The following is a 288,358-nucleotide window of genomic DNA, read 5'->3' as shown; positions in this document are numbered from 1 at the left end:
GGAGGATGAGCGCACCGTAGAGGCATGCTACATCCTCGACCTTATCCGCACTATACCCAGCGCTCACGCAAGACCTCTTCTCTTTTTGTGATGGTTGGCGTCGCTAGAGTTACTACATCGTTGTCACTAACATATGACATGGTGGAGGAAAATATCACAATTCTGTCATAAGGTTTTGTATATATAAAGTGCCTCTCGTCTTCCTCCATTGAACACAGTGTCTCTCGTCTTCCTCCATTGAACACAAGTCAGCGTTCCGTTTAATCCGCAATGTTAATTTTATTCAAAGAAAGGTTAGCTTTAGCCAACAGAAAAAGAAAAGAGTTCTGGCTCCCTGAGCCCCGGCCCAGCGCTCCTTTAGTGTCCAGCACTCTTTAGTGTTGTCTCACTCCCGCCTCGAGGGGTTAATCCCGGTGTTACTCCGAATTCTGCGACCCACCGAAAAGTGTGACCCCAGGGGGCGCTGTTGCCTATTTTTTGCAAAGTTTGAAGCGTAGACGGGCATAAAACATAAAACAAAAACATAAATTAAACATAAGATCTCCCCCCTACCAATTACCTTTTTATTAAAAGGTGCTTAATAAAAACATTTGTTTTGATTTCATTAGCATTTTACAGACCCATACAATGATAGGGCGTTTAGTACTTCACCGTCGCTTCTTTACCCATAAAAAGCTACAGTCAGTGTTAAATTACGCTGATTTACCTTTGAGCATTTCCTATTATAGGCTACTGTGTAAAACGCTGTTTAGAATTGATGTTAGTATCAAGAAAAGAAAGACCCACCGGTGGGGGGAGATCTTATGTTTCATTTATGTTTTTGTTATAATGCAATATAGTATACATAGTGCATTATAAATATAGTGCATTAGGGCTTTGACTTTTGCCCAAAAATCATATTCGAAGTTCGTTTGTTTATTAATATTCGAATATATTCGAATATTTATTAATAATATTTTGACCATTAAATGCCTTCAGTAAGACCTGGGCTGAATCCGAATACTTAGTACATACTATTTCTGTTCAGTGTCTACTACTTGACCGTACTACACTTGACAGTGTAGTACCGTACTACACTTGACAGTGTAGTACGGCCTACAGCTATGCGTAGAACGCCTCCAAACGCTTCCGAAAACCGCCGAAACTCCACCGGATGTTTGGAGATGACGTATCTCCCCTCAGATGCCGGGAAAATTACCTTGATAAGTTACCAGTTTTCCGTCTTGTCATCGTTGCTATTAAATTAAAAATGTCTCTTTTTACTTAATTACTTACTTTACTTTTTTTAATGTCTCTTTTCTTCGCCGCTTTCTACGACGTCTTTCTAAGCCGCTGTTGGTAGAGTCAGCGATCTCTTCTTTGTTCGTTACCAGACTCCGGTTGCATTGTGGGATAGCGTAGTGACCTACCATTGTATACTGTGGCGGTAGTACGCATTCGGAAACGTTTTCCGTACTACATAATGCGTACTGAGCATTCGGACGAGCTATATTTGTGGCGTACTACAAAATGCATACTATAAGTATGAGTATTCGGATTCAGCCCTGGATTGGGCTTTCCGAGGTTTGTTCACCGGCGTTGCGTGCTCCAACGGTTTATTAATAATAATAATAATAATACATTTAATTTAGAGGCGCCTTTCAAGACACCCAAGGTCACCTTACAGAGCATATAGTCATCATTCAAAACTATGTAAAACAGAGGTTAAACATGAAGAATAATAATAATTAATAACACTCAAAGACGCCTAAAGTGAAGGGGGGACCTCACTAACCACCACCGATTTATTAGGTTTCTAATAAATCGCTGTCTAATCAATACTTCATTCACTGCCTATTCCGTGGTCATTACAATATTATGAATAGACTGCGTCGGGTTCTCCGACGTCTCTCCCTCTTGGCCTGCCCATAACAGGTTCGAATATTAATGGCTGCCTAATATTCGTTCGAATTTTGATTTATTTTTTGAGATTCGAACTATATTCGAATCACGAAGTTCGGAGTCAAAGCCCTAACGTGCATGTTGCAGAAAATGTGCAACAGCGCCCCTTGGGGTCACACTTTTCGGTGGGTCGCAGAATTCGATGCAACACCGGTAAACGTTCCTGCGCCCGAACTTCCTTCTCCCCCGCAGCTCTTGTCTCTAGAAGAGGACAATCCTCTTCAGTCGCGGACTGCCTCTCTAGGCTTCTGAGCAATCCCCGCGTTAGGGTGCGTTCTTCTCTCTGCAACACACAACACACATCATAGTTTGTGTAGCCCTAGTGGGGCATTAGAATATCTAGATATGGACTAGTGTCTAGATTCGTAAGGAGGGAAAAATTCAATGACAACACAATGATCAACTGGAGCCACAGGTAGGGGTGGGTATCGTTCAAAATATTTCGATACGGTGCTAATTTCGATACCTTGGTTTCGATACCGGTTCGATACAATACTTTTTTCGATACCTGAGGCCTGTTTCAGGTAGCTGGTTTAACATACTCTGAGTTTAATCCTGCGCTCTGAGTTGGTTGACTCAGAGTTCAGGGTTGAAAAGCAACTCTGGGTTTTCGGTTTCAGAACAGGTGATCAGCGTTGGGTTAATCAACTCTGAGTATGTTCACTCTGGGTTGAGGGCGTGCCTGTTGACTATAAAGAGCCATCATCAATGGATCTCTGATAACATGATCAAACATGGAACAAAAGCGTAGATCCACTTACTTTTCCCCCACGGAATTGGAAATTCTAATGAACGCGTATGCCGAACAGTTACCCATTTTAACAAAAAAAAGCAATTCCGCCGCGGCAGCGAGAGCGCGAGAGAGAGCTTGGCAGTAAATAGCTGAACAAGTCAATGCGTCAGTAAAATAAATTAGTAAAATAAAATAAGAGGAAAGTTTAATATCTTCCACTTATTCAATATGTAAATTGTGTGTGTGTGTGTGTGTGTGTGTGTGTGTGTGTGTGTGTGTGTCAATTTACGCAACCCCGAGTTGCCCCACGAGGACTTGGCAGCAAATGAAGATGAAGTACAAAAATATAGTTTAAACAGGTAAACTAATGTTTAATTGAAATCAAATCAATTGTGCTGTTTTGCCTGCTCTACCTAATTTAACAGATATTCAACATGTGATGGGCCTATATTTAAGCAGTAAATGTAAGTAGTACATTTCCCAGCCACCCCAACACTGCCAATATTGAATAGGATTTAGATATATTAGAAGGCTACACCTAGGCAAAATGCAATATATATATATATATATATATATGTCTTCAAAATAGCGCTTACTGAATATTAGGGTAACATTTTCCTCCATGTTAGCAAATCGAAAAAAAGCAGAGGCCCGGCAGACTGGAGGGGGTCCACCTCTATAGCCCTCAGAGGCTGAGGAGATGGCCCTCAGCCAACAGAGTATGCGTCCTGTGGATGAGGGCATCACTGGGGGGAGCTCCTCTGATCCCCCCACCCCCCAGGATAGAAGTGCCTTTATAAGAGGTTGGTTATTCAAAATAATTAAATATGTACACGCAACCCAGCGCGTTGCAAATTAGATGGGGCAATATTCTGGCTCAAGTAGGTAATTGCACTGTCTAATCATCTGATGGCGTCATCGCCCTACTTGAACCAGATGCCCTCACCAACTTCCATGCAATTGTAACAATTCAAAAGATGCAAAAGGATGCTTTGGAGATCCAAATTTCAGAACATAAGTTAAAGGTGGGGGAGGTGCAAACTGGGATAGTGTTCCCTGCTCTTAAAACATACCCAATATAAATTACTTAATTTTTTTTGTGCTTTCAGGAAATAAAGGAATCCTCATAATAAGTAGATTGTCTTTATTAGAACACGGGCTGTGGTGGGACAAGTTATTTTGTTGAACAGTTTACTTAAAGGGTTTTATTTCAGTGAACAATGCAGACGATTATGTTGAGCATGTGCATGTAGAGAAGAACAGCATCTGGTTAAAAGCAGTACCAGGGTCTTAAAATGAGTTTCTTGACTTGCAGCAGTTATAGGTCCGTGGTTAGTCAGCTACTCTGATCATGGGAAAGCCACAACGTTGAAGTGACTGTACAGAGCGGGTGGGATACACGGGGCGGATCATTCTGCACGCGTTAATTGCAATAAAAAAACAAAACTTAAACTTGAAGCATGCCCCCGGTGCGTTTGACAGTTAACATGGGGGCTGAGAAGGTGGTCTAAATAAATGGTAGATTGCGCTGAAAAACGATAGCGCTCGGGAAGAAAATTATCAGGAAAATAAATTATATCCAACCGGGGTCTTAATAATCGTTCCTCACGGAGATTCCTTCTGAGGATCGCAGCAGCCTCTACGTCCACAGGCTCTCGTAGAAAAGGACATGCCATTTCTAACACTTCCTTCTGTCGGAGAGCTGCCTTCAGCCTTATAGAGTGGCGAAGTCACGCCCCTTCCGGTAGGGCTCATGGGACCTATGAGATCGAAAAATATGAATGGGTGTCAATGGAGAGAAAATAATTATTTTCTGGTCCCAGTCTTTATATGCCCTGGATTACACATATGTTGTTTGTGGATTTAAATGATAATTTTTCATGCAAAGAAAACTAAAAATGTTCGTAAAGAAGTTTGATAATTTTAGGTTTTATGTGAGGCTGCTTTGTGAACTACAGCTCTTCGCTGCTCTAGACGCATATGATATACGTCACCACACCGGCCTTGGAACTCGGCACAGAGATGGCGATCTCTCTGCCCCACTTCACCGCTTTTTCCAAGGGGAGGATAAAAGCATCGAAAGAGGTGAAAACCATTATAAATCGGGGCACGTGCAGAGTTTCAGTTATGCCGATGGGAAGATTGTCGGTCTTCTCCACGCCAGTCGCAGGGAGCGTGACGTCACATACGAGCCGTGTAGTCTTTCTCGTTGTGTTTTCTCTACAGCCTTTATCTGAACAATTGCACAATAAACGGTTGAACTCTTTGCATGAAAAATTATCCTTTAAATCCACAAACAACATATGTGTAATCCAGGGCATATAAAGACCGGGACCAGAAAATAATTATTTTCTCTCCATTGACACCCATTCATATTTTTCGATCTCATAGGTCCCATGAGCCCTACCGGAAGGGGCGTGACTTCGCCATAGGTCTAACCACCTCCCGAGCAGGTTAGACCCACGGCGTATGTTGCCGCAGCAACTAACTCTCGGTTGCGCTGAACCTGCTACCTGAAACGGAAAACCCAGAGTTTCCACTAACTCAGAGCGAACAAACTCGGGGTTGCCTCAAAACCAGCTACCTGAAACAGGGCTCTGGTCACAAAACCAGACTTACTGGCTCCAGTGGGAACTTGAATACGAATTAACTTAACCTCTCTCAGTTAAGAGAGGAAGGGATTTGTTTTAAGTTACAGGGAGAATGTATACAGTTCCTTCTAATGTAATAATTATATAAACAAGGTTAATATAATTTGTATGTGATTGTATATTTATAGTTATGATTGATATTTCCACGACAGGTGTATACATGCATCTTAATAATCCAATCATAGTTGGACTAACCCGATAATTCGATTTTCTTGGGGGTCATGTAAACGCACTGACTGATATCTAAATCTATTGTGTTAGACATATCTTTGAAAGCACAAAGCAGCCTCCAACAATACATGGTCCTATGAGCAGTGTTGGGAACGTTACTTTAAAAAAGTAATTAGTTATAGTTACTCACTACTTGTTCCAAAAAGTAACTGAGTTAGTAACTGAATTACTCTATAATAAAAGTAACTAGTTACCAGGGAAAGTAACTATTTGCGTTACTTTAAAAAAAAGAAAGTTGCTATATTTGAAAGATTTGGATTTTTCTGAGCAGTTTTCACTTGGCCTTAATGTGTTAAATGGTTGAACTGCCCATTCAAGGCCCTGATATGCTTCCAACTGAGGCCCTGTCCACACTAACCCGGGTAAATCTACAAATGCATCAATATTCATCCTTTTTAGTCCTTCCGTCCAAACTAAAACAGAGAATTCCGACACTGAAAACGATCGCTGAGGTGGATGAATGTGAAAACGATGGGTTCGCGTTGTAGTGTGGACAGACGGAGGCTTTCAGAAACGATGACGTTCGATTGCCATGACACTGCCATGACACTGCCACAAGCTTGCGCTATAGACCGAGAAGCTCATCAAAAGAATGGCAGGTGAAATGCAAATGAGGATCTCTCTGTACTATTGCATATTCTCTCGAAGAAAGTTGTCCAATCCCGGGTTGCTTTAAACTCACTTCATTTATTATAAAGTCGTCGGCATGTTTCGGCATGTTTCGGCATGGTAAGTGAAGCTATACGGAGGGAATTGAATCTAACACGTGTGATAGGAAAATACTGTGATCTACTTCAAGCCCCCCGGGCTAAGGCCCGGGTGCTCTCTGTCGTCTACCTATTGATCTCTGGCCATCTCCACCCCTTGTCCTCAGGTAAAGACCGTCAAGTGGGCGTGGCCGGGGTGCCGTACTGGCTTCGGCTTCTTCGTATATATAAAAGCGCTGCTATCTGTGGCTGGAGCAGCCTCCAATAAGGTCTTGCTCCCCTTGTGGCTATGTATAGTATTTACGGCTTATATGTTTGGTCCTAATTCATTGGGTCTATGTGTGGGTAGCTTAGATTCTTAAAATACGTAACAATCCCTCCTTGGTCATCTTAGATGACCATACAATAATATTTTAAATCATAAACACCATTTACCACACCGAAAACATAGTCAAAGTAGGATAATTCATCAACACCACCAACCGAGTGGGAAAACTCGGTTTTTACCGAGCAAAAACCATCACGGATTACCATAACACTGTAACGGCATTCACCTTGTGGGTCTCATTGGGAATACAGGTCATTATTTAACAATACAACAATGAACATAAATCTTGTTATCATACAATCACATGGCCAAACAGCACACAAACAAAACCATTCATAGAAATCCTGAGCTAATACTTTTGGTCATGTGCTACAAGGTCATACAATTTTCATCATGTGCAAAAGTAAAGTAAAAATTGGTAGTCATAATACAATTTAAAAAATTCAAGATTATTGATAGCCTAGCATGGATTCGGGTGGTTCAGGTGATCTTCGTGCATTGGTTCGCTGTTGCATGTGGGTTGTTTTGGGCGTTGTTATTATCGTAGCCATTGTTTCTTCTGTCGCCGTCGGGCCTGTAATTCATGAATCCAAGAATCGTCCCTCCTTGTCAAGGGCTCAACTCAGAGAGGTTACTCCTACATCATGGGAGCCTCCAAACAGGTTCTCCGTCGTCGTCGTGTCAGTAACAGGTGGCCTGTAAAACAACCGTCTCAAGGAAGATCAACAGTACCATTATCAATGCAGCGATTCAGAAATAACGGGTTGCACTCGCAACCAAGCAACAAACATAGTCTGGTATGGTTGTTTTAAAATGTGTTATTCAAGTAAATCCGGGATATTGATTATCTTAAATACAGTTGATTCTACTAGAATAGTATAGGTGTGACTATTCTAGATATTACAGCTGGATAGGGTCGGGCCCCTCAGGTAATGTAAGCCTGAATGGCACTTGGCACTTCTGTAGCGTCCACTGCTGTGGTGATCAGCAGATGCAGTAGCCCTCGTGCGCAGGGAATACAACGGCAGCCGGTGACAATTAACACGGTCTCTGCATTTATTCCCGCGACGGGCACTTACTGGATTCTGCCTTTCCACCTCCCAAACATATTCTCCATCCATCCTGTGAAAGGGTCATTAATGCCGGAGTTCTCTGCCAATTCTAACCTGAGGGATTGTAATCATACCAGCGCCCTGGCCACCAACCCATCCGGAGCGATTCAAATCCTGCTGTTATTTGATCTCCTCATGTGACTGTTAGTCCTTGCTCGGCGGTGGTAGTTTGTAGGCTCCGGGTGTGTCTGCATCTGTTTCTGGAACTTTTGTTTCTATTGCAGAAATACAAACTCATGTACAGCAGTTAGTTGTTCAAAAACATATTTCCATGAATTCTAATTTTAATTGTTTTACAGTATCTACTTTGATTTAATTTCACACTACATCCCTCCTTGCGCATTGCTTCAGCCATGCGCATTGAAAGATGTAAAAGGGAAATAACAATGTTAAAATTTGCATGTTCAATATCACTTCTGTGTTAACCGTATCTCATAATAACAGTTACCTTCATCATACTACCCGATTGTCCTACACTAACTATGTATATTGGATGACCTAATCTTCATTTATTCTACCTATTGCTCGCATTTGATGTTGTCCACACTTTGATTCACTCCTATGTACATCGCATACCACATCAAACGTGAATACGCCTTATTTACATTCACCATATAACAATTAAACCGCAGGTAATTCGTCTCCCACGCGGTACAAACATTAGATGGTCTAGACGGGATCGGATAATGTCTATCTACGAAACCATATAAAATACACTCCTAGCCCTTTGCTCCGTGAGTTCGTTATTTAATTTCAATCTGTTAGCGTATCCGAGGCCGTTTATCTAACCGGCTGTATGAATTTAAATCCGGGCCAAGACCACGGAACCTCGAGACCAGACGGAGGCAGTAACAAGCTCTTCACCTAAACGTTTCTATAACTAATTCTATTGCAGATTCAATCTTTAAGACAATGGGCTCTGCTTACCTCATTCTTGAATGGCCTGTGAAGAGCTTGTTATGCGTCTCGGTGGTTGGTGGTTCGAGTCTTGGTCCTTAGAACTTCCAAGAACGTCAGAGGTCACCAATTATTGCATATTCTCTCGAAGAAAGTTGGCCAATCCCGGGTTGCTTTAAACTCACTTCATTTATTATAAAGTCGTCGGCATGTTTCGGCATGTTTCGGCATGGTAAGTGAAGCTATACGGAGGGAATTGAATCTAACACGTGTGAGAGGAAAATACCGTGATCTACTTCAAGCCCCCCGGGCTAAGGCCCGGGTGCTCTCTGTCGTCTACCTATTGATCTCTGGCCATCTCCACCCCTTGTCCTCAGGTAAAGACGTCAAGTGGGCGTGGCCGGGGTGCCGTACTGGCTTCGGCTTCTTCGTATATATAAAAGCGCTGCTATCTGTGGCTGGAGCAGCCTCCAATAAGGTCTTGCTCCCCTTGTGGCTATGTATAGTATTTACGGCTTATATGTTTGGTCCTAATTCATTGGGTCTATGTGTGGGTAGCTTAGATTCTTAAAATACGTAACAGTACATTGTACTAATTTATCTCCAGAAACAACTCGACATATTGAGTCAAACATATTCGTTGCTCCAACGCCGGAGGCGAGCGCTGTACTTAATGTTCTTAAGTGATGGTAAAAAAAAAAAAAAAGACGACAGTTCAAACCGTAGCCTACTTGGAGCGGCGTTTGATTAACCAGACCGGGTCGAAAATGATTAACCAGCTGATCAACTGTAAATATCATCTGATCGTGCGCCTGTAATCTTAACAGAGGCGTGGCGGAGTAACGTAACCATGACAACAACTGTTTATCAAAATGATTTCAGTGTGGAACGTGGATGCAAAACATTCTGAAAACGATATGAAAACGATAGTGTGGACGGTGATCATTTTCATTGTGGATGGGGCCTGGATTTCAATTTGCATGGTTGCAAAGGCTGTGGAACATCTTCCAGATACTACAGAAAATTCCAACTTTTCATCGGATTGGTCCGGACCCGCCATTTCTGCTGCTTCATCGAATCGGTTTGGTGTGTGCGTTTGCGTGTGTGTGGCGCGCGTGTCCTGGCTTGTGTGTAAAAACACTGGCTCCGATTGGCTACCATGAAACATGACTCTGCCTTAAGGCCGATTTATGCTCAGTTACGTAAGCGTAAGCGCAAGCGCAAGAGGCCCTTGCGCGCCCTTGCGCACCCCTTGCGCGACTTCTCACGTCTTGCGTGCGTCGGGCGATTTTTCTAGACTTGCGTCATTTTTTACGTAAGCTTTTACGCGAGCCGCGCAGCCTGCAAGGCTGTGATTGGTCTGCTCGTCTGGTTACTACTTCCTGTCTGGAGTATCACATTTCCTGTTTTCATACCGCCACCTACCACCCGATCTGGCACATAATTATGCGAACCCTTTATGCGAACCCTTCCACAGGGGCAAAGTGCTATTTTGATGCGCGACATCAAACAGCTGATGCGGGATTGTGAGCCATTTTAATGATCTTGTCACCCGATATTCGTTCTATTAGGCCTACTGGCCTTATTTGTTTTAGTGTTAGCCTATTTGAATTAATTACGTAATGTTTTGTGTTCACGTTCTATGTGAAACATAAGTTCAGTAGCCTCTTTGAGTGAATGAAATTTGAAAGCGTGAGTGTGTAGTGAATGAAAAATGTGTGCGTGTATGGTGGGACTATTTTCTGTATTTGATAAATAAACCCCTTTTCTCTAATAATGCTGCCTACCATATAATTTATGAGGACATTATGCGCTATAGCTTAAAGCCTTTGGCTATAGGCCTACACTTAAATAATTCATTCATCTGTCAAGGCAGTAGCTGTTGTATAAACATTTTATATGGATATGAATGAATGAGTTTGACGTAAACCAAATTAGGTAACTTGTGTAACATGATAACTAATTAATCAAAAGTCATGCTTCCAAGTGACCAATGTATATATATTTATTGGTCAGTGCGCATACCCAATCGTAGCACATTGTACTGGTGGGGATCGCCAGCATCTGACAAAAAATGATCTGCCAGCTGCTCCCTGACAAGGGCCGGTTTTGGTGAGAGTCGGGAAGATATCGGATGACTCGCGAAAGGAGATCATCAAACTTTGGCACATAAACAAACCAACGACTCCCACAGACAAAGACGTCATTCTCGAGGTCGTCTTCAACGAAAAACTTTACTCCACATATTACTCCACCTACTGTTCTGGCGGTAAATTGCTTGGCAACACGCGCAACACGCGCAACCTAAAAGGGAGCATGAATTGCTTTGAGTAAATTTTGCGCAACAACGTAACACCAACGCTGAAGCATGCAGCCGCCTTTAGCCAATCATAATCGCTTATCTCGTTGTTAAGCCACCCGATCTCCTCACTTGCAGTTTGTGTTTGGAGCCAGGGGGGCGTTCGGATTACGCAGTTTATTCAATCAATTCATAGTAACGCACTGTATTTTTCGTACAGTAACGGTAACGGCGATGTAACGACGGAATTAGTAATTAGTTAGATTACCCCGTTACTGAAAAAATAACGGCGTTACGTAACGCCGTTCTTTTAAACGGCGTTATTCCCAACACTGCCTATGAGTAATCAGTATGACATATACAAAACAATAAATTATATAATAATAATAAAAATAACCACTTTGTACCGTTTAGGTTGCACTTTACCACGAGGGTTCATTAGTTAACAATTTATTAGCATTAGTTAATGCAGTAATAAGCATTACATTGCATCAACTTAGGGGTTAGATTTACTTGATGATAAACTTCAATACCATGGTTGAACACCATTGGTAAACATGACCACCATAAGTAAATGATTACTAGACCATTAGTTAACTGTTAGTTAATGCTTATTCTGACATTAACTAATGTCATTTAATGGTTAATTAATTTAACCTTATTATGAAAATGCTTTTTTTGCACAATTTTTTTAGCCTATTTTAAAAGTTCAAACATTCTTTGTCGTAAACCAGCAGTGTAGGAACCTACGTTGCTGTTTATGTTGTTTAATTGTCATTATGTGGCAGTTTTATCAATATTTATTCCCAGTAAAATGGTGCCCTCTAGAGGTTGCTTGCTCTCACTACTTCCCATTAATGTTCCCTGAGGGAAGTGCAGTCTGTATTTTCTTTTACATTTATTTAAACGAAGAAATCCTGCCACATATCACTGTCAAGTGACCATCAAATGGCAACGGTAACACAACATTACATAAGCTATCTTAGGTGGTAGGCACCACTTATTTAGCAAAAAACTGTTGTATCAAATCACTGTTTAGAATATAGATAAACTCTATACCATAAAATGCCAATTAAGATATCGTTCAGCAGCACTTGATTCCGATCCCAGCATTGAACTTCCCGTTTTTCTAACTTTGATGTATGCCAACACTAGGGGGCGTTGTTGATGAGCTTTTGATCTAATATTAATCCTTTGGGACATTCCAGCTAGAGTCGGCTGATTTATTGGAAGATAATGGTAATAACAACGTTAGTGAAAAATGCATCAAAGTTATAAAGTGCTTTTCAAAGTTGTCAAAGAAGGTTTACATACAGCAGAATCAAAATAGGCAGTTAACTTTAATAAAGAAGTCTGAAGAAGAGCTGGGTTTTCCTCTAAATGATACCAGTGTGGGGACATCTATGATGTGATTCGGTAATGAGAGAGAGGGGCGGAGACCTTTTGGAAAGGCCCTGTCTCCTCAGGTCCGAATGTGCAGGAGGTTGGTGCCAGCAAACCTGAGGCATCGGGAGTTGGAGGAGGTCATGGAGGAGGTCGGAGAGGGAGGGTGGAGCAGGTTGTAGAGAGCCCTGTAGAGGAGGAGGACCAGGAGAGGGTGGAGCAGGTTGTAGAGAGCCCTGTGGAGGAGGAGGAGGACGAGGAGAGGAAGGGCGGAGCAGGTTGTAGAGAGCCCTGTGGAGGAGGAGAGGAAGGGTGGAGCAGGTTGTAGAGAGCCCTGTGGTGGAGGAGGAGGAGAGGAAGGGTGGAGCAGGTTGTAGAGAGCCCTGTGGAGGAGGAGGAGGAGGAGGAGGAGAGGAAGGGTGGAGCAGGTTGTAGAGAGCCCTGTGGTGGAGGAGGAGGAGGAGAGGAAGGGTGGAGCAGGTTGTAGAGAGCCCTGTGGAGGAGGAGAATAAGGGTGGAGCAGGTTGTAGAGAGCCCTGTGGAGGAGGAGAGGAAGGGTGGAGCAGGTTGTAGAGAGCCCTGTGGAGGAGGAGGAGGAGAGGAAGGGTGGAGCAGGTTGTAGAGAGCCCTGTGGAGGAAGAGGAGGAGAGGAAGGGTGGAGCAGGTTGTAGAGAGCCCTGTGGAGGAGGAGGAGGAGGAGGAGGAGGAGGAGGAGAGGAAGGGTGAATTCCGTGGCGTTCACGGAGCGCTGTGGGCGGCATGTGGCCAACGAGGCAGAGCGGGTTGACTTGTAACTGGTTGACCGACTTTGCCGTCGGTGTGTGAATGTGTGAATGAATGGTAGTCAGTCGCTTTGGATAAAAGCGGCAGCAAAATCCCCTAAATGTAAATGTAAATATGATGTGCTCACTCCTACCGGTCAGAAGACGTCAGATGAGTACGTGCTGGAGTTTGTTCCAGACTTTTTTTTGAGGCACCATAGAGGATGCTGTGGCGGTGGTCCAGCCTGGATGTTACGTATGCATGCATGAGTGTTGCTACAGCTGGAAGTGACAGTTAGGGTTGAGGCAGGCCATGCGACAGAGGGGGGAGAAGGCTGTGTTGGTGGAGGAGAGGGCTTGGTCAAGGCCAACTCCAAGGTTACGGATTTGGTTGGAGGTAGTTAAGGTGGAGCCATCAATATTGAGTGCCGCGTCCTGAGTGGGGAAGGTATAGAAAGTTTCTTCGTATCTGTGTTTAGATGTTCATTAGGAAGGAGGTAAGGGTGGAGTAAGGGGCAGCAGGGCTGGTTTTGGAGGAGAGGTGGAATGTCACCGTCCTAACAGTGAAGCTGGAGGCACTCGTGGTGGAGGCTCCGTCCGAGTGTGAGCAGGTAAAGGACTAAGACCAGGGACCCTTAACCCTGAGGGACCGGACCTGTGTGTCTGTCGGAGAGGTAGGCCTGCAACCAGGAGTGGGCAGGGCCAGTTGGATCGGAGCAGGCTCAGGACTATGCTTTGAGCTGAAACCAGACTGAAAAGGCTCATAGAGGAGGTGGGAGTCTAGGTGGGACTTGAGAGGCACCGACTCTCTCGAGAACTTTTGAGGAAAGGAATCTTGTTTTGTGACGCTTATCAGTTATCATCCTTCTGAATGCCACTTTCGTTTGAGATAGTAAATAGAAAGCTTACAACAAATTTAGCATACAGTCGATGTTCAGGATTTTCCACACCAATGGATACAGCAGGTCCTATAATTAGCCAGAATATGTCAACAAAGTGCACACCTTTACCAGGTGTGTGAGATCACTACAGCTCCATGGAAGACATTCCTGTTTTAAACTCGTCTGTCAGGTCATTCAGGTTCAGATAAAGCCATCACATCTCACGTCAACGTCCAACCACTCACAGGAATTCGGTGCAGGGATGGATTCTGTACGTATTTTTGTGATGTGAAAACACCAAATCAATTCTAAAATGTGCCTTTTCAGAATCAAAATCAGAATCATTTATAGACATTTATGCTAACATAGAATTTGTCTCAGCGTTCCAGTAGCTGCGTTTCCATCTAAAAGGTGATGCAAATCTTTAGAAAGTTTGCATAAAAAGTAATTCGAATTAGGTGCGTTTCCATCAAGTGGTTGGAGCGGGTAACTACCCTAGTTCTGCCTGGAGGTGGCGTTGTAGGCAAAAAATGTGTGCCGATACGTGGCTGTAATAAATGGTAGAAGTAGAAAAGCTGTAACAAATGCAACAAAAAGTGGTTAATCCACCAATAGAGAAGAGTAACAACAAACCACAAACATGGAGAGAGGAATTCAGCAGCAATTGGTTTCCCTTGGGCAAGTCATAACTGTTCTTTCAGTGAAGTTATCATTGGCTATTTAAACTTCCATCCGTAGACGAAGAAATAGAGAAATTACAGTATACACAGCGGTAGCAAGGGAAATACGAGGACGACGTCTAGTGCCTTACGTATGGGAGAGCACAATAGGGTGATGACGTTACACGTTGGTGTCGGCAGGGTTGCTATGGCCGGTGCTATTTCCGCTATGCGGAAATCGGAAAGACTGTCAGTCCTGTGTGTTCAAAGTTCGCTACGTCACAGCTGTTTCGAAAAGTGTGCTTCTATTTCATCCTAACTGACCTTAAAGCACTGGATATATCCACATCGCGCATGCGCATTTCGAGTACCTAATACCAACATAGTCACCTGTGACCCCAAGGTGACACCGGGAAGGCTATAACTTCCGGTGGCGTTAGAGGATCTGTTCCTTTTTTTCTTCTCGCTAAAGTGCAGGTACCGTTTTGACTGAGAAAAGGATTAGAATTTAACTTACGTGCAGCCTCGCGACAACTGTCGGAGCCGCGGACAATCCGTCCTCCAGAAGCGGGTTACATCGGGAGACAGGTAGGTGGTCGGCGCTTGTTGGTGAAGGCAGTGTGTTCTCTCCCGCTCCCAGCACGCGTGGGCCTCACTGCTCCCTTATTGTTTGGTGCGTTGTTGTTCTAACCACAATCTACTGGGCAAACTTACAGCTGCCTCAACTGTGGTGCATCTCGGCTTGCTGTCCCTGCGGCCACTGCAGATGTGGCTAAACAGCCTCCATCTGGACCCCAAGCGGCACAGGCACCGGAAGGTCAGGGTGTCGCAGCGATGCCTCCTCTCTCTGTCCCCATGGAGAAGGAGGCCATGTTTGTCGGCCGGTGTGCCCATGGGCGACATCCCGTCCCGTCGGGAGTTGGTCACAACCGACGCTTGCCTCTCGGGATGGAGAGCGGTGTGGCAGGGCAGGACTGCCCAGGGGCAGTGGCCGGCCCAGAGCAACGCACACATCAACGTGCTAGAGCTCCGTGCGGTGCAGCTAGCACTCATCCACTTTCTGCCTCAGTTTGAAGGCAAGCACGTGCTGGCCCGATCGGACAACAAGTCCACTGTTGCCCAGATCAATCATCAAGGGGGCACTTGGTCCGCACGGCTTCTCCGGGTATCTCGGAGCCTGCTGACCTGGGCATATCCCTGCCTGGCCAGCGTGCGGGGAGTCTTCATCCCAGGGGACCGGAATCAGGTCGCCGTCTTCCTGTCGCAACAGAAGCCCCCACCGGGCGAGGGGCGGCTTCACACGGAGGTGGTGGAGAGGATATGGGGTCTCTTTGGCAGGGCGGAAGTGGACCTCTTTGCCTCAGAGGAATCCGCCCACTGCCCCCTCTGGTTCTCGTGGACGGAGGTGACCAGCCCCTTCGGTCAGGACGCCTTGGCTCACGACTGGCCACTGAGTCCTCTGTATGCTTTCCCACCGCTGCCACTGATTCTTCCCACACTTCAGAGGGTGCTCCTGCGGGGTCACAGGCTACTTTTGGTGGCCCCCTTTTGGCCAGGGAGACTCTGGTTTCCACTGCTGCGCAGGCTCTGTTGCAGCTCTCCATGGCGCCTCCCCTATACAGAAAGGACCTCCTATCACAACTGGGGGCCTCCAGCTCTGGGCTTGGCCACTGCAGGGCCCGACCCACCACTGAGGTTCTGTACGGCGACCGTCAGGAACACCATCCTGAATGCCAGGGCGCCATCGACTAGGGCACAGTACGAGAACAGGTGGAAACTGTTGTCTAGTCACTCAGAATCCTTGTGTTTTCACGAGAAGATTCTAGGAACAGATCCTCTAACGCCACCGGAAGTCATAGCTTTCCCGGTGTCATGTGGGGGTCACAGGTGACTATGTTGGTATTAGGTCGAAATGCGCATGCGCGATATGGATATATCCAATGCTTTAAGCAGTGCCTCTGGCGGTCATCCAGGATTCATAGAACCGTAGTTACATCTGTAACTTTCGTTCCATCTCCCATTTTGCGAATTTACTCTCTTACGCATTTCTCTAAAACCACCTCAAGCGAGCGGGTAAACTTTTTGGCGAATTAGAGGATCTTTATGCAAATGTTGGTGTTTCCATCACCGTTTACTGATTCAATACTTCAAAGTTTGCATAAAATCAGGGGGATGGAAACGCATCTAGTGTGTGTGTTTCAACAAATATAGTGCAACAGGACAGGATGTCCTGTGTGGGTGATGAGATACATACTAGATAATAAAGTGCAAGTGCATAATTAAGTCCAATGTGATTCTAGTCCTGGAAAGGTATCACGTGGGAGGGGAGGCTGGTAGACAAAGTCGTTTACCAGCCTGGCGGCTGAGGGGAATAAACTAAGTAGGCTACTATACATTAAAAGATGTGTAAAGATGTGATTTGAGGTAACGTTTGAAGCGCAGCAAGTGGGCGGGTCTGGGCAGCACTACCAGCCAACTATGAACCAGGAGCTCATTAAATGTATACAATGTCTCCTAAACAACTCAGTTATCAACATTAGAAATGCTGTGGCGGGTAAACCCAAAACATGTGGATGATATTTTAAAACATGGATATCTTTATCCATAACCCCCTGCATCTTTTCATTGAAAGATGACTGCATTATGTTGCTAATTTGAACCTCCCTGTCTGGTGAGCTCAGCGAGCCATCAGAGGTCTGTATATACCATGTACCTGAGCTCCAAACAGTGTAACCTGAGATGGTGTTCCCCGGTCAGTGTTGCCTGCTCCTATCTGCTGACCGCCGGAGCGCTGCACTTAGCTGGCACGTTACAGAACTCGCACGCCTACACCCCATGCACAGGATAGTTCAGCCTCTGCTATTTTGTTGTGATGTAACTTTACTCTGCATTATATACATCTATACCTATATATAGTGGGAACACACGGGTATAGACATTTAGGTGCTTCCACTAATCATTTAAAATAATGGAAATCATGTATATATATCTGATGTTTCTATTTCTATTGGAGCCATATGGCAACGATACATTATTAAAAAGCATCAGAGAAGTGGGTGTGGCCCCACAGCTCAAGGACAACGGCACACGAGTCAATCATACATTTACCCCTCCCCCCGTGGGAGTGCACAACCCTTTACTTGATCAGGTCAACTTGGGCTTTGTGTCCTCTGGCACGGTCTGATCAATCTGCTTTGATCGGACCGTGACCACTCACTAGTCACACAGGGAGTTATCATGGGTCACTTAGCGTCAGTGGGCACAGACCCCCCCCCCCCCCCCCCAATCCTTCTTCACTACAAGCACGGCCACTGAAACAATGTTATTTCAGTGAACTAATATTTAACGTATTGTCAACTTTCAGGAATTGAAGAGTATTTCATATAAGGCAGTATATTTGTCAGGCTGGGAGTTTAAATATAGCCATTGGCCACCCAACACAGCCCGTGGCTTGTAAACGAAGCACTGCATGTGCTGACATGTCAGTCAGGCCCTTGCAGGGGAATGTCTTGTTCCTTCAGTCGCTATCTACCTAGTTGGAATTGTGGTTGAGTGACTCGGCCCTTGCAAGTGATGTTCCTATACAATCAGTTGTGCTGACACAGATAATCGCCCACATACACTAACAGAAGTGTTTCCTTTTTGTTCATTCCAAATACCTAAATGGTCCTTCAAAGCCCAGCACTGATGACAGACAGCAATCCGACAGACACTTGTCATTCTTTATTGGAGTGGATGTACGAAGTCAATATTGAAAAAGAAAGAGAAAACAAGGTGATGCTAAAGTCCCTAGTAGCATCTGTAATGAACTGCATATTTTTGTGGAAAGGACAACAGGCAATGCACAGGACAAACGAGACAAGTTTCTACTACAATCCTTGAGTAAAGCACAGGACAAAAAAACAAGTGATAAACCAAAGCCAAAAACAGTTGCACAGTGCATCTAGTGGAACATTGTTGCATAGAAGTGTTGAGTGTATGGTAAAGGTGACTATAAATCAACAGTTTAGTACACGTCTCCACCACCATAGTGAGTCCCCTACATAGAGGCCCGAGATACGAGAACTATAGAACACTGAGCGTTAAGAGGTTACCGGCCGCTACATCATCCATGACCCTGCAGTGCTCCAACCCTTCAAAATACCACTTTCAACGCTGTTCAGGATGTCAGTCTACAAAAATAGAAACACACAATCTTTAAATAATAAAATACAACGTCCCTCCGTATCCTGAGCACGGCTCATTCTCTCCTGCTTCACCTGATGGTGATTCAGGCGTGTTTGTATCAATTGCCGCCCGTCCTCAGCTAGCTCTGTTTCTATGCTCAGTGAGTGAAGAGTGTCTGTAAAACTGAGGTATGTTCTTATGTAGTTGAGAAATGACACCAATCACATCACAACCTGTGTTGTAACCCCCTTGACAAGACGCCTGCAAATGTCGTTGAAAAATAAAACAAGCAAACTGAGACGTCTACGGACAAAAGGTGAGAAACTATGTAGTGGGGAGGGGGGGGGGGCAACATGTGCATGATATGCGTTTCGAATCGGTCCAGCATAAAAGTCCAAAACCAAAAACTATTATGATTTGAGGCGAGCAGAAGATCTAATAAGAAATACCATGGTTTCTCCTACCAGGGAATGTAATCAGATGTCCACCTTTGAGAAAAGAACAAAACCATTGAAAAAGGAACCTCAAACAGCCCAAACAGAAACGATGGGAACGTGTACATACGTTGTGTAGAAGACATGAGGTAGTATAATACAAAAGGAAAAACATCTATAACATCCTAGTGTTTGTAAACCGGAAGACTACCGCAGGTTTGCTACTAACGCTGAGTAACAATGTTGACTCTTCAGATGTACAACCATCTGGGCAAGGGAAATCTAGAACATTCAAGCCTGAACCACTAACAAACTGCTGCTTCCACATTGTTCTGTGTACTTAATCTGATTCCATGTTCAAGTGAAAGCATGAAACCAAATCTTATAATCTGAAGATATTAGTACTGGGTTTACCTGACCATGAGGATCTCTCCAAGTTACCCTGCATTTGTTTTCACCATTGCTTTGATACTACAACTCTGTACATATGCACACCCCAATGACTTAATTCACAAGAGACAATTGATAAAAAAAAAAGGCGTTAATGGCGTAAAAAACAAAAAAACTATTGGCACACAATTAAAAATAACTTAAATGATCAAAATAAGCAATTCCCCCTGAATACCAAAGAAAAAACTATAACGTTCTTGCCTTCCTTATCAGAAGTCTATCTTTAACGAAAGCACAGTAGAAGAACAAAGCGTAACATTCACCGAAATATCTTTGCCCTGCCTTGAGAAGGCCCTATTAGCTCTAGGGGCATTACTCATGGTTCTTCTCGCTGGTCATCGTAGTGTTAGATTAAAGAAACTAAACCGTGGCAAACATTAACATGGTTTATCGTCAAGATCCAGAGAACAATGTACATTTCATCTGATTACAACCCAAGGCACAGTCGGCTGAGGAGGTGATTATCAGGGCAAATCATTAGAAAATGGTGCAAAGTGTGTTTTTTTGTTGTTTTAATGGTGTTCAATTGTATTCTATTTGAATCCTCCTCCCCTCCCCAAACAAAGACATGATTAGATAAAACCAATAGTTGAATTGATTATCCGTCAGAGAATAGGTCAGAACATGCAGTCTAAGCGGAGGAGACGTGACGACGGGGCTGTGAATGAGAAGGCACGAGAAGCGCAGCGTTGGGTTTGGCCGTGACCAGGGGTTCGACTTCACTCCTTTTTAGTGGACTTTATTAGTGGCCTTGGACTTCTAGAATACCTTTTTTCCTTCTTCTGCATCAGGTGAAAACACTAAAAGGAAACCATTGCCACAAGATTGAAATCTGCTAATGAACTCATTTTGACGGTAATACTGACCAAACAATCAATTTATTTAATATGCTAATCTTGAACAATTTCCCCCTTTCTGGGGATTTGCACTAGTAGACCCTGAAATGGCTTTGTCGTTTAAAGTGCAGAACAACTATTCTTGATATTTGTTTAAAAAAAAAGGGACATTTCTCAATGTATTTTTTGGAATATTTTAGGCCAACGATTAAGATTTCTTATTTTTGGGGGGGGGGGGGGGGGGGGCAAATCACAGAACCAACCGCAGACAACTTGTAGCATAAATATCCAAACTCAATAACACGTTCCCTTGATGTCTTCGGTCTGGACAGGAGTTTCACAGTCTTCAGTTGTACCCAGGAAGTCGCTCGCTCGGCACTCTATTGGGTGGCCTGGTGGGAGAGAGAGACAAATCACAGCAGCCGGTGAGCCGCGGTGTCCACCAAAGTTGGAGCAAAGAGAAAAACCATGAAAGCCTCCTCCAACGGAACCCAAAGAGCCGTGAACTAAGCTCTACTGCTGCTCCCGCCTGGATGCATAACGGGCCGTGTAACTTTGCCTCGGACCAACGGCGCCGAGGCAGCCTGAGCCAACAGAGGCCGCCTGAGCCAACAGAGGCCGCCTGAGCCAATAGAGGCCGCCTGAGCCAACAGAGGCCGCCTGAGCCAACAGAGGCCGCCCCAAGGCCCTTTTTTTTAGCGTAAACTGTGCCTCTATTTTAGTGCAACCGTTACTTACTATGAGACACTTATTTTCTGAATATAAGATGTTTGATCCATTGTTACATTTCATTTAGGGCATTTAGCAAAGGCTTTTATACAAAGCGACTTACAATAAAGCACATTCGTCAGAAGAAGATGACACGAAAAATCATTGTTGGTACAGTGAGGATGTTCATAGAACAAAGATAGCTAGGATAACACGCTACACAACCAAGTACTATATGTACGACATACAATAAGTGTGTACATGAAGTTGACTATGTTGTCTATTTAAGTGGTCTATGAAAGGTCTCGTGCACACAGATACCCTTGTGGCTCCAGTGTGTTGGACATGTACCGTGGGCCACGTCGCAGGCTGTTTGCAGGCTGCTGAGTCAGGGAGCCGCTGGTGCATTCTGCAGTCTGCCCTCTGACTCACTTTGCAACCCCCTGGGTCCACCCTCCGCAGGGGGTGGGCCACAAGCTCAGCACTTTATTTAGAAGGCAGCAACTGCTTCCAATCTACTGAATGCTGCGAGTACTGTGGTGATTGGTGGTGGTGGCTCTGGTCTGCTGACCACTAGAAGTCAGCCACATCTTTTAACAGGCCTTGATACATTAAACCCTTTTTAATGTTTTTTCAAACAAGGAAAACCTGTCTTTCAGTCGCCTCAGAAGGAGAGCCAGAGCTGTTGCAGCATACGGCAGACGTTGGCTCTCAATTGCTCCTGCACAGGCTGCCTGGGCACCAACTATAGACGACATTTGTATAGTCAAGATCTGCCAATACTAACTAATGGGCAATGTTGCTGTCTGACGCGCTCGCGTTGGGCCTGTCTGACCCACATAGGCTGATATGCCAGTTGTTGTCAGGGATTTTTCCCACAATGCTGTTATGCAAGACACTTAAGCCATGGGGAGGGATTTGGAGCTTACGTTAGCGAGGCAGAGGCGCGGCATGTTGTGATAGCCTGCGCTGACTCAGCGGATTTTCAGGGGGGGGGCGGGTTATTGAATTAATACCCTGGGTTAACCTTTTGTTTGTCAACCCCTGCATTAACATTATAACCAGATGGTGTTCACAGCTACAGCAACAGCTCTAACCAGCCAGGGTGTTTCCAAGGGTAGGTAGGTAGCCCACTTCAGCCTAAAACCAACCAAAATAGTTCACATAATCCCCCTTTAAAATCATACAATTAAACAAGGAGATTGATGGACTGCGCTTGCGAAGCAAAATGGTGGAGCATCCCAAACACACGTCCATTTTGAACAATTGCCACTCCCATTTAGTTTGACAGCAGCAAATGGGAAGCGCACAGCAGAGAGGTTTCAGGAACAGATTTAAGCTTGTTGGGATCAATTAAAGAGGAAAACAACCTCATCACCGGAGAGTTTATACAGCGACAGGGCCACTGGTAACCAGGTCAGCTGTAAGCTAGTGCGATTTGAAGAAGACTAATGAGGTGGATGGTTAGAGGAAGAGACACGTGATACATTTTGCACACACACACACACACACACACACACACACACACACACACACACACACACACACACACACACACACACACACACACACACACACACACACACACACACACACACACACACACACACACACACCTTTTATTAGTCTAGCATCTGCTTGGAGCAGGTACACACCGCTAAGACACACACCAGTGTTGGCATCTGTACCTCCAAATGGCAGATCGATATGTTCAATATTAAAAATAACTACAAAAGCCGTTATTGAGATACTGGTTTTGATGTCAGCCGTTCCTATTGGAGCGGTCATTATTGTAATCCTTGTCTCCCGTGGAGAACTCCCACCTACGTGGACTAGCCAGTACGCGCCGGCGAGCGTACTTCCAACAACAATGTAACCTGGGCGGGTTTAATAATGGTTAAAGCATGTCGTTGGTCATAACAAACATTGAGAATACCATCGGACACAGACCGTAGTCAGCCAAGAGGGGGACTGTGGGGGTCTGGAAAAGCGGTGGGGCGAGGGCATGAGGACAAAAAATTCTGACACCGCTTATTTTGTCCCGGCGGTAACAAACTAGTAGGTATAATAGCCTTACTGAGGTAGGTAATTCCATAGAAACTTACGGGTTAGCATAAATGAAGGGGTTAACGAGCGCCTGCCATGACTCTGGGCCATACAGCTTTGTAAGCTATCTCACGTCAACACATTTGTTGTCTACAGACGGTCAAGATGTGTCCAAAAGGTTCTGCAATGACCAACGTCCATACAACTGACGGCATTTATAGGTACATCCATGCAAGGCTCGAGTACGATAAGTTTCCATTTTAGTCATAATTCATAAGTCTTTCGTTGTCTTGTGCATTTTATATTGCAACGGCTTCTTCATTCTTGTACTAGATTGAGAACAGCAAGAGCTCTTAATTAATTTAATTACCAGGTAGCTATGGAAAACAGCGATGCGACTCCCGACTAACTTCTAACCATTAACGAAGTAGTTTACGCATGTATGGTATTGTTTTAGGCACTCTCTAAAACATTGCTGTTCGACCACAAACTGACCCAGAATGAATGTGCGTTATTGTTACAAATGAATCTTCGGATCGGACCCACTCTCCCAAACTAGAGCGTAATGCCCGAAAACTGGGCATTAGATGTAAAACGTATTGAATGATGATAATGTAAGGGCCCCTGACTGCAGCCTTCCACCAAGCATCAAGAAAGAAGTTTGGCATCAAACCTACGGTGTTCAGACCTCCTGAATTAACTCCTTAGATTAGTTTGAGGAGAGCAATAATTCCAAAGCAGTTGTTTTTACAAAGCATTTTTGTGGAGGAAAGACTGATAAAAAGGTTCAATACTACATACTAGGCCTAATATATTCGACCTGAATGAGTCAATCCCCTATATAATAACAATAATGAGCCGGAACAGGAGAGTAGGGTTAAAAGTTTGGTTAGGGTATTGGTTATTGGCATTCACCAAGTTGGCATCTTTAAATATTTAGAAACTAATAGTGGAAAGATGTCGTACTTAGTTACAGTACTTAGCTGTATAGCATCTTACCCTCTCTATCTTGAGTGTATACAGTGAATTGGTTAACCTTAAGATTGTTAGAGCGTGCCTCTTGGTTCTTTGATCATCCTTACTGTACCGACAGCGATATATTGTTTGACCTTCTTGACATATGTACCTATTGTAAGTCGCTTTGGATAAAAGCGTCTGATAAATGCCATGAATTCAAGTGAAAGGACATTAAACGTATGTCGAGATACTCCCAACACACCCACCTGGGGCGGGTCAGCAGGTCACCTGGTCCACGCGGGCCTGTAGCTGGAAGGCGTCGGGCCGGTCCTGAGGGTTCACCGCCAGCATGTCCATCAGCAGCTGCTTCACGCCTTCCGACATGGAGGAGCGCCGCCGCTGCGGAATGTGAAGCACCATCTTTGGGTTCTCTAGCAGCGCCTCGCCCACCGGCACTATGTCCTCCCCCTGACGCACGTACGTGCCCAGCAGCTCCCGCTTGGACTCGGCGTCGATGAAGGTGATCCGCTCCAGCATGGCCCAGATAATGATGCCCAGGGCAAAGATGTCCGCCTTGGCCGTGTAGTGGCCCTCCCACACCTCGGGCGCCATGAAAAAGTCAGAGCCGCACGCCGACGACAGCCAGTACTTGTTGATGTTGGAGGTGCGGTTCTTGTTGTGGTTGTCCTCTCCGTCCTTGCCCGAGCACGCCGCCGAGCCGCCCAGGCCGGCGCAAACCTTGCTGAGGCCGAAGTCCGCCACCTTGAGGACGGGCGTGCCCGACTTCTCCGAGATGAGGATGTTGTCGGGCTTGAGGTCGCGATGCACAATGTTGTTGTCGTGCAGGAAGGCCACAGCGCTGGTGAGCTGCAGCATGAAGCTGCTGTTGGTGCCCGGGTCCGGCCGCCGGGAGAGGATGAACTGGTTGAGGTCTCCGCCTTCACAGAACTCCATGACGAACCACAAGTAGCAGGGCTCCTCAGGGTGGCTCAACACCCGCTCGCCTGCAGGACAGGGGCACAACCAGGGCCTGGGTTAGGCATTAGAGTTTATTGGGCCATCTATTTGGATAACTGATTAGGTCGACAGAGGTGCCTCCATAACTAGAATAGGGTGAATTAGAACAACACAGGTTATTTTGTTCTCTCCATGGAACCCTCTCAGCTAAACATCTGAAAAGTAATGACTTGGGTTCCTGGCCTGAGGAGTAGATTCTGTGTAATAAATGTAGTGCTGGCCTGCTTTGATCATTATGTGTGCAAGCAAAATGCTTGTGTGATTCCTCTGCATGTTCAAGTCAATACAAAAATGGTTTAGAAGTGCAAAGTACCAAGTTCTTGTGCACATTACACACAGCCATGAGATATGTCGGTCCCATGCCACAGCTGTGGGTCATTTGAAGCCAACAACAGGATCGGTGTTCTTGTTTTTCTGTTCTGACAGTTCATAATTTTCACAAGATACCTTTCCACATTACCAACAAATTAACACGCAACTCGCTGACCAACATTAAACAGGGATGTTCGGTTCAGCTCAGGAGTTCAATCCCAGATCAGGCTTGGCTGCCTGGAGCCGACTCCATTTTGCCTTGCCTCGCCTCGCCTCGACTCGCCTCAGGACACCGCCCCCCCCCCCCCCCCCCCCCCAAACACCAAACCACGTTAAGGCGACAGGAAACCTCACACAACTCGTTGAAACGCTATCGTGGATTAAACCGAGATGTTTAATCAATTATTCATGACATAACAAACCCGAGGTAGCAACAAAGTAGCCAACGTGTAAACTGGCGAGTGACGTAACAGCCAACAATGTTTGGACGCAATGTTACCGCTCAGCTCGAGAAGACCCAGATTTGACTCACTTTAAGATCAGGATTACATTGCTGAAGTTAAAACAAAGACCATATACGAAGCAATTATCAGAAAAATGTGCCATTCAAAGCGTTGCTGGCTTATCAATGGTGGCTTATCAATCGGCACGATGTAGGCTATACGACGGTGAAACACAACACATATCAAGGTCCTAAAATTGCTTCTCTGGCATTAACAGTGTCGTGTGTTTAATCATGACTGACATTACGTTATTGACATCTAAATCATCTGTAGAGTGAGTAAGACAGGAAGACATGGGTGAGAGAGGGGAAGACATGCAGAAAAGGACTACGGGCAGGACCACGAATCGAATCCGGGTTGCTGGGGTCAGGACTGGGCCTTGAAAGTACGCTCTACCAGGTGAACCACCGGGATAAAGCGCCCGGAACAGTACCTTTTAACGAGGTCTCCACCAGGCGCAGGTACTGCCGGGAGCGCTTGTTCCCGTGGCTCATCTTCTGGGCCAGGCCGTTCCTCTGGAGCACGCACTCCTCTAGCTGCACCACGTTCTGGTGGCGCTTCTCCAGACTGGCCAGGGCCCAGAACTCCTGTAGGGCCAGCTCTACGTTCTCCGGGGCGTCGCATCGGAGTTTCTTCACCGCCACTTTCGCCCCTGAGCGCCTAGCCACGGCTTCGTACACCACGCCGTAGCTGCCTCGGCCCACCTCCCGCAGGATGTTGTATCTGGGGGACATGACCCGCCTCTCGATGCTGCTGCCGCCGTTCTTCTGGAAGACGTGTGTGTCATCTATCTCTGTGTCGTCGTCTTCATCCGTGTTCCCCATGCTCAACGATTTCAGCACATTTGTAATTTCCCTTTTGGTTGATTTATCTTGTGTTGCGGTTTGTCTGCAGCATGCTCGCACACTCCTGGTGCGCCTTGGCCTGGGGCCCCCCGCGGTCTCCATGGGGCCTCCCTTCAGGACTCGGGCAGAAGGGCACCGGAGCTCCGCATGTTGTCGATGGACGCGACGGGTCCAGTGCAGCCACAACACTCGTTCAGCTAGGACACTTGTTCAGCCTCTGTTCTGGGACTGGAAAAACAGACATTAGTACAAAGTGTCCGCGCAGTTGAACATCGAAGGGAGGGGAGGACGAGTGTTGCCAGATTGGGACACATTTCCGCCAAATCTGGCAACCCTGGCTGTAGAGCGCTGTGGACAGGGTTGTGATTGGGCGAGAAATTTGGCCCAATCTGGCAACACTGGGAAGGACTCCTGTCCCGGGCCAGTCCATTCAGAAAAGAACACGGGGTATCGATGTCAATTCAAGACTGTTTAGATGTCACCAACTGCGTGTGACAGACACGATTAAACACACGACAAAGTTATTGCCCAAGCAGCAATTGTAGGACCTTGTCGTGTACAGCGTGCCGATTGAAAAGCATACTTGTCAACCCCTTTTTATGTGCACATTTTCTGATGACATTTTTCTGATAAGAGCTTCTTATCTGGTCTTTGTTATTTCATTTAACAATGTAATCCTTATCAAATAGAGTCAAGTCTTTCTCAAACCCTTCAACTCAATGTTAGTGTTTACTTTCCCCCGTTACCCCTGCCAGGCTCGGAGAATGGTTCGTCCCAGCGTGGTGCTTCATGTGCTCCTGATCAAAATGCAACATCGGGTGGAGGGGGCGGGTCCCACGTTGGGCCAATGGGTTCACGTCATCATTATACAACCATGGTTCAAATGCTAACCACCACCTCAGCCCAGAGACCCGTTGCATAATCTTGGAAGATGATTTTTTGCTGGCTTTCTATGGGTTTTACCCATAAAAACACTATTGTTGTTGTTGTTGTTGTTGTTATAATATCGAACCATGTCAATGCTGCACAGTATGCTAAATGTATTTAGTTTGTTGCTAGAAGTATGGTGTTCCCCAGGGATCCGATGTGAAAGTGGCACAATGGACAAACTTACTTTGATAAGTGGACAACTTAAGAATACAGTGCATTGGATAATAGATTGATAATATACTGTGAGGTGGACGAAGGATCCGACCAGGGTGGGGCGAAATGTCCCTCATCTACTACAACTTCAGATAACATAGAAATACTAATATCCAATTTAAAGAAGTGTCTTATAGTCCAGTTTGGAGATAGTATAGGCTACTGTTATTAATTTGGAGTCACTATAGGTACATGAAATGTAAGCTATAGAAAAAAAAGAAGCATTTACTATATTCGGATGAAATAGGAAAAGCACTAATATCCAATTTAAGAAAAGAAGATATTTGCAAAAAGCTGTAATTATTTTCTGTCAAAATATAAATGTATCAATATTATATAACATTAGCATTACAAAAGTTAGCATTATCATAAAAGGTTTGCAACATGAGTTCCGTTTGTTTTATCAAGATTTTCTTATATGGGCTAGTCAGCAAGAAGGTAATAACAAATAAATAGCAAGTGTCTCGGTTCATTCAAACAACAATTTATTGATGGTCTGGTCCCTACATGTCCCCAATCTAAAACCAACTAAAACTTACCAAAACCAACTAAAACGAACTTCCCCAAGGTCCTTCGCGGTGTGACCGCCTGCTGTGATCACCTATGAACAGGTAACTCCCTTTATGACTCTATAACTCCACATGTTGTCAAAGGAAGCAACACTTCAAGTGGAGCCAAAAACTGGTTCAGCCTCTGTTTCAGCCTATGTTATGGGAGGGAAAACAGACGTACATTAGTACACAGTGTTCACACAGCTGTACATCCAGGGGGCGGGGGAGCCCTCCTGTCCCGGACGAATCCATTCCAAAAGAACACGGGGTATCGATGTCACTTTGAAAGGAGACCCGTGTGATTCCTGCCGCTGGGGGCCGCTTCATCACAGTAGGTAAGAAACATATTTAGTATGATCCTAATCTAATCAGTGAATTCTGTAGTGTGTCCCAATTGCATAGGTTTCTCTTAGTCCTTCTTATTACTTACTTTATTTTTTTATTATTTATCATTGTGATCTATGCTGCTACTTATATTTTTTTATTTATATTTTTACTTTACTTTATCTTGAATTGTTGTTTCGATGTGGCTGATGGGGAACCAAGCCTAAGAATTGTACCCTTCTGTGCTTGTAAAATAAGATGTAATAAAATTAGTGACTGCGGTACAAAGTAGGAAGTAGGAAGTAAAAATAGAAAGTATGCGAGTTAAAACGCAGCCGTGGTCTTCCTCGCCGCTCCGAGGGACATCCACTCATCGGCGCGTTCAAGTTTGATACACGTGACGTTCACGTTTTGTCGTTTCATTCTACTGAAATTACCAGTTTAAATTGTTGTTTCCTAAATTGAAATTTAGTTAATGGATTAGTTTTAATGTATGTGTGTGTGTGTGTGTGTGTGTGTGCGTGTGTGTGTGTGTGTGTGTGTGTGTGTGTGTGCGTGTGTGCGTGTGTGCGTGTGTGTGTGTGTGTGTGTGTGTGTGTGTGTGTGTGCTGGCGCGCGTATTAATCAGGCCCCCAGGATAGGCGCATACTTCCGCAATCCACCAGTGCTCAGAGGCCAAGCCTGGTATTGCAGCTGTTTAAGCTGGGAGTGGACGGGGGTCCGTCATTTCATGTGGCCCAGAAGTAGATATCGCCGTCCACTCCAATACAAGTGGGGAACAGGATTGTGTCTCCGCAAAAAATGTCTGGATATCAATCAAAGGCTCATAATAATATTTCTACCCTGTTCTAAAAAAATGTAATTTTTTTTCTTTTCAAAACGCCTCCTCAAGCGTTTTATTAGCAGTTTATGTTGGGTGGGCAGCTGAAAGGAGCCGTACTGAAACAAACGGCTCCTTGCTATGGTCCTATTTTGAATTGCACGGCTCTGTCACGTTAAAATTGTACCGGGGGCGAAAATTGTACCGGCCTACGTCATCGTTTGTTTACATCCTGACAACCTGCCCGGCAACAGACTACGCGATGCAGAAAACATGTTTCCAAACGACGAAATAACATAATACAGATAGCGGATCGCTATCTGTATTATCATAGATAGCGATAACAATTGTTTTTACTTTATATTTGTATTGTATTTAATTGTTTAATCGAAACAATAAAAAAAATTGCCCGCGAAACGGCCGAACGCGTCAAATGACAAATGTTTTGCCCGCGAAACGGGCGATCGCGTCAAATGACGTATGGAAGGTTCTTGAAACATAATACAGATAACAGATCGCTAGATAACACTTGTTTTTACTTTATTTACTAGCTAAATTCGATTAAACAATTCAATACAATACAAATATAAAGTAAAAACAAGTGTTATCTAGCGATCCGTTATCTGTATTATGTTTCAAGAACCTTCCTACGTCATTTGACGCGATCGCCCGTTTCGCGGGCAAAACATTTATCATTTGACGCGTTCGGCAGTTTCGCGGGCAATTTTTTTTATTGTTTCGATTAAACAATTAAATACAATACAAATATAAAGTAAAAACAATTGTTATCGCTATCTATCATAATACAGATAGCGATCCGCTATCTGTATTATGTTATTTCGTCGTTTGGAAACATGTTTTCTGCATCGCGTAGTCCGTTGCCGGGCAGGTTGTCAGGATGTAAACGAACGATGACGTAGGCCGGTACAATTTTCGCCCCCGGTACAATTTTAACGTGACAGCTCCATTAACTTCCGAATTAAATTAAATTCCGAATTAACTTCCATTAACTTCCAAAGTCTGAGATTTGTCTTTTTACTTAACATGAATGGCGTTGAACACGGATATATCACACACATATCATTGAAATAGCTGTAACAGGCACGGACGTATTGATTACCTGAATGATTATGGGAGACCTACGTCATTTTCATAATATTTTTAATTGTCTAATATTAACATTTCAGTTGCGTTGGTAGGTATTTCATTTTCATTTGCTTGTTTAGCTATGTATGACAGGGTTATGGTTAGCTATGTATGACAGTTGACAATGTTGGTGTATTACAATTCATTATTTGGGTAGGCTACTCCAACTTCGTTGCTGGTCGATATGTAAACATTTACTTTGATATAAATTATTGATTGCATTTTTCGTAAATAGTTAGTTGGAAGGAATCTGTTTCTTAAGCAATAACATTGAACTGAATTTTTTAGGCCTACATACGTTTACTATGTTACTATGGTATTATATGGAGCAATCTTACATATTTATGAAGTTTCCAGATCAATAAAGTTCTATCTCTTTTTATTTGAACTGCCTGTATGTCCTCTTGATTATAGTATTACAGTGTGTACCTTGGTTATCAGCTATAATAGAATGGTGTCAATGTGGTATTGGCATATATATTCCAGAATTTGAAAAAGGATATGGATATAGAGTGGGTGACTTTATCAGTATACTCAATCGAGATGGCCACAATAATAACCGCTCTTAGATAATAATAATAATAATAATAATACATTTTATTTATACTGCACTTTATATTCAAGAATCTCAAAGTGCTTCAGAGAAAAAAATACCAAAAAACTATTAAAAAAGGGGGAACCTCAAAGAAAGTTTAGCTGAATGCTCTTTTAAAGAGATGGGTTTTGAGGTTCCGTTTAAAAAGAGCTGTAGTCTGTGGAGCCCTCAGGTGGTCAGGGAGGGCGTTCCATAGTCTAGGGGCAGCAGCAGAAAAGGCCCGATCACCCATGGTGCACAGCTTCGTATGTCGGGTTTGGAGGGTGTGAGTGGATCCTGAACGGAGTGTACGTGAGTTTGTCGTGGGGGTGAGGAGTTCCTGAAGGTAGAGGGGGGCAAGTCCGTGAAGGCACTGGTGGGTGAGGAGGGAGACCTTGTACTCAATTCTGAGTGAGACAGGGAGCCAGTGCAGTGATTTCAGGATGGGGGTGATGTGCTCATGCTTGCGCACCCTCATCAGGACCCTGGCAGCACTGTTTTGAATGTATTGGAGCCTCTGGATGCTCTTGCCAGGGATCCCAATGAGGAGTGCATTGCAGTAGTCCAACCTGGAGGAGACAAAGGCATGGACGAGCTTCTCTGCATCAGCCAGGGTGAGTGATTGGCGGAGTTTGGCGATGTTCCTGAGGTGGTATAAAGCTGTCTTACAGAGGTGTTTGATGTGGGTGTCTAAATTAAGTTGTGGGTCCATTTTAACACAGAGGTTGGTGACGGATGTGGAAAGGGGGACGTTTTTGCCAGAGAAGGTGATATTGGTGATGGTGGGGGAGCGGAGCTGATGTGGCGTGCCAACAAGGATGGCTTCCGTTTTATGGCTGTTAAGTTGTAGGAAGTTGAGCTTCATCCACGCCTCTATCTCCTCCAGGCAGGTGGTCAGTGTGGATGTTGGCAGAGGGGCAGAAGAAGTGGGGGTTGTCCTGATGTAGAGCTGTGTATCATCAGCATAGCAGTGGTAAGACAAGCCATGCCTGCTAATGACACTACCCAGGGGGAGCATGTACAGTGAGAACAGTGTGGGGCCCAACACCGAGCCCTGGGGGACACCGCAGGTGACGTTGTTGGTGTCTGCTGCCATCAGGAGGTCATTTGTGACCCTGACCAAGGCTGTTTCTGTACTGTGGCCATAGCGGAAACCAGACTGGAATTTTTCAAACAAGTGATGTTGTATGAGGTGATCCTGGAGTTGTGCTGCAACTGTTTTTTCCAGAACTTTTGACAGAAATGGGAGATTTGAGATGGGCCTGTAGTTGGAGAGGACTTCTGGATCAAGGGTAGGTTTTTTTAATGTTGGTCTGATGACAGCAGTTTTTAATGCAGATGGGATATGGCCGGCCAGGAGGGAGTGGTTAATGATATTGGTGATGAGTGGAGAGACAGCAGAGATGTTGGCCTTCAGCAGAGCTGTAGGGAAGGGGTCTAGTGCACAGGTGGATGGCTTCATTTTCCTGATGACGTCCTCCACCTCTTCCTTTGTGATGCTGGAGAAGGAGCAGAGGGTCTGGACAGAGTCAATCGGTGGGTCAGCAGTTTGAAGGGGCAGGGCAGTAGTGATGGAGAGGTGTAAGCGGATGTTATTCACTTTTTGTTTAAAAAAGTTGATGTGCATGTTGCACCTCTCCGTGGTGACATCAGATTGGGATGGTAAAGGGGGTTTGAGAAGGTGATGGACAGTTGAAAAGAGCTGTTTGGAGTTACCAGGGCTATTGTTGATTATTGCGGAATAGAACCTGGACCGTGCATTATTCAGGGCTTCAGCATATGCCCTCCTGTGTTCCCTGTATGCCTGTTTGTGAACGGTCAGACCAGAGGCCTTGAGTCGCCGCTCAAGGACACGCCCAGCAGCCTTCATTGTACGTAGTTCACTGGTGTACCAGGGTGCGGAGCGCGAGAAGGAGACTGACCTCGATGTTAAGGGGGCGTGGAGATCCAGGAGACTGCTCAGGGACTGGTTGCATAAGTCCACTGAGTCAGCAACAGAGAGGGAGTCAGTTGAGCCAGAGGAGAGATGTTGAAGGTCCAGGGCCAGGGCATCCATGTTGATATTTTTCACATTCCTGAAGTGGATCTGCCGCTTTGGTTTGGTGTGGGAGGAAGGAAAAGGGAGCTCCATTGACACAACTCTGTGATCCGAGACGCCAAGATCATAGACCTGTAGGTTGCTGATGGGGGCGGAGTTTGAGATGACCAGGTCAATTGTGTGTCCTCTGGAGTGTGTGGGGGCATCAACATGTTGTTGTAGGTTGAGGGAGTCTAGCAGCTGAAGAAAATCAGCAGCGGGCTGGCATGAGGGGGTGTCAACATGAATATTTAAATCACCCAGAATGATGGTATTGGCAGAGGTAGTACAGAGTGTTGTGAGGAGATCAGACATTTCCGGGATGAAAGCAGAGTTGGGTTTAGGGGGCCTGTATATGAGTAGAACAGTCATGGGATGGGGGGGCTTGAATGTGAATGCAAGACATTCAAAGGAGGAAGTTGTAGGCAGCACCATGGGGGACAACTCCAGGTCCTGTTTGTGGATGACAGCTAGGCCACCACCGCGTCCAGTTCTGCGGGCTGCCTCCAAGTAACTGTAGCCTGGGGGACAGGCTTCGTTTAGGGCAGAGTAAACCTCTGGCTGGTGCCAGGTTTCTGTTAGACACATGAAGTCAAGTCCTTTTTCCCTGATATGCTCTTCAATCAAGCTGGATTTATTATTCAAGGATTGAGTGTTGAAAAGTTCAAATTTAACCAGTGACTGTGGAGTTATTCTCTGTACAGGTCGCAGAGCCTTAAAATCCACTCCGCGCAGGTTGGAATCCACTCCATGAAATCTATCCAGCCGGGAGTGCGGGGATCTCGCGATGTTACGTCTTTTGCCCTCAGCCGTCTCAGCGGACCTAATGGATGTGATGAAGCCGGCAGGCTGACCATAAATAAAGTTTCTCCCTGAGCCTCTGTGGATATATCGAGGTCTACGCAATAGTCCTAGCTGCTTAATGGTGGAAATACAGGGTGGGATGGAGCGATTGTTGTACTTCAGCAGCTGTGGGGCGAAGTACGTCAACATCGAACCTGATGTTGAGTGATGTTTGCCTGTTAGCAGCTAGGTACGGACCCGACGCATCTGGGGAAGAGCTGGGAGGCAGTGCAGAAAATCCACGAGACAGTAGAGACAGCTTAGCAGGTTGACCAGGGCATATTCCTCACCAGGATCGCCGGAAAAAAAAACGCCAGCAGTGACCAGGAAAATGTCACATCGGCTACTTGTTTTTAGCCGTTGTTTTTAGCCGTTACTAGGGAAACCAAAATAACAAGTGAGCTACACGGCTCTTCACAATAACACAATAACACTGGAACAACTAAAGACAGTCCATAAGCTTGCTTTTCGTCGCTGATGTAGCTTGCAGGGAACCAAGTAGAGATAATATGTCAACAAAAAATCACTTTTTAAGTAAAATTGGCCAAAATTGGCCCAAAAATTGCTTGGAAAAGCGGCGAACAGACAGCGCCAGCGTCCTCTCCGTTTGTTGCCTAGATACAAAGGGTAGATGGGTTGTAGATACTAAGTTGGTGACAATGTGGTATTGGCATATATATTCCAGAATTTGAAAAAGGATATGGATATAGAGTGGGTGACTTTATCAGTATACTCAATCGAGATGGCCACAATAATAACCGCTCTTAGATGGGTTGTAGATACTAAGTTTTATAACAGATAATTTAATACGTGAAGATTTGGTGATAGAGGTAAAGCATCTTCTTTTAAATATTATAAGCCTTGGTTTAGTTATTCAGTTCTGTTGGATTCCAGCCCACCATGGAATATATGGCAATGAAATTGCTGATAAATTAGCTAAAAGATACTAACCTAATTAGAAGAATTTAACCTTAAGTATATATATATTTTATTTTTATTTATTCATTTCTTTTGTTAGTTTGTTTTATTTTGTTTCGTTAGTTTGGTTTTTTCTTTGAATTTATTTTTATGATTTAAAGTATCATTTGCCAACGTCCTCGTCACAAACTCCTGTGTAGTAGTCCAGTAGGTGGCGGTATATGGGGAAAAACTATGATCCTCCACTAAACTAGAAGAAGATCTCTGCATCTCTGCAAGAAGATCTCGTCACGTCACGGACTAGGGCTGCATCCGAATACTTAGTACATACTATTTCTGTCCAGTGTCTACTACTTGACCATACTACACTTGACTGTGTAGTACGGTCTACAGCTATGCGTAGAACGCCTCCGAACATCGCCGAAACTCCACCGGAAGTTTGGAGATGACGTATCTCCCCTCAGATGCCGGCAAAATTACCTTGATAAGTTACCTGTTTTCCGTCTTGTCATCGTTGCTTTTAAATTTAAAATGTCTCTTTTTACTTAATTACTTACTTTACTATTTTACTCTTTTTAATGTCTCTTTTTTTCGCCGCTTTCTACGACGTCTTTCTGGTGGTGACGAGTCAGCCATCTCTTCTTCGTTCATTACTAGACTGCTGTTGCATTGTGGGATAGCGTAGTGTGGTCCGTGGTTCACTTTGGCGGTAGTACGCATTCGGAAACGTCTTCCGTACTACAGAATGCATACTAAGTATTCGGACGCGCTATATTTTTCGCATACTACAAAATGCATACTATATAGTATGCAAGTATGAGTATTCGGATGCAGCCTAGGTCACGTGTCTTGGCCACATAACGCGGAAGCAAATCGCACCTGTATGTTACCCTGCGCCACTGAGCAGTTTGTATAGGAATGAATGGGCGGCCATTTTCCAGTCTGTGGTCCATCCTTTAATATGTCCATGGTACCTATACATGAATATCGGGGCGCCTGTGTGTTGGCGATCACAGAGACGTGGCTGGACAGTAACATCCTGTCAACCGAGGTGGAGCCGGACGGCTTCACTGCCTATAGAATGGACCGCGATCAAGGGATCACTGGCAAGTCGCGCGGCGGAGGAGTGAGCCTTCTCAATCGGGACGACTGGTGCCGGGGTGAATCAGTTGTAGTGCGGGAGCAGCTCTGTACTCCTGATATTGAGTTGCTCTGTGTGTCACTCCGTCCCTTCTACCTGCCACGTGAGTTCCCGCAGTTATTTTTCACAGTGGTCTAAATTCATCCCCAAGCAAACATCAGAGACAATATTTCACCTCTCACAAAAACTTGAATCTCTCTCCCCCGATGCTCCCAAATTTTTCTTGGGTGATTTCAATAACTGCTCATGGAGGAAAACTCTGCGCACCTACTATCAATATGTAAGCTGCAACACTAGGAAAAATAAGAGTTTGGACTTGTGTTATGGCAGCATTAAAGGTGCCTACTCTGCTTCTTCCTTCCATCCGACCACAATGTGGTACATCTCCGGCCTGTATACAAACGGCTTCTGGAGAGGGAAAAGCCCCAGAAAAGGACTGTTAAGATCTGGAATGAAGACAGCATTATGGCACTCCAGGGGTGCTTTGACTGTACCTCATGGGAGGGTTTTAAATGTCCGGACTTGAGGTGGAGGTGATATCAGATTACATTACGTTCTGTGTGGACTCAGTACTGCCAACCAAGAATGTTAAAACGTATCCCAACAATAAACCCTGGGTATCAGGAAAGTTAAAATCACTCTTAAACAAAAAGAAACTGGCCCATATCCATAAGGACGAAATTGCTAAGAGAAATACACAAAGAGAAATTAAAAGACAGATTAAGATAGACAAGAATACTTATAAACAAAAAGTAGAGCAAAAACATGGCCCTGGGTAATTCTAGTCAGGCATGGCAGTCAATCAAGGCCATGACCAGCACCCCTCATAAGGGGAAGGGGAAAAACAACATAGCTCTTAAGGGTGGGGAAGGCCAGGATATGGCAAATAATCTAAATGTTTTCTTTTCTCGTTTTGAAAAAGGGATTGGAACTAACACTGACCAAAAGCAGCTTGATCTAACATCCAGTCAGTCTATCAATATCTCACAGACAGAAGTGTGTGCGATGTTCAAGAGAGTTAACACACGCAAGAGCCCCGGCCCAGACAACATCTGTGGCAATGTTTTAAAATTCTGTGCTGAACAACTGTCCCCAGTTTTCACAGATATTTTCCGGTCCTCTCTGGATCAGTGCATTGTTCCACTTTTATGGAAAACATCAACTATTATCCCCATCCCCAAGATTCCTTCACCGACTGAGCACAACCACTACCGTCCTATAGCATTAACTTCATTGGTAATGAAATGCTTCGAACGGATAGTAAAAAAATACATTTTACCAAGGATCAATCATCTACTAGACCCTCTGCAATTTGCTTATCAGTCCAGCAGGGGGGTTGATGATGCTATTTTAACCTTGCTACATCTTGCTTACACACACCTGGAAGCACCAAAAACACACATCAAAATTATATTCTTTGATTTCTCATCTGCATTTAACACCATCCACCCTAATACCCTGGCTCATAGGCTGCAGGACGACTTTGAACTGGATGGAAGCCTGATACTCGGGCTCCTTGACTTCCTCAGTCAGAGAGTCCAACAGGTGAAGGTGGGCTCTTCTCTTTCTGATCAAATTAGGACCAATATCGGCTCCCCCCAAGGGTGTGTGCTATCCCCCCTACTGTTTATACTATACACCAATAACTGCTCCAGCCCTCACCCTGGTAGGCATTTAATTAAGTTTGCTGATGATACAGCATTGGTCAGCCTCCTCCAAGGAGATGAGCAGGACCATGGCCCAGTTCTGCATGAGTTCCTACCTCAAAGACTAAAGAGATGGCTATTGACTTTAGGAGAGACAAAGCATTTCGTTCAACGATTATCCAAGGGCAGCCCATACAGTCTGTCCATGAATATAAGTATCCGGGCGGTGGTTTTAGACCACAAGTTGAAGTGGGAGCTGTACACGGAAGTCATTCAGTAAAAAGGACAGCAAAGGCTTTACTTTTTAAAAAAGCTGATTTCATTTGATGTAGACTGTAAAATGGCTAAGATGATCTACACTGCTTATGTGGAGAGTGTCTTGACCTTCTGCATAATCTGCTGGTTCAGCAGCGCAGCAGAAGCACAGAAGAGTAGGCTTAGGAAAATAGTGACTACTGCCAGCAAGCTGTTTGGTACTAATTTAAATAGTCTGGAAAACACCTGCAGAGAGAGAGTTCAGAGTAAAGCAGAAATTATTTTAGCAAATTCAAAACACCCACTTTTCTCCACCTTTGAACTATTACCCTCAGGTAGCAGGTTTCGATACCCAGTCCTCTCCAAAAATATAACAAAACAGTCATTCATTCCACAATCCATCAGCCTTTTAAACAAACATTTAAAAATAAGGTTTTAATTGTTGGTTTAAAATGCCAACATCTTTAGATGTGTCCCAGAACTATGTGGAAAATATGATGATTTGGGGGTTTTGTCAGTGGTTGTTTATCTTAATTTACTTTTTGTTGTTTGTTTTTTATGTTGTTGTTGTTAACGGTCATGTGTATCTGTCTTTTCACTGAGGACAATTTCCCCAAGGGGACAATACATTTCTAACTAACTAACATGTATGGGTTAAGGCTATGGGCATCAGTTGTCCTGTTTTGTGCTTTGATTGAGAGAAACAATCATTTTTTTGGTCAGTGTTGGGTAGCTGAAGTCGCCGAGAGCAACCCATTCTCATCAAAATTACGTTCCCAGAGAACTATTCGGCATTCAAAATTACGTTGGTCTACAAAACGTATTTTGTCTGTGATTACGTTTTATTGCACATATCGTAAATACGAGTTTGTTCTCAGCCTATTTTTTGCCATTTATTTACTGTGTTACTATCGCAGAATAAAGAATAAATTCATGCATTATCATTTAACTTGAACATGTGTTTTTACAGTATAGAGTGGCAGAGGGATGGCATATGTTGGCCAACCCGGAAGTGAGCGTCGCCCTGGGTTCCCTTGACAAAAAGCCAACGGGTTTTTCCATTGGATTTTGGATTATTGCAGAAAAATTAGCATATTTGAAGCACCTCCTCAAAAACTGAAAATAAATAAATAAATAAAATAACCGTGCTCCAAAGAACGAAATGTAAACCAATGCATTCTGAATGGGAGTGTTCTCCGATTTTTCCATGCTACACAGAACGAAATGTAAACCCATGCAAATAAAGACTTCATGGTCATAATAATTTAAATACTTGACCGTCATGGTTGCTATGGTGGTTGCTATCGACCGCCCCCTCTAATACTTACATGGCTCTAAAAACCACGCGGCAAAGGAGCTGCCGTCAATTGTGTTGTTTTTGTTGTAAACTAGGGACCGATGGTTAAAAAATAGACAGATAATCCAGGGTATCCTTAAAAGGCAGCTTGGATGTTTTTATTTTCTGCAGTTTAGACTTATTCTATAGCCTATTTTTAAAGCAAAACACCAAGTTCATTGATTTAACGAGGCAGGGTTATTTGAAACAATTTATTAAATAAATATTTGTGAGAGGTCATTCCTTCTCCTAAGTTTCCTTCCTATTTATGTCTAGTGTACACCCCTACTGTCCACAAGCATCCCCCCCCCCTCCCCATATGGATTTGGAGAATTGTTGCCACGTCCCAGTGGTGGAGGTATCATATACGTATATGAAAGAGGGCATTCAATTATAGCCTACTACAATGATCAATTAGGAGGCCGAAGCCCTAAAGGAAGTGATGCAATAGGTGACTGAGTAGACAACATTTAAGTAAGCTGTACCTTGGGGTCTCTTATATATCAAAGGGGGTCTCAAAGGACGCATACGCTTCAACCTGTGGCTCCAGCCCTACAGGAAATGACTTAGCAAGTTAACTTTTTGTTATCTCATAAGCGGTGTGGTGCCGGCTCCTTTTGACCTTTTGACCCCAGACTTCAAGAACGTGGCCACAGGCCAGCTGTGTCTACACACCTTAAGCCACAAATGTACACCCCCAAAACTTTTTTTCTCTAAGGGCTAGAACTCCAAATCTCGGATATGTCGTTCTCGGGGCCCCGGGAAATGTGTGTAAACATTTTAGCATCCCTAGCTATCTTGAAAAGGCCGGAAAAAGGGCGTGACCTCCAACAGTACAGTAAATGTACATAAGACAGAGGTTAGTTTCTCGTCCCCATTTTTTGTGGGACGGAGGTGTACATTTGTGGCTTAAGGTCTGTAGACACAGCTGGCCTGTGGCCACGTTTTTGAAGTCTTGGGTTAAAAGGTCAAAAGGATCCGGCACCACGCCGCTTATGAGATAACAAAAAGTTAATGTGTATTTCTCTCGTAACTTTTTGTCATTATTAAAGAGAGGCCTGATTCTGAGGCCAGATATGCATGTTGGATGGCTAGGGTGTAGGTCTGGGAAGAACTTCAGGCCAAAATCTTGCAAGCGAGCCGCTGGGTGAGGTGCAACGAGATGGAGCACTTGCTGAGTCATTTCCTGTAGGGCTGGAGCCACATGTTGAAGCGTATGCGTCCTTTGAGACCCCCTTTGATATATGAGAGAACCCAAGGTACAGCTTACTTAAATGTTGTCGACTCAGTCACCTATTGCATCACTTCCTTTAGGGCTTCGGCCTCCTAATTGATCATTGTAGTAGGCTATAATGGAATGCCCTCTTTCATATATATGATACCTCCACCACTGGGACGTGGCAACAATTCTCCAAATCCATGTGGGGGGGGGGATGCTTGTGGACAGTAGGGGTGTACACTAGACATAAATAGGAAGCAAACTCACGAGAAGGAATGACCTCTCACAAATATTTATTTAATAAATTGTTTCAAATAGCCCTGCCTCGTTAAATCAATGAGCTTGGTGTTTTGCTTTCAAAAATAGGTTATAGAAGAAGTCTAAACTGCAGAAAATAAAAACATCCAAGCTGCCTTTTAAGGATACCTTGGAATATCTGTCTATTTTTTAACCACGGACCCTAGTTTACGACAAAAACAACACAATTGACGGCAGCTCCTTTGCCGCGTGGTTTTTAGAGCCATGTAAGTATTAGAGGGGGCGGTCGATAGCAACCACCATAGCAACCATGACGGTCAAGTGACTGGATGCAGCCCCGTTGAAAAAAATAGAATACCACCCTACACACTCAGGAGATTAATGATATTTAAATTATTATGACCATGAAGTCTTTATTTGCATGGGTTTACATTTCGTTCTGTGTAGCATGGAAAAATCGGAGAACACTCCCATTCAGAATGCATTGGTTTACATTTCGTTCTTTGGAGCATGGTTATTTTTATTTATTTATTTATTTTCAGTTTTTGAGGAGGTGCTTCAAATATGCTAATTTTTCTGCAAAAATCCAAAGTCCAATGTAAAAACCTGTTGGCTTTTTGTCAAAGGAACCCAGGGCGACGCTCACTTCCGGGTTGGCCAACATACGTCATCCCTCCGCCACTCTATACTGTAAAAACACATGTTCAAGTTGAATGATAATGCATGAATTTATTCTTTATTCTGCCATAGTAACACAGTAAATAAATGGCAAAAAATAGGCTGAGAACTAATTCGTATTTACAATATGTTCAATAAAACCTAATCACAGACAAAATACGTTTTGTAGACCAACGTAATTGAGAATGCCGAATTGTTCTCTGGGAACGTAATTTTGATGAGAAAGGGTTGCTCTCAACGACTTCAGCTACCCAACACTGATCAAAAAAACGATTGTTTCTCTCAATCAAAGCACAAAACAGGACAACTGATGCCCATAGCCTTAACCCATACATGTTGTGTAATTAACAAGGACACATTGGTGTAGTTGTGTTGAGGAATGTCACAGATTTCACTGTAAAATCGCTGTTAATGTGCAGCCATCGGGTCTTCCGTTAGCCAATGGGATGAATGCTCATAGCTTCATATATTGCCGTGTAGGGATTACATTGCAGTGAGTGGAAAACCCCCTGCGTCGAAAAAAGAAGCACATGGTCCTCCGTTAGCCAATGGGATGAATACTCATGGCGTCTCTATGTGCAGCCATCGGCTCTTCCGTTAGCCAATGGAATGAATGCTCGTAGCTTCATATATTGCCGTAGAGGGATTACATTGTAATGAGTGGAAAACCCCCTGCGTCGAAAAAAGAAGCCCAAGGTCCTCCGTTAGCCAATGGGATGAATGCTCATAGCGTCTCTATGTGCAGCCATCGGGTCCCCCGTGAAGGGGTTACATTGTAACGAGTTGAAAACCCCATGCGTCGAAAAAAGAAGCACAAGGGTACCCTTTTGCGTCAGAAACTGAAGCCAAAGTCACTGACCGTTCGTCAAAAATTGACGCGCTCGGAGTGGGAATGTGTTGAATGGCACCCTCATCCACCTCAAACTCCATGCTGCCACCCTTCAACCACAGCTCTGCTACTTAATAATACATGGTAGTGCTAGTATTATTGTCCTTTTAATAGGTTTAAAATGCTTGTTGGGCACATAATCTTACTTTGCACACGATAATTCTTCAGGAAGTAGTGTCCTTCTGGCGGGGATGCGGGATTGTGTCGCACAGGCACCTCGACAGGTTCCCGATTTCTTCTGCATGAAAGCCCTGAAGACAAACAATAAATAAAACAATTGTTTGTTACTTGCACACCAGAAATTATTTAACATATTTGACATATGATATGCATTAGAATACATTCTGGATTTGCTTACCTCGTTCTATCCCTACAGCAGGCCTATTCATATGGCGGCCCGGCCGCAGGCCACATCCGGCCCAGAAGCACCTTCCGAGTGGCCCAGCCCGTGGTCCCGCAAAAAGTGCATAGAAAGGTAAAAAAAATTTAAAAAAGCACTCGAGCACTGCCTTCAGAAATTCCTACAGTAATACTGACCATGAATGCAACACTCAGCGTAACCTAGCAACAGGTTTTCTAGCTAAATAAAATGCCATTTACAGACTCGGAAAAAGTGAAAGAGTGCATGCTGGCCGTCGTGAATGAGGTTATAAATTACGAAAAAGTAAAAACAAGCGTGACCTCTGCCATTAAAAACGTACCCGTCAGACACCTCAAATATTCGCAGGGTTCAACTTCTTGCTACTGATGTGTTCGAAACGCTTTTGGAAAACCTGAAGAAAGCTGATGTCATGTCTATAGCAGTAGATGAGTCCACAGATAAGACGGATACCGCCCAACTGCATATTTGTCAGTTTTTTTGACGGCAAATGCTTCAGAGAAGAACTGCTCAGCTTACTGCCGTTAAAAGGACACACAACAAGCGAGGTACTCTTTGAGAAGATTTCAACTTTTTTGAATCAAGCTTCTCACACATTAACTCAATTAAAAGCAGCTCTCTTTGCTCACTGTCTGACAGTACACTTCACGAATGCCTTCGGATTGCATTGACATCTCATGAGCCCAGAATCACTGCTCTCATTCAGAACAAAAGATGTCACTTCTCCCACTGAGAACTGAGCAGTGAAACTGTTGCATACATAGCAACAAAAGGATGTGTAACGACGTGAGTAACAAATTATTCATGTGTATTAAGCTGCTTAGTTATTTCTTGTATTGGGTTTATTTACTAAGCTTTAAAGGGACACTGTGTAACATTTTAAGTCATTTATTAACTCAAATCAACATATTCATTCATAAATAAGTCCTCATTGGTGTAAAATTATCTCTGCCAAAAATCGAACACTTATCCTCCTGAGCGAAGAATAATTAATATGTAGTTACATAGGACGGGTCAGCTTCATGGAGGCTTCCATGTTCTTCCGGTCTATGAACTGCCGAGAGGGACAAAAAGCACTACGTGGTACAGGAAATCCAAACGCGTTTTCACTCTGAGCCAGCGTGAATGATGACTGAAATAATTCACTATCTTGCTCGAGGAGTAATTACTCATACATCATTAGCTTACACTAATGATTCAATGCAGTTTGAAATTTGTTTGAAATAACGAACCTCATCATCACTCGAATGACTCGATGAGGTAGTATTGGATGTCATGACACAGCTTGTTAGCACATACTGCCCACCGTAGTTTTTGATCAAGCGAGCACTATTAGTTTGAATGCAATATACAATTGTACCACTAGATGGGAGTAATTTTTTACAGTGTCCCTTTAATATGCCTAGTTCTGTTTTTTCATGCATTTTGGCATATTGATCCCAGATGTGCTTGTTTTAATATGTGACACAAATGTTAATTTTATTTATTTAAAAAAGGAAACCTCAGATAAATGTGCAATATTCATTTTCAATGCACCTTGTGTTTTGCTTAATGGTCAGATGTGACAAATATTAATTATATTTTGTTTCAAAAGGGAAACTGGCTATTGATAGGCCTAATATTGTGAACTATTTTGTTTGAGTTTTGCCTTGGTCAGATTTCACCAAAGATGTATTAATGTAATTTTTCGCTCCAGGGGCCTGTACTACGAACCTCGATTAGAGGGTTAGCGAGGTATGTTGAGCTCAAAGCCTGGGTTAGCTGGACCACGAAAGTCGATCTCTTTAAGCGTTGCTGTATCACCATGGTGACTTATGCTCGCAACCAAACCTGGTCGGGAGCAGGTTTTCAGCTTAGTCTACCCGGAGATTGGCTACTTAAATCGGCGTGCGCAGCTTCCTAGCCCCTCCTCCGACAATGGCGTCACCATTTGCGGGTGTTCCCGTGGACCTCGGCGCACTTATCGTACAGGTGTCTCTCCGGAGACAGAGGGTTTTTCGGGACAGAAATGATCCCTTGGCATTGTTTGACGATATTCTTTATGAGAGATACAGATTCTCTTCAGATGGTATTCGTTATTTTATCGTCCTTGTTGGACTGTATGTAGGCAATGCAATGCTACACAAAGAAGCCGTGCACTTACTGTTGCGCAGTGTGCCTGTGTTTCAAGTCCAAAGGTGGCCCCACCTTCAACATACATTAACCTTGGATAGTCAAGTGCCGTGCGGTCCATTATCCCTACATAACCGCTATGTCAGTGACACAATTAGGCCCAGGTATTTTTTTTTCAACAAATTCATATTATAGCTGTGAGAATTTTTAAGAAAAATCACCTCCATAGTCGCCCTGGAGTCACAGGCCGACAGAGTCTCCTGCAAGAATCAGGGAAACCTATTATTGGAAATTCTTTCCAAAAATTTAACATTTAGAAGAATACGTGACACTTTTGCTTTGATATGATTGGAGATTGATTGTCGGCGGCTCCTCCAAAATAATGTTATACCTTCAACTAAAAAGAACAAAATTAATTTACACTCAATCATTTCACATTTGATTAGCAAGACAATTATTTATGTCCATTGCCAATAGGGTGTATGCACTAAGCTGTGTGACTTACTTCCTGTTTCAAATAATACAGCTCGGCCGGTTCCGGTCTGTGTGTTTAACCAGCTGACTTTGATACTGTAAACATGAATCAAGACCGCAAACATCTAAAAACTGTACATTTTCAGAGGCAGGAGAAAACCTACGCAGAGCACTGCTGTGTCCCCCACTGTACTGCGTCAGCAAAATTTAACGGGGTATTACGTTTTCATGGCTTTCCGAGCCAAACTGACGTGAGGAGTCAATGCATTGTGAACATACGCCGGGATGCATATGTCATCACCACTCACTCTAAGGTCTGTAGCAGACACTTAAGTCCCTACAAGTTGATTGAGCCAACTACACCTCAGGTTAGAAAGGAGACTTGCAAAAGGTGCCGTACCAACCCTTTTTGGGTGGAACCAATATACGGTCGCAACCCCAAGGCGCGGCGTGTGGGAGAGAGTGGATCGGTTCGTCGAGGCTGCCCCTCCGGAAGATGAAGTTGATCAACTTTTCAACGATCACGACTACTGCTCTGTCCCAGAGCCGGCTGCAATGGATATGGCCGCATCCGCTGCTGAAAGCGTCACAAATGAAGTAGAGGAGCTGAGAAAGGAGCTACAGGAGTTACGTCTCCAGCGAGATTTTGGACTGCAACGGTTTGCTGGCTCCGATGCAGACATACGATTTTACACAAGGGAAGTCATTACCATTTTTTGTATAGCCTATGTGATATTAGCCTTGTCCCTAAGTGACAGGGATATGTGCCATGCAGGGACAATAGCTTTACGTTACAGATTCATTTATAGTACTGTACCAAATTATTTCTTAATAGGTCTATGTAAATGATAAATATCACACAAGTAGTGTCATGTTGAGGGATGGTGTAATTCGGGTTGGGAATGTCCATGTCTTATCAGAATTTATATATATGAATGTGACCGCACCAATAGTACAGAAAAAAAAAACATTTATAACACAGATTTGTGTAAAGACTTACAGAGACGTGTTGCCAGTTAAAGTCTACAAAGGTTTATTTTTAAATAGTTGGAAAAAGTCATTAGTTATTATTCTATGAGAGGAAAATAGGAGCACTGAAGCGACAGCGCCAGAATGTGACCCTCTCCAGCTCCACCAATGCTGGTCCTAGAACAAAAAAATGTATGAATTGACACCCTACTCATCTGCATTCAAGTGCACAGCAAACCACCAAACAGCGCCTCCCAATGATACAGCCCGGACAGGAACACTACTCTAAAAAGAAAGAGCACAGAGACCACATTAGGGCATTGGATATCCAGACACATCAGGTCGTCTTATAGGAAGTTGGGGCAGTTATTAAAATGCACCCAAAGAGGAAACTAAACAAACCTTTCTGTCAGCTGAGTGCCAGGGATTAGTTACAGTGCCATCCGGTAGAGCAACCGTTGCGTACTGGCCCAAGTCACAATACAGGTTAAAGTGAAGTGACTGAGGCTGAAACAGGTATATGGGAGAAATACAGGTCACCCTGCTACACATATATACATATATATATATATATATATATATATATATATATATATGATAAAATCGTAATCTTAGTAGTTACTGTTGACATTCTTTTGGTAACAATGTATACTTTTGAAGATTTTAAACATGTTTATGTGGTGTCTTTTGTGAATAGATTTGCCAGCTACGACCACCTGATGGCATTTTGGTCTTTGCTCGAGCCTTGTCTATACAAGATGGTCCGTGTCTCCAGAGCCAAATCAGCTGCCCAGAAAAAAGAAGAAGTGGTCGCACCTGCAAGTGCATCAACGGTAGTTTATAAGTAGTTACAGATGTAATTATACGTGATTTCATTGCATTTGTATTTGTTTGAGCTATCCTTTCTTTATTTTCCTCTCAGAGACAGCTGCTCCAGCCCATAGATGAACTCTTTCTTTTTCTGAACTATCTTTCGGCTGGATTGAAGGAGAGAGACCTGGCAAATCGTTTTAAAATTCACCAGTCCACAGTGAGCCGCATCATTGCCACATGGACTTGTTTTCTGGCCACAGCACTAGGGTCTATTTGTATTTGGCTCACACCTGCAGAGGTACAGGATTACCTCCCGGAGGAATTCCGTGATTACCCGGACACCCAGGTAATTCTTGATTGCACCGAGCTTAGATGCCAAACCCCATCCTCACCCCTCCTTCAAAGTGAGATGTACTCAACGTACAAATCCCACTGCATCATGAAAGGCCTGGTTGGCATAGCCCCACATGGTGCAGTGACATTAATTTCCGGATTGTATGGTGGTTCAGTTAGCGACAAGGAAATGTTCCTTGTCGCTAACTGAACCAAATCAGGAATCGCTGAGTTGCTGACAGAAAACATGGCAGTTATGGTCGATAAAGGCTTCGTAATCAGTGATTGCTGCAAAAGTTTACTGCCCACCCTTTCTCTCAAAACACAAACAGATGCCAGCATGCCAGGTGAAGGAGACACAGGCCATAGCCAGATTGCGGGTGCACGTGGAGCGTGTCATTCGGATGATAAAAGAGAACCGGCTTTTTGATGGCACCATCACCCTGTCACATGCGTACAATATCAATGAAATATTTGCAGTTGCCTGTCTGCTGTCAAATTACCAAAACAAGGCACTCGTCAAAAAATGGGTTAAGTGATTAAATAAAGTTCTACCTAACAATATTATTGCCTTTCATTAAATGCAGTAGATCTGTCTGCTAGGAAGTAAGTAAAGATTGACTGTTTAAATGTTCAGAACACTTGGATTACGTGCAGTTATTGATGTTTGGATTTTCATATGCATTTGATGATTTCCCATTTTACAAAAAGAAACATAATAAAGCAATTGCTGAGAAAAAAATATATTTATGGTGATTATATGGTCTCATTGACATTTCCAGGAAGAAACGGCACTTCTGGTTGTTTGGTTGAAGGTGAGTTGCTGGCCAACGTGAGGTAAGACTGCTGGTGAAGGTGAGATCAGACTGCTTGTGAGTTAACAGATTTTAGCTAATCTAATCTTGGGTAATGTTTTTGACATTTTCTTAAGACGCAGGTAGCTAGGCATGTGATTGTAGAAAAATAAATGGTCTGCCTTTTCTCGAATTGCGCTCTGCACTTCTGGCTCAACATAGATTCTCTGCACTACGTAGTCTTCCTGCGCCCAGACAACAAAGTCGCACCACTGCATTCCAGTTATGAGCAGCTGGCCTTGGACTTGCCAATAATAAGAGTGGCTCTTTTTAAGTTGTGGCGAACCCCCCTCCATTTTCAAATATTTGCAGTGCACAAAGTTGTGGACATTGGGGCATTTAAATTCAACAAGGCCAAATTGGGGGGATTCGTTGGGGTCAAAAACAATTCCCTCCGGGGAGGAAGCAAGCCAGGGGTTAGACGGATGAATGACAAGACCGCAGGGTGAGTAGTTGACGTTCATCATGTCTGCCGTGTGCCCTTAATTATGCGCTCTGCTAATGCCTCTGCAGAGCTCTGGCCTCTGACATGGCACACCTCACGAAACCTAGAGGTGGTCACTCTGGGTCGGCGGAGCAGGTGCCACTCGGAGCAGGAGCTTTGCTCACGTGTAGCCTCCTCAATTTTGTGGGCCATTGCCATGGTGACAGAAAGACTTTGCAGCTCTTCTTCTGAGCACACAAATGTACATTGGGACGGTAAGATGTCATAACCCTCAAGAGGCAGACGGGGTGTTGGTGGTGTATTGTGGTGGGGTGTGATAAAGCGGGATTTCACAGGAGGCTGCTGATATGACAACATGCTACCCTTCTGCACTAAAGGCCTGATTCCACTGGACGCGTTACGGCAACGTTACGGCTGCGGCACGTCTTGGCCGTGGTCACCGCGGCAGATAGGTTCCACTCTAATCAATGATACCATTTCCACCGGGCGCGGCTGCGGAACGTCTCAGCAGCGTCCCAGGAGCGGCTCGCCGTGCCGCAGGGATATCATTCCGTAGCATTTCTATTTTTGCCGCAAGCCGTTGCTGAACCGCATCAATTTCAACAGAGCAGATCGAGCAGGAAGTGTTTTATTTTCAAAATAAAACACAATACTCAGCTCATGTAGCGTATCACAACGTAATTTATGTACCAAATCATCCTTTTTATAAGGGCAAAGGCCGGAAGGACAAAGCGTGGCATTTAATTGCAGTCGTTTTGGGAATGGAAGTTGAGTACATTAGGTTTAGGATTATCACGTGATCTTGTGGTCTCGCGTGAATACGGCTGGCTCGCAACGCACGTTGCGTTGCCGTAACGCGCCCGGTGGAAATGCAAGCAGGGCAGAGTCGCAGCCGCTCTGTGCCGCAGCCGTAACGTTGCCGTAACGCGTCCGGTGGAATCCCCGGGTAACCCAAAGGCTTTCTACCATTGGCTTGCCAGGTCCCATGTTCATTGTAGAAACAAGAGGCTTGTCCTCCAGGTTACATTTTGCATAGGCCTCCTCTACGCAAAGTAGGCAGGGATCTGGCAATTCTCCAACCATGCCTCTGTAGAATCCACTCCTACAAAGAAATTATCAAATTGCAACATGTATTTGCAACACAGGAAACTACATTTAACAAAGCAAATTACTTAATTCCAGTCTGGACCATCCGATTTGGGACAGGTTTGGTAAAAACCATGGTATTTACTGGTCCAGGCTTTACTCCCTGAGAAAATGAATGTTCAATGGAGGGGTCACTTTGTTAGATTTCAGCTTATTTCTAAACTGTTCGTACAGACTCTGCGTTGTGTATTTTCAGTCGTAGTAGTAATTCTTGAAGTCGAAATCAAAGCAGCTTGACAGGTTGGATCAGAGGGTTGAATAGATGGTTTATTCCAGGATGTAATACAGCAAGATACAGACTTAGGTTGAATAATCTATAGTGGACCCATTGAGGAGCCGTTTGATGACTTGTTCCTTGGCTGTCGAACCCTCTTCTCGTCGAACCAAAGGGTTGGGGCGAGTATTATACAAAAAGGGGATACATGAATAACACGTGAACAGACGCACTCTCAGCATTGATAAGGTATCTGGCCCTGGCTATGTCCCGGAGGACCAGGTCGGTTCAACCTTGTTGAGGCATAACAATGGCAGAATGTTGGAGATAACCCCTTGTATCAGTATGAGAGGCCCTGGCCTGTTCCTAGACTAGAAATGTGAACAATAGAGAGACACTAAAATACACCAATATTCTACATTCCTCCCTCTTGATCATACTAAACGTAGTTTAAAGATCACCCACAAAAGGAGAATTCAGTGTATTTTCTGGTGACCCATTAATAATTAACTAAATCAATGAAAGAAAGCATAAAAGGCAATAGACAAGTAAATTCAAAACATACACAAGTAAACCAGGGGTAGGCCACTATAATAAAGAAAATAACAAACTCATTAGGTTACCAAAACATCTCATCTCATCTCATTTTCTTCCGCTTATCCGGGGTCGGGTCGCGGGGGGAGCAGCTCAAGCAGGGGGCCCCAGACTTCCCTTTCCCGGGCCACATTGACCAACTCTGACGGGGGGATCCCGAGGCGTTCCCAGGCCAGTGTTGAGATATAATCTCTCCACCTAGTCCTGGGTCTTCCCCGAGGTCTCCTCCCCACTGGACGTGCCTGAAACACCTCCCAAGGAAGGCGCCCAGTGGGCATCCTTACCAGATGCCCGAACCACCTCAGCTGACTCCTTTCTAAGTAAAGGAGCAGTGGCTCTAATCCGAGTTCCTCACGGATGGCTGAGCTTCTCACCCTATCCCTAAGGGAGACGCCAACCACCCTTCTGAGAAAACTCATCTCGGCCGCTTGTACCCGCGATCTCGTCCTTTCGGTCATCACCCAGCCCTCATGACCATAGGTGAGGATAGGAACGAAGATCGACCGGTAGATCGAGAGCTTTGCCTTGCGGCTCAGCTCTCTTTTGGTTACAACGGTGCGGTAAAGCGAACGCAATACCGCCCCCGCTGCTCCGATTCTCCGGCCAATCTCACGTTCCATAGTACCCTCACTCGCGAAACAGACCCCGAGGTACTTGAACTCCTTCACTTGGGCTAAGGACTCATTTCCTACCCGGAGTAAGCAATCCATCGGTTTCCTGCTAAGAGTCATGGCCTCAGATTTAGCGGTGCTGATCCTCATCCCAGCCGCTTCACACTCGGCCGCCAGCCGATCCAGTGAGTGCTGAAGGTCACAGGCCGATGATCCCATGAGGACCACATCATCTGCAAAAAGCAGTGACGAGATCCTCAGACCACCGAACTGCAACCCCTCCCCACCACGACTACGCCTCGATATCCTGTCCATGTATATCACAAACAGGATTGGTGACAAGGCGCAGCCCTGGCGGAGCCCAGCACCCACCGAGAACGAAACTGACTGGCTGCCGAGGACGCGAACACAGCTCTCGCTTTGGGAGTACAGGGATTGGATGGCCCTGAGGATAGACCCCCTTATCCCATACTCCCGCAGCACCTCCCACAGTTTCTCCCGGGGGACCCGGTCATACGCCTTCTCCAGATCCACAAAACACATGTAGACCGGATGGGCATACTCCCAGGCCCCCTCCAGGATCCTTGCGAGAGTGAAGAGCTGGTCCGTAGTTCCACGTCCGGGGCGAAAACCGCATTGTTCCTCTTCAATCTGAGGTTCGACGATCGGCCGAACCCTCCTTTCCAGCACCTTGGAGTAGACTTTACCAGGGAGGCTGAGAAGTGTGATACCCCGGTAATTGGCACACACTCTCTGGTCCCCCTTTTTGAACAGGGGAACCACCACCCCGGTTTGCCACTCCTTTGGCACTGTACCCGACTCCCACGCGATGTTGAATAGGCGTGTCAACCATGACAGCCCCTCAACACCCAGAGCCTTTAGCATTTCTGGCTGGATCTCATCAATCCCTGGGGCTTTGCCACTGCGGAGATGTTTGACTACCTCAGTGACCTCCACCAGGGAAATTGACGACGAAACACCATCAACCTCGAGCTCTGCCTCCAACATAGAGGGCGTGTTATTCGGATTCAGGAGTTCCTCAAAGTGTTCCTTCCAACGTCCGACGACCTCCTCAGTTGAGGTCAACAGAGTCCCATCCTTACTGTACACAGCTTGGACGGTTCCCCGTTTCCCCCTCCTGAGGTGCCGGATAGTCTTCCAGAAACACTTTGGTGCCGACCGAAAGTCCTTCTCCATGGCCTCTCCGAACTTCTCCCACACCCGCTGCTTAGCCTCCGACACGGCAGCAGCTGCAGCCCTTCGGGCCTGTCGGTACCCTGCAACCGAGTCAGGAGTCCTCCAGGATATCATATCCCGGAAGGCCTCCTTCTTCAATCGGACGGCTTCCCTGACCACCGGTGTCCACCACGGTGTCCGAGGGTTACCGCCCCTTGAGGAGCCTAAGACCCTGAGGCCACAGCTAGCCACCGCAGCTTCAGCAATGGAGGCTTTGAACACCGCCCACTCCGGCTCAATGCCCCCAACCTCCACAGGAATGCTAGAAAAACTCCGCCGGAGGTGTGAGTTGAAGACACCTAGGACGGGGGCCTCCTCCAGACGTTCCCAGTTCACCCGCACTACGCGTTTGGGCTTACCAGGTCTATCCGGAAATTTCCCCCATTCCCTGATCCAACTCACAACCAGATGGTGGTCGGTTGACAGTTCCGCCCCTCTCTTTACCCGAGTGTCCAAAACATGCGGCCTCAGATCATATGACACGATCACAAAATCGATCATTGATCTTCGGCGTAGGGTACTCTGGTACCAGGTACACTTATGAGCACCCTTATGTTCGAACATGGTGTTTGTTATGGATAATCCATGACTAGCACAGAAGTCCAATAACAAACGACCGCTCGGGTTTAGATCAGGGAGGCCGTTCCTCCCCACCACGCCTCTCCAGGTGTCTCCATCGTTGCCCACGTGGGCGTTGAAGTCACCCAGCAGAACTACGGAGTCCCCTACTGGAGCCCCATACAGGACTCCATTCAGGGTCTCCAAGAAGGCAGAGTACTCTGAGCTGCTGTTTGGTGCATACGCACAAACAACAGTCAGAGTTTTCCCCCCTACAACCCTTAGGCGCAGGGAGGCGACCCTCTCGTCTACCGGGGTAAACTCCAACACCGCGGCGCTCAGCCGGGGATTTATGAGTATCCCCACACCCGCCCGGCGCCTCACGCCCTTGGCAACTCCGGAGAAGAATAGAGTCCAACCCTTATCCAGGAGTACGGTACCAGAGCTGAGACTGTGCGTGGAGGTAAGCCCCACCAGATCTAACTGATAGCGCTCCACCTCCCTCACAAGCTCTGGTTCCTTTCCCCACAGCGAGGTGACGTTCCACGTCCCCAGAGCCAGCTTCTGCCGCCCAGGTCTGGTCCGTCGAGACCCCTGACCTTCGCTGCCACCCATGTGGCTGCGCACCCGACCCCAACGGGTCTTCCCACAGGTGGTGGTTCCATGAGATGAAGAGAGGGGGGGTGCCACGTAGTTTGTTCGGGCTTTGCCCGACCGGGCTCCGTGGCAAACCCGGCCACCAGGCGCTCGCCATCGAGCCCTCCGTCTGGGCCTAGCTCCAGACGGGGGCCCCGGGCTTCCTCCGGGCCGGGTCACATCTCCTCTATTTCCGTTATTCATTGAGGATTTTTGAACCATTCTTAGTCTGGCCCCTCGCCTGAGACCACTCTGCCATGAGAGACCCTACCAGGAGCACAAGGCTCCAGACAACACAGCCCTCAGGTTCACAGGGACACGCAAACCTCTCCACCACGATAAGGTGACGGTTCCAGGAGAGGGTTACCAAAACATAAAAAATTTAAAGAATCAAGAAAGTCAACTGTCCAGACACCTCCCTCTGCTTGGCACAACAACATCACAGACAATACTGCATGACTCAGTTGGTTTTGAGTAGCAGTTGCAACAGAGTTCTTTTCCAGTTGATGGCCACCGCAGGTGTGATGGGGGATGAGGATGAAAGTTCGTAGTAGGGCGTCAGGACAAACACAGACACAGTTCAGTTCAAGGACTCATCCCAAGGACTCAACAAGTGTCCGTGTCTCCTGGATCTCCCAGGTACGATGAAACATGAAACAAAGAAAAAGTGCAGTATCAGTCATGGGGGAGGCATTGTCACAGCCTCCAACAGTAATAATAATCAACTATGGTTTGTAATTGCCTTAATGATTCGATAAACAATGAAAAATGATCATACAAAAATGAATCGCTTGATTCGAAAATGGTTATATCAGTAATCAGTAATCAGTCATCATAGTTCTCAATAAACCTTGTGTGAATGAATGAATGATTGAACCTTTGTTAAAAAATAAAACAAAACCAATAAAAATGTTCTAAAGCTGAGCAGTTGTGTCAAGAAGGAACCAACATGAATTCTCAATTAGATAGGCGACAAAGGTGACAAAAGTCCTAGCATCTTTCGAAGACTAACCTCTCGTGAAAATAAAGGAATGAAAATAACAAACACTCCCTACTCTTCACCCCGTATCAGTTAGTTTGCGTGCCAAAATCTAACAAGTGTCATTCCAAGTTGGTGTTATTGTTGGTTTCCGACATTGAATCGCATATGCGGCTGAGTTCTTCAGCACTCTGCCCCTGTAATTTCTTCCATAGTTCCTTCATTTTGTCTGAGCGGTTTTCGTCCCCTACTTTCTCGTTGGAGCGGTCACGGTACATCTTTCGAGGGGCTTTACATTCTCTTATCCAGTGTCCAATTTGTCCGCAGTTGTGGCATGGTCGAGGTTCTCTCTGTCTGACTGGCTGGGGGAATCGTCCTCTATCCCTGTTGGACTGGGGGAATCTCGTTCCCTGGCCATTTCCTTCTTCTCGTCAGCCAGGAATCGAATCCTGACTTCTTCATCTCGATCCACCTTTTCTCCGAACTCCTTGATCTCTGCCATTGTGCAGTTACTGTTGTCCCAGCTGGGAAGCCTTGTCTTCACTCCCCTTCGGATCTCATATGTTAGGCGAAGTTTTTCTTCGGTTCCTTGCAAATCATGTCTGTCGTTGAAGAATCTAGACAGAGTCTTGCTAACTGAATAAATGTCAATCTCTCTAACCTCCACTTCAAAAGAATCTTGTTCAATTGGTTCAGACGCATTGGGACTTTGATTGCTATCTTTTTCCTCCTTCTCTGCCTTCTTTCTGCCTTTACCTTTCGGCATTTTTTCTATCTTTTTCTATCTAGGTAAAGCTAAACTAGCGCTGCTTAGAAAGAAACAAATAAACGTCTCCCACGGAGCTCGGTATGCCAACAACAGATGATGGCACACTTTTTCCCTCTTCGATTAAAAAACAATATATGTGATTCCTCGGCGGGGATCAAAACAACATAGCACAAACAAAAAAACTCTAGCGATTCATGTAACCTCACCAGTGAATTCAATACAAATACGGTTTCACTCCTTGTCTGACAAGTCGTAAAACAAAAGCCCTGAGCAAACCAGACGTCTTAAGTTATATTCAGGACACGTATCAACATTGACAAACTAGCAAAGATGAACAAATCACTTGAATGACATGCTATTACAATATTCTAGGACTCTATCCCAGCTCAAAGGCCTTATTCAACAAACAAATTCAATATTCTAGGAATCTAGCCCAGACCAAAGGCCTTATTCAACAAACAAATTCAATAGTTTCATATTCAACAAACAAATTCAATAGTTTCCTTATTCAACAAACAAATTCAATAGTTTCATATGGCGTATATTCAGTGATTATTGAGCTCTCAATCACTAATACAGGTCCTCACTTCGTCAAGCTCTTAATGACACAACTTCATTACTCAGCAAATGTAGTGCAGCCTAATAGTAAAACAAATAATAATAATCACAGTTATGTGTGTGTAGATTATTTTAAGATTACTTTCTTGTTCTTTTCTCTTGGTCGAGAGTGTGGAATGAGATTCAGTCACCGTTGATTCCCACGTGGTGCATAGAGATGCGCTGGTTCAGCCGCGTTGTGGATGCGGGTCCCTCAGCAGGGCAGGCGTTGATACGTCTTCCCAGGCAGGGCGCGCGGTCTTCTCGATCACAGGGCAATCTTCAAAGGCAATCGTCTTCTCACTCCTCTCTCTTCAAGACGGTGTCACGGCACCAAATGTTAGATTTCAGCTTATTTCTAAACTGTTCGTACAGACTCTGCGTTGTGTATTTTCAGTCGTAGTAGTAATTCTTGAAGTCGGAATCAAAGCAGCTTGACAGGTTGGTTCAGAGGGTTGAATAGATGGTTTATTCCAGGATGTAATACAGCGAGATACAGACTTAGGTTGAATAATCTATAGTGGACCCATTGAGGAGCCGTTTGATGACTTGTTCCTTGGCTGTCGAACCCTCTTCTCGTCGAACCAAAGGGTTGGGGCGAGTATTATACAAAAAGGGGATACATGAATAACACGTGAACAGACGCACTCTCAGCATTGATAAGGTATCTGGCCCTGGCTATGTCCCGGAGGACCAGGTCGGTTCAACCTTGTTGAGGCATAACAATGGCAGAATGTTGGAGATAACCCCTTGTATCAGTATGAGAGGCCCTGGCCTTTTCCTAGACTAGAAATGTGAACAATAGAGAGACATTAAAATACACCAATATTCTACACTTTTAATCAAGACTATTAAAAAATGTAGGCTAATTAAAGTTTAACTTACCATTGTTTGCGGCTTGTGCCATTGCTGCTCCGACTCCGTACAGCTATGCACAGGGGGCACGACAGGAAGCTTCAACGATGAATAGTGTGCTGTCTGAAACAATAATGCTACTAAATGGTTTCACAGAACAGTGCCAGCCACACAGGAGCAGCGTTGGTGACTGAGCATCACTGGGGATGAATCACAAAGCTTGATCAAACAGAAAAAGGTAAATCATTAGAAATTATAACCTCAGCATCATGGGTGTAAAAAACAACTTGGTTCTTATGAAGGTAAGCACTTGAACTGTGCTAGAAAAAGCCTACCATCCTGAATGCTTACTGTTATATTCTCTCCCTCTTAAAATAAAGATCTGTTTGTGTTTTTAAAGCGGACTCCAAGAATCACAGAATTATTCCACTGTACCTGTACTTCTGCTTTGCAAACAACAATAAATATCTTGAATATTGAAAAGTTGTAGTCTTGTACTCATTACCTTGACTCAATTAAATTGTGTGCGGAAAAAAGGGAGACATGAAAAACATTCAAGTTGGTGGCCCTTGAGGACTACACTTAGCTACTGCTCAACCGAACAAACCCCACTGAACAGGGATGAACACAGCATCCTGCCTACACTCAAACTGTGTGGTGCCTCGCTCTTCCTCATCGACCTGTAGCACAAGGCTCTCACCCTGCCCTGCCCTGTCAGCTTGTCTTTATTGGACAATGGACACTGAATGAAATAACATACATATTCATTAAGCTTCAATTGTACTGGGTTACTCGCATCATTACTATCTATAACAAGTGACGACATGGAAAGCAAGGTTAGGTAGCTACCTAACGTTACTTTTGTGTACGCAAAACCGTGGCTATAAATTAAACAAATATTACTCAACACAACAGGCAAAAACATCAAGGCTGATATAAAACACTGGTTAAGAAATCTTGTTAGAATTTGCTGTTACTGCATCGTAATACACGTTAGAAAGTGACAATTAACTGACAGACTGGCCTTTGACAGTAGCTACTAGCTTGCGTCTGTTAGAAGTAGTTTTCTTACCTTTGTAGCTGTGAATGTAGGTCGCAGCATACAGCCTAAACCCCTTCTCTAATTTGCTTGTCTGAGTTTTTGTTTCCCTACATAAACGATGAACATCAGTGATATTTATTGTCGTATTCATTTGGGTTTTCTTTTTATTTGCTACAGGTAATCAACATGAGATGAAAGGTTGGAGTCTAGGCCATTGCAAATCATAGGCTAGATTCACCTGAAATTATTCAAATGGCTGCTTACAACTTACCACATTGAATAATATTTTTGTATTTATTTTTGACTTGGCCCCATGTTCGTAGGAGCGTGCTGGCACCACATCTATGGGGGTTAAACGCATGATGATGCATGATATTTTTTAGACAATATGCAGAATCTTTTCACTTACGAATTAACATGGTCGGCTATTTTTTGCCAGCACGCCACCCTAGCCATATTATGGGCAACCGTGTTCCCCTTGGCTGTGATTTGAACTTTGAATTCCTCGTAGGAGTTTATAATAATACGCTGCTCGCCTTGGGTGAAATACACCGCTCTCGTTCGATTCATTTTGGATAAGGGTGAGTCAAATGACGCGATAAACGCCCCTTTTATGTGAACGCGCATTGAACCTAAAGCGGAAAACATGGTTCAACTAATTGAATCTAAAGTGAGCGTCGTGGTACCATTTAACTCTGATTGCGAGTTGCGTCTCTGTCGAGCCAGGTTTTCCCAAGAAAGCCTGGGTATGTTCAGCGAGGTTCGTGGTATACCCCCCCAGGTAACGCATCCATCAGATGCCCTACTAAGTGTATCTCCACGCGTGTGTGGTACACTCCAAACCAGACCACTATTTGAAGTTGTAATTTTGAAAGAGTTTATATGTAAAACCGGTGATCATTAATTTATATTTTTGAGTACTTATTTATCGCTAATTATTACGGTCTAATATTGTTGTGGGCAAGGGCGTCAGTTTGTTTTTAGAAGTGGTGGGGACAATAACCATAAGCTTGAGTGTGGTCTGAAAAGTGCTGGGTACCCTTATGTAAGCTATTCATCCATTCAACGCTGCATTACAATATGCTGTACAGTGTATTGTCAGGTGTTGAAATTATTCGAATACTGGTTTGGAAAATTAGTATTTGAAGCTTAAATCAGTATTCAGAGCTTTTTTTTTTTTTTTTTCCCACGTACGTGACTTTACCAGAGCGAGGGAGGGAGGCAAACTATAAGCGTCAGCGACACCAAGCAGAGAAGCGAGAGAGGTGGAGGAAGAATAGATATCTTGTTTCCCTTTACTTTATAACACAACATTAGCGGGATCTCTGGAGGAAAAGTAATACTTAAAACCTTAGCTTAGTTGTTTGTTTACGTTCGCTGTACAGCGCCGCGCCAACCAACTGTGACTGGCTTGCTGCAGAGCGTGAGCGTCTTGGGAATACCCGGTCAATATAATGGATATAATATGGACACATAAGACAATCAATATTCGGTATTTGTTATGGATTTATTGTACAAATTCCCTGAAAAGATGCACGTTCCGGGATGAATTGAAAAGCTCCCGTAAGGGCTGAGATGGCAGAGAACAGCTGATTTGGAACGGAGCAACAGCTGTTCGCTTTCACGGGGATAAACGAAGGAACTTCAACCTACTTAGGCCTACTAATTAACGTTCAAAAGCTATTAAATCTTCAACAAAATATGCAGATACTGTCAAAATCGGTTCCAGGGAGCAAGGGCGTAGGAACCGGGGGGGACGGAGGGGACGTGTCCCCTCCAATTTTCGAGACAGGCGCATTTGACCCCCCCCAAAAATTATACCGCAAAATATATATAAATATTTTTTATATTTTACTCGCTTTTATTTTGAAAGCGCAACACAGCGTCTTGTCACCTGCCCCATGTATGGCAGCGCGCAGGGTTGGGGGCGGTTGGAAGTTATAAGGACTTCAGGCTGGAAACGCCTTCGAATCGCTGCCTAGAAGAAAAGTTGCCTGCTTTCCATCGGGGACGTAAGCGCCGCTGTCACCGCTGCTGATCGCTGCCAGCCTGCAACTCTAATCGCGTGATCTCGTGATCTCGCGTGAATACGTCTCACTCGCAAGACAGCCATAAGCTGCCGCATCCCATCAACGGCTCAGACTGTTTGAGATGCGGGTGTCTGCAGCTAACGCAACAGGTTAGAGCTGTTCAAATGAAAAGACAGCAGTAGAATAGCTGAGAAGTTTTAGTGTCCTCCGCAGGCTCAAAACCTGGCTCCGGTCCACAATGTCTCAAAACAGACTCAACCATGTTGCTGTCTGTCATGTCCATCAGGATAGACTTGACTTACTGACAAGAAGTCAATTTGCAAGCATTTCGTGGCTGAAAATGACTCTTTTGCCTAGGCCATAGTTTTTCAACCTTTTGTGTGTCACGGCACGTTTGACACTGTTGGATAACACTACAGTGCTATCTAGCTTTTATTTGTATCAGTATACACACTAATTTATATTTATCAGTTCATTACATCCATTCTAATGTCGTTTTCGTTTGCCTTCACACACCAATCAGTTAGTGGAAATGTTCGAATAATATCACATAGGCCTACTCGAGATTAAAAACAAGTTACATTTACGTTTACATTTAGGGCATTTAGCAGCCGCTTTTATCCAAAGCGACTTACAATAAGTACATTTGTCATAAGATGTGCATCAATATATCGCTGTCGGTACAGAAAGGATGTTGATAGAACCGTTGGTGTATATGTTAAAATTCTTGATGCTGTTTTTCCCTTTAACCTTAACCTTTGCCCGTGTGTTCATTGAGGCATAAGATAGGCTACAACTAAGAAAATAAAAGGTATTCAGAAAATACGAATTCAAATTTAGATCAATATTTTTCACATGTTATTTATCAGTCTACAAAACTGTATGATAAGGCCTGCAATTAAATAATTGATTTGATATGTAGGCTATCAGTTCAATACTGCCATTCAAAATGTGTTTTCCTTTACAAATGTATATTTTTAGAAGAATAAAATACATTTGTGAATGTTTTGCAGTGTAGTTCATTTATGACATATTTCTCTTCGAACCATCAATGAATCTGTCAGGTTTCCGATATGTGTCCCCTCCAATGTTAAACACGTTCCTACGCCCCTGCCAGGGAGTATATAAGGATTATTAATGTTGTTTTTGATGGTGTCTTTTTCTGGAACGAGTATTCGAATATTCGCTCGTAAAAACCAACGAGTATTCGAAGCCTGAAAAATGGCGTTCGGGCCAGCCCTATGAAGATCCTATTCGAACAATAAAAGTTGAAAACCACAGTTTGTGTTTTGGCTTGTTTTGCAAAACGGCGTTGGAAACACCAGGGTATTGGCTCGGGATATGTAGGCCTAATACTAATACACACAGGACAAAGAACAGTGTTGGCAATTTAACACTTATCTTGACATCAACAAAGTTTACCAGACAAACAATGCCAGACTGTAAAGGGGGTACGAAATGAAACGAGGTACTGAGCATCAGCCTTTTGAAGACGAGCAAAGGCTGCTGGTAGCATATGTTATGCTGCATATTGTCCGCAAATAAAATCCCCTTCAGTTTAGGATAATAATCACACAGGTTATGCGAGGACATATTTATGTCAGGATAGGCCTACCGGGCTCCAAGTCGTCACATATCTCAATCAGACAAAACCAACTATAACCACATTGGCATAGCAATCGCACAGTGTGTAGCTGCTACTAGCTGCAATCTATGCATACTTACCTTATGTGGCCCTCCACATGCAGGCTAGATGACGTATCCATATCGATATCCATGTCACAAACATGCTTTTTATAGGAAGCAAAAGGACCGGCTATTTTCTGAATAAAAATGTCAATTTTGGCTGTCTGTCTTGAAACTTCTCCAGTGCGTTCACACCAAACGCAACGGGACGACAAGATCCCATACAAAGTGAACGTATAGACGCGTATCGGGATTTTTTTTTTGATTTGTCGTGCCACACTTTCGCCGTGCACAGGCAAGCGTGTTCACGAGGATTTGTGGCGCGAAAAATTTTAAACTTTGACACGAATTTCGCGTGATGACAGCCAATCAGCGTTCAACAGAGTGGCTACTGAGTGACATGTGTAACGTAATAGCCAAACAGCGTTCAACCGTCAAACTCAGCGCAGTGCAGTCCGGGGTGTACTGCAGCATGGAGGAGAAAGTGATTGTTGCCGTTTGCGACTCTCGGAGCTCTATATATAATAGTATATAATATAATATAATTGTATACATAATATCACGGCCAAAAGCTCTGTGTGCCTCCGGATGGCCGTAGCGCGGGGAGCTCATAGGGATTGGGCTTCTCGGGAGTCGGGGTTTGTTTACCGGCGTTGCTATGGGTTCCGGTCTTGTGTGTTCCAACGGTTTATTAGGTAGGCCTATCTAATAAATGATGTCTTCGAGGGCGCCTATCGCATGATTTTAGACTCGACGATTTCGGTTGAGTATGTGGGGATTTTTTCAGTCGCAATTGGTTTGCACATTTTTAAAACTGGTGGGGACAAAATTCGTATTTCAAATAGTGGGGGGGACATGTCCCCCCCGTCTCCCCCGTAATCGACGCCTATGGTTGTGGGGACCGGTGTTACACCGAATTCTGCGACCCACCGCAATGTGTGACCCCAGGGGGCGCTGTTGCAAATTTTCTGAAACATGCAAGTGTGTATTATAACAAAAACATAAATAAAACATAAGATTTCCGGGGGGTCTTTCTTTTCTTGATACTAACATTAATTCTAAACAGCATTTTACACAGCAGCCTATAATAGGAAATGCTCAAAGGTAAATCAGCGTCATTTAACACAGACTGTAGCCTTTTATGGGTATAGAAGCAACGGTGAAGGACCATACTAAACGCCCTATCCATTGTTGTATGGGTCTGTAAAATGCTAACCAAATCAATCAATTGTATTTATTTAGCACCTTTAATAAAAAGGCAAATGGTTTGGGGGAGATCTTATGTTTTATGTATGTTTTTGTCATGCCTGTCTACGCTTCAAACGCATGCATATTGCAGAAAATATGCAACAGCGCCCCCTGGGGTCACACTTTTCGGTGGGTCGCAGAATTCGGTGTAACACCGGGAGTAAATATTTGTTGCAAGACAAAGCGTTATGGTGCGTTCCAGAGCCCATACAAACCTGTAGGACGTGGGACTTATCCTACCTCCAACTAAGAAAAGTGCACTGGAATGCCTGTCGAAGTGGAACATCCCACCGTCGAAGTGGAACCTCCTCCTAGCGAACTGGGGGGTGATCGACCTACCCCCACTTCACCAAGTAGGAGCTAGTACAGTTCAGGTAGGATAAGTCCCACATCCCATTGCTTTGGATGGGCTCTGGAACGCACCATTAGTACTGGGAAACGGAAGGGCGGAACCAAAGTGTGTTGCAGTCCGGAATTCTATGGTTGAGGGGCACTTCCGGTTCCTCGCCAGACGGATTTCGGGAATATGGGAACAAAGCTTTGTTGCTTCATTCCTGTACTGACATCTACCTGCTTTTGAGGTTTGTACACGGTGAAAATCACACATATTACCCGGGGATTCCACCGGACGCGTTACGGCAACGTTACGGCTGCGGCATCGAACGGCTGCGACTCTGCCCTGCTTGCATTTCGACCGGGCGCGTTACGGCAGCACAGCGTTGCCTTGCGAGCCAGCCGTATTCACGCGAGATCACGAGATCACGCGATAATCCTAAACCTAATGTACTCACCTTCCACTCCCAAAACTACTGCAATTAAATGCCACGCTTTGTCCTTCCGGCCATTGCCCTTATAAAAAGGATGATTTGGTACATAAATGACGTTGCTACATGAGCTGAGTATTGTGTTTTATTTTGAAAATTGACCAGATGCTTTATGGCTTTTACTTTTTCACTTCCTGCCCTGCTCGATCTGCTCTGTTGAAATTGACGCGCTTCAGCAACGGCTTGCGGCAAAAATAGAAATGCTACGGAATGATAGCGCTGCGGCACGGCGAGCCGCTCCTGGGACATTGCTGAGACGTTCCGCAGCCGCGCCCGGTGGAAATGGTCTCATTGATTAGAGTGGAACCTATCTGCTGCGGTGACCGCGGCCAAGACGTGCCGCAGCCGTAACGTTGCCGTAACGCGTCCGGTGGAATCAGGCCTTTACTGTCTTCATGAATCGGAACATATTATAAACAGGTTGATAAACTTTGGGTACAGTTTTAAGTAGGGCTGTGTGGTGAGACGCAGGGGCAGAGCCCTTTGTAATGATCAGGGCCGTCACAGCCAATGGCTTGCGTCTCCACCTTATTTATTCTGAGGTAGCTTTTGTGTCGGGAGGTGCCACAATTTGTCTCCTCGTTATTTCCTGCTACGCCCCTCCAGGCAACTTGCTACCGGTATGTACGCGTGCTTTCCCTATGGACGCTCTGGCTGATTTGTTTGGCATGGTGATTTACTTTTTCACACTGGTCGCTTTGCAGCGCTTGTGCCTGTTGCTTGCTGGTGCCTGCTGGTGCCCTGCCTTGGTTGGTGATGCGTGCGGGTTGTTGATCGCGTAACAGTCTCGGTGTGGATTCCAACCGAATGCTAACATTCAGCTGTGAGCCGCTGGCTTAAGTAGGAAGTTGCCAACTTCCTGGTAGGTATCCCTTATTTTATATCGCTATTGTTTTTAGAATTATGTTTAGCACTAACGGGGTGACCTGTATGCCTTCTAGGTACTGCCGATTGTGTCGTTGCCGACTGCTGTTTTTGCCACCCGTTGTTTACCACCAAAGCTGCCCAACTGTCCTGGGCTAGCCTGGAGGATAGCGGCGAAGACGCTAACGACCACTCTTTGAACGTGATCTGTCTGTTGACTTGTCCTTGTGTGTTTCCATCTGCCCGTGTCGCAACTAGTGTGTGTGTGTGTGTGTGTGTGTAGAGTGTTGGCGAGTGCGTGCGTGTTTGTCCTGGGGAAGTGTTTGGTTTAATTTGGGGGATTTTGTTTATAGTTTATCACGCATGTTTAAGATCCTTTTTGGCCTGGTTCGTGTGTTTGTTATATTTTGTTTTCTTACTGATTTCCTTTTTGTGAATTACATTTTGTGTAGTTGTGTTTATTGTTTTGTTTGGTCGCTTGTATCTACCCTCATCTCTCTTTTGTTCCTTCGTTTCCAGGCGCTGAGTGCCCACCGCAGGGAGGCAACTAGATCCTTTAGGTGGTGGTGCCCCCTTCCCGAGTGTGGTTTCACGTGTGTCCTCTTGGAATTTCTCTTTTCATTTTGATCCTGTGTTGCTGTGTGTATGTGCGAGCACGAGTGACTGGTTGGTGTTTATGTGTCTCCCCCCTCCGTCTCCTGGTATCTTGCCCCCCCTGCTGGTAAGCCTCAGCCCTAACCATCCTGTCTATCCCCTACATACCAATTGATTTCATTTATCCTGTTTGTTACATGTGGAACACACATGTTTTAGTTAATAAAAACAACCTATTTTTGGAACTTCGTCTCTGGTGCCGTCAGTCAACGAACGTGTGTGCTATATAATTGTTTGGATTTAATTGATTAGTATATCCCTGGGTGCAATCCCTAGGGTGGCGTTGTCGGTTAGCTTGTTTTTCCCCTTAATGCCACATTTGGCGTTGTCGGCAGGATGACTTTCTAAAAACACCAGAGGCGTATGTTCCGATATTTATAGGTTGTACTTTACTTATATATATATATTTTATTTTTTCTCCCTTCACTTCAGGTATTTGGATTGACCTTTCTCTCTGTCTGCGTGAGTGTATGTTGGCAAAAACAGCAGTTGTCTTGACCGTCGTAGCAGTTGGCTGCTGTGCTCCTTATACAGTGGACCAAAAACCTCGCTGGCACAGGTAAATCATAGTTTAGCCATGAATATAGAAGAGCTACAAGAGCTGAGGGAGTTGGTGGCACAGCTTAAAGCAGATAATGAGAGATTGAACCTAAGACCGAATCCAGCACCTTCGGGCGATGCCTTACTTGCTGAGCCTGGGGCCTCTGTGGCAGAGAGATTGGTGTTCGTCCCCCGTGATAGAAAGTGTCCCATGTTTAAAGGAAAGTCAGGGATTAAGGTAAATGAATGGATTGAAGAGGCAGAGGCATGCATGCGGGCACGTCACCTTTCTGTGAATGATCAAGCTTTCTTTCTGTTTGATCAGTTAGAAGGGGAGGCCAGAGAGGAGATAAAGTATCGCCCGAGCACCGATAGAAATGATCCCAAAAAGATCAAAAGTATTCTCCGGGAATTGTACGGATGCTCTCAGTCTTATGTAGCCCTGCAAGAGGCTTTCTTTTCGAGGAAGCAGCAGGATGGTGAAACCTTGTTGGAGTTCTCTTTGGCTTTGATGAGTATTATGAATAGAGTAAAGCATCGTGCACCCGATGGTTTGGTGAATGCTGAGGTTTTGTTGCGCGATCAATTCTCTGAGCATGTTATCGATGGTGCTTTGCGGAGGGAACTTAAGCAGCTTATAAGACGCCAGCCAACCATGACCATGCTAGAGCTCAGAGCGGAGGCTATTAGGTGGGAGCACGAGGGCATGCCGGGTTGCGCGAGGGGTCGCAGTCAGTCTGTTCCATCCATACATGGTGTCCAGTATGCAGTGCATGGTGGTCATATGCCCGTTTCTAGCAGCTCCACAGAGGGGTCTGAACTATCAGAGCTAAAGGACATGTTGAGACGTCAACAAGAGCAGCTTAATCAACTGTCCCAGAGTGTTGCCACGTTACAGCGCCCTTATCAAAGGCCTCGTGGCAACCCCATTATATGCAGGCGGTGCCAACAGCCTGGCCATTTTGCCCAAGATTGTGACGGGCCAAGGGTTCCTCCTCATGCCCAGGCCTTCTCGGCAAACCACCCTAGGAGCAATGGACAGTTTTCACCTCGTCCGTCGGCGGGAAACTAGCACCCACCGAACTGCAGAGCCAAAGTTCTGGTGGGGGGTTGCCTGGCTCGAGTAACGTGTCCGTCGGATCTAGCTTAATCTCATCATGTCCCCATTTAGATGTACTCATTGGTGGGGTCCCGGTACCATGCCTAATAGACACCGGGTCAATGGTGTCTACCGTCACCGAGACCTTCTTTTCGAATCACTTTGAACCCTGGGGCTCTGACCGTCTGCGCTCTTGTCAATGGCTACAGCTCCGGGCAGCCAATGGGCTGAGCATACCCTACGTCGGCTATTTAGAACTGGATGTTGAGCTTTGTGGAAAGTCCATAGCACAGTGCGGTGTTCTGGTTGTGAGAGACCCTCCTGGGGGGATTGGCCTCCAGGCACCTGGTGTGCTCGGCATGAACATTTTGAATAAATGCTACCATGAGCTTTTTGGGCAGCATGGTCTGGCCCTCTTCGGACTGCCCTCTGTCTCTCAGGCTCATGGTGCTGTTGCTGAGGCCCTACAGCGGTGTCATTTTGCAGAAACTCACCCCATAAGGCCAGGGAGGGTCAAAGTCCGTGGAGGCCGAGCCCATCGTATCCCGGGTGGCACTATGGTTATGGTAGCTGCTACATGTTCAGCACAGTTTTCCGACACCTCGGTATTGTTTGAGCCCACGGACAGAGGACTTCCTGCGGGCTTGTTGGCCTCGCCATCTCTGATCCGGGTGAGCCGTAGTACTAGCTACATACCGATAGTTAATGTGGGCACGGAAGATGTGTTACTGTATCCTCGCACCGATTTGGGAAGTTTGTGTGGTGTGCAAGTGGTGAGTTTGCCCGCAAGTGTCACCGAGGTCAACACTGTGATGGCCACTGTTGCCTCCCAGATGGTTACATCATCAGTACCATCCCAGATTGAGGAAATTGACCTCTCTGTCTTGGAGGCTTCAGACCAGGAAAGGGTCCGGAATTTGCTACAGCGGTTCAGCGGAATCTTTGCCTCCCATGATGGGGACCTGGGTTGTACTAACCTCCTCTCTCATCAGATTCCACTAGTCGATGAGGCGCCAGTTCGACAACGATACAGGCGTATCCCCCCATCGGAATATGAGATGGCTAAGGCTCATATCAATTTATTGATGGAGGCACAAGTTATCACTGAGAGTTGTAGCCCATATGCGTCCCCTATAGTGTTGGCCCGAAAGAAGGATGGTAGTCTCCGCATGTGTGTTGACTACCGCCAACTAAACGCGAAGACACGCAAAGACGCTTTCCCTCTTCCTCGCATCGAGGAGTCCCTCGATGCATTGACAGGAGCCCACTGGTTCTCTACTATGGACCTAGCCAGCGGGTATCACCAGGTCCCTGTTGCGGTGGGTGATCGTGCCAAGACGGCCTTCTGTACACCTTTCGGCCTTTTCGAATGGCAGCGAATGCCATTCGGCCTTTGTAACGCGCCAGCAACCTTTCAACGGTTGATGGAAAGGATTTTTGGGGACCAGCAATGTCAAACCTTGTTGTTGTACTTGGATGACATTGTGGTCTTTTCTACTTCTGTTTCCCAACACCTGGAACGTTTGGAACTTGTTCTGGGGCGTTTGCAGCATGAGGGCCTTAAGGCCAAGTTGAGCAAATGTGCATTTTTCAAACAGGAGGTTGGCTACCTCGGTCACGTCATTTCGAGTCAGGGGGTGGCGACGGACCCTAAAAAGATTGAGGCAGTGGCTAGTTGGCGTTGCCCTAGCACCGTCTCGGAGGTGCGTTCTTTCTTGGGGTTCGCCAGCTACTACCGCCGGTTTGTGGAGGGTTTTGCCAAGGCGGCGGCCCCCCTCCACAAGCTGGTGGCGGCGCTGGGTGGCACTAAATCAAAGCGAGGCCCGGGCCAAAGTTTGCTGTCCCATTGGTCTGAAGAGTGCCAGCAAAGCTTTGATGCCCTAAAGAGAAAGCTGACCACGGCTCCTGTCCTTGCCTACGCCGATTTCAGCTTGCCATTCATCTTAGAAGTGGATGCGAGTTACAGCGGATTAGGGGCTGTTCTATCTCAGGAACAGGGGGGGAAGGTGCGCCCTATAGCTTATGCCAGCCGTGGTCTTAGGCCCACTGAGCGCAACATGTCCAACTACAGTTCCATGAAGTTGGAGTTCGTCGCGCTCAAGTGGGCCCTCACCGAAAAGTTTAGGGAGTATCTGTTGGGGCAGCGCTGTATTATCTTTACGGACAACAATCCCCTAAGTCACCTGTCTACTGCAAAACTAGGAGCATTAGAGCAGCGCTGGGTTGCCCAGATGGCTCCATTCGACTACGAGATCAAATATCGCTCCGGCAGACAGAACCGCAATGCGGATGCTCTGTCGAGGCAGAACCCCTCGGACCATCCTGTTTTGGCGGATTTGGCCCTGGGCACGACCCTTCCAACTGCCTTACAGCAAGTTGAGCAGGCACAGCCAGTAACGCAGGTGGTTCAAGCGGTGGTTACGGCGTTCCCTGATAACAAAACCTCCCATTTGCACTCTAGTCAGGAACAAGATCCCGTCTTCCAGGAGGTTGTGCCACATTGGAGGCGAGGTGTTAAACCTGAGCCTGCTGAGAGACAGCGAATGTCCAAGTCGGCATTGGTTCTCTTACGCCAGTGGGACCGACTAGTGGAAAGGGAAGGTGCCATATACCGTAGGGTGTTTCGTTCAGACGGAGCAGAGGAATATTTCCAACTGTTGCTTCCTGCTAAGTTGAAGTCTGATGTTCTGACCCAGCTACATCAGGAGCATGGCCACCAGGGGGTGGAGCGCACCTTGGACTTGGCCCGTAAACGGTGCTATTGGCCCGGGATGTCCTCCGATGTGGCTCGTTGGTGCCTTGAGTGCGAGCGATGTCAAACTGCAAAAGACACTAAACCCCCAGCACGTAGCTTCATGGGGCATTTGTTGGCCTCAAGGCCAAATGAGGTGCTTGCTGTGGATTTCACGTCACTGGAACCGTCTCGGTCGGGTGTGGAAAATGTTCTAGTTATGACTGACGTGTTCAGTACGTTTTCGCTGGCCATCCCAACCCAGGACCAGCGTGCCTCCACCGTGGCAAGAGTGCTTGTCCATGAGTGGTTTTACAAGTTCGGTGTCCCTGCTCGCATCCATTCCGACCAAGGTCGTTGTTTTGAGGCAATTCTCATCCAACAACTTTGCCAGCTCTATGGTGTGGAGAAATCACGCACCACGCCCTACCATCCTGCCGGTAATGGCCAGTGTGAGCGGTTTAACCGCACCCTACATAACCTCCTCCGTACTCTGCCAGCATCTCGAAAAAGAGATTGGGTTGCGTGCCTCCCACAGCTGCTCTTCTGTTATAATACCACCCCGCATTCAGCAACCGGTGAGTCCCCTCACTTCCTGTTGTTCGGCCAGGAGCCACGCCTACCGCTTGACTTTTTGCTGGGAACAGTACCCGACCCTGTAGCCGGGACGGTGCATGATTGGATTGACGAACACCAAGCCAGGCTGCAAGTCGCCTTTCAGGGGGCTGAAGGCCGGCTTCGAGCTGCAGCCGGTAAACGGAAAGAGGACCATGACCGTCAGGTTAAAGATCTACCACTGGGGGAGGGCGAGTTGGTCTACCTCCGTAACCTCAGTAGGAGGGGCTGCCACAAAATTCAGGACCTGTGGAGCCCAGTGGTATACGAGGTTATCAAAGCCCCCCCAGTAAACGGGGCGGTGTACACTATTGCTCCAGTGACTGATCGGAGCAAAGTCCGACAGGTACATCGTGGTCTCATTAAAGCCCGGCTAGGGAGCGATGCACCGGTAGGCCCGCCTTACACAAGTCCGCCAGTCGTTGAGACTGTTGTCGTGACGGAGGACGACATGGATGTTGATCTGGCGTTCTTGCCCCCGACGTCACTGCTACATCCAGTAGCGACGCCTGTTGTTGCCCTTGCTTGTCCGGGCCCCCAGGTGTTGCCTGCTGACCCCCCAACAGTAAACACCAGTATCCCAGCCAGCCCCTCCCCTAGTCTAGACACTCAAACTAGTACTAGCGGAGAGGTTCATACTGACAGTACACCCGTAGTACAGGTGGTAGAGAGTCTGGATCAGGTAGAGGTCAGTATGCCAGTGCTATCGCCAGTGGTCCCAGAGTCGAGCATTGGTGGAGTGGCTCTACGCCGGACATGTAGAGCCATGGCAGGCCAACATTCTAACATTCACCATTTACCTCAGACAGCCGGCCAGATGGGGGTGTGCCCCAGTGGCCCTGTGTCGAGTCCAGTTGGTGCTGCTCTTCAAACCCAGGGTTCGAATGGGGCTGCCAACCGGCCTATCGTCGGGACGCCGACTGAAAATGTGGGGGTAGATTGTGGTGAGACGCAGGGGCAGAGCCCTTTGTAATGATCAGGGCCGTCACAGCCAATGGCTTGCGTCTCCACCTTATTTATTCTGAGGTAGCTTTTGTGTCGGGAGGTGCCACAATTTGTCTCCTCGTTATTTCCTGCTACGCCCCTCCAGGCAACTTGCTACCGGTATGTACGCGTGCTTTCCCTATGGACGCTCTGGCTGATTTGTTTGGCATGGTGATTTACTTTTTCACACTGGTCGCTTTGCAGCGCTTGTGCCTGTTGCTTGCTGGTGCCTGCTGGTGCCCTGCCTTGGTTGGTGATGCGTGCGGGTTGTTGATCGCGTAACAGTCTCGGTGTGGATTCCAACCGAATGCTAACATTCAGCTGTGTTCCTGGTAGGTATCCCTTATTTTATATCGCTATTGTTTTTAGAATTATGTTTAGCACTAACGGGGTGACCTGTATGCCTTCTAGGTACTGCCGATTGTGTCGTTGCCGACTGCTGTTTTTGCCACCCGTTGTTTACCACCAAAGCTGCCCAACTGTCCTGGGCTAGCCTGGAGGATAGCGGCGAAGACGCTAACGACCACTCTTTGAACGTGATCTGTCTGTTGACTTGTCCTTGTGTGTTTCCATCTGCCCGTGTCGCAACTAGTGTGTGTGTGTGTGTGTGTAGAGTGTTGGCGAGTGCGTGCGTGTTTGTCCTGGGGAAGTGTTTGGTTTAATTTGGGGGATTTTGTTTATAGTTTATCACGCATGTTTAAGATCCTTTTTGGCCTGGTTCGTGTGTTTGTTATATTTTGTTTTCTTACTGATTTCCTTTTTGTGAATTACATTTTGTGTAGTTGTGTTTATTGTTTTGTTTGGTCGCTTGTATCTACCCTCATCTCTCTTTTGTTCCTTCGTTTCCAGGCGCTGAGTGCCCACCGCAGGGAGGCAACTAGATCCTTTAGGTGGTGGTGCCCCCTTCCCGAGTGTGGTTTCACGTGTGTCCTCTTGGAATTTCTCTTTTATCATTTTGATCCTGTGTTGCTGTGTGTATGTGCGAGCACGAGTGACTGGTTGGTGTTTATGTGTCTCCCCCCTCCGTCTCCTGGTATCTTGCCCCCCCTGCTGGTAAGCCTCAGCCCTAACCATCCTGTCTATCCCCTACATACCAATTGATTTCATTTATCCTGTTTGTTACATGTGGAACACACATGTTTTAGTTAATAAAAACAACCTATTTTTGGAACTTCGTCTCTGGTGCCGTCAGTCAACGAACGTGTGTGCTATATAATTGTTTGGATTTAATTGATTAGTATATCCCTGGGTGCAATCCCTAGGGTGGCGTTGTCGGTTAGCTTGTTTTTCCCCTTAATGCCACAGCTGCAACAACGAACCGATAAAAATCGATTACTAAATGCGTTGGCAACGAATTTGGTCGTCGATTCGTTGTCGCGCGATAAATAAGTTACCCGTAGGCGCAGCACTGTTTACAGCGGCGTCATCCCTATATGTTCCCCGGGTCCTATGTTCCCCGGGTTCTATGTTCCCTGTTTTTCCCAAAAAGGGTCCTATGTTCCCCTGTAGCCATACATACCGGGGAGCATAGGACCCTTTTAGGGAAAATCAACCAATCTTTAAAAATATTTAAACTTTGACGCGACATTCGCGTGATGACAGCCAATCGGTGTTCAACAGCGTGGCCACTGAGTGACATGTGTAACGTAACAGCCAATCAGCGTTCAACCGGCCAACTCAGTGCATTGCAGTCCGGGGTGAACTGCAGAATGGAGGAGAAAGTGATTGTTGCCGTTTGCGACTCCCGGAGCTCTTTATATAATAGCAGAGGTGGAAAGAGTACTAAAATATTTTACTCAAGTACAAGTACTGTTACTCTGTTGAAATTGTACTCAAGTACGAGTAAATTTACCGGTCAAAAAAATCTACTCAAGTAAAAGTAAAAAGTAAATCATTTAAAATGTACTTTAAGTAAAAGTAAAAAGTTACTTTTTTACAATCACTGTTTTCTGCCTCTACTGTGATGTGCAAAAGCCCACCTGGGAAATCGAAAGCCCACCTGGCAAATTCCCATTGTCATTGTGACACAGCACACAGTGCTCAGTCACTGCACACAACAAAATTGCATTTATGCCTGGCCAATTTCCACCGGAATCGGCACGGAAGCGCCACGGCAGCGAAGCGGCTGTGTTCCGTACTGCAATCCCCACTGGAAGCGGCACGGACACGTTCCGACAGATGGCTCAAGACGTGAATAATTATAATAAGTATTCATGCAATATTATTCACGAGTTATATTGAAACCATATATATTATAATATGCATTATAATATATATATATACATAGGCCTACCTTATAATCAACCATACACATGACATAACCCATTAAATACGGTAGACCTATGATTTCTAGATGTCATGGCAACGTCCACTCGCGACACTGGACTTGCGAGGCATCGACGCAGACTTTCATTTCTTCTTTGCCACTGATTAGCTATTGATACCATACCATAGATAGACTGTATAATATATAAATACCCTGTGAATTGCATAGGGATCGATGTGAGCTCATGAATATTCATGCGCAAAGGCAAACTGATTGGCTGTAGTCGTGTTCTGAGACACGGCAGCGAACCGGCAACTTTCAGAAATAGAAAAGACAAGTATCGTAAACGAAGTGCCGGTTTGGGGACGGTTCCGTGCCGTGCCGGTGCCGTATCCAGTGGAATAGCCTACGTTCACTTGAATGGTTTATATTATTTTCGGCGAGCGATTCGCTGCTGTGCCGCTTCCGTGCCGATTCCAGTGGAAATTGGCCTTCACCCATGCAAGGGAGCAGCCCCAAATGGCAAAATGACTACTCACGGTAAAATCATTTCCAAAACACATTTCTTTTTATTTAAAAAAGTGCTACATAAACTACATAGTGCTACATTCAGCAAAAAGTGCCATCATCGTTTGAGTGAGAGACAGATCGTACGCGCCAACACTCTTTATAAAAGAACTAGGTTCTAGGCTAGAATTCTAGAGCTGCCGGCGCGCAGGGGCACAACGTTCCGTTTTTTACATCCCATAATTCATTACCAGAACACGTTTTTTTGGTTTCAGTGAGATTTTTTTTTACTCAGTAACGCTTGTGCTGTAAAATGTACCGAAGTACATTACTCCAAAGAAAATGTACTTCAGTAAAAGTAAAATGACACATTTTAAAAAGTAGTTAAAAAAGTACAAGTACACAAAAAAGCTACTCAATTACAGTAACGCGAGTAATGTAATTCGTTACTTTCCACCTCTGTATAATAGTATATAATATAATATAATTGTATAATAATATCACGGCCAATAATACCATGGGAGCTCTCTTAGGGCTTGGGCTTCTCGGGGTTTGTTTACCGGCGTATGAATAGACTGTGTCAGGTTCTCCGACGTCTCTCCATCTTCCACAAAAGGTAAAGACATCCAATGGTATTTATCTCGGCCGGAATTTGGCAGTAATGGTGGAAAAAGTAACAGACCGGGGAACATAGAACCCTTTTTTTGGAAAAAGGGTCCTATGTTCCCCGGTCACATATCGGGGAACATAGGACCCTTTTTGGTAAAAGCGTCAGTCTCATACAAAGAGGGGAACATAGGACCCTGGGAACAGAGGACCCGGGGAACATAGACACGCTCCCTTTACAGCCAGCCGCCGACAGGTTGGATCATGGTTCATGCACGCCCACATCGAGCTTTAGTGAGAGCGACCACAGCTTGTATTTTGTTCATATCTTAACACTGGACTGTAGGCCTACCTAAAAGTGTTGTACCTTCACTGTCTTTGGGTTAAAAAAACTCCTTAAACTCAGTATCCGTCTAGTAGTCCAACCGAAAACTGTCAGCTGCTGCTGCTGCAGACGTTGTGCATCAACAGTCATTCAAAGCAGCGGTAGTAATCACACAACCGGACGGTGTAGAAAGTCCCGTGAGTTAAAAATAGTAATGCAGTTTTTAAATCCATGTTAAAATTGGCAGGATATAGAGCTAGTTAGCTTAAAAAAAAAAAACTGACCAATGGTCACAAACAGTGTCAAATGTGATGTGTTCAGGTCGGCTCAGTAATATGGTTGATGCGTTCAAATGCAACAGAAAAAAAATAATAACAATTGAGATTTTGGTGAAAACTTGTTTTCCCAGTAATATAAAATAGATAGTAAAGATAGAATTATGACCTGTTTAATGTCCTATCTTGAACTATCATCATCTTATCAGCAATTAAAGCAATATTACAAGTTATATTTCAAGGAGTCTCAAAAGTGGTATCAATAGGTTTAACCGGTTAACCATGGACATCCCTTGTATACATATAAAAGTATATCATACATTGTATGTTTTTTTTTGTGTTATCCCAGTTATGTTTTTTTAATTGTTTTATTATTTAATATTACTTTTAATAGTTCCGGGACGTTGGAGCAATAACCTGGTGTTTTTACACTTCAGTCTGCACTGTGAATTTGGAGTAATGTTCAGTTTTTGAATAAAGATGCGGCAATTACAAATGTTTCTTTTTTGTGCACGAGAATTGACGTAATCCATAGCAACGGCGCGTCACTCTTAGTTCACTCTTTGTGATTTATCCTTAGTAAGAGTAGGGCTCAGGGGCTTTGTGAATAACTTTTAAGAAAAAACTCCTGCGTAAAATGTTTTAGCGCGAGTTAGGAGCACTCCTAGTGGTAAGATAAAATGCTTTGTGAATACGGCCCCTGATGTTTTATTTCTAACAAGGAACCTACTAAGAGAAAATTGTCACTTGAACATGCACTTTAACCAAGGAATAGTTTTTATTTATTTGTGATATTTGGGATAATTGTTAATTAAAGAGTCGGATTTCGGAAAATGAGAACAAAGCTTTGTTGCTTCATTCCTGTACTGACAACTACCTGCTTTTCAGGGAGTGAGGGAAAATCCGCTCTCGACAATCTAGTTGTTGCTTACGTCCTGGCCACTTGGGACCGGTAACACGTGCATAATACAATTCCTCTCCTTTTGCTTCATAGATATCATAGCAAACCATTACCAAAATAAAGTGTGTTACAAGCGACCCTGACTCTGCAAACTTTTTCCAAAGGAACGGAAGTCGTGTACAACTTTAATAAGGGCGGTCTCGGTGCTGTGCAGGGGTCGAAATCCTGATTGGAAGGTGTCATAGCAACCAGTTGATGCCAGTAAGTGATAAAGTTGCTGGAGGACAACTTTCTCAATGATTTTACTCATGAAGGGTAGATTTGATATTGGTCTGTAGTTGTTAATAATAGAGGCTTCTAGGCTCCGCTTTTTTAAAAGGGTTTTAATGACTGCAGTTTTCAAGGCTTTTGGAAATTGCCTGACTGGAGAGTTGTTAACTATTTGCAATATGTCATTCTTAAAGGCTTCAGTTGTGTCTCTGTTTCCACAAGAGTTTTAGAGTCATTAAAGCATGTCATAATTGCCACGTTACTTTTGTCTGAAGAGGGTGGTAGTCCAACATTTTTGTTTGAATTGGAGATATTGATGGCGCGTCTGATGCCTTCAATTTTATCAGTATAAAAATCTGCAAACTCCTTGCATTTCTGTGTGGAATTGAGATCAGGTGGAATCTGTGTTGGGGGGGGTCGGTCAGTCTGTCAACCGCTGCAAATAGGGTTTTTGCATTATTAGTATTGGTTTTAAAGATATTTTAGAAAAATGTTTCTCTAGCACTTTTTAAGTCTAAATTGTAGGCACGTAGGCTCTCTTTATAGATATCATGGTGAATATAAAGTTTTGTTTTACGCCAGATGCGTTCAACCTTCCTGCATTCTTTTTTCTGTGCTGTTAGTAGGGATGCAAATTATCGAGTAATTCATTAATCGATAGTTGTTTCATCTAATCGATCGATGATCGATAAGCGGCAATTCTTCTGAGAAGCTGAATTTCCTTCTGAATGTGACACATTTAGGTGGTAATTCAACGAAGTCGTTTAGTTGTTGTACTTTAAAATACATTTACATTTAGGGCATTTAGCAGACGCTTTTATCCCAAGCGACTTACACATATTGTGCATTTGGCGTCTTTGTCGTCATTAACCAACTTAAAGTGGCTCCATACTGCACTCCGTTTTGCCCTCTTCATCGTGTCACTAGCTGTGTTCGTAATCGTTCCCTATACACTCGTTCCCTATTCCCTATATAGTGTACATGATATAGTGCACTATATAGGGAATAGGGAACGAGAATTCGGACACTACGCTGAACATTTCTAAACGTCATTTGCGTCAGTAAATGCGCCGGGTATTTGTGTGACGCAGACAGATGCGCCCACATCAAGTAAACAAACCGGGCACTCACGACGAAAGCTGGAGGTTGTATTGATGTTGAATGTTACATTTCCTTGTTTAATTAATTTTGAATGTTTAATATTCTATGTTAAATCCCAAATAAATTGTTGACATTTCTAAACGAAAGCCGGAGACTCCATCATTAAATGTATTTGTTTTCGCGGTTATTCGGCTTCTTCTTCTCCCCTGGAAAAATACAACCGCATTGCATTGTGGTATACGGGAGTAACATGTAGGGAACATCGTATGTACCCTATTTTAAGTCCACTATATAGTGCCCTATATAGTGGACCACTGAGAATTCGAACACCCTAGAAAATGGCGTGCACCCTATTTAGTGCACTACATCCATGATAGGGAACGATTTCGAACACAGCTAGTAGTGTCCCGCTTTTCGTTTGTCTTGTTCTGCTTCGCTTGTGATCCCGCTTGTGTTCCCGCGTGTGCGTCAAGTACGTCTGGCGTCAAGCGCGCCCTCACGTGGACGGTTGGGGAATTACGTGTTAAAAATGCGATTAATTGCAAGTAATTTATTTTAATCGAGTAATCTCTTTTCGACAATTAATCGATAATCGATTAATTGTTTGCATCCCTAGCTGTTAGAGAAGCTGATTTTCTCCAGGGTGCCGTTTGCTTTCCAGAAATCATTTAACCCTTTGAGGTGCAATGACATCTATGACTTTCAAAAATGTTAAATTAAAGTTTTCTAAAAGATCATCAGCAGAACATGGGTTGAGATTTGGTAGCAAGGAGATGGCCTTTTTTTTTTTAAATGTACATTACAATCTTCAATGATATTCTTTTTTTTTGACAGTATTTGATTTGTCTGTCTGTCGGGAATAAAAGATTATTAAAGAAAACACAAAAATAGTCAGACTGTTATGGCCATTCTACCAGGTTTTTTGGCCATGAGGCTGATGCAGAGTTCTCCCGACACACATTCTGAAGAAGCACGCACGAGAGTTTATTCTAACAGTCTCGTTGACTTTGCAGCAGTTCAAAATAAATGATTACAAATACGGTTTACTAAACAATATGAAAGTACTTGAGTATGCTAATGCGTATGCGTATAGGCATGCGTATGCAGTCGGAAAACTGTTCCTTCTCCACCATCTAACCTGATACAGTCACCGTCAATGGGCCAATTAAGCTCTACACAGAGGCACGTTGAGAGGGAGTGGCTAGGGGATTACGGTAACACATGCAGGTGAGTCATAGGTGAATAAAAAGTATTCAGTAGTATTAAGAGTATTAAGTACATTAATTCATGCGTATATTAACTGAAATCATTTCTCATAAACTTAATAACAAAGAATTATAACTTAACTAATAATGTCAAGACAAAATGCAGAAAACCTAATTATGGCTTCTACACATTCAGTGGAAGGATCAGTCCCAGAGATCATAAACATTGAGGCCCTTTGTGATAACCAGGTCTAGAGTGTGCCCCTTACAATGAGTTGCCTCTGTCACATGTTGAGACAGTTCAAATGTGTCCAAAATTATCAGCATAAAAATTTAAGTAACCAGTTATAACTACAAAGTCAAAATTTGGAGATGCTAGACGATAATTCTGTATAGTCATTTTTTGCAAATAATTAATAGGAGAACTCTGGGGGAGCACTTCATTACAGCACAAAGATATTTGAAGAATAGAAAAAAACACCAAATATCATGAAATGCATATTTAAATATAGCAGCAACCCCTCCACCTCTTTTTCCAAATCTCAATGCATCATAAAAGTTATAGTTGGGAGGAGCTGTCTCTATCAGAACGGTGGCGCTGTTATTTTGTTCCAGCCATGTCTCAGTTAAAAATATAAAATCCAGTTTAGAAGTGGTAATAAAAACCTTAACTAAAAAATAATTGTTTTTAAGAGACCTAACATTAAGTAGACCCATCTTGATGGTGTTGTTGATAGGCTTTAAGGTTGTTTTTGGTTTGGAGGCAATAGGTCTGCGATTTGTGAGGTTAGCAGTGTGTCTAAATTTCCCTTTGTTAACTCTCTTAGTGGTTACAGCAGGAATGCTAGAGTTGCCATGTTTTGACGTAGGCAACCTTGGGTTCAGCAGATTATGCGAAGCTTCCTTTATACTGCGTCTAGGGCTGAACCCTTTTTTGTCTCAGTTATACTCAGGACTACTATCAGTACAGGAGGGGGGGGGCTGGGGCTCCCTCCACTTGGGTGCTATCAGCCTGTGGCCATGATGTGGCGATGCTATCATGGACACAGATTCAAGTTTGATGCCAACATATATTAAATTCAGCTGGAAATTCGCAAAGGGAGGAGACAGTGGAGCTGGAGTTGTATATTCCAATGTATATTAACGGGGGGACAGATGCATATTAGGAACACAAGTCGATAACGATAATGCATACAATACTGATAAGAAATTATGTTTATAATGTATTGCGTATATCATTAAATAGAAACACAGTTACCGCATATCATATGTTATATCATATAAGTTTTCTTTGCCGAAATTTATTTGAGAACTCAGTATTTCTGATGTTGTGGAAGAAAACCTTATTCCATGTGTGAATTAGGCCAAATTATTTGGCCATAAACTGAGCCATTTGCAGTTTGAAATTCACGTGCATCTGTCTCATCGGAGACTGCAGACGCGCTGTCAAAATATGAACTCGTCAGAATCAAATGCGCTAATGGCTCTTAAAGGCCCACTATGCAACTTCGGGCATTTCTTCGCTGTTTTCTTGGTTTTTGGCATGCACATTTCTCTACACAGCGCCCCCTACGGCTTCGTAGTAGATATTTTACAACACTGTCGTAACAACTCGTTGACGACCCTTCCCCATGCACTTCTACGCGAGCCATGTGCATTTGTTTTCAAAGAAGCCGGCGAATGCGTGGATGTCCGAAGTAGATGTTCATAAAGTGTAGGCAAGGTTATACATTTCTAAAATGCTGTATTTGTATTGCAATAAACATAAATCCATAATTTTTTATAGTTGACGGGGAGAATTTATACCCTAGATTATAATTGTTTTATCTTAGGTTGAACAGAACAATCTGTGTAAGAGTGTTGGCCAACATAATAATCTAAATAAACAAGAACCTGGATTCGGGGGTTCAGTCTGTATCTGGGGGACGAGACAGACGAACAGCAAAACACCCATGGAAACAAAGGTGTTTATATGGTTGCAACCAAGCAAGCTAGAAACATACAGGGCTCACAACAAAACAGTCGAGAAAACAATTTTTACAGGGCTCACAACAAAATGGTTGAGCAAACACATTTGTACAGAGACTATCAACATCAAGAATACCACGAAGACAAAGTTCACCCAAGGGTACTTTCAATTTCAAAAGCAACACGGCGAAGTTGGCGTCTGATTTGCAGTCTTCTTTTTCTTTCAGTTCACGCTATTCCTGAAAAGCTTGCCCAACGTTTACTCGTGTCTGGCCTCTCTGTCGGTCAGTCTCCCTTTTCTCTTCTTCTGTTCCTCCGAAATTGGGTTTCTCTGTCTCTTTTTAGTCGGCTGATCTATGATGAATGTAACAATCCCTTAGTTACTTGTGTTTATATCGAGCCGGTTCCGTGTTTGGGGGTCTGTGCCGTAAAGCAATTCGTTACTTCGCGAGACCCGAGACTCCCGCGAGAGTGGGTGGCGGGTCGCCGGCAGAAACATATTCCTTTTCTCCGCCAAGATGCGCAAGGGGGAGTCGAAACAACGAACAATCGAACATAAATGTATGATAGAACAATCGCAATGACTCTTAGCCTGTTATATTAAGGTAAATCATGCCAAAAAAGTGTCATAGTTCCCCTTTCACTCGTGTCTGATCTCTTTTCTGGTCCATTCTTCTTTTGTTCCACCGACAGTCGCCTCTTGGGTCCCTTATCAGTCAATCTGACTACATTTTCGAGGCGCGATTGGATACTTCCGCTGCGTCACAACCGGATTGTGTCGATCCGAACAGAGCAAGTTGCATATGCGCTTTTTCCTTGGAGAGGTGACATGGGGCAATGACACACCCACCAAACGACCCAGAAATGGTTGCAGAACCATCAGAATAACTCTCAACCAGCATGATTAATGTAATTTTGGCTAAAAAAGTTGCATAGTGGGCCTTTAAAGGGGATGGGAGCTGGCACTCAAACCACACCTACGGGTAATTAGGCTACTTCCGACCCACCCTTTTTAGATATGCGCCGGGCGCAAGAGTAATTTTTCGCGCCGGTAAACTAGCGACGTAGAACTGCCCACAAAGCTACTTGCGCTTGGCGCTTCTCACTTGCGTTCTATGTCGTATAGGCTTCGCCTTTTAAGGCTATCGCTATTGGGTTATCCCTAGGCGTGAGCCGTAGCACTGAAAAATTTGTAATCCCCGCCCACCAACAATCACATCCGCGGGCCTCATTTACGTCCGCAGTTCGCAGATATACGTGGGCGCCGGCGGATGTTCGGCTCCCATTTTCTTCAGCGTTCCTAGCATGCTGAATGGATACGAACATGGACTCCAGGACGGTCAGCATCTGCAAGTCATGTAACACGGGTTACATCTCTCCCTCCTCGCGAACTCGGAGTCGGACGACTCCGACCGCGGCGAGGGGGGGGCGTCTCCCCCGGCTTCTCCTCTCCGGATGGAGGGGTCGGAGCCCGGGGCAGCAGCATTGCCCGTCTCTGCCACCACCTCACTTCCAGTGGTTGGAGCTTTGGTGTCAGAGCTTCCGGGCATTATCGCCAGGGCAGCCGCAAACCTCGGCCTTGAGGTGCCCATGCCTCAGGCCCCCCGACGCCCGGACCAGCTGCATGGAATCTTGGGGCTCGAGGCCGCGACACGCCCCGCCCGTCTCGACCCGATCTGGCCGATGTTTCCCGCCATCAGACCATACTTTAGTGGGGCTGCGGCGGAGCCCGGGAAGCTCAGAGCCCCGGTGAAAACATTCATCCAGACGGAGGGTCTGACAGACCGGGGTTACAGGGCGGTACCGCCGCTTGATCCCGCTCTGTGCGCTGTCTTTGGAGTAAAGCCGGGGCTCGGCGGCGGCCGCCCCACTCCCAAAGTCTAGCTGATGGCCAAGCTCACGGACAGGGCGCATCAGATGTCATTGCCCTGCTGGCACATGACATCTCCACCCCTGGCCAAATGGTTGGACAGGCTGATCAGCAAGGGTCACACCCTGCAGTTCACCTCCGTCCCGCCACGATTCAACAGGATTGTGGAAACAACGCTGTCATCCAAGGATCAACAGCTGTCACTTTTGGCGGAGCTCCAGAAGCTTCTAGCAAAAAATGTGATTTCCACAGTCCCGAAGGGAGAGGAAATGCAGGGATTATATTCCCGTTATTTCATGGTACCCAAGAAAACAGGAGGGCTGAGATTCTTGATCTAGCCCTATTCAACAAATGCATCGTGGAGAGGCCTTTTCACATGCTAACAAGTGTGTTACAGTGTGTAAAACCAGGCGACTGGTTCACCAAAAAATGTATTTGTTCGTCACGGTGATCCCCAAACACTGGAAATTCCTGCGTTTCTCATTCCAAGGGTCACACTACCAGTACAACCATCTCCCGTTCGGCTATACTCTAGCCTCGCGAATATTTTCCAAGTGCGTGGAGACGGCTCTCCGGCTGCTGCACGCAACAGGAATGAGAGTACTGTTCTACTTGGACAATCTGCTTCTGATGGCTCGCTCCAAGGAGGAAGCAGCTATTCAAACAAAGAAGTTGGTAGTCCACCTATCGAATTTAGGATTCGCCATGAATTGGAAGAAAAGCTCCCCCCTCCCCTCACAGAGTGTGATGTATTTGGGGGTAGATCTGGATTCAGCTGTAATGAGACGCTGTGGTCTCTCCTCCGCCGCAGTTCCCCGGGCAGCGTCGTGACAGCCCTCTCTGTCATGAGGCTGCTGGGCATGATGTCAGCCACTCACGGTGGTGCCGCTGGGGCTCCTTCACATGAGGCGGCTGCAGAGATGGTTTTGTCGCCTGCGCATCGACCCGGCGCGCGAACGGCAGCGCAAAGTGACCATTCCCCTATCAGTGGGCCCCGATTTGACCCACTGGGGCGATCCCCGAACTCTCACGAGAGGGGTGCCGTTGGGTAGAGCAACGTCACACATCTTAGTGTTCACGGATGCTTCTCTGTCGGGCTGGGGAGGAACATGCGAGTTTCACGTAGTGGGCGGCGTTTTGCCGCCTCCCGTGACCATGCATATAAACGCATTGGAGCTCCTCACTGTGTTGAAAGTGGTCCAACACTTTGCCCAAATGTTGATGGTCGTACGGACCATCCAGCATGTTACTCGGCTAAATGGGCGGCTTTCCAGAAATAGTGCACGGAGAGGGGTTGTGATCCCATCTCCTGCCCTTTGCCACGTGTACTCTCTTTCCTCCAGACACTGATGGAAAGAGGGCTTGCTTTTAGCACGGTTAAAACTTACGCGGCTGCTGTTTCATCATGTCACGAAGGCTTCGGGGATAAAACAGTTTTTAGTCACCCCTTAATGAAGCGCTTCCTAAAAGGTGTGAGGAGAGAGAGACCAGTGACGCGCTCTCTCACTCCACAATGGGATTTAACGCTGGTGCTGCACGCACTGGTTAAAGCCTCATTCGAGCCTCTTGACCAGGTGCCCCTCAAGTTTGTGTCAGCCAAGACAGCTTTGCAGCTGGCCCTGACGTCAGCTAAGAGAGTGAGCGACCCGTCTGCCCTCTCTGTAGCCCTGTCTTTTCTTAGAATACAAGGGGACAGCAGTTCGGCCATATTACGCCCGAACCCGGCACCCCCCCTCTCTTCATCCCATGGGCCTACCATCTGTGGGAAGACCCGTTGGGGTCGGGTGTGCAGCCACATGGGTGGCAGCGAAGGTCAGGGGTCTCAACGGACCAGACCCGGGCGGCAGAAGCTGGCTCTGGGGACGTGGAACGTCACCTCGCTGTGGGGAAAGGAACCGGAGCTTGTGAGCGAGGTGGAGCGCTATCAGTTAGATCTGGTGGGGCCTACCTCCACGCACAGTCTCAGCTCTGGTACCGTACGCCTGGATAGGGGTTGGACTCTATTCTTCTCCGGATTTGCCGAGGGCGTGAGGCAAACCGGGGTGGTGGTTCCCCTGGTCAAAAAGGGGGACCAGAGTGTGTGCAAATTACCGGGGTATCACACTTCTCAGCCTCCCTGGTAAAGTCTACTCCAAGGTGCTGGAAAGGAGGGTTCGGCCGATCGTCGAACCTCAGATTGAAGAGGAACAATGCGGTTTTTGTTGAAGATTAACCGAGATATAAAACACTTAGACTCATTTAAGAGAGAGAGTGTAAAAGAAATTGAGGGGTCCGGAGCAAGAATTGAAAAAAGACTTTATCGTGAAGAAAAACAACAACGATAACAGCCTGAGTAGATCTATAGAGTCACTGCTCGAACATCGATTCCAGCTTCTCTTTATACACACATACATACAAGAATTTCTTTGTCCCAATGGAGGTTTCCGCCCGCATCAATCTTCGTCTTAGCAAATTTTCAACAAAGTGATTTTGGACACCAGTCTGAGGCTGTCGGAGATTAATCGAGATTTAAAACACTTAGACTAATTCAAGAGAGAGAGAGAGAAATGAAAACGAGGGGTCCGGAGCAAGAATTGACAAAAGACTTTATCGTGCAGAAAAACAACAACGATAACAGCCGAGTAGGATCTATAGAGTCACTGCGGTTCACAGACTGCGGCGTCTTTTTATACACACAAACAGAGCAGCTTCTCCTTGAAGTGTCTGCCTCCATTCAGTCATAAATCCATCTTAACCTGAACAGTCAGCAATTGGTCAGCAAATGGTCAACAAAGATAGCCCAAAACACTAGGCTAAGGTCAGCATGCCTTATCCCCGTAGCGTCCTGCTCCTTTTAGGGGCCCAACCATCTGTTCTGAACCCAGACACCCAGGCCCCGTGTGTTTCTCCACTATTAGACACACAGACCTCATAATAATCATGGTTTACCATAGAATATACTCCTTAATTTCTACCACACATCCCCCCTTTTTTGTAAGATAAGATCACAACAAAAACATAACAGTCGTTTAGGCCATATTTTGCACTACATTTGATCATCATTAAAAACCTTTAAGCATGTTCAGGAATCTCAACCTGTATAATTCTCAGGATTTTAAACCTGTTTAAGGCAAAAAGATCTATCAAATGTTTAACCAGAATTCACACATAACATAGTATTTTCAGCATGCATTGAAAATTAGCATTTCAGAATATATGACAAAAAATATGAAACTCAGAAAAATAACATTTCAAAAAATGAGTAAATAATAGAAATTAAAAAACTAAGATTGTCAACAAGCTTGCATAGACTTGGATAGCTCTGATTATCGTCATGTACCGGTATACTATATAAACGTGGGGGGTTTGGGCATCGTGGTTGTTGCTTCTGTTTGCAGCCATCAGCCCTGAAACCCATTAGTCCAATGTCCATTTGTTCAAACTGTCCGAAATGGTTGTGGTTCACATGGAGAGGTCACCAGTTAAGAAAATAGGACCTCCTTCTGATGTCAGATTCTCACAGTTCGGTCTCCTCTCTAGATTCACTCCAATCTATCTCCCCATAGAGCATCCTCTCCCAGTCACCCGACTCCTCTAGGTTGTTCATCGCAAGTGTGAATGATCCATCTGGGGCAGTGTTATTTGGAATGAAGGTACAACCCATTTCACCTATAAGAGCACAAACTCCCCCCTTTTCTGCTAAAAGCCAATCTAAAGCCTGTCTGTTCTGCCAAGCCACAGCTTTAAGAAGTATATATTCTCTCATATTTAATTTATACTTTCTGTTATAGCCCCATGCATCCCTGACGTTACTGTTAAACACCATTTCATTGGATTAAATTGGATATTTACTTCACACCGATTCTTCCTGTGCACATGTTCATAATTCTGGCGGAGGGTTAATGCACATAGGTGTTCATCATCCGACATAACAGTATACACAAAGTCATTGATTTGGTCTTGCGGTGGTATCTGAGCATACAAGACTATTTTCCCTTTGTTGTCAACCAGTCCTGAATGATTTTGGGCCGGATTATCCTGTGTTCCTCTCTGGCTCTCTTCAGTTGGCCTACTACCCCCTAATTCCTGGCCCTTCCAGGTTTGTGTTGCCCCAATGGTTTCATCCTTCCTCGGGGTCTGTGCTTGTGCCAGCGGAATCTGGCACAACCCGTAAAGGATCAGAAACAGGCTCCCCGTTTTCAGCATCACCATGCTGCTGTATCTCTTGGCTCGACTGGATCTGGTCCTGGGGCAGCTGGTCAGCCCCACGTGTGTCTGCGTCTGGCTCCTCCTCCTCACTCCTCACGTGCAGTGGTTGAGATGATACCACGTGGCACTTCCTTCCACTTGGATGGCTGTTGGTGTTGCGTTGGTGACTTTGTATGGTCCTTCTCTCCTGGGTTTGTTTGTTCCACTTTCTCCTGAAGACTCTGATGTACAAGTGGTCACCCGGCTCCACCCCCCTTGGTGGCTCCTTCTCCAACTCTGGAACTCTGTCTTTCTCCTGTTAGTAAATAAGCCTGTGTATGCCAGTTAGTTGTCCCATATAGCGTCTTAATTCAGTTTCCAATTGTTCCAATGGAGGTCCTTTGTGAGGCCCTCGAATGACAGGCGAAGGCATGGGTCGACCCGTAAGCATTTCATGCGGGGTTAGATGCGTCGTTCTGTTAGTTTTCATGCGATAACTCATTAGTGTCAGTCGTAGTGCATTAGTCCTTTAAGTTAGTACTCTAATTTCATTTTGTTAATCTTTGTCTTAAGCGTCCGATTCCTCTCTCCACCATACCTTGTGGTTTGAGGAATGTAGACACAGCCTAATCTTTGTTTGACATGCAGATGTTAAATCACTTGTTTGAGTGTTTTCTGAATAAACGCTGCCCTATTGCCTGAGCTAATTTGTGACGGAATTCCAAACCTTGGCATGACTTCTCTAGTCAGAACCTTGATTACCGTAACCGCACTTTGGTCTTCTGATGGGACTGCTTCTACCCATCTGTTGAACACTGTTTTTTCAAATATTTCACACTCATTTAGCTGGATGTTAATCATTGTTTGCAAGTATGGTGAAGAAAAACCTTGTTTTCAAATTTTTTCTAATTCTCCTCAATACCTCCCCCCTTGCGCAATGGTCAAAGCCATGCGCAGTAAATGATAAGCAAATCTAATAACGCCGTTGGTGCAACCAACGTCGAAACGTGTAACCTTAAGCATCAGCAAACTGAAACCAATCTTTTGGGAAGGGAAATCGAAACCTGTATGTTCAAATCCAAAGCCCAATATGGGTGGGTTTACCATCAGCCGCCTGAAACCACGCTGTTCCAAAGTCATGCACTAAACCGAAAAAACGTACATGCATTAGTGGCCTTCTATACCACAAAGGAAAAATTAAATAAAATAAAAACGCGACATGCCCCGTTCCAAGACCACTTCTGCTGCCATAGCTGACATATCTGACTCCTGTTCCCCCTCCACCTTTCATCAGCCGGCTTTTCCTATGATGGTTGCAGTCCGTCACTCCATGATCAAGTGAGCCAGTGCTCACAGTGACTCTGCCAAGTAATCGTGACTGTGCCTGAATTAGGTTGTCCCGGGCTTCAAGGTGGGATCTTACCCGTCGTTGGCTAACCAGCCTTCCATACTGGCTTATTGCAGGATGCCGTACCTGGGATACGATCAATCCCCACCTATATGGTGGTATAGATCGCAAAGTGGAGGGATGGAGACAGAGTCATCAGCCGCATCTGCCTTATGCAACCATATGTGTGCGTAATGAATACAAATCAGGGCGACTATAAAACAAAAGATAATTTATCAGAGTTAAAATTATTAAAGTGTTGCAGCAGTATTAGTGGCATTTGAAGGTAAACCCACTACTTCCGAATCCAATTTGACAACATAGCACGTATGACTCCTTCCCAGCAGATGTGGCGTCAACCCACCTACTGTCCTTTACTAGGGAGATGTGAAAGAAAACAAAAATCACAATATTAAAACTTGCATTTTCAATATTGCGCGACTCACTTTTGTCTTAACCATTACTCAAAATCATAATTCTCTTCATAATCCTACCCGATTGCCCTTCACTATCTATTTAAATTGGACGACCTAATTAAACCTTTTATTCTACCTATTTATTTTGAATGACATGTCATTGTGGATAACCTAAATTAGAAATTTGGATAACGTTTTATCATACTTATTCGGTCTAATTTTTAAGTATTGCCGATTGTTTTTTCTAAATTATAAGATCACTTTTAATATATTGTCTATTACTTATCATAATCTCGAGGGAAATATTTTATTTGTGTTGTTATCTTGGCACCTAGACCTCGTCAGGTCCAAGCACCAAAATAACATCCACCTATCCACGCAGAGTCCATGGGTTGGGTCTGCTCCTCTTTTGTTGAGTCATTTTACCCTGGCGCCATTGAACCCATTGACTCCTGTGGAGTGTGGTGTGCAGACAATTTTTTAACGCTAATTGCTCATGTTTTTGGAGTCTAAATAATTATTCCTAAATCCTGTAATCACCATTTGACTTGCTCAGGGACACATCAACACTCAGCTAGGAGAGATGGGGATCGAACCAGCAACCCTTTGGTTACTAGCCAACTGCTCTACCTCCTGAGCTAAACGACCCCAGCCACCTCTCCGCTGATTTATTACCTCCGGGTCGGTCCTCATCCGCCCTTTTTGCTTTCTATACATTCCTCTCCCTTCTCCAAACACCTTCTCTCTCTGATCCAACCTGTTGTCTCACCAGTGCTCTGTGTACCAAGATGTAATGATATATACGCGATGGAGAGTCTCCAAGAGCCACAGAATCACCAATCCCAGCGGTGGTTCTAGGTTTTTTCTAAAACAGTGGACATGGGTTACATACAGGAACCAATTACAGAGTACATCCAAACACATAAATCATGTATTAGGCACAATGCAAATTCAATCTCTTTCTCTCTGTTGTCTCTCTGTCCAGCCCCCACCTGCGGGTTTTTTCATTACTTACGTTCCTTCTCTCTAACTTTCTTTACTTCTCTTTATCTACTTCCTTTGCTTTCACAAATCTCCATAACCATTTTCACTTTCAGTAATCCTTTCCTTTCCTTTCTGGTTTATTCGTTTTTTGGACACTCTCCAAAACTAGATTTATTAATCTTAAATAGGCCATCGAAAGATATGAATCTCCCCAAAGAAAATTCTAACCGGAAAGCCTTCTCCAATCCCATCGTCACTTCTCGTTGCCAATCTACACACTCTTCCTCTTCTCTGTCTCACTCTTCACAAATCACTTCATCTGTCCCCTCTAACTCAACTCAATGCTAACTCTTACTCACTCACTCACTCACTCACTCACTCACTCACTCACTCACTCACTCACTCACTCACTCATACAACTTAAAATAGGAATTCACAGATTCTCATCCTTGGAGCTGTCATAGGCATTAACTGCGTGTGTTCCGAGAATCCTAAAGTTTTGGTGAATTTACCTGCCAGGGTGAGGTGAGAGGCATAATTTGGACCTACGCAAGTGTAAGTGGCTCCAGTGTGGGCCATCATTGGCGTGCCTCTATAATTTATCAGAACCTGCAGTATTGGTTCCTCACCAGCTTGTTTTGTGATTGCTACAAGCTGACCCTCCCCCTGTGGATTCCCTTGGCACCCCTAGTATCCCTGTCCCATAAAGGGACCCTGCTGTCCCTGGTTGTAGTTCCCTTGATCTTGCCTCCCCTGATAACCGTTACCCTGTCCTTGCTGGGATGGAAGAGGGTTAGTCAAACAATTTCTCTTCATATGTCCTTCCATGTTGCACCCATAACATATTAAAGGACCTCTGCGTTGTCCTTGGGATCCTGGTTGTTGATTGTTTCTAAACTGTCCTCGGGGCCCCTGATTCTGTCTATTTTTATTTGTGGGGTTCCCATAATTATGGATGTGTACATGTGTAACAGGTGGAGTAGGTGACAGTTGGCTCTGAGGCTGTTGTACTGGGAGAGAAAATGCCAATCGTGGATATTGGTTTTGAAGTGCGCCCTGCTGGGCGGCTTGCGAAATTACAGCAGCTGGTTCTAAAACACCTGCCTGTCTCTCCTTACTGAGGCCGTTTTTCCACTTCTGTTATCTATGTAGTTCCTTATCACTACCTCCATGTCCCGATACATTATTGGATCAAAAGTCCCCCCCGCGGGCCAAATTGTACCTGATTTAACTGTCCGCTTCTCCCACTTCTCAGAAATTCGTTTGATCTCATTTCTGAGGAGTGGATTATCTCTGCTCAAAACTTCTACCGCTGTTGGTGCCATTTTTAATTATTACTTTATTACCTTATTTATTTTTTCTGAATTACACTATTTATTAATACAATTTATTTGAGTTTATTCTACTAGTTAGTTTAAATACTTTACTATCTCTAAGCTACAAACGTGAACTCCCCCCAAGCGCTCGTCTCTCTCCCAAAGATTGGAATGTAGCCCCCACCCTTTACTGCTACCAATTACCAACTCTGCCTTGCAGGCTCCTGCTCGACCCCTGTGTGTTTGCTCGTGCACGTGCAGTTAGTCAGCGCGGTGATGTCAAAGAGGATTTACACATTTATTCAGTACTTCAACAAATTAACTATTCTCTATCCGTCTAATTTATTTATGATTATCAACTAATTTAAACAAATTAACTATTCTCTGTCCACCTAATTTATTTATGACAGAATCAACAACAACAAAAAATGAACCGGGTCGTAAAAACCTCCGAGGACTTAATCCTAACACGACTTAAATACAGACAATAAGCCGGTTCATACAATTTCTTTATCTTATATTAAAAAATGTCAGAATTGTTTGTAATTAATTACAAATAAAAAGTTGACCGAGCATAGAAACTGGCCTTTTGGTTAATCACATGAACGGTCGGATGTATAATGAATCAATCAGAACTTCAAACAAGAATGATTGCCACAAAGCACCAAGATCAGAATTAAAGACTGGCCCCACCTTCAGATCCAATATCTGCAGTTTAAATGAACTCATACAAACGATGTTTCGCACAACCAGTCTATTCCTTCAAAATAATGGCTAATCACATACACACTCGACCAGATTACGAACAAACAAGAGACTCTTCAAAATACCAACTCAAACGGTACTCCAATCAAGAACCTTATCTATTCAAAAGTGCGAGAATCTGCTTTCTCAAAAATGCCAACACCGGAACTAGTCGACATCCCAAGCAGACCTCTAAAATAAAAATGAATTCATCAACGGCAATGAATTCCAACAGACAAGAAACTTATCTATTCAAAAGTGCGAGAATCTGCTTTCTCAAGATACCACGACCGGAATTAGTAATCCCCCTTTTCTGCAGTCGAACTGGTCCAAGCAAAGAGTCTAAAAATCACCCGTCTATCCCACGGAAACCTTTCTCAAATAAAAATGAATTCATCAACGGCAATGAATTCCACCCCAGCTTTCATCCAACAGGTAGGCCTACTTCAACCGACCTGCGGACCTGCACTGTCCTTCCTTCTTCCAGAAGACAGCCACAGGACTTTACAGAAAGTCAATTTAAACAAAACACTGCACTGTCCTTCCTTCCTCCAGAAGACAGCCACAGGATTTGACAGAAGACCTATTTAAACAAAACACTGCACTGTCCTTCCTTCCTTCCTTCAGAAGACAGCCACAGGATTTGACAGAAGACCTATTTAAACAAAACACTGCACTGTCCTTCCTTCCTTCCTTCAGAAGACAGCCACAGGACTTTACAGAAGGCCTATTTAAACAAAATACCAAAACACCAAATAACAACAACTCGTATCAAAATAGGGAGCCACAAAAAGCGTCTTGGTCATTTAGAACCACAGAACGCGTTATGGCATATGTGCGCGCGCACGTCAATCTCTCCCGGAGCCCCCGTATCTCTCACTTGCTCATTTATCTATAATTTTGGTTCGTTTGATCGAAGAGACACTTTACCTGCTGCTCGGCGTTCAGACGGGGCAAGAACAGATCAAACGACTCTATCCTATATATGGCAAGACAACTTACCCTTGAGCTCTGGTCGTATGATCCGTTCGCATCCCGTCCTCTGGCCCGGCAGCTGACGAGTCCCTATTTCCTCCTGGTCGTGACGCCAATTATGTCGGAGATTAATCGAGATTTAAAACACTTAGACTAATTCAAGAGAGAGAGAGAGAAATGAAAACGAGGGGTCCGGAGCAAGAATTGACAAAAGACTTTATCGTGCAGAAAAACAACAACGATAACAGCCGAGTAGGATCTATAGAGTCACTGCGGTTCACAGACTGCGGCGTCTTTTTATACACACAAACAGAGCAGCTTCTCCTTGAAGTGTCTGCCTCCATTCAGTCATAAATCCATCTTAACCTGAACAGTCAGCAATTGGTCAGCAAATGGTCAACAAAGATAGCCCAAAACACTAGGCTAAGGTCAGCATGCCTTATCCCCGTAGCGTCCTGCTCCTTTTAGGGGCCCAACCATCTGTTCTGAACCCAGACACCCAGGCCCCGTGTGTTTCTCCACTATTAGACACACAGACCTCATAATAATCATGGTTTACCATAGAATATACTCCTTAATTTCTACCACAAGGCCAGCATGCATTAACCCCGTAGCCAAAATGACCCAAGGCTGAAGGCTGAGGTCAACATGGCTTAACCCCGTAGCTTCCTGCTCATATCTGTGTCCCACCATCTGTTCTGAACCCAGGCTCTGCAGGTATCATGCGTCTTCTACCATTAAGATATAAGGCCTAATAATAATCATGGTTTACCATAGAATATACTCATTAATTTCTACCACACATATCCCCTTTTTTGTCTGATAAGATCATAACAAAAACATAACAGTCGTTTAGGTCATATTTTGCACTACATTTGATCATCGTTAAAAACCTTTAAGCATGTTCAGGAATCTCAACCTGGATAAGGCAAAAAAGATCTATCAAATGTCTAACTAGAATTCACACATAACATAGTATTTTCAGCATGCATTGAAAATTAGCATTTCAGAATATATGACATAAAAATATGAAACTCAAAAAATGACATTTCAAAAAATGAGTAAATAATAGAAATTAAAAATTAAGATTGTCCAAAAGCATGCTTGCACGGATTTGAATAGCTCTGATTATCGTCATGTACCGGTATACTATATTAACGTGGGGGGGTTTGGGCATCGTAGTTGCTGCTGTTCGCAGCCACCACACCCTGGAACCTACCTGGAACCTACCTGGAACCCTAGTCCAATGTCCATTTGTTTACACTGTCTGAAATGGTTGTGGTTCACATGGAGAGGTCACCAGTTAAGAAAATAGGACCTCCTTCTGATGTCCGATTCTCACATTCCGGTCTCCTCTCTAGTTTCACTCCAATCTATCTCCCCATAGAGCATCCTCTCCCAGTCACCCGACTCCTCTATGCCAGACACCATCTCCTTAGAAAGCCTGGATGCTATTACGGATCTGACAATGGGAATGCAGCAGCAGAAGATCAGACCCATTACCGTTAGTACTATTAGGAGTACTGCACCTATCTTTGCGAACATCGTTCCCCACATACCAAACCTTGTTTCAAGCCATCCAAACATTCCCTGATCATGGCCTGCGTTTTCCTTTAACTCTTTTATTAACGTTTTAGGTTATTCATCGCGTGTGAATGATCCATCTGGGGCAGTATTATTTGGAATGAAGGTACAACACATTTCACCTATAAGAGCACAAACTCCCCCCTTTTCTGCTAAAAGCCAATCTAAAGCCTGTCTGTTCTGCCAAGCCACAGCTTTAAGAAGTATATATTCTCTCATATTTAATTTATACTTTCTGTTATAGCCCCATGTTTTCCTGACGTTACTGTTAAACACCATTTCATTGGATTAAATTGGATATGTACTTCACACCGATTTTTCCTATGCGCATGTTCATAATTCTGGCGGAAGGTTAATGCACATAACGGTTGGTTATCCGACATAACAGCAAACACAAATTCATTAACTTGGCTTTGCGGTGGTATCTGAGCATATAAGACTATTTTCCCTTTCTTGTTGACTATTCCTGAGTGAGTTGGGGCCGGATTGTCCTGTGTTTCTCTTAGGCTTCCTTCAGTACCAGCCCCTGATTCCTGGCTCTTCCAGGTCTGTGTTTTCTCCATGGTTTCATTCCTCCTCGGGGTCTGTCCTTGTGCCAGCGGAATCTGGCACAACCTGTAAAGGATCAGGTACAGGCTCCCCGTTTTCAGCATCATCATGTTGCTGTATCTCTTGGCTCGACTGGATCTGGTCCTGGGGCAGCTGGTCAGCCCCAGGTGTGTCTGCGTCTGGCTCCTCCTCACGCTCATCCCTGGCTTTAGGTTGAGCGGCTTTTGTGCAGTGGTTGAGATGATACCACGTGGCACTTCCTTCCACTTGGATGGCTGTTGGTGTTGCGTTGGTGACTTTGTATGGTCCTTCTCTCCTGGGCTCGTTCCACTTTCTCCTGAACATCCTGAGGTACACTTGGTCACCTGGCTCCACCCCCCTTGGTGGCTCCTTCTCCAACTCTGGAACTGTCTTTCTCTTGTTGAAAAATAAGCCTGTGTATGCCAGTTAGTTGTCCCATATAGTTTCTTAATTCAGTTTCCAATTGTTCTAATGGAGGTCCTTTATGAGGCCCTCGAATGACAGGTGAAGGCATGAGTCGACCCGTAAGCATTTCATGCGGGGTTAGATGCGTCGTTCTGTTAGTTTTCATGCGATAACTCATTAGTGTCAGTCGTAGTGCATTAGTCCTTTAATTTAGTACTCTAATTTAATTTAGTTAATCTTTGTCTTAAGCGTCCGATTCCTCTCTTCACCATACCTTGTGGTTTGAGGAATGTAGACACAGCCTAATCTTTGTTTGACATGCAGATGTTAAATCACTTGTTTGAGTGTTTTCTGAATAAACGCTGCCCTATCGCCTGAGCTAATTTGTAGGGTTGAGCACCGAAACTCGGTTCCAGTAGGGAACCGGTTCCGACGTAAACGAAAAATGCACCGTGTTCGATCATTTACGTTACGCAAGGCCAAGCACTTCAGCAGCACAAGCCGGACAAATAAAGACTCCCAGCCCTGCCGGTGTGGTGGTGGACAACACAGACGATGATGAATCTGACAGTCACAGCACTCACAGCAGCCTTTCCACTTCGGGTAAGTCGAGTAATTTAATCACAACCGCAAATCTTGAATATAAAGTAGGCTAATATAAACCACTTTGCCATTCAACAGCGTTTGTGACAACGTGTGCTATGTCCTAAACTTGAACTCGGTGTCTGCTGACTTTCTGCTTAATGTAAAACTCATACCAAGTATTCAAATCTTTAAAATAAATGTCAACACTATATTCAGAATGCGCAATTTTGCAATTACACGGGGACGCAAACAGATAGGTAAGCTTAAGATTGTATGGAAGATATTTCTCTGCTTAAAGTAAAAGTCATAATATGTGAAGATAAAATGTTGAACTTAAATGTTTTTTTAGTATTAAACGGCGCAATCGCCCATTTAATCAGAAACGTATAGCTATACCTGTGTTTGAGGCTATTTCTAGAGGGGGATGGGGACAACAGTTGTTTGAGGCCACTACTCTACTATATATCCAGAGGGGGAGGGGGAGTGGGGGGAATGAGCTGTTGAGCAGAATAGGCTACTATTAGTGACCTGAATAAGTTGTATGTTGTAATACTTTTATTTCTGCCTTTCAAGTTACCACAGTGACACCTTTCACCCTGGCTAAGAGGTCTGAAATAACCCAAGAGAAGGTGGAGGAAATCCACAGGGCAGTCACCAAATTTGTGGTGAAGGGGCTTCATCCGTTTGCCACAGTGGAATCGCCATTTTTCAGGTGAAAATGTGTAGCGGCTATGCTATCAAAATATAATTTCCTAGATGGATGTGTAGGCCACACCTCTGTACCATGAAGACATTCTGTGTACAAGACTAATATCATATGTATTTTATATTTTTTTATAAAGGGAGATGATCACTGCCCTCAATCCTAGATACCGGCCACCATCCAGGGATGACCTCTCCAATAACTTGATACCTGCGTGGTATTCTGTTTCAAAACAGAATGTCATCCAGCAGCTGGCGCAGGTCAACAAAATTGCAATAACTTGCGATGGATGGACCAGCGTTGCCCAGGACCACTATCTAACACTAACTGCCCATTACATTTACGAGGGCACTATACAGCAGAAAGTGCTAAGCACTGAAGCAGTGTACGAGTCCCAGACAGGGCCAGTGGTGGCAGAAGAAATCCACAGTATTCTTGAGGAGTTCAAGTTGACTGGAAAAGTCATAGCTGCCACAGTAGACAATGCAAGCAACATGGACGTTGCCCTGAAGAACCTGCATTTTTTGAAAGTTGGGTGCTTTGCCCACACACTCAACCTGGCGGCACAGAAGGTGTACGGCATTCCAGCTGTGACCAACTGGTGTGCAAAGATTCGCTCAGTGGTGGTGTGGCTGAAGCGCTCCACTATGAGCAAAACGGTTCTAAGAGAGAAGCAGCGACTCCTCAGTAAATACCATATGTATAATTATAAATAAATCTTGAAAAGTAATACTTAAATGTAAGCAATTGTTTATTGTAATTCTAATGTCTGTGCTTTAGATTTGCCAGAGCATAATGTTATCCTGGACGTGAGGACTCGCTGGAATTCTCTATACCTCATGGTGGAGCGCTTTGTAGAGCAATTCCCTGCAATCCAGGCAGCCTGCCTCGATCAGAGGCTAAGGAAGCCAATGGAGAGAGACAGGTGAGTTGATGGACAAGAGGGTAATTTGTCATAATGTCAATTTACCTTTTGTTCTTAACATTATTGTTTATTTTCCACAGACTACAAAGGCTCACCGAGACAGATTTTGAGAAGGCAGAGGAATTCATGAAAGCCATGAAAGTGTTGTACACCTCAACCCTCTGCGTGTCAAGCGACAAGACCCCCACATGCAGCCAAATCATCCCGATCCTCACGAAGCTGGAGGCACACTATTCGAACTCCGATGATGACAATCCATTTATGGCTGCTATAAAAGGGAAGGTCTGGCAAGATCTTGAAAAAAGATACCAGGTACTATCCATCTACAGCCAATATCCATGTTCACAAAGAAAGAAGGCAAACTACACCATTTACACTATTAGACACTAAACCATGTTTTCTTTACAGGCTCAAGACATTCAGAACTTCCTTAGGGAGGTCACCTTGATGGACCCTCGCTTTAAAGGCAGGCTGGAAGTTGGTGTTGCGGAAGCTTGGGACAGGCTTGAGAAAGCAGGGATTGACAATGCCATGGCAGTTCAGGTACTATGCTGCATGTTTGTCAGGGACAGTGTACTAAATTCCTCATATTTTTTCATGTGCATTATGTCCATGCCTAAGCTACAGTTTCTGTAATTAAGTATTGCTGTTGTATGGACAATCTGTTTGTGTCTACAGCTTCCAAAAGAGGACCCTCTTCAGAGTGAGGTAGAAGGTGAGGGTAATGAGGTGGAGGAGGACCAAGCAGGCAGAAATGTAAGTTCAACCACATACTATCTATCTAGTCTACAATGAATAGTTGTTTTTTGTGCTAAACTAAACCTGTTTGTATTTTCCAGCCAAGAAGCGCTCACAAGATGTCAGCCTTGGAGCAGTTGTTTGAGGATGAAGACCGAGAACTTCTCCATGCAACTCTGACCACAAGCAGTGCCCTCTCCATTAGAGAAGAGGTCCAGAAAGAGCTACAGATCTACAAAGGCCTGCCAGCGATCCCATCTGGACAAGACCCTGTGGCCTGGTGGGGGGGTAAGAGGGATACCCTCCCTAATTTGTCTCTCCTGTCAGAGAATTACTTGTGTGTGCAGGCCTCATCAACCCCCTCTGAGAGGGTCTTCTCGTGTGCTGGGCATGCAATAAGTAAGGAAAGATGTTGAATATTACCAGAGAAGGCCAATATGGTGATATTCCTGCAGAACAATTGTTAGAGAAAGAAATGTTAAGAAATAAATTGTTTTTAAGAAATATACTGTAAAGTGTCCTCACCAGTCACAAAAGCTACTTTAATTGTGCAATATCTTGTTCTATACTTGTGTTATGTATCTATTTTAATATTTAAGGTGTTGCACTGTTCGTGTTCAGTTCAGGTCATTAGGAGGAGAAAATGGAGATTAGATTACCCTGGTAGTATCTCTATTAATCTCCGGTATTTATATTGTTTGATACAATATTGTTTTATTTGATGTAAATGTGAATCTTTATTTTATATTGCTCTATTTATTATTACCAAATGTTACTTGTATTTATATTGTTTAAAGATTTAAAGTTATATTGTGTTTAATTTGGCCCTGGAAATAAAAGGGTATTTTTTTTGACAAAGTGTGTGCAGTTTCGTTTTTTTAAGTATCGGTTCGAGAACCGTTTTAGCACCGGAATCGTTTAAAAAGTATCGAATAGGCACCGGAATCTGATGAAACCCAAACGATACCCATCCCTACTAATTTGTGACGGAATTCCAAACCTTGGCATGACTTCTCTAGTCAGAACCTTGATTACCGTAGCCGCACTTTGTTCTTCTGATGGGACTGCTTCTACCCATCTGTTGAACACTGTTTTTTTCAAATATTTCACACTCATTTAGCTGGATGTCAATCATTGTTTGCAAGTATAGTGAAGATAAACCTTGTTTTCAAATTTTTTCCTAATTCTCCTCAATACCTCCCCCCTTGCGCAATGGTCAAAACCATGCGCATTAAATGATAAACAAATCTAATAACGCTGTTGGTGCACCCAACGTCTAAACATCTAACCGTAAGCATCAGTAAACTGAAACCAATCTTTTGGGAAGGGAAATCGAAACCAGTGTGTCCAAATCCAAAGCCCAATATGGGTGGGTTTTCCATCAGCCGCCTGAAACCACGCTGTTCCAAAGTCATGCACTAAACCGAAAAAACGTACATGCGTTAGTGGCCTTCTATATCACAAAGGTAAAATAAAATAAAATAAAACGCGACATGCCCCGTTTCAAGACCACCTCTGCTGCCAGAGCTGACATATCTGACTCCTGTTCCCCCTCCACCTTTCATCAGCCGGCTTTCCCTATGATGGTTGCAGTTCGTCACTACATGTTCAAGTGAGCCAATGCTCACAGTGACTCTGCCAAGTAATCGTGACTGTGCCTGTTTTAGGTTGTCCCGGGCTTCAAGGTGGAATCCTACCCGTCGTTAGCTAACCAGCCTTCCATACTGGCTTATTGCAGGATGCCGTACCTGGGATATATGATCAATCCCCACCTATATGGTGGTATAGATCGCAAAGTGGAGGGATGGAGACAGAGTCTTCAGCCGCATCTGCCTTATGCAGCCATATGTGTGCGTAATGAATACACATCAGGGCGACTATAAAACAAAAGATAATTTATCAAGAGTTACAATTATTAAAGTTTTGCAGCAGCATTAGTGGCATTTGAAGGTAAACCCACTACTTCCGAATCCAATTTGACAACATAGCATGTATGACTCCTTCCCAGCAGATGTGGCGTCAATCCACCTATTGTCCTTTACTAGGGAGATGTGAAAGAAAACAAAAATCACAATATTAAAACTTGCATTTTCAATTTTGGGCGACTCACTTCTGTCTTAACCGTTACTAAAAATCACAATTCTCTTCATAATCCTACCCGATTGCCCTTCACTATCTATTTAAATTGGACGACCAATTAAACCTTTTATTCTACCTATTGCTTGCATTTAGTGTTTTCCATATTTTGATTCACTACTATACCAAACCCAAACCCTCTATGTTGATCTTAACTAGTTTATTCAACACTGAATTGATACATTGTTTCTATTTACTAATTAACCATATTGTTTTATCTGAAGTGTGCTTGTGTATACCCTTGTGTACTCCATCACTCGGAGTAGGAGAGGATTCTCCCATACCTCGGCAGCCCTGACACACACACGAGAACAGGCTCACACACACATCCTTTCTTATTTTATTTTACTTATTTATTTTAAATGACATTTGTCATTGTGGATAACCTAAATTAGAAATTTGGATAACGTTTATACTTATTTGGTCTAATTTTTAAAGGTTGGGTACGGAATTCGCTTTTTTGGCCATTTTTGCAAAATTACTTTAAATCCTTATCATAACCCGCTTACAGCCACTGAGTTAGAAGTACTGACATGAAAATTAAACAAGTCAATCATCTGTGGAACGGGCAGGGCTCGAAAAACTCCAGCTAATCATTTCCATTGCCACCGAGTTGCATTGGACAGTAAGTACGTCAATCAAACGGTCGTACTGCACTCCCTCCGCGCTCCCTCCGCGCGCGACCCCTTCGTGCAGTACTCGTGACCCAGAGCAAGCTCCTGTTTGTTGTTATCCTGCGGTAACCACTGGAACTAGTTAATCCACATTTGGACCTAGCAGTAGAAGACAATTTCCATGGCAGACAAGACGCCACCATCCCCACCACCACCACCACCGCCAGCAAAGAGAAGGAAAACTCTTTTCCAGAGAGTAATTGATAATAAAAACGCTGAAAGAGAAAAACTGAAATCAAGAATAATCCTAGGCGCTGCTTTCAAACGTCTGCGGCAACTGAAGGACGAGAAGGGAAACCGATGCTTATGTGGCGGTTGACCTAGTTTCAGAGTTTATACCGTTTATACTCGGTAATACCGGTGTTGAGACGAGTGTATTACTCGGTGTGAACATTTCCACACCGCGGCAACCCTAGTGAAAACCAGGACTTCCAATACAATTATATGAAACAAACATACATTTTCTAAAAATAGTAATTATTTATGTGACCGTTTAATGTTTATAACATCTGGTGCAACCATAGCCGCGAGAACGTATTCTCAGCAGGGGGTGCTGGAAAAAAAAAACTCAGCCTGCACTAGACTCGCAACTCGTTACATTGATAAAAAAGATATATAGCAGCGCAGCTCAATTACACCAGTGAATGCGCGCACAGTTGAAAATCGATCGTTGTGTTCACTTCCTTCACACCATGGTTCACATCCAGCTGCTCATAGAACAAGTTTAGCGCACCACCGCTACCCTCACACTTTTTCATATAACCTTTTTTCAGCACTAGGTCAGACTCGCTTTGCCACGGGCCGAAACAGTGCGGAGCGACCACAGCCAGAGCGAACACAGCGGGGCAGAGGAGTGTCAGGAATAGTCTTTGGTGTACACATCAGTACGGCCTATTTGCACTACTGTTTAGTGGCAATGCAGTGTATTATTCTATGCCTTTTTATTTTCGTATAATATTTCAATGAATACAATTTATTTATTCATAAAAACAAGATCTGGTCTTCAAATCTTTTTTCCAAATATAGGTCGTCTTACAATGGGGTTTGTGTTTATATTCGGACCAATACGGTACAGCGGGCGCTCACATGACGTTAAGCATTTCCTGGTGCATAATGTGACGCTTCAGAACCTAAAATCCCGTTTCTCCCCGTTGACACGACAACACGTAACCGGCGTTTTCATAAATCTCCACTTTGGCCGGAGTTTTTAGAAATGATCGTTTTCTGTGATAAGACAGGGCCTCGGACAGGGGGTGTTGCAGCACCCCCAGCACCCCTACTTCCCGCGGTACTGGGTGCAACTTACAGCTGAATGTAGTGCCATGTTGTTAAACGAAAACCTACGCTAGCCTGGCTCGCTCTCGCGCATCTCTGTTCGCGCTCGTGCATGATTGCGCGTCCAGGTACTTGGAATGGGTGGAGTCAGATTCAGCGTTGAAGGAGAGGGGGTAGGACCATTTGAGTTGTGTATTTTCAAAATCTGCTGGCGTTTCGCAAATCGCATACCCAACCTTTAAGTATTGCCGATTGTTTTTTCTAAATTATAAGATCACTTTTAATAAATTGTCTATTACTTATCATAATCTCGAAGGAAATATTTTATTTGTGTTGTTATCTTGGCACCTAGACCTCGTCAGAGGCCTGTTTCAGGTAGCTGGTTTAACATACTCTGAGTTTAATCCTGCGCTCTGAGTTGGTTGACTCAGAGTTCAGGGTTGAAAAGCAACTCTTGGTTTTCGGTTTCAGAACAGGTGATCAGCGTTGGGTTAATCAACTCTGAGTATGTTCACTCTGGGTTGAGGGCGTGCCTGTTGACTATGAAGCGCCATCATCAATGGATCACTGATAACATGATCAAACATGGACCAAAAGCGTAGATCCACTTACTTTTCCCCCACGGAATTGGAAATTCTAATGAACGCGTATGCCGTTCATTAGAATTAAAACGGCATACGCTCCCGCGGCAGCGAGAGCGTGAGAGAGAGCTCGGCATGAAATAGCTGAACAAGTCAATGCGTGAGTAAAATGCAGCCTGTCCTCCTAGAAAATACGACCGCATAGGTCGTTTGTACCGCCCCAAATTACGACCCACTGGAGCGTATTTAGCGCCTCTAGCGGTCATGCAAATAACGACATTCTGAAGTCTCGGGGCCACTCGTGGACGCTCGTGGTTGCGCGTAGCCATATTAATCGTTATTATCTGAATGGGAAATGCAATATTTTAGGACAGATACACAATTAAACGTGTTTCTAATGACATTTCTAGCGAGAAATGTACATTTTCCTTGCATAATCTTCAGTCAGTGAATGTGTATGATCTTTATTATCTGAATGGGAAATGCAATATTTTAGGATCGATTCAGCGTTAAACGTGTTTCTAATAACATTTCTAGCAAGAAATATACTTTTTACTTGCATAATCTTCATTCAGTGATTGTGTCTGATCTTTAGTTTTATAGTTATTAGGAAGATTTAATCGTCTCGCTCGCATGTTTCAACGACGTCAGGTTGGGGACGCTGCTTTCGCTAAACTAGCAGCTCACGTGTTTCCTGCGTTTGTGTTATTAAACCGTTACTTTATGTAACTTTTAATGATATTGTAATAACCACAGGCGAGGTATTGAGCGAAGTAAGCTTGATAGCAGGTTTATTGGATTCCACAATCGGACAGGCAGGCACAGCTCCACCGGAAAACTACAACAACCAAAACTCCCGCCCGGAAGGAAACCCCCGGAACCCCCTCTCAGAAGGCCCGCACCTTCCTCCCAAACCCTGTGATGCTAAAATATCATCTTGTTAGAAACCCGTTTATCTGAGAGCCAACCCAGTAGCCAAAAGCATACGTTGACAGTGTACGTTTTCGTGAACACTGGATTACATCGCATTTCAACATAAAATAAAATAGCGTGCTAAGCACACATAAACACACACACACACACACGCACGCACGCACGCACGCACACACGCACACGCACACACAATGCATTTCGCTGCTAAAACAACAACTTGGGCTGCTTCTCGGACATTTTGGGTGGATTTTGAACGGTATGTGGGCAGGACGTTTTTTGCAGGCAGGACCTGGCAACCCTGCGCTGTTGCCCGAGGTGAAGAAATGCTCCGGAGCAGATCTGGATCCACCATGGCCAAAATAATTGTCATGAATAGCATGAATAGATTCATGCATTATCATTCAACTTGAACATGTGTTTTTACAGTATATAGTGGTGGAGGGATGACGTATGTTGGCAAACCCGGAAGTGAGCGTCGACCTGGGTTTCCCTTGACAAAAAGCCAACGGGTTTTTCCATTGGATTTTGGATTATTGCAGAAAAATTAGCATCTTTGAAGCACCTCCACAAAAACTGAAAAAAATAAATAATAATAATAATAATAACTGTGCCCCAAAGAACGAAATGTAAACCAATGCATTCTGAATGGGAGTGTTTCTCCGATTTTTCCATGCTACACAGAACGAAATGTAAACCCATACAAATAAAGACTTCATGGTCATAATAATTAAAATATCATTAAGCTACTACTGAGTGTGTAGGGAGGTATTCTATTTTTTTCAACGGGGCTGAATCCAATCACTTGACCGTCATGGTTGCTATAGAGTGGCGAAGTCACGCCCCTTCCGGTAGGGCTCATGGGACCTATGAGATCGAAAAATATGAATGGGTGTCAATGGAGAGAAAATAATTATTTTCTGGTCCCGGTCTTTATATGCCCTGGATTACACATATGTTGTTTGTGGATTTAAAGGATAATTTTTCATGCAAAGAGTTCGACCGTTTATTGTGCAATTGTTCAGATAAAGGCTGTAGAGAAAACACAACGAGAAAGACTACACGGCTCGTATGTGACGTCACGCTCCCTGCGACTGGCGTGGAGAAGACCGACAATCTTCCCATCGGCATAACTGAAACTCTGCACGTGCCCCGACTTATAATGGTTTTCACCTCTTTCGATGCTTTTATCCTCCCCTTGGAAAAAGCGGTGAAGTGGGGCAGAGAGATCGCCATCTCTGTGCCGAGTTCCAAGGGCGGGTGTGGTGACGTATATCATATGCGTCGAGAGCAGCGAAGAGCTGTAGTTCACAAAGCGGCCTCACATAAAACCTAAAATTATCAAACTTCTTCACAAACATTTTTAGTTTTCTTTGCATGAAAAATTATCATTTAAATCCACAAACAACATATGTGTAATCCAGGGCATATAAAGACTGGGACCAGAAAATAATTATTTTCTCTCCATTGACACCCATTAATATTTTTCGATCTCATAGGTCCCATGAGCCCTATCGGAAAGGGCGTGACTTCGCCACTCTATGGTGGTTGCTATCGACCGCCCCCTCTAATACTCGTGGCTCTAAAAACCACGCGGCAAAGGAGCTGCCGTCAATTGGGTTGTTTTTGTCGTAAACTAGGGTCCGATGGTTGAAAAATAGACAGATATTCCAAGGTATCCTTAAAAGGCAGCTTGGATGTGTTTATTTTCTGCAGTTTAGACTTCTTCTATAACTAATTTTTGTAAGCAAAACACCAAGCTCATTGATTTAATGAGGGAGGGTTATTTGAAACAATTTATTCAATAAATATTTGTGAGAGGTCATTCCTTCTCCTGATTTTACTTCCTATTGATGTCTAGGGTAAACCCCTACTGGCCACAAGCATCCCCCCCTCCCCATATGGATTTGGAGAATTGTTGCCACGTCCCAGTGGTGGAGGTATCATATATATATGAAAGAGGGCATTCAATTATAGCCTACTACAATGATCAATGAGGAGGCCGAAGCCCTAAAGGAAGTGATGCAATAGGTGACTGAGTCGACAACATTTAAGTAAGCTGTATAGGGTCTCTTATATATCAAAGGGGGTCTCAAAGGACGCATACGCTTCAACCTGTGGCTCCAGCACTACAGGAAATGACTCAGCAAGTGCTCCATCTCGTTTCAACTCACCCAGCGGCTCGCTTGCAAGATTTTGGCCTGTTCTGTCCAGACCTACACCCTAGCCATCCAACATGCATATCTGAGAATCAGGCCTCTCTTTAATAATGACAAAAAGTTATGAGAGAAACACACATTAACTTTTTGTTATCATAAGCGGCGTGGAGCCGGCTCCTTTTGACCTTTTGACCCCCGACTTCAAAAACGTGGCCACAGGCCAGCTGTGTCTACACACCTTTAGCCACAAATGTACATCTCCATCCCACAAAAAATGGGGACTAGAAACTAACCTCTGTCTTATGTACATTTACTGTACTGTTGGAGGTCACGCCCCTTTGCCGACCTTTTCGAGATACCCTTCCTGCCCTCGGGGTCCGACCGGGCCAAGTTTCGGTGCGGAGGTCCCAGTTAGGCCCTAGAATAAGGTATTAAAATTTCAGGGCGGTAGGACCTTCCTATCTCAAAAACTGTTTTTCCACCACATTCTGAACCATTAGGTCTTGCAGGCTACACTTCTGAGGGGCTTTGTCCAAATGACACTCCATTTGGGAAAACTTTTTTTCTCTAAGGGCTAGAACTCCAAATCTCGGATATGTCGTACACGGGGCATCCCTAGCTATCTCGAAAAGGTCGGCAAAGGGGCGTGACCTCCAACAGTACAGTAAATGTACGTAAGACAGAGGTTAGTTTCTAGTCCCCATTTTTTGTGGGATGGAGGTGTACATTTGTGGCTAAAGGTGTGTAGACACAGCTGGCCTGTGGCCACGTTTTTGAAGTCGGGGGTCAAAAGGTCAAAAGGAGCCGGCACCACGCCGCTTATGAGATAACAAAAAGTTAATGTGTGTTTCTCTCATAACTTTTTGTCATTATTAAAGAGAGGCCTGATTCTCAGATATGCATGTTGGATGGCTATGGGTGTAGGTCTGGGAAGAACTTCAGGCCAAAATCTTGCAAGCGAGCCGCTGGGTGCAGGTGCAACGAGATGGAGCACTTGCTGAGCCTGGACTTTCATAATCTTCGCTCTGTGAATGTAAAGGATGTTTGGTCGGATGTTATGACGAAGAATCATAATGTGAATGGGAATATTCTATAAATCTCTTGATATCATCTTTCGTCTCAACACTTCTGCTGCAGCCACTTAAAGTCTCACTCCGAGAACCTTAAAATATGAATCAATCCATTAGAAGTATGAAAATATCTTCCCGGTGGTGCAACAGAGCAAACAAGGTGTCCTTTGACATCTACGTTTCGAGACGATTGCAACAGTGCCACACATGATCATATTTGAATATGTTTCGGGGTAGTAATTAGCTGTCGATTTTGGAGGCCTTTATCAATAATGACCAGCTATAGATTTGCTTCCCGATGGAGATTTTTGACAAATTACATGTTAATTAGCATCTACACGTTAAGCTGAGTCCAATGAGATCAAGCTCGGCCTCTTGCTACACCGAGATCATGTCCTAGACCTAGGTATACCATGTAAAATACATGTTACCATTAGCTAGAGTGTCGTTCTTGGTGTCATTGGACTCAGCTCAACGTGTAGATGCTAAATAACATGTCATTTTTCACAAATTTCTATCGGGAAGCAAATCAATAGCTGCTCATTATTGATTAAGGCCTCCAATTTCGACAGCTAATTACTACCATTAAACATGTTTGAATATGCTCATGTGTGGCATCGTTGTAATCGCCTGGAAGCGTAGATGTTGAAGGACACCTTGTTTGCCCCGTCACGCCACCGGGAAGATATTTACATGCTTCTGATTGACTAATGAATTGATTCAGCTATTCCCCCAGAAGTCTGGGGTCAAAAGGTCAAAAGGAGCCGGCACCACGCCGCTTATGAGACAAAAGTTAATGTGTATTTCTCTCATAACTTTTTGTCATTATTAAAGAGAGGCCTGATTCTTAGATATGCAGGTTGGATGGCTACGGTGTAGGTCTGGGAAGAACTTCAGGCCAAAATCTTGCAAGCGAGCCGCTGGGTGCAGGTGCAACGAGATGGAGCACTTGCTGAGTCATTTCCTGTAGGGCTGGAGCCACAGGTTGAAGCGTACACACACACACACACACACACACACACACACACACACACACACACACACACACACACACACACACACACACAATGCATTTCGCTGCTAAAACAACAACTTGGGCTGCTTCTAGGACAGGGGGTCCTTTGAGACCCCCTTTGATCTATAAGAGACCTCAAAGTACAGCTTACTTAAATGTTGTCGACCTGCAGTCACCTATTGCATCACTTCCTTTCGGGCTTCGGCCTCCTAATTGATCATTGTAGTATAATTGAATGCCCTCCTTCATATATATGATACCTCCACCACTGGGACGTGGCAACAATTCTCCAAATCCATATGGGGAGGGGGGGGGGGGGTGATGCTTGTGGACAGTAGGGTTGTACACTAGACATAAATAGGAAGCAAACTCAGGAGAAGGAATGACCCCTCGCAAATATATATTTAATAAATTGTTTCAAATAACCCTGCCTCGTTAAATCATTGAGCTTGGTGTTTTGCTTTCAAAAATAGGTTATAGAAGAAGTCTAAACTGCAGAAAATAAAAACAACCAAGCTGCCTTTTAAGGATACCTTGGAATATCTGTCTATTTTTTAACCATCGGACCCTATTTTACGACAAAAACAACACAATGGACGGCAGCTCCTTTGCCGCGTGGTTTTTAGAGCCATGTAAGGATTAGAGGGGCGGGTCGATAGCAACCACCATAGCAACCATGACGGTCAAGTGACTGGATGCAACCCCGTTGAAAAAAATAGAATACCACCCTACACACTGAGGAGAATAATGATATTTAAATTATTATGACCATGAAGTCTTTATTTGCATGGGTTTACATTTCGTTCTGTGTAGCATGGAAAAATCGGAGAAACACTCCCATTCAGAATGCATTGGTTTACATTTCGTTCTTTGGAGCACAGATATTTTTATTTATTTATTTATTTTCAGTTTTTGTGGAGGTGCTTCAAAGATGCTAATTTTTCTGCAATAATCCAAAATCCAATGGAAAAACCCGTTGGCTTTTTGTCAAGGGAAACCCAGGTCGACGCTCACTTCCTGGTTGGCCAACATACGTCATCCCTCCACCACTATATACTGTAAAAACACATGTTCAAGTTGAATGATAATGCATGAATCTATTCATGCTATTCATGACAATTATTTTGGCCATGGTGGATCCAGATCTGTTCCAGAGCATTTCTGCACCTGCCTGCAAAAATCGTCCTGCCCACATACCGTTCCAAATCCACCCAAAATGTCCTAGAAGCAGCCCAAGTTGTTGTTTTAGCAGCGAAATGCATTGTGTGTGTGTGTGTGTGTGTGTGTGTGTGTGTGTGTGTGTGTGTGTGTGTGTGTGTGTGTGTGTGTGTGTGTGTGTGTGTGTGTGTGTGTGTGTGTGTGTGTGTGTGCTAACACGCTATTTCATGTTGAAATGCGACTGGGTTGGCTCTCAGATAAACGTGTTTCACGTCACAGGGTTTGGGAGGAAGGGGCGGGCCTTCTGAGAGGGGGTTCCGGGGGTTTCCCTCCGGGCGGGAGTTTTGGTTGTTGTAGTTTTCCGGTGGAGCTGTGCCTGCCTGTCCGATTGTGGAATCCAATAAACCTGCTATCAAGCTTACTTCGCTCAATACCTCGCCTGTGGTTATTACAATATCATTAAAAGTTACATGAAGTAACGGTTTAATAACACAAACACAGGAAACACGTGAGCTGCTAGTTTAGCGAAAGCAGCGTCCCTCGCAACCTGACGTCGTTGAAACATGCGAGCGAGCCGATTAAATCTTCCTAATAACTATAAAACTAAAGATCAGACACAATCACTGACTGAAGATTATGCAAGTAAAAAGTATATTTCTCGCTAGAAATGTTATTAGAAACACGTTTAACGGTGAATCGATCCTAAAATATTGCATTTCCCATTCAGATAATAAAGATTAATAAAGATCATACACATTCACTGAGTGAAGATTATGCAAGGAAAATGTACATTTCTCGCAAGAAATGTCATTAGAAACACGTTTAATGGTGTATCTGTCCTAAAATATTGCATTTCCCATTCAGATAATAACGATTAATATGGCTACGTAACAATTTCACCAAATGCCCTGTTGGTCATACATGTGGCATACATACCTCCCGCGACCTGTAGAGGCGCTTGATACGCTCCAGTGGGTCGTAATCCGTGGCAGTACAAACGACCTATACGGTCGTAAAATTTTGGTAAAATGAATTAGTAAAATAAAATAAAAATAAGAGGAAAGTTTAATGTCTTCCACTTATTCAATATGTAATGTGTGTGTGTGTGTGTGTGTGTGTGTGTGTGTGTGTGTGTGTGTGTGTGTGTGTGTGTGTGTGTGTGTGTGTGTCAATTTACGCAGGAACAACCCGAGTTGCCCCAAGAGGACTTGGCAGCAAATGAAGATGAAGTACAAAAATATAGTTCAAACAGGTATCTAATGCTTAATGGGCCTATCTCACAAAAATCGAAAATGACGTCACACCGGGTAAACATTCTTCCGGCGTAGTCATTTTTGTATTGCCGTCAATGCAAAAATGGATCGTTTCTTCGCCACTTCCCTGGTGGGTTTTCCGAAATTGCGATTCGAAGATGTGCAGAAGATTGTGGAGACACACTCAGCAACACCACAGCCCAGGCTGACAAAGGGGTACAAGTTTTTTGTGGAGGAGTTTGTCCACAATTATCAAGGTAAGTTGTCTAAGGTGTTTTGTTGTCAGTAGGCTACTCAATGGCCGCCTTGCTCATTCATGTTTTGTGATGACAAGCAAACCATATACGATCCATATAAATCGTCAGAAATATTGTCTGTGTGTGAAATGTGTGTAAAATGATCATATTTGTTACGTGTAGACTATAATATTATGAATATAATTAGCCATGGTGGCTATGAAGTCTCCGTGTGTAGCGTTAGCATTTTAGCATTAGTTTAACCAAGGATAGGTTCAGCTAGTTATTTGCTGACCAGTTTTCTTCCGATCAGCGACATATTATTAACATTATGTATATGCTAAGTGTCAAATATAGTTGATGGAAAGGTGGTAGTGAGAGGTAGATGCAACCGCTCGATGAGGAGGAATGAGGAGCCCCACATACTACATGTTTCTGCTGAGTTAGGGCCCGTTGGCCCAAGTCTGTTAGTTTTGATAGTCTGTCTGGACTAACAACTGCAGTTGCAGTTTTCCTCTTCTTCTGAAGTTCAGATCATTTTCATTGTTCTTTCTTACAAACAGTAGCGTGCTTAAGACTTGGCCCACCTAGCTTGCTGCAATGTTGTGGCTGTACAGACCTATGTATTTTTCTTCCTCTTCATTAAGGCACAAGCCGTAAATAAAGGAAATTTGTTGAGTGCATTAAAAGGACAAACATCTAGTTCATGTTATAACATTGCTAAAACAACAGATGTAATGGTGGCCCAAGAGTTTTGCACGGAACTGTACATGGCTTTTCTGCGGTTGCAGGCTCCTTGCCAGTTTCCAATGGCCTTATATCAAGGTCCTACCTACTAAGTTCAGTAACTCAATTCTTATGGTGTTCACAGATCACCCTGGAGGCTGTTGGACAACTGGGTCTCTCAGAGCTGTAGCTTTGCTGCGGGCAAAGGCTTCTGTAGCCATATAACCGCTCTGCTGTTCCAGACAGCGCATTATGTGCAGCTGGGCCTTGATGTGGTTCCACCTTCCCTGGCCTGTACCAGTCAACCACAGATGTGGCATCGACCTCGAACCCACGTGTGCTGTTGTGTCCTCTGTTCAAATCATACACTTCAGTATTTGTCTAGAGTATATGAGCATTTCCTGTATTGTTGTTCGCCTCAGGGAATCCATCCAGAGGCTGTGAGTGACCTGGTGGTGAAGAAACCCAAGTCGGTGGGGAAGACTGGAGTCAAGTCCACACTCTACAGAGCGTATGCTGGTAAGACATTTGTTTTTCAATTTGCACTCTGTTAAACTTGCTCATTATGAAAAGATGCATATTAGATATATATTAATATAAAAAAAGTCACATTTTTATTTGACGTTTCGCCCTTTGATGTCCCACATCCTAGAGGGAATATCCAGCTTGGAGTTGGTACCATCTCAGCTGTGCTGACCTGGAAGATGTCAGCAATGACTTGTTCTTTAAGGCCAGTTGCTACTCTACAACAGTAGATGAAAAACTCATCAATGGCTGGAATCTTCCTTGAAGGGCTTGGTGTTGGAATCGCCTCTTGTCCAATCCTCTGTGCTTTGCTCCAATAAAGAATATATTGTGTTGAGGGGCAAAACAGACTCCCAAAACACTTGAAACACTTCTTGAGATGGAAACCGAGTATAATATGTCATGGTCTGATCAGACACACAAAATCTGTTGAGGACAGTTTGTGGCCCCATGGACATTTCTTGCAGCCTTGCCTCCAGCTCAGCAATATACTCCAGGGCATCATCCAGTGCACCTACAAAAAAAGAAGACAAATCAGTCTTCATTACCATTCATTCGTATTCACCCTTTCTTTTTATTGTATTGTTATTCTGTATACTTAAGTTTATTTATATTTATTATTATTAAATTTATTTGTACTGTTTTCTGTTTTTCTTTTTTATGTATTAACTATAGGTTGAGTGTTGTACATAGAGTAAAAACCAAAGTCAAATTGCTCGTTTGTTGCAAACCTGGCCAATAAAGCTGAATCTGAATTAATATGTAACCCCAGTTTAACAGTGCGTCTGATGTTGATTGAATGTTTTAACGTTAACCATGCCATGTTTGGCAAAATTATACAATAGCCCAACAAGTGTTGAACAGAAATAACAGACATAACAGCTAGTTAGCACACATCTACTTACCGGCAGGGGGGCGTGTCGCGTAGTCATGTTCCCCGGTACCTCTCCGGTCCGTTTGTGTTTTGTCCTCTCCTTCAGCTTTTCGAGCTGACACCCGTTTATACACGGGTGTTTTTTTCGGGGCTGTGGTGTAGCTGTTCCAGTCAAAACGACTAGGAACAGCTCCAGTATTCAGCGTAGCACTCCCGTCGTCATAATCAGCCGCTGAGAAATGCCGACTACAGACCAGTGTACTCCCCTTCTGAATTACGAAATTAACTCCTTCATTCCGTCTGATCGCCACTGCTGTATTGGGTATTATTTGGGAAGTCGTGGAAATGTAAATACGGTTGTTTTTGTTTTGAATTGGCGCATAGAGGTAGACAACAGAAGCTTTTGTTTTTTGACTGCGCCATTGTCAAATATCATGGACTACGCGACCGGTGTGGCACCCGATTTGGTTCCCCATTGGAATTGCTGTTCCCCCTCGAAACGCCATGTTAAATGACTCCGCCCACAGGACCAAGCCAGAACAACTGGATCCACGGAAAGCCAAGTGGTACAAAATGATTGACGATTTGCGTGAGATGGAACGCGAAAACGCGATTTCCCTATTTTTTCGATATTCTGTTCTTTAATTCAGTGTTGTTAGTCATTATTTTTAATATCAATTAGTCAATTGCATTTGTAATATATCAGATCTGAGGATCTGTTGATTTGTTTATGATGTTGAATAAATAAATACCATGCTTTGTTGTTGAATGTGTTCGGTGAATATCATCGGATCATTGATTTGTGTGAAATCATGAATGAAGGCATTCTGTGCTGCTTAGTTTTTTCTAATAAAATAAATAAAATAAATTAATTAATCTTATAAATCATGCATTTCTTTGGAACTAATAAAGAAATGACTCTGAAATCTTGGTTGGACTCTGCTCTTGTCTGTTTTGTCTGATCGAGGCACTATAATAATATAATTGTAGTGCGTATATATATACTGTGATTGTAGCCTAATTGGGCGCGTCTAACCAATTCTGACGGGTGCGAAGTGTATAAATTATGATGGCAAGGCTGTACATGATCTGGGAAACTTGTTTGTTGCATGGATTTATAATGGAAAAATGCATGTACATCGAGCTGCGTAACTACAAAAGAGATGGCTCATATCCCCCAGGTATTTCTAAGGAGCAGAAATACATAATTCGAAGGCGCTCCGCCCGTTTCATACTAGATGGTAAGCCATGGTAACGATATGCCTACCTCAAAAACAATTCCCTGATCTCCTGCTCTTATCAGAAAAATATACGTGTTTCTTGTAGGCTACTGACAACAACCTTGTTTCAATAGGTGATACAATGTATTACATTTCGTCGAGAAATGAAATGGAGGTGCGCAAGAAAGTTGTGGTTGGCGCGGAGGAGGCCGATCGGATTTTCTTGGACTTTTATGACAGTGCTCATGGAGGCCACTGTGGAACCAAAAAAACAAATATTCAGTCACCGCCAGGTTTTACTGGCCTGGAATGGGGGTTGACTTGGATAAATGGGTAAATGGAATTATTTGATTGGAGTGTATAATACGCACTAAGGCGCGTTATTATTTTTTTAGGCCTACTTTGATTTTGAAAAGGTTTTGCCCACAGAATTTCAACATTCTTTTTTGTTTTTAGTTCTGCTTACTGTACATTCAATTACAATTGCAGTAAGTGACAGCCTGTTTACAATTCCCAAATCTGTGGTGTTCCGTAAATGTCATATTCAAACCACACTGGGTGAGTCAATGAAACTCCCTCAAGATCACATGGTCAAGGTATTGCTAAGTATTGGTATAAATTATAATGTCATTCAATTTGATATCTCATTCAATTTAAATTGCAGTGGATAAAAGTGTGATTAATCGCGAGTTGTCTCACCAAACGATGGGATTAAAACTTGTAATCTTTGTCCAGCCATAATAAATACATTATTGATGGAGATGGTTTCCCCTATTTTTGTCCTTGAATCGTATTCCTTTGCAAAGATTGACAATGAATGGTCTTACAAACACCTTCATGAATAATGCCTGTGTGTTGTAGTTGTGTTGTGACGCTAAAATCAACGTAGCAGACTAGTAGACTACTGCCGCACAGCCTGGTGTGAGGTTTGTCCCACTTCGCTTTCCGTACATCCAGCTGTTTTTGACTTGCTTTTCTTCCTCAAGTACGTACGGTAACATAGCAACTACGCACGGCTCATCGGTAAATCAGCGTAAGGGGGAACAGGAACTGGGGGGGAACCAAATCGGGTGCCACACCGGAAGTCACTTTACCCGGTGAAGGCAAAATCGAACGCCGAACCAGGAAGTTGTGAGATAGGCCTATTGAAATCAAATCAATTGTGCTGTTTTGCCTGCTCTACCTAATTTAACAGCTATATTCAACATGTGATGGGCCTATACTTAAGCAGGAAATGTAAGTAGTACAGCAGCCACCCCAACACTGCCAATATTTAATAGGATTTAGATATATTAGAAGGCTACTCCTAGGCAAAATGCATTATATATATATCTATATATATATATATGTCTTCAAAATAGCGCTTACTGAATATTAGGGTAACATTTTCCTCCATGTTAGCAAATCGAAAAAAAGCAGAGCCCCGGCAGACTGGAGGGGGTCCACCTCTGCAGCCCTCACAGAGGCTGAGGAGATGGCCCTCAGCCAACAGAGTATGGGTCCTGTGGCTGAGGGCATCCCTGGGGGGAGCTCCTCTGATCCCCCCCACCCCCCCGGATATAAGTGCCTTTATAAGAGGTTGGTTATTCAAAATAATTAAATATGTACACGCAACCCAGCGCGTTGCAAATTGGATGGGGCAATATTCTGGCTCAAGTAATAATTTCACTGTCTAATCATCTTCTTCCAGTTACCGATGGCGTCATCGCCCCACTTGAACCAGATGCCCTCACCAACCTCCATGCAATTGTAACAATTCTTCACCTTCCACAGATTATTAATAATGTCTTGGTAATTGCTGAACACAACCGTTAATGTCATTACAGGAAGATGATGGAGAAACATTGTTTGCGGCATTCGAAAGGGAAGAGGAAAGGCCTATTGAGGTTAACACCTTTTAAAAATAACCTCTAAAAGTTGATGATAGCGTTGTACAATTTAAAACTGACATCTTCTTTCTCTCAAACAGGATGAAATCGAATCCAATGAGAGGCCATCCACTTCTAAATCACAGCTTACTTCTGTAAGATTCTCCCTGGAATTATAATGAAACGCTCTACTTGGCACTGTGAAATCCAATCTCATCTTTTGCATTCCTATAGCTTCCAGTCAAAGACTTATATAAAATCTATCTAGAAAAGCAAATACACAAAGCAGACTTGGAAATGGACCACCTTAGGCAAAAGATGCAAAAGGATGCTTTGGAGATCCACATTTTGGAACAGAAGTTAAAGGTGGGTGAGGTGCAAACTGGGATACTGTTCCCTGCTCTAAAAACATACCCAATATGAATGACTTTTTTTGTGTTTTCAGGAAATAAAGAAATCCTCATAAAAAGTAGATTGTCTTTATTAGAACACGGGCTGTGGTGGGACAAGTTATTTTGTTGAACAGTTTACTCAAAGGGTTTTACTCCAGTGAACAATGCAGAAGATTATGCTGAGCATGTGCATGTAGAGAAGAAGCATCTGGTTAAAAGCAGTACCAGGGTATTTTCTGCCCTGCATTCTTAATATGCGTTTCTTGACTTGCAGCAGTTATAGGTCAGCTACTCGTGGTTAGTCAGCTACTCTGATCATTGGAAAGCCACAACGTTAAAGTGACTGTAGTACAGAGCGGGTGGGATGCACGGGGCGGATCATTCTGCAAATGCGTTAAAAAAAAAAAATCAACTTAAAGCATGCCCCCGCTGCGTTTGAGAGTTAACATGGGGGCTGAGAAGGTGGTCTAAATAAATGATAGATTGCGCTGAAAAACGAGAGCGCTCGTGAAGAATATTATCAGGAAAATAAAGTATATCCAGCCGGCGTCTTAATAATCGTTCCTCACGGAGATTCCCTCTGAGGATCGCAGCCTCTACGTTCACAGGCTCTCGTAGAAAAGGACATGCCATTTCTAACACTTCCTTCTGTCGGAGAGCTGCCTTCAGCTTTATAGACAACAAACTCAGAGTAGGTCTAACCACCTCCCGAGCAGGTTAGACCCACGGCGTATGTTGCCGCAGCAACTAACTCTCGGTTGCGCTGAACCTGCTACCTGAAACGGAAAACCCAGAGTTTCCATTAACTCAGAGCTAGCAAACTCGGGGTTGCCTCAAAACCAGCTACCTGAAACAGGGCTCCGGTCCAAGCACCAAAATAACATCCACCTATCCACGCAGAATCCATGGGTTGGGTCCGCTCCTCTTTTGATGAGTCACTTTACCCTGGCGCCATTGAACCCATTGACTCCTGTGGAGTGTGGTGTGCAGACAATTTTTAACGCTAATTGCTCATGTTTTGGAGTCTAGATAATTATTCCTAAATCCTGTAATCACGATGTAACTTGCTCAGGGACACATCAACACTCAGCTAGGAGAGATGGGGATCGAATCAGCAACCCTTCGGTTACAAGACAACTTCTCTACCTCCTGAGATAAACCGACCCCAGCCACCTCTCCGCTGATTTATTACCTCCGGGTCGGTCCGCATCCGCCCTTTTTGCTTTCTATACATTCCTCTCCATTCTCCAAACACCTTCTCTCTCTGATCCAACCCGTTGTCTCACCAGTGCTCTGTGTACCAAGATGTAATGATATATACCACATGGTGTTCCGACGCGTTGGAGAGTCTCCAAGAACCACAGAATCACCAATCCCAGTGGTGGTTCTACGTTTTTTGTAAAACAGTGGACATGGGTTACATTCAGGAACCAATTACAGAGTACATCCAAACGCACAAATAATCTATTCAGCACAATGCAAATTCAATCTCTTTCTCTCTGTTGTCTCTCTGTCCAGCCCCCACTGGCGGGTTTTCCTTACTTACGTTCCTTCTCTCTAACTCTCTTTACCTCTCTTTACCTAGGCCTACTTCCTTTGCTTTCACAAATCTCCATAACCATTTTCACTTTCAGTAATCCTTTCCTTTCCTTTCTGGTTTATTCGTTTTTGGACACACTCCAAAACTAGATTATTAATCTTAAAAGGCCATCGAAAGATATGAATGTCCCCAAAGAAAATTCTAACCGGAAAGCCTTCTCCAATCTCATCGCCACTTCTCGTTGCCAATCCACACACTCTTCCTCTTCTCTGTCTCACTCTTCACAAATCACTTCATCTGACCCCTCTAACTCAACCCAATGCTAACTCTTTCTCACTCACTCACTCACTCACTCACTCACTCACTCACTCACTCACTCATTCACTCACTCACTCACTCACTCACTCACTCACTCACTCACTCCTCACTCATTCGCTCACATATACAACTTAAAATAAGAATTCACAGATTGTCATCCTTGGAGCTGTCATAGGTATTAACTGCGTGTGTTCCGAGAATCCTAAAGTTTTGGTGAATTTTCAACCCTCCATTCCTCAGTACAAACTCCATCTTGGATAACCCCAATACTCTTGCCAACAGAGCTTTCAGGTCCCCCACTGCAATTAGCTTTCCCACTGTGAGCTCCTCAAATGTTCTAATTCATTTAGACGCCCCGTTAATTATGTTAGGGAGTTTAGAAATGACTCCCTCCAAGTCCTGTGAACCCCACGGTTGATAATGGACCTGTTGTCCTTTGACTAGAGTAGGATAATTTCCCGGGGAAGTTTCGGGTGCTTTTTCTTCTCTCTGTGATCTCCTTAGTTTCTCATCTAACTCGAGTGGTGTGGGGCTTAGTACTGATGTACTGCAGCCAGGCTCCTCTGCCCCTTGTATCCCACTAGACCTCTCCTTCTGTCTTTCGTTCCGCTTCTTTAATTTCCTCTTAGCATTCTTAGTAATGTGTTTTACATATGGTTGTGATGACCCTTCGCCTACATGCTCAATGTCATCCTTCTCCTCTTCTTTATTCCCGTTTTCACTTTTCATGTGTTCATGTGTATGGGTGCGCCCCTCCTCCCCTGTGTGTGACATTTATTATCTCCTTCATCTAGTGTGACTTCCCCTTTAGATTCTATGTTGTCTTTTAGCAATGGGTACAATGATACTAGTTTGTGCAGCGGTGGCTCAACCTTCAGAGGCAATGGTTGAGCCTTGTTGTTATTAGCTATTATTTCTCCCGCCACTCTCTGTAATGTTCGCCATCTCTCTCCTTCCTCTAAGAACAAAGCTAGTACTAACTTTTCCCTGTCCCTCTTTGCTGAGGCCGTTTTTCCACTTCTGTTATCTATGTATTTCCTTATTACTACCTCCATGTCCCTTTACATTATTGGATCAAAAGTCCCTCCCATGGGCCATATAGTGCCTGCTCCTTCTGTCCTTTCTTCCCATTTCTCAGAGATCTTTTTCATCTCACCTTTGAGCAATAGACGGTCTCTACTCAAAATCTCTACCGCTGTTGGTGCCATTTTAAATTATTACTTTATTACTTTATTTATTTGATTTATTTATTCTAAAATACACTATTTATTAATGCAATTTATTTGAGTTTATTCTACGAGTTAGTTTAAATACTTTATTATCTCTAAGCTACAAATGTGAAGTCCTCCCCGGCGCTCGTCTCCCTCCCTGCTTAGCAGGCTCCTGCTCGTCCCCTGTGTTTTGCGCGTGCACATGCAGTTAGAGTCAGCGCGATTATGTTTTAGTCAAAGAAGATTTACACATTTATTCAGTACTTCAACAAATTAACTATTCTCTATCCGTCTAATTTATTTATGATTATCAACTACTTCAAACAAATTAACTATTCTCTGTCCACCTAATTTATTTATGACAGAATCAACAAAAAATAAACCGTGTCGTAAAAATCTCTGAGGTAACTTAATCCTAACACGACTTAAATACAGACAATAAACCGATTCATAATTTTTTTTATATTATATTGAAAAATGTCCGAATTGTTTGTAATTAGTTACAAATAAAAGGTTGACCGAGCGTAGAAACTGGCCTTTTGATTAAAACATGAACGGTCGGATGGATAATCAACCAACCAGAATTTCATACAAGTACCTATCGCTTCGCAGTGCCTAGATCAGAATTACAAATTAACTATTTCAGTTTATCCAAGAGCTGCATCTCAATCGGTCCACGATCAGCACATTAAACTCATTCACATGGCACTCCAAACAACAAGCCTATTCTTCCAAAACAATGGCTGAATACATAAACACTAGACCAGATCAAAAACAGACAAGAAACTTCTCAAAATACCAACTCAAACGGTACCCCAACCAAGATCCTTATCTATTCAAAAGTACGAGAAGTCTGCTTTCTCAAAAATGCCAAAATCTGAACAAGAAATTCACCATCAATTGGTGCAGGATTTGCAGTTCAACCGCTCCAAGATTAGAATTGAAAATTCACCAGTCGGCATCCCAAGGAAGCCTCTCTCAAATAAAAATGAATTAATTGACGGCAATGAATTCCAACCCAGCTCTCTGGGATACTCTCAGACATCCAACAGGCACTTCAATCGACCTGCGGACCTGTACTGTCCTATTGGAACTTTCCCAATAATTTGATCCTCTAGAATACAGCCACAGGACTTTATAGTAGGTCTATTTAAAGAAAACACCAAAACACCAAAAACAACAACTCGTATCAAAATATGGAGCCACAAAGCGTCTGGGTCATTTAGAACCACAGAGCGCCTAGGGCCTATGTGCGCGCGCACGTCAATCTCTTCCGGAGCTCCTGTCTCTCTCTCTCTCTCTTTAGGTTCGTTTGACTGAAGAGACACTTTACCCGTTCACCAAGCGTTCAGACGGGCCAAAAACAGATCAACCAACCATTAAATTAGTGGTAAGCCAAACTTACCGAGAATAATTTTGTGGGCTTGGTTGTGTGATCCGTCCACGCCCCGCCTTGCAGCCCGGCAGTTGGGCTGCTGTCTCTTTTCAGTCCTGGTCGCGACGCCAATATGTTGAAGATTAACTGAGATATAAAAGACTTAGACTAATTTAAGAGAGAGAGTGTAAAAGAAATCGAGGGGTCCGGAGCAAGAATTGAAAAAATACTTTATCGTGAAGAAAAACAACAACGATAACAGCCTGAGTAGATCTATAGAGTCACTGCTCGAACATCGATTCCAGCTTCTCTTTATACACACATACATACAAGAATTCCTTTGTCCCCATTGAGGTTTCCGCCCATATCAATCTTCGTCTTAGCAAATTTTCAACAAAGTGATTTTGGACACCGCATTAACCCCGTAGCCAAAACGACCCAAGGCTGAAGGCTGAGGTCAACATGGCTTAACCCCGTAGCTTCCTGCTCATATCTGTGTCCCACCATCTGTTCTGAACCCAGGCTCTGCAGGTATCATGCGTCTTCTACCATTAAGATATAAGGCCTAATAATAATCATGGTTTACCATAGAATATACTCATTAATTTCTACCACATTTTTCGCCCCGGACGTGGAACCACGGACCAGCTCTTCACTCTCGCAAGGATCCTGGAGGGGGCCTGGGAGTATGCCCATCCGGTCTACATGTGTTTTGTGGATCAGGAGAAGGCGTATGACTGGGTCCCCCGGGATTAACTGTGGGAGGTGCTGCGGGAGTATGAGGTAAGGGGGTCTCTCCTCAGGGCCATCCAATCTCTGTACTCCCAAAGCGAGAGCTGTGTTTGCGTCTGTGATGGAAAATCTACATGTTGTTACGTTTTTGGTCTATCTATGAACTTACTATTTTGTGTGATGCATATATTGCCTGCCTTCTCCTCTCCTTATGGGTCATCTAAAGTGTGAACCTTCTAGGGTTGTGTGATGCGTTTTATTGCCTGCCTCTTCCTATCTTTTCGTGTGTTGTAAATCAGCTTTCAAGCAATGCTTTGATGTATGGGCCTGTTCCACGACCCCCTGGCTAGCGTCAACGAAGCCAGAGGGTTACATGGCACGGCCGCCGACCCCTCAAATGGCATCGGGGGGAGCTTCAATTGTAAAGATTATTGGGGGACACACCTCCTCCAGAGCCCAACCCAGGGGAATAAAAACTCATCGCTTCAAGCACTCGGTGGACTTTTTCCAAGCGTGCCTTTAGTATATGAAGTACCACGCACGGAGAACTCCCATCTGAGGCCTCAGATTATTGTAATGTTTGCCTGTTATGTTGTTTGTTGATGCATGTTGTGATGTATCTTTGTTCGTACTTTTATTACAAATATATATGATCATTAATTGTCAACAGTATTGTGTGCTTTTTTGCATCTAAATATCTCATCTGTCTTAGACGCAAACTCTGATAGAGAAATTGCCGCGACAATTTGGGGGCTCGTCCGGGATACCTAACCTGAAGATCCCGTGAAAAATCCCTAGGTGTCTGCCAAGTCAGGTCTGAGGATTCGGTCTCAGTCCCAAAGCTCTACCTCGCCTCCAGGTGACTGTAACCAGAGTAATGGGGTCGAGGAAAGGGTGTCTGTGGGGGATGGAGTAGGGGTTCTTCAGTACGGTATCCAAAGGAAAAAGAATTCGAGCAGGTGAGATCACAATACTGTTTAAAGCTTCCAAATAAAATCTGTTACAGGAACGGTATATAAATGTTTCGGTAAACGTAAACTTATATCTGAACTTAGGCCTCGTTCAAGGAAACTCTGTTATAGGAACATACGGTAAAGCTCCGGTTCCGTCAATATATATATGGTTATATAGGTAACAGAAAGGGCAGCTAGAGTCTGTCGGGGGAACGGGAAAAAGGGAAACCCGTTGAAGCGCGGTTGGTGTTTTATATATATGTATAAATAATAATAATAGGCATTCATTAATAAATAAATGTATATGTGTGTAGTAACAAGGAGGTTTCGGGGATATTAGATAATTTGTTAAATAATAACTAATAGTGTAAAAGGATCTCAAACATGGGTAACAAATCGGGAAAAACTGAGATAACGGGGCCTGCATAGGTAATGTTGGAGAAGCATGGTGAAGCGGCTCTGGAGGGTTTAAAATATTGGTGCAAACTGGGCTTTCCTGAAATGGGGAGTTTTAGCTTAAAACGATTACAGGAGTTAGAGAGACGGTTGTTGGAATCAGAAATGAAAAAGAAAAGTTCCAAACTATGTTGGTGTGCATTTTATTTGTGGGAAAGAGAGGGCCAGGACAGGAAAAAAAATCAGCCAGGGACAGAGAGCGTAGAGAGTGTAGGGAGTTTTAATCCCAATGTCACCCGAGATATAGACCCGGACCTGGACTGCACCGGCGGACCGTGTGCGAATCCCCCTTCTCCTCCCCCGTATGACAACGCCCATGAAGCCGCCTCATCGGACAATCTCTACCCTGACCTCGAAGAAGAGGAGAAAGCCCCCGCATGCAGCACGAGGCCTGCAACTCGTAGCCAGGGGAAAGCTCCACAATCATCCCAGCAGGCGACGGCCACACCGACCAAGCGGAACCCGTCGCCAGCCGCTTGAGGAACCAGGGAATGGCGTTCTCCCCAACTCCTCAACATGGGGACGTGATGGATGGACAATTCCCCATGATCGAAGTACTGAACCCCCAGGATGGCAGTCCAGCATACGTTTTCCGTGCATGGAGACCCAGTGACATTAAGGACATAGCGGAATGGCTCCCAGACCCATCTGTAGTGGGGGGGGCTGCCTTCGCCACAGCCCTTCAAGAGTTGGTCCAACAACACAAGGCCTCCATCAGCGAAGTTCGCCAACTCTGTACGTACAGACTGACCCTAAGGTGGGGTCGGATCCAAGGCGACATGCCCGGGAGGGACGAAGCTTATTCAATGTTCAATTGGGATCAAGGGTCCGTGTACCGCCGGCTGGTAGAGGGACTGTGTGAACGGGCCAGGGGGGCGTTCCCCATGGTTAGAGATTGGACCGCTATTCGAAAAATCAAACAAATAGAAGGCGAGACGGTGGCTGACTTGATGGACCGCGTTGAAAAGGTGTTCAAGATCCACGGGGGACTGCCTGTACCAACCGACCGAGTGGTTCAGACTCCGTACGAAGAAAATCTCACCGCGGCCTTCCTGGATGCGTTGGCCGACAAAATATCGGAATTCATAGAGACACACTGCATTGGGTGGCGTACCGCCAGACTTGATTTGATTGTAAGTCACGCGACCCACGCAGAAAACCTCTTCATGAAGAAAGAAAAGTTCGAGAAGAATAGAAAAGAAGAGATAACCAAGAAGCTCCAGCTCGCCCAACTGGAGGCCCTGGAGAATCCTAAACCAACCCGTCGCGACAAAGACCAAAGAACCGACCGGCCAGAAGAGAGAAAGTCCCGTGGATTAATCAACCGGGACTGTTTGTATTGTGGCTCCAAGGATCATTGGTTAAAAGATTGTCCCATTAGAAAAGAGGAAAACGATGAAGCGGACGACTGGGAATCCGCACCTTCCCGTGAAGTGACTGTGAATCATCCAAGAGGCAGAGGTGAAGGGGGGCATTCGCATTGACGGGACGCAGGAGCAGGCCAGGTCCAAGGAGGAGGTATGAGCACCATAACACATAACACAACCAACACGCAAAATGGTCTCAGCGTCACAACGCACGCAAGCACCACATCCAAATGATTGTTGTATGGTTCTCACCAGCCTCAAGCGACCTGATCAGCTAAATGTAATATTTTATATGATTATTATATATAGTTATTATAAACAACGGGCTATTGTAGACAGTGGATACTCGATTTTTACAATCTAACACAACCAATTTAATGGTCAACCATATCACACAGCCATGACATGACCCCAACTGACCCAGACTAACCCCGACTGACCCCCGACTGACAACGTGACGGGGACAACAGAAGTGTATTGCCTAATATTGAAAATGCTGATTTTTATATTATGATATTTTGTTAATGTTTTATGGCCAAAATGGCAACAAGGTGAATTGACGAACGTATGAGAGAGATTGGAAGAAGTATGTGTTATGGAAGGAGAAGAGATAGATGAGAACGTAAGGCAAGACAAGATAAGGAAAGGGGTAGGGAGAAAGATAACCCATCTGCATCGAGTTTTGTTCAAATAGATCCGGACCTGGACAACGCTCCTCCTTCTCCTGCTTTCAGCCCGACCAGTGGCCCAATACAGTGCAAATACCCCACGTCACGACTCCTCTACATCAGACTTTATGAAGTTACAGACCATGGGAGGCCCACCTGAAGAGCTACGGAATGGTCTGCTGGACGACACAAGGAGACAGTCCAGCAGGACCAACAGCACCAGAGTGGTGGCCTCCATGGTGCCTGTGTAGCCACAAGAAAGTGGCCTGAACATTGAGACAAAGGAGGGTCTCAGAAACGGGAGAGACGTGGGGACAGGCACTTCAAAGGACAGCCTGTGATGCGGATATGAGGCAGGAAGCAGAGAGAGAGGTGGAGGCGTGTCCAGGCGGATGGAGAGAAGAGCAGTGTACGGAAAGTATCGCACTAGACACAGCATTCACACATATTACAAGAGAAAGATCTAATGTGTAACTAGGACTGTGTATAAATTGTGTGATCATTTCTTACATCTGAAAGGTTTGAAAGTCATCAGGAAAAGTGGTTTGAAGAAACATAAACAAGTAGAAAAGTTGAAGGTTAAAGAAATGTGTTAGACAGAGTCCAAATGTACGACAGCGGTAGAATTCATTAAGGCACAAAACGTTAAAATTGAACCCCAAAAAGCATAACCATGATGTATGCTACAATATTTTTCAGAATTAAAGTAGAAGGTTTTTGGTGCGCTCGCAACAGCAAGCCATGCTTACAGGCCTGGGCTTTCCCTTATTATGGTAAATTGACACATGGGAAAGTCCATGCGTCAAGAGGGGGGATGGGGAGCCCACAACAACAACCTTGGGTATACCAAAGCAAACCAAAGGAAATAATTACAAAAAAAAATAAAAATTAAACAAACCCCATGTAGGTCCCTCAGAGACATCATGAAGGACAATGGGAAAGAGAAGAAGAATACCGTTTAAATGTTGGGTTAGACTGTGTGTTATTAATACTGACTGGATTGACAATTAATGTTTAGAGTAGTAAACATTAAGTGCTTGCCAACTACTCATGTGTTTGTATCACGGAAGCAGCATTAAGGACACATCAAATAAGAATATTTTGGTTTAGAAATGTTTTTAAAAGGTAGCCTTGTTTCTTTGTTTTAGTTTTTTTTTTCTGTTTTTATTTTTATGACTTTTGAATATATGGAAACAGATGACTTGATTGTGATGTTAGGTGATTTTATGCTACCTTCTGTAAAAGCGAACGGTGGTATAAATACCTGTACTTGGAGGCCATGGTCGGACATAGTAGATTATGAACATATGCATGTTGTGAATAAGTGATCATTTTAATCCTAAAGGTTGCATTATTTTGTGATTATAAATAATCAAAGGGGGGATTGTGATGGAAAATCTACATGTTGTTACGTTTTTGGTCTATCTATGAACTTACTATTTTGTGTGATGCATATATTGCCTGGCTGCCTGCCTTCTCCTCTCCTTATGGGTCATCTAAAGTGTGAACCTTCTAGGGTCGTGTGATGCGTTTTATTGCCTGCCTCTTCCTATCTTTTCGTGTGTTGCAAATCAGCTTTCAAGCAATGCTTTGATGTATGGGCCTGTTCCACGACCCCCTGGCTAGCGTCAACGAAGCCAGAGGGTTACATGGCACGGCTGCCGACCCCTCAAATGGCATCGGGGGAGCTTCAATTGTAAAGATTATTGGGGGACACACCTCCTCCAGAGCCCAACCCAGGGGAATAAAAACTCATCGCTTCAAGCACTCGGTGGACTTTTTCCAAGCGTGCCTTTAGTATATGAAGTACCACGCACGGAGAACTCCCATCTGAGGCCTCAGATTATTGTAATGTTTGCCTGTTATGTTGTTTGTTGATGCATGTTGTGATGTATCTTTGTTCGTACTTTTATTACAAATATATATGATCATTAATTGTCAACAGTATTGTGTGCTTTTTTGCATCAAAATATCTCATCTGTCTTAGACGCAAACTCTGATAGAGAAATTGCCGCGACACGTCCTCGGCAGCCAGTCAGTTTCGTTCTCAGTGGGTGCTGGTATGTGCCAGGGCTGCGCCTTGTCACCAATCCTGTTTGTGATATACATGGACAGGATATCGAGGCGTAGTCGTGGTGGGGAGGGGCTGCAGTTCGGTGGTCTGAGGATCTCGTCACTGCTTTTTGCAGATGATGTGGTCCTCATTGGATCATCGGCCTGTGACCTTCAGCACTCACTGGATCGGCTGGCGGCCGAGTGTGAAGTGGCTGGGATGAGGATCAGCACCGCTAAATCTGAGGCCATGACTCTTAGCAGAAAACCGGTGGATTGCTTACTCCAGGTAGGAAATTAGTCTTTAGCCCAAGTGAAGGAGTCACCACCACTCGCAAACTGTTTGCGAGTGATGTTGACGTATATCATACGTGTCAAGAGCAGCGGGAGTTGTAGTCCACAAAGCCCCCACACAAAAACTAACCGTATCAAACTCCTACCTGCTAAATTATAGTTTTCTTTGAATGAAAAATTATCATTTAAATCCACAAACAACATATGTGTAATCCGGGGCATATAAAGACTGGGATCAGAAAATAATTACTTTCTCTCCATTGACTCCCATTAATTATTTTCGGTCTCATAGGTCCCATGAGCAATGGCGACTTACGGGCTCTATTGAGGCCCACGCTGATGGTGGGCGGGGATTACAAATTTTTCAGTGCTACGGCTCACGTCTAGGGATAACCCAATAGCGATAGCCTTAAAAGGCTGCTCCTATACTCATCTAGAGTTACAATACGTAACTATCGTTTCAGACCGTTAAAATAGGGCCCATTGTCTTCAAGAGAGAAAAGACAGAAGGATTAAGGACTGTACAAGGGCATGCAATGATAAATGATGCCTGGTGAAAAACAGCCATTGGATTAATTATTTATATTGTTGTAAGCAGATATGGGTCAAGGGAAACAAATGTCCTGCAAATGTCGTACTAAAAGTGAACCTGTCAAAAATAGTCAATTAATATCCAGTTAAAGTAACAATCGCTATGATGACAATTCATTTTATTGAGGCATGATTCCTAAAAAGTCTTCACAACCATAAGCAGAGATATATCAACAAAAATAATAAAAGTAATTAATATGGATGAAAAATGCGTACAGTATTAAATATTCTCCTCTGGAAATACACAATAGTATGCAACATGTGCCATGATCATTGATAATTAAGACTTAATTTGTCTTACTAAAGTATAGGTTAAATGTAAAAATATATTTAAAGAAAAAAGTTACAAATGAATTGTTTGCATAGAAAGAAAATACAAATATTGCCATATTTTTCAATGTAATAAGTGGTCTCATTGAAAACATGAATTCTCAGCTCAAACACGTCCAGTCAAGCTAACTTTGGAACAAAATATTTTTTGTTTACAGAAATAAACATAACATAAAAACGTAACATAAAAACGTAAAAATAATGTCAATTTACTGAGGCATGATTCCTAAATAGTCTTCAAAACCATAAGCAGAGATATATAAACAAAAATAATCAAAGTAATTAATATGGATGAAAAAATGCACAGTATTAATTATGCTCCTCTGGAAATACACAATAGTATGCAACATGTGCCAGGATCATTAATAATTAAGACTTAATTTGTCTTACTAAAGTATAGGTTAAATGTAAAAAAAAATATTAAAAAAAAAGTTACTAATGAATTGTCTGCATAGAAAGAAAATACAAATATTGCTATATGTTTTAATGTAATAAGTGGTCCCATTGAAAACAATTCACAGCTCAAAGACGTCCAGTCAAGCTAATTTTGTAACAAAATATTTTTGTACACAGAAATAAACACAGAAAAAAAAAAAAATTATCTTAAAATTGTAGTAATAAAAACATTTCCAATAATCAGCATATAAAACTCGAAATCATCCACCATTAAGTGGTCCGTTAAACACTACTATGTATATTCAAATGCATTATTGTCCTATTATTTAAGAAGAAACCCAAAAATTCTTCGCTTTAACTATATACAAGTTGCTTTAATGAGGAAAACCTAGCAGGTAATTTAGTAAAAATTAAAGGGATACGTCGAGATATCTGATAATTGGCATTGGCATCTTACCCTGATTCAGATGAGTTGTTTTATTAAATATTCATCCTTTGACTTCCAGAAGGGCAGTTTGCTAAATTATAATTTTCTCAATCCATTGACTTGCAGTGTTATACAGTGTTATATATCCAAAAGATATATATCCAATGATTTCCAATGTGTTCTGAATAAAAACGAGTGCCATTAACATCACAACCAGATTGTAGTTTGTCTACAAACACACATTTAGTTCATCGCTATTTTTCGTCACTGATATTGGGCTACCTGCGATCCAATTATATTATCAGCTGCTGGCTCCAGACATTCGACGATGCTATCGCCAAACTTCTAGGGGGAGACGGTTTCCTGTTTTATAGCAGCAGTATTTGTCCAGATTCTGAGAGAAATGCATTTGTGAGTGACAAGATTGAGGTTTCAGTAGAACATTTTAACAAATGCATTTCTACCCTGGCATTTCTACATTTCTACCCTTTGATTTAAATCCTTTGTCTAAGGACGTTGGTGTCCGGATGGGGCGTCTTAGCTTGTCTTCCTGCCAGACGCATTAAAGGCCAGCCTCATAATAACAGGGCCAAAAATAGTTCTGAATTATTTATGTTTGAAGACAAACTACAATCTTGTTTTAGTTACCGGCACTCATTTTTAACAAGCGACTATTTGGAAGACATTGGTATTCTTTGGAAGGATATTCAGCGTGTTTTACCCTCAAAGCAAGCACAATGAGTGTGCTGTAAGGGATTGATGAATTTGAAATGAAACAACTCGTCTGAATCTGGGTAAGAAAGGCAAACTCTGATTCACAGAATCTTGGGGCATCCTTTTGAGGATGCTTGAAGTAAGACTGGTCATAGAACAAGCAAGCAGCTATTTCGCTGCAACAGAAATACGTTCTGCTGTGGTGACAGAATTCTTTGCATTGTAGTTTTTGAGGAGTTTCCTCCATGCTGGACTGCAATCCAGCAACTCTTGGTTTCCTGCATTTTAAGAGAAGGGTCTCTAGTTACAATATTAGCCTCAAACCTGTAAAAAGGTGGTCTCTATAGAAATCAACACAAACACATACGCACGCATAAACAAACACGTGCAAGCAAGCACAAACCCATCCACAAACCAACACACCTGTACGCTAGCACAAACCAATGCATGCACAAACATACCCACGTTCACAAACACATGCACGCACAAACAAAGATAAGGTGCTGGGGTTCCTTCTCACCGATGATGCACAACCCCTCTTTGGCCCTGGTGATGCCAACATTTATCTGGTTTTGATCGCCCACAAAGCCCACATGTTTTGATCGCCACTCTCGGCCTGCATCGTTTCGAATCTCCTCAGTTGGCAGAGACCGCACGGTGGATAAGATGACATAACGCCATTCACTTCCTGGAAAATACAACAACAACCAGTTCCCTGACTCATACTTTGATGTTCAGCCAGTTAGGTGCTTCAGCGCCAGGCCCCATGCTGCTGTTTAACTCAACCACATCTGTATTTTACCAACACCAAAGTAGTTTGTACTTTAGATTTAAATGAGCGCATGCTGTCATGAGGTGTGGGATTATAAGGGAGGAGCAGCAGAAGCTCCAAGTAGCCTCTCACCTTGGCTTTTGGAGATGGTGGAAACCAGGATTCTGCTCAGTTTCTTCTTTTGCAGAAGATTTTTTATTCCCCACACTTGGGAATTGTAAGGTGACAGAATCACAATACTTTCCTGCTCCACCTTGGCTTTCTTCACCAGACTTTCAGCAATTTCCACCTTTTGAAGCAACAAACGGATACACAGACCCGTTAGCGAATCAAAGGATTATTTAAGAATCTGGTTGCTATAGAACAAAAAACTGAAACCTTTTGTGCTGCACAAATACATTATATATCATGTTGAGGTGTCATTATGGCACTAATGTGACCTAAGAGTATGATTCAAGTAAATCAATCTCAAGAAAATAGAGCTTGATTTACAATATTGACAAAGTAACTGGCAATCGTTTTCAGATCCTGTCTCATCCTTTCACTCTAGAAGTTCTGTTTGCCTTTGTAAAGCCAAATTAGAGAGTGTAACCCGGGGATTCCACCGGACGCGTTACGGCAACGTTACGGCTGCGGCACGTCTTGGCCGCGACTTTGCCCTGCTTGCATTTCCACCGGGCGCGTTACAGCAGCGCAACTCTGCCTTGCGAGCCAGCCGTATTCACGCGAGATCACGAGATCCCGCGATAATCCTCAACCTAATGTACTCACCTTCCACTCCAAAAACGACTGCAATTAAATGCCAGGCTTTGTCCTTTCTGACATTGTTCTTATAAAAAGGTTAATTTGAGACCCTTTGATTGATTGACTGCTGACCTGGTGCCACCGGTCATGACGTAATAATGTTGGTGTTTTATTTATTGTGTTTTATTTTGAAAATTGACCGGAATGCTCTATGGCTTTTACTTTTTCACTTCCTGCCCTGATCGATCTGCTCTGTTGAAATTGACGCGGTTCAACAACGGCTTGCGGCAAAAATAGAAATGCTACGGAATGATAGCGCTGCGGCACGGCGAGCCGCTCCTGGGACGTTGCTGAGACGTTCCGCAGCCGCGCCCGGTGGAAATGGTCTCATTGATTAGAGTGGAACCTATCTGCTGCGGTGACCGCGGCCAAGACGTGCCGCTGCCGTAACGTTGCCGTAACGCGTCCGGTGGAATCAAGCCTTCACAGTTCCTGGCTGAGGAACGGTGTGCCTTGGTCTACTGATCTGGCGTTAACTTTACTCTGAGTGTTACCCTTGACTCCTATCACACAGAATATAAATAATCTATGAAATGTCCCCTGGGTACTATTAAAAAATAAACACTTTACCACTTTCTCTTGCTCTGCAACATTTGCTTTGGAGTTCTGATTCCCTTTTTTTGTGCTCACAACCAGACTGATTTCCTTTCCGTTGATGTGTCCAAAAACAATTGTCTTTGGCTTCTTGTCGATGAGCAGAACACTCTTTGGCGGCATCACTGCAGTGATGAGACGATTTTCATAATATGCTTCGGATGGGAACTGGCATATTTCTTCATGCTTAGAAGGTGCATAGAGACAATTGATTAATGTTTAAAAACATTTATACATAATATCATAATCCTAGATATAACATTGTTACTTTTTTCACTACATACGATTTAACATGAAGGTACACTTGCATTATATCTCAATCTATTGTGATTGATATGCATGATTACTCACCATTCTGTACTGAGTGACGAGCATGATTACTATCTCGCTCTGCGTAGTACAGTAACGTTCAAACAGAGACGTCGACATTCCCAAATTTCCCACAAGCCTATTGTTGATTATAGGTCGTAATTGTTTGTGGTCACCGAGAAAAACGACCTGGGATAAACAAATACATGAGAAGCATTGATTTTAAATGTATTTTTCTTCAGGCAAGTAAATGAATTCCATGAAGATGCTGTTAAGGAATATTTGCATGCAGACGTTTTTGAAGGAATTTAAGAATGAAAGACACTTGTATCCGTGCCCGAATCAGTACATTTAGATAGACAAGTTATTAATGAATAGGAACAGTTCAATTGTACATTTGTCTTGAAGAAGGTTGTTGCATGTTATCCTGCTGCTGGTGAGAACATAAACTAAGAACGTGTGTGTTTAGCACTGCAGTTGGTAATGCTAATTTGAACCATCTCTTTCTCCAGGTGACTCAGCGCTGAGTGGAGAGCGATGGCTATTGCGTCGTCGGTGGATCTGTTAGTCCAGTATGCAAACTGGTGTGTGTCCAGGGTGGGGGGGAGACAGGCTTTGATGTGTCTCAAAACCAGTTTCTCAAAGCACTTGGTGATGACTGGGGTGAGTGCTACGGGGCGGAAGTCATTGAGGCTGGTAGTGGGTGACTTTTTAGGGATTGGGATGATTGTGGCAGATTTCAAGCAGGATGGGATGACGGCATCTTCCAGAGACAGGTTGAAAATGTCAGTGAAGACCTGTGATAGCTGGTTGGCACATGCCTTGAGCACCTTCCCTGGTACTCCATCTGGGCCTGCAGCCTTCCTGGGGTTAACTGCACTGAGCACCCGCCTCACGTCCTGTACCTCAAGTGTGAGTGGGGGGGTGCTGGAGGCTGATGGGGGTTGTAGTGGTGGTTGGAGTGATGTGGCTGAGCGCTGTGTTTGAGACTCAAAGCGGGCAAAGAAGCTGTTCAGCTCCTCTGCCAATGCCGCATCTGAGTCTCCGGGTGTCACAGCACAGCCTCTGTAATTGGTTATGGTCTGTATGCTCTGCCACACCTGCCGGGGGTTGTTGAGCTGTTCCTCTATCCTCCTCTTGTATTCTACTTTGGCCCACCTAGGTCGGCGCAAGCGGCACTGTACAATGCTCTGTCACCTGATCTGAAGGATGAGTCACGGGCCCAGAGGAACGTGCAGACCTGGCTTGTCATGGTTTCTGGTTTGGGAACACCCGGATGCACTTTTCCACAGTGACATTCCCAATGCAGTACTTGATGTAAGACAGTACTGTGTCTCCGAATGTAGCCAGGTCTTCATGGTAGAAGGCGATAAGAGGCAGAGAGAGAGGGGTCATGTTTCCCGAAGCTCCGCTAGGCATTGGAAAAAACTACTTTATTTCATGATCATAATACTTAACAATATATAGTTTGTTTCCGTCGTCCTCCATCGCTCGATTCAACAATACATTTTGGCACTTTTTATGACTCCCGGATCAGACCGCAGAAAAAGCCTTGGACTTTCCTATCGCCAACATGCCTCTGTACTCGGATATCTCAGGCACGGAGACTGGGAAATGCACAGACTGCACTAAAACTGCAACAGACAGTGGCTTTATTTGAAACGAGACTAGCAGCATTAGAAAAATGCAAAGGACTCCTCCAGGATACAATGCCGATGGGTGAGTTTGCTGAGCTAACTCAGACAAATACACAACAAGATGATCAAAGCTACACTGTATCCTTCCCGAAGCTGGACAAGAGAGAGACAGTTCCAGCTGCGTCTCACTGGCACAGAGTCGGCGCTAAGACAACATTCCAAAGTGAATCAACATGTTCACTCAACGCCAAATGCTAAGCTACCCAAAGCTAAAGTTGCATGTATCAGCCGGATTAGCCCGTCACTGAAGTTAACCCTGCCACTGAAGAACCGGTTCCTGCCACTTCAAGAGTCCACGAACGCGGCTGCCACCCATGCACCCTTGAGCCCCGAGATGCGTCCGGACGGACAGTCCGGACAGAGACGGAACAAGAACCAGTCGCCATGGAGGCGAGCTGCGCATGCGTCGGCCACCCGTGCACCCCTGAGCCCCGAGATGCATCCGGACGGACGGTGCGGACAGAGAAGGAACAAGAAACAGTCGCCATGGAGGCGAGCTGCGCATGCGTCGGCCACCTGTGCACCCCTGAGACCCAAAATGTGTCCGGACGGACGGTACGGACAGAGATGGAACAAGAACCAGTCGCCACGGAGGCGGGCTGCGCATGCGTCTGCCACGTCACCTCAAGCCAACAAGGGTCCATCTCACAGAAAGCAGATGAACCAGTCTGATTATAGGAGACTCTACCATCAAGGATATAACCGGTAAGAAGATCAAAACATGCAACTTCCCATATAGAATGGGTAGTGATATCAACCAGAAACTAGCCACAATCATATTGGAAAACCCCAAAATCTCACGGATTATTGTGCATGCAGGATTTAATGATATTCAAAGAGAACAGTCAGAACATCTGAAGAGGGATTACACTGATCTATTGGATACACTGGACAAAATACACATTAAGTCATTCATCAGTGGACCCATACCAGCAGTTGACAGGGGAATAAACAGATTCAGTCATCTACTTGCACTGAATACATGGCTTTCCAGAGTCTGCAATGAAAGAGGAAGGGGCTTTATTGACAATTTCAACTTATTCTGGGGGCGCAAATATCTTTTCAGAGCAGATGGCCTACACCCAAACAGGTTAGGCTCAACACTGTGAAGGGACAATCTTCTCTTCTCGCTTTCCCACAAATCTCCATAGTCTGACGCACAGGCCACAGTCAGAGCACAGGTTGAGAAGAAGCGAGACTAAAGCCTCCCCCACACATCTACTCTGCCACTATCTGACACACAGATAGCAGACAGCCCACAGACCTTGAAGAGAGAACAGCCCGCCCGACGCCATCAACAATGTGCCTTCCCCCATCGCTGATGCTGGCTTGGCAAGGAACGGCCACCCCCCTCCTCTGCATTCCCCCATCGACGATGACGTCCAGCCTCATCTCTCCCATAGCCACAACAACAACCCCAGCCCCAATGTCTCCTCCCTTTGCGATTTTCCAGCTGAATTTAAGAAACTGGAATATGTTGGCATCAAACTTGCATCTGTGTCAATGATAGCATCGCCACGTCATGGCCACAGGCTGATAACACCCAAGAGGATGGCGCCCCAGCCCCCCCCCTGTACTGATAGTAGTCCTGAGTATTACTGAGACAAAAAAGGGTTCAGCCGTAGACACAGTATGAAGGAAGTTTCACATAATCTGCTGAACCAAAGGTTGCCTGTGACAAAACAGGGCAACTTTTGCATTCATGCTTTAACCCCTAAGAGAGTAAACAAAGGGAAACTTAGACACACTGCTAACCTCAGAAATCTCATATCTATGGCCTCCAAACCAAAAACAACCTTAAAGCCTATCAACAACACCATCAGGATGGCTCTACTTAATGTTAGGTCTCTTAATAACAATACATTTTTAGTTAATGATTTTATTGCCGCTTCTAAACTGGATTTTATGTTTTTAACTGAAACATGGCTGGAACAAAATAACAACCGTTCTGATAGAGATAGCTCCTCCCAACTATAACGTTTTTGATGCATGTAGATCTGGAAAAAGAGGTGGATGGTTGCTGCTGTATTTAACAATGTATTTCAGGGGAAACAGATGTTGTTTGGTGATTTTCCATCATTCAAATACCTTTAGTGCTGTATTGAAATGCTCCCCCAGAGTTCTCCTATTAATTATTTACAGGCCACCCATGTACTTTTTCGATGACTTCTCAGAATTATTGTCTAGCATCTCCACAGAATTTGACTTTCTAGTTAGAACTGGTGACTTCAATTTTCATACTGATGATTTGAATGACAAGTGTGTGTGATGCCCACTAATGTGTGCCCACATTTGTGTATATTAAGTTTTTATATACTACACCATTTTATATTATTAAGACACTTTATTTCCTACTAAATTGATCTTATTTTGTATGAGCAATATCTTTTATAGTTTTACATTTTCACAATGCAAGTGCACTATCCTGCCAGTAGGAGGCACAGTAATATTGTGGTTTGCCTGAATCCCCGTGAGATCCTCATAACTAATGAGGATCTGAAAAGACAAGTCACGTCTCCCGTGTCAGCATTCTTTTCTCTTTACTTTCAGGTGGGTTATGTGTTTAAAATGTAAAACAATTTGATGTTAGTGATTGGAGAATGTGTAGTGAAATGTTTTAGTAAAGTATGAGTGTGAAAATGAGTACATGTGTAGCTAGTAAGGTCCGACGCTCGCCGAGAGATTTGTAATGGCGGCGCCGTTTGAAGTCTGACGCCCCGTGCCCACTACCTCCGTCCGTTGACTGATCCCCATTGACTTTGAATGGGGACGGACGCGCAATGCATTGTGGATCCGTCCGTTCCGTTGGAGCCTTCGGCTCAGTCAAGAAGTTGAAAAATTTTCAACTTTTTCGGCAGCGACGGATCCGTCATCCAATCAGATCGCGTATGCAAATTTAAGCACTGTGACGCGACTCGGGCTCTGACGATACTGGAAAGCGGGAAAGCGGGTCATCTTGCATCGCAACAAGCAGGAAGTAGCGGGAAGAACCCGGCGAAGCGATTTGATTGGCTGACGGATGCCTCTGCAAAGACTACTCCCCCATCAGTCAGCCACGCCTTCCCACGTCCGTTGACTGACGGAGGTAGTGGGCATGTAGGGTTACCGTTAAGCAAGTAGCTTTAAGCTAGTACAGACCATGCTCGTCTCTACCTTTTTTGTTTTATTGTAATTACACCACACGTGGCTTACTTCTTGACATTTTGTAAAGTGTTAAAATGTTTATTGATTGTTGCACGGACGTAATTTGGGGGGGGGACACAGGGGACATGTCCCCTGCGCTTTTTCAAAAGGCCGTTCTGGTCCCCTGCAGTTTTCACCGTCCGGAAACCATGTTACGCTATGGTAAACAGAGACTCGTCAGGCACTAGGACCAAGCGGAAACGGCCGCTCGAGCTGAAGCCAGTTTGCTTTCGTTTAGACCTGCTGGAAGCTTCATGTAGCTGAGAAGCCGCAAATATACTAACTGAGGCTGGTGGATCTGTTAACCTCGCCACTGTGTGAAAGAAACAAAGAGATAACAAATACAGTGTTATCAGACAAACCGTGTAATTATAAATATACACCCTTTCACACCTTAATTGCCACGATCATCCTGTAAGGCTTAACAAGACGAGAAACTACTATAACTGCCTAAAATGACAGTGGTTCTGTGTTACATTCATTTTAAATAAATTTGATCACTTGACTACTTACACTGAATTATGGACATTTTATTCAATTTCTCCCCACCTGTGATATACAAAAAAGGGAACAGTAAACTTAAAAGTAGCAACAGAAAACTAGAAGAACTACTAGAAAACACAGTGAACTGAAGAGTTTTATAAAAAATATTTGTGTCCCCCCCACCTCTGAAATCAAAGTTTCGTCACTGGATTGTTGTAAAGCACTTTAAAGATACTGCTAAAAACGGGTTAAGAAAAGTTATTTGAAGTTCAGTAATAAGAAAATGTTTGATATAGTTTACAAGGTAGGTACTGTTAAAAATACTAGTCCAGTAAAACCTAATGGGTTTTAAGAGCATTAAAGATGCACTTTGTACAAACTGTTTATTGTATCAGAGACAAAAGAGATGAAAGAACACTGTGAGAAAAGGTGTGTTTTGAATTAAGAGTAGTTTTTGTGTATTTTGGTTTGTTTTAAGAACATGGAAAATATGTCTAATTAGACAACATATGCAGTAATATGATGCTGAGTTTAAAATGTATGGACAATGTGAAGATAAACAGTAACCTTCAGTAAATTTAAATGAATAAATATAACTAATGAGGATCTGAAAAGACAAGTCACGTCTCCCGTGTCAGCATTCTTTTCTCTTTGTTTCAGTTATCTATAATCTGTCCACGGCGATCCCACCTGGGACCCGTTACATGTGCAAAAAAACTTTTTACCATTTTGGACACATTTGAACCGTCTCAACATGTGAAAGAGGCTACTCATTGTAAGGAGCAAACTTTAGACCTGGTTATCACAAAGGGCCTCAATGTTTCTGATCTCTCTGTGACTGATCCTTCCTTGTCTGACCACTTTTGTGTTTTCTTTAACATATCTTTTATTCCCGACACACAGACAAAATCAAATACTGTCAAAAAACGGTATATCAATGAAGATTCTAATGTACTTTTTAGAAGGCCATCTCCTTGCTTCCACCTCTCAACCCATGTTCTGCTGATGATCTTGTAGAAAACTTTAATTTGTACATTTTGAAAGTCATAGATGTCACTGCACCTTATAAGGTTAAAACGACTTCTGGAAAGAAAAAGGCACCCTGGAGAAAAGCTGCTTATGTAAAAGCACAGAAAAAAAGAATGCAGGAAGGTTGAACGCATCTGGCGTAAAACAAAACTTCATATTCACCTTGATATCTATAAAGTGAGGCTCCGTGCCTACAATTTAGACTTAAAAAGTGCTAGAGAAACATTTTTCTCCAATATCATTAAAACCAACACTAATAATGCAAAAACCCTATTTGCAACTGTTGACAGACTGACCAACCCCCGAACACAAATTCCACCTGATCTCCATTCCACGCAGAAATGCAATGAGTTTGCAGCTTTTTATACTGATAAAATTGACTGATAAAAGGCATCAGACGCGCCATCAATATCACCAATTCAAACAAAACTGTTGGACTATGGCAAGGATGGCATGCTTTAATGTTATAGACTCTCAAAATCTTGTGGAAACTGTGACACAACTAAAGCCATCCACCTGTTTCCTTGATGCATTACCTACCAACCTCTTTAAGAATGTTTTCGACTACCTAGCAGTAGAAATATTGCAGATAGTTAACAACTCTCTCCAGTCAAGCAATTTCCCAAAAGCTTTGAAAACTGCAGTTATTAAACCCCTTTTAAAAAAGCGGAGCCTAGATGCCTCTATTATAAACAACTACAGACCAATATCAAATCTACCCTTCATAAGTATAATCATTGAGAAAGTTTTCAACTGGTTGCTATGACACCTTTCAATCAGGATTTCGACCCCTGCTCAGCACTGAGACCGCCCTTATTAAAGAGCGACATCCATTTTAACACAGACTCTGGCAAAACCTCAATACCAATGCTACTTGACCTCAGTGCTGCATTCAACACTGTAGACCATACATTACTTCTGGACAGGTAACAAAACTGGGTGGGGCTTTCAGGCACAGTCTTAAATTGGTTCAGGTCCTACCTATAAAATAAGAACTACTTTGTTTTCCATTGGCGACTTTGTATCAGAATCAACCAAAGTGACATGTGGAGTCCCACAAGGTTCGATCTTAGGACCCTCTTTATTCAACATCTACATGCTCCCACTAGGGCAAATCATGCAAAATAACAATATTGACCATCATTGCTGACACGCAAATCTATGTCTCGCTATCACCAAATGACCATCGGCCCATAGATCTGCTGTGCCAGTGCATTGAGCAAGTGAAAGAATGGATGTGCCGAAATTTCCTTTAACTAAATGAGGACAAAACAGATATAATTGTATTTGGTTCTAAAACGGAAAGGCTTAAAGTAACCCAACCTTCACTCCCTGTCCCTGAAAACCTCAATCAAAGCCAGAAATCTAGGGGTTATCATGGATTCAGATTTACATTTCGACAGTCACATCAATTCAGTTACACAATCGGCATATTATCTTAAAAATGTAGCAAGACTTAGAGGGCTCATGTCCACCGAAGAGTTACAATAACTTGTACATGCCTTTATCACTAGTAAGCTTGATTACTGCAATGGTCTCCTTACAGGTCTCCTAAAACAAACTCTGAGGTAGCTTTAGCTTGTTCAGAATGCTGCTGCTAGAGTTCTGTGCTTCCTGTAGGTCAGTGAGTTGATTTTAAAATCATGTTGCTAACCTATAAATCCCTACATGGTTTAGGCCCAAAATATTTAACTGATATGCTTCCACTACATAAGCCTTCTAGACCACTAAGATCCTCTGAGACCAATCTGTTAATTATCCCCAGAGTAAACACGAAAAATGGGAAAGCAGGATTTAGTTACGATGCAACAAATAGCTGGAATAAACTCCCAGAGGATTTAAGACTTGCCCCAACTCTGAGCACCTTTAAAAACAAGTCTGAAGACTTTTATGTTTGCTTTAGCTTTCTTCTAAATCTTAAATACATTGCACTTTCTAAAAAGCTTTTTTAACTTTGCCTTATTTTCTTTTTTAATACTAAAATGCCTTTTTAACTTTCTATTTTACCCATTTCTTTGCATATGTTTTCTTTTACTTATCTATTATTTTATTTTGTTGTATGACAATGTTTATATGTGAAGCACTTTGAGTCTGCCTTGTGTATGAAAAGTGCTATATAAATAAAGTTGCCTTGCCTTGCCTGGAAGACTTCCCACTGTGTTTGTTCAAAGCAGTCCTGCAGTCGGGGGAGGGCATCCTCAGGCCAGATGGTAATGGTCTTCTTTGTGGGCTTTGTTTGTCGACAGAGGGGGGTGTATGCGGGGGTGAGGAGCAGGGAGAGGTGGTCTGACCGGCCCAGATGGGGGAGGGATACGGTTCTGTATGCACGCTTGATGCTGGAATACACATGATCCAGAGTGTTTTCTCCTCTTGTTGGGCATTTTACAAATTGATAGAAATTTGGTAGAACAGTCTTCAGATTTGCTTTATTGAAGTCCCCTGCAATAATGTGGGCGCCATTGGGGTGGGCGCGCTGGTGGTTATTGATGGCATTATGCAGCAGAGAGAGAGCCGTGTTTACATTAGCGTCCGGTGGAATGTAGACTGCAGTGACGACAAGAGCAGCTAGTTCTCTAAGTAGAAAGAAGGGTCTGCATCTCAGCGACATGAACTCCAGGTCAGGAGAACAGTGTTTGTCCAGAATAGTGCTGTTGTTACATCAACCTTCATTCACGTAGATGCAGAGCCCTCCTCCTCTGTTCTTTCCGGAGTCACTGTTCCTATCCCATCTGTGTAGCGTGCGTCCTGCTAGTTGCACCGTGGTAACAGGGATTTGTGTATGTAGCAATGTCTCTGTGATGATGAGCACGCAGCATTCGCGGACATAGCGATTTCCAGCCAGCTCTATTTCCAAATCGTCCATTTTGTTTACCAGGGATCAGGCATTTGTAAGGTAGAGGCTCGGCAGCAGAGGTTTGAGAGGCTGTTTCCTTAGCCTAGCCAGTAGCCAAGCCCTGCAGCCCCGTCTTTGTTTTCTCTCACTTCGCCGTCTGCGTCGCCTGCCAGACCCGATAACAATCCACGCAGATCCCGCTGGTCTCGCTATCTCGCCAGGAATGTTGTGAGTTCGATGAAAGTCACTGGAGATGGTCATCTTCAGTTGGAAACCGATATCCAGTAAATCCAGACGACTGTAGTGTTTAGCAGAGAAAGTAAACGCTGTGTGCGCCACCATGGCAACCAATTTGCAACCGATTTACCGGAAAACCGAAAAGATAAATGTGATAAATTGACGGGCGCTTTTTAAAGGTTTGCTTTATAAACCGATATTCAGTAAGTCCAGACGACTGTAGCGTTCAGTAGGGCTGGGCGATATGACCAAAATATCATATCCCGATATAGGTCATTCATATCCCGATAACGATATATATCACGATATAGCACATTTTCTGTAAATTCAATGAATAAATACCGTATTTTCCGCACTATAAGGAGCACCGGAGTATAAGCCGCAGCAGCTAAATTGAATGATGTGTACATAAGCCGCACTGGACTATAAACCACAGGTGTTTTAATGTTTAATTACCATTAGGGCTGGCCCAAATGCAATTTTTCAGGCTTCGAATACTCGTTGGTTTTTCCGAGCGAATATTCGAATACTCATTCCAGAAAAAAACACCATCAAAAACAACATTAATAATCCCTATATACTCCCTGGAACCGATTTTGACAGTATCTGCATATTTTGTTGAAGATTTAATAGCTTTTGAAAGTTAATTAGTAGGCCTAAGTAGGTTGAAGTTCCTTAGTTTTTCCCCGTGAAAGCGAACAGCTGTTGTTGCGTTCCAAATCAGCTGTCCTCTGCCGCACCGTTATAAAAAAAATAAAAAAAGGACGCGTCTTATAAAAGTCAGAAAATTACGGTAGTTTATATAAAATGACCACATGGAAAGAGCTATTTCGTAGCCCCTCTTTAAAGTGGAAATGAAGCACTGAGAACTGTGTCAATTTTTTGTTTGTTTTTTCATTTTTGGAAACACATGGATTTTCATCAATACTGAAATTCAAGTAGTTTCACCGTAAAATGACATGTTTATAACGACTTTCGCCTCTAGGGCGCAACCATGTTTTAAAAACGCAGGCGCTACATCATCAGAATGGTTGGCTCCATATATATCTATGGTTGGCTCTTTAAAATAAACATGTCGGATATTGGAAGAAGAACAGGGGGGTCCTTTTGTATTGCCCCTGGCTGTTCAAACGAATTTTATCGGTTAAAGGAGAGCGGTAGAATAGTTCATTTCCATGTAATTCCCGTCAAGAAGCCTGAAGTGCTCCGAAGATGGTTAGCTGCATTGAAACGCCTCAGCCCCCCAATGGGACCAGGGCAGAGAGTATGTAGCGACCACTTTATAGAGGCTGATTACATCGAAGAGGGAGCTTTTTCTGAAGATGGGAGATTTGTTCGCCGTCCCACCAATCGCCTGAAGCCAGATGCTGTGCCAACTATTTTTAATTTTAGTGGATATAGTGCTGGAGACACGGACATACCCGTCAGATCGGACCCGGGCGCTGCTCTTATGCGCAGCGAAAGAGCGCAGAAACGTGCTTGCCAGGCAGAGGAACGAGAGGTCTCAGGTGATCAGTGTAGTCCCCTTACTCCCTCCGCACAACCTATCAAGACTGTTAGTTACCTGCTGTTTATTGGGCGCTCCAGTGTTTCGGCTCGGATGTCCCTCAGCGACAGCATTGCAACCTCCAACACGTCTCGCTCTAATGACAGCATTTGGCACGTCGGATTGGACGTGATACATCTGATATTTTTGATGAGATGTCCCAGGTTCATTTCATGGCAGCATACACTCTCCATGTCAGTGGACATAGGGACACAAACCCCACACAAGCACCACCGATTGTTTCCTGTACGCTCAGATACATCTCTCTCTCCTTCATCTATTTCTCCTCCATAGTCAGGCTCTGTTGGGGGCACTAAAACTCAGACTTCTCTTACTGGCTCAAAAGCATAGGCAATTGGATGCCTGCCCTCATTGGTGGGTCTATCCCATTCGTCCATATCCATTTTGTTGAGGCAGTAAGCTACCTGTGAGGCTATGAGCCGCTATGTAAACAACATAGAATGTTAATACCAACCATTCTCGTGACGTCATCGTATTCTGAAAACAGAGATGGCGGCGCACAGGCTGAAAACATTGTAATTAATGCAACGTGTTTGTGCTTCATTCTGAATAACGGGACATATTTCCGACTTTATTTGTATTTATGGTATATTTAAATATTTAACTAGTGCTATAGACATGTTTTATTTGATTGCTTCCTTTCCACTTTAAGGTACGAGCTCACTTTGTCTTGGCTGGTAGTGGGAGTCCTTCTCCTATTCAGAATTGTCACGTTCACTCTCCTCCATGTTTGTTTGTGTTGCGTTCAAGTGCCGTTTGCAAGAATGTAAAGCGTCGTCCAAATGACGTAAAATATTACCGTAAAGAGTGTGATTTGCGAAAAGACGATATAACGATAGAGGATAATATGAAACGATAGACATTTTTATATCATCACACGATATATATCGTCATATCGCCCAGCCCTAGCGTTCAGTAGAAAAAGTAAACAAACGTACAACACACGAAAAAAGGCACAAGTAGGGAGAGCTGTGAGCCGCTGCGTCTGTGCGCGCCGCCATGGCAAATAGACCTTGGGTGTGTTCGAAACCGCGTACTTGCTTACTACTCCTACTAACTATGACGTCAAATTGAGTAAGCGAGAACTTAGTAAGCGAGTTTAGGTAAGCGAGTAGTATCCGAATGTCTTCTACTTCCGGAAAGATTTTGAGTAAGCATCGCTAGCTTACTAGACGTACTAAACTGCCCCAGAATGCACTGCGTCTATTCAAAAGAACAGTGGAAGCAATGGCGCTAAACGGGGAGCCGCAGCAGCAGTGCTTTTAATAATTGTTTAACAATTGTTTTAACATATCACCGCAAATCCTTAGGTTGAAGGTGTACTGTGACGTTAAATGTGACGTTTATATATTTATTTATAATGTTTATTAACGGCGCCCGGTCGGTAGGTTATTGACACGTCATTTGATTCACGTCATCTGAGGTGGTTAAGTAAGGACGGTCTTCTGAACAGGTTGCTCTTACTCCGGGTAGGAAATGAGTCCTTAGCCCAAGTGAAGGAGTTCAAGTACCTCGGGGTCTTGTTCGCGAGTGAGGGTACTATGGAGCGTGAGATTGGCCGGAGAATCGGAGCAGCGGGGGCGGTATTGCGTTCGCTTTACCGCACCGTTGTAACGAAAAGAGAGCTGAGCCGCAAGGCAAAGCTCTCGATCTACCGGTCGATCTTCGTTCCTATCCTCACCTATGGTCATGAGGGCTGGGTGATGACCGAAAGGACGAGATCGCGGGTACAAGCGGCCGAGATGAGTTTTCTCAGAAGGGTGGCTGGCGTCTCCCTTAGGGATAGGGTGAGAAGCTCAGCCATCCGTGAGGAACTCGGATTAGAGCCGCTGCTCCTTTACTTAGAAAGGAGTCAGCTGAGGTGGTTCGGGCATCTGGTAAGGATGCCCACTGGGCGCCTTCCTTGGGAGGTGTTTCAAGCACGTCCAGTGGGGAGGAGACCTCGGGGAAGACCCAGGACTAGGTGGAGAGATTATATCTCAACACTGGCCTGGGAACGCCTCGGGATCCCCCCGTCAGAGCTGGTCAATGTGGCCCGGGAAAGGGAAGTCTGGGGCCCCCTGCTTGAGCTGCTCCCCCCGCGACCCGACCCCGGATAAGCGGATGACGATGAGGATGACGATGAGGGGGGGTCTTCTGAACGTCGATTACTCAAATGGATTACTCAATCATTATTTAAGGATTCGAGAAGTAAGCCAAATATTTAGTAGGTAGTAAGCAGTAAGCAAGAAGGCGGTTTCGAACACACCCCTTGAGACTCACAAAAAATGGACGCTATAGGACAGTGATCATGATTTGCCTCAATATCAGAATGACACCCATAGGTCAAATAGCAATGGTTGGTGGAATTGCCATAAAGTAGGTCTGTATATTCAGTGTGAGCTTGTGCCAGAGAAAGATTGCCTTCACGTGGACTTACTGGTCACCAGAGCCGGCCCTAGGCATAGGCAGTATAGGCAAATGCTTGGGGCGCCGTCATCCGCGCGGGGCGCCGAAAACGGGGGGAGAAAAAAAAAAAATTATATATATATATATACATATATATATACATATATATATATATAATACTACTTTTTTTTTTCAGTGCCATTACTACTATTATTTCGAAATATTATTTAAGCCCACAGCAACATAAAGTCATAGCAAAGGCTATTAAATAATGGAGAAGCCTTTTTTCTGGGTGCCTGCCTGGCTCGTTGCTCTGTACCTGCCCTCTGTGAGGGGGGCGGGGTCAAGAGTGTGCAGTTAAAGTGAATTAATGTTAATATTTCACACCTTAGCTTTCACATATCATTCATAGGCTATATATACATTCATTTCACTGCACTTTATTGTTTTTTGCACTGTGGTGAGACTGAATTGCATTGCAATGACAATAAAGTTGAATGAATCTCATCACATTTTCATTAGTCTATATTAGTCTCATGTATAGCACACCAAGCATCTGTTTTTTTATTAAAATGTAACATGCAGTCGTCACATATACTTCTCTTCTCCTTTCAGATGCACTTTTAAAATATTTCAGTACCACCCCCAGTGACACAGCATCAGGTGCTGCTGTCCCGTCTACCTCTGCACAGCCCTAATTTTGTATTTTTTTTACACTTCAGTTGAGTGCTTGTTTAATCTCTGGTTAGAACCAAATTAGATAAACCATACTACATTTAATTGTATTTACAATAATTTGAATCTGAACTCTATTATTTTGCTTATGAATGCCTTTAGTAAACATCATGCATTTCTTTGCAGTATTTTGTGCATACTTATTGTATGAGTGATTCATTGCTTGTTACTTGGTTTGTAATACGTTTCGTGTGTTTCATTTTCTATCTAAAATCAAAGAGTCTCAAAGACAAAGCTTTGTAGCTTCTCTGAGTTTATGAACATTGGTAGTCGAATTTACTGTGCGATCCAACGGGGTAGGGGGCGCCAACAAAAATCTTGCCTAGGGCGCCAAATTGGTCAGGGCCGGCCCTGCTGGTCACTGACGAGGACATTCTGCGAGAAAACTCAGTGTTGTACTGGACCATCAATTATCCGGCCCTTCCTCACGGGGGAAGCACCCCAGCTCCTGCTCCAAGCGCTCGTCATCGCCTGCTTCGACATCTCTGCAGCACACCTCATGTTCAACCTTGCAGAATTCTCCCATGTGACCATCATTTTCCTTGACCTCCACCTGCTTCCTGTAGTAGCTCGCTTCAGATTCAAGATGATGGTACTGGCCTACAAGGCGGTCAAAGGAACTGCCCCTGACCACATCCAAGCAGTTGACAGGCAAAACACCCCAGCTCGAGTGATCTGCTCAACTACCTCAGCTGGATGCCTGGTTCCGCCATTGCTATGAGCAAGCAATAGTCGTTCATCAAAGTCTCAACTCTTCTCTGTTTTGGCACAGCAGTGGTGGAACGAGCTCCCTGCCGATGTCAGGACCGCAGAGTCCCTCACCAGCTTCCGCAAAAGACACACCACTCACTTGTTCAGAGTTCACTTAGACTCTGCATAGCCAACCCCCTTATCCCCCACTGCCCCTCTTACATACTTAATGTATGTTGTACGTCCTGGCATTTAATGTACGCACTTCTTGTATGTTGGACGTCCTTGCACTTAAAAAATGCTAGTTAGCATTGTTTTGCATCTTACCCTAGCTATCTTTGTTGTTTACGGGGAATGTGTTAACACAATTGTTAGTGCTTGGTATTTGGTTTTATGACAATCCTTACTGTACTGACAGTCATGAATATTTTTTCATTCACCTGTCAAATGTACTTATTCTAAATCGCCTTGGATTAAAGCTTCTGCTTAATACCCTAAATGTAGATTACTTTTTTTGTTAGAGAATATGACCAGGCTGAAGAGAGACTACATGAAAGAGGATAGGACCAGACTGTAGAGAGAGGACATGTTAGAGGAAAGGACCACCAAAATGTTTTCTTTTAAATAATTGTATCATCAAAGATACTTTTGTGAGTAAACACTTCATTTTTGATGATGCGCACAACATTGCACTATTTGGAACCATGGAACGATTATGTGCTAGACGGAGAGGCAGACAGCTGCTGCAAGTGTCGCGATATTTCACCACGATATCTTGTCGTTTTTGAATAGTATACATGCGGACAAGTTATCAGTTATCTGTTTGTAAAACACACAGGGCAGGTGAGTTTGTCGGAGGCTGCTCCCATTTTCCCGCAAAGCTCCACCCTGTTCGCAATGCCTCACTAGAAAGTATTTTTTTCTAAGGGGAGGCATGCTCTGGTAACAGGGAGTTGTTCCTTGTTGTTCACATGGGCTTCAGACTTTAAGAGGTCATCATGTGTATTTTTATGGGTCCAATTAATAGTATGTGGACAGAATTTGCTCGAATTGGCCTGTCAATTCGAGCCAGTGGCACTTTGGATGGAAAGCAAGCTGTGTCATATATATAAAACGCTAAATTTTAACCTTGTACACAACATCAAAGAAACGCACAAACCTTTTCTGGTTTGTTGCAAACCAACGGAATGAGGGCCTGTGGTTCGGTGGCCATTGCACATTCATCGATGACGATCTGACGGGCGCTGACTGCTTTTGTCATTCCCGTCGAGGAGGAGGCTGTGCAAGTGCAGATTATGATGTCATGTCGTTTAAACTCATGTTCCCGAGCCTTTTTGAGATGGTCTTTGTAACTAAAAGAAAGCAAGATCCATAAAGTAAAACTTCAATACAAACTCTAGGTCATCAATCGTACTATGGAGTCCTACTTACTCATCCACCTCAGCATCGGTCAGTTCCTCTGCCTCTTTCTGAAGGGCACGTTTTATTCTTTGGTCAAACTCTTTTATTTTTGCTGAAAAGGGGTTGTGGTCCTCTCGCATGAGGTGATGCAGGGTGATGCTCCTGTAGATCAAACCACACTAGATGAATCATGCAGATTTGTACTAACTTATTCATTCAATTATATACATAATTATATATATATAATTTACGTTATTTACACTTTAGATGGCAGAATCCTTGTTACAGTGTAGTTACACATTAACAAGCATGTGCAACCTATAATAGTTTGTACCTAACATGTAAAAAACGCCTCTTACAAGCATAGTTTCCGTTAAATTCCTCAGATAACCTTTCCAGCCATTCTAGTGACTTTCAATATTCACGTGCACAGCTACGACCTGGAACAGATTTATAGTGTTACGGTAGGGTAGCGTGTGCTTAGGGTTAGGGTCAGTACTGACGTCACACAGAGGAGGCAGTGTTGAGGTGCTCATCACAGGTAATGTAGCAACAGCTGTGTGGGCAAGAGACTCAGAGTTGTGGAGGGTCTGGAAATGAGATTCGGGGTGAAAGAGTGTAACCCGATGGACACACATTGCTCGGCAACTTCAATGAGAGAACACTTTTGGGATATATATATATATATATATATATATATATATATATATATATATTAGAGCTGTCAGTTAAACGCGTTATTAACGGCGTTAACGCAAACCAATTTTAACGGTGTTAAAAAAAATTATCGCGCGGTTAACACAATTATTTTATTTAAAAAAATTTAAAACAAAGCAGCAGAACTCAAAACAAAGAAGCAGTAGCCTGACTGCTATGTTCAAATGAAATTTGTTCAAAGCAGTTGTTTAATTGCACTATAGGCTCTTTTTTTGTATCGTCCTGTTTTGATCAGTATATGCCAATGTTGTTATCAATAAAAAATCATTTGCACAAGGCAAGCCGATGCACTTCACCATGTTGTTAAGAGAATTAAAATGAGAAGAATTATGGGACAAAAAAATCAAGGGATATTTAGAAAAGAATTTGCGATTAATCGCGAGTTAACTATGACATTAATGCGATTAATCACGATTAAATATTGTAATCGCTTGACAGCTCTAATATATATATATATACACTGTGAATTAAAAGACTGGATCAAGGCGCGTGCTGGTCCCCTGCAGACTAGGTGCCGGTGCGGCGGAGCTGTTCGCCTACGGTGGCTGTGGACCTGTGGTGAGTACCTCGCACCTTACCCCCTAGATAGGTTAGATTGCACTCACCCAGGGAAAGATTAGGAACAATACTCATGTTAAGCACAGCACGTAGGGTCAAACTTAGGTAATAGCGAACGCGGTAGGTCAGATCGTAACATAGAGTAGCTCCCTTATTCGGATGATGTCTAATTTCCAGCCATTCAGCCAGGGAATTTGTTCGCGAACAAAATAACCTGTGTTGATATTGTTATGGAATCACTCGATAAGCCTTAAGATAAAGAGTCACGGTTTAATAAATATTTATACATAAAGTGCCATTGAACCCAAAACTGACGAGCGGTTGATTTTGATGGACATGTCCGGAAGAGGAATAAGCTTCTATGACACTTAATATAAGGCATCAGTGTGTGTGAATTTGTGGATTGCTGCCTGGACAGCGGTTGGATTTTGATATCAGCAGCTGAGGGAGAGTACATCTGAAAACCCAACGGTGGCGAAAGGCGTGCGTCAAAAGTACAAACCCACACCAGCGGTGGCTAGACGCGCCCCATCGCGCCGCCCCGCGACCCTTCACGGCACTGTCCTATTGCATAGCGTCACCCCAAGTTATAACATTGCTTATGAGGCAGTATTACCACCCTGATTTGGATTGTTATACCGGAGTTGTGGTATGGAGCGCTCTTGGCGAAGAGCAGCGTGAGATAACTGAAGACTGCTGCCAGGGTAAGGGTAGTCCAGCATCTCAACTTGTTGACTGTAAACTCTCAGCGGCCTTAACTTGTCTCCAAATTTCAACAAGTACTCTGTAAGGCAAACAGAGGAGAAATAAAAGGAAACCAAAAATAATCTTAAAATAAACAGCTTACAAAATCTAAATGAATACGTGAGTAGAGACTTGTGCATCTGCATTATGTACATTATAAGAACAATCATTTTGTCCCAGTTCAGAATTTTGCCAAGTGATCAGTGATTATTTTACTTGCCAGCGACAACGTCAACAGACTTGTTGGAAGGACCACAGTAGAGAATAACATCTTTCTTTCCCTGCTCGGCATGGTCAGTGTTTCTTCTGTTGGTTCTGGTGTTTATAATGTGGAACCAGAACACAATGTACACACCCACCACTGTCTTTCCAGTGCCTGTAAAAGGGGTTCGGACATTACTGTATGTATGGCTTTATTATATCAGGCAATGAGAATTTAAAAAATATATTTAATTCTCTTACCAGGGGGCCCCTGTATAACCGTGAAATTCTTATCGAGAGCTTTCTCAACAGCCTGATATTGAGTCTCATTCAGTTTTGGTAGTCCTATTGGTGGCTCTAGTCTCCTGACCTCAAACTGCTGCACAGTGTTCTGGAAGGCTACACCACCAACATTGTCCATCAATCAATCAATCAATATATATAAACATTTAAGAATGAGTTTAGGAAAACACCTTTCATGCTGAAATTGTATAAATCTAATGAAAGAACTGGCTTACCCTCTCTTGGAAGGCTCCTCCCAAGTGCTATACTTTGAACAAGGTCAGATGCAGACGCAATGTGTCTGACTGCATTTGTTTTACGTCTAAGAAATAATTTGGTAGACTTGATTTACTTTGTAATACAATACACAAAAAATATGCATATCGCATGACAGTAACATCAAATACAAGATGATCTGAATTAGTTTACCCTAGCAAAAATAAAAATAAATTACTTACATGTCGGGCAAAAGCTTAGGGATTAATTCCACTGTGAAACAGGTGTCTTTTTGAAAGACACAGTCTGGAACAAAGTCCATGGGCAAGTGACTAACATTGAAATCCACTCTTCTTGTCTTTTTAGTATTCATCGCTTTTTTCACTGTGACTCCATGAGCAACCCATGTGAAAGTGCTTGGGTCCACGTCTTTGGAATGGTCTAGCTTAGAATCTGGCTTCAAACCACTTCTCCGTATGCACAACAAGCACTCGTCAAGATCGCATCCAATGGCCCATTCCTTAATTTGTATGAGCGGGAGAGTGAAGCTTCCTTTCCATTGAGTGGATCCATGCTCTCGATGGAAGTTCACCACCAAGTCCTCAATGATGATACTGTCCCCTTCACACACTGCTGTCTCAGCAGACTCCATATCGCACAATGGCTCCCATACTGAAATGTAGACAGCAGGGTTCAAGTATTTTCCCTTGGTACGAGATATTGCAAATTTGGAGAAAGCAGTAATGGGGCTGTGTGCATGGTCGATGCAAATCTCCAAATTGTCATTGAGGGACATCAATTGAACCGTTGGTGTCAGGTAACCTCTTGCTACCTCTGATGTAATTTGGAGCTGAAGGATGTCACCTGGTTTCAGTTGGACCTCAAGGTCAATGTAATGTTGTTCATCTGATGTGCATGGGCTAGCAGTGAGGTTAGACTTCTTACTGGGGTTTCGTTTCCAGGTATCTTCCAGTTTCTTTGTTTCTGCTCCCAATATGAGAGTCTTCATTTCCGTCCAGCTTTCGTTTTCAACTGCCTCAACAATGGCTTTCCATGTTGAAGCTGGTATCTCTGTGCAGCAGCCACTATTTGGCAGCCTTTTCATGTCTTTTCTGATTTTTACATTGGCAAATGTGTAGACTCGTTTTTTCCATTTAAGGGTCATGCACTTACTTCCTTTGTCATAAACCGGTTGGTCATCCAGTTGTAAGTCTGTATACATGATTGGTAGACTTTCTGGGAAGACGTCCTTGTCAAAAGGAAATGAAACCTCGAAACATTCACTTTCTTTGTCTGTTCGCACAATAATTGCTAGCTTTGAGACATTATGTTTCTTTACGTTCATTGCAAGGTTAATCATTTCAGCCTTTCTTTCGTAGTCATTTACAGTCTTTGTTCTCTGTTCAAACTCTTCACACAACATGTTAATCTCTCTGGGAGAATAATCAACTGGAGTCCCACAAATGAGTGTGTGCAAAAGCCGTTGCAACACAATGTCATTGTACCTTCGAATCGGTGAGGAGGCCTGTGTGTAAGACTTAAGATTCAGACTGTAGTGCCCAACCTCTGCTTTGGAAGAAGATTTGGAGCGAATGACATATGCTTTCCCTAGGCACTCTTTAAAATCTTTCAGTACTGGCATTAGCTGAGGGTGTATGTCATCCGCAGCAATCAGGTCAACTATTTTGTCTATGTCACTTCCTTCTCTGGTCGCTGCCTGGATGTCATTCCATACCTTTGTTAGCACATGAAAGCTCTTGCCATCAGCCAAATATTGGGCTTCTGCAACATTTTGATTGTGTCCAACTTTGTTCCTTACATGGAAAGATAGGGGCACAAGCTCTCTGTGTCTTTTCTTGAATTGTTCCAGCTGCTCAGGCTTAGGTGGAGCTTGACACCGCAATGGTGTGAGGTCTTGAGTACCGTCTGTGCTGGTCAAAATCTTAGATGCCTCAAAATTGAACAAGACATTTAGCTCCTCAATCATCAAATGGGCTTTTCTCTTCCCTGGTTGATTTTTATCATTTGCAGCATAAGCCCAGTCCCGAAGTCTGATCTTTCTTTGAGCTTTTGCAAAATGATAAGCCATTCTGATACTTCTTACTTCTACATCTTGATATATATGTTGATTTCTTCCACATATGATATCCTCAGTAGCTTCATAGGAAAGACTTACATTTGTCTGGATCACAGATAGCTGAAAGGTTGGTTTTCCAACTATCTCATTTGTTTCCTTGTTGACTTTCACAATCAATGAGATGACATCTCGTTGACTTGGCTTTTCGTCAAATAGAAGACTTAATTCCTTGATCAGATCTTCAGGGAACATGGGACGTTGTTCCTTTTGCAACCTGTGATATGTGGCAACCCTTTGTCTTGCCTCTTCATCTAAAATGGAACCAGGTGACACAAAACTTGCCACATCTGCGATATGAACTCCCAACTCATACTGTTCCCCCTCATCTCTGATGCTGATGGCATCGTCCAAGGCGCTGGCATTTAGTGGATCGACAGTGAAGGTAATTATTCCACAAAGATTCACTCTATCCTTACATGCATTTGACCTCCCCACTTTATCCAGGCTGCTATGAGAATCAAATGTGGTCACTTGGAATTCCTCGTTCAAAATCCTTAGTCCAACCTCCAAAGACCTTGGTTGGTCAATTGGAAGAATTTTGATCACTCTACCCAACGGAAATGTTTGACCATCTTTCCAGCATATCACCTGCACCATGAAAACGTGATTTTGTATGAGATGTTCATCAATGTCGCGATATTCGTCAATTTTCCAACCACCATCAGTGTGCTTCCATACTGTAAGCCACTTCCAATATTTCCTCAGGATCAATGTACAGATTTTGGGGCTATTTCTAACAATGGGCACCATGATCTTTCTGAGGAATTTAGATTTTTCTTTGTATTGTTCTGGATCCTCAATTGTACACACAAATACTTTTTTTGAAACTGGACCGTTGATAATGTCTACCACTCTGTGCTGTTCAGTGTCATCAGAGGATAATCTAACGACAACTTCATCTCCATTGAACGCATGGCCCAAGTTCTTCCTTCCTTTGAGGTGTATGTGTTCGGTTGGATTGTCAAATTGTATGATATATCCGGAGTTACTTGACCCCATGACCAACTGTCCATGCTTGTAATTAGCTGGTTGGCTTTTACACAACTGCAAATGGTTAGTCTTACCCATTGTTTCATTGTGTGAATATTTCACACCATCATTTGGCCCATCATCCAAATTGTCTTGATCTGAGTCTGTTTCGCACTGGTCATATTCGTCCTTTAGCTGTTGAAGGATCATATCCGTGTCATCAAAGCTCTCAGGGGGCTCAGGCCTTCGAAACCTTGCCATTTCTTCAATATCTTTTTCAAAGAAATCTTTGGTGAAATGTTTTGGTTCAAGACTGTTCTTGCGGATGCAGTGATCTATGTAACATTTCCATATTCTTGAGGATTTTCCAAAGTAACTGAGGGCAGTAGCATCTCCTACGACCACCACCAGGGACTGAGCCCTGGTCATGGCTGTGTTTAAGACGCGGGCATCATTGAACAGCTCCATGCCGGGCAAGTGAGCTGTCTTTAGGCTCTCACGTGTTTGAACAGAGGTTATTATGACTGCCCTGAATTCTTTACCTGTTGAAACACAAAGGCAAGTATAGAGGAATTAATTGTATTTCTAATCAATTTGATTCGAAATACAAATGCAAAGGAAATGATGCATTCACTTATCCATAGGTAAATATATATGTAGACTAACATCCAAAAGAAGCAAATCAAGGCTGCTTCAAAGACACTACCTTGGACATTTGCGAAATTCTCAACAAGAACCTTTTCAAGTTTTTTTCTCCAAAGTGCTGTCCTGATTATCTTAACCTAAAAGAACAAGAATGTATTATTTACGATTTTACAAGAAGTATAGAAATGTTTTTCACAGGCATGAGGAAATAATAAACTTATAATTTATTTTATCTTTCATTATCATCATTTTTTCCCTCTTGCCACACTAGTGGCCTTGGGGTGGTTGTGTCGGAACATATGCTCCAGCACTCTCCTTGCAAGCTCATATCTGATCAAAAATATAACATTTTATGTAAACTAGAAAATGCATTTCAGGACATGCAGTATTTCTGTAGTGCAAATTAAGTTTGATTAAAGCAACATAGTTTAAGATGTAAAGGAATTTTGAATGGTTTAATCAAATAAAGATTTGAACAGAGTTCAAAAGTCTAAATGGAGTAAATAATGTAAACATGCACACCATTTAAAAATAGAATAAAATAATATGAACGATTCCAAGCTAATATGAACATTCTAAAAGTGGAATGGAATCTTTAGGTAAAATAATGTGGAAGGAGTAAGGTCCAAAAATTTGTAGAGAATAAGAAAGAAAGACGGAATGAAAGAATAAAGCCTAAGAATAACAATAGTTGAGCGCTGCTTGCAGCACTCGCCTAATGAATGAAAGCACACATTTACCTGCCACCCCTCTGATAGAACACAGATGGTGCTTGGATCCCTGGCCCCCCAGGTATGGGGCCATCCTTGTAAAATGTCTTCCAGGACTTCAACAACCTTGTTAACCTCTGCATTATTAGACCATGACATTGAATGCAGGTTCAGCTGGCAGTCTCCCCGTACATGATGGAACTTGATGGAGTTGTCATTCGGCCCAGCTGGAACTGTTTTGCCACACTTTATGACTTCCCCCCTGCCAACGTAGAAGTGAGTGGATACAAACTCTACTATTTCTTTGGTCGAGCGGTAGTTTTCGTTGAACAGGATTCTACTCTTCTGGGCAACTTCACTGCTATGGCGCTGATAATAATGGAACAATCTGTTGAGAAGGGTGTAATCCGATCGTTGGTGATCGTCCACAGAGAAGAGCTTTGGTCCCATCTGCATATGATCTCCAGCTAACACAACTCTGGTGCTGGGCCCAGCTAGCCCAAGGGGGATCAGCGCTTCACACTCCAGCATCTGGGACGCCTCATCGATTAAAATGTGGGTGAAGTATCCCTCTTGCAGCTTGAGGTCATGAAAACGTTTCGCCATTGTTGTTGTTGTGATAACTACTTTGTGAGAATCGAGATCCTTCTTTGTAGGGGACAGAAAGTGGGTTCTACCCTCAGAGAGCAGGCAATATTTCAATGTGATTTCGTCAGTGTTCTTTAGAGATGAATGTCGATTTGTCTTTATTCTTATTGGCTTTATATTAGGGTCTCCACTGAAGGAATGGAAGTGATCTTTGACATACAGGTCTGCAGAGCTAAAAGAAAACGAAAAAATAGCAATTGGAAGTAAGCTGAACATCCTTCTAAATATGTCTACATAAAGAGACAATTGAAATGTAAAACAACACATTTTTATGTATGCAGTCATATACAGTATGTCCCCATAAAGTCAAAGTATCAAACGGTACATCCTCCCGAGCTTCCCTCAGGCCTTTGCTGACAATTCTATAGGAAGTGGGTTTTTCCTCATGTTATTGATACTTTTTCTACGACATTTAATAAATATGGGATATTTCCAGTAATCTCCTAATTGCAGTATGGCCGACCAATAAGGCCATTTAGTTTGAAAGACTATTAGATAATTAGATAATAACTTAACTAGATAAACAGTCAATTTGCTTTAACGTGCAATCCATTATCTTGCTTCAGAATGAGTTTTTGCTTGTGGTTCAACAAGGTACCTGTTGGTGTGGGTGCAGATCAACACTTTGTTTTGAGGATCCTGGGCAATTTCTCTGACTGCTGTTGCAAGGGTGAAGGTTTTTCCAGTCCCAAATGGTCCATAAATGAGTAGTGGTGCCACACCTCTTTTGGGATCTGACTTGCCTATAATGAAGTCAACTGCAGCCTGCTGTTTGACATTCAAGTGATGGCATCGAGGACTGTTCGAAGGCACTTCACAGTTATCAAGGTCTGGTAAGACCATGTTGGTATCTGGAAGCCGGTCTATTGCCTTGTGCATCACGCAGAAGGAAAAACGATCTAACTGAAACTGCAACTCCATTTGGTGTGTTTCACCAGTTTTGAGTTGAAGGTCTGAGCAGCATCTTTTGGAAAGTTTTAAATTGATTTTGTTATTGGCAATGTCCTTCAGTACGATGGCTTCGTAGACCTTGGAGCCGTGATCCTTTGGAAATAATGGTGCTATGAGACCAGTCTGAATGCTTCGTTTGAGCACACATCCCTCTGGAGTGTCTGGAGTGAGATTAAAAGGAGCCGAGACAGTGCCGAACAATTCTTTTGTTGACAAACTTTCGGATGTAGTCATCTCTCCACGAATTCCAATTCTACAATAAAAAATAAACATGGATATTATTTTCCCTTGGAATGTTAAACGTCAAAGTTAAGCCAGGCAATTTCCTTTCATACGAGAACACTGCAAGTTCTTAAAGGTCCAGTTGTTGTGTAAGGTGTCCTGTACTGCCCTGTATTGTATTGTATATATACTGGTCTGTACTGTGTAAGGTGTCGTGTACTGGCCTGTATTGTGAAAGGTGTCCTGTACTGGGCCCCGTTTCCCGATATCGATGGATCTTCGCTCGTAAGATCATTCTCCCGATGGATCTTGCGATCCATCGATAATTTCTTTGTCGCGTTTCCCGAAACTCCTCTTAACGTGAACGCGCATTCGCTGCACTCACGACGTCGTAGGATTGTAACTGTCTACTGACACGGTGCTGAAATGGGCTCCGTAGCAGGGGGAGACGCAGGAATGTCGCAGGAAAATTGTGTTAAAAAGGGTTAAAATATATCCCCATCAAGGACAACAGCAGAGTAGCCTACGAAAAAAATAGACTGCAATTATATGAATGCTAAAGACATTAAAACACAATTGATTAGGCTTAAACCGACATACCGGCCAAGTAATGCGCCGTGATATGTGTGACGGCTATGTTGCACAACATTGCAGCTAAGGCTGGGGTGGCTTTGCTTGAACCGGAGGACGTTGAGGACGATGACGACGAGGAAGATCGGTGTGAGGACGGCCTCCCTCATAACTACGCGGCTGGTTTTCATGCGCGTCGAAGAGTGATTGAGACTTTTTTTTAACCCCCTCCACCCTCCCACATGTCACTAAACATTCCCGTCAACGTGACCAATCCCCACCATATCCCAGCCTTTTGCCTGCTCCTTTGCTTGTTTTTTATAAAAAATTGTATTTCTTTATTTTTATTTTTTTTTAATTTTTTTAATTTAATTTTTTTTTTTACATTATTTTATGCTACGTTTTATGAGTAGCCTATGTCAGTCTGCACAAATCCCCACACTTTCTCTCACACATTTTGAGTGCCCTGCCTGCGCAAACATTTTCTGGACTGTCCCGTTTTATTTTGGCCATTTTAACATCTTTATTAATAAATTAATTAATAATCTTTATTAATTACCAAACTAAGAACATAAAGGCGCAATGCGTTTTAATAAAACGCATCCAATAGATGGAATGTCCGATGGTGACGCCACTGAGGCTATAGCTGACGATGCTCTTAGCGTCCTACGAGTACCTACGAGCACCCCTGGAGTACTCGTTAGCTACGAGCGTTTTCAAGACGTTCGTTCCCAACGATGCTTTCGGGAAACGCGGTGAAAACTCTACGATGCCCTTTCGACGCACTTCACGATCCACTTAGGCTAACGACGCTTTCGGGAAACGGGGCCCTGGTCTGTATTGTGTTAGGTTTCCTGGACTGGCCTGTATTGTGAAAACATATTAAAAAGGTGTGTAGACTGCAAAAGTAATCTCTTTTATCATAAAATATCCAAGCGGAGCAGTTCCCCATTTTCTTAACCTCTGTACTTTGAGAACATAGTGAGTCATCTCTAAGTGATGCCACTCTGTTCTCAAAGCTAAGAGGTTGCCGAGATGAGGCCGAGAAATTTGAGGGTAAACTAGAAATGAATTTACCTTGAAACAAGCTCGTTCTCTGCCTGTTCCTCTCTGTACAGGAAGTTGTGCATTTTCTCCCTGTAGTTGTCAGCATTCCACAGTGTCTGGCTGTCACACACAGGCAGACGGCCAAAAACTGTCTGGGGAGGCTTGTACTTCTTAAGTAGGTCATCTTGATCCTCCGTCCGTTCCACACATGGAATTATCACCTTGTTTTCTGGATGCCAACGTTCAAGAGGCTGTAGAGATACCCCGCAGCCCGCAATGGGTTCCTCTGTGAAAGCCTGAGAATCCGCCCCTACCGTCACCTTCAGAACTCGCAGGAGCACAGGCCTCATATCAAAGTCCAACACAAGCCACTGTTCATAGAGACCTGGAACAGCCGACGCAAAGAACACTGTGATGTTGTAGGTTTGCGAATCTGTGTTCTGGAACCTCTTCCCCAAGGAATAGGAGCAAACGCTTTCAGAAGTGATTGCATTTAGGGAAAAAGACGCTCCTGGTTGGTTCTTCAGAAGTGCCACATGCTGAAGTCGCCTCTGTGTTAACAGAAAGAGAAAATGGGAATAGACATATTTAAAAATCCTTGAATAAAGTGATAAAAAAAAATTCCCATGGGTACCTTTAGAAACCATGGGCCCATCTTGCATCCAGCGCAATTTACTTTCTACGCCCGACGCATATATCGTTGCTAGTTTGCATCTGGCGCAAAGCAGATTTTACCCCGCGGCAAACTCGCGCCACTATATTTGCGCCCAGAGTGTCGTGTCGGTGAAAAGCAGAGGCGTGTTGATACATGGTGCTATTTTACTGATTCCCTTTATTATACCGAAAAAGCAATTGCGCCACTGACCAATAAATACCTGATCTAAGTGCACTAGCGGATAGCGCAGTTGGTGTTGCTATTTTGACATACCATGGCAGGTCGGAACTGTAACATAAGCTTACACACCAGGGGCATCATTACAGAAAAAATCCTAACTTCTTATCCAAACTTAAGTTAGGGACTCAAAGATAGGAAAATTACTAATTTCCTATTACAGAAGCAGTCCCTAACCTGTTTGCCGTTTCCTATCTTATTTTTGGAATCCTATCTTATCTTAATTTAGATAATCCTAACTGTTCTTTCAATCAGATTTTTCGATCGGCAATCGTCAGGTTATGTCTGTTTCTGCACTCAGTGTGCATGAGATTGATAGAATGAGTTACTTTTAACATCAACAGAGAATGTTGAGGATTTTTGTTAATAACGGCAAGCTAGTAGCACTAGTACTACGGTCATAGCGGGTATTGGTAGAGAGAACAATAAGAGGTAGTAATAAAGTAGTAAAGTAATTCTTCCACCAAATTCAAAATCAAATCTCTTTGCAGGCGATAAAATTAAATTAAAATACAAATGTAACAAATCATTATGCAGTCTCGGTAGCCTTTTAGCCATCACATTTCTGTTGTGATGTTCCTCGTCTTCATTGTCATACAGACCTACTAGCAGTGCTGCTACCATTTTCTTCGGTTATTGACAGTTATTTTGAATTTGAGGACAGGGTGTATTGCCACCTAACTTAGGGATCCTAACTTAAGAAACTCCTAACTTACGATAGTTCTGTAATGGCTAAATTCCTATCTTAAGATAAGATAGGATTTCTTCCCAAGTTAAGTTAGGAAACCTCCTTCTGTAATATCAAAACCCCTAAATGCCTTCCTATCTCAAGATAGGATAGGATTTCAGAGTTAGGAAGTTTCTGTAATGAGGCCCCAGTAGGCTACATACAGCTGAAACATCGAAACAAAAAGCATAATTGAAATAATATGACGAAGAGCTGGATTGTGGAATTTTATTTTTCCATAGGGGCTGCATGAATGAACACTGTAGTAGGCTATGCCATGCGTTAAAGTTATAATAATAATAATAATAATAATAACAATAATAAACTCGAGCAAAGTAGGCTATATCCCAGCTTTTGAAAACAAGTCTCTTTTTTGAGTATTTGATTGTGAAAAAACAGTTTTGTGTGATTGAAAGCATGAATGAATGCGGGTGCGCGTGTGTGCGTCCATCTGTTTAAACACACGTAAACTAAACACGTAACGCATAATACAGTCCATGGCAATGTATATTAACAGGGGACACATGCATATTAGGAACACAAGTCGATAACGATAATGCATACAATACTGATAAGAAACAATGTTTATAATGTATTGCGTATATCATTAAATAGAACCACAGTTACCGCATATCATATATATCTTTTTTTTTTTTTCTTCTTTTTTTTTTACGTTAACCATGGCACCACGGACGGCAGCCTCTGTGTTTCGGTGCGCATTGTTATGTATTGTTTTGTTTGTTAATTCAGTTTTATGCAACACCCGGTGCTCTTACACAAGTCAATGAGCTTTGGACATTAGAGGAACAATTCCAGAGGATTTATTTCCAACTTTTCTGCTCCCTTACATTGGATTATTGGACATTCTTGTCCACGCAGTGAAGTGCAGGAGGAGAGGGAAACGAGCTGGAGCGCTAGTGCGTCTCCGTCAGCGCGGACATCGTACGCCGTTACCCGGATTATTTCTTTCCAACGTGCGCTCACTGTGTAATAAAATGGGTAAACTGCAGCTACTGATTGGGTAAAACAGACTTTTCTTCATCTTCTGTTTCGTGTTTCACGGAGACGTGGCTGTGTGGATCGATACCGGACTCTGCGCTGCAGCTGGCAGGCTTCCATCTGCTGAGAGCGGACCGAGATGCACAACTTTCCAGTAAATCAAAGGGTGGAGGTATCTGTTTCTTCACTAACAGTGGCTGGCGCAATGACGTTACAGTGATTCTGCAGCACTGTTTTCCTCATCTCCTGAAACTTTTGTCATAAACTGCAAACCCTTCTACTCCCCCCGTGAGTTTGCTTCATTCATTCTGGTCAGTGTTTACATCCCACCGCAGGTAAACATGCAGGAGGCACAGTGCCTGTTAGCCGACCAGATCCTGAGTGTGGATAAGGGTTGGACTCTATTCTTCTCCGGAGTTGCCAAGGGCGTGAGGCGCCGGGCGGGTGTGGGGATACTCATAAATCCCCGGCTGAGCGCCGCGGTGTTGGAGTTTACCCCGGTAGACGAGAGGGTCGCCTCCCTGCGCCTAAGGGTTGTAGGGGGGAAAACTCTGACTGTTGTTTGTGCGTATGCACCAAACAGCAGCTCAGAGTACTCGGCCTTCTTGGAGACCCTGAATGGAGTCCTGTATGGGGCTCCAGTAGGGGACTCCGTAGTTCTGCTGGGTGACTTCAACGCCCACGTGGGCAACGATGGAGACACCTGGAGAGGCGTGGTGGGGAGGAACGGCCTCCCTGATCTAAACCCGAGCGGTCGTTTGTTATTGGACTTCTGTGCTAGTCATGGATTATCCATAACAAACACCATGTTCGAACATAAGGGTGCTCATAAGTGTACCTGGTACCAGAGTACCCTAGGCCGAAGATCAATGATCGATTTTGTGATCGTGTCATCTGATCTGAGGCCGGATGTTTTGGACACTCGGGTAAAGAGAGGGGCGGAACTGTCAACCGACCACCATCTGGTTGTGAGTTGGATCAGGGAATGGGGGAAATTTCCGGATAGACCTGGTAAGCCCAAACGCGTAGTGCGGGTGAACTGGGAACGTCTGGAGGAGGCCCCCGTCCTAGGTATCTTCAACTCACACCTCCGGCTGAGTTTTTCTAGCATTCCTGTGGAGGTTGGGGGCATTGAGCCGGAGTGGGCGGTGTTCAAAGCCTCCATTGCTGAAGCTGCGGTGGCTAGCTGTGGCCTCAGGGTCTTAGGCTCCTCAAGGGGCGGTAACCCTCGGACACCGTGGTGGACACCGGTGGTCAGGGAAGCCGTCCGATTGAAGAAGGAGGCCTTCCGGGATATGATATCCTGGAGGACTCCTGACTCGGTTGCAGGGTACCGACAGGCCCGAAGGGCTGCAGCTGCTGCCGTGTCGGAGGCTAAGCAGCGGGTGTGGGAGAAGTTCGGAGAGGCCATGGAGAAGGACTTTCGGTCGGCACCAAAGTGTTTCTGGAAGACTATCCGGCACCTCAGGAGGGGGAAACGGGGAACCGTCCAAGCTGTGTACAGTAAGGATGGGACTCTGTTGACCTCAACTGAGGAGGTCGTCGGACATTGGAAGGAACACTTTGAGGAACTCCTGAATCCGAATAACATGCCCTCTATGTTGGAGGCAGAGCTCGAGGTTGATGGTGTTTCGTCGTCAATTTCCCTGGTGGAGGTCACTGAGGTAGTCAAACATCTCCGCAGTGGCAAAGCCCCAGAGTTGGTCAATGTGGCCCGGGAAAGGGAAGTCTGGGGCCCCCTGCTTGAGCTGCTCCCCCCGCGACCCGACCCCGGATAAGCGGAAGAAAATGAGATGAGATGAGTTTTGTGTGATTGAAAGCATGAATGAATGCGGGTGCGCGTGTGTGCGTCCATCTGTTTAAACACACGTAAACTAAACACATAACGCATAATACAGTCCATGGCAATGTATATTAACAGGGGACACATGCATATTAGGAACACAAGTCGATAACGATAATGCATACAATACTGATAAGAAACAATGTTTATAATGTATTGCGTATATCATTAAATAGAACCACAGTTACCGCATATCATATATATCTTCTTTTTTTTCTTCTTTTTTTTTTTCGTTAACCATGGCACCACGGACGGCAGCCTCTGTGTTTCGGTGCGCATTGTTTTGTATTGTTTTGTTTGTTAATTCAGTTTTATGCAACACCCGGTGCTCTTACACAAGTCAATGAGCTTTGGACATTAGAGGAACAATTCCAGAGGATTTATTTCCAACTTTTCTGCTCCCTTACATTGGATTATTGGACATTCTTGTCCACGCAGTGAAGCGCAGGAGGAGAAGGAAACGAGCTGGAGCGCTAGTGCGTCTCCGTCAGTGCGGACATCGTACGCCGTTACCCGGATTATTTCTTTCCAACGTGCGCTCACTGTGTAATAAAATGGGTAAACTGCAGCTACTGATTGGGTAAAACAGACTTTTCTTCATCTTCTGTTTTGTGTTTCACGGAGACGTGGCTGTGTGGATCGATACCGGACTCTGCGCTGCAGCTGGCAGGCTTCCATCTGCTGAGAGCGGACCGAGATGCACAACTTTCCAGTAAATCAAAGGGTGGAGGTATCTGTTTCTTCACTAACAGTGGCTGGCGCAATGACGTTACAGTGATTCTGCAGCACTGTTTTCCTCATCTCCTGAAACTTTTGTCATAAACTGCAAACCCTTCTACTCCCCCCGTGAGTTTGCTTCATTCATTCTGGTCAGTGTTTACATCCCACCGCAGGTAAACATGCAGGAGGCACAGTGCCTGTTAGCCGACCAGATCCTGAGTGTGGAGCAGACAAACCCGGACTCCTTAGTTATTGTTCTTGGGAACTTTAACAAAGGCAACCTCAGGCCACAAACTCCCCAAATATAATCAGTTTATTAAATGCCTGACCAGAGAGGAGAATATTCTGGATCACTGCTACACCCCAATAAGCGCGCATATCACGCCGTCCCCCGCGCTGCACTGGGCCTCTCTGACCACGTCATGGTCCACCTGATCCCCACATACAGGCAGAAACTCAAGCTCTGTAAACCTGTTGTGAGGACATCCAAGCAGTGGACCAGTGAAGCGGTGGAGAACCTTCAGGCATGTTTGGACTGCACAGACTGGGATGTGTTCAGGTCTGCCACCAACTGTCAGGACGAGTACACAGAGGCTGTGACGTCATACATCAGCTTCTGTTGTATTCCATTATGCACCAGGGTGAGTTATAACAACGACAAACCCTGGTTCACAGCAAAACTCAGAAAGCTACGGCTGCAGCAGGATGAGGCGTTTAGGAGTGGGGACAGAGAAAGGTTTATAGAGTTAAAGTACGCGTTTAGCAAGGCGGTGCGTGAAGCTAAACGTCAGTACTCTGAGAAGCTCCAACATCAGTTCTCAGCCAAAGACTCTGGATCTGTTTGAAAGGGGCTCAAGCAGATCACCAACTATAAACCAACCCCCTCTCGCTACATCAACAACCTTCGCCTTGCAAATGAGCTAAATGTGTTCTACTGTTGCTTTGATAGACAAAGGGACAGACCTGACACCATCCCCCACGACACCTTCTTCCAGCCTCATCCCACTGACTCCTCCACCACCAGCTCTACAGGACCTCCACACCTTCAATCCTCTGTGTCCCCCACCTCCCCCACCACAGTGACGACTCTCTGCCTGCAGGAGTGGGACGTCCACAGGCACTTTAAGAGTCAGAACCCCCGCAAAGCAGCCGGCCCAGACTCTGTCTCTCCATCCACCCTGAAGCACTGTGCCGACCAGCTGTCTCCAGTGTTCACGGACATCTTCAACTCCTCGCTGGAGACCTGTCACGTGCCAGCCTGCTTCAAAACCTCCACCATCATCCCCGTCCCCAAAAAACCAAGGACCACAGGACTCAATGACTACAGACCCGTCGCCCTGACCTCTGTGGTCATGAAGTCATTTGAGCGCCTTGTGCTGCCCCACCTGAAAGCCATAACCGTCCCAACCCCCTGCAGTTCGCCTACAGAGCCAACAGGTCCGTAGACGATGCAGTAAACATGGCTCTGCACTACACCCTCCAGCATCTGGACTCCCCAGGAACATATGCCAGAATCCTGTTTGTGGACTTCAGCTCTGCCTTTAATACGATCCTCCCAGCTCTGCTTCAGGTCAGGCTCTCCTAGCTCCACGTGCCCGATTCCACCTGCAGGTGGATCACAGACTTCCTGTCTGACAGGAAGCAGCATGTGAAGTTTGGGAAACATTTATCTGAATCCCAGACCATCAGCACCGGATCCCCCCAAGGCTGTGTTCTTTCCCCTCTCATACCCATCACCAATTTCTAAATTCTCATACATTTTTAAGTATCTTTCACTTTTGTTTTTAATTTATTCTATTTTATCCTATTTTTAATTGATCACTTATGTCCCTGCTTGTTTATATTGTGTTAGGGTTAGGGTGATATATATATCACTGTTTGTTCATTGTTCATTGTTATTGTCTTAAAGGGGACTTATTATACCACCAGGTGTGAGTGTGATTAGCCTTACAAGCCGTTTCGAAAATCGGCCTAATATGACATCACTAGTGGGTGTGTCCACCTAGATCTGTGCTGGATAGATGAGCAATGTTTACTTCAGTCCACTGGGTAGGCTGATAGATAGATCTATCCAGCACAGATCTAGGTGGACACACCCACTAGTGATGTCATGTTAGGCAGATTTTCGAAACGGTTTGTAAGGCTAATCACACTCACACCTGGTGGTATAATAAGTCCCCTTTAATGTATGCACCTTATTCACCAAGCCAAATTCCTGGTTGGTAGGGGTGTGACGATACACTCAGCTCACGAGACGAGACGAGACACGATATTGGGTTCACGAGAACGAGACGAGACGAGATTTTAAGAAAACTACAATGACAAATTATATGACTGGACCAACAGACTTTTATTTAACCAAGTCGCGCATGCATTTTGACATGTTTTATTATAACTCTTTACGTGCATGAAATTGAAACTAAAACTAAAATTTATAAAAGTTAAATTAAAATAAATTAAATTAAATAATTCTCTTTTTTTTAATTGCAAACAATATTATGTGCAAAACCAAATCAAAGTACCCAAAATGTACTTTGATTAAAGATATTCGTTTTCGCGGTTATTCAGCCTCTTCTTCTCCTCCGGAAAAACACGACCGCATTGCATTGTGGTATACGGGAGTAACATGTAGGCTACATCGTATGTACACTCAAATTCTGGGTATTTTAAGTGCACTATATAGTGCATGAAATTAACCACTGAGAATTCGAACACCACTACAAAATGGCGAGCACCCTAAATAGTACACTCTATCCGTGATAGGGAATGATTTCGAACACAGCTTATGGCTGCTTTCGATGCTTCCCCTGCTTCCCCTCCTTCTCCTCTTCTTTTCCTTCTCCTTCTTTAGGTTCTGGCAGGCTAGATGTAGCAAAGGCGCATTACTGCCCCCACAGGCGACAAATAGAAGTTTGGATAAATCACAAATCTCGCGAGACCGAGATCTCGTGGCACGAGATCTCGTCACACCCCTACTGGTTGGTGTAAAACCCTTCTTGTACTCAGTATTTCTGAAGTTGTGGAAGAAAACCTTTTTCCATGTGTGAATTAGGCCATATTATTTGGCCATAAACTGAGCCATTTGAAGTTTGAAATGCATGTGCATCTGTCTCATGAGAGACTGCAGACGCTGTCAAAATATCAACACGTCAGATTCAAATGCGCTCATGGCTCTGAAAGGGGATGGGAGCTGACACTCTCATTGGTTTATTGCACGTTACGCCCAAAGCACACCAACGGGTAATTAGGCTACTTCAGACCAACCCTTTTTAGTTTTGCGCCTGGCGCAAGAGTCATTTTTGCGCCTGTAGAATGGCGACATCACCATTGAACCGCCCACAAAGCTACTTGCGCTTGGCGCTTCTCACTTGCGTTCTATGTCGTATAGGCTTCGCCTTTTAAGGCAATCGCTATTTGGTTTTCCCTAGGCGCGAGCCGTAGCACTGAAAAATTTGAAATAAAAGATACAAGCGGGCGCCCGCGGACGTTCTGCTCCCATTTTCTTCAGGACGATCCTGTAGCATAACTAGATGGATACCATGGGCTGCAAGACGATCTGCATCTGCAAGACGTGTAACACGGGTTACATCTTGCCTCATGACGGCCATGAAGTGTGCGAGGGCTGCCTGGGGCATGAACATGCCCTCTTGGAGCTCTCGCCGCTCTGCCTGTGTCAGCATTGTAAGGCGCTGCCGGTGGACTACCGACAGCGCAGAGCCGACACTACCGCCGTCATCGCTGAAGGTGCCGACGACTTTACTGTCCCGCTCGACGATGCCCTCTCCCTCCTTGCAAACTCGGCGTCAGACGACTCCGACCGCGGTGAGGAGGGGGCGTCTCCTCCGGCTTCCACTCTCCGAATGGAGAGCTGTGATGAGAGCACGGCTCTAACAGCAGAGGATGGAGGCACTGTGGTCTCTCCTCCGCCGCTGTTCCCCGGGCAGCGTCGTGACAGCCCTCTCTGTCATGAGGCTGCTGGGCATGATGTCAGCCGCTCACACGGTGGTGCCACTTGGGCTGCTTCACATGAGGCATCTGCAGAGATGGTTTTCTCGCCTGCGCATCGACCCGGTGCGCCAACGGCGCAATGGCGCAAAGTGACCATCAGTGGGCCCCGATTTGACCCACTGGGGCGATCCCCGAACTTTCACGAGAGGGGTGCCCACGTAGTGTGCGGCATTTGGCCGCCCCCCGTGACCATGCATATAAACGCATTGGAGCTCCTCACTGTGTTGAAAGTGATCCAACACTTTGCCCCAATGTTAACGAATCAACACGTAATGATTATCACGGACAACAAGGCGACAGCAGCATACATAAATTGCCAAGGGGGCGTGCGCTCGGCACAGCTGCTGAGCATAGCTGTTATGCTGGGCGCACACACACTTGCTCTCCATCAGAGCAGCGTACATCCCCGGTGTTCTGAACAGAGGGGCAGACATAATGTCGAGGGGGGGTCCCCAACCAGGAGACTGGACTCTGCACCACGATCTGATCAATCAGATATGGAGCGAGTTTGGGAAGGCGGAGGTCGACCTATTCGCCACGCGGGAGACCACACAGTGGAAGCAGTGGTTCTCTCTCAGCGCGAAGGACAATCCCCCACTTGGCGTGGATGCGTTCGCTCACAGACCGTGGCCGAACACACTCCTGTACGCTTTCCCACCCGTCCCTCTGATTCCCCAAGTCTTGGACCGAGTCCAAGAGGAGCGGCTGTCTATGACTCTCATAGAACCACAACGCACGAGTGCACCGTGGTTTCCCTGCCTCCAGCGTCTGCTCTCGGGGCCGCCGAGGGAACTCCCTTGGCGGCGGGACGCTCTCTCACTGGCAGGGGGAGCAATCATAGATTACCCTGAGATCGGCCAGCGCTTGTGGGCCTGGCCGCTGAACGCGAGCGCCTAGAGGGTCTCGGCCTCTTGTACGGACCATCCAGGGTGCCAGAGCTGACTCCACCCGAGCGTGTTACTCGGCTAAATGGGCGGCTTTCCAGAAATGGTGCACGGAGAGGGGTTGTGATCCCATCTCCCTTTGTCGCGTGTGCTCTCTTTCCTCCAGACACTGATTGGAAGAGGGCTGGCTTTTAGCACGTACGCGGCTGCTGTTTCATCAAGCAACGAAGGCTTCGGGGATAAAACAGTTTTTAGTCACCCCTTAATGAAGCGCTTCCGAAAAGATGTGAGGAGAGAGAGACCCGTGACGCGCCTTCTCAATCCACAATGGGATTTAACACTGGTGCTGCGCGCACTGGTTAAAGCCCCATTTGAGCCTCTTGACCGGGTGCCCCTCAAGTTTGTGTCAGCCAAGACAGCTTTGCTGCTGGCCCTGACGTCAGCTAAGAGAGTGAGCGACCTGTCTGCACTCTCTGTAGCCCCTTCTTGTCTTAGAATACAAGGAGACGGCAGTTCGGCCATATTACGCCCGAACCCGGCTTTTACACCAAAGAGTATTACTAGCTCGTTCAGATCGAGAGTAAGAACACTCAATGGTTTCTCTCTCCCTCCTCATCAATCTGAGGAGGAAGCAACAGCCCATCTCTTGTGCCCCATACGCGCGCTTGCCTGTTATGTGAAGAGCACGGAGGCTCTGCGCAAATCTCAACAGTTATTTGTGCATTACAGAGAACATTCCCAGGGCCTCCCCCTGACGAAACAACCGTTGTCACATTGGCTGTGTGAAGCTATCACACAGGCTTCTGTGTCAGCGGGGGTAGAGCCGCCTGAGACTATCAGAGCTCACTCGACTCTGTCGCTCTGCAAAGAGGGATGCCTATGGAGGATGTCTGCACAGCAGCCTCCTGGGCTTCCCCATGCTCTTTTATTAGGTTTTACCTAAGAGACATGTCGCGCCTCTCTATGACACACTCAGTACTAGGTGCTTTGTCAGAGCGAGTGTGATTGTGTGACTATTCCCCTCGCATATTAACACAATGTGAGGTGGAGCAGTGACGTGCAGTTTCTTTTCAACATGAAAAGAAAAAACGAATTATGATAAATATTATATATTGGTATTTGTCTACTGATCTGTGGTCTAAATGTAATTAATGTACGATTCCAATAATTTAAATCATTTTTATTATCAAAATCGCTGAGAGATACGCGAGCTGAGGCCGGCTGAGGCAGTGAGCAGTGCTGCCTCACCGAGAATTGAGAAATCCCTCAGAGCGCATGCGCTCAACCCAGTTTGCTATTTCACCGTTGTCACCAATGTAATGTTTGTAGACACTTCTATTGTATGATCGCACTTTACTTAAACTAGTTCATGTATTTGATGTATGTGTATAACATATTCAGTCTTGCAGCAAGACTAAATATGCTGATCTGACATAAAACCGCGCTGAAAAAGCATGAAATTAGGCAGCCGTACTGGCAGTGGCGGCTCGCCTATAGAGGGCGCTGGGGCGCCGCCCTCCCACCGACCGGCCATCTTTTCTTTTTTAAATATATTTATATATATTTTTTTTAATAATCTTCTCATTTTGAGAATTCATCTATTTTAATTGCATTAGAATGATGCATTTACTTTAGAATATCTTTAGAATCCCCCATAATTAAATCTTACTTCACTTAGATGTTCAACGTTCATTTTGGGGATGTAGATGTCTTCCGTGGGGCGCATAGAATGTGTAGAATGATGCATTTACTTTAGAATATCTTTAGAATCCCCCATAATTAAATCTTACTTCACTTAGATGTTCAACGTTCATTTTGGGGATGTAGATGTCTTCCGTGGGGCGCATTTTCGCTCAGCCCCACATGCCTGAATTATTAGCCAATGGTTCCCCCGTTGCTAGGCAGAAAAGTACATAATTTCGCCAATCAGCGTCGTTGAATTGTATGGCTTTGGGGCGCTCAAGATATAGCCCCAAGCGCAGTGCACCGTCCACTGCGCGTAACCGCGGATTTGCCATTACCTCAGAGATCAGCAAGATCGCGACTTTGAGTATTGCTACCACTGTTTCCCTGTGAGTTCAGCTAGCCCCAAATTCATCTTTGCTTATGAATCCCTTCGAAAGAAGAACATTTGCAGAAAAATTGCAAGTAAAAGAACTCGGAGCAGAAAAGCCAGAAGTGAACGTAAGCCAACAAGCAAGAGAAAAGGATAGAGCCTACAAGAGAAGTTTTTCCACGACGCTGAAGTTGGCATCCGATTCGCAGCATCCGATTCGGCAATTGCTGGTCCACCTTAAAACGGTCGTGATTGAAAACCACCTAGAATCTTCAAATCGGTCCTGATTGAAAACCACTACACCTGAAACTATGTTTTCCATAATGTATAGCCTCACTGTGATAATTTAGTCCAGATTTTAAGAGTCTAGGTGTAGTGGTTTTCAATCAGGATCAGTTCTAATGCGGTCTGGACCCCTAAAAAGCATTAAAATGTGCCTTTATTGCATTTTCACAAATAGGGTAAAGGTTTCACAAATCTGTAACTATGTTTTATATAATGTATAGCCTCACTGTGATAATTTAGTCCAGATTTGAAGAGTCTAGGTGTAGTGGTTTTCAATCAGGACCGATTTAAGGTGGACCAGCAACTGCCAAATCGGATGCTGCGAATCGGATGCCAACTTCAGCGTCGTAGTTTTTCCAGAGTATGGTTCAGGCTTGGCTAACTAGCTGTGGGTATGCCAATGCAATTTTTTGCTTTCTTTGTATACTTTTTAAAACAAGTGCGTGTGATAGTTTGTGGACATAGACAGGGTTGACAGACCTGAAACATCTGTCAGAACGGATAAAAAAAACACAAGCGAGCAAGAGTGCATATGAACAACTGTGTGAAGCTAGCCATGCTAGAGGTAAGCAACTTATATTTATTCCACTAGCCTATATGTATTTCTCTTGAGATGGACACTGGTTGCAGACCCTCACAACCTCCCCCCACCCCTTTCAAGTGTACTGTATATAGTTCTCTGCAAACCTATGGTGGGACCAGGCCTTCATTGTGCATATTGTATATAGTCCTCTGCAAAGCTATTCAGTGTACACATTAGGGATGGGCACGAGTAGTAAATTCCAAACTCGAGTGATCGAAGGAATTCCTCGAGGATCAATCGAGTACTCGTTTAATCAAATCTATTTTTAGAATGCAACACATCTGCAGCAGGAATAGGCCTGATGATGAACGGCAATATTACCAACCAAACATGTAATGCTTATTCTCCATCAAAACAGTCAGTTATCAGAGTATTCATTATTTATTTTTGCAAACGTTCAAAACACATTTTCCTTACAAAAATAAATATGCGTCTCACAATTTAAATCACGTCGAACCAAGGCCTGTAACAGTTAAAAAAAAAAAAAAAAAAAACAAGTAGCCTAACCATTGCAAATAATTTAAAGCTGCAAATAAAACGGCAGCGAATGGACTATGGAAATACTCAGCGTTGTGATCTTCTCTACACGCCCGGGATTACAGCTGCGTCTTGCGTTGGTGAAAATAGCCGACACACTTCGTTGCTACGGGTCTGCTTTCCCGAACTCACCGTTGTGTTTCAGGAGCATATGTTGCCGCATAGTACTTTCTGGTAGCTCGATTTCGCTTGGCATATTTTACATTTCACCTTGATCTCCTATTTCTTTAAAGTATTTCAATTCTTCGCTGCGCTTTGCTTTAACCGCCATCTCTTAACTTTTTGAATTCTGGCGTGCTTGCACACGGCACGGAACGCGCCACACAGAAATGGATACATTTCATTTGCTTTGTGATTGATACATTTGCTTCAGAAAACTTTGTTTGTGTGTGTATATGCAAACTCGAGTTTGCCTGTCCACCAACCGAGTTAATTTGTAACGAGGAGTACACGAGTAATCGATTTCTCACGCCCATCCCTAGTACACATATCGTATATAGTTCTCTGCAAACATGGTGGCATCAGACCTTCAGTGTGCATATTGTATATAGTCCTCTGTAAACCTATTCAGTGTACATACTGTATATAGTTCTCTGCAAACCTATGGTTGCTTCAGGCCTTCAGTGTTCGTATTGTATATAGTCCTTTGCAAACCTATTCAGTGTACACACTGTATATAGTCCTCTGCAAACCTATGGTGGCATCAGGCCTTCAGTGTGCATATTGTGCTGTATGTAGTCCTCTGCAAACCTATGTTGGTATCATGCCTTAAATGTGTCTTCAACAACCACACACAAAAGTTTGCACATTTACATGAATTTTGTGGAATTCATATTTCATTGTATTTGTCTAAATGCATACTAATGCACACTGTAGATATATTTATGAGTGACGTTTACCAACACAATTACAGTTACTTGGCCGTAACACACTCACCCATTATCTCTATCTCTCTCTCTCTCTCACTCACACAGAGAGAGAAAATGTTACCTTGTGTGTAATTCAAAGTTATTGTTGATGTATCTGCACTCTTATTGTTACTGATTTCTACAAGGCAAAAAATTAACTTAAAACTTAGTTCACTGGCCCCATTCGTCTTTGTAAGTAAATGTTCTTTTTTTGCCTATACTATTGTGTCAGAATGCACCAGAATGCTTCGTTTGCTTGTGAAAATCACAAACAAATCTTGTGGGGGAGGATGCCCCCTACAGGGGTTTGGAATGCAAACGTTCAGCCCCCCCTCAAATAAATTCCACCAGCCGCCACTGCGTACTGGCTGCCTCATTTCATTCCTCTGCCTCACTGAGGGGGGCGTAGAAGGGAGCTCTGACAGGATGCTTCCGTTAACTTCTTTTAAGCAGTCAAGTGCACTACATCAGTTTGTTTATTTAAAAATAAACTTTTCTGACTGCAAACATGGAAGATAATGATTCAATAGCCAAGCTCAGAAATTTCTCAAAACTGGACTTTCAATCAAAAAAAGAGGTAATAAATGATGGAGGAAGACCAATGCCGGAGCTTAACGGGTTGCTTCAAACAACGGGACAGAAAGTAACGCGGTCTTTTCAAACAGAGTTGAACCGCCGAAAAGACTGGCTGTCTGGCTGTGCTACGAGAAATTGCCTTTTCTACTATATAGCAATTTGGGTTCATATATTTGTAAATCTGACTCTGAAAAAGTCAGTGCCTCACCAGCCACGGACCTCACCACACGTCTCTGAGGTGGAGTCAAATATTCATGCTGAGAGCTCTTGTGTCTTATCACACACATTAGAGCTGCTCGTTGATCACGTGCTGTTAGACGCATGACGTATAATGTAGCTGTGTTTCTGGTACTGTTTGGGACCAATGAGGCATAGACTACATCGTGCTTCGCCCTTTAACCCAATAGCGATAGCCTTAAAAGGCGAAGCCTATATGACATAGAACGTTAGTTATGTATTGTCTCATCTCATTTTCATCCGCTTATCCGGGGTCGGGTCGCGGGGGGAGCCGCTCAAGCAGGGGGCCCCAGACTTCCCTTTCCCGGGCCACATTGACCAACTCTGACGGGGGGATCCCGAGGCGTTCCCAGGCCAGTGTTGAGATATAATCTCTCCACCTAGTCCTGGGTCTTCCCCGAGGTCTCCTCCCCACTGGACGTGCCTGAAACACCTCCCAAGGAAGGCGCCCAGTGGGCATCCTTACCAGATGCCCGAACCACCTCAGCTGACTCCTTTCTAAGTAAAGGAGCAGCGGCTCTAATCCGAGTTCCTCACGGATGGCTGAGCTTCTCACCCTATCCCTAAGGGAGACGCCAGCCACCCTTCTGAGAAAACTCATCTCGGCCGCTTGTACCCGCGATCTCGTCCTTTCGGTCATCACCCAGCCCTCATGACCATAGGTGAGGATAGGAACGAAGATCGACCGGTAGATCGAGAGCTTTGCCTTGCGGCTCAGCTCTCTTTTCGTTACAACGGTGCGGTAAAGCGAACGCAATACCGCCCCCGCTGCTCCGATTCTCCGGCCAATCTCACGCTCCATAGTACCCTCACTCGCGAACAAGACGCCGAGGTACTTGAACTCCTTCACTTGGGCTAAGGACTCATTTCCTACCCGGAGTAAGCAATCCATCGGTTTCCTGCTAAGAGTCATGGCCTCAGATTTAGCGGTGCTGATCCTCATCCCAGCCGCTTCACACTCGGCCGCCAGCCGATCCAGTGAGTGCTGAAGGTCACAGGCCGATGATCCAATGAGGACCACATCATCTGCAAAAAGCAGTGACGAGATCCTCAGACCACCGAACTGCCTGTTATGTATTGTAACTCTAGATTATATGAGTATAGGCGCAGTCTTTTAAGTGGTCGACCTTTAAATAGCTGAAGAAAAGCTGTTTATTGGGAGTAGAACGTCCGCCGGCGCAGGGATTACACATTTTTCAGTGCTACGGCTCGCGCCAAGGGAAAACCCAATAGCGATAGCCTTAAAAGGCTGCGCCTATACTCATGGAATCTAGAGTTACAATACGTAACTAACCTTCAGACTGTTAAAATAGGGCCCATTGTAACCTAGAAATCCATCAGTATGACTCTGCAAACATTTTCCTTTCAAACATATCAGCACATGGTGATATATATGTGTCACACCGTCCCATTGTGCCACCTAGTGGGGGACAGTCTCATCATTCATTAATCTCCCGCGTTCTACACACCTGCCGGTAATCTTCATCAGTTCACAGTATTTCAACCCTGGTTCTCCAGACAATCATCGCTAGATCCTTGTTTCACACGTAACAGTCACTACCTCATCCCTGCCCCCCATTTGGGTCCACTCGCTGGACTTCCCCATAACAATATAACCATCTATTCTGTGTTTATTATGTTGCATATCCAAGTCAAAAATATAGCCATGGTAGCTTATAAACTATATCTTGTAGAATTATAGTAAGATATAATATTGAATATGCCTCACAATCTACTCTTAAAGAAGCAAAGCATAACCCAAACCCTAACCAGTCCAGTTCAAGTTGGTGTCTTAGGCAAATGAGGAGTGGAAAAGCGGCACAGATAATTCTTGGGGTAAAGCCCTCATGCATGATAACAATTTATTTCTCCAACCTTAATGTATTTTGTCTGCCAAATTATCGTGTAGGAAGGGTTTAAGAGTAAGTAAGTTCAGAAGGTCAATCTTACCTCTGTGTCAACTCGGAAGTGCCACTGAAATTTGAAATCCGTTATCTCGTTCTCCACTAACAGATCTTCTTCACAAGTAATGCTGACATCCTCTAAATCCTCTGATATCTGGAAAATAATAATATTAGTAATCACACACACAAACATACATGTGTGTATGTGTGTATATGCACTACCGTTTAAAAGTTTGGGGTCACTTAGAAATAAAGACAGAAAAGGAAAAGCACTATATTTTTCAGTGAAGATAACAATAAATGAATCAGAAATACAGTCTCGACATTGTGAATGTGGTGAATTACTATTCTAGCTGGAAACTGCTGATTTTCTTATGGAGTATCTATCTACATAGGTGTACAGAGGCCCATTTCCAGCAACCATCACTCCTCTGTTTTAATGGTACATTTTAAAGCTAATCGTGTTAAAATAATAATTGATGATTAGAAAACCCTTGTGCAATTATCTTAGCACAGCTGAAAACTGTTGAATAAATGTGTTGAGATGAGTTTTCATGGAAAACATGAAATTGTAACGGTAGTGTATATATTTTATCTATAACATATCTATTATCTATATATAAACAGCTGTCTGCTATTTCATGTAACAGAAAAGTATATGTCACATACAATAAATAGATAATATTCGGCCTTTCAAAAGACGGATGCTTTCGGACTTACGGTGTCTGCTTCATTGGAACAACGCGTGTATTCTTTCCGGAACCTTTCAGCGTAGGACATAAGGCCCTGAGCATCGATGTTAGCGCTGATCTCCTCTTCTTCTTTAGTGCGCATGTGCCACTCTCTTAGTTCCTCCTCAGAATGAGCTTTTACACACCTGTCACCGTATTCACAGGTGTTTAGCCTAAGAGAAGACGTTAACATTACTCAGAGGGCCAATTTGCATGTATAAATAAAGTGAATATATTTTTTAATAAATACATTAATAAATAAATAGAACAGGATTAACAACATTTAATAGTTTTTTTAATTTTTGTGTCTTATCTATGTTTGGATCCACAATAAAATTATTATTTTACCTTAGTTATCTTTCTATTAATTCCTATATGAACTGTTAAGTTTGCATACAATATTTATCATTTAGTATTGGCTGCCACAATGTGTAGTGGGTTAGATTCTGGGTGAAAGACCAGCTCAATGTTCATGAAAGGCCAGTGCAAGACCAAGCACTTAACAGCACTGACTAATAGCTGTGTTTGTATTTCAGTGCTTGGTTCCTCTGCCCACTGGGACTAGATCTGCTTACTTGGCGCAGAGACCAAAGTCCTCTCTGTGGTTGTGTGGTGGTGGGCGGGTCTCCCACTGCGTGCTGGAGTCACCGCTGATGATCTGGGCATGCTCCGGTGAGGCGCAGTGCTTGAGGAACCTCTCGGAGGAGGACAGGGTAAGAAGGCAGGCTTTACAGTAGAAGACTCCTCCTCGTCCATCGCTCTGCTGCTGCTGCTGCTGCTGCTGCTGCTGCTGCTGCTGCTGCTGCTGCTGCTGCTGCTGCTGCTGCTGCTGCTGCTGCTGCTGCTGCTGTTGGCTCAACCGAAGGAGCAGGGGACGGACTGGGGCGGCCAGCTCGCTGCTCTCTGCCTGCCACACCGCCATCTCCAACTCGCTATGGGCCGCGCTGCAGCGCAGGGCCTCGTGCCAGCAGGGCTTTCCTTGGATGACGTGGCTGCAGTACTCAAAGGTGCATCCCGGGGGAAGCGGGCGCACCGCGTGGTAGACCTCCTTTCCTCGGCCCGACACATGATGGACCAGGACGGGCCTCCAGGCGTGGGCCCCGGGGGCTGCAGCAGAGCAGGCCCCATCGCCACGCTGCACCGTCACCCTCTGAGGACTGCTGAGGAAACAGGCCTGGCACAGCTCAAGGAATGTTCCGGAGAACTCTTTTAGTATGTTCCTCGCCGTGTCTTCTGGCGTCAGGGAATGCCTAGAATTCATGCGTTGTAATATGGCGCTGTTGTCCATATTCGTGTTTCTTGCAAAGTTCCATAAGCAGGCTTCTTCCGTGCTTCTCGCAAAAGTGCAGTTGGGGCCATCTCGCGAGCAGCCAGAACCCTCCCTAAAGTGTTGGCATACTTGATAAACAACATTGCGGCGGAATTGCCCCTCTACAGGACGCTCGGCCACCGGTCTCCAGATGTCAGAGCCTTTAAATCTGGCTAAAAACAGGTATTGTTGACATTGATGGCTGACTCTTTGCACAGTGTACGTTATTTCGTTCTCTTTGAGGGAACACGTAGAGCACACACCCTTCAGTTCAAAGAACGTCAGGACGTCGTCCAGTGATTCAAGCTGACCCTGTCCGAGCGCAGCTCCGTCCAGGCCGCCGGCGTTGGTCCGATCTAGGAGAATACAGAGGCTGATGTGGTCCAGCCCCTGCTCCTTCTCAAAGTTCCACACCGCGGCCTCCTCCAGGCTCCGAGCAAAGGTGCAGCGGTTGTAATGCACGGTGCAGCCAGAGCCCTCCACAAAGTGCCAGCACACATCGTATTTACTTGGCCTTGGGAATTTTGGACGTCGAGAAATGTGCCTCCATTGGCGGGAGCCTTTAGCTCTGGCCAGGAGGAGATTGCTGGTGCACTGGTGAACAACAGATTGTAGTGTGTAGGTGATTTCATTTTTTCTGATGGCACACCTAGCACATACCACTTTGAGGTCGTATGTGGATGAAAGATGATTCATTTTCGACCAACTTGGCCTTCAAATGGACCGTGGCAAATCCACATACTCCTATTTCAAATAATGTACAGATTATGATTTGGTCCGATTGATTCTGAATGTACGGTGGTAAACGTTGTGCCTATAAAAATGGAAAATAGCATTATATTAGTAATTACATAGCCATAATAAATTGATAGAAAGGTCTACACAGAAAATATTGAAAAAAAAATTAAGAAGTTACCATGCTTTTCTAATTCTGACAAAAAGCCCTCAAATAAATATTTTTACTATGAAAGCTGCTAAAAAATTGTAATGATGGTAATAGTCTTGGTTACCCAGTCCTTGATGGCCTGTTTACGTCATCAAATAAGACCGAGTCCCTGATCGGACCGGTTTCGTCATGACTATGACACAGTCCCTGATTGGACCGGAGACCTCATTAATTAAGACAGAGTCCCTGATTGGCCTGTTTACGTCATCAAATACGACACAGTCCATGATTAGACAGTTTACGTCATCGATCTTGTAATACATGCCGCCTTCAAAACGCTTGGAGGTTCGGAAGCTTTTACATGTCTTTAAGTAAACCTTCCCTTCTTCCGAAACAAGAGTGTTCAGGAAACGGTGCTCAGAAGATCTTAGGCTATGAAATAAAACCAGAAAAACAGATAGTTTGTGTAGTATTGATGTCTGCAGGGGCCTGCAGGTGATGTTTATAATTGTAAGCTATAATGTATCGTAATTCAACTGTTAGAATGGGTGTTAAGTTTGCCTCTTAGTACTTGCTGCAAGTTCACTGTAGTCTATAAATAATGACAGCGAAATGGGCATCCATTGTTGTTACGTGAACTCGGAGGACCCGGGTAGCTTTACTTCCGCATGAAACTCCGAGCGAAACCTCAGACCCTACAGAGTGTTCAAAGCACTTTCCTCCGAGCTTAAAGGACAATTCTGGTATTTTGAACATTGAGCCCCCTTTCTGGTTTGTCTAGTATGAAATAGAGTGGTTAACACCGACATTTTTTATATTGGTCCTGTCTCGAGTCTTTGGCTAATTTCGAATCGCCCCTGCCTGCTTCACAATGGCTAGCTATGGGCATTCAAAAACACCCCTGAACGTTCATTTTCAGAAATGTGAAACTCATCGAATGGTTAGTGGTGTTTGTTAATGTTCCTAATCAAGTATCATAGCATACAGTTTCTGTCGTGTTTTATTTGGCATTTTGTAAATCTGCATTTTTTAAACGAAACGGAAAAGGACCGGAACGGGAAACGCTCAGTTCTCCGTATCAACAGTAGGGCTAGAACCATGGACCTATTAAAGAAAGGACAAGAGATTAAAAAATGGTGGCCATTCATTCCTATGAAAACTGCTCAATGGCGCAGGGCAACATAAAGGAAAGATTTGCTTCCGCATCACGGGAGCCTAGCCACGCCCTAGTTCATGACGTACCGGATGCAGAAATATTCTCATTTTCTAGCATTGTTAGCATTGTAGCATCATAAGCAATAGGTCTGAGCGAGCGCAGTCGCATTGTTTACCGACCATGGTAGTATAATTTAACTTCATAAATATGAAAGATTGCTCCATATAACATATAACACCAACAACATAATAAATGTATGCAGGAAAAATAGAAAAATACAGTTAAATGTTATTGCTTAAGAAACAGATTCCTTCCAACTATTTACGAAATATACAATCAATAATTTATATACAAATAAATGGTTACATATCGATCAGCAACGAGCTTGGAGTAGCCTACCCACATAGATAATTGTAATACAGCAACATTGTAAACTGTCATATAAACAAGCAAATAAAAAATTAAATACTTATGCAACTGAAATGTTTATAGACTATTAACAATGTAATAAAAATGATACCGTGATGCACCCGTTCTTTGTCTACGGATCTTTTGAATAAATGGTGAATCGCAATGATCCCGAGCAGAGAAACGTGAATTATTGAGCAGCAGCTGAACCAGTCTAAAAATCCCTTTATCACTCGAACACTTTCAGTGCTAAAAAGTCACCACAGTGCCTAAAAAATATCAACGTCATTCATGTTAAGTAAAAGGAAAAACCTCGGACACGAGAAGTTAACGGAGCCGTATACTAGGCCCTCTCGGATGCCAGCCCGAAACATTTGTTTCATAACGACTCCTTTCAGCTGCCTCCTTCTCCAGCCAAAAATAATAACATAAAATGGCTAATAAAACACTCCAAAACACGTTTTGAAAAGAGAAAACTTGCATTTTTTTGTTACATGGTATAAAGATAATTATGAGCCTTTGATTGATATCCAGACATTTTTTGCTCCCCACTTGTATTGGAGTGAACGGGGATATCTACTTCTGGGCCCCTTAAACGACAGCCCTCTAAAACGACTGCAATACCAGGCTTGGCCGCTGAGCAATGGTGGATTGCGGAAGTATGCACTGTTCCTGTAGCTCTCAATCTACATCAAGGATCGGCAACACTAGGCACGCGTGCCACCACTGGCACGTGGCAGCATAATCATTGACACACTTATAAAATAACAATGATAATTAAAAAAAAACGTATTTTTTATTTTATTATTATTAATAAAAAAATTCAACGCACAATACGGAAGCATAATTATTATTACAGATTTTTTTTTTGCACTTTATTCTGTTTTGGGCATTTCCTCCCAGTGCAAATATGATAAATTAGTTCCTGAAAGCAGTGTTCTGAAATGGGATCAATTGAGAAGAAAATATTTAAAATATTGTTGCAAGTGGCCTGTATTCATCGCCCTCAGATGGTTTTGCAAAGCTGTTGATGTCTTAAAGATATTGATGTGGATGGTTCCAACATACTCATCTATTCTTGTTTTTTACATTTCTCATGGTGCAAATATGTTTTTGAATGAGTTTCTGAAAGTGGTGTTTTAAGATGGGACATATGTAATTATAATTTATAAACCCATGTAGCAAATATAACAAAAGAAACATTTTAAATGTTGATGCATGATCGTGGACTATATGGAAGTAATACAATTCCATGTCTTCTGGAAATGTTTTTGGTTGCTGTGTTATAATTCAGCTTAATATTTTAATATATTGTTGCTTAAAGGTTGGGTATGGAATTCTCTTTTTTGTCCATTTTTGCAAAATTACTTGAAATCCTTATCATAACCCACTTACAGCCACTGAGATAGAAGTACTGACATGAAAATTAAACAAGTCAATCATCTGTGGAACGGGCAGGGCTCGAAAAACTCCAGCTAATGATTTCCAGAACCACCGAGTGGCATTGGACAGTAAGTACGTCCATAGGCGTCGATTACGGCACCGGGGACGCGTCCCCACCAGATCAAGATTCATTTTGTACCAACCACTTATATAATAATAATCCAGTTGAATAATTATGGATTATTACACTGGTCTTCTCAATGCCGTGGAACGCTCCGTTCACAACTTCTTCACAACTTCCAGCTGTGAATTATATTTGATAATTCACCTTTGCTAAGTATAATTGACCGCTGTCAAGGAAAACAAAGGACTTTTTGCCTCTAATGACGTCTTCGGTATCACTCCTCAAGTAGTCCGGTAACTTTTAAACCCCAGCGTCTTCGGTTGCTGAGCGACGTCAACGTCTTTGGCAGACAATTTCTCAGCTGATCAACATTACGAATGCTGTAACAAATAAATTGTAAAAAGCCACACCATGTGAAGTTATTTTTGTCATTATCGAAAATAAGCCCCTTCATCGCCCTGTCTGGGCTTATTTTCCCGATAATGACCGGCGTTATATACATTATCCCTTACTTATTACACGGCTCTCCTCGATGCTGTAGACTGCTCCATTCACTTGCATGGGCCTTCCTAACGTTCAGCTGTCAATTATTTTTGTTTATTACACGGCTCTTCTCAATGTAGGGGAATGCTCACGTCCAGCATATTTGAACGCTGTCATGGAAAGTGTTTTTTTTTGCCTCTGATTCACGTCATCCGTATTACTCCACAGTAGGGGCGATTCTAGGTTCTGACTTTTCGGGGGGCTCAACCCCAGGAAGCCACAGGGGTATATGAAGTATCTAATGTCCTGTCCAAGATTTTTTATTCCACAACCTTTATTTTCTTAGTTACTATGCTGTTGTATGTCTAAGCCAATAGCTGGCAGTGTCAGCTATATAATGCAGTTCTGAACCACTAAAGTGATGAAAGGAAAAAAGACTGCTTGGATGAAGGAATAATCAATGGATGTGAACTGTAAACACAAATTTGAGGTATATTCAATTTCCTTTGTGTAAGTTTCACTCAAAATTGACCATATTTCCCCCTTTTTTTATTTACACAGTTACTGAAACACATTGGTACCACATGTACTAGATGAATAACATATACATACCTACCACTATTTCGGGAGCACCTATGCTGTCTCATTTTCAGGGACCCATATATTTTTATAAAACCTTTGATCTTGTTTTTAGGAAGTCTCATAGTATTAGAACATGTTACTTGTTGATTAGCTCACGTTGTTATGGCAATGAACATGCCCTCAGCTGATAAAATAATGCCAGCATTTTATTTCAACTGAAAATTAGCACCCATGTCAACTTATTCTGCTCCTTGCACCTTATCATGCTTATCATGCTACGCAGCATTACAAGCCTCTGCCGACTAAAACATGAAGCAATTCAAGAAGAGGCATCGCCTTGTGGTCAATTGTCATTTAATAGACATCTGACAGATTATGTCAAGGTTTTAAAATGATTATTATTATTATTATTACCTGGTCATGTTATAACACCGCTGGAAAATCTTGTTTTTAGGGTGCTAATTTTCAGTAAAAAAAAAAATTGTGGCATTTTATCAGCTGAGGGTGTTTTCATTTAAGTTTCACAACTTAAAACAATTTCCAAGTACAGTTTATTAACTCAAATGAAACATTTAAACAAGACTGCTAAGTCTGTGTGGATCTCAAAACAGAGAAACAAGAGTAAAGGATTCACTTGGGTTTGCATTTAATTACAAATATTTTTATCAGTAAACATTGGTCCCTTGTCAGCTTCATCAGCTTAATCCCTTTTGAAAAAAATAATACATGTTCATCTTTCAAGCATAAATAAAGACACCAAGTCCCTCTGTCATGACTTTGTAAGATCAAAATTCTTGTAAAACTTCTGACCCTTGGTATTATGTTTATTTAAAATAAGTAAATAAGACACTAAGGGCCCTATTTTAACAGTCTGAAACGCAAGTGGGAAGCGCAAAGCGCAAGTAGCTTTGTGTCTCCCATCCCCTTTAAGAGCCATGAGCGCATTTGAATCGGACGAGTTGATATTTTGACAGCGCGTCTGCAGTCTCCGATGAGACAGATGCACATGAATTTCAAACTGCAAATGGCTCAGTTTATTGCCAAATAATATGGCCTAATTCACACATGGAATAAGGGGTTTTCTTCCACAACTTCAGAAATACTGAGTCCTCAAATAAATTTCGGCAAAGAAAACGTATATGATATAACATATGATATGCGGTAACTGTGGTTCTATTTAATGATATACGCAATACATTATAAACATTGTTTCTTATCAGTATTGTATGCTATCCTAATATGCATGTGTCCCCGCGGTAATAGACATTGCCATTGATTGTATTATGCATTACGTGTTTAGTTTGCGTGTGTTTAAACAGAGCACACACGCGCGCCCGCATTCATTCATTCTTTTTAACACTCACTCGCGGTAAAACAATGTTTTTCACGATCAAATACTCATCAATCCTAAAAGTTATGGGCATGTAGGCCTACACGATGTCTGTGTCAAGAAAATATGTGTTTGCTGTACGGTTTTTGCAGATGCATTGATTTAAACGTACAACTTATTACCGCTGCATCAGCTGTTCTTTCCCAAATAATTTACCAAGAATGTGCGGCTAGGTAGATGGGAGAAGCAAAGTGTATGCGCGAGGTGCACAAGCAATCCGTATGCATCGCATGCGCATGTATGCATGCGCCCTTAAAATAGCATCTGAACAACGCGCCACTGACTTTAAACCAGGTATTTCCTGGTCAGTAGCGCAATGGTATTCAGAAACGGCAAAATACCGTTTGCGCCAGAACACGCCTCCTCCTTCCGCCGAACCGCCCCTTGGGGCGCATGATCAATCCCTAATTTACCGGCGAGTGGCGGTGGTGGGAAAAGAACGCTCTGCGCCAGTTGTAAACTAGCAACGACACATGCGCCAGTGACTAAGTCACTTGCGCCGGATGCAAGATAGGGCCCTAAGTCCCGTCTGACACCTTTTATCAGCTGAGCGCGTTTTCATGAGTCTCATAGTATTAGAACATGTTGTACTTGTTGATTAGCTAACGTTGTTATGGCAATGAACATGCCCTCAGCTGATAAAATAATGCCAGCGTTTAATTTTAACTGAAAATTAGCACCCATGTCAACTTCTTCTGCTCCTTATTTTTATCATGACCCTTGGTATTATGTTTATTTAAAATAAAATAAGTAACTTATTAAAATAAATAAGTAAATAAGACACTAAGACCCGTCAGAAACCTTTTATCAGCTGAGCACGTTTTCATGAGTCTCATAGTATTAGAATATGTTGCACTTGTTGATTAGCTCACGTTGTTATGGCAATGAATATGCCCTCAGCTGATAAAATAATGCCAGCGTTTGATTTTAACTGAAAATTAGCACCCATGTCAACTTCTTCTGCTCCTTGCACCATCATGTTTATCATGCTACGCAGCATTACAAGCCTTTGCCGACTAAAACATGAAGCAATTCAAGAAGAGGCATAGATCGAATCGCCTTGTGGCCAATTGTCATTTAATAGACATCTGCCAGATTATGTCAAGTTTTTAAAATGATTATTATTATTATTACCTGGTCATGTTATAACACAGCTGGAAATCGTGGATTTTCTGATAAAGACTAGCTAGCCTTTTTGACAGACAAAACAGCAGAAACTATGTTAAGTGTGTTCGCGCTGCATTTTTGGATTTGTCAAACAGGAGACACCCACCCACCAATCAGAGGTTAGAGATTCCTGCAGGAAGGTTGCGCTCGATTTCACTAGCCCATTTGAGTCTGTTCATGAGTGTCATCCATTCTCTCATTGCTTGTGTAAAAAAAAAAGGTAGAATATTAGATTTGAGGACGAAACGATAGGGTGGTCTAAGGCAAGTTCTGGGTGGGCTTAAGCCCTCCCAAAAAAGGTCTAGCTTCGCCACTGCTCCACAGTCTGGTAACTTATCAACCCCAGCGTATTCGGTTGCTAAGCGACGTCAACGACTTTGGCGAACTATTTATCTTCTGATCAACGCTACGAATGATAACAAATACATTGGAAAAAGACACAATGTGTGAAGTTATTTTTCGATTTGACAAGTAGGAATCAGAGAATCAAGTCATTTTAGCCTGAATACATAGGTAAAAAGCACCAGAGCAGGTTGCTAGTACCATGGACAGTATCAGAACGATAAACTGTTGAACTAAATGGATGTGGTAGGCTACACCACGGGATGCATCTGCAGACCACTGCAACGTAAATAAAGCTAAAACGCAATATTTATTGCTTAAGATTTGCTGGTGCTGTGGCGAGGACTTTTGTGTTTTTTGCACTCAAGTGGTCGGCTGTTTTTGATAGTTGGTGGAGTCAGTCTTTTGTTGACACAAAATGACTTTTGGTCATTCTTGCTTTGTTTGAATTCTGGAATAATTATGGGGGGGGGTGTGCTTGAGTTTTGGTCAGAATGCCTGTGCAACAATTTTTTTTCTTTTTCAATCGTGACGACTTTTGAAGTGCTGTGTGTAATATGGCTGCAGGATATATCGGCTATGCACGATATATCGATATCATTTCGAAGGGGATACAAGATTTTACAAAATCGTTTACATCGATATATGCGTTAAAATGGTCAGTTTCCGCCTCAAGCGTCTGTTTGCCTTGGAGACTGTGAGCGTGACCCCTCCCCCTCCCACTCCGTCCTTCCGAACATGCCGTGTGCAAAGACGCCACATTCCCGCCCCCACCGCCCCCACACAACACAACAAACATGGAGGATACCGGTAAAGAAAACAAGACGGCGGCGGGAGACAAAATTGTTTCGAAGAGGAGAAACAACGGCTCCATAATATGGAAATAGTTTGGGTTTAAAAAAAACAGATGAGCAGCAGCTGCCGGTCATCTGTAGAGAGTGTAGCGAAACCGTTGGGGTTAAAAGTGGAAGCACGACAAATCTGTTCCACCAATTACAGCAGCGGCACAAAGTTCAGTATGAGGAATGCGTAAAAGTCCGTGGCTGGGCTGCTGCATCACCGGCCGCGACAGTTTGTGTGTCGGGGGCGCCCTCTGGTGACGTCCTTAATTTATTAATTAAAATATACGAAACAAGCGAAATTAAACCAAACAAGTTCCAAAAATGGAATCGAGAAGGGAGGGGGCGAGGGATTAAAGTTAGGGCGCACTGAAACCCACAGGACAATGCGACGAAGACAATGCTCTCCACCGGACATTCCTAACCGGGCCGTAGGCGAGGCTACGACATGACTAGAAAAAATAAAAATATTTTTTTTTTTTATTCATGCAAAATGCATGCACACTTAATAAACTCAATTTACCTCGCAATACTGTCACTCTTTTACATGCCATAAGTCTATATGCAGTTGTTGCATATAGCATGCATGGTGGTGTGAAAGCAGGAAAAGAATGGAGGCGGCGAGTTGACGTGCGCCGGTGTGCAAGAGATCTACCGAACATCTAGATGTGCTACTGGCTGGACGCCACCAGAGGGCGCTAATGAGGCACGATAGAGGACCCAACTAGGAACAACAGATGCTGTGTATCGCTTAACCAAATGTGGGGAAATGGATTGAAATTTGTTTTGTTTTATTGTGTTACGTATTTTAAGGACACAAGCTGTATTTCCCTCACTTAACCACTAGGGAGTAGGACCAAACATATAAGCCGTAAATACTATACATAGCCACAAGGGGAGCAAGACCTTACTGAAGGCAGCAATATATACTTTAGCCACAGAAGGCAGCAACACAGACAGGTAAGGAGGCCGAGGGTAATACGTCAACCCGGCTCCTTCCACTACTTCCGGGCTTGAGGATCCATACCATAGCAGACGGTTGGAGCCAGAGCAAGCCAGAATTCTTCCGGCAGCTATTTGGACAGGGTTAGGTCTATTGATCAGCTAGGAGAACGCTCGCACGTGCTTAGATACCTCTTCAATCTCTCTTTGCTTCAGAGTATCAGTTTACCATACCGAAAATACTTTATACCAAATAAAGTCTCTTTAAAGCTATTCCTTTGGATTCGATCACTTTCCTTGAAGAACTCAGCAATTGCATATAACATGTTTGCATTTTTTTGCAAGGTCTTAACTTATTTTCTTAGGCATAACTGTCAGTCTGTCCCGTCCTCAACACGTATTGGCTTCAGCGGCTGCGCGCGCAGCCTAAGCTCACTTCACTTGTTCAGTTCAACAGTAGTGTCACACTATGAGCTCAGCTCAACCTGACACTCCAGAGGGGAGAATGACGACTGTCTTTAAACTGGCAGATAAAGTTGCTGCATTTAAAGCCAAGCTTGATTTGTGGGGACGACGAGTGGACAGGGGAGTATTCGATATGTTCCAAACATTAGTGGGGATTTTGGGAGAGACTGAGGCAGGGCCTATTCTCTCGCAGCTGGTGCGCGATCACCTTGTTGCGCTTTCAAATGAATTCGAACGTTACTTCCCATCCTCCAAAGATCCACGGCAAACGAATGAGTGGATCCGCAACCCATTTGTCAATGTCCCGAATCACTTGTCAGTGCAGGAGGAAGATCAAATGATCGGAATAGCTAATGATGGTGGTCTTAAAAGTGTGTTTGAGCAAACCTCTCTGGCGGGTTTTTGGATCAAAACCAAAGCGGAGTATCCCGAGATATCCGTAAAAGCGCTGAAAACGTTGCTTCCATTTCCCACCACGTACCTATGCGAGGCCGGGTTTTCGGCAATGACTGCAACTAAAACAAAATTGCGCAATCGATTGGACATTTCAAACACGCTAAGGGTGACACTGTCTTCCATCACCCCCAGGTGGAACCTTCTTGTTGCAGGGAAACAAGCACAGGGCTCCCACTGATTAAAATTAATTGTAGCCTATTCTGTGGCCTCACAAACGCGTGTTAAAGGGACACTGTGTAAAAATTACTCCCATCTAGTGGTACAATTGTATATTGCATTCAAACTAATAGTGCTCGCTTGTCCAAAAACTACGGTGGGCAGTATGTGCCAAGAAGCTGTGACATGACACCTACTAGGCTACCTCATCGAGTCATTCGAGTGATGATGAGGTTCGTGGACAACTGGACAAATTAGATGGACAAATCAGATCAGGTTTATTGACCAAGCATTCTTACAGACAACGAACTTGACTCCAGCAGTTGTGGACTTTCCAACATGACAAATAACTATACAGATGATAAATAACAGTAGGTCATTTAATGTCAGATTACATAAAATGTCATAACATAAAAGTTCACATAGCCTTTGGTAGTCTTGGAGTTACCGATAATCAAAACAATAATTCCCATAATGCGTGCGGCTGAGCACGCATCCTAATCAACGCATTGTAACCCGTTGATTTCAACAATGTAACAGTATTCTAAATACCAACAATTTACATTGTAACTAACGGAATCAAATCAAAATCAAATCAAATCAAATCAAATTTATTGTCATTTTGTTGATTGAACAACAAAACGAGAAGGCGTTTCTCACGGATCAAGATCAACATACATTTCAAACAAACAAACAAACAAACGTCCCAATGATGAATAAATAAATAAATAATAAATAAAGTCCAGTGAGAAGATCTGGGACGCTGGTGCATTGAGCATCCTGACAGCTTGAGGTAGGAAGCTGTTCCGCAGCCTGGTGGTGGAGCATCTTAAGCTGCGATAGCGTTTCTTGGAGGGTAGGAGCTGAAAGAAGCTGTTCAGTTTGTTTACGTCCACCCCGTCTCTGCTGCTTCCTCCTCCGGGCAGTTGCGGGCACGGTGTCACAGTGTCCGTTAGTATCCTGTGTTTGCGTAGTATGTCCAGATGCCAGCGAATGCCAGTGATGTTACTCGCTCTCAATGTCCTAATGTTTAATATTGTTTCCCTGTCATAAACTACGTTCGTCGTGGGACGTCTCACACTCAAACATTCAATCTCAATCTCACAGATCTCAAGAGGGGCCGCTGCGACTGTGCGCGCCGCCAGTTAGTCGCCCGGCAACGAGTTTACTTCCTCGTCTCCTATCCTGTTCCTAATTCCTCCTCTCGATCTTCTTTTCCTCCGTATTGTCTTCTTTATCAGAGTTGTTGGTATGAAATCCAGTTGTTCGGGTGATAAATCAACTGTCTCGCAAGCGAGTTGAAGCTCCAGAAGGTCCGCTCTAGCCTATAAGTGCGTCTCGGTGGATTTGGATACGTGGTGACCACAGCAGAGAATAAACCTCCATAACTTGATGAAGAATGGCCTTTGAATTCCTCCAACGCATTTGACAGTATAGAATAGAAATAGAATAGAATAGAAAGCCTTTTATTGTCATTGCACGAGTGAAGTACAACGAAATTTTTAGTAAGCTTTCCCAATTGGTGCATTCGAGAAAATAAATAATATATAAATAGAACAAGAACAACAGTATACCAAATAGAAATGTAAATAATGTAAAATAAATAATAAAGTAAAATAAAGTAAAGTACAATACAGCAGTGGGAGGTTAGGGGGTGGTCAGTCAGTCGGGGGTCAGTGCATGTGTGTGTTCAGGGTGGATACAGCTTTAGGGAAGAAGCTGTCTCTGAACCGTGAAGACCTGGTTCTGATGGACCTATAGCGCCTGCCAGAGGGCATCAGGTCAAACAGGTGAAAGCCAGGGTGGGAGCTGTCCTTTATGATTCTCTCCGCTCTGCTTAGGCAGCGGGAGATGTATATGTCCTTCAGGGAGGGGAGGGGGCAGCCAGTGATCCTCTGTGCGGTGTTTACCACTCCCTGGAGTTTCTTCCGCTCTGCCTCAGTGCACTGTGAAAACCACACTGAGATACAGAACGTCAGAAGACTCTCGATGGTGGAGCGGTAGAAGGTCACCAGCAGCTTCTCTCCCACGTTGTTCCTCCTGAGCACCCTGAGGAAGTGAAGCCGCTGCTGAGCCTTCTTGACGACCGCCGCTGTGTTGGCAGTCCAGGAGAGGCCAGCAGAGATCATGGTGCCCAGGAAGCGGAAGGTGTGGACTCTCTCTACACAGTCACCGTTGATGTAGAGGGAAGCCGGGTCTGCTCTGCTTTTCCTGAAGTCCAGGATGATCTCCTTAGTTTTTGCGATGTTCAATGCCAGGTTGTTGTCTGAACACCACGATGTTAACTTCAGGATCTCATCCCTGTAGGCAGACTCGTCTCCCTCTGAGATCAGTCCAACCACCGTTGTGTCGTCCGCGAACTTCACTATGGTGTTGCTGAGGTGGGTGGGACTGCAGTCGAAGGTGTACAGAGAGTAGAGGAGTGGGCTCAGCACACACCCCTGTGGAGAGCCTGTGCTGAGGGTGCGGGTGGAGGAGAAGTGGGGACCGAGTTTCACCTTCTGGGGTCGATTTGTGAGGAAGTCACTAATCCAGGAACAGGTGAGCGGGTCGAGACCCAGAGCTGACAGTTTGCAGACCAGGATAGCCGGGATGATGGTGTTGAAGGCTGAGCTGTAGTCAATGAAGAGCATCCTGACGTAGCTCTCCCGGTGTTCCAGGTGACTCAGCGCAGCATGAAGGGCTATGGCAATGGCGTCCTCGGTGGATCTGTTCGCTCTGTAAGCGAACTGGTGAGGATCTAAGGTGGGGGGGAGGAAGGCTTTTATGTGGTGTAGGACCAGCCGCTCGAAGCACTTCATAATGATGGGTGTGAGTGCTACTGGGCGGTAGTCATTTAGAGTGACCGGTGCCGATTTCTTGGGTACGGGGATGATGGTGGAGGACTTCAGACAGGCTGGGATGAAGGCCTGTGTCAGGGAGAGGTTGAAAATTGTTGTGAAGACCTGTGAGAGCTGGTCAGCACAGCCCTTGAGGACCTTCCCAGGAAGTCCGTCTGGTCCGGCAGCTTTCCTGGGGTTGACTCCACTAAGCACACGTCTCACATCCTGCACCTGTACAGTCAGTGAGTGGGTGCTGTGAGCTGGTGGGGGCTCGGGTGGTGATGAAGCTGAGGTCTGTGATGTCCTTGATGTCTCGAAGCGGGCAAAGAAGAAGTTCAGTTCTTCTGCCAGCGAGATACTTGAGTTCACAGTTGTGGTGTTGTGTCCCCTGTAGTTTGTCAACTGTTGAATGCCTTGCCACACCTGCCGTGGGTTGTTTTCAGAGAGGTGATCCTCTATTTTCCTCCTGTAGTCCGCCTTTGCCTTCTTAATATATCCATAAGTCATAAGAATATTGTCACGATTTAAACTCGACAAAAATGTGAAAAAGTAAATTAAATATGTAATAAAGTAGCCTTTCAATGACGAGTCGCTCAAACATAGCGCCCCGCATCTCGTTGGCATGAAAAACCATGTTATACATGCTTTGCTTACACATCGTCGTTTTTTTGGCGACGATGATTCCTTCTCCTGTGGCGTGGCATAACTATGGTCTTTGAAAAAAATGCGGTGCATGTTCAAATTTGCCGGTAAAACTCGTCTCGCTAAACTAAGCTCTGTTCCACCGTCACGCTGGCTCAGAGTGAAAACGCGTTTGCAATTCCTGTACGACGTAGTGCTTTTTGACCCTCTCGGCAGCTCATAGACCGGAAGAAAATGGAAGCCTCCATGAAGCTTACCCGTCCTATGTAACCATATTGATATTAATATTAATTATTCTTCGCTCAGGAGGATAAGTGAGATTTTTGGCAGAGATAATTTTACACCAATGAGGACTTATTTATGAATGAATATGTTGATTTGAGGTAATAAATTACTCAAAATATTACATAGTGTCCCTTTAAGTTCCCTTACTGACATTTTGTGTTGTGCATGTTTACACTTGATAGATGTTACTTCAAGTTTAGTTCAATATATTTATGTTCATAGTTGTTAACTTTTCACTTGTTCAAGTTCACATTCTTTTATAAGAGTTTGTTACCTTCACTGTTCATAAATAACTGGAACTAGTTATTTTAAATGAATGCATGCACAACACTATATGAAAATATCAACAAATTGGCAACCTCTGCGCAACATAACCCAACGCCCGCCCCACCGGTCCGTGAAATTCTTTGGAGAATCAAACCGGTCCTTGGTGCTGAAAAGGTTGGGGACCCCTGCTCTAAATGGTAGCTAATGTGTGTAACCTACAGCTTTATATTGTTTTGCACAGGTGATTATTTTGTTAAGAAGATGAAAAACTGTTCCCTTTTTTTTTTAACATGTTCATTCAATTCTGTTGAAAATAACGATACAAAATCACATGTTGAAGTCATGCTGACCTATGTTTTAATAAAAGTGCTTGCAACATCTCACATGTGGCTTTTGACTTAGAAAAAAAAACATCTAACCCACTCTATAGAAAATATAGAGATATATATCGTATATCGCCATTCAGCCAAAAAATATCAGGATATCATATTTTGCCCATATCGTGCAGCCCTAGTGTGTAGCCACACGTTTGGCCCTTCTGAACTTAAACAAGCAGTTAATTTCCTTTCCTAGCTCCTCTTGTTTATGTTGTTAGCTTAGCCATGTCATGTCACGTTGTCAACATTGGATAGATGGAGCAGAACATAGTGGGTCATATGTCCGATGCTTTTTGGAAACGTTTTCTTCATAAAACGTGCCAGACAGATTTTTTAAACATTTCATTCCTTAGTAATTAGCTACATGGGTATGCCGTCTTTCAGAACCCTTCATTAACGGCACTTAAGAGAGAAAAAAGAGTGCATCCTCATTGTACCCAGCACTTCTGAAAATGCACTTCCAAATGCGTCTCTGTCCCCAGCACATTCATACCAAACTGACGCCCATGAGTACGTCAATCAAACGGTCTTACTGCACTCCCCCTCCCCCGCTCCCCGCGTGTGACCCCTTCGTGCACGTACTCAAAGCTCGTGACCCAGAGCAAGCTTCTGTTGGTTGTTATCCTGCGGTAGCTAGGACCCTAATCCACATTTGGACCTAGCACTAGAAGACTCCAACCTCGCTCTCGCGGATGATTACGCGTCCATGTACTTGGAATGGGTGGAGTCAGAGTCAGCGTTGAAGGAGAGGGGGTAGGACCATTCAAGGCACACTCATAGACGAGAAAATGTCAAACTGGCACTGCATGTAGAAAAGGTTGCTGACCCCTGATCTACATTGAGAAGAGGTCTGCGAACCACACATTCATTTTCTCGTATTTGAGGCGTGGTTTACGATTGCCCTGAGCCGTTTATTGGGCGCTACGAATGTCTATCATACGAGTCTGTACGTAAATGCAGTGCGGCAACAATCTGCGGTTGTAAACAAATCAAACAACCCTTGGGCAAAATATACAAAATACTACTATTTGTTGTGAGACAAAGACCAAAAAGGCTAGGTAGGCCATTACTCAGTGGTCTGTATCAGGCCTACTAAGTATGAGTATTAAATTAGCCAGAAGTAGGATATATTTACGAATTGTGAACTTCTGAAATGCTCGCCCACTTCATATTGACTGTCGCTATTGTATCTGACAGCAGACAACAATCACACAGCATTTTTATGTAATTTTTATGTAAAGGTTTCGTTTTTTGAAACGTGCGAGTGGGAGGGGGGGGGGGGGGGGGGGGATGAAAAGCAATCCTCGCATCAATGCGTTCCTGTTGCAATATTGTTGTTTTTGCCTCATTTATTTATTTTATAGCCATATTAATCAATTTATTTATTTAATTTAGACTCTAATGGAATGCCATACATTACAGCGTATATTCACATATACCATGAAAAACCAGCGCCCAACTGGAGTCCCTGTTGTCAAAAATGTTAAGATTGGAGGAAAACAACAAATGTTCTAATGTTTTAATACAAATAATGATCGGTAGTCTGTCGACATTCGAAACATCTGGGCATACATCGCCGGAGGGTTCAGCGCGGCGGTGTGAAGGGCCAGGCGTTTTCAAAAGCGGCTGCTGCTGCCGCTACTGCCGCCGAAAGTTTCAACACCGGGAAAGCTGAGCGAGTTGCTTTCACACCACCGCGCGGCAACTCGCCGCCTCCATTCATTTCAATGAGGGAAGGGCGGCAGAGGGGAGGCGGCTACAAAAGTGGCTGAAAACCAGGAAGCAGTTGCCTCCCACTTGAACGCGCACAGATTTTGCCCTACCGCTCAGCTTTCCCCGTGTTGAAACTTTCGGCGGCAGCCGCTGCAGTAGCAGCAGCAGCCAATTTTGAAAACGCCTGGTCCTTCACACCGCCGCACTGAACCCTCCGGCAGCGAAGCGGTGATAAGGGCGGTTGCCGCGCGGCGGTGTGCAAGCACCTAGGGCAAAATATGTGCGCGTTCACGTAGGCGGCAACCGCTTCCTGGTTTACAGCCGTTTTTGTAACCGCCTCTCCCTTGCCGCCCTTCCCTCATTGAAATGAATGGAGGCGGCGAGTTGCCGCGCGGTGGTGTGAAAGCAGGAAATGAATGGAGGCGGCGAGTTGACGCGCGGCGGTGTGCAAGAGATCTACCGAATATCTAGATGTGCTACTGGCTGGACGCCACCAGAGGGCGCTAATGAGGCACGATAGAGGACCCAACTAGGAACAACAGATGCTGTGTATCGCTTAACCAAATGTGGGGAAATGGATTGAAATTTGTTTTAATTTCATGAACAATAATAAATTGAATTAATATTTCGAATGAAACAAAAGACCACTGCACCGGCCTCATAAGTCAGGTTGCAGCCTGTCCTATGTGTAACCTGTGTAGCCTATAATAAAATGCAGTGCGTCAACAATCGGCGGTTGAAAACAAATCAAACAACCCTTGAGCAAAATATACAAAATAGCCTACTACTAATTTGTTGTGAGACAAAGACCAAAAAGGCTAGGTAGGCCATTACTCAGTGGTCTGTATCCGAGTAGGGCCTACTACGTATGAGTATTAAACTATCCAGAAGTAGGTTATATTTACGAATTGTGAACTTCTGAAATGTATGGAAAATAAACATACCTCTCCAATATTCAACCGGGTCGCATATGCATCCTATTTTGTCTGCTCGCCAACTTCATATTGACTGTCGCTATTGTATCTGACAGCGGACTACAATCACACAGCACTTTTATGTAAAGACACACCCCATAATTTAGGTTTCGTTTTTGGAAGTTTGCGAGTGGGAGGGGGGGGGGGATGAAAACAATCCTCTGAGGCATCAATGCGTTCCTGTGGCAACATTGTTAAAGGTCCCATGACATGCTATTTTATGTATTCTTTAATATAGGTATTAGTGGGCAACTAACACAGTATTCAAAGACGTTCCCTAAATTCAGCCGTGGTGCAGAGTTACAGCCACTCCGAGCCAGTCGCACATTGAGCTTCCCCCAAATGCGCTGTTTCGGTGGGCGTGTCAAGGAGGAGGGTGGGGGTGTGGCCCTGAGCAGCTTGCAGCCACCATGCGCTCTGTTTACAGTGGATGTATCGCAATGGCGAGCCGCACACAGCCTTTAGCCGTGTTCTGTAAATATTCTAGAACACACGGGAGTCCTGGAGCTCTATATCTAAATATGATCATATAGCCTACACAGATATCTATATCATATAATATATATTATCACGGCCAAAAGCTGTGTGAGCCGATATTATGAATCTCAAACGACCGCGTTGGGTTCTCCGACGTTCCTGGTTCTTCAACGTCCACATCAATGTGAATACACACACTGTAACGCAAGTGTTTCTTGTCGGTTCTTTGACGTGTCTTGTATTTCCACAACGAGACTGTCGTGGGGGTTATCTGAGCCATGGTTGAGAAGGAATTGGGGGAAAGGAACTTTGATTTGACTCGCTGAAGTACATGAACTGCGACATGCCGCCGGTTGCCGCGAGGCACCATCGCCCGGCAGCGGGCAGCCGGCAGCAGGCAGCGCGCGGTTCAGTCGACTTCAGGTTGATGTGAAAGTGGAAGAACCAGAGACGTCGCAGAACCCGACAAAGTCGTTTGTGATTCATAATATCGTCTGGAGGCGCACACAATATGTTATATGATATAGATATCTATGTATATGATATTATTTAGATATAGAGCTCCAGGACTGTAACGCAAGTGTTGTACACTTCCTTGTTATTTGGATAACCGTTCTGCTGTTGGTGTGACGTCGGACTCTCGTATCTGGTATTTCTACAACGAGACTCGTATTGGGGGTTATCTCAGCCAAGGTTGAGAATGAATTGGGGGAAGGAACTTTGGCTTTGACTCCCTCAAGAACATGAACCACGACAAGGAGGAGAAAGGGATCTTTGCCGGGCAGCGCTTATGCACCTCCGCCGGTGGTCCCTCAGCGGGGCTCAAGCGGGAGACATTCGCCGACAACAATCCCTTTCTCCTCCATGTCGTGGTTCATGTTCTTGAGGGAGTCAAAGCCAAAGTTCCTTCCCCCCAATTCATTCTCAACCTTGGCTGAGATAACCCCCAATACGAGTCTCGTTGTAGAAATACCAGACGTGTTATGCGCCATCACACCAACAGCAGAACGGTTATCCAAATAACAAGGAAGTGTACAACACTTGCGTTACAGTCCTGGAGCTCTATATCTAAATAATATCATATGATACATAGATATCTATATCATATAACATATTGTGTGCGCCTCCAGACGATATTATGAATCACAAACGACTTTGTCGGGTTCTGCGACGTCTCTGGTTCTTCCACATCAACCTGAAGTCGACTGAACCGCGCGCTGCCTGCGGCCGGCTGCCCGCTGCCGGGCGATGGTGCCTCGCGGCAACCGGCGGCATGTCGCAGTTCATGTACTTCAGCGAGTCAAACCAAAGTTCCTTTCCCCCAATTCCTTCTCAACCATGGCTTAGATAACCCCCACGACAGTCTCGTTGTGGAAATACAAGACACGTCAAAGAACCGACAAGAAACACTTGCGTTACAGTGTGTGTATTCACACACACATACACACACACATGTGGCGCTCGCACGGTCGAGTCTCATTGGCGGGCCAACGTCTCTGGGCGGGCCAGGCAGAGTAAGGGGAGGAGCTGAGATTCCTCATGACGTCATGAGCACAGATTTCCAAATCAGCGCGCTTGAGCCTCCGTTTTTTCAAAGGCGAGCAGAACAGCTAGTGCTCGTTTTACACCAAACGCAAGTTTTAGCCACTGGGGGACCATAGGCAGGCTAGGGGAACTCATATTTATGTTAGAAAACCTCATAAATTGAGATTTTCATGTCATGGGACCTTTAAGCAAGTCAGTTGCGTTGGAATTGGATAATGACGTCACCATTCTGCCTGGCCTGTAGACCCGCTCTCTAGTCCCGGTGCGTCCCTGATCAACACGTTTGGACCACCACGCCAATCTGATGGGCAAATTGTGTTTGGGCTCTGCCAAGACACAGGTAGACTGAGCTCTCCAATGCCATGGTCTAGTTTGCACACTGGATACATATAGATACAGGCTACATTTATTGATTGAAAATGATGAGTGTGCATTAATGGAGTATTTCCATTCATTCACAATAAAAAAGACACACATGCTCTATGGCTGAAAATGTGACTTTATTTCAACTATACTTCTGTCTCCGATATTAGAACATGTTGGTGTCATTTGATTACCAAAAATAAACCAGTGATAAATAATCATTTTGTGATGTTTGTTTGTTGGTGGTTGGTGGAGAGCTTTGTGTTCAGACAGCCAGTGGCCTGGTGAGGGGAAGGCCTTAGCCAGAGTAATCGCTCTGGACTTCCTTATTCCTGCGGACCTGGGCTGCATGAGCTTCCTGCAAGACAAAGTCCAAAACAAAACTCAGCCAAAGAGATTTAAGCAAGGTTAGTTACATCAGATATTTAATGTAATACCTACCCCCTTTCTTAGGAAATATACCACAAAACCTTTTGAGGTTGAAAACCGACTAATAAGCAAAATGTGTGTGCGTTGGTGTCTCTTTATAGTTCCCTGATTTTAAAGGGCCTATGTTTGCGGGTATACTAAGTAATTTCCAGTCCGTTGATTACTTGTTTGTATCAAACTAAATAACCTCAAAGTGCTCCTACTGGTGTTGTTAGTATAGTGCTGGTGCTGTTAGTATGCTGCTTGTGTTGCAGCAGGGGGCTTTGACAGTGGTTGTTTAAATTAAATCGTGAATTAAAAAGAAATCTCAAAGTCTCAGCCAGAGAAGGAAGCAACGCAGGCCATCCCATGCATGGTAGCCTTCGTTGCTTCCGGAAAGATCTTTTGTTCCACAGACTCCTCTCATCGGGGTGGCTGCCTCTACCGGCCGTCTAACACGAGGTGCAGACCGGCGGTCTCACGGCCCCTTGCCTTCTGCTGCAGCCTCTGCTTCAGGGCATTGAGGTGGGCCTCGCGGTTCTCCTTGATGACCTCCAGCTTGTGGCTGAGCTTCTCCTCCGCCCTCCTGCTGAAGCTGCGGCTCTCCTCCAGGGCCTTCCGCAGCACCGCCCGCTCGTGCTCCCGCTTCTCCGCCAGCTGCTGCAGCACCGCCGCCTCCTGGGACTGGGGGCGCACTCCGGTTATTTCAGAGGAAATAAGAAACATTCACTTTTGTAGCAAGGAACCGTTCACCACTTCCCCTCGTGACTTTAACTGGGCTCTTCCACACAAAGGTGCTGGAAGCCGGTTTGTTGAAGGGCTCGCAGAGGACGGTTCATGGCGCTTCATGCCGCCATTCAGGAGATCTCCCTGAGTGGGTGTGGTGACGGCCGGTTTAACCTGTTGCACCTTGATAACTCGAAGTGCAGGTGTGATGCCGCACCCATCTCCATTGGTCTGACTCGGCCAGTCGAGGCTGCTTTAACCAGCCATCATCCACACAAACTCCCACAACTATATGTGTATATATATATATATCATTTGCGTGGCCCAACAGACCGTTCTGTCAGCTGATTGGCTATCTGATGCACTTGCGGGATGTGCCTCCTGATCTTAGCTGGCTAGTTCACCTTTGGGTCCTCAGATCAGTTTGGACTCCAGCCCGGTGAAAGCTTTTTCCAGAGAATTGGACAATTATAGGACCAATCAGCACTAGGGGGCGGGACCTTCAGCGCATGAGGAGGCAAGGCGTGCCTCAGCCTGCCCAAATAAAAAACAATGGCGGCCCCCGAGGAATGTTAAGCAATCTACAGAGCAACCAGAAGTTTCAGGCCTGCCTGTGGATGGGGCCCTGTCCCCCCAGGCCCCTGTCCCCAAGGCCCCTGTCCCCAAGGCCCCTGTCCCCAAGGCCCCTGTCCCCAAGGCCCCATGGGCCCCTGTCCCCCAGTCCCCATGGGCCCCTGTCCCTACAGGCCCGTGGGCCCCTGCCCCCCAGGCCCCTCCCCCCCCGGCCCCTGTCCCCCCCAAGCCCCTGTCCCCCCCAGGCCCCTCCCCCCCAGCCCCTGCCCCCCAGGCCCGTTGAGGGCCCCTGCTCACCTTCCTCCTCTGGTCAGCAGCCCCCAGCCTCTGCTGGAGCTGCTCCAGGGACAGCTCCTTCCTGAGGGGGGCCTTGGACTTGGGTTTGTCTGGAGAGGGGTCCATCGGGGCCTCCAGGTAGACCTCAAAGGCCTGGCCTGATGCCCGCTTGTTCACGCTCTGGGTCTGGGCCTGGACACCTGACAACAGCAACACCAACAACATCCACCATCAACAACACCATGATTAAAGATTAATAAATAGCATCTCTCGAAATAAATGAATCCGCATTACCAGAATTACTGTGCATGTATAATACAATTTGTTGCATAAAATTTAAATATATATGTTCATATAGATACATATATATTATTACCACAATTATAACCATGTATATGTCGGTGGTGGTTAGTGAGGTCCCCCCCTTTCTTTTGAGTGTTATTCTGTTTTGATATGCTCTGTAAGGTGACCTTGGGTGTCTTGAAAGGCGCCTCTAAATAAAATGTATTATTATTATTATTATAATCCATATATATGTATTATGCATGCACAGTAATTCTGGTAATAATATATACTGTATATACTGTGTATTCATATAAATATATATATATTTAAATTGTATGCATTCAAATGCCAGATCGGTAAATATACAGTAGACATTTCATTGTATTGATTATGACAGATTTTAGCGATGTACCAGTCCTGATAGATGGATATAAGATATAGATATGAAACATATATAATACATAGCTATAAGGGGTATATAATGTATAGATATAAAACATATATACAATATATATGTAAAACATATATATATAATATATAGAGATAACAAATATAATATATAGATCTAAAACCTGGAAGATTACCAAGGTCATTCTATGATAATATAATACCTTGTTTAAAAGATTTTATAATGATTTAGTTATTATGTTATAGTGTTATGTTAATTGCAGGCATTAATTGCCTCAGTTACTGAACATCATGACGTCACCTCGGGTCCTCAATTTGTTGTATGCACAACCGATTTTGAGTCATGTGATCGGCTCCTGTAATCAGCAAACGTTTAAATGGACTGGCAAACGGGCTCCTCTTGGGGGCTGGGGGGCATCCCTCATCTTGATGATTCTTATTGGTATAGACGGACATACCTTCATACTGGACCAGGCTGGTGGGACGGGGCTGTGTGTTGAAACATGAGCAGATAAGAGACAGCATGGACATCTCCTTGATCTTGTCCATGTAGGCTGCAGACAGAGAGACAACGGAGGCCATGATTGGTCACAGGAGCCATAAGCAGTTCATCCTCTCATTCGGTTCACCAATAAGCTGAGCCTATTCAGATATCACCATACACTTATGGCATTGTTTATTGTTCAACAACCTATAACGTTTTGTCACATAAGGGCACAATAACACACACACACACACACACACACACACACACACACACACACACACACACACACACACACACACACACACACACACACACACACAGTAACACAGAAACAGACACACAGGAAAAAAAACACACAGACAGCAACAAAAACACACACACACACTTACACAGAAAAACACAAACACACACACAGACCGAAACACAGACACACCTGTCTAACAGGAAGGGGGCTATATTGCCCATATTACAGCGTGATAAAACAAGCTTATCTTAAAACTGTACAGAAGGCCTATTGAAAAGCTGTTGCACAGTTAATGTTTCTTCCCCGGGTAATGGATAGTGATGCATCGCCCATGTCTCCCAAAATCAATAATCCATTAGGGCGGCCTGGAGACTCGAGACATTTGACTCTCGCTGCCAATGCGTTCAGAGTTCTACCTCAATTTTTGACAAACATATTATATAAATCCAAGAATGGTAATAACAGTCATTATCATTATAATTGTTATCATCATTATTATTGAAACATTTTCCTTGACTACCACCTTCAGAATGCTTCTGTAATAGATGTTCCATCTGTGTGTGGATAATACCCCTGGACCCCCGAGGGCAGAGGAGATTTGACGAGCAACCTAGCTCTGCTGTCCCCTGCCACACCCTGTCCGCGTTGGAGCGTCAGCAAGCATTAAGGCACTCGTCGTCTTTTGTTTCTTCTTCCTTCCTCTTTATTCTTAACCCATGTCTATTTCTCTTTCTCTCGTTGCTTGCCAAGAGGAAGAGAACACATGATTACATATCAACATATTTAACCCAACCGCCATGACGATGGCAAACTTGAAGCTCACAACTATTGTGAGCGTCGATGCGGCGCGTTGTGATGCCCACATTCCACTGAAGACAATGACTTGGGAGGCGTGCATTGTAAGCGTTCATCAGTGTTGGGTTACTGTGATACTAATCTTCATCCTATACATTTGTACTTTATTAGCATTGAGTGATTAGCAGGCCCTTTTATCCAATGAACTCAGATTGAATTTTAGATTGACGTTACTAAGGATTAGGTAGCAGCTGGGCATCTTGCTCAAAGGTGTGTACTGTAAAGGTCGACTGGCCATGAGGGATCTAACCAACAACCCCTGACTGGGAGGTAAACACCCTAACCACTGGACTAACTGGCCTCTAGCAAAGGGAAGAGGGAGAGTATCAAGTTCAGGTATTCATGTGAGGCAGGGTTAGGCGAGGTGATGGAGGGAGGGTTTTCAGGTTGGGTAATTACAGTAGGAACAATATCTCCATTCTTCAACTCACTGCACAACAGAATATCACGCAATCAAGCAAACGCAAATGGGCCAGCATTTATAATCAAACGTTTATTTTCAATTTTCAATTTTCAAATTACAATTGAGTTCTAGTTCTATATTCTAGATTGCCATTTGAATAAGGATCTAACCCACACCCTCTTCCCTGGGGGGGAAACACCCTGACCACTGGTAAGGGTGGACTGGTACACAGTTGTACACAGTAGTGCTGGTTTACAAAATGATCCAAAGAATCGGTCCGATACGTTCCTGGCTTATGACTGTCTGACATGACGTCAATGTTCAGCAGTGATGTGAGGGGAAATAAGATGATCAGAGTCCCTTCCTGTGAAGACAGGAAATTACTGCTGATGACATCCCACCCACTCATCCCTTCGGCCAGGCCTATTCAACTAGCGGCCCTTGGGCCAAATGCGGCCCCTCTTAATTTTTTTCTTGCCCACAAGAGGTTGCATGCAAAAAATAAATTAAATAAAGAAGAAACATAGTTGCATGCAAATCAGGTTTCTGTGTGTAGCCGGTGATACTGGCCAGTATCAGTACCCCACAATCAGGAACTGGCATCACTTATTCTGACAATGTTTGGCTCAACCGATATGTGTGAGTTTAGCTTTTCTCATATGAATGCCATCAGAACAAGGGCACGTTGCTCCATGACCTATGTGAAGCTGCATGAGTGACTCAGGATGAGCCAAACTAGGCTCATCCAGTGCAATCTTTCTCACTGACTCACTGGCTCAAAATGTCTCTTATGTACAGTAGTTATGTTATGTGATGATTCAAACAACATTGTTTAGTTCTAAATACGTGTCCAAAATATGTGAGAACAAAATCTTTTATAATGATACGATTAAAAGTGGAAGGAAGGAATGCGTCTGACAAGTTTATTCTATGAAGTAGTGCTATATATATTAAGTTAACACTACTTTAAGTACGATTTATTTGTAGCGATTCATTCACGTAGTTTTACTCTGTTTGGCTCCATGAACCCCCAGTGGTTTTCCTTTTCGGCCCACTTGATAAGGAGGTTGAATAGCCCTGCCTCAGGCCTTGGTTCCTCTGGACCGAGGCCCCCGGTTCTGCTCTGCGGTCACCGTCCCTCTCAGCGGCTCTTCCACTCTGGCCACCTTTCCTCTCTACTCGTCCGACTCCTAGAGTAGTAGTTCACCCAGACTTTGCATAGCCACCCACTCCCACCCCTCCTGCGCACGTATTGTATGTTCTACGTCCTGGCAGTTAATGTACGCACTTACTGTATGTCATGCGTCCTTGCACTTAATGTACTATTGTATGTGGTACTTAGTTAGTACTTAGTCCTAAGTTGTGTAGCATCTTATCCTAGCTATCTTTGTTGTATACGTGAATGGGTTAACCTAGCGATTGTAATGCTTTGCACTTGGTTCTATGAACATCCTTACTGTTCAGACAGTGATACATTGTTTCTGCTTCTACTTCTTACAAATGTACTCATTATAAGTCGCTTTGGATAAAAGCGTCTGCTAGATGCCCTAAATGTAAATGTCAATGTACTCCAAACCTTGATCTTACATTATGTTTGAGGCGTTATTATTTATGACAAATATTGTGCATGAGTCTGTGTCTGTGTGTATTTATTATATTTTTGCACTTGTTTGATTAATTCATATTTCTATCCATACATACATCCAAGTGTATGGAAATAAAATAAAGGCATCTGATAAGGAGGGAATATGATGTCATATTCCTTAACTCAACACAGAACTTCCGCTTGTTATCCAAAGAGCATTTGCCTACACAAAGTAGGGTCTTTTGCGTGGCCACACAGCGCACACCCAAACATGCTGTCAGCACCATCATACAGGCCACACCATGGTGAGCTCTGCGCTGGAAGCTGCAGACACACCATGAGCTCCTGCTCTCCCCTCATCCACATTTAAAGTCAGGCGACTAATGGGTTAATGCACACATTCACACCCCGACGGCGGAGTCAATCATGCAAGGTGAAAGCCAGCTCGTAAGGGGCAGTGTGCGTGAGGCGTCTTGCTCAGGAACACCTCGACACTAAGCTAGGAGGAGCTGGGGATCAAACTAGCAACCCCCCGGTTATCAGCCAACCAACTCTACCTCCTGAGATAATCCGACCCCTTCTCTCTGACACAGTGGGGACTGGGGCCGAACGCAGGGCTCTCAGGGCCAGACATAGGGCTCTCAGGGCCCGACGTAGGGCCAGATGTAGGGCTTTCAGGGCCAGATCTAGGGCCAGATGTAGGGCTCTCAGGGCCAGACGTAGGGCTCTCAGGGCCCGACGTAGGGCCAGATGTAGGGCTCTCAGGGCCAGACGTAGGGCTCTCACGGCCCGACGTAGGGCCAGACGTAGGGCTCTCAGGGCCCGACGTAGGGCCAGATGTAGGGCTCTCAGGGCCAGACGTAGGGCTCTCAGGGCCCGACGTAGGGCTCTCAGGGCCCGACGTAGGGCCAGATGTAGGGCTTTCAGGGCCAGATGGAGGGTTCTCAGGGCCAGACGTAGGGCTCTCTGGGCCCACAGTGGTTAGGGCCACCCACCTGCGTATTGCCGGCCGGGTCTGAAGTTAGGTTCAGCCATTAGAAAATATCAAAGAAGAGGCAGATAGCCTTTGTGGCTTGTGATTGGTTAGTCTCTGCTCATCTTGTGCAGGCTCTAACACGCAGAGCTCTGCAGCACGCCCATCACTGCCTGTGTACCTGAGTGCCTCTCGGAGCAGGGGGGAGGGGTGTTGCTATGACAACTGGTATCCCTGAGGGCTCAGATTGCACACACACAGGGCAGGGCAAAGCAAGTTACACAGACACACACACTGCGCAGCCTGCTCGCACAACCTGCTTATTGTTCCTGCTTATGTAAATGTGTCTTTCACTTTAGTTCAGTGTTGTTTATTGTTGTTCTTTTTTTTGCCGGGATCATGTGCAAAAAATAAAATCTCAGACAAAGAAGATGCTTTGACCCAGAATTAGCTACTATCAAATTTGCATCAGCAGCCCATTTGGATAGACTCAAATTAGTTGGATGAAGGAACAAGGAGAGAAGAGGAGGATGTGTGTCTGACCATCCTAAGGGCGCTGGATGAAATGAGAAAGCAGGAAATCTAACCAATGTTTCCCTGATGGATTATATGTCAAGTCAAGGCTTGGGTTGATTTAGTTGGTCTTTTGGTGAGAAATCTCAATGAAATGGTTGTAATTGTATTTGAGAACAAATCATCGAATGAATATAAATTAGTTGATTATGTTAAAATCTGGAAGAAGGATTTTTTTAATTCTAGGGTTAATACAATGAGAAAAATAAAAAAGGACATAAATGATAGGGGAAGAGCACATTTAGAAATGCTTGTTCACTGCTTACAAATTCCCATGCTTGAAATTGTTTACAAAAATAAAATAATAATAATAATAATGATGATGAAAAGTGTTAAGTACTACTTAATGAATCCCCATGTGGACATTACAAACCCTCAACTCAGTTGATGGCACAAATGCTGACAGCCCAGTGGAGTGAGTCACTGAGGAGGCGAGTCGGAGAGCCGACCTATTGAGGACTCAGCATCATTTCATCCATGTCCTGTCTGAAGATGGACACTCTACCTGAACTGACAGCCCTCCACTCCGGTCCTCTCCCGCTGCTCCAGCCAGACAGCCTCAAATGGCCGCCCTTGTACTTTAATTAGCATTTCGATGTGAACGTGTGGCAGTCTGGATCACAGGCCCTGAAAGGCTTCCTGTGCCGAGCTTGGGCTGTGGTCTCTGCTATTCTCTGAGCATGTTGTATTCTCTACATGTTGGTTGTGTGTACTTGTTATTAAGAGGTCAGCCCTGACGTAAGAACATGGTGTGAACAGTGAACCCCACCCAGAGCAGTGGGGTTCATTGTTCTGGGACGTTCTCCCCACGGGGTGTTGTCACTTGTGGTTCATTCCAGACGAGCGATTGGCTGCGGTGTGTGCAGTGATTCTATGGACTTCATGAAGCACTTGATTAATAAATACGAAGACCACTAACTGCACTCCTCTCTCTGTATGCTCCCTTGATGCTCCCCGCCCGCGAGGCCAGGCGACGGGGAGCGTTTAAAACATTTAAGTGACATGTTGGACAGCGGATAAACACAGGTAACATGTGTTCGAATGACTCCATTCATGTACCGGGCCACAGGGACTGAACTGACATCAACGGACACCGACCAACAGTGACGGATACATAGAAGAGCCCTTCATCAGTGTTATGAGCCAGCCCTGCCCCTGTCCTATGCTATGCCTCCGTCAAGAGGCTCTGTGAGCACGGTTCATGCTCCCCAAAGGCACTGCAGATGGAACCAGAATGGGGCTTTTTGCGTGGCAACACCAGTGAACAGTTTGCTTTACTAGAATCCATTCAGATGGCTCAGCCCAGCAAGACCAGCAGGGCCAGCTGATGGGCTGAGGCTGCGTCTAGAACACTCCCTTTCACTGCAGTCTTTGACAACAAATATATATATATATATATATATATATATATATATAAAAAAACAATAGAATCTCTATATATATATATATACATAGATATATATATGCATATATATATATCTGTATCACATTCTACCTCCATCTATTTCTAGAGAGATGGACAGATAGACCCACAACACATTATCCCTGCTTTTGAGCAATATTCAGTCAGACCTGACATAGGGGATTGCAGACACAAGAGCAATACGATGTCATACTAAAAACCACCAGACCCAGGTTGCCATGACGATGCCGCAGCACCGCATCCCTGTGTGTACAACATCAGCAGCTGCAGACGGGGGAGGCAGAGACCACTGCAGCCCCCAGCCCGATGCGCTACGCTAACACGCCTTTCTGATGAACGGACTGACCCCCTGCACAGCAGCACACACACACACACACACACACACACACACACACACACACACACACACACACACACACACACACACACACACACACACACACACACACACACACACACACACAAACACAGTGGGCTCCAGACGGGCTGGGTGAGGGGCTCACAGCATCCTTCTCCGCCCTACCTGATACGGTGCTCGTCATGGCTGCAGAGCGGCTGGTGGAGGAGATCCACAGAGATGTCGCTGGATGGAGGAGAGGAGAGGATGTGAGAGGCAGAGGAAGGAGCAGGAGAGGGAGAGGGAGGAAGAGAGAGGGAGAGGAGAGAGAGAGGGGGAGAGAGAGAGGAGAGAGAGAAAGGGAGGGAGATTTGGGCGTGGGGTTTTGTGAGCCTGATTGGTGCAGTGCACAAGCCCCACCACTTCACTGAAGAACAATGGGTGGCTGCAGGGAGGGGGCTTGATGAATATGTGTGTGTGTGTGTGTGTGTGTGTGTGTGTGTGTGTGTGTGTGTGTGTGTGTGTGTGTGTGTGTGTGTCATCACTTGTCTCAAGCAAAGAAAGGAGGAAAGCAATACCCGCTCATGAACGTATGGACACACACTCAAACACACACACACACACACATTTCTGAGGTGAACATCCGTACAAGCCATCCCCACAGTTTATTATTCATTTTGAAAATACATATTCACATCAAGTGGATGCAGGAATATACCGACAACAAAAACACAATTTACAATACACACATTCACAATTCACATCATGCCCACATAGGAAAAAGCTGGAGACAAAGGAAATGAGGAACGTTTCAATATTTGCGTATTTACGTTGAACTCATTGAACCATCTACTTATCCGCCAAACTGTCGATGTAAAGCTTGTCCAGAACAGCAGCATGAGACAGAATGACCTTGTGTTTGACGAGGGGGGGATGTTAAAGGTAATTCAGACTGGATGAGACAGATATAAATCAAGACCTCCCTATTAGTGGGTCACTGTTATGAGTTGGAGTGAAGCTGGAAACAGTCGACCGAAACCAAGGGTATCCTTTTAAAATGTTTCAAATGATGACTAAAAACAATAGAATCTCTGAAATAAGGCAGCCTGCCCTCTTCTTTTGAATAAGTCACTATCAGGCTTTCTCTCTGCTTATCAAGTGGCTCCCTATTGATCTGATTAATGGAAATAAAGTTAATTAGTTACTGTGCCGTGCCCCAGAACCCTATTGATTTGTAACCCACACAAGGTACCAATTACACAACATTAGTCTCTCTCTCTCTCTCTCTCCCCCCCTCTCTCTCTCTCTCCCCCCTCCATAACAAGTAAACCGGGTAGTGATGTTGAAACCGGTAAATGGCACAAGTTGTTGATTGACAATGGTACGTGGGTTCCATGCCTGAGATCTCTGTGTGTGTGGTGACGGCCGGTTTAACCTGTTGCACACTGATTACTCAATGCAGAACAGTCGTGCAGCCTTTAACCAGCCATCATCCACAGACACTATAATTTGATAATGCGTGGTAGAACCAGGGAAAGGGTTGTAGTGGTTGTACTCTGCAGCTGTTCCCTGGCTCGTCCACACGCTGGCCTGCACACTGCTGGCCCCAGCCTGGTTACACCACAGTCCAATGCATTGTCCCTCCCAGGCCCCGCCCTTAGATCACAGGGTGTCTGGACATTGTGTGTTACTGGTTGGTTGCTGCTAGCTGTGGCCTCCACTGGTAGTGCAGTGCAGTGGCACATGACTAGATCCACTGCAGTCGGCCATGTCGCTATGTTTCTATAAAACACGACGTTGGGCGCCCCAAATGCTATTATATTCTATTTATCATAGATATGATATATATATATAATAGGGCGCCCTCATTGTTATGATTAGAAATAATGTGCAAAAAAGAAAGAACACTAAGAACAATAAATGAGACATGAGGACTGAATATAGGAAGCATAAAGGAGAAGTAACACTACAAGTCACTCATTAATAGAAAGTACATATTTGACTGTCTCTGATTGTTATTGTTATCAGACCATTCCTATTGGAATACAGCTTCAGAGCCCGACTGGAATCATTTATCAAATTAAAACCTCTGCACAATGAACATCAGCCCCTTGCACGTGTACACACCTCAGCAGCGCCCCAAGAAGAAGGTGAATTACTGCTCATACAGGATGATTAAAGGTCCCACGGCATGAAAATCATTGTTACCATGAATATGAGTTCCCCTAGCCTGCCTATGGTCCCCCAGTGGCTAAAACTTGCATTCGGTGTAAAACGAGCACTAGGTGTTCTGATCGCCTTTGAAAAAACTGAGGTTCAAGCGCTCTGATTTGGAATGTGGTCCCATATGTTGTCAGAAAGGATCTAAGCTCCTCCCCTTTTTCTGTCTTGCCCGCCCAGAGAATTTGGCCCTCCAATGAGACACGACCGTGCGAGCACCACGTGTGTGTGTGTGTGTGGTGTGTGGTGTGTGGTGTGTGTGTGTGTGTGTGTGTGTGTGTGTGTGTGTGTGTGTGTGTGTGATTACACACAATGTAACGCAAGTGTTTGCTGTTGGTGTTATGGCGTGTGACAAACGCACCCAAGGATTGAACTTTTTGAAAGCAGGAGGAGGCTCAGAGAGTTTAAGGAAAATACTGTTGGTTTATTTAAAACTTCCACAAACGTGCAAAAGGCAAACAAAATAATACAGCCTCTCCTCAAGCTGTTGCATCTGAAATGCCCGCCCCCAACTCACACCACGTCTCCCCATTAAATAGGCCTACCAAGCCTTATGCCTCCCTGGCATCTGCAGGTCATAGGTCACCGGCCCCAGCTTACGAGCAATCCGATAGGGCCCCTGCCAGTGGGCCAGAAGCTTGCTCTCTGTCGTCGGCGACAGCAAGAGAACCTGCTGTCCTGGGTTGAAGCTCCTCTCTCTCGCCGACTGGTCGTACCACCGGGCTTGGGTCTGCTGCATGTTGTCCTCCACCAGGCTAGCCATCTCCTCCAGCTTGTCTCGCATCTTCAGGACGTAGGCAAGGATGCAGTCTTGGTGGGCCTAGGGTTCCCCCAGGCTTCCCACAGCAAATCCAGAGGGCCCCTGACCTCCCTGTAGGAAAAATGGAGGTACGGTATTCACTGGTCCCAGTCTTTGCCGTTGGCTGCAACATATTTTTTCAGCATGCTCTTTAAAGTTCTGTTGTACCTCTCTACCAGTCCGTCAGTCTGAGGTTGGTAGGGAGTGGTCCTTATTCCCCCTATCCCCAGTAAACTGTAAACTTGTTGACAGTTTAAACAAGTTTACAGGATGAGGAGCTCTCCGATCTCCTCATCCTGGAGCAGTACCTGTGTTCCCTGGCTCCTGATGTGCGCGTGTGGGTGAAGGAGCATAACCCGACCACTGGGAAGCAGGCTGCGGAGCTGGTAGAGGCGTTCCTTGCTTCACGCCCGGGTGCAAAGTCGTTCCGGTTCCTGGGCTTCAACTGATCACCAGCCGGGGGTAAGTCTGCGGGATTCGGTATGGGAGTTGGTCCTAGGGGTTCTGGTCGGAGTAGGACGCCATACACACAGCCTCAAACAACCCTTACTTCACAGCCTAGACCACCATACAATTCACCCTCTAACTCACCGAGACTGCCGAGGCGGTGGTCCCCCGGCAGCGAGGCTCCAGCGGGAGACAACTGCAGTCAACAATCCCTTTCTCCTCCATGTCTTGGTTCAGTCTACTTCAGATTGATGTGGACGTGGAAGAACCAGAGACGTCGAGAACCCGACGCGGTCGTTTGAGATTCATAATATCGTCTTGGGGAAATGAGTCCTTAGCCAGAGTGAAGGAGTTCAAGTACCTCGGGGTCTTGTTCGCGATTGAGGGTACGATGGAGCGTGAGATTGGCCGGAGAATTGGAGCAGCGGGGGCGGTATTGCGTTCGCTTTACCGCACCGTTGTTACGAAAAGAGAGCTGAGCCGCAAGGCAAAGCTCTCGATCTACCGGTCGATCTTCGTTCCTATCCTCACCTATGGTCATGAGGGTTGGGTGATGACCGAAAGGACGAGATTGCGGGTACAAGCGGCCGAGATGAGTTTTCTCAGAAGGGTGGCTGGCGTCTCCCATAGGGATAGGGTGAGAAGCTCAGCCATCCGTGAGGAACTCGGATTAGAGCCGCTGCTCCTTTACTTAGAAAGGAGTCAGCTGAGGTGGTTCGGGCATCTGGTAAGGATGCCCACTGGGCGCCTTCCTTGGGAAGTGTTTCAGGCACGTCCAGTGGGGAGGAGACCTCGGGGAAGACCCAGGACTAGGTGGAGAGATTATATCTCAACACTGGCCTGGGAACGCCTTCGGGATCCCCCCGTCAGAGCTGTTCAATGTGGCCCGGGAAAGGGAAGTCTAGGGCCCCCTGCTTGAGCTGCTCCCCCCGCGACCCGACCCCGGATAAGCCGATGAAGATGAGATGAAATGAAATAAATATCGTCTGTAGGCTCACACAGCTTTTGGCCCTGATAATATATATTATATGATATAGATATCTATGTATAATATGATATTATTTAGATATAGAGCTCCAGGAATCCCATGTTCTAGAATATTTACAGAACAAGGCTAAAGGCTGTGTGCGCCTCGCCATTGCGATACATCCACTGTAAACAGAGCGCATGGTACCGTGGCTGCAAGCTGCTCAGGGCCACACGCCCAGCCCCACCCTCCCCCTTGACCCGCCTCTCTCCTCCTCATTTGCATGAAAGCGACAGACACCGAAACGGCGCATTTGGGGAAAGCTCAATGTGCGACTGGCTCGTAGTGGCTGTAATTCTGCACCACGGCTGAATTCAGGAACGACTTGAAATACTGTGTTTGGGGCCCACTAATATCTATATTAAAGCATCCATAAAGTAGCATGCCATGGGACCTTTAAACGCTGCACAACTAGTAGAGAAAGGCTTCCTCATACTACGAATAGTGGTATGGCTCCTCGTATAACTGGTACTGGTATGGGTCCTCATGACTGTTACGGGTCCTCATGACTGGTTCTGGTATGGGTCCTCATATGACTGGTACTGGTATGGGTACTCATAGTAAATCTTTCGCAGTGAAAGCGTGAGACCCTGTCAACATTGTGCATGTACATTCGCTCCATCATGGTTTGAGATACGGTGTTAATGTTCCCTAATAAAGAATAGCTAAGGTGACCAAGTGCATGCCAGGCCCTTTTAGCGGCTGGACTTTGTTTTACCCTCCGCCGCTCACTCACTACGGACAGGAGGTGGACCGGCAAAACGCCATAAAATGCCATAAAACTAACACTCATACAATTCGAAGCCTGTTCCCATGGCAGCATTCAAACCTCTCCCCTTGCCTGAAAACGTTTCCTTCTTCTAAACCACATCGTTTCATTATTCAGTGCACGAAAGATCACTTCCCAAAGCGATTATTTAAAAAAACGAATTTTGGTTAGTATTTACAATTTTTTATTTTATTTATTATATACTTGAATTAGCAAACAACTTGTCAAATAAAGTTTGCTACCAGTCATAGAAAGTCATTATATTTTACAGTTTGAAATAACCCAAGGCCGGTTCAGAGTACAAAAGTTATTTTAATCAATGTGTAAAATGCAGTGGATCCCGCGGTGGCCCTTGGGGCTCCTGGCTCCGGTCAGCGGACAGAGCGGACAGAGAGGACAGCTGGCCAGAGGGCCGTGTGGACTCAAGGATCAAGGGTTCACATCACAGCAATCTACACTTCACATCCTACTGTGTGTCGGATGCAAAAAGAAAAGAATGTTCTGGGCAGAGGAGATGGAACATCCCCGGGCGTCCTCCATCGGTATGACAGCTCGAACAAAGCACCTCACACCGTGTACATCTAGAGGGCCCCACTCAGGGCCTTGCGGAGGGCCCCAAACAGGGCCTCATGGAGTGCCCCAAATAGGGCCATGGGGAGGGCCCACACAGGGCCCAACACACAGGGCTTAAAGCTTTTGAGGCCCTGTATGGGGCCCTGTGTGGGGCCCTATATGGGGCCCTATGTGGGGCCCTGTGTGGGGCCCTGTGTGGGGCCCAGAGGAAGGCCTCACGCAGGGCCTCGAGCAGGGCCCCAAACGGGACCACGAGGAACGACGGCTCAGCCCCACAGCAATGAGGAAACAGGAACAAACGAGACAGGGCGAGGCGGCCTCCTGCACTTCAACAGGAGGGTCAATAGATTGGGTTGGGTATCCCAGTCAGAATGAGTGCCGGGAGCCGGGCCTTGAGGGGGGGTCCCTGCCAGCTTCTCATGTGATGTCCTTCTGTCTCGGGGGCCGCAGCAGATTCCTCACCACACACTTGACCATCCACTCGATGCCCTCGTTGACCCCGTCCCTGCAGCGTCAAATAGAATAGAAGAATAGGCTTTCATTTACCATCAATGAATGAGCTGAACATTGTCACCAATTAAAAAGCTAACTAAATTAAACTGAGAGTGGGTAAACAAAAAGAGGGTCTTAATAAATTGCGCAAAAAGTCTCAGTTGAAAGGCGATTATTAAAGATGAACTGAACTGAAATAATCAACGTCGATAACTTGTTAGTTTGTATTATAAAAAAAAGGACACAAAAAAAAATATGATATATATATTACATAATATATAGCTTTTTTTAGCAACAAAATAAATGTGTCTTTTAGTATTAGAGCGCCGATGACGTCACTGGCATGGTAGGACTAGGTCGTTGCTGCAGACACGCGAACGTCTTCTACACTCCACGGCGGAGAATAGTGATTTTAATATGGCTGGTTATGCGTTTGAGACTGTGAGGGACATGCCTGTAGTGTCCGACTGCCACCCGACTGCCACCCGTGGAGCTGGAGGCTCCAGCTCCACCTTTGGATCGTGTGGGTGTGACTACTGTGCGTGTGGGTGCTGCCGGAGCATGGACACTGCCATTGAATCGGTCTGCTGCCGAGAGGTCCCGGTCAACCTTGACCATTTTATGGTGGGATTAGGTTGCATAACCATGCATAGGGCATTTCAGATGCTGTGCGGTGAGAGAGTGGTTTTAGAAGTGGCCATGCTCTCTCTAAGGGACGTCCGAGCAGAGACACTGTTGCGCCCCATGAATAGCAACTAAGTAACAAGGCCAAAACAATCTTTCCCCCTCCATTTTCCTTTGAGGCGTTTCAGGAATATCTCCGTAAAGACGGACTCATTGCGGAAACGCAACGAGCTGTACAAACGCTGTAGTAACTACATATTCCAAGGCGCTGGTTCTCCACAAAAAAAAGTGGAGCACATCAAGCCTGCGTGCATCCAGCCTGCGCGCTGTATAAAAACATTCAAGTCGAGGAGGAAAAAGTAGGTGTTGAACCTTTTAGATTGAGTAGAAATACTTTTTATGTACAGTTACTAATTAAATTGACCAGGGGGCTGAATTCAAAGCTACAAAAATAATACATAAAAAAACCTGTAACTTTCAACACAACTCTAACGTTCCTTCAGGCGTCCACACGAATCCTAACACGAAAACGCATAGGTCTGGTTTTATTTGAAACCACCCTGGGATCATGGACCTACTAAAGAACATGGTTTATAAACTGCCCGATAACATGGTTTCACAAAAAAAATCGGCTCCGGGTGGATGGGACCTGAAAAACATGTTAGATGCACTTTGGGAGATACACCCGCGAATGAGCATAGATGCGAGGCGGATTCACGAGTGTCACGTTTACTTTAGGTGGATGTTGGAGGTTTACTTTCTGGTGGATGTTGATGGATATTGCACAGATGGATATTGCACGGATACATCTTACTATGAAACTACTTCTTCGAGTTTAACTCCCTCTGCATCAGCAATCGGCTAGTCGGCGAACATCAGGGTGAGTACGAAGGGACATTTGTGGAACTTCTGTTTACAGACCCGCCGTGGTTTAATGACCAGCTTGGAAACATAGATCTGTGATATTGTCAGATTAATAGTTTATACACTTTATGGTCGGAGTGCTAGCTTGTGGAGATTGACATGACAGGGGCTATCGGAGGGTTAGTCAGTTTTAAGGCTGCCAGTCATGTATTAAGGGCTGGTTTCCTATTCAAAGCTAGCCTGTGGAAATGTATGATTACCCCAGCTGCCTTGGACCTATATAATTCATTACTGCAGCCAGGGGCAATGCAATAAGATGATCCTCCTGTAGACCTGGTTGTTTGCTTTTCCGTAGCCATTTAAACGAGCCTCAGAGCCTGACTTATTACCTGCTATTGCTGCTAGAGCCACAGAGTAGGAGTAAGTTACCATGCCAGTGACGTAGCTGAAATCCAACATGGCGGCGCCCTGTAACACTTTCACCGTACAATTTAATCCCTTTTAGCAAGTTCAGCCATTTTTTGTTATTGTACCAATGAGAAGGCAGACAATACATCAGTTAAATCAACTAAACTTCACGTTTCAGTTAAGCTCATCTTTAAAGCCGTTGCCAGATCACAACGTTTCATTCCAGCTGGGGCCTGGCCCAGAGGCTGGGACTCTGAGGCTGGGGCCTGGCCCAGAGGCTGGGGCTCTGAGGCTGGGGCTCTGAGGCTGGGGCCTGGCCCAGAGGCTGGGGCTCTGAGGCTGGGGCTCTGAGGCTGGGCCTAGCCCAGAGGCTGGGGCCTGGCTCTGAGGCTGGGGCCTGGCCCAGAGGCTGGGGCCTGGCCCAGAGGCTGGGGCCTGACCCAGAGGCTGGGGCCTGACCCAGAGGCTGGGGCCTGGCTCTGAGGCTGGGGCACATCACCGTGCCGTGGTGCAGAGATACAGATGGTGTTATTCAGATTCGTCAGAACACACACTCATTCTAAATATCTTATATTATATGTATTATAATATTATATATATGTACATATTATACTTTTTTTTCTTCTGGTGTGGGTGTTACAGATCAGGCTGTATATGAAACAGGTTACACTCACCTTCCATAGGAGTACACTGGTGGAAACTATGGCAAACCTTTCAGACGAGTACTCCAGTAAGGCTAAAGGTTGAGATTTGACTGAATCCATGGAAGCTGCTTACTTCCTCTCTACTGATTATTCTACGATCCATCAGTGTTAAAGGTTGTATCAGCGATTCTAGGCCGAAACCTCAATGATTACATTTATCTGATCTTTCATCACGATCCGCTAGCTGCCCGCCCCATAAGAAGGCCGTCAAAAAAACGCATCTCTGTAGGCAGCCTATGCTCCAAGATCGTACACAAAAACAAATGGTACTACCAACCACTCAAAACCAAATAAATAGTATTCCAACAAAAAACCAACAAGTGGTGGGTAATTTGGAGTTTTGCACTGCTGTGATGATAGTTTTTACTGGATGCACGAAACACAGAGGAGAGGGGCATGCTGGCTCTGTTTGTTTGGGATCTCACTTCAAATACCCACACAAGTGATGTCACCCAACATCGCTGATGCAACCTTTAAACCCAGCCAGACTGGTTTTACCAGGATATACAGGTAGGTAGGTAGTAGTAGTTAATTCATATTAAACACAGCCTTGTAGACTAGACCAGACGTTCTCAATCTGTGGTACGCGTACCACTGGTGGTACGCGAGCGCCCTCTAGTGGTACGCGGAGCATGAACGATTTTTTGAAGCAATTTTTTGAAGTTGAAGCAACCGTTAAAAAAAAAATGTGCATGTACCCATCATATGCAATGATCTTAAACGTGCATTGACTAACTGCTGTGACGACGAGTAGGGGAAGCAAAAATTTAGCAAAATCGTCCTGTGACGAGACGTTGAAGTCTGCCTTCAGAGGCCGGACATTTCTGGACTTTTGGATGCAGCGACGCAGCGAATATCCGGCGCTTTCAGACAAGGCTGTGCGCTTTCTCATTCCACTCGCGACCAGGCTTCTCTTGGTCGCAAATGGTCGCAAATAAGAGCGATGACTACTGTCATGTCATCGCTCTTAATTTATCCCAAAAAACGCAGCTGATCGGACGCATCACACGATTCGGAGGCATGCATCACATTTAAGGATTTTAAAAACTGATTCTGATACTTTTTTTTTCAGAAATGCATTCGGAAGAGAAGGGAGACTAGCGTTGCTCACGGGTTGGAATGAAAGGGAGAAAAGGGGACAGAGTTGCCTGCGGAAGCGATGTCTGAGATGCAGAGACTGCTTCACGCTACCAGTGTCAGTTTCGTACGGTGTGGAATGAGAGCTTGTGAAGGCACTATTGCGCAAGTACGCCTGCGTGCTTGCACAATAGCATACTGCCCGAGAAGCAGTGTTGTATAGTAGCGAAGTAGAAATACTTCGTTACTGTACTTAAGTAGTTTTTTTGGATATTTGTACTTTACTTTACTACTTATATTTCTCTGTACTTTTACTTCGCTACATTTTGCGAAGAAAACGGATACTTTTACTCCGCTACATTTCCCTTGAAACCTTCGTTACTCGTTACAAAATCAACTCATCTTTAGAAAAAAAAAAAAGAATCATGAGAGATATGAGAATAACGTCGGGGACTGTGGTAGAACTGTGAGCCTGTTTGGCGAATCAGCTGTCCCAGCGCACGTTCGCAAAGCCCCCTTGCTTAGTTACTGTTGCTACGTCGATCAAAACTCCTACGACTGTCAACACACAAATGCATGGCTAGGACGAGGGCAAGGGCTATCAAAATTCTACTATTTGTATCAGGCTGGTTTGTACACGCAGTATTACAACACTATCTTATACACTTCAATACGCTGTATATGTGCCATTTTTGCTACAAAGCTAATTTAAATACCCTTTTTGGGCAGGGACTTGAGTTTTCCTAAAATCCGTGATCCTGGATGACACCAAAATCAATATTAAGTAACGTGTACCAGCGCTTGCTTGCGGGATAATAGGTCGGGCTACGATATCTGTCAGTGTCAGTGATTTTTTTTTGGAGTAACTCCGCGACAGCATCCAGATCATGGCAAAATGGACTGCAATATGCAGTGGAAGGATGTTTTCAAAAAAGATCAACAACGAAGGGGAAACAACAATAATCGAAGCAAAATCATACAGGTCTCAATCAAAAAATTAGAAACTTCACGACCTAATTAATTTAATTTGTATAGCACACTTTAACACTGCAAGGAGGTTTGAGTGTCCTTGATTTAAAATGAGCGGTGAGGAGGTCCTGGAGGTAGGTTGGACCGGAAGTGTTTATGGCCTTGTGGAGTTTTGCCTATTGTGTTTGTGTTAGTTGAAATAAACTCCATTATTCTCAAAATTCTGACCCTTTGCTTTTTTATTAACAGCAGTTACTTGTACTTTTACTTTCAGTACTTAAGTACATTTAATATCAGAAAAGTACTTTTGATATTTAAGTACAGTAAAGATCAGATACTTTAATACTTTTACTTAAGTACTATTCTAAAAGGTGACTTTTACTTTTACTTAAGTAATTTTCCAGTAAGGTATCTGTACTTTTACTTAAGTATGGCTTTTGAGTACTTTATACACCACTGCCGAGAAGGCAGTATCGCTGTCAAATCTGTCCCTGGGAAAAGTAACGTTGCTTGCGCCGAATTGAAAAAGGAAACCGCTATAATGAAATAGCGGTAATATTTCCACATTAATTGATAAAATAACAGGGGATGGGAAGGGGGGATGGCTGTTTCAGAAGGGGGATGATTTTGATCATTTTAATTCCAAAGGGGGATGCCATCCCCCCTCATCACCCCTCAACTCGAGTGCTGAGCAGGTTGGATACTGAACCAAGTCTGAGGCTAAAGCTTACCTCAATCGACCCAGACATCACACCCCTCTCACTAAGCATGATAGGCCTAATTTTCAATGTGTGCCTGAGTACATTCTCCTTCAAACCTAAACATAGTTTATATTCTGACCTTATGGCACTTACTGCAGTATTTTTTAATACTGAATACGTTTTTTTTCTATGATACGCTTGTTCTTACTCATGATAGTTTGATTACAGTGTTTTCGCAGTACACATGATTTCTCTCTTTGCTGTGCATGATTGCTTATTATAACAGGATTGTTTGACTCCAGTATTTAAATATTCATGTTCAATTCTTTGAATGTTTTGATGCAGTACAATTTACCTCACATGATTGGTTGACTGCAGTTGTTAAAATTAATATTCAGTGCTGTGAATGCTTTAATGCAGTATACTTGTTAATAACCTCACTAGATTGACTGGTATGTTATATGCCAGATGATATCCCCATTTGCTGGGTAGCATTATTGAAGCAGTTGTTCAATTGTTAGTATTATCCCGTTGCAAGTGTTTAAATACAATACATGAGTTATAGACAGTTGGTTGCTTCAGTCAAGTAAAGTTATGTGAATAATAAATCATATTATTAATATTAATGCCTTCTGTGTAAACTATGTAGTTATAGGCCTACGCACTTTATTTTAATTCCGGTGGTACTTGGAGAGCCAAATCATTTCTAAGGTGGTACTCATGGTAAAAAGTTTGAGAACCACTGGACTAGACAATGTCACACTTGCTAATGACCTCTAACCCAAACTCAGCTTTACCTTTATATTTTATTACTGTATTTTACACAAAAGCAGACACATACCTCACACCTGGTCAAGGACAGTTGTGAAGACAACAGAACCGCCCAACCCTAGGTGACCCCACCCAGGGAATAGGTCGACGATGATGAGATCAACCAGACAGGGACAAAAACTCAATCCAATGAACTAACACTGAACTAGTGCTGGCTACGTGGCGAGGGTCCAACCTAGCATCCAGTACTCTGCTGATTGTAATGAGGTCCTCACGCCTTCATGTCTGCCAGTTGGTACGGCCCACTGGGGGGGTGATCACCACGACGGGGCGATGGCTCCCACTCCCACGATGTTGCTAATATAGTGGCTCTTTCGGGCTCATTCAGACATGTGTGAGTTTAATATGTGGACTAGACAAGTCCTACGAACGTCTGCGATGGAGCGTCACATTTCAATGTCATGTACTAGCCTGGAGTTCAGTGCAGGGTCAAAATCAGTTGGATACGTCTGAGAACCCTTACCCGGTCAACGCGGTGCACGGTTGCACCAGGCAATCCCTCTTGCCTATTTTGGGCGCACAGTCGCTGAAGGCCGTCTTAATGTCTGGCACGGACAGGCAGTTCTAGAGGAGATTAGGAGGAGCAGAGCAAACATGAGGCCGCCGCAAGGACACACTTTCACAATTCAAACAGTTTGTTTGAATGGTGGTTAAAGTATCCCGTCTGTTTAAAAACACATGACATCATTGAGTTCACCATTACCTGCGAGTTTGCTGCTCTCTAGTGGTTAACAGAAATAAAACTCGAGATGATTGGATTATTATTTCACAATAGGAACAATCATGTTTTCGTCTGCTGGTTCTCTGCCATCTTAAAGCCTCTGTTTTAACCTTGTTAGAAGCAACCACTAGATGGAGACGCAGCCAGGCCAGCACCACTGACAGCAGGGAGCTCTGCACTCAGTTACCTACCAAGCAACTGTTTACAACCAAGGTGGCTACTGGGGGGAATCAGTCTTGGTTGAAGCCGGATTTGCAACTACTGACGCTTTTCTTTAGAGAGAGACGTCAGACTACCTTTCCGAGGTAGTCTGACGTCAGGAGCAAGGGGCACCGGCGGCGCTGTCTGTGTGGATGCGTGGAGCTCTGTCTAGGCAGTGTGTGTAGAGCTCTGTCTGGGCGGTGTGTGTGTGGATGTGTGGACCTCTGTCTTGGCGGTGTGTGTGTGGATGTGTGTGTGGATGTCTCTGACACAACGACAGTACAAAAAAGTATCATACAGTTGGCTTGGGTCATAACCATGGGGATAACACGCTGCAGTCTCCTGTAAAAATTTCAGCTAAAAACTATTTTTAATGGCTGGTTCAGACTATACGATTTTAACCCGATTTAGCCCCGATTCGTTCATCGCAGATAAATTTGCGTGTCATACACGATTTGGAAAAGTCAGCGACGATGTGACATGTAATGTGACATGCTTGCGATCTGCGATTTTTTCGTCTGTTCGAAAACCCCACAACGAAAGTTTGGCATGCCAGAAATTGGTGGAAAGCACATGACTTATATACATTGCTGACTTTGAGGGAATCCCGCAAACAGCTGGACCACACGGGCAGTGTTTACTAACTATTAAAGAACTAACTAGTAAAGTAAAGACTAGTAGGCTAGAGATGCGCGGTTGCCGGTGATACCCGCAGACACCGTGGATAATCCACGGGTTGGGTGGACTGCATGAAAATAAGTTATATCCTACATGGAGGAATTGCGAGTGGGTCGGGGTTGAAATAAATAAATAAGAAGTAGGTTAACATTTTGACTAGATAAACGGCAAACTGACAAATTATATTTTACTATAAACTCCCTGCTTCTGAAATTTCCGCCCAGCGCGCGCTGGCTGGCTTTCCATAGGCCTAAACATTCCACTGTGCGATCATCCATGCTGCGTATGCCCTCACACATTGTTGAATCATATGCTGGATGCTTTATTCTTTCTATGTGGCTTTTAGTTAAAGGTCCCATGACATGAAAATCTCAATTTATGAGGTTTTCTAACATAAATATGAGTTCCCCTAGCCTGCCTATGGTCCCCCAGTGGCTAAAACTTGCGTTTGGTGTAAAACGAGCACTAGCTGTTCTGCTCGCCTTTGAAAAAACTGAGGCTCAAGCGCGCTGATTTGGAATGTCTGTATTCATGACGTCACCAAGAATCTCAGCTCCTCCCCTTACTCTGCCTGGCCCGCCCAGAGACGTTGGCCCGCCAATGAGACTCGACCGTGCGAGCGCCACGTACGTGTGTGTGTGTGTGTGTGTGTGTGTGTGTGTGTGTGTGTGTGTGTGTGTGTGTGTGTGTGTGTGTGTGTGTGTGTGTGTGTGTGTGTGTGTGTGTGTGTGTGAATACACACACTGTAACGCAAGTGTTTCTTGCCGGTTCTTTGACGTGTCTTGTATTTCCACAACGAGACTGTTGTGGGGGTTATCTGAGCCATGGTTGAGAAGGAATTGGGGGAAAGGAACTTTGGCTTTGACTCGCTGAAGTACATGAACTGCGACATGCCGCCGTTTGCCGCGAGGCACCATCGCCCGGCAGCGGGCAGCCGGCAGCAGGCAGCGAGCGGTTCAGTCGACTTCAGGTTGATGTGAAAGTGGAAGAACCAGAGACGTCGCAGAACCCGACAGTCGTTTGTGATTCATAATATCGTCTGGAGGCGCACACAGCTTTTGGCCGTGATAATATGTATTAAATGATATAGATTTCTATGCATTATATTATATTATTTAGATATAGAGCTCCAGGACTGTAACGCAAGTGTTGTACACTTCCTTATTATTTGGATAACCGTTCTGCTTTTGGTGTTATATGGCGCATAACACATCGGACTCTCGTCTCTGGTATTTCTACAACGAGACTCGTATTGGGGGTTATCTCAGCCATGGTTGAGAAGGAATTGGGGAAAGGAACTTTGGCTTTGACTTGCTGAAGTACATGAACTGCGACTTGCCGCCGGTTGCCGCGAGGCACCATTGCCCGGCAGCGGGCAGCCGGCAGCAGGCAGCGCGCGGTTCAGTCAACTTCAGGTTGATGTGAAAGTGGAAGAACCAGAGACGTCGCAGAACCCGACAAAGTCGTTTGTGATTAATAATATCGTCTGGAGGCGCACACAGCTTTTGGCCGTGATAATGTGCATTAAATGATACAGATTTCTATGTATTATATGATTATATGACGATATTATATGACGCAAGTGTTGTACACTTCCTCGTCTGACTCTCGTCTCTGGTATTTCTACAACGAGACTCGTATTGGGGGTTATCTCAGCCAAGGTTGAGAATGAATTGGGGGGAAGGAACTTTGGCTTCGACTCCCTCAAACACATGAACCACGACATGGAGGAGAAAGGGATTGTTGGCGGCGAATGTCTCCCGCTTGAGCCCCGCTGAGGGACCACCGCCGGAGGCGGAGGTTCCTAAGACCGGCAACGATCCCTTTCTCCTCCTTGTCGCGGTTCAGTCTACTTCACTTTGATGAGGACGTTGAAGAACCAGGAACGTCGGAGAACCCAACGAGGTTGTTTGAGATTCATAATATTATTGGTGGTGGTTAGTGAGGTCCCCACTTCACTTTAGGCGTCTTTGAGTGTTATTAATTATTATTATTCTTCATGTTTAACCTCTGTTTTCCTTTTATTCCTAGTCTGTTTTACATAGTTTTGAATGATGACTATATGCTCTGTAAGGTGACCTTGGGTGTCTTGAAAGGCGCCTCTAAATTAAATGTATTATTATTATTATTATTATAATATCGGCTCACACAGCTTTTGGCCGTGATAATATATATTATATGATATATCTATGTAGGCTATATGATAATATATGATAATATTTAGATATAGAGCTCCAGGACTCCCGTGTGTTCTAGAATATTTACAGAACACGGCTAAAGGCTGTGTGTGCCTCGCCATTGCGATACATCCACTGTAAACAGAGCGCATGGTACCGTGGCTGCAAGCTGCTCAGGGCCACACCCCCACCCTCCTCCTTGACCCGCCTCGCTTTTCCTCATTTGCATTATAGCTACAGACACCAAAACAGCGCATTTGGGGGAAGCTCAATGTGCGACTGGCTCGGAGTGGCTGTAACTCTGCACCACGGCTGAATTTCGGGAACGTCTTTGAATACTGTGTTAGTTGCCCACTAATACCTATATTAAAGAATACATAAAATAGCATGTCATGGGACCTTTAATGATCGGGCTATAATATGACCACGTTGGCTTTGTTCGCTGACAACAGGGGACATTTCATAGTGGTTGGACATTTTAGTAAGCCGACAGGCTTTTGTCGGGACGCAGAACACGCAACACAAAATCGGGATGACATTACAGCTCATCTACGCATCTCTAGCCTACTAGACTTCAGTGCACTACGCAGAGGACCACCATCATAATGCCTAGTATACCATTTTTATTTAGACTTTGTTGCGGCATTGATGCTGCATGTGTCGTGAACGATACAAAGTAAGGCCCTGTCCACACTTACCCGGGTAATCTACAAACCGACACTGAAAACACTGCTTTTCAAAAACGATCGCTGAGGTGGATGAATGTGAAAATACTGGGTTCGCGTTGAAGTGTGTTCAGGGTAGACAGAGGCTTTCAGAAACGATGACGTTCGGTTTCCATGACACTGCCATGATGCTGCCACAACCTTGCGCTCAACAGCGAAACGCTCATCGAAAAATGGCAGGTGAAGGCAGGTGAGGAAAGTATGATTTCTGTTAAATCGTGAGGAATATCTGAGAATCGTGTAGTCTGAACCAGCCTCACATACTGTTGAATTCCCCCAATCAATGGGCTCAATGGCTCCTTAAATTAGAATGCCTTGACTGGGGAGTTGTAGGGTTTGATCGTCTGGACATCTGTCAAACCAAGTCCCCTGCAGCAGATCGGTCAATGGTCATGCAATCGGCAGATTATAAATAGATAGGTCAATCATGCATCTATGGGTTTGATTGGCTGCTGATGATCTGTAGCCGATCAATTGGTCACTAAAATGCAGTCATTACATCATAATAGATTGGAAGATAGTGCTGGTTGGGCCAATAGACAGGATGGGATTCTTTGGAAGGTAGGGTCCCTACCAACCGATAGGCTACAGGATTATGCCGCTTTTCCACCGCACATGTAGCTCGACTCGACACGACTCGACACGACACGACTCGACACGGTAGCAGCACGGGTGCTTTTCCACCGCAAATAGTACCTCCTGGACGTGGGCGGGGTCGGCTGCGCGAAAGGGCCGTGACGTATTTGTGTACGCGACGCAAACAACACATACGCAACCCACACATGGACAGAACCCACATAACAACAATGGAGGGCATCGATCGCATTACTATTATTAGCTGGCATGTTGAAGAAGTTGGAGAAGTGGAACATGTTGGCTGCGGCGCTGCTATGGATGTTACCAGCATGTCGCTCTCGTGACTTCGTCACACTCTCTGGCCAATCAGTCGCCGGCCGTCTGCCGACGTCACCTTTTAGCATCGGCTCAGCTCGCTTGGAACCTAGAGCGAGTAGGTACTAGAAAAAGCAGCCACTTCAGGTACCAGATACCATGGTACCGCGGTGGAAACGCAAAAAATGCGAGCTGAGTCGAGTCGTGTCGAGTCGTGTCGAGTCGTGTCGAGCTGGTACCATGCAGTGGAAAAGCGGCATTAGAGAATGGTCCCCTCTGATAACAGGGTACTAGGTACTAAACCGTGGAACCCCTTTAGTTCAGACATGTCCATTATGTAGGGCTGTCAAGATCTGGTCGCTGGTCGTTTGGTCGGCCCGTATGCACGTTCCATTAATTTCCAATTGCAATCCAATCCATTTAAGTCTTAAACCAATCCATTCAAATCTTAATACAATCAAATCTTAATACAATCTTTTCAGGAGGTGATGAATGCTATTTTGAGTGATAGGCCATATATAATGAATACAAATATACAAGGCTCTGTAGATTCTGTTTAAATAATTGTATGGTTTAATGGAAAAAATATTAAGTCAAAACAACCCGTTGTCACAAGTTGACATTTACATTTAGCAGAATCTTTTATCCAAATAGACTTACAAAGGTCATACATAGAGTGGAGTCCCCCACGCCAGGGTCAGCCGGCTGGTCGGGGGCAGTGAGGTGAGGCGTCTCATTCGGGGAAGAGTGGCTTCCGGTTACAAGTCAACCTGCTCTACCTCCTGAGCTAAGCCGACCGCCCGACGGAGACTGAAATCGTATCGTACTGAACATTACCTCGACACCAAACTATTGATACAATGTCAATGAAGTGGTTGGCGAGGCAGCATTTTGTAAAAGAATAAGCTAAAAATAGAATATAGAATATTATCTAAAAACTATTTTTTTTATGTTGTCTAATGTCTGCAATGCTTGGTGTTCCACGCTCAGCAGGCTTCGAGTAGGAACACATCAAAATTGGCATCATGGCCTGAATTGCAGCCTCATGCATGAGCCCCCGTTGTACTAAACACAGAATCAGACCGACAGCGTGATCCTCCACGTGTCGTCTCTCTACTACTCGATGCGGCTCTTGGTGGCACGTCTTCGTCATGTGAGGCTACCAGGTAGCAGAGAGCGCACTTTGGCCGAGTAGCTCCACCTAGATCTTTTCTTTCAACAGACCTTTCCCATCTTCCTTCTTTGGTGGACTCCAGCCCTCCCATGTGCTCACCATTGAGAAAATCATACGAGTTAGCCTGGCAGGAGTGTGGCCACTAGGATCTCTGTGGCTGCAGAGTGTGGTGTTGTTTCTGTAGTGAACGTTCATATGTAGGACGAAACATGATGAATGCGTTATCTGCAACCCTGAAGAACAGGACCCAAAAAGAGAGCGTACCTCTACATCCTGCTTGTTGGCCAGGACCAGCAGTGGGATTCCTTCCAAGGACTCGCTGGTGATCATTTTCTCTGGAAGATGCAGACAGAGCAGTGAAGTCAGGGAGCTGCAGGACTCAACTAGGCCACAGTTCAGCATACAGGACATGTGGGACCGTCCACGTTACGACTCGGAGACGCCACGCAGACCTTACCAGAGCCGCCTGCGTTTTAACTTAAAGGCACCCAGTGCAACTTTCGAGGCTTAAAAATAAACATTCAATTTCTAGTCTTTTTTACACGTAGTAAGTTTCAATAACTCCATACCATTACATACCGACATTTAAGCAGCAAAGATGAGACGTCGTTGTGTGGTGAGAACTGATACAAAATCGATAACAACAACAATGCCGCCACTTTCTTTATTTTTTGTAACCTACAATAAATAAAGCAGGCTTTATAATAAATAAAGCAGTCAATGGAAAAATGGCTTCTCCCCACCGGCGATTGTTGTTGTTTACGATTTTCTATCAGTTCTCACCACACAACGACGTCTCATCTTTGCTCCTTGAATGTCGATATGTAATGGTATGGAGTTATTGAAACTTACTACGTGTAAAAAAGACTAGAAATTGAATGTTTATTTTTCATTGAATGTTTACATAAAGTTGCACTGGGTGCCTTTAACTGGGTGCCTGACCCCGAGTGTGTGTGAAGCATCGACCAAATCCAGAAGAATTTGCTTTATAAATTGAAAAGATGTGGAAAGTAAATACGTCCAAATGATGTTGAGAAATTATAAAAATCCAGGTTCTGATTATGCATTTTATTCTTATGTCTGGCTGTCGGAAACAAAACATAATAGGACACTCCGTACCTGTTTATCCAATCAATGATAGGCTGTGACAATAACCTCCACAGAGGGATGCGTTGCTAACCTCTGGGGGTTGTTCTCATGAGATGTGTGCGCAAGTCAGCGACTGGCACAGTGAGATCGTACATCTTTGTGTGCGCGCTGCTGCAGGAGTGTAACTTTAATGCGTAGAGAGCAGGCAAAGTGCATACGTACCGAAGGCCTCTTTTGACTCTGAGAGGCGCTCTTCATCTGTTGAGTCGATGACATAGATGACCCCGTGGGACTCTGCGTAGTACTGAAGGATGAGCGTTTTAAAACGGGATTCAAGAGCAAAAAATTATTCAACCAAAGAAAATAGATATCAATATCCTTTGTTTTATTAACCTATTGTAAAAAGTAAGAAAATAAAGTGCTTGCACGATTAGTCATAAAAAGTGCTGTTTCACTTAAGCTCAAAAAATAAAATCCCATACATGAAGATGTTAGTCATTTGATGACAACAGTCCCTAGCAACATGTCAGTGCTGTCGACTCACTTTGTCCCACAGAGACTGCAGCTCCTCCTGACCTCCGAGGTCCCAGAACATAAGGCGAGCGTTGCCCACGTCGATGGTCCCGACTGGCGAGACACAAGGAACAGGGATTAAGGGTTTGGAGCGATGTCGTATCTGGCAAATAACTATTTAGGCAGACCCTTACTGTTCAGGCCGACTGTGGTGGTGATCTTAGACAAACTCATCCCCTTGTAGTTTTTGCTGAACTTTGTCTTGGTCTGCTCTAGAAAGGTCTGCCAGACAGACAACAGGGAGAACAACAGGATGACTTGGACAGCGTTAAGAGGACAGAACAAGACAAAAAGGGACGTTATTATTATTGTGGATTTACGAAGGTTTGATTAATCAGAATCAGAATCTTATTGTACAGTACGTAGTATAGTATGTATTGTAAGTACACAAGAGTACAATTCCTAGGCTTGGTTCCTCAACATCCACATAGCAGCAAGAATACAAACTAAAGTAAAAAGAGAAACTAAGACAGTGGTAATAAGTAATAATAAGTAATGAGGTGTATGATTAACATGTCACTGAGTAACGTGAACCACATATCGCCCTACCGTCTTCCCCGCGTTGTCCAGCCCCAGGATCAGTATGCAGTACTCGTCCTTCTGGAACATGTACTTGTACAGGCCGGATAATAAAGTATACATGTCGACAGAAAGTGTCAACAACCAGCGACTTGTGGCTAACTCAAGCTAACAGTTAGCCGGCTAACGTTAGCTAATTCTACTGACGCAAGGCCAAAAGGAGAGAGAGGGATGACGCTGGTCTCATGGTCAATACATAAATTATGAGTTACGGCTAAGCGTTCCTATTCATTGTATACAATACATTATTTTATTAGTTGTATCTAAATGAACTGTCCCGGTAACTGGTTGTTGCTACGTCGAGAAGGAACTACGGCATTCTGGGAAGTGTAGTGCATTATAATGACCAACGTCAATCATGTGGAGAAGAAGTGCGCATCATACTGCGCATCGCGCTGCGCATCACGCCGCACATCGTGCTGCGCATCTGTTAATTATATAATAATAAACTTTCTTTATATAGCACTTTTCAAAACACAGTTACAAAGTGCTGAACAAATAAATGCACAATTAAAACAAAGCACAAAATACATGTGATGTACGGACAATAATGAGCAATATGAAAAAAGGATAAAAGACAGGAATAAAAACAAAGGCAGGCTCAAATTAAATCTGGAAAAGCTCAGATAAAACTGGGTTTTGAGGAGAGATTTAAAAATGGGCCGTGACTCAGTCAACCTAATTTCATCAGGCAAGTCGTTCCTGAGCTTCTTCGATGCCGTATGGAGAAAGCTCTGTCCCCTTTAGTTTTGAGTAGTGATGGGCATTTCGGCTCTTCTTAGGGAGCCGGATCATTTGGATCAACTCACCAACAAGAGCAGGCTCGTTCGGCTCCCAAACGGCTCTTCATATTACCACTTATACCTTATATAATTCAGCCAAATGTAGCCCATTTTGACTTATGATTTGTATGTGTAGGCCTATATATCACATACATTATTCAATGCATCCTATTATTATTCAAAAATATAAATTACATTTTCTAATTCAGCTGTTTGTTTTCATTGCATATGAGCGCAACGCGCATTCCCGCCCCTCGCTGCTTGCGGGTATGATCCTTGTCTATCCCCACTTTATTGGTTGAATGCATGCACGTGACAGTTAGTCACTGCACACACGCATAGCATGCACGGAGCACCTGTAGCGCGGAGATCTTCATATCATTCTGCCTAGGCAAACTTTATAAAATAAAATAAAACAAACGGCTCGCGGTCGGGAGCCGACTCCCACCATTCACTTAAAAGAGCCTGCTCTTTGAACCGGCTCGTTCGCGACTGACCCATGACTAGTTTGGAGCCTAGACACTGGGAGGAACAGCAGTCTACTGCCTGAGGACCAGGGCCGGCCCTGACCAATTTGGCGCCCTAGGCAAGATTTTTGCTGGCGCCCCCTACCCCGTTGGATCGCACAGTAAATTCGACTACCAATGTTCATAAACTCAGAGAAGCTACAAAGCTTTGTCTTTGAGACTCTTTGGTTTTAGATAGAAAATTAAACACACGAAACGTATTACAAACCAAGTAACAAGCAATGAATCACTCATACAATAAGTATGCACAAAATACTGCAAAGAAATGCATGATGTTTACTAAAGGCATTCATAAGCAAAATAATAGAGTTCAGATTCAAATTATTGTAAATACAATTAAATGTAGTATGGTTTATCTAATTTGGTTCTAACCAGAGATTAAACAAGCACTCAACTGAAGTGTAAAAAAAATACAAAATTAGGGCTGTGCAGAGGTAGACGGGACAGCAGCACCTGATGCTGTGTCACTGGGGGTGGTACTGAAATATTTTAAAAGTGCATCTGAAGGGAGAAGAGAAGTATATGTGACGACTGCATGTTACATTTTAATAAAAAAATAGATGCTTGGTGTGCTATACATGAGACGAATATAGACTAATGAAAATGTGATGAGATTCATTCAACTTTATTGTCATTGCAATGCAATTCAGTCTAACCACAGTGCAAAAAACAGTAAAGTGAAGTGAAATGAATGTATATATAGCCTATGAATGATATGTGAAAGCTAAGGTGTGAAATATTAACATTAATACACTTTAACTGCACACTCTTGACCCCGCCCCCCTCACAGAGGGCAGGTACAGAGCAACGAGCCAGGCAGGCACCCAGAAAAAAGGCTTCTCCATTATTTAATAGCCTTTGCTATGACTTTATGTTGCTGTGGGCTTAAATAATATTTCGAAATAATAGTAGTAATGGCACTGAAAAAAAAAATGTAGTATTATATATATATATATATATATTTATATTAGAGCTGTCAGTTAAACGCGTTATTAACGGTGTTAACGCAAACCAATTTTAACGGTGTTAAAAAAAATATTGCGCGATTAACGCAATTATTTTATTTACAAAAAAAAAAAAAATAATAATAATATTTTTTTTTTTCTTTGGCTCAAAACAAAGAAGCAGTAGCCTGACTGCTATGTTCAAATGACATTTGTTCAAAGCAGTCGTTTAATTGCACTATAGGCTCTTTTTTTGTATCGTCCTGTTTTGATCAGTATATGCCAATGTTGTTATCAATAAAAAATCATTTGCACAAGACAAGCCGATGCACTTCACCATGTTGATAAGAGAATTAAAATGAGAAGAATTATGGGACAAAAAAATCAAGGGATATTTAGCATAGAAAAAGAATTTGCGATTAATCGCGATTAATCGTGAGTTAACTATGACATTAATGCGATTAATCACGATAAAATATTTTAATCGCTTGACAGCTCTAATTTATATATATATATATATATATAATTTATTGATTTATTTATTTTTTTCTCCCCCGTTTTCGGCGCCCCCCGCGGATGACGGCGCCCCAAGCATTTGCCTATACTGCCTATGCCTAGGGCCGGCTCTGCTGAGGACCACAGACTACGAGACGGCACATAGGGGACTAAAAGCTCTGCGATATAAGCTGGGGCCAAGTCATGTAAAGCCTTAAAAGTAATAAATTTAATCTTAAAATCAATCCTAAAACAAACGGGAAGCCAATGTAGAGACGCTAGAACAGGTGTGATATGGTCATATTTTCTAGATCTTACTAAAAGCCTGGCAGCTGAGTTTTGAACAGTCTGTAGCCGTTTGAGTGTTTTCTGGTTCAAGCAGGTAAAAAGGCTGTTACAATAATCAAGTAAGCAGTAACAAAGTTTCTGCATCATAAAATGTATCGAATTTTAGTAATATTGCGGAGTTGGTAAAAACAAGATTGTACGATCTTGGTGATGCGTTGCTCAAAACATAAATTACTGTCAAACAGGATTCCATGGCTGCTTTAATAGCCTAATATCAATTAATAGACTAAAGTGAAACTCAACACCCATTCCGACAATTGCATTACGATACATTATAGATTACAATTATATACATCACCTGATATATTCTCGCTCACTTTCAACCATTGCAAGAAGTTCTAATATCTGATTCATCTGATAAGTATTGATAGAATATCTTTATTGTAGTACAGCGAAATTAAGTGCAGTCCTTTTTCAGTGCAAAAACATCACATTGAGGTAGTACGTATAAATAAATAAATAAAAACTATAATCAACCAAGTACACTAATAAACACATAAGACATACCCACACCAAAAATTCACATTTATAAATGTGCCTACACAAATGTGGTACACAACACAACTGGATGACCGTCTTCTTCCTCCTATAATCCACAACGAGCTCCTTGGTCTTTGTTGTATTGAGGAGCAAGTTGTTAGCACTGCACCACCCCAACAAACGCTCCACCTCGTCTCTGTAGGCGGTCTCATCCCCCCTTGAGATGAGCCCCACTACTGTGGTGTCATCTGGGAATTTGACGAAGGTGTTGCTGTGGTGGGCGGGAGTGCAGTCGTGGGTATAGAGGGTATAGAGCAGGGGACTTAGCACACAGCCCTGTGGGGAGCCAGTGCTGAGGCTGAGGGTGGTGGAGGTGTGGGGGCCCACTCTTACCCTCTGAGTGCGGTCCGTTAAAAAGTCCTTAATCCAAAGGTAGGTTGAGTGTGGTATTTCAATATCAGACAGTTTGAGCACCAGTCTGTGGGGGAGAATTGTTTTAAAAGCAGAGCTAAAGTCCATGAAGAGCAGCCGAGCATAGCTCCCCTGCTGCTCCAGGTGGGACAATGCAGCATTGAGTGCTGTGGCCACAGCGTCCTCTGTAGATCTATTAGCCCTGTAAGCGAACTGATGTGGATCAAAGGTGGGGGGGATGAATGACATGATGTGACTACGAACCAGTTTTTCAAAGCACTTCATCATCACAGCGGTGAGTGCTACTGGCCTGTTGTAGGAGCCTAAATGCCTATTTGCTTTATTTAAGTTCATATTTTACAATGACGTTTGGATTTACATAAGGGAAATAATATAATAGTTAATTGCGTTAATTTCGAATAGGCCTACATAGAATTTTATTTTGCAATTCACTTGCAATATTTTTGGTGTATGCGCACATGTAGTTACTTTATTTTGAAGTGTGACAGGAACTTAATTGTTTTAACTACCGGTGACAGACTGTCAGGATAACAAGCGTGGAGCCACACCGTTTTTTGACCTCTCTCACTCTTTCTCTCTCTCGTTCTCTTACCTCTAATCATAACCTCATTGTGGAAAAGGATTTTTTGTATTTTGCGTTGGACCCTTTAAACTTCACGTCGTGGTCCGGTGGATTATTTTTGTGGATATTGGATGAGGTATGCGTCGAAGGGAAAAAGGAGCGTCAAGCTGAAGCTTTACATTAGACCTATTGATCCTACACCGTTAGTCGTTGAGGGTGGTGATATTTGTTTTTTTGAGCAGGGGGACAATGGTGGAGGACCTCAAGCAGGATGGGACAGTGGACTGGGAGAGTGACTGGTTAAAGATCTTAGTAAAGACCCCCACCAGCTGGTCCGCACAGTCCTTCAGCAAATGTCCACAGACGCCGTCGGGTCTAGCTGCCTTCCGCTGGTTGACAGGCCGCAGTGTACGCCTCACCTCGTGCTCCTCTACCGTGAGGATGATGTCGCTGTTGGCTGCTGGATGTAGCGTTGCTGCATCTGGTGGCTTTGCCTCGAAACGGGCGAAGAAGTGGTTCAGCTCCTCCGTCAGCGAGACATCACCTTCAGCAGCCCCTGGGTTGGTCTTGTTGTTGGTAATGTTCTGGATTCCCTGCCACAACCTGCCTGGTGGTGTTGCGGTCCAGGTGGTCCTCGATCCTCCTCCTGTAGTCCGACTTCGCCCTCCAGATGCCCCTCTTGAGACTGGAGCGTGCTGCGCTGTACAGAGCCCCATCACCTGATCTGAAGGTGGTGTTACTCTCCTTTAGCAGCTGCTGGACCTCCCTGGTCATCCAGGGCTTCTGGTTGGGATAGACACAAATCAGCATTGTCCTTCTTCAGAGTTGGTTTGATGACTGCTTTCTTCATGTCAGATGGTAAAGTTCCGGTGTTTAACGAGGAGTTGATGATGTGGAGTAGAACAGGCGTCAGCTCTTTTACACAGTCTTTAAGATAGATACATTAATAGTGGAAAGCAGCAAAATCACCTCTGAATTCATAGGAGAGCCTCACACAGCGCAACAGAGTTTGGGGCCAAGGCGTTCTGACGTCCGACTAATGTTTAGATTAACTGCGGATGATGACCACATACTTAAAGGAATGTATGGCTGACCGTCCTTACCATATAAGGAGACCTTATGTGTGCATGCGGAGGGCGGTCATACCATATGGTAAACAGTTTAATTAGAATAAAAAAGACTGGGATCGGATGACCCGGCAGTGTCAGTCTCTTGTTAATACTCGATCCGAACTCTCCGATTCCTCTTGCTCTCTTAGTTAGTTGAAGTGATAGAATTCGGTTATTTTCTATCACATAATAGGCGTCAGGAACAGGATTGAAGATCAGAGACACGCCAGCTGCTGGGCTGCAGGACGGGGTGCGAGCGATTGGACCAATTGATGGTGAATTTCTAATTCCGATGTTGGCATTTTGAGAAAACAAGCTTCTTGTTATTTTGAGGAAATAAGTTTCTTGTTTGAGGTTCCGCTTGAGGTGATTTTTAATCCTGATCTTGGCATTTTGAGAAGTTTATTGTTTAATGTTCTGGTCGGGTAATTATGTGTTCAACAATTATTTTGAGAAAATAAGCTTCTTGTTTAAAGTGCCGTTTGAATGAATTTTATGTACCAATCGTGGGCCAATTGAGCTGCAGATCTTGGATCAAATGAGATGGTGAATTTGCAATTCTGATCTAGGCACTGTGAGACAATAGTTATAGTAGTATATAATAGTTTCTTGTTTGAAGTGCTGGTTGAGTAATTATATGTTCGACCATTCAAGTTTTAAGCAAAAGGCCAGCTTCAACGCTCGGTCAACCTTTTATTTGTAATTAAAGACGAGTTAGTGACTAGTTTCACTCAGCATCTTGTCCAACAAATTTGGCCATTTTAAGATACGCTATAAAATATAAATGGTTTTCTTTCTGTATTCAAGCCGCGATAGGATTAAGTAACCTCGGAGACTTGTACGGCCTGTTTTCTTTTAGTCTATTATTCTTTCATAAATAAATTAGACTGACAGATAATTGATTTGTTTGAAGTACATGTGTAAACCTTCCTAGATTTAAACACAATCAGCAGCGTTGACTCAAAGTGTGACCAGAGAGGAGCAGAGGGTGGGGGCCTAAGAGCAGAGCAGGCTTAAAAATAGCCCAGAAGGGACCCACATTGCAATCGTAGAGAGAGAGCAGCGCTGGGGAGGACTGCACATTCAAAGCGGCAGAAATAAAATTAAACTAACGAGTAGAATAAACTCAAATAAATTGGATTAATAATAGTGTTTTTACACCAAAAAGTTTAATATGGCACCTTCTTCTTCTTTTCGTTTCACTGAAGCGTTTATATGACAGTTTCCCATTTCATTATACAGTCCTTTGCATTGTTGTTGAAAACTGCAAGGTCTTTTGGGCTGCAGGGGTTGGGTAGTAGAGTGCAGACAAGGCAGTGCTCCATTGTGTGGTCTGCTTCTCCACATTCACAGGTGGTTGGGCCAGTCTTGTAGCCCCATCTGACCAGAGCATCTTTGGATCGTCCTGTTCTTGTTCTGAGGCAGTTTAGTGTTTTCCATTGGGTCCATGATGCTTCTGCACCAGGGGGTAGTTTTTCAGTGGGGGGTATTCCCATGCCAGTTGGAGGTGGGTCATTCTCAAGTTTTTCCATCCAGAGTTGGATTCTGGTTTCTTCCCGAGACTTTGTTAGGGGCTGGACATGGCTGAGAAAGCTTCTTCTTGACTTTAGCCGTTGGGCCGGAGGGTGACATCCATGGAGGAGATGGCGTTCATCGATTGCAGATTTTGTTTTCTCGACTCGGCTGGTAACTTTCCGTCTAATATCAGAAGGGGCAATGCCAGCAAGAGCAAGGAGGTGGAGGTTGCTTGTGTTGGTGGGTTTCAAGCAGCCAGTGATCAGACGGCAGGTGTTGTTCAATGCTGAGTCAAGTTTCTTGGCATGGGTTGACCTCTCCCAAACAGGACATGCATATTCCGCAGAGGAATAGCACAGGGCCAAGGCAGTAGATTTTGCTGTGTGCTGTGGCTCCCCATTTGGAGTTGGTCAGTTTCCATAGGATGTTGTTTCGGGAACCGACTTTGGATTTTGTGTTTTTGATGTGTTCCTTAAAGGTGAGGGTACGATCCAGGGTTACTCCAAGGTAGACGGGGTTGGTACAGTGCTCAAGTGGTGTTCCAGACCATTTGATGTTAAGTGGTCGGTTGGCTTCACGGTTCCTAAGATGGAAGGAGCAGACTTGGGTCTTTGCAGGGTTGGCATGTAGGTGGTTGTGCTCGTAATAGAGGAGTAGCTGATCTAGGGCTGTGGTGAGGTTTGCTTCTACTGCTTCAAACGAGTTCTCTTGAGATGTTACACAGAGATCGTCGGCATAGATGAAACGCTCGGTGTCCTGGTCCATTGGCTGGTCGTTGGTGTAGATGTTATATAGGAGTGGGGCCAGCACGCTACCTTGAGGTAGGCCATTTCGTTGTTGTCGCCAGCGACTCTGCTTGTTATTCAGGACAACAAAGAAGCGCCTGTCTTTCAGGAGGGCTCCAATGAGGTCTGTGAGTGCCAGGTCTTTTGTCAGCTCCAAGATCTTTTTAAGGAGGAGGCGATGGTTCACAGTGTCATATGCGGCAGACAGATCAACAAAGACAGCTCCTGTTACCAGTCCTTTCTGGAATCCATCCTCAATGTGTTGAGTGAGCTTCAGGAGTTGTAGATTTGCCAGGTCGGAATCCGGCTTGTTGAGGGATGATGGCTGGTTCAGCAACAGGGGCAAGCCTGTTGAGAATCAAGCGTTCAAACAGCTTGTAGAGGTGGCATAGCAGAGAGATTGGGCGGAAGCTCTTTGCATGCGCTGGATCTTTGCCTGGTTTGAGAAGGGCAATAATCCTGGTTTTCCTCCAGATCTTTGGGATGGTTTTTGTCAGCATGCATCTATTCATCAGCTGGAGAATCCATTTCCTCATCAGAGGTCCAAAATGTTTTATCTCTTCCGTGAAAATGTTGTCCAGTCCGATGGCTTTACCGTTTTTTAAGGTGTTGATGCTGGTATTGAGCTCTTCAGGGGAGAACGGCTTAGTCAGTCCCATAGTTTGGGAGTGCTTTACTCGGTCTACCTTTGGTCTGGGCTGTTTGGTGGTGGATTTCCCATTGAGCAGCAGCTGGTGCGCAACTTGGTTGGCCGTGGTAGTATACTGTTGCTGGGTTGGGGTTGATGGGTCGTTGCTGATTTTTCGGATGAGGCTCCATGCCTTTTTGCTGTTCTTTGACATATCAGTTGTCTCCAGCAGGTTTTTCCACTTCAGCTGGCGGCATTCTGAAATAGAGGTCATGAGTCTCTCACCTACTTCGGTGGTAGTTTCAGCAAAGGGGTCCGATTCATAGAGCTGTTGGTATTGCTCATAAAGTTCGGTACTTGTGGCGTCCAGGCCTGGGATGTATTGAGTGCGGCAGCCTCTTGGGATGTTCTTGCGGGCTGCTTCGTGCACAAGCTTGGTGAACTTGTCATAGTTCCTGGGGTCTTCTGGGAGGTGGGCAATCTTCCTTTCGAGATCTTCTTGGAAGCCAGGCCATTTCGCTTTTCCAAAGTTGAATCTTCTTCGGAATGGAACTGTGGCTGGGGTTATTGCAGCTTTGACTGTGATGCCGATGGGACGGTGTTGGGTCCTTGGCAGTGGCTCCAAGACTAGCTTTTTGCTTAATCCAGCGATCTTGTGGCTGACAAACGCAATATCAGGGTTGTAGCCTGCTCTCCATCGTCCGCTGTTGAAGGACTTTGGTTGTTTTGCGTCGTGGATCAGATTAAGCTGGCAGTTTTCGGCCCACATTTCCACTGCATCTCCATCTTCGTTGTTGTTGGCGTATCCCCATTGCGTGCTGTGGCTGTTGAAATCTCCTATCACAATCTGCGGTTTTCCAGATGGTGGTATTTCAGGCATCTCCATGGGTATGGGTGGTGGTTTGTAGACTGAGGTGATGGTGACTCCTCTCAGCTCAGTGGTTAGGAATGTTGTTTTCGTCGCTCCTTGTTGTTGATTCGACGATTGTGCCATTTTTTGCTAGCATGATGCTGCCATATTTTTCATGTGGTCTTTCTATGAGGGCGGTCATACCTTCCACTCGAGGGCGAGGATTTTTAGGTCTGCGGTGGGTTTCCTGTAGGCAGAGAATATCGCACTGGTATTCTTTGCAGAGTTTTGCAACAAGTTCTTCTTCAGTTGCAGACAGTCCTTCAACATTAAGAGATATGATGGTCAGCGCTGGCCTTGGAGGCTGGCATTGGCCTCTCTTCCTGCTCCGGACTGGAGGGCTCCTGTCATTTGTTGAGCTTCTGGACATCATTGTCTTTCACTCGGCTTCATTGTGTTCGGTAGAATTCGCAGGTTTATTAAGACCTGACAGGGATCGCGAACGTGAACGCTTCTACCATGACCCCCAATATGGCACCAACAGCAGTAGACATTTTGAGTAGAGACCATCCATTGCTCAAAGATGAGATAAAAAAGATCTCTGAGAAATGGGAGAAGAGGACGGCTAAATCAGGCACAATATGGCCCATGGGAGGGACTTTTGATGCAATAATGTGTAGGGACATAGAGGTAATAATAAGGAATTACAAAGCTAACAGAAGCAGAAAAAAGGCCTTAGAGAAAAGGGACAGGGAGGAGTTAGTACTAGCTTTGTTCCAAGAGGAGGGAGCAACACATTCTCACTCCGAGCGCGTCGATTTTTGACGAACGGTCAGTGACTTTGGCTTCAGTTTCTGACGCAAAAGGGTACCCTTGTGCTTCTTTTTTTGACGCATGGGGTTTTCAACTCGTTACAATGGAACCCCTTCACGGGGGACCCGATGGCTCAACCCAGTCGCCAAGAAAAAACGTTGACGTGTACGTTTCCATGAACACTGGACACGTAGCATTTCAACGTAAAAAATAGCATGTTATACCTACAGTATCCGCGCGTGCCGCTGTGGAGGCGGGTTTCGGGGTTTGGGTTTCACGGCTTTCGCGGCAAATTGTGGACACGATTGTTTAGGGGGGGGGGGGAGGTAGACTGTTGTTGACCGGGGAGGGGGGGGGGGGGGGGGAGACACGTTTGTTGAGGGGGGGGGGGACGACACGATTGTAGGGGGGGGGGGGGAACACGTTAGTTGAAGGGGGGGGGACGACGACACGTTTGTTGAGGGGGGGGGGAGACACGTTTGTAGGGGGGGGGGCACGCTCGACAACGAGAGTTGGTTTTTATTGAACGCTCGACAACGAGAGTTGGTTTTTATTGAACGAGACTTCAACACGGAACAGCTGCACGAAACGATGGTCACGTCACTCTCGGTGACGGTGTCGACAACAATGAACACACGAACAATGTTAATAGAACAACACACAACCACATAACATCCCAAACCCATTAACCCCACTTAATCCTAACAACAAAACAAGTTAACAAAAGCCAGTGATTGTGTCTGATCTTTAGTTTTATAGTTATTAGGATTTGATCGGCTCGCTCGCATGTTTCAACGACGTCAGGTTGTTAGGGACGCTGCTTTCGCTAAACTTGCAGCTCACGTGCTTCCTGCGTTTGTGTTATTAAACTGTTACTTTATGTAACTTTTATTGATATCATCTTGTTAGAAACACGTATATCTGAGAGCCAACCCAGTCGCCAAAAGCATACGTTGACAGTGTACGTTTCGTGAACACTGGATTACGTCGCATTTCAACATAAAATAGCGTGTTATACACACACACACGCACGCACACACACACAAGCACACACACGCACGCACAGACACACACAGACACACACACACACACACACACACACACACACACACACACACACACGCGCACGGTGCATTTCGCTGCTAAAACAACAACAAAAAAATATTCCCTCAAATATTATTACTAAAGAACCGTTTTCCAAAGAACGAAATGTAAACCAATGCATTCTGAATGGGAGTGTTTCTCCGATTTTTCCAGGGTACACAGAACGAAATGTAAACCCATGCAAATAAAGACTTCATGGTCATAATAATTTAAAGATCATTAATCTCCTGAGTGTGTTGGGTGGTATTATATTTTTTTCAACAGGGCTGCATCCAGTCACTTGACCGTCATGGTTGCTATGGTGGTTGCTATCGACCGCCCCCTCTAATCCTTACATGGCTCTAAAAACCACGCGGCAAAGGAGCTGCCGTAAATTGTGTTGTTTTTGTCGTAAACTGGGGTCCGACGGTTAAAAAATAGACAGATATTCCGAGGTATCCTTAAAAGGCAGCTTGGATGTTTTTATTTTCTGCAGTTTAGACTTCTTCTATAACCTATTTTTGAAAGCAAAACACCAAGTTCATTGATTTAACGAGGCAGGGTTATTTGAAACAATTTATTCAAAAATTCCTGAGTTTGCTTCCTATTTATGTCTAGTGTACACCCCTACTGTCCAAAAGCATCCCCCCCCCCCCTCCCCATATGGATTTGGAGAGTTGTTGCCACGTCCCAGTGGTGGAAGTATCATATAATATGAAAGAGGGCATTCAATTATACTACAATGATCAATTAGGAGGCCGAAGCCCTAAAGGAAGTGATGCAATAGGTGACTGAGGCGAGAACATTTAAGTAAACTGTACCTTGGGGTCTCTTATATATCAAAGGGGGTTTCAAAAGGACGCTTCAACCTGTGGCTCCAGCCCTACAGGAAATGACTCAGCAAGTGCTCCATCTCGTTGCACCTGCACCCAGCGGCTCGCTTGCAAGATTTTGGCGTGGTGCCGGCTCCTTTTGACCTTTTGACCCCAGACTTCAAAGACGTGGCCACAGGCCAGCTGTGTCTACACACATTAAGCCACAAATGTACACCTCCATCCCGCAAAAAATGGGGCCTAGAAACTAACCTCTGTCTTATGTACATTGACTGTACTGTTGGAGGTCACGCCCCTTTTCCGGCCTTTTCGAGATAGCTAGGGATGCTAAAATGTTTACACACATTTCCCGGGGCCCCGAGAACGACATATCCAAGATTTGTAGTTCTAGCCCATAGAGAAAAAAAGTTTTCCCAAATGGACTGTCATTTGGACAAAGCCCCTTCAGAAGTGTTGCCTGCGAGACCTAATGGTTCAGAATGTGGTGGAAAAACAGTTTTTGAGATAGGAAGGTCCTACCGCCCTGAAATTTGAATACCATATTCTAGGGCCTAACTGGGACCCCCGCACCGAAACTTGGCCCGGTCGGACCCCGAGTGCAGGAAGGGGGGGCCTGGACTTTCATAATCTTCGCTCGGTGAATGTAAAGGATGTTTGGTCGGATGTTATGACGAAGAATCATAATGTGAATGGGAATATTCTATTAATGTCTTGATATCATCTTTCGTCTCAACACTTCTGCTGCAGCCGCTTAAAGTCTCACTCCGAGAACCTTAAAATATGAATCAATCCATTAGAAGTATGAAAATATCTTCCCGGTCGTGCAACAGGGCAAACAAGGTGTCCTTTGACATCTACGTTTCGAGACGATTGCAACAGTGCCACACATGATCATATTTGAATATGTTTCGGGGTAGTAATTAGCTGTCGATTTTGGAGGCCTTTATCAATAATGACCAGCTCTAGATTTGCTTCCCGATGGAGATTTTTGACAAATTACATGTTAATTAGCATCTACACGTTAAGCTGAGTCCAATGAGATCAAGCTCGCCCTCTTGCTACACCGAGATCATGTCCTAGACCTATGTGTACCATGTAAAATACATGTTACCATTAGCTAGAGTGTCATGCTTGTTGTCATTGGACTCAGCTCAACGTGTAGATGCTAAATAACATGTCATTTGTCACAAATTTTTATCGGGAAGCAAATCAATAGCTGCTCATTATTGATTAAGGCCTCCAATTTCGACAGCTAATTACTACCATTAAACATGTTCGAATATGCTCATGTGTGGCACCGTTGCAATCGCCTGGAAGCGTAGATATTGAAGGACACCTTGTTCGTCCTCCTACGCCACCGGGAAGATATTTACATGCTTCTGATTGACTAATGAATTGATTCAGCTATTCCCCCAGAAGTCTGGGGTCAAAAGGTCAAAAGGAGACGGCACCAGCCCCGTTGAAAAAAATAGAATACCACCCAACACACTCAGGAGATTAATGATATTTAAATTATTATGACCATGAAGTCTTTATTTGCATGGGTTTACATTTCGTTCTGTGTAGCATGGAAAAATCGGAGAAACACTCCCATTCAGAATGCATTGGTTTACATTTCGTTCTTTGGAAAACGGTTCTTTTTATTTATTTATTTATTTTCAGTTTTTGAGGAGGTGCTTCAAAGATGCACATTTTTCTGCAATAATCCAAAATCCAATGGAAAAACCCGTTGGCTTTTTGTCAAGGAAACCCAGGGCGACGCTAACTTCCGGGTTGGCCAACATACGTCATTCCTCCACCAATCTACTGTAAAAACAAAAGTTTAATGATAATGCATGAATTTATTCTTTATTCTGCCATAGTATTTATTTAGGGGGGGGGGGGGGGGGGGTGGTGGATCCAGATCTCGGGCAACAGCGCAGGGTTGCCAGGTCCTGCAAAAAACGTGCTGCCCACATACCGTTCAAAATCCATAGAAGCATCCCAAATAAAAAATGATATTATTGGCCATTTTGGCAAACGTTTTGAAAGTAATAATATTTGAGGGAATATTTTTTTGTTGTTGTTTTAGCAGCGAAATGCACCGTGTGTGTGTGTGTGTGTGTGTGTGTGTGTGTGTGTGTGTGTGTGTGTGTGCTTGTGTGTGTGCTTGCGTGTGCGTGCGTGTGTGTGTGTGTATAACACGCTATTTTATGTTGAAATGCGATGTAATCCAGTGTTCACGAAACGTACACTGTCAACGTATGCTTTTGGCGACTGGGTTGGCTCTAAGATATACGTGTTTCTAACAAGATGATATCATTAAAAGTTACATAAAGTAACAGTTTAATAACACAAACGCAGGAAGCACGTGAGCTGCTAGTTTAGCGAAAGCAGCGTCCCTAACAACCTGACGTCGTTGAAACATGCGAGCGAGCCGATCAAATCCTAATAACTATAAAACTAAAGATCAGACACAATCACTGACTGAAGATTATGCAAGTAAAAAGTATATTTCTCGCTAGAAATGTTATTAGAAACACGTTTAACGGTGAATCGGTCCTAAAATATTGCATTTCCCATTCAGATAATAAAGATTAATAAAGATCATACACATTCACTGACTGAAGATTATGTAAGGAAAATGTAAATTTCTCGCTAGAAATGTCATTAGAAACGCGTTTAATGGTGTAGGCCTATCTGTCCTAAAATATTGCATTTCCCATTCAGATAATAAAGACTAATATAGGCTACGCCGTGTTCCGGAGCCGCGGGGGATTCTGGGAATTGGGGTTGTCAGTTGACAAAAGGGGCTTTTGTTAACTTGTTTTGTTGTTAGGATTAAGTGGGGTTAATGGGTTCGGGATGTTATGTGGTTGTGTGTTGTTCTATTAACATTGTTCGTGTGTTCATTGTTGTCGACACCGTCACCGAGAGTGACGTGACGTGACCATCGTTTCGTGCAGCTGTTCCGTGTTGAAGTCTCGTTCAATAAAAACCAACTCTCGTTGTCGAGCGTTCAATAAAAACCAACTCTCGTTGTCGAGCGTGCCCCCCCCCCCTACAAACGTGTCTCCCCCCCCTCAACAAACGTGTCGTCGTCGTTCCTCCCCCCCCCCCCCTTCAACTAACGTGTCCCCCCCCCCCCCTACAATCGTGTCGTCGTCGTCGTCCCCCCTCAACAAACGTGTCTCCCCCCCCCCCCCCCCTCCCCGGTCAACAACAGTCTACCTCCCCCCCCCCCCCTAAACAATCGTGTCCACAATTTGCCGCGAAAGCCGTGAAACCCAAACCCCGAAACCCGCCTCCACAGCGGCACGCGTGGATACTGTAGGTATAACACGCTATTTTTTACGTTTAAATACTACGTATCCAGTGTTCATGGAAACGTACACCGTCAACGTTTTTTCTTGGCGACTGGGTTGGATGGCTGCACATAGAGACGCTATGAGCATTCATCCCATTGGCTAATGGAGGACCTTGCGCCTCTTTTTTCGACGCAGGGGGTTTTCCACTCATTACAATGTAATCCCTCCACGGCAATATATGAAGCTATGAGCATTCATCCCATTGGCTAACGGAAGAGCCGATGGCTGCACATAGAGACGCTATGAGCATTCATCCCATTGGCTAACGGAGGACCTTGTGCTTTTTTTTTCGACGCTGGGGGTTTTCCACTCATTACAATGTAATCACTCCACGGCAATATATGAAGCTATGAGCATTCATCCCATTGGCTAACGGAAGACCCGATGGCTGCACATTTACGGCGATTTTACAGTGAAATCTGTGACATTCCTCAACACAACTACACCAACGTGTCCTTGTTAATTACACAACATGTATGGGTTAACGCTATGGGCATCAGTTGTCCTGTTTTGTGCTTTGATTGAGAGAAACAATCGTTTTTTTGATCAGTGTTGGGTAGCTGAGGTCGTTGCTATAGAGACCACGTCCGTCCGCTTTTTTTGACAACTGACAGAGCAACCCTTTCTCATCAAAATTACGTTCCCAGAGAACTATTCGGCATTCTGAATTACGTTTGTCTAAAAAACGTAATTTGTCCGTGATTATGTTTTATTGAACATATCGTAAATATGAATTCGTTCTCAGCCTATTTTTTTGCCATTTATTTACTGTGTTACTATGGCAGAATAAAGAATAAATTCATGCATTATCATTCAACTTGAACATGTGTTTTTACAGTATAGAGTGGTGGAGGGATGACGCATGTTGGCCAACCCTGGGTTCCCTCGACAAAAAGCCAACGGGTTTTTCCATTGGATTTTGAATTATTGCAGAAAAATTAGCATCTTTGAAGCACCTCCTCAAAAACTGAAAATAAATGAATAAATAAAAAGAACCGTGCTCCAAACAACGAAATGTAAACCAATGCATTCTGAATGGGAGTGTTTCTCCGATTTTTCCACGCGGCAAAGGAGCTGCCGTCAATTGTGTTGTTTTTGTCGTAAACTAGGGTCCGATGGTTAAAAAATAGACCGATATTCCAAGGTATCCTTAAAAGGCAGCTTTGATGTTTTTATTTTCTGAAGTTTAGACTTCTTCTACCTATTTTTTAAAGCAAAACACCAAGCTCATTGATTTAACGAGGCAGGGTTATTTGAAACAATTTATTAAATAAATATTTGTGAGAGGTGATTTCCTTCTCCTGAGTTTGCTTCCTATTTATGTCTAGTGTACACCCCTACTGTCCACAAGCATCCCCCCATCCTCCCCATATGGATTTGGAGAATTGTTGCCATGTCCCAGTGGTGGAGGTATCATATATATGAAAGAGGGCATTCAATTATACTACAATGATCAATTAGGAGGCCGTAGCCCTAAAGGAAGTGATGCAATAGGTGACTGAGTCGAAAACATTTAAGTAAGCTGTACCTTGGGGTCTCTTATATATCAAAGGGGGTCTCAAAGGACGCATACGCTTCAACCTGTGGCTCCAGCCCTACAGGAAATGACTCAGCAAGTGCTCCATCTCGTTGCACCTCACCTAGCGGCTCGCTTGCAAGATTTTGGCCTGAAGTTCTTCCCAGACCAACACCCTAGCCATCCAACATGCATATCTGACATGCATATCATGCATATCTGGCCTCTCTTTAGCAATGACAAAAAGTTATGAGAGAAATACACATTAACTTTTTGTTATCTCATAAGCGGCGTGGTGCCGGCTCCTTTTGAGATTAATGATATTCAAATTATTATGACCATGAAGTCTTTATTTGCATGGGTTTACATTTCGTTCTGTGTAGCATGGAAAAATCGGAGAAACACTCCCATTCAGAATGCATTGGTTTACATTTCGTTCTTTGGAGCACGGTTATTTTTATTTATTTATTTATTTTCAGTTTTTGAGGAGGTGCTTCAAAGATGGTAATTTTTCTGCAATAATCCAAAATCCATAAATAAAGTTACACTTTTATTAACGATCCCACGCACAGTTTTATAAATTAGACCCCAGGAGAGTGAACGTGCCTTCTTTCCCAGAGCCACAGGAAGAGACGCCTCTTTCTTTGGCCCTCCCACTTTCTCGAAAGCTACACAAAAAACTAAACACAATTCGACCTATTGACTCACATTGATTTGATCCATGCACACATATGGTATTTCTGCAGCATTGTCTCTAGTTAGTTTAATTCATGTTAATGTTTGTTACCATGTGACAGACAGAGTCGGAATACAGTTCTCTATTCATGCTTTATTTGTGTGGGAAACATTCCATTAATGCGAAATGGGTTACTTCACAACAGTTCCCAGACACGAACGATCTCCTGTCCCCTGTGAGAAGGGACAAATCCCTGGTCCATGCACCATCACCCACAACGACAGATTCACCAGGGGCTCCACACAAAAAACATGTGCAGCAACGCTGCTTCCGCCACTCTGGCGAGCGCTACGCCTCCCCTCACCATGATGACCCCGCCCCCGTTATTAGCCTGTGCATCAGTGTGACACCTCGTCACGTACGTGTGCCGCAGCAGACATCTGTAGAAGGTCTTTGGGTTCTCAGACCTCAGATACAGTCCGTCCAGTTTGCGCGAGCAGAAGCCATCTCGTTGGTACGCAACGGTGTTGTTCTGGGAGCAGTGCTGGTGAGGGAGGGGTGTCACCACGGCGATGGGGTACTGGGGTTCTAGAAAAATAATACTACTGAGTTGAATTAAGCCAGAACTGTTTCCACTCAGATATGAAGGATGTGTGTGTGCCCTTACCTATATTGAGCATCCTTTTTAAATGGGACACCAGTGGATATTTGCCCTGCCCACAGAACTGACCAGTGAAGTCATCCATGTCTAGGGTCCACAGAGCTACCCCTCCAAAGCTGCGGTTCTTAAGATAGCCCACCTGTGGAAAATGCAGAACACATAGAATAGTGGTGCCACTGGTTCTTTCTTCAAATTGCTGCTCTTTTGCGCCGCTGGAGTCAAGAGCAATCCTTGTTGAAAAAGGGGGGACTTATTATATTCAACCTATTCCTAAATAAATTCCATATTAATTTAATCTGCAGTATTATTTAAAAAAATCTATTCTCCAAAATTGCTAAAGTAAAATGACGAATTATCCAATCCCTCTTGAATACTCATATCAACGATCCAAATTAGTGTTATTTGGCTGACCTTGGCATCATAGCTGTCCTGGTTGTCAAAGCCGACCCACTCGCCCCCCTTAACAGCATATGGAACACTTTGACCATCGATCCACGAGACAAGCGCCCCTCTGAGAAACAAGCAAATCTGTAAAATAAATAATATTAGCTTAAATATACATTTACATAAAGGGGAGTTAGCAGACGCGAATATCCAAAGCAACATACAATAAATTAATTTGTCAGAAGAAAGAGAAGCAACAATATATCCATGTCGGTACAGAAAGGATGTTCATAGTTTTACCCATTATGAACAATGCAATATCAACTAAAAGTACAGAATATTTACCAAGACAGTAAATATGTGACTATGTTTTGAAGATGTCATCTTGAGAACAAAGTAAATTGTAATCTTTGTAAATGTTGCATCACCCATAAGCAGACCCATTTATATGCGAGACAAATATCCATTTGAGTAATGTTCATTACTGCGCAGCCATGATGGAAAACCCGTTGTTGTCAGTGTTGGAACATTTGTTTTCTAAGCCACACCACTTAACCGTTGAACGACAGACATCGACAGCGTTGTGTTGTTTCCTTTTATAATCTATATTTGGCATACTGATGTAAAGTTATTTATTCTATTTCCTAAGTGGACCACACAATATAAAACTAGCACAATAACCTCACCACCGGTGGACTGAATGGGGCCCTGAGGAACACAATGGGGACTGCATGGGGCCCTGAGGAACACGCTGGGGGCCGCATGGGGCCCTGATGGACAGGCTGAAGGGGGACTGCATGGGGCCCTGAGGAACACAATGGGGACCGCATGGGGCCCTGAGGAACACACAGGGGGCCGCATGGGGCCCTGAGGAACATGCTGGGGGCCGCATGGGGCCCTGAGGAACAGGCTGAAGGTGGACCTTAGGCGCTCTCCCTCACTGCGATCAATCGCTGAATAAAGACTCTGGATAAAAGGCCATGTGGACAAGGGCCAAAGTGTTAACAGAGCGCAGCTACCTCATAGTAGGACCAGATCCTCAGCTGTTGGGTGTACGGTCCGGGCATCCCAGGGCCCCTGGCCGGGGCCCCTTTGCCCGTTGCAGTGGAGGTCAGGGTGAAGGAGCGCCCATGGGAGGCTAGTCCCAGCAGGAGCTTCTGTGCTGGGGCTCCCCGGGTGATCCAGTACTGCATGACATAATCCTAAGAAGGAACACAGGGGGAGGGATGGTTGTTGGTTAGGCTGTGTTGTGCTCCCCTGTTTGCCGTTTCTTCTCCAGTCGGTGTGATATTTAAGGGCCATACTGTGCTTTTGGCCTCACACAGTCTACCCGTCTTCATCTTATTAATGACTGTTTGGCATAGGTCTAGGCTTGTGGCGGGCCATCAAGTAGTGCAATGCTTGCCTCTTGCTGTTGGGCACAGCCAAACAAGGCGCTTGCACAGGAAATTAAACCTCTAACTAGTAAATCGGATCCATTGGATATCGTTCTGCATATTTGCTTTTTTTTAATCCTTTAGTAATGTTAGATTAAGTAGATTGGATTGATTTGCAGATGTGTTTGCAGTGTGGATTAAATATGTCCCACTAAATTATTTCTGTGCAATTTTACCCACTTTCATCATACACTTTGAGTAAAGAACCCAGCCCTGTGGTATTATGTGCAAGCATTTAGAATATACATCATGAAGAAGGTAGATCGAAATTGACCTTGAGGAATAATGCTGTCTTACTACACTTGTGTTGTTGTCCAGCGAATCGCAGAAGAGGGGGCTGTGGTGGTACGTCCCTCTATCTGGGCCTCGCCAAAAGTCATGCGTCTTCACACTGATGAAGTCCAGGTACCTTCACGCACACACACACACACACACACACACACACACACACACACACACACACACACACACACACACACACACACACACACACACACACACACACACACACACACAAGGTTACTGCATCTTACTTCTACAAGAACCTGCCAATTACTTGGCAGGTGATTGGATGACACATAGTTCCTCATAGGAGTCTTATTGGTCTACCACTGTGGTCCAGCCCCAAGCGCCTAAATTGAAGCCTGGTCAAATGGAAATCTCCAACTGCCTGGCAAGGTTAACCTTACACATCACTTTATGAAAACTAAATTAGAGATGATGGTACCTTACTTGGATATCTCAGGGATTTCATATCCCAAATCGATGGCATCAGTGTCTGCAGTCACTGCTGCAGACAGAAGGAGGCGAGGCCTTCCTTGTCCTTCAGCTTTATAACTCTCTAGGAGCTCCTGGACAGACACATCACAACATAGTGAGGTTAATGAGGTTATTAAGTGAGTAAGAATGATAGCGCGCCAACTCAAATAATCCAAATATCTATTGTCAAGCCTTGGATAGGCCTTGGATATGGAGAAAACAGTATTCAGTAACAATCAGTAGTATATTCTTCCGTGCCTTCTGCTAGTCAACACTCGGCATTATGTTACACACACACACACACACACACACACACACACACACACACACACGTACACACGTACACACACACACACACACACACACACACACACACACACACACACACACACACACACTTTTGAGGATGCTTATTTTGAGCGTCGTTCTTGGTATTATTACCTAGTCTGTACATTTGAGCATTTAATGCCCCCAATTGTCAAACATTGAGCTTCATAATGAATGCTGTAGAAAAGGGGTAGAAGATATACGGGCAGCAGCACGCAGAGAGGTGGCCAGTATCCCGATCACTGAGCTAGAAGAAGGATTCCTGCATCATGCGGCATCACAGGCTAATGCACCCATGCTGCCCACGTTGTTGTACTGTAGTACCTTATCATAGCATATATGTAGCAACATATATAGTACCTTGCTTAGCAGAGAGAACCTGATCTTGTCTTGAGCTGAGCTCCCACCAGAGACGGGAAAGGGCCGGTCCAGGTCCAGACCATCGAAGCCATGAGCCCTCAGGAATGAGATGGTGGAGCGGATGAAGCTCTGACGACTAGCCTCGCTGGACAGCATGCTGGAGAACCTACGGTGGAGGAGGAGCACCATGGCCAATTGTCAAGAGGGGCAAAGCATACATTGTTTTATTATAATAGATTTCACGTATAATTAATCGAATGGAAATCCCCCTCTAACCATACCCAACAAAGAAATCCAAACCATTCAAAGAAGCAGAAACAAAGAATGCTTAAATACTTTTCAATGACCTTTCCTAGAAAGGTGAAGACCAAAGGCGACACATCTTTAGGGTGATTGTTTCATGAGTGGATAGGCTTTATTCTATACATGACCATAAATAATTAAATTGAATCGAAACAAAGTGCTGGATTGAGAGACGTGCGCAGTGCAGCGTGGAGGAGGACTCACTGAGCTCCTTGGCTGTCGTCTCTGACTGACAGGAGAGTCTTCAGCTGTGGGTTACTGCTTGATCAACATTTGGAATCGGAGAAGAAGTCAAATGAAAATCAGGATTAGTCATTTAAAAAAATCATAAAAATGTAAACTTGAATGTAAAAGCATCAAAATAATTCAAAACTGCAATCATCCACTTTTGCTTTCCCCACTTTGTTGGGATTAAATTGTGTTTTTATTGAGTTTCATGTTTTTTTGGCATTTGTTTACTTCTGGCTGAATACATGAGAATCACGAGACTAAATTGAACACAATATTGGTGCGCATTGCATTCCTCACTTATAAGTAAAACAAATATTAATATTTTGTATGTTGGATTGTCCACCATGAACAATTGGCGTACCTGTTTTTGAGCTCATTGAACTGCCTGTAGAGTGTGTGTTCATTCCACTCGTTTTCTGTGATCTCGTTGGCATAATTGACCACTGCGAAGGCGTAGACCAGGTGTGTGCAGAGCCAAGGGTCTATGTCCCCCGGCAGGTATCTCCCCACACCGGTTCTGTACTGCGACCACTTGGTGAAATAACAAACCAGTTTGTTTGCCGTTGCTGTTTTCAGGGTAGAAAAAATACTACTTTGTAAAACAAAGGTTAGTCAAATTGAGTCATCATCAAGTCCAGGTACGATCCTATGCCTAAAGGACTTCTTTGCGCTCTGTACATAGTAGGAAAGTGCAGGCGACTCACCACTCTGGATGAATAGATGCAGACCCACTGCTGAGCACAAATCACACATCAAATCACAGACACAGAGGGACATTACTATTACAATACTTTGCTTTGCATTAACTGCATTAAAACAGCTTGTATGTCTTTGAAACAAATATAATAAGAATTGTTTTACTCACCGATTGCATATGCCCAGACTGAGTTCATGGTAGTAGTCCTTTGCTAATCCACATTTGAAGCACTTGGGGCATATGGACTCCCATTGTTTGGCCTGTCTAGGCGTGTGCGAGGAGAGATGGAGCGGGAGGGAAAGTTATACGTGGTGTCACGAGCCCTCGGGTTACCGATGGTCACCCCAGACGACACAGACTGAGCCCAATGTCCACCCAACAGACCCAAAAATAGAGAGAGCAGGTGATCTTTTGTAAAGGTTTATTGAATAGTGAGAGATTCATAGCCCTTTGGGTTAGGTTTGCTCAACAGAAACTGACATGTAAGTGACGGAAACATCAAAATAAATTATTTATGTGCATGTAATTTTAGAATGCTCATGGTTGTCTCAAATTTAAAATTATTAAATTTAAGTTATCTATAAGAGAAATTACGTCTGAAATTGATTGAATAACAATTACTTTTGAATATTTCTCCACAAACGGGTGAAGGAGCCACTTATTGTGGCTAATGCTGAAAAACAAGAAATTACGTAACAAACACTCCAGGGTGTGCATCAGAGGATCAGGATTAGGAAAGCTATCAAGTTTAAGACTGTGACTTTCCACACAAAGCCCCTGGGATGAGACTCAAAACTTCTGCCGAACCTGAACCTGCGGTTCCTATCATGTGATGATATAATGGCGATGACGTAGCGCTTGACACCTCTACACAAAGAAGATGCCCTGCCATACTTGCTTTACCACATAGGCACAATTGCAGTCAAATTGTAAATGTGGAAAAGTTAATTTAGTTCCTTCCATACAGTAACACCCAATATCTTGAGTAAGTAAATTTTTGGAAATTTTCTGCATCATAATTCATGATTCCATGGCAAATGAATACTTTTATTTGTACTTGCTGAAAGAATAGGCTGTTTGACACTAAATCTCAAACCACCCATATCAGCAATACGTAGCATTTCAACTTTCTGTTTGCTAAAATTCGTGGAAGACACAATTTCTTTAAAATTTTCTTTTCTTCAATTTTCTTTTAAATTAGCTTTTTATTTCGTTCAGTGAATGTATATGTTTATGTTTATCTCTTTGTTTTTGAAGGTTGAACCTTAACATCCTGGATGTTTAGGTACACCTTTGCCTCGGCAAAAAGTTGATGGTTGATTTTGTTTTATCACATATTTTTTTTAAATTATTGTCAAAGTAGTCCAGGCTCGTAAATAGATAATTTGCAAAAGTCTTCAAAACTTTATTTTTTAAGATGCCTTGACTGCAAAAAAAAAAGGATAAATGAATTGGAAAGAGGTGGAACTTGGTCACTAGAACGATCCACCAAGGGGCGCTTTGGGATCACTTGGTGAACATCTCCAGTCTCTCAACGGTTCCAGTGATTTAGTCTGTTTCTATTCCCAAGCTCTGGTTTCAACAGGTCCTGGTCGGACCTCAACTGAGCAAATGTTCTAGTTCCTACTGATTGAAATGTATGGGTTCCACAAATCAGGCATCATGCCATCAAATCTTTGAGACAAATCCAACTGATCGAACAACATGCATGAAAATATTGCTTTTATTTCTTTGTTGTTCCAATAATTGTTCCAAAATTGTCAATCCAATAATGTGGTCTATAAATCAGGGCCAGACGCAGCACTTGCAGTCATCATTGAAGACGGTGCCAGACCCACAGCGCCTGAAGTGGGTGACTCCCCCTGCACACACATAGAACTGGTTTCTGTCCTCTTCGTTGGGATACAGGCCATCAGGTCTTCCATTACAGAAGCCTGTGCCTGGTGCGTGGGTGGTGGTGGTGGGTGGGGTAGTTGGGCCGTGGGTGGTGGTTTGGCTGGGGTCAGAGGTTGTGGTAGGGGGCAGAGGAGGCAACTCTGAATGGTAAAAACAAAGAAGGAATACAAATAACAAATAGTTAAGCAGAAGTATTGAGAAATTATTATTTAAAATGGAGGGATTGATAATTATTTAATTAAAATGTAAAATTAAAAACATGTACCAATATTGAGGAGAGTGCGGAGATGTGATAGCAGAGGGTGGATTCCCTCTCCACAGAACTGTCCATTAAAGTCGTCCAGATCCAGGGCCCACACAAAGGCCCCGCCAAACTTCTGCTCTTGCATGTAGCGGACCTGAGGAATGGTGAAGATAATTACGCTTTTGATAATGACTTCGCTATTTGTCTGATTTTGATTGGGTGATAAAATGTGATGTTTTGTACATTCAGTACACCTATGTGATCTCGTTCTACATTATGTAGTGCTACCCGCATGCCTACCTTCGTCTCATAGCTCTCCCTGGAATCAAATCCCACCCACTCATTGTTCTTGTGAGCATAGGGGACTTTCTGGTCTTCCATCCATTCCAATTTGGCGCCCTTCAGGAAGGTGCAGATCTGAAAGAGGTAACCACTGTCCATTAGCTGTGTTGGTCCACGGTCTGAACTTTAAACTGGCTGCTACTGATGACCCAGACGGTCTGGGCCAGACCCCTCACCTCGTAGTAGGCCCAGAATCCAGCCTCACGGGTGTAGGGTCCGGCTGCAGCAGCGCCGTTGGCAGGGGCTCCGATACCGGTGTTAGACGATGTCAGGCGGAAGGTGCGACCGTACGAAGCAAAACCCATATGCAGCTTCTCCACTGGGGTACCTTGGTCCCTCCAGTACTTCATGGCGTAGTCCTTGACAGAGAAACACAGAGTGGGCATGTTTTAGCTACAATTGACGTCACGTGAACAACTGCTACCAGCTCCTGTATTGGTCAAGGTGTTTGTTCAGGTGGGGCTTTTTTGAAAACTCACAGTATTGAAGTAGATGAGGTCACCCTTGTCCTGGGCACCACGGAAGAGGGGGCTGTTGTGGCCAGTGAATTGCTCCCAGGTTCCATGGAAGTCATAGGTCATGATGTTGATGAAGTCCAGATACCTGGTCAAACATTAGAACATCAACACTAGAGTTTGCCAACACCAATGTTGATATGCTTTTTGTTTCAGCTTTAACTTAAAGACATTCTAAGAGACAAAACTCACTTGGCAACCTCAGCGATCTCATATCCAGCATCAATGGTTCCTTTCCCTGCAGACACAGCAGCGGTCAGCATGAGCTGGTTGTTACCGGTGGCTGCGGCCTCAGCTGCATAGGCAGCCACAAGTTCCTGGAAATGAGACAGGTGTCATCCACTTTTGCTTTCCCCACTTTGTTGGGATTAAATTGTGTTTTTATTGAGTTTCATGTTTTTTTGGCATTTGTTTACTTCTGGCTGAATACATGAGAATCACGAGACTAAATTGAACACAATATTGGTGCGCATTGCATTCCTCACTTATAAGTAAAACAAATATTAATATTTTGTATGTTGGATTGTCCACCATGAACAATTGGCGTACCTGTTTTTGAGCTCATTGAACTGCCTGTAGAGTGTGTGTTCATTCCACTCGTTTTCTGTGATCTCGTTGGCATAATTGACCACTGCGAAGGCGTAGACCAGGTGTGTGCAGAGCCAAGGGTCTATGTCCCCCGGCAGGTATCTCCCCACACCGGTTCTGTACTGCGACCACTTGGTGAAATAACAAACCAGTTTGTTTGCCGTTGCTGTTTTCAGGGTAGAAAAAATACTACTTTGTAAAACAAAGGTTAGTCAAATTGAGTCATCATCAAGTCCAGGTACGATCCTATGCCTAAAGGACTTCTTTGCGCTCTGTACATAGTAGGAAAGTGCAGGCGACTCACCACTCTGGATGAATAGATGCAGACCCACTGCTGAGCACAAATCACACATCAAATCACAGACACAGAGGGACATTACTATTACAATACTTTGCTTTGCATTAACTGCATTAAAACAGCTTGTATGTCTTTGAAACAAATATAATAAGAATTGTTTTACTCACCGATTGCATATGCCCAGACTGAGTTCATGGTAGTAGTCCTTTGCTAATCCACATTTGAAGCACTTGGGGCATATGGACTCCCATTGTTTGGCCTGTCTAGGCGTGTGCGAGGAGAGATGGAGCGGGAGGGAAAGTTATACGTGGTGTCACGAGCCCTCGGGTTACCGATGGTCACCCCAGACGACACAGACTGAGCCCAATGTCCACCCAACAGACCCAAAAATAGAGAGAGCAGGTGATCTTTTGTAAAGGTTTATTGAATAGTGAGAGATTCATAGCCCTTTGGGTTAGGTTTGCTCAACAGAAACTGACATGTAAGTGACGGAAACATCAAAATAAATTATTTATGTGCATGTAATTTTAGAATGCTCATGGTTGTCTCAAATTTAAAATTATTAAATTTAAGTTATCTATAAGAGAAATTACGTCTGAAATTGATTGAATAACAATTACTTTTGAATATTTCTCCACAAACGGGTGAAGGAGCCACTTATTGTGGCTAATGCTGAAAAACAAGAAATTACGTAACAAACACTCCAGGGTGTGCATCAGAGGATCAGGATTAGGAAAGCTATCAAGTTTAAGACTGTGACTTTCCACACAAAGCCCCTGGGATGAGACTCAAAACTTCTGCCGAACCTGAACCTGCGGTTCCTATCATGTGATGATATAATGGCGATGACGTAGCGCTTGACACCTCTACACAAAGAAGATGCCCTGCCATACTTGCTTTACCACATAGGCACAATTGCAGTCAAATTGTAAATGTGGAAAAGTTAATTTAGTTCCTTCCATACAGTAACACCCAATATCTTGAGTAAGTAAATTTTTGGAAATTTTCTGCATCATAATTCATGATTCCATGGCAAATGAATACTTTTATTTGTACTTGCTGAAAGAATAGGCTGTTTGACACTAAATCTCAAACCACCCATATCAGCAATACGTAGCATTTCAACTTTCTGTTTGCTAAAATTCGTGGAAGACACAATTTCTTTAAAATTTTCTTTTCTTCAATTTTCTTTTAAATTAGCTTTTTATTTCGTTCAGTGAATGTATATGTTTATGTTTATCTCTTTGTTTTTGAAGGTTGAACCTTAACATCCTGGATGTTTAGGTACACCTTTGCCTCGGCAAAAAGTTGATGGTTGATTTTGTTTTATCACATATTTTTTTTAAATTATTGTCAAAGTAGTCCAGGCTCGTAAATAGATAATTTGCAAAAGTCTTCAAAACTTTATTTTTTAAGATGCCTTGACTGCAAAAAAAAAAGGATAAATGAATTGGAAAGAGGTGGAACTTGGTCACTAGAACGATCCACCAAGGGGCGCTTTGGGATCACTTGGTGAACATCTCCAGTCTCTCAACGGTTCCAGTGATTTAGTCTGTTTCTATTCCCAAGCTCTGGTTTCAACAGGTCCTGGTCGGACCTCAACTGAGCAAATGTTCTAGTTCCTACTGATTGAAATGTATGGGTTCCACAAATCAGGCATCATGCCATCAAATCTTTGAGACAAATCCAACTGATCGAACAACATGCATGAAAATATTGCTTTTATTTCTTTGTTGTTCCAATAATTGTTCCAAAATTGTCAATCCAATAATGTGGTCTATAAATCAGGGCCAGACGCAGCACTTGCAGTCATCATTGAAGACGGTGCCAGACCCACAGCGCCTGAAGTGGGTGACTCCCCCTGCACACACATAGAACTGGTTTCTGTCCTCTTCGTTGGGATACAGGCCATCAGGTCTTCCATTACAGAAGCCTGTGCCTGGTGCGTGGGTGGTGGTGGTGGGTGGGGTAGTTGGGCCGTGGGTGGTGGTTTGGCTGGGGTCAGAGGTTGTGGTAGGGGGCAGAGGAGGCAACTCTGAATGGTAAAAACAAAGAAGGAATACAAATAACAAATAGTTAAGCAGAAGTATTGAGAAATTATTATTTAAAATGGAGGGATTGATAATTATTTAATTAAAATGTAAAATTAAAAACATGTACCAATATTGAGGAGAGTGCGGAGATGTGATAGCAGAGGGTGGATTCCCTCTCCACAGAACTGTCCATTAAAGTCGTCCAGATCCAGGGCCCACACAAAGGCCCCGCCAAACTTCTGCTCTTGCATGTAGCGGACCTGAGGAATGGTGAAGATAATTACGCTTTTGATAATGACTTCGCTATTTGTCTGATTTTGATTGGGTGATAAAATGTGATGTTTTGTACATTCAGTACACCTATGTGATCTCGTTCTACATTATGTAGTGCTACCCGCATGCCTACCTTCGTCTCATAGCTCTCCCTGGAATCAAATCCCACCCACTCATTGTTCTTGTGAGCATAGGGGACTTTCTGGTCTTCCATCCATTCCAATTTGGCGCCCTTCAGGAAGGTGCAGATCTGAAAGAGGTAACCACTGTCCATTAGCTGTGTTGGTCCACGGTCTGAACTTTAAACTGGCTGCTACTGATGACCCAGACGGTCTGGGCCAGACCCCTCACCTCGTAGTAGGCCCAGAATCCAGCCTCACGGGTGTAGGGTCCGGCTGCAGCAGCGCCGTTGGCAGGGGCTCCGATACCGGTGTTAGACGATGTCAGGCGGAAGGTGCGACCGTACGAAGCAAAACCCATATGCAGCTTCTCCACTGGGGTACCTTGGTCCCTCCAGTACTTCATGGCGTAGTCCTTGACAGAGAAACACAGAGTGGGCATGTTTTAGCTACAATTGACGTCACGTGAACAACTGCTACCAGCTCCTGTATTGGTCAAGGTGTTTGTTCAGGTGGGGCTTTTTTGAAAACTCACAGTATTGAAGTAGATGAGGTCACCCTTGTCCTGGGCACCACGGAAGAGGGGGCTGTTGTGGCCAGTGAATTGCTCCCAGGTTCCATGGAAGTCATAGGTCATGATGTTGATGAAGTCCAGATACCTGGTCAAACATTAGAACATCAACACTAGAGTTTGCCAACACCAATGTTGATATGCTTTTTGTTTCAGCTTTAACTTAAAGACATTCTAAGAGACAAAACTCACTTGGCAACCTCAGCGATCTCATATCCAGCATCAATGGTTCCTTTCCCTGCAGACACAGCAGCGGTCAGCATGAGCTGGTTGTTACCGGTGGCTGCGGCCTCAGCTGCATAGGCAGCCACAAGTTCCTGGAAATGAGACAGGTGATGACAGATCATTTACCGTACTTTCTGCCTAAACACATGTGATGGACTGCATGAGAATACATTAACCATGTTCTACCCACCTTGCAGAGCAGAGTGAACCTCTTCTTGTCCTCTGGAGGACTTCCACGAGACCCAGGGTACTCCCAGTCCAGGTCCAAACCATCAAAGCCATGAGTCCTCAAGAACTTAATGGATGATTGGATGAATGTCTGACGGTTGGCTGCATTGGACACCATGATGGAGAACCTTCAGAGAAACATTGTTGTTATAACTAAGACCACCCAATACAGATGAACAAACATAAACGACAAATAACAAACTCAAGCATCAGTATTTTTTGTATATGGGGTATATTGACAATGTTTGAAACCTTGAAAACCTTGAAAAGTTACCGAGTTGAACCAAAGTTCCATCCTCCAACCGCCAGCAGTGTCTTTAAATTCGGGTTCCTAAACACAGGAGGGCAATGAGGTGCAACGTTAGATTGTGGAACCAAACCAAGCCAAGATGACGGAGGAGGACCTTAATCTAGGCAGTATTTCTGGGCCAGGAGGGCTTTGGCTTACTTGGTCTTCAAGCCGTTGAAGGACTTGTAGAGGACATCGTCATTCCACTCATAGGTGATCAGCTCATTGTTGTTGTTGATGATGGAGAAAGCGTAGATTAGGGTGGTGCAGAGGAAGGGGTCCACGTCTTTTGGCAGGTACTTGCCCTCGTTTTGTCTGTACTGGGACCAGTTGGTGAAGTAGCACACCATCTGATCGGCCGTTGCTGCATGGGTAAGAGAAAAAGGCCCAGTTGGATATTCATCATTCATAGTTTTATGAACAAAGACATGAATAGACCTACAAATATATAATAACTTGACTCTAAGATTGAAAGATGAATGCAAACAGCTGACTTACCAAAATGACATAATGCCAGGCAAAGCCCTATATATAAAAGAAAGAGATTTAAATATTCCGTTAATAACACAATGCCATAACACGTTTACTATACGTTAGGTTGGTCTTCTAATAAAAGTCAAATCAACTCACCTGCAAAAATTGAAAGCCTGGTCATCTCAATTCCAAAGGTCACACTTATAAACTAAAGGAAAATAAAAGAGAATACGTTTATCATGTGGCATCATCACGTTTGCAGCCATAGTTTTAGATTTATTTATTTTTTTCTAGAAGTTGTTTCACATCCAAAACAAAAGAGAGCAACATTGCCGATCCAGGTTAGAAAATGCTAAAACAGCAACAAATAATAATTTAATCACTTTAACTTTTCAATTAATGATTAATAATCTGGTTGGCCTTTCAATGCCAACCAACCTTGTTACCTTACCAGGAGAACCAGAGAGCTAATGAACACTATTCAAGTAGCTCTATTTATACCTGGGAGTATGTGTCAATGTGAAGACACCTTGTTAACAAGGTTGGGTTTTGTGTTTATCATGTAAAGACCACATGGGTTAAGAAAGTCGATAAAAAGCAGATAAACAACGTCTGCTGTGATAAGTTCTTCACCAAAGCGGTTGATTCATTAACGTCCTGTACAGCGCAACATATTTGTCCACATGTGAGCCGTTTTACATTGATTTGTGCTGTGTTATTTTGCTTCTTCATGTAAATAATGTAGTGATAGTGGGAAGATGTGTGAAAAGGTGAACCTTTCTTAGGTTTGAGTAATAGCTACCAAGCAACATAACACATCTGAAACCTTGATTTTTTCTGATGTACTTAAATTTCACTGCACTTTTGAGACATCATAGGTGCACTAATAACCAGCTTCAATCATCAGGTCACAACAGAGTTGTATAATGGTTTGTTTGTGTAATTCTGTTATGATCTAGCTATGATTAGAGGAAGCTCTGTCTCTCTGTATGTCTGTCCTTTCAATTTTCCGACTTGACGGCTGAACTGCTCAGAACTCAAGGAAGAATGCTGGCGTGCGTGAAGTGGTTTGGATGAGCAGTTAGAAGAAGCTGAAACATTGATAGCGAATCCAAACAAATACTCGCTGTTGCTCTATAAATGGGTCAAGCTAAAGAATCATTGGAGCTGTCCTTGCTATCTACAATATCTAGTACTGCAGGTTATAAATGGGTCAAGCCATAGAAATCATTAGAGATGTCCTTTCTGTGTACCATATCTACTACAGCAGGTTATTAATGGGTCAAGCTTTATGAATCATTAGAGATGTCTTTGTTGTCTACCATATATACTACAGCAGGTTATGAATGGATCAAGCTATAGGTATCATTAGAGATGTCCTTGCCATCTACCATCTATACTAAAGCAGGTTATTACTCAATTGTGGGAGCCGTATCACTTATACTGCTGACTATCTTATCTGCTTCAGAACATGACCTGAATAAACTGAACCTCAAACACACCTTAGACGATTAGGATTAACTGTAGAAGTTGCTCCTGTGTGCTTCCCTATGGTATTCCTGGCAACCCTTAAACACTATAGGTTACTCAAAAGGGTGGAATTGAACCTTTCACGTGAAACATGCCTACGTGGATCGGGTTTGTTACAACTGGATCAGGTTTTCATTTAATTATTAATGTGGTATGTTATTATCCTAAATGCAAATAAAATATGAATCATATCAAAAAATTGTAGAACACAAGTCCTGGCCATTCATTGGGAAGGCAAACACACCGACCTGAGTCATTCACACCCCAACAAAGTTACAATGCTCACAAATATAAAACAACAAATGTCTCCGTATCTGGAAACTAACTTGATGAAAATTCAGAGAGAGCCAAAATATTGTTGAATTGAATCCTTAGAAGTTATTCAACATATAATACTTTCAATACATTTAGACATAATTGAGCATGAGCAATTTAGACGCTTTGATTTGTTGTATTTGATTGTTCAGATTTATGTGAGCAGGGGGGGGGGGGGCGTTTGCATAAAATAACATAGTTTACATTATCTGTTAATATTTGTGACATAATGTTTCATCATTATCAGCTAAATGACCGGTCTAATCAACAGACAACACATGAGAGATATTTCCCAATAATACAAATGGCTATTGCTTAATAGATAATTTCCTGAAAAAAACAAACAAGCAGTTCTGCTTGTTGCGTATGAAGAAAAAACGTATCTGTAGCAGTTGGGCCAGTTGGGATTGGCCTGCTCTGGGCTTCAGAAGCTTGGCTCCATCCAACCACCACACATGAAGAGGTCCCAACGCCCAACCTGACACACTCAGTGGGGCAAGGTGCAGCTCCAAAGACCCAATGGGAGGAAGACGAGATCCTGAGAAGGGCAGAGAGATCCCTCTTTGAGCGTTGACAAAAAGTGCAACAGGTGCTGGAAGACATACTATAGTAGTAGGTCAGCATTACTTTTAATTAGCATAAACAAAGCATCATGCCATACATAGATCAATATGTGAAAATAATTACATATTGTTCTGAATGACCAAAAAAATAATTATAATAAAATAACGAATCAAGAATTAATACAAAATGTGTAATATTCTGATCGGAGCAGGCCCTGATTTGGAGCCCCATAGGTGTGAGTGTTTCTGCATAGTTATTCTATCGAACAAGAGAAAGTCCGTTTTTCTTTACAAATATCAGCAAAATAATTTAATATATATTTATAGCCTTTCCTATAGATGATTTAATCATCAGGTCACATGTCAACTTATCAGGTAGAATAATTCCTTCTTTGATATACTTGTTCTTTTCAGATTGCCATCTTTCGTGTGAACTATTGAGCTGCCAATGATCTGCTTGGCATTGTCCTTGATAAGGATTTATCCTATGCAAAGCACTTTCATGCGGTAGCATCATAAATGTGTCAAGCTATGAATGATAAGGAGAAGTTCTTGCTGTGTTTCATCTGTCATACTGCAGGCTGTAAGAGCCGTGTCTCTTCGAGTGCTGACATCTTATCAACATCACAACTTAGAGAGCACCTATAAATATTACGATTTAGCATTACGGTTAAAAGTAGTTAATGCATCATTATACGTACAAACCAGTATTTGATACATAAATACCTGTGGCTGCTTTGTTCTTGATTATGAAACAATTAGCTACCATAGATCTTGCTTCCTTTTACAGAACTCACCACAGAAATGTTAATGTGCATATATATAATTATGTAATATAAATGCATACTGTCACGATCATACTGTTGGGTAAGGTTAAGCTGGTTGGTAACTGGTGGTCATGGTAACGGTGGGAGTGGCTCCCTTGATTGGTTGATTGTGGTCATCTGGGGGATCCAAGATGGGGGATATACACAGCATGGTGGCCTGGCCAGTGGTTACACCCCAGCAGGATAAGACTTTGTAAAGCCATTCACCCATATGCCAGTACACACCAGAGCTAAGGAGTCCAACGGGGGAACGTGACCGCCCCTTCACAGTCTTTGTTTGTCAAGTGTTTGTCTAAGTATGTAAAACAATAACTGAACGAGACAGCTACCGTTCCCCCCAACGCTTGGGCTATCTCCATAGCAAGAGAGAGTAGGACCAGCGCTCACCAGGAACCCAGGTGAGTCACTACACACGTGCCCCGGAAGCTAGTTGCCTACCAGCTGTGGTTATACCACTTATGTGTCTCGACTCCTGCCTAGACAGAGAGCCGGTTTCCCTAGATACCAGTGGGGTCGTGACGTAATTGGGGGCTCCTCCGGGATTTGACTAGCGAGTATTACAGGCAGGTAATCTGTTGGTGAGAGAAGCGATACGGGAGTTGTATTCAGCTCATTAAATGTTATGTGCTGTTAGCATTTGAGGAGCACATGGCTAAGGGTGGATTAGCCACTCTGTATCAGGTTCTCATGTAAACAGATGCTTGAGTATGTAAAGAACGGTAGTTAGCCAGCTTGGAAAGCTAGGGCTGTGGTGATTTGTGATGATGATTTGTGGTGATTTGCAAACTAGCTTAAGGATTGTGGTTGTTGGCTACATGTAGCTAGGTTTAGCATTGAAGAGATCACGTGTTGGTATTGTTTGTAGTGGGTTGCTACATAGGAAACTATTGTTTGGTTGTGTCAGGGTAGTCAGTATGGCGTCCGCACAGGTGGATCTCTCTGAAGGGTGCGTGGGTCTGACGCGTGACCAGTTCAGGAGGCTAACGAAAGAGCAGCTCATCTCCTTGGCTGGAGTTGAGGATATTGAGTTGGCTAAAGATATCAGGAAACCAGCAATAGTGGCCTACTTGACTAGGGAGTTAAACCTGGAAAAGCTGTGGTTGGAACAACTAGAGCAAGCTACACTCCAGACTGAGAAAGAGGAGCGATTAGCTACCCTTCAGAGTGAGAGCGGAAAGAGAAGTAGCTTATGCACACTCGGAGAGGTTGGTTAGGTTGGAGGTAGAAAAATTGGCCTTCACTTCTGGTAGGCATGCTGAAAACAGGGGCTCAGGTTTTGATTTAGGTAGGGCCCGTACATTCATGCCTGTCTTTAAGGAAGACGCAGTGGATATCTTTTTCGAAATGTTTGAGAAAGTGGTGCAGAGTTCTTCAAGGAAAGTAATCGAATCCAAAGGAATAGCTTTAAAGAGACTTTATTTAGTATAAAGTATTTTCGGTATGGTAAACTGATACTCTGAAGTAGGGCTGGGCGATTTTTTCGGTTTAATCGATTAATTTGCATTTTTTCTTTCCTACGGTTTGTGAAATGGCTGAACCGAAAAATCGCGATTTAAAAACAGTTCTAGACTCTTCCGATTTGTTTTGCTGAATAGACTCCGTAGTAGCCTCCTCTCTCACTTTCCAGAACGCGCGCAAAACTCAGCCTACTGCAATCACATTCACCTCGCCCCCGACAGACTTGGGGGAGAGCCGGGTCGATTGAAACACTTTTCAGTTAAACGTCTTTTGCAAAGATGACGTTATGTATACAAATAATTTGTGATCAACAACTCACATGTGTGTTCTCTTAGTTACAAGTGTAATTTAATACATAATGATCGAGCTGTTTTTTAACTTTGAACGTAAGTTGACATCCGTTTCAAAAGCCCCGACTAGTCGGGACGTTTGAAACACACATGCAGGACGAATGAAACAGCATATTTTAAAAAATAATAAAAAATTTCGCGGTGTTGGTCAGTCTTGCCGTGGTTTTCGAGGAAATCGCTGTGTTTCAATCGACCCTGATCTCCCCTACCATAACAATGTCCACGAACACCGATGAAGAAGAACTCGTTCATAAAAAGGGTGCTACTTCAGTCGTATGGAAGTGGTTCGGGTACAAGCGGACAGACATAGAACAAACATCTGTACTTTGTAAGGTTTGTAGAAAGTTGATTGCGGCAAAACATGGGAACACAACCAACTTATTCCAGCACCTGCGACAGAGACATGCAGTGGAATGGCAGGAGTGTGTAGCACTAAAAGATGCAGATCCGAGCTCAAGCCACAAAGCGCCTGTAAAAAAGCAGGTAACCTTGGCAGCAGCATTTTCAGCAGTCATTCCTTATGACAAGAAAGGGCCCCGGTGGCAGGCGATCACAGATGCGGTGACATATCACATCGCAAAAGATATGGTCCCCATCTATACCGTAGAAAAAAACGGGTTCATTAAGATGCTGCAAACGATAGACCCAAAATATCAACTGCCCAGCCGCAAGCATTTCGCCACAGTTGCATTGCCTAATTTATACAACATAACAAGAGCTGGAGTCGCAGAGCAGCTGCAAAACATCGTTTATTTTTCCACCACTACCGACCTATGGTCCAGCCGAACCACACACCCATATTTGAGTCTGACTGTGCATTTTATTGACGGAGAATGGACCCTGCGAGGCAAGTGCCTGCAGACATCGTACTTCCCAGACGACCACACTGGCGAAGTAATAGCCCAAGGGTTACAAGACTCGCTGGCCTCCTGGAAGCTTCGAGAAGACCGTCTTGTTTGCATGACTACGGACAGCGGTACCAACATGATTAAAGCCTTGAGACTGACTGAGTGGCCCAACCTCCAATGCTTTGGACACAGACTGCACAACGCCATCAGTAAGTGCAATTTATTTATTTAAAAAGGGACAGTGTCCAATTACATTGGACATATAAATGCACCAGATTTAGTTAAAAAACTATTCAATGCATAACAAAAAGAGAGACGCATGCATAAAATAATTTAACACTGTAACCCTCTCTCCTCCCACTGGTTTGACTAGTCTGTGCTACAGCCATCTCCTTGTATTGTCATAGTTTTTTTTCTTGTGTTTGTCTGTCATGGAAAAATACAATAATATTTAAATCATTAAAAAAAAGACTATCACAATGTGTGAATGCAGTTCTTGTCACATTGATTAAATGGTGCTATTCTAAAATGTTCCTTTTTGGTTTCCTCCCTTTTTCTTTCCTTTTTACAGTGAATGGTATGAAAGATCCACGGATTGACCGTGCCATCGGTGTTTGCAAAAAAGTTGTAAGTGCCTTTTCCTTCAGTTGGAAGAAGAGAAGAGATATGGCAGTGGTACAGGCTGAGCTCGGTCTACCATCTCACAACCTCATCACCGAGTCCCTAACCAGGTGGGGTTCGAGACAACTGATGGTAGAACGAGTGTTGGAACAGGAGAAGGCCATAGCACAGGTCCTGGGAGCAGACAAGAAAAGCAGGCACCTGGTGCCCACCTGGCAGGACATTGACGTGTTGGAGTCAATGAATAAAGCTGTAAGTCCACTGAAGGAATTCACTGATGCCCTATCTGGTGAAGCCTACGTGAGTGTCTCCTACCTCAAACCGGTACTCCACCTGTTAAACAACAGCCTTCTGCAGCCAGAGGAGGGTGAGACCGAGCTCACCAAACAAATCAAGAGCAACATACTCAACTACCTCAACAATAAATACAATGACCCTGTAACACAGGAACTCCTGGACATGGCCTCACTCATGGACCCCCGGTTCCGGACAACGTATATAGCAGATGACGAAGTGGACGGAATCAAGAAAAGAGCTGTTACAGAGCTGATGTCTCTTCCAGCTGAGAAAAGCAAATCCCAGCCTGGCACATCTGTGCAGGACCTGCACCAAGAAGAAGCTGCTGAGCCTGTTACAAAGAAGAAGAAAACTCTAGCAAGCTTCTTCAAGAAGAAGACAGTGACGCCTACCTCCCAGTCAGAGCAGGACAAAATTGAAGCTGAGCTGTCATCCTACTTGTTGTCGTCTGAGACAGACCCTGATACAGACCCACTGCAATGGTGGAAGGTACATGAAGCTAACTTCCCAAGACTGAGTAATCTGGCCAGGAAATATCTCTCCATTCCTGCCACAAGTGCCCCTTCGGAGAGGGTTTTCAGTACGGGGGGTAACATTGTAACATGCCAAAGAGCATGCCTCAAGCCAGAGGCAGTAGACAGGCTTGTCTTCCTCGCGAAAAACCTGTAGACAACTTCCCAGAAAGTTAAAGGGATGTTATTTTGTTTGAGAGTATTTTCATCATAAATTGTATTATCATTATTTATTATTTGTTGTATTTCATTTTACAAGTTTTTTAGGAATGGCCTAAGATCTTTTTTTTTCAGTTCGCTTGGACCCCTGGATAACTGCTTGCAGTTTTGTTGTGTTAATAAAGAAAATATGTATTTAAATTTTGCCCTGGTCTTTTTAATTTGTTTAGAGAAAAACATAAAAAAAAAATCGAGGTTTAAATCGAAAATCGTCCATTAGTTAGAAAAAAATCGAGATTTTATTTTTAGGCCAAATCGCCCAGCCCTACTCTGAAGCAAAGAGAGATTGAAGATGTATTCTAAACGCGTGCTGAGCGACTCCTAGCTGATCAAAAACATAAACCCATCTATGTCTAATCGCTGCCGAGAAGTTTCTGAGGACAATGTGGGTCTGTAGGCTATGTTTGAATAAGAAGGCGCACATAGCCACAAACTTTGTTTGTGGCTATGTGCGGGAATCGGGGATTATCACGCTTCCGGGTTCCATTGGCGGGATTTGTCTTCGTTGTGCATTAACACTTCCGGCGCACTTCAACAATGGCTGAAACAAAGGCTAGATGTCACTGCTCTGTTCCACTTTGTACATCTAACAAACAACACCAACCCTACTTAAGTTTTCATGGATTCCCGACTGAATTGAGTCCAAGGAAGAAGTGGATTCAAGCGGTTCGCCGGGATGAAGGGCCAAACTTTAAAAATAAAACAAGGTAGCACGTTGGTTTGTACAGGGATGCAAACACGACAAAAAAAGAGAGCTACCTGAAGTCGGAAAAGATATGACGGCATGATATCCTATTATCATCAGAAGACCTATGCTATATGCCTAGAAATATAAAAAATATATTAGTTACTCAGTTAAAGTGCCTTTTAAAGTGCCAAGTTAATTTATTTTCACACACACACACACACCTCTGCATTGGATATGCGATCACAGGTACAGGTACTGGCAGTATAGGCCTGGCACTGTCCCTGATCATATCCGCTGCTTAGGGGGTTTCTGGAAGAGGGTTTCGGAGAAGCTGTGCAACACAATTGTTGTCACTTTCCTCCGATGAATGTCTGCCTTACAGTGTGCATACAGGGCATGTACACCCCTGCTGGCATAATTAATTTCTTTAATGCAGTGTGTGCATTTAGCACATCCTTTTTTCTTCTTTTTTTTGAAAAGTCAGACAGTGGAAAGTTATGCTTCACTGTATTCACCTCAGTCGTAGCTTCTAATTTTAGCCATGACCACTTCCAACTGCACTTGCACCCTGAGTCCTGCTGCACAATAAGTGCATCCTTCTCCGATATTTCCCACCACTATCCTCGGGCCGGGCCTTTGATCAAGCGTTTTTATTTTTATCATTGGTTTATTGGCCTAATCTGAGGAGAAATCTGCCATAAACAGAAATATTATAGGCCTTTATTACACAGGTCTTCTCAATGCCGTGGAACACTCCGTTCACTTTGGTAGCTAGTCCGGTGACTTGTTAACCCCAGTGTCTTCTGTTGCTAAGCGACGTCACCGTCTTTGCAGACAATTTATTATTGCTCTGCTGATCAACACTACGAATAATAATACATTTAATTTAGAGGCGCCTTTCAAGGCATCCAAGGTCACCTTACAGAGCATAAAGTCATCATAAATCTTTTAAAAACAAGACATTGTTTAGTTTTGGCCGTGTTATAAGCGGGATCATGTATAGAACGTCGCCGGTCATTTTCGAAAATAAGCCCCTTCAGGGCGAAGCAAGACGCCTTCGCTGCGCGTCGGTGTACTGTTCGCCCTGTCTGGGCTAATTTTCCCGATAATGACCGGCGTTCTATACATTATCCCTTACATATATATTTAGCTGAGTAGGCCTAGAAACAAATGTGTACAAAGTTACAAATGTGTTAAAATAAATGTCGGGTTGAAATCGGGCTAGGGCTCATAATTACAGTTAAAGGGGTAGTTCGGAATTTTGGACATGGGGCCTGATTCCCAAGTGAGCATTGGTATTCTATATCACTGGAGACAGTTTTCAACACATTTCATACAGTCCTAGTTGCAGAGTTCGCTCGTGCTAGGCTAGCGCAAGTCAACGGGCAATGCTAGTCTGCTATTAAAAACAGTCTTACCCACTCCACAGTACACCCGAGGTAAATCAATTATAACGCCAGACTATAGATTTAAATGTCCGTGTTGATAGAATAATGTTAGAAATAAAACTAACCTTGCATCGCATGAATCATCGAGGGACTACTCTCTCAGCAGAAGCGGAATTTTACTATGCGCTGGTTAGGTTTGTAACCGAATCACGACAGAAGAACGTAAACAGAGAAGCGTGGGAGAGAAGCGCAATTGAACGACTAGGCAACATGATGGTTCAGTGTGCTTTTAGAAATTGTAGAAATAAACGGTACAGATGGGCACCACAAAGTTTCCACCAATTTCCAGTGCGAGATCCAGAAAGGACTCAACTGTGGCTTGTTGCTGCTGGCTTGGACATCAAAACACCGGCTCGTACATGTACGGTTCGTTGGATACAACAAATTCCTCATAATCGTCTTCAAAAGCAGATGCATCGCTAACTCCTCCAAACGTGGGCATATCTTGTTAATTGAATACGCTTATAGAATTCCTTCGTTCACTGTAGTCTGCGTTTGTAGCAATGACAGCGGCAGGTAACCTAGGTATCAGTCCGCCGCTGCCGTAGCCTACGTACAGGAATATAAACACTGCTGCTGAGACCCCGCAATTCCCTCAAAATGCAATGCAATGCAAGGTTGGTTTTATTTCTAACATTATTCTATAAACAGACATTTAGATTTATAGTCTGTCGTTATAATTGATTTACCTCGGGTGTACTGTGGAGTGGGTAAGATTGTTTTTAATAGCAGGCTAGCATTGCCCGTTGACTTGCGCTAGCCTAGCACGAGCGAACTCTGCAACTAGAAGGACTGTATGAAATGTGTTAAACTGTCTCCAGTGATATAGAATACCAATGCTCACTTGGGAATCAGGCCCTATGTCCAAAATTCCGAACTACCCCTTTAATGTGTCGGGTCGGGCTCGGACAGAACGTGCACGGGCTCGGGGTCGGGCTTGATTTTCTGAGCCCGATCTAAGCTCTACCGTGCGCATGCGCATCCAATATTTCGACGCGACGCAAGGGCTGTGATTGGTCCCCTAACAAAATCATTTCCGGAATCACTTTTCTTTACTTCGAAGGCACCGGGGGTCTCAGTCAGTCAGATTACGGAATATTGTCACCAGCACGCGCGCACCGATCGACGCACCCCCCCCCCCCCTCTCTCTTCGGATCTGCACGAATCACACAGGTCCCCAAAATGTATGATAAAAAAGCGACTTGCGCCAAAAAGCGCGCCGTTTGCATGTCTGTTTGTAGCCGGCATTTTAGTGAATCAGACTACACTAACGCTACAGATAGCAACCAACCGGGGTCACATCAAGCGACTGAAAATCAAGTCTGTACCCTCCCGTTTCCAGTGGAACAACGATAGTTACGTATTGTAACTATTTTCTATGAGTATAGGCGCAGCCTTTTAAGGCTATCGCTATTGGGTTATCCCTAGGCGTGAGCCGTAGCACTGAAAAAATTGTAATTCCCGCCCACCAACAGCGTGGGCCTCAATTACGTCCACGTGCCTCAACAATGCCGCATTTCGCAGATATAGTTGGGCGCCGGCGGACGTTCTGCTCCCGATAAACAGCTTTTCTCAGCTATTTAAAGGACAATGAGGCCGACACTTAAAAGGCTGCGCCTATACTCATAGAATTGCGGCATTCTTTGAAGAAAGTAGTCCAATCCCGGACCGCTTTTAACTCACTTTATTTGTTAAAGTATTTCGGTATGGTAACTACGGTGCAAAAGGAGCTCCCAGCTGATCAAAACTCTAACCCGCGAGTCCTGTGCTACCAAGAGTTTCTGCCCGTCCCACTTCTCTGTAGAGACTGTTATGGTCAAATCCACGTGGCCTGTGTGAAGTGGGCGTGGCCGGTGTGACGTATTAGCCTCGGCTTCCTCACTTGTCTGAGGTGCTGCCTTCTGTGGATGGAGCAGCTATTGCAGCCTTCAGTAAGGTCCTGCTCCCTTTGTGGCTATGTACAGTATTTACAGCTTATGTTTGGTCCTGCTTCCTAGTGGTTATGTGAGGGTAATACAGCTTGTGTGTTTGAATCTGCTTTCTAGAGGCTATGTGGGGGCAGCTCATGTTCTTAAAATACGTAACAGAATCTAGAGTTACAATACGTAACTATCGTTCTATGTCGTATAGGCTTCGCCTTTCAAGGCTATCGCTATTGGGCTAAAGGGCGAGGCACGATATAGTCTATGCCTCATTGGTCCCGATCAGTACCAGAAACACAGCTACATAAGCGCTAGTATCATGCGTCAGACGTAGCATAACATACGTCATGCGTCTAACGGCACGTCATCAACGAGCAACTCCAATGTGTCTGATAAGACACAAGAGCTCTCGGCATGAATATTTGACTCCTCCTCACATTGTCTAATATGTGAGGGGAATAGTCACACAATCACACTCACTCCGACAAAGCACCTAGAAATGAGTGTGTCATAGAGAGGAGCGACATTTCTCTTAGGTAAAACCTAATAAAAGAGCATGGGGAAGCCCAGGAGTGCAGATATCCTCCATAGGCATCCCTCTTCGCAGAGCGACAGAGGACGATATTCCTCTGGTCGAGTGAGCTCTGATAGTCTCAGGCGGCTCTGCCCCCGCTTACACATAAGCCTGTGTTATAGCATCACACAGTCGTTGTTTCGTCAGGGGGAGGCCCTGGGAATGTTCTCTGTAATGCACAAATAACTTGAGATTTGCGCAGAGCCTCCGTGCGCTTCACATAACTATGGCAAGCCGAATTGTCATTTATTAACTAAGTTTGACTATCCGGAATTTACATTGCAGATATCTGCAATTCAATTTCGCCTAGTCAAAAATAACATTTCGGATATCCGCAACTACATTCCTCCTATCCACAATTGTCATTTCAGATATCCACAAAGACATTCCTCCTGGGCGAAATTACGTCATTTTTGCCATTCATGTCTATGGGGTTTCTCATTATTTCTCATCTACAATTCAGTTGCGGATATCCACTATGTGAATTATGGATATCTGCAACTGAATTGTAGATATCTGTAATTCCAGTTTGAGATATCTACAATTTGATTCTGACTAGTCATAATTCCAGTTCAAGATATCTTTAATTCACCTCAATTCAAGATATCTACATGTCCCTTTTCAGATATCTTAAATTAAGTTTTGACTAGGCGAAATTACGTTGTAGATATCTCTAACTGGAGTTATGACTAGTCAAAAGGACGTTGTAGATATCTCTAACTGGAGTTAGGGATAGTCGTAATTGAATTGTAGATCTCTATTATCAAGTTGTAGATATCTTGAAATTAATTTTGATAAGAGATATCTATATCTTTAACTTTCATTCTGCCTAGGCGAAACTGAATTAAAGATATCTTGAATTCGAGTTTTGACTAGGCGAAATGACGTTTCAGATAACTGTAATGACGTTTCAGATATCTGTAATGACGTTTCAGATATCTGTAATGACAAATTATAGGACCGTTTAATTTAGGCGGGAGCGGAGCAGCTCGTTCAATCATCATTCACACAATTCACCTGTGTTCACTGATTACATCGCTCCATATAGCACCATGTCAGAGCAGCCGGAGGTCGAGGGAGTCTGGGTTTTTAACCGTCTTTTTAACGCTGCGGCCCGTGCCAGGCAGGAGCTGGCAGCGAGCAATGAGGATTCCCGATTACTCTCTTCAACAAGAAGACTATTTCGCCGTCAAGTTCCTGGAGTTGGGGTAAGTTTTGCCATTTCGGGGTAGCTGTGAAGTTCGGGGTAGCTGTTAAATATATTAACCTATCTTGTTTTTCTGGGTTGACTATCGTTCACAGCCTCATACATATGTAAGTGTAACGTTAATTCAGCTTAGAGTTTAGATCGGGCCCAGAAAATCAAGCCCAACCTGGCCCAAGCCCGTGTACGTTCTGTCCGAGGCCGGCCCGGCCCGACACATTAACTGTAATTATGAGCCCGAGCCCGATTTCAAGCCAACATTTTTTTTTTAATACATGTGTAACTTTGTACACATTTGTTACTTAGGCCTATTCTGCTAAATATATATGTAAGGCATAATCTATAGAACGCCGGTCATTATCGGGAAAATAAGCCCCGACAGGGCGAACAGGACACCGACGCGCAGTGATCAACTGTGTCTTGCTTCGCCCTGAAAGGGCTTATTTTCGATTATGACCGGCGACGTTCTATACATTCTCCCGCTTATTACACGGATACTTGCCAAAACGAAAAATAACTTCACACAGTGTCTTTTTTTAAAATGTATAATTTGTTGCCAGCATTCGTAGTGTTGATCAGCAGAGAAATAGTCCGCCAAAGACGTTGACGAGGCGTTGCTTAGCAACCAAAGACGCTGGGGTTACCGGACCCATGCAAGTGAACGGAGCGTTCAACGCCATTGAGAAGACCTGTGTAATAAAGGCCTATAATATTTCTGTTTATGGCATAGATTTCTCCTCAGATTCGGCCAATAAAGCAATGATAAAAAATAAAATAAAAACACAAATGCTCGATCAAAGACCTGGCCCGGGCTTTTGATGAATCACAGGGTCAGTCCCTCCCTGCCTGCATGCCTATACACCCCTCAGTACATTCATGTGGATATTTTTATTTAGTATATTATTGTCCATATTATTCATGTCGAATTTAGCCAAGAGTGACTGATGAGTGTTGGGAAAAACGGTCTGTCTAGCTACTGGACCAGATAAAATGAGACGGAGAGGTAATAAAGTCTATCGGCACGAGGACCTTGGATTTATTAAGTAAAGTGGCAACGGTTATACGGAGTCATAAAGCGTGAGAAATCGAATATGTCTAAGTCCCTAATCAGCGCTGATGGTTCGTCTGGAGCTTCGCCTCCGTGGAAGGTCTGCTTCAGAAGAAGGGGATGAGTTCCTGTGTGATACACTCTTATGCTGTATCTTCCTCTCGATGAGGTGTGTGCGTTTGAGATGTGTATGGTTCTGTGTGTCTTTGGTTGACCTTGCCTCCCAGGCCCTAGTGTATGCATGTATATCTTCTTGTGTTCTTCCTGACGGGGGAGAGTCTCACAGAGTCTCCTGCTTGTGGCCCTCCCGTTCTGAGGATGAAACGGTGCATTGTCTGAGTGTTTACCATTTGCCGGGAGGAGAGATGGGGCCTTGGTTCTGGCCTTCACCTGACCATGTTCTCATGTGTGTGTTATGTGTTAAAAATTGACTATATTGTAACGTGACTGCCATGTGTTGTGCTCCTCAAGCTAGGGTGGGAGTTAGCTATATTTATAATGTACATGTGATGTGCTCAGCAGGTTATTTTGCCCAACATATCCCCCTCAAGTCGTCGCAAGACGACTTTTACTCATTGGGGGTACGAGGGATAGGACTTCAGCACGGGACTACCATCATAACACTTTTTAGAAATAACAGAAAGAAGGCAAAATGATCATAAAAACAAACAACCATGAGCATGGGACTAAAATAAGTCGCTGGACCGGGTGTATGGGGAACCACGTGGGAGAAACGCCACCCATGCTTCAGACATGGGTATGCCATACACACCCCACCTAGGGGGTGTCATCCACCCCGGCCTTACATCGCGAACAGACAATACCAAGTAAAGTGGCAGCAGGTAATACAAAAAAAACAAACATACCACAAGCATACAATAATACAAAAAACAAATATCAAACGATACCCAAAAACAACAACAACCAACAACAAAACTAACACCAAACCCTAAGAATAACAACGAAATGCAACAATAAAACAAACAGTAAACAATAAACAAAAATGCAACAATCACACAAATACCACACAATAACAATCACAGGAAAGAAATGCAACCATGAAACGTGTCCCTAAATAATATTAATAATAATAGAAAGATATGAGGTAGATAACGAATGGCAATCCCCCTCAACCCATCCCCAGATGACCACACACTAAGGATGTGAGGAGGAGTTAGCTGGTCGTGTAACGATAAGCAATCACACGCATGGGGTATTCGGGGTAGGCCCGGGGCACGGGAACAACTGAAACCACGGAATAGTCCTGAGCGTCATCATGGGCAGGTGGTCGCAAGGCGCCACCTGAGCGTTAGACCCTTTTATTCAACTGCGCTCAGGACCTCATCTGATAAACGGGCAATCAAGGCCCCTGGAATCTCGCCCGTGTGTATCCCCGAGCTCCATCTAGTGGTACAGCGATATAAACAACAACATTTACGTTCCCGGCGTCGGTTGCGTAGACGCGGGCATAGATATGGGAGCGGCTAAAAACAGTGAAGCGTACAGAAGCGAATACAGCCAGGGGCGTCCTCAAGCCTTAAGGGAACGGGCCGCAGCCCCTGGTGCCGGAACGCAGATCCCTGGTCCGGGCGACGTGGGTGCATCAGGTGGGAGGGGGGTGGTGCCGTTGGCGGGGACGGGAATGGGGCAGCCCACCATGTTCTCCAGCCGGATCAGGTCGGGCCCCTCTGGCGGTCCCGCGTCCAAACTCTCCGGTGTATACTCGATCCCCAGGTAAGCTTGGATGGCACCTGCTGCACCTGTAGCGCCCATCGCTCATTGGGCTCTCCATCCATCCTGTGAAGGGGTCATTAATGCCGGAGCTCTCTGCCAAATCTAATCTGAGGGACTGTAACCCTGCCAGCACCCTGGCCACCGACCCATCCGGTGCGAAATCTGATTGCATCATCCTTGGGTGGTTGGTCAGCTCCGGGCGTGTCTGCATCTGGCTCCTCCTCTGGCCCTGGAACTTCGTGTTTCTCTTGCTGGAATTACAAACTTATGTACAACAGTTAGATGTTCAAACATATTTTCCTTAATTCTATTTCTAATTACTCTAATGGAAGTCCCTTTTGGGACCCTTGAATGTTAGGTGAATGCATGGGTCGACCCTTAAGCATTTCATGCGGGGTTAGATGCGTCGTTCTGTTAGTTTTCATGCGATAACTCATTAGTGTCAGTCGTAGTGCATTAGTTCAATTTAGTGCTTGCACAAATGTTGTTAATTTTTTGTCTTGAGCGTCCCATTCACTCTTTCCACCATACCTTGTGGTTGAGGATTGGGGCGTAATCTAGTCTTTATTTGACATGCAAATGTTGAATCACATGTTTGAGTGTTCTCTGAATAAACGCTCCGTCTGAGCTTATTTCTGACGGAATTCCAAACCTAGTCATGACTTCTCTAGTCCGAAACTTGATTACTGTAGCCGCACTTGGGTCTTTTGATGGGACTGCTTCCACCCATCTGTTGAACACTGTGTTTCACACTCATTTAGCTGGATGTCAATCATTGTTTGCAAGTATGGTGAAGAAAAACCTTGTTTTCTAATTATTATTATTATTATTATTATTATTATTATTATATTATTTTTTTTATATATATATATTTTTTTTTTTTAATTCTCCTCAATACCTCCCCCCTTGGGCAATGGTCAAAACCATGCACATTAAATGATAAGCAAATCTAAGAACGCCGTTGGTGCAACCAACGTCGAAACGTCTAACCTTAACCATCAGCAAACTAAAACCAATCTTTTGGGAAGGGAAATCGAACCCAGTATGTCCAAAACCAAAGCCCAATATGGGTGGGTTTACCATCAGCCGCCTGAAACCACGCTGTTCCAAAGTCATGCACTAAACCGAAAAACGTACATGCGTTAGTGGCCTTCTATACCACAAAGGTAAAATAAAATAAAACGCGACATGCCCCGTTCCAAGACCACCTCTGCTGCCAGAGCTGACATATCTGACTCCTGTTCCTCCTCCACCCTACACCCCACCCGGCACTTCCCATGATTGTTGCAGCTCGTCACTTCATGATCAAGTGAGCCAGTGCCCACAGCGACTCTGCCAAGTAATCGTGACTGTGCCTGCCTTAGGTCGTCCCGGGTGTCAAGGTGGGATCTTACCCGTCGTTGGCTAACCAGCCTTCCATACTGGCTCGCTGCAGGATGCCGTACCTGGAATACAATCAACCCCCACCTATATGGTAGTATAGATCGCAAAGTGGAGGGATGGAGACAGAGTCTTCAGCCCCATCTGCCCTATGCAGCCAAGTGTGTGCGTATTGGATACACATCAGGGAAACTATAAAACAAAAGGTAATTTATCAGAGTTAAAATTATTAAAGTGTTGCAGCAGCAGTAGTGGCATTTGAAAGGTAAACCCACTACTTCCGAATCCAAATTGACAACATAGCATGTAGGACCCCTTCCCAGCAGATGTGGCGTCAATCCACCTGTCATCCTTGACAAAAGAGATACACCCCATATTTTAATAGGTGTAGTCCTACTTGTACAGTTTATCAAGATTACTTTATTTTATTTTATTATTATTCTCCTTCTTTATCATATCCATATTTATTCAATTATTCTTTCCTGTGTGAAAATAATATGAATCACTTAGTTAATAGCAACACCTTCTTTAGTCCAATTGCATTAGATTATCATCACTGTTGTCCTATTAAAGTATCAACGTTATTGTCCTTATAACCTCCTCATGAACTTTGATGTTCATCATCCTGAATGATAACTGTGTCAGGATGTTCATCATCCTGAATAAAAAACAAAACTAAAACTAAACTTAAAGAAAAACAAATTAGCCATAATGTGAATATCCACTGCGTGTCTCCCTGTGACTCTCTCCCTCCTTCGGGAGAACACGCTCTCTCTCCCTCCTCAGTACGGGGTGCTGTTTGGTGCAAGACAACAGATAAGGGTGGAATGTGGCTTCTCTCTCTCTGCGTGTCTCCCTCCCACGTTGGGTGCGGCCATAACGCCTTGAAAGCGAGTGTGCTCTGGGGGCTGGGTGTGAGAGAAACCATGGGTAGTTCCTTTTCTCGGCCAGCAGAGGGGTTGTTCAGGTGAAACCTATGGACAGAGACTACAAGGAACTTCAAACATGGCAGACAGGGAACTACAAATTTATCAAAGCCTGAAAACTCAACAGAGCTCTACCTGCATTCCTCGGATATGTGGTATTTTATGGCGTATGGCCACCACACGCTTTCAGTTGAACGCACTCTATTTCCTTTCTCTGTACTGTGTGTTAGTGTGTCTCTCTGTACTGCCTGAATGGTGTAGGTCGACAAATGGGGGGGGAAATGTGTTCTCTCTCTCTCACCCTTCCTCGCTCCCCTTAGGGTCAAGCAGCAGCTAGGACCGTTAACAGATAAGCCTGGAATGCAACATCCTCAACTCTCCATCATGGAACAAGGCCTAATAACTATCTCTCACACACAAAAAGATCCTTCTGTCCCTTCATTCACAAATAACTTTTCACTTTATTATATATAACTTAATACTGCTCCCCCTTTCCAAATTTATATATTTTAGGGAGGAGAACTACAACATGAGGTGGAGTAGAGGACTTCAAATATGGTGGACGGGGACCTCAAATGGGAGGACTACACATATGGGAAAGGGGATTACACTCTGGGCCTGAAAACCATACAGAGTCCCTTCTCGTGGTCCTGAAACAGCCGTTCATTGTTAGAAAAACACGCACTCTATCGCTACCTCCAACTGTCTAGAGGGAAAATGGTCCCTCTCGATCGTCCTTCGACTTTAGCTCTCCTTGCTATCTCTCCTTGCTATCTCTCTCGCTCCCTCTCACACAAACACACACACACACACACACACACACACACCCACCTAAACAGACCTTTCTCATTCTGTCTCCTCCAAACGCACACACAGAAACATCACCTCTTGCGTACACGCGCACAGAGACGCACACAGCTTTTCTCACTCTGTCTCCTCTAAACGCACACACAGAAAAATCACCTCTTGCGTACACGCGCACAGAGACGCACACAGCCTTTCTCACTCTGTCTCCTCTAAACGCACACACAGAGACATATCAACAGACTTCTCGTTCTGTCTCCCGCAGACGCACACACGTAGTTTATCTATGCGACAGGTCCAGTAGTAATTCAAAGAAACACAGTAAAAGAGATATCACTTATCCTTGTCAACTTATCTAGGTCTAGTTTTTAACGGGTCCAACAGTAAATGGAAGCAACGCCGTAAAAGGTTATTTGTCATTTGTCAATTTATCTAAGTCCGCAGGTTAAGCCATAGACCGAAGCAATACGTCAGAGAGACATTATTCATTATTATCAATCTATCTATTCTTTCCTTTACCCGTTTTAACGGGTCAAGATAGAGCGGGCCACGCATACACACCCACTGATTCACTCACAGATTCCCTCTTTCTCGCAGACGCACACAGAAACATATCAACAGACTTCTCATTCTGTGTCCCGCGCCCACAATCATCAGACACGGCAAAATAGCGTTGAGCACAACAAAGCAAGCAAGCGCTGCACACATAGCGTTGAGCATAACAAAGCAAGCAAACGCTGCACACACACACCCGGGTTATCATTGAATGATCTATTTCTATATTTAGCCGGCCCACAGATACGCTCGTTCTCTTTTTTTTTTCTTTTTTTTTTTCTCTCTCTGGGCCTCTCACACACACACACACACACACACACACATAGTCTCTCCGTCTCAACCTCTCTGGGCCTCTTACACACACACGCACACAGCCACCCCGTCGCTCTCTCTCTCTCACTCGCGCATACACACACTGTCTCTCTGTGTGTCACTCGTGCCCCAGGCATACGGTTCCCTCTGCAAAGGGACTCTAACCTTCTTACCACATAGAATTATTTAATACACATTTATTACTTGGCCATCGGTAGTCTTGTATCACTATGACCGATTCTTATAGGCCCTAGTTTTTTCTTCTCATTCCCTCTGGATTCCACCCGCGGTCCAGGCATCCCTCCGGGTCCACTCTTGGCCCAGGCATTTATCACTAGGCCATCGGTAGTCTTGTATCACTATGACCGATTATTATAGGCCCTAGTGTTTTTCTTCTCATTCCCTCTGGATTCCACCCGCGGTCCAGGCATCCCTCCGGGTCCACTCTTGGCCCAGGCATTTATCACTAGGCCATCGGTAGTCTTGTATCACTATGACCGATTATTATAGGCCCTAGTGTTTTTCTTCTCATTCCCTCTGGATTCCACCCGCGGTCCAGGCATCCCTCCGGGTCCACTCTTGGCCCAGGCATTTATTACTAGGCCATCGGTAGTCTTGTATCACTATGACCGATTATTATAGGCCCTAGTTTTTCTTCTCATTCCCTCTGGATTCCACCCGCGGTCCAGGCATCCCTCCGGGTCCACTCTTGGCCCAGGCATTTATTACTAGGCCATCGGTAGTCTTGTATCACTATGACCGATTATTATAGGCCCTATGGTCTCGAGGGTATTCTTTCACCATGCAACGAGCCGATATTCGATGTGTCACGCGTTCAGGGTCAATCGGGTTTATGGGGAAATGCTGGGATGCAGCTCTATTCGTCCCCACGAGATATCCCGTAGCGACCCGCTCTCACAGTCTCACCTCCTAATGTGGTTCCTATATAACTATGCAGAGTTTGGATTTTATCAACAGGTTCTGCCTACCTTTTGTTGGGCGCGCGCGAGGTGAGACTGCAGGAATCGGTCCGGTGCTCCGGGGTCCCGAGGTCGCGCCGCTCTCCGTCTCTCGTTTCCCAGTTGCGTGTTCAATTCAGAAAAAATCACGTCGAGGGTCACCAAATTGTTGGGAAAAACGGTCTGTCTAGCTACTGGACCAGATAAAATGAGACGGAGAGGTAATAAAGTCTATCGGCACGAGGACCTTGGATTTATTAAGTAAAGTGGCAACGGTTATACGGAGTCATAAAGCGTGAGAAATCGAATATGTCTAAGTCCCTAATCAGCGCTGATGGTTCGTCTGGAGCTTCGCCTCCGTGGAAGGTCTGCTTCAGAAGAAGGGGATGAGTTCCTGTGTGATACTCTTATGCTGTATCTTCCTCTCGATGAGGTGTGTGCGTTTGAGATGTGTATGGTTCTGTGTGTCTTTGGTTGACCTTGCCTCCCAGGCCCTAGTGTATGCATGTATATCTTCTTGTGTTCTTCCTGACGGGGGAGAGTCTCACAGAGTCTCCTGCTTGTGGCCCTCCCGTTCTGAGGATGAAACGGTGCATTGTCTGAGTGTTTACCATTTGCCGGGAGGAGAGATGGGGCCTTGGTTCTGGCCTTCACCTGACCATGTTCTCATGTGTGTGTTATGTGTTAAAAATTGACTATATTGTAACGTGACTGCCATGTGTTGTGCTCCTCAAGCTAGGGTGGGAGTTAGCTATATTTATAATGTACATGTGATGTGCTCAGCAGGTTATTTTGCCCAACATGAGTTATGTATTTGTGTTTACAGGATCTGGTGGCTGCAGGGAAAAACTTTTTTGGCAAGCAAAACTTTTCCTCCTTCCAGGGCCAGATAGTACGGAGCCCCTTAGGTGACATGGAGGAGAGAAAAAAAAATGAAGGAGAAAAAAAAAAAAACGTGTTCTGGGGACAAACACTAACTACAGTTTTGCGAGATCTTGAATTTGTTTTGCGAGATCTCGAGTTTATTTTGCGAGATCTTGACTTTGATTTGCGAGATCTCGAGTTTATTTTTGCGAGATCTTGACTTTGATTTGCGAGATCTCGAGTTTGTTTTGCGAGACCTCGAGTTTCATTTGCAATATCTCGCAAATCCTAGCGTAGCCTACTTGTCGGTGTGTGAGTGTAGTTCTTCATATTACCAGCAGGGGGGGGAAATTTACTCTAAAGTCGGCTCTGGTTAGGTGAGACGAAAGTGATGTCGAACATATTATCCTTTGCGTAATTCTTCTAAAAACGTGAAGATATAAGATGTGAACATTATTGTTAGTATCAGTTTTTTAAAAAAGTTCAACGTTTTTTGTCTTTCGTGGTTTTTAAAATCAACTTCCGGGTCAGTAGACGGCGGTAAATAACGTAGATATATGGTGAAGAAGGTCATAAAATGGAGGTGGACCTGGAGAATTTCCTTATCGCCAGAGCCGTGGCACAGGACAAGATAAACCACATGAAGACAGATAAGGTGGGTAGGAACTGCTCTTAAGTTGCTTGCTGTGTCACCCAACCTGGGCAAACAGTAGCCTATGTGTAGTTAAGTGTCGTATAATTCCAGTGAGTGAACCGCTAACTGATAGCAGGCTAACTAGCTCAAGTGGTTAGCGCTCGTGTCTTTCGATCCCGATGTTAGAGCATGGAAGTAAAGTTAGAATTGTATTTGTAATGCTTTCTGTAATCTTGCAATTGAATCGTCGTATGACGATTTTAAATGAAGCGTCGTATGAATACGGGGACGGACATAAATGTCAGTTTCGAAATCATGTCGTGTCGGTATAACATTTAATTGGTCGGTGGGTGAAGATTTGGAGTTCGTGCTACTGCTACTAACGATCTGTTGTAATATGGTGGTCCTGGAATTACCTGACTGTTAAGTGAAATACAGTTCACTCAAATTAACTAGGCTATTGGTTTATGGTTCATGTTTGTTGGTTTCTGCACTGCATGTGCGTTTCTTTAACTGCTTTTCTCCAACATTTTTGCTTGCAGATTGACAAGGCTGTGCTTACACTGATGACTGATGAGCAGCTTGCACGATATATACCAACCTATGGCGATCGACTAGCTGTTGTCTCTTTTTGTCATCAGCAGCGCCATACACCTAACAGAGTGACCCTTTTGGAGAGGATAAGGGAGAAGATAGGGGACAGGAAGATGTTGAAAACGGATTGTCACACGCCATCAGAATCGCATGGATTGTCTAGAAAGTGCAACAAAAGTGCAGAAAAGGTGGTACGGAAGATTGAAATTGGGTGGCTTCACTATTCAAAACCTCACTACACCCAGGTGAGAACGAGGCATGGTGGTGGGACTAGACACACAACGGTTCCTAAAGAAACTACCGTGGAGCAGGTTCTAGAAACCGGAAAACAGCTGTTTTTCCCAAATGGATCGTCGACCAAAGGGCCACAACATATTTTTGATTTTGAGGTGCGTGACTTCAAAAGGAATTGCATTCCGTTGGAAGAGACCGTGGGCAAGTTGTACGAGTCAACAAAGTTGAAGCTTCTCCGTTTTTACATCTGCTCAAAGGACAAATTCTCTGTGGAGGACGAAAGTGACTCATCGACTGAAGATTTAGAAGATCTAAGCACAGGGGTTTGTTACTTTTATTCTTTCTTGTTCCCATGGACAGTATATGGTGACCACAAACAATGGGGTTACGGGTCAAATAACACTGAATTCCCCTTTAGCAGATGTATTTTGGTGTTTGTTAGAATTGACTTAGTGAACAATGTGTAGTTGTCCTGGTACATTTTTATTGTGAAGTAATGTGTTGCAAGACGTAAAGCATTTTTTTTGTGTTTGTTGCAGAATCTGAATGCCATTGTTTCAGACCCTGCAACATCTGACTCATCCACCAACATTCCCAGTGATCGGCAAGAGGAGGCCGACTTCATTATTAATGTTGATGACACCGCTTCAGAGCAGTCTTCTGATTTGGACATTACAGACATGGAAGACACGAGCCCGAGGAGAGTCAAAGATTCCAATGCAGTCTCAGAGTCAGACACAATAGAGTGGTGTTCGGATTATGAGGCTGCTTCAGAGGATGAGGTGACAGTCCGAATAAGATGTTCAAATGTTTTACAGGTAATTAATGTTAATAGTACCTAATGAGAAAGGGGCAAATTTCAGGGAAGCATGTAACCAACAATCTTATAAAATGTTTGGAGTGCTCATTCTGAATAGCTGTGATTCTAAACTCCAGTTTGCGATTTAAACTGATTTAAACGTTAGTATAGATGGTTCCTTTGAATACCCTTTTTGACCACGATGGCATTAGAATCACAGAAAGTCTAGGCCTGTATGCATTAGGCTTCACATTTAGTAAGCAATTGCAGGATCACATTCCCTCATTTTTGAAGGAGGTTTTTTGTGATCATATACATCTCTGCACTCTTAACACCCACCTGAATGATAAAAAAAACATTAACATTTGAACAAAATTTTGCTTTAAGTGCTTTACATTTACAGATAATTTACCAGTCTCCCCAAGAGCAACTTAAGGTTAAGTGCCTTGCTCAAGGGCACAATGGTGGCAGCTTCGAAACCACAAATTCCAGGAGCATGTTAGCCAGGTTCCTTAACGACTATGCTACCAGAGCCCCAGTGCTTGCGAAGATAAAAAAGACCATGATATTTAAGACCATTTCCACTTTGTTCTGGACCATTTCAATTGTTCTGGGCTTTTCATGGTCAACTCCTTTTGCATGGTTTCACATGACATCACCAAGTGAGATTGTGTTGGTTCTGCTGGGTTCTATGTTTAGAAAGTTGTCATTTCTATTTTGGTGTGCCAGTGAATTTTTGATAAATGTGATGTCTCCAGTTTTTGTACCTCGAACATACTGCTGTTTCTCATGCAATGACTCTTTTGTGTTCTGTCTTCGCCTTCCAGTCGAGAGAACAGCCGAATGCTCCTGCCCACGCATCACCTGATTCCTCTGTCCAATCAATAGCTGCCATCTCAGGGCCCACAGAGGGTTTTTGTCGAGCTTCAATTCAGGTTCTGTGATATTATTTTGAAGTTTAGTATTTCTATTTTGAAGTTATGCTATTGAATGTTGGGGAAAATGTCATGTCTCAAATAGTTTGGACCTTAACCATGCTGTAGTTCTTCATACAGTGACCCTTTTATTGTGTTCTGTGTTCGCCTTCCAGTCGAGAGAACTACTGCCGACTGCTCCTGCCCACGTATCACCTGATTCCGTCCAGGCATCAACTGCCAGCTATGGGGCCACAGAGGGTTTTCGTCGAGCTTCAATTCGCAGAATTAATGTGGTCGAAGATGTTCTGTCTGTGTTTATGGACAGTAGTATAATTTCTGTGTTTTTGAAGATGGATTTTGTTAATGAAAATGCTGTTGACGATTCAGGGGTTTCGCGGGAGGTGTACACTGCATTTTGGGAGATGTTTCTTCAGCAGTGTGATGGGGAAACTGAGAGGGTCCCAAGGCTGAGGCCTGATTTCTGTCATGGTGAATGGCAAGCGGTTGGACGTGTGTGGGTGAAGGGGTTACTAGATCTTGGTGTACTTCCAGTGATGCTTTCAAAGGCCTTCATGGTAGCGTGCATCCATGGTATGGATTCGGTAGATGTAGACCTGCTCATTATGTCCTTTCTCAACTACTTACCTCCAGTCGAGAGGGCAGCTGTGGAAAGGGCTCTTGAGGGGAGGATGGAGGAAGACGATGAAGATGATTTGCTTGAGCTTTTTTCACGAATGGGCTCACATTCTCTTCCACCAAAAGATAATATGAGAACAGCCATTGAATCCATGGCTCACAAAGCCATTCTGCAGGAGCCTAAATTTGTCAGAGATAGCTTCAGTACAGTTATCTTGGTTGTACAGCAAAACCTTCCTGACAAAGAAAGTGTGTTGGCTCTTTACGAGTCCAAAAAGGCCACAGGCAAACGAGTAGTGCAGTTGTTGGACACAACAAATGTTGTCCTTAGTCGGAGAGAACAGAATGTGTTCAGTTATCTCCAACGTTACATTAAAAATGCTGACCAAACAAAGGCGGAGAAATTCCTACGCTTCTGCACAGGGTCCAGTGTCATATGTGTAGATAAAGTGATGGTATCCTTTAATGCTGAAACTGGACTTGGGAGAAGGCCAATTGGGCACACGTGTGGTGCTACTCTTGAGGTTCCTTGCACATATAGCTCTTTCCCTGAATTCAGGACGGAGCTTGATAACGTCCTCTCAAGCAATTACTTCGAGATGGATATAATCTAAAAGTCTTATCTAAATTTTTATTTTGTCATTTGAGTTTTCTGTTCCCTAAAATACCTGTTCTTGCTGGTAAAATGCTTACATAATGACATTCTTTCTGTTAAAATGTTAGTTTGTATGTCCATAGTCCATATCTATTTTTGTACTACCAGCATGACTACGGCAGCCAAATTTGTATTTCTTCACCTTTAATTGGAAATCATAGTAATGATTGATTTAATAAGAAAAAGTGCAGTAGTTTAAGGCCTACACAACCTCCAAGGCTGAGATTAGATGAAATTGATTGGCTATGATGTGGGACATATCACTGAGATTTCAACAGAAACCATGGCAAATGATGTGTGGGTGTGTGATGTGGTTACCATACCAAACTTTCGGTGATGCATGTGCTCCATTTACTCAAAATACAAAAATGTGCAATTTTTTTTGTGCATATTTGCATAGACCTTTTTGAGCAACTCAGTCAAATTAGTTCAAAAATGTAAAACCTTTTTTAAGTTGCTGTTTTCAAAAGGGTCTTGTTTGATGCAAAGACTGCACTTTCACAAGGTGATGTGAACAAATGTGATCAAGCACTTTTTGTAACTTTAATTATGCTCGACAATCTTTTGTGTCTAGCCCATTATATACATTTATTCAGCGGTACTCGTTTCCTTAGAAGTTGAGATCACCCCACACTAGTTTTCTTTTTCATTTTTGGAAGAACTGTACATTAAAGTGAGCAAGCATTTTTCAGATCCTGCTTTGTGTATGAAAGTGTCTGCTGAATTTCTTCCACTCCATGTTCTATTCAATTGTATACCTTCAATTGCTATCTCTAACAAAAACCAAACCAACAAAGCCAAAAAGTAGTTTAACCCTGACGGGCTATGTGCTGTGGGACACTAAATGTCAACACCTGTCTGGAAGCTGCACTGTGTCCATTACAGTAACCAGGCATGCAAACTAGTCACCTTTCGGCGAAATTCGCCGTTTTGAAGACAAAATTGACCACTTGTGTGATTCGTGGAGATCCGTTGAGAAAACATTTGGGTGGGGGGGGGGGGTCTGATGGCCAGCCATGGAGTCCTTGTAGCGCCTGCTAATGCATTCTCAATGGAGAGGCGAGCGGACAGAGAAGGCGCAGCATTCTGTCAGGCGGCACTCCCGTGGAACTGTCGCTTCCGTGCTCGTCGAACGCATGCGCGCGCTCGTGAAGCCGCGCGGCGAGCCGACAGCGCGAGCGGAAAGTCGCCTACCATCTGAAATGGCCAAGCGTGAGCCCAGCGGAGCCTTTAGGGTCGGAACGGGTACGGCAAAGTCCGGGTCACGCCCACTTTTGGCGGTGGAAACGCGATCCGACCCGCACCTTTGCGATCCGATCCGTTCCGCACCCTGCAGTGGAAATGCGCCAAATGCCTCGTTTCCATCGCCAACAGTACCCTCATGGTAGGCCGGATGTCGATCGCCGCGGCAGCTACGTAAACATCC

General features: G+C 44.2%; 9 protein-coding genes and 4 long non-coding RNA genes across 21 annotated transcripts; 3 read left to right on the top strand and 10 right to left on the bottom strand.

Moving 5' to 3' along the window:
- Nucleotides 1–18,286: 18,286 nt before the first annotated feature.
- LOC132465594 (serine/threonine-protein kinase 35-like) lies at nucleotides 18,287–27,489 on the bottom strand. Of its 2 annotated transcripts, none has more exons than XM_060062301.1 (3): nucleotides 26,447–27,489; nucleotides 24,470–25,185; nucleotides 18,287–20,862 (listed from the first exon to the last, which is right to left on the bottom strand). In XM_060062301.1, the coding sequence occupies exons 1-3, from the start codon at nucleotides 26,958–26,960 to the stop codon at nucleotides 20,851–20,853; spliced, it is 1,242 nt and encodes a 413-aa protein (XP_059918284.1). In that variant the 5' UTR covers nucleotides 26,961–27,489; the 3' UTR covers nucleotides 18,287–20,850. The 2 variants fall into 2 exon arrangements, with proteins under 2 accessions (XP_059918284.1, XP_059918276.1); XM_060062293.1 differs by having other exon boundaries at nucleotides 24,448–25,185; nucleotides 26,447–27,462.
- Nucleotides 27,490–110,647: 83,158 nt separating this feature from the next.
- On the top strand, nucleotides 110,648–112,741 carry LOC132465575 (uncharacterized). 2 transcript variants are annotated; one of them, XR_009527612.1, is made up of 3 exons: nucleotides 110,648–110,868; nucleotides 111,719–112,092; nucleotides 112,226–112,741. It is a non-coding gene; the product is annotated as an uncharacterized LOC132465575 (long non-coding RNA). The 2 variants fall into 2 exon arrangements; XR_009527611.1 differs by lacking the exon at nucleotides 110,648–110,868 and having other exon boundaries at nucleotides 110,875–112,092.
- LOC132465568 (uncharacterized) lies at nucleotides 112,185–113,417 on the bottom strand. The gene is given in 3 exon segments (XM_060062263.1): nucleotides 112,185–112,612; nucleotides 113,004–113,281; nucleotides 113,283–113,417. Coding segments are annotated over 3 exon segments (663 nt in total). The 5' UTR covers nucleotides 113,396–113,417; the 3' UTR covers nucleotides 112,185–112,340.
- An 8,733-nt stretch (nucleotides 113,418–122,150) lies between these two features.
- LOC132465560 (uncharacterized) lies at nucleotides 122,151–126,040 on the top strand. Its single transcript, XM_060062254.1, has 2 exons — nucleotides 122,151–125,481; nucleotides 125,980–126,040. Exon 1 carries the CDS (start codon nucleotides 123,529–123,531, stop codon nucleotides 124,519–124,521), a length of 993 nt encoding a protein of 330 aa, XP_059918237.1. The 5' UTR covers nucleotides 122,151–123,528; the 3' UTR covers nucleotides 124,522–125,481; nucleotides 125,980–126,040.
- Nucleotides 126,041–128,111: 2,071 nt separating this feature from the next.
- On the bottom strand, nucleotides 128,112–196,356 carry helz2a (helicase with zinc finger 2a). The gene is made up of 20 exons (XM_060062205.1): nucleotides 196,244–196,356; nucleotides 177,681–179,228; nucleotides 177,095–177,278; nucleotides 176,421–176,528; nucleotides 159,246–159,766; nucleotides 157,024–157,629; nucleotides 155,808–156,597; nucleotides 155,129–155,204; nucleotides 151,559–154,964; nucleotides 151,337–151,422; nucleotides 151,080–151,217; nucleotides 150,838–150,993; nucleotides 150,513–150,657; nucleotides 148,629–148,760; nucleotides 148,357–148,549; nucleotides 132,398–132,544; nucleotides 132,023–132,232; nucleotides 130,781–130,937; nucleotides 130,397–130,564; nucleotides 128,112–130,154 (listed from the first exon to the last, which is right to left on the bottom strand). The coding sequence occupies exons 2-20, from the start codon at nucleotides 179,108–179,110 to the stop codon at nucleotides 130,045–130,047; spliced, it is 8,763 nt and encodes a 2,920-aa protein (XP_059918188.1). The 5' UTR covers nucleotides 179,111–179,228; nucleotides 196,244–196,356; the 3' UTR covers nucleotides 128,112–130,044.
- Nucleotides 142,443–144,394, bottom strand: LOC132465520 (uncharacterized). Its single transcript, XR_009527604.1, has 2 exons — nucleotides 144,031–144,394; nucleotides 142,443–142,548 (listed from the first exon to the last, which is right to left on the bottom strand). It is a non-coding gene; the product is annotated as an uncharacterized LOC132465520 (long non-coding RNA).
- LOC132465553 (uncharacterized) lies at nucleotides 171,654–218,662 on the top strand. The gene is made up of 2 exons (XR_009527607.1): nucleotides 171,654–171,973; nucleotides 217,942–218,662. It is a non-coding gene; the product is annotated as an uncharacterized LOC132465553 (long non-coding RNA).
- Nucleotides 198,777–208,634, bottom strand: stmn3 (stathmin-like 3). 2 transcript variants are annotated; one of them, XM_060062234.1, is made up of 5 exons: nucleotides 208,401–208,634; nucleotides 201,793–201,888; nucleotides 200,663–200,841; nucleotides 199,559–199,750; nucleotides 198,777–199,016 (listed from the first exon to the last, which is right to left on the bottom strand). In XM_060062234.1, the coding sequence occupies exons 1-5, from the start codon at nucleotides 208,417–208,419 to the stop codon at nucleotides 198,957–198,959; spliced, it is 546 nt and encodes a 181-aa protein (XP_059918217.1). In that variant the 5' UTR covers nucleotides 208,420–208,634; the 3' UTR covers nucleotides 198,777–198,956. The 2 variants fall into 2 exon arrangements, with proteins under 2 accessions (XP_059918217.1, XP_059918209.1); XM_060062226.1 differs by lacking the exon at nucleotides 208,401–208,634 and having other exon boundaries at nucleotides 201,793–201,931.
- Nucleotides 213,769–229,870, bottom strand: arfrp1 (ADP-ribosylation factor related protein 1). Its single transcript, XM_060062213.1, has 7 exons — nucleotides 229,498–229,870; nucleotides 229,083–229,170; nucleotides 228,920–229,002; nucleotides 228,598–228,679; nucleotides 227,551–227,621; nucleotides 221,183–221,283; nucleotides 213,769–214,554 (listed from the first exon to the last, which is right to left on the bottom strand). Exons 1-7 carry the CDS (start codon nucleotides 229,588–229,590, stop codon nucleotides 214,467–214,469), a joined length of 606 nt encoding a protein of 201 aa, XP_059918196.1. The 5' UTR covers nucleotides 229,591–229,870; the 3' UTR covers nucleotides 213,769–214,466.
- A 17,520-nt stretch (nucleotides 229,871–247,390) lies between these two features.
- On the bottom strand, nucleotides 247,391–253,571 carry LOC132465486 (chitinase-3-like protein 1). Of its 5 annotated transcripts, none has more exons than XM_060062140.1 (11): nucleotides 252,579–253,571; nucleotides 252,418–252,447; nucleotides 252,075–252,279; nucleotides 251,687–251,743; nucleotides 251,180–251,345; nucleotides 250,466–250,584; nucleotides 250,031–250,142; nucleotides 249,317–249,499; nucleotides 248,325–248,441; nucleotides 247,920–248,052; nucleotides 247,391–247,840 (listed from the first exon to the last, which is right to left on the bottom strand). In XM_060062140.1, the coding sequence occupies exons 1-11, from the start codon at nucleotides 252,604–252,606 to the stop codon at nucleotides 247,539–247,541; spliced, it is 1,452 nt and encodes a 483-aa protein (XP_059918123.1). In that variant the 5' UTR covers nucleotides 252,607–253,571; the 3' UTR covers nucleotides 247,391–247,538. The 5 variants fall into 5 exon arrangements, with proteins under 5 accessions (XP_059918123.1, XP_059918131.1, XP_059918151.1 ...); XM_060062148.1 differs by having other exon boundaries at nucleotides 251,687–251,740; XM_060062168.1 differs by having other exon boundaries at nucleotides 252,075–252,244.
- Nucleotides 253,572–254,115: 544 nt separating this feature from the next.
- Nucleotides 254,116–255,742, bottom strand: LOC132459878 (acidic mammalian chitinase-like; the record flags this gene model as incomplete). The annotated part of the gene is made up of 6 exons (XM_060054724.1): nucleotides 254,116–254,446; nucleotides 254,572–254,704; nucleotides 254,851–254,967; nucleotides 255,069–255,251; nucleotides 255,372–255,495; nucleotides 255,600–255,742. Coding segments are annotated over 6 exons (951 nt in total), but the record flags the coding sequence as incomplete, so codon positions are not given.
- Nucleotides 255,743–255,755: 13 nt separating this feature from the next.
- Nucleotides 255,756–257,453, bottom strand: LOC132465509 (uncharacterized). Of its 2 annotated transcripts, none has more exons than XR_009527600.1 (3): nucleotides 256,461–257,453; nucleotides 256,300–256,329; nucleotides 255,756–256,161 (listed from the first exon to the last, which is right to left on the bottom strand). It is a non-coding gene; the product is annotated as an uncharacterized LOC132465509 (long non-coding RNA). The 2 variants fall into 2 exon arrangements; XR_009527601.1 differs by having other exon boundaries at nucleotides 255,757–256,161; nucleotides 256,300–256,326.
- A 544-nt stretch (nucleotides 257,454–257,997) lies between these two features.
- On the bottom strand, nucleotides 257,998–260,795 carry LOC132465479 (acidic mammalian chitinase-like). Its single transcript, XM_060062130.1, has 11 exons — nucleotides 260,662–260,795; nucleotides 260,530–260,556; nucleotides 260,191–260,395; nucleotides 260,017–260,073; nucleotides 259,705–259,870; nucleotides 259,482–259,606; nucleotides 259,254–259,377; nucleotides 258,951–259,133; nucleotides 258,733–258,849; nucleotides 258,454–258,586; nucleotides 257,998–258,328 (listed from the first exon to the last, which is right to left on the bottom strand). Exons 1-11 carry the CDS (start codon nucleotides 260,684–260,686, stop codon nucleotides 258,078–258,080), a joined length of 1,413 nt encoding a protein of 470 aa, XP_059918113.1. The 5' UTR covers nucleotides 260,687–260,795; the 3' UTR covers nucleotides 257,998–258,077.
- Between the last annotated feature and the right edge of the window lie 27,563 nt (nucleotides 260,796–288,358).

The sequence above is a fragment of the Gadus macrocephalus genome, chromosome 1 (assembly GCF_031168955.1).
Source record: "Gadus macrocephalus chromosome 1, ASM3116895v1".
In the NCBI taxonomy this organism is placed as follows: Eukaryota; Metazoa; Chordata; class Actinopteri; order Gadiformes; family Gadidae; genus Gadus; species Gadus macrocephalus.
This window is presented reverse-complemented; position numbering and strand designations above follow the sequence as displayed.

Excerpts from the sequence above, each read along its gene's own strand:
- LOC132465594 (XM_060062301.1), bottom strand. The coding sequence starts at position 26,960 with ATGGAGACCGCGGGGGGCCCCAGGCCAAGGCGCACCAGGAGTGTGCGA. Across the intron at positions 25,186-26,446 it reads GGTGGAGACCTCGTTAAAAG|GCGAGCGGGTGTTGAGCCAC; the intron begins GTACTGTTCCGG and ends CCTGTCCTGCAG.
- LOC132465560 (XM_060062254.1), top strand. The coding sequence starts at position 123,529 with ATGGCGTTCTCCCCAACTCCTCAACATGGGGACGTGATGGATGGACAA.
- helz2a (XM_060062205.1), bottom strand. The coding sequence starts at position 179,110 with ATGAATCATCTTTCATCCACATACGACCTCAAAGTGGTATGTGCTAGG. Across the intron at positions 156,598-157,023 it reads ATCTGCACCCACACCAACAG|CTCTGCAGACCTGTATGTCA; the intron begins GTACCTTGTTGA and ends GTTTTCTTTTAG. Across the intron at positions 130,155-130,396 it reads AGAGGGGTTGTGCATCATCG|GAAACCAAGAGTTGCTGGAT; the intron begins GTGAGAAGGAAC and ends CTTAAAATGCAG.
- stmn3 (XM_060062226.1), bottom strand. The coding sequence starts at position 201,916 with ATGGCCTCCGTTGTCTCTCTGTCTGCAGCCTACATGGACAAGATCAAG. Across the intron at positions 200,842-201,792 it reads CAGCCTGGTCCAGTATGAAG|GTGTCCAGGCCCAGACCCAG; the intron begins GTATGTCCGTCT and ends TGCTGTTGTCAG. Across the intron at positions 199,017-199,558 it reads AGCAGAGGCTGCAGCAGAAG|GAAGCTCATGCAGCCCAGGT; the intron begins GCAAGGGGCCGT and ends TTTGTCTTGCAG.
- arfrp1 (XM_060062213.1), bottom strand. The coding sequence starts at position 229,590 with ATGTATACTTTATTATCCGGCCTGTACAAGTACATGTTCCAGAAGGAC. Across the intron at positions 229,003-229,082 it reads CACCACAGTCGGCCTGAACA|TCGGGACCATCGACGTGGGC; the intron begins GTAAGGGTCTGC and ends GTGTCTCGCCAG. Across the intron at positions 227,622-228,597 it reads AGAGTCAAAAGAGGCCTTCG|AGAAAATGATCACCAGCGAG; the intron begins GTACGTATGCAC and ends TGCATCTTCCAG.
- LOC132465486 (XM_060062140.1), bottom strand. The coding sequence starts at position 252,606 with ATGAACTCAGTCTGGGCATATGCAATCG. Across the intron at positions 250,143-250,465 it reads GAAATCCCTGAGATATCCAA|GTACCTGGACTTCATCAGTG; the intron begins GTAAGGTACCAT and ends GTGTGCGTGAAG. Across the intron at positions 248,053-248,324 it reads AGGACAGCTATGATGCCAAG|GTGGGCTATCTTAAGAACCG; the intron begins GTCAGCCAAATA and ends CATTTTCCACAG.
- LOC132465479 (XM_060062130.1), bottom strand. The coding sequence starts at position 260,686 with ATGACCAGGCTTTCAATTTTTGCAG. Across the intron at positions 260,557-260,661 it reads CAGGCTTTCAATTTTTGCAG|GGCTTTGCCTGGCATTATGT; the intron begins GTGAGTTGATTT and ends TTTTATATATAG. Across the intron at positions 259,378-259,481 it reads GAGATCGCTGAGGTTGCCAA|GTATCTGGACTTCATCAACA; the intron begins GTGAGTTTTGTC and ends ATGTTTGACCAG.